The sequence below is a fragment of the Saccopteryx bilineata genome, chromosome 1, assembly GCF_036850765.1.
Source record: "Saccopteryx bilineata isolate mSacBil1 chromosome 1, mSacBil1_pri_phased_curated, whole genome shotgun sequence".
Lineage (NCBI taxonomy): Eukaryota > Metazoa > Chordata > Mammalia > Chiroptera > Emballonuridae > Saccopteryx > Saccopteryx bilineata.
The window spans coordinates 312,507,334-312,795,691 of record NC_089490.1 but is presented as its reverse complement, the minus strand read 5'-3'; the positions used below and the strand labels follow the sequence as shown (position 1 = coordinate 312,795,691).

At 38.9% G+C, this 288,358-nt stretch overlaps 1 protein-coding gene and 1 non-coding gene across 2 annotated transcripts; one reads left to right on the top strand and one right to left on the bottom strand.

The window, feature by feature from the left end:
• Nucleotides 1-124,781: 124,781 nt before the first annotated feature.
• On the bottom strand, nucleotides 124,782-245,773 carry CWF19L2 (CWF19 like cell cycle control factor 2). Its single transcript, XM_066247570.1, has 18 exons — nucleotides 245,656-245,773; nucleotides 243,284-243,394; nucleotides 241,933-242,055; nucleotides 236,795-236,908; nucleotides 235,471-235,590; nucleotides 229,157-229,250; nucleotides 213,636-213,751; nucleotides 212,586-213,238; nucleotides 198,079-198,175; nucleotides 196,431-196,523; nucleotides 168,287-168,403; nucleotides 166,385-166,522; nucleotides 147,021-147,233; nucleotides 145,678-145,794; nucleotides 138,703-138,858; nucleotides 136,530-136,610; nucleotides 128,979-129,080; nucleotides 124,782-125,449 (listed from the first exon to the last, which is right to left on the bottom strand). The coding sequence occupies exons 1-18, from the start codon at nucleotides 245,746-245,748 to the stop codon at nucleotides 125,306-125,308; spliced, it is 2,682 nt and encodes an 893-aa protein (XP_066103667.1). The 5' UTR covers nucleotides 245,749-245,773; the 3' UTR covers nucleotides 124,782-125,305.
• LOC136321332 (U6atac minor spliceosomal RNA) lies at nucleotides 153,349-153,474 on the top strand. The gene has a single exon (XR_010728595.1). It is a non-coding gene; the product is annotated as a U6atac minor spliceosomal RNA (small nuclear RNA).
• Nucleotides 245,774-288,358: the final 42,585 nt, after the last annotated feature.

The window sequence follows — 288,358 nt, the reverse complement described above, 5'->3', positions numbered from 1 at the left end:
AATCAAAACTACAATGAGATATCACCTCACACATTTTAGATTAGCTATTATCAACAAGACAGGTAATAAGTGTTGGAGAGACTGGAGAAAAAGGAACCCTCATTTACTGTTGGTGGGAATGTAAATTAGTACAACCACTATGGAAGAAAGTATGGTGGTTCCTTAAAAAATTAATACTAGAACTGCCATATGACCCAGTGATCCTTCTTCTGGGTATATACCCCCAAAGCTGGAAAACATTGGTGTGTAAAGATACATACACCCCTATGTTCATCACATTATTCACAGTGGCCAAGACATGGAAACAACCAAAGTACCCTTCAATAGAGAATTGGATAAAGAAGATGTGGTACATATATACAATGGAATACTACTCAGCCATAAGAAATGATGATATAGTATCATACATGGCTGGACCTGATAACATTATACTGAGTGAAATAAGTAAATCAGAAAAATATGGCAACTATTTGATTCCATGCATCAGTGGGACACAAAATTGAGATTCATGGACATAAATAGGAGTGCAGTGGTTACCAGGGGGAGGTGAAAGGAGGGAGTTAAAGGGGGAAGGACAAAAAGAGGGACAAATATAAGGTGATGGAGGATGATTTGACTTTGGGTGATGAGTATACAACATAATCAACTGTCCAAATGCTGTGGAGATGTTTGTCCAAAATCTATGTACTCTAGTTGACCGATGTCACTCTGTTCAATTAATAGTATTAATTAATTAATTTAGGCCCCAGCATATTTTGGTGAATAGTTCACATGCACTAGAAAAGATTATACAATCTATAATGGTATTCTGTAATTGTCAATTAGATCAAGCTTATTTGTAATATTCAAATTTATGTTCTTAAGAATTCTCTTGCCTGACCAGGGAGTTGCTTAGTGGATACAGTATCGAACTAGGATGCAGAGGACCCAGGTTCAAGACTCTGAGGTAGCTGGCTTGAGCGCGGGTTCATCCAGCTTGAGCACGGGATCATCCGCTTGAGCCTGGGCTCACCAGCTTCAGTGAGGGGTTGCTGGCTTGAATGTGGGATCACAGACATAACCCCAGGGTCGCTGGTTTGAGCAAGGGGTCACTCAGTCTGCTGTAGCCCCTGGTCAAGGCACATATGAGAAAGCAATCAATGAACAGCTAAGGTGCACAATGAAGAATCGAGCTTCTCATCTCTCTCCCTTCCTACCTGTCTGTCCTTATCTGTCCCTCTCTCTGACTCTGTCTCTGCCCCCCCCAAAAAAATTTTTTTTAACATTTAGATGTTTTTCTATATTTAAAATATTTTTTATCCTGACCTCTATATTGATACTGTTTCAAAACTCATGACTTTTCTACTTTTTGATTTTTGGTTTTGGATAATTCATATCTCAATCAAAAGAATCTGTATATCAAAGAATGCTCTTGAGGGATTATTTTTCATGCAGTTTTCCATAACTGGTATATTCTAAATCTTTGACTGCATTAAGATTTGTTGCCTTAATATAAATATATAATCATGAAGGGCAGCTATACTGGGTACTTACTCTTTATGTTGTCGCATTCTTTTAATGGTATGTTGTATTTTAAAAGTATGAAGTCAGCCTGATTTATGTTTTTTGAACAAAAATTGAACTTTATTTTTCATCTTGATGGTCATATATGGTTTTTATTATTCTTACAAATGTGTCTTCTATGATACCTAATTATAGATGCATTACCATTAATTCACCCACAAAACAGAGATCTCTTAATTTATAGACTTAATGGCAATTCTGGTTTTGTTTTAGTGTATATTAAAGTTTCTGATCTATATCTCTTCATCTCATTTAAGAACACAAAATTTGTAGACACTCCATTTATCAACTTTTGCTATTGTTTTTGGTTTATATTTTTATACTTCTTTTTCTACTTTAATCTTTAAAAATTTGTAAGTTTTTCTTTATTTCTATGATTAAATTTTTAGAGTATCAATTTTGCTTTCTACAAATAATTTGGTTCGCTCCGATGTACTCAAATTTGTTGCATAATAACTTTTCTTTGCAATAACTATCTTTTCTTCTGTGTCTTCCTTTATCCCAGACCATTTTATCTTTAGTGTTAGTTACTTGTGCTTCATAGAAGTCATACCTTCAAACCTTTCACTGAAAATACTAAATAGATTATTATAAATGATTTTTAGAGTTGTACTGTCCCTTTGAACTTTCAGATTTAGCATTACATTTTCCCGGTGCTGTAGAATATTTCATAGACTTAATTATTTTGCTTATTTTTTTAAATTCATGGTTGACTGAGTTGAGACCTCGTTAAGTCTAGTGTTGCTAACCGATATGGTAAATTGTGTGTTCTCAAGCATTTCCGTATTGGGCATTTGTGGCATTAGATGGCTTATTTAAAATCTAAATTTAGAAACATAATAATGAGTATATTTCTAATCCAACTAAGGATGTATAGCAGGCATTTATCCTATGTAGCTTTGTTGATATATTATCCTTTACTGCTAGACTCTCCATGTCAGGTCATAAAATACCAACCCCAGGAGGCAAGGAATTAATGCACATTTTCTTTGCCCCACATGTTGTGTTCTGGTAATTGATATAGAAAAAGATGATTGATTTCTGAGGTATAGTAAGAGATAGAATATTAGGACAATAGTATAAGACCTTTACTGCTTCAGAAAATATTTCTCATGTAGTATCGGGGTGACCTGCCAGTGACCTGCCTGATTCTTATACCCCTTTGGTTTCTGAGCTACAGGAAGACAGAAAAAATGAGTCAAAACTTCCTCATGTAAAAGGGCAGCACGCATAACTTAAGGAAGTATTCCTCAATTGAATCTGATTAATTTTTCAATTAGTAGAAACTCATCTAAAATGCTAACCTGCACTACACTCTTATCATTCATTTCCAATGCTGTTGAAAATTTGTATTTCTTCTGTGGTATGTATATAATGGAATACTAATTAGCCATAAGAAAAGATAAAATACTGTCATTTGCAACAACATGATGGATCTTGGGAACATCATGCTAAGTGAAATAAGTCAGAAAAAATTTAAGAACCATACAATCCACTCATATGTGGAATATAAAACTGGAAGCAACAATGAACAAACAAGAAAAATAAACAGACAAAATCTCATAGACACAGACAACAGTATGGTGATTACCAGAAAGAAGGGAGTGAAAAGGATCATAAAGGGTAACAGGAAAACATTTGACTTTGGGTGGTGGGCATACAATGAAATACTATACAAATTATGTATCATAGAATTGTACACTTAAAACTTACATAATCTTATTAATCAATGTCTCCCCAATAAATTAATTAATATTTTTTTAAATAAAAGAAAATTTGTATAACTTCAAGGATTTTTTTAAAGTCCCTTGAGTGTCACTGGCTTGTGACTTCCCATTCCAACATTGTAGGATTGAAATCATTTACTTATTGACAATATTCAATGAATCCCAGTTTATCAGGTTAAGTTTTATATTGCTTCCCTGATCTTTATTAGGGTTTTACAGACCAGAGCTTTATTTCACATTATATTTTCCTTTAAGATATTGTATATCCTCAAATCTCTTTCAAGCTAATTGGTGTGAAGTACAATCCTCAGAATTAGACCACCGAGAAACTGAGGGGCGTCACCTACCTTTCTTGTCACTCCTACTAGCTTAAGCCAAAATCCTGGAAATGCTTTATGTCTAAAAGAAAAAATTCAAATATTTATTTTATTCTTTTTCTTTTCATATAATCATTAAAATAAAAGGTTTTTAAAACTTAGTCCCCTTTGAAAATTTTTGCTTTGATAGTTCACTGCCTCCAAACAATTTGAGGGACTCAGCTTCTGACACGTGCCTGGTTGCATTTATATTCTTTTAATTGAGATGTGAGAGATGTAACTTTTCTCTTTCAGTGTGTCAATTGTCAGAAGTAGTCATACGAATACATACAAGGGGAAGTAGGAGAGGTGACCACATATCTCCTTGAGGCAGAATGGCAGAGTGGAAAGAATCAAATTCTTAAGTTTGTACTTTAGATAATAGACCAAATAACTCCACCTCTCATAGCCCCATCTACTTCATAGTAAAAAAACAAATGGTAGGATTGTGTCTTGCAGCCATTAAGGTTCTGAGGAGGTGCCTCAAAAGGGAAGAAGAGTTTGACCCAACCCAGAGAAAATGTGGTCCCTCTATTTAATTTCAATCAGAACTTCACCTTAGCCTATTTAACTGTTTTTAATTTTTTATTTTTATTAATTTTAATTTATTGTGTCTACATGGATTCAAGTGTCCCACTGAATATAATACCCTCATCCCCACCCGTGTCCCTTTTTATACCCCCATTGCCCCCCTTTCCCTAACTACCTCCCCCCTTCCCTCTAGGATTTGCTGTCCTGTTCTCTATAACTGTGTGTTATGTATATATCATTTCACTAATCCCTTCACCTTCTCTGACCACATCCCCCCATCCCCCTTCCCTCTGACAGCTGTCCCTCTGGTTCCTGTGACCCCGCCTCTGCCTCAACTCCGTTCCTCAGTTTACTTTGTTCATTAGATTCCATATATAAGTGAGATCATATGATATTTGTCTTTCTCTGCCTGGCTTATTTCTTTTTTTAATTTATTTATTAAATTTAATGCAGTGACATTGATAAATCAGGGTACATATGTTGAGAGAAAACATCTCTAGATTATTTTGACATTTGATTGTGCTGTATACCCATCCCCGAAAGTCAAATTGTCTTCTGTCACTTTCTATCTGGTTTTCTTTGTGCCCCTCCCCTCCCTCAACCCCTCTCTCCTTCTTCGCCACATCCCCCCTCCTCCCTCCCCCCACCCCTCACCCCTGTTGCCATCACATTCTTGTTCATGTCTCTGAGTCTCATTTTTATGTCCCTTCTATGTATGGATTCATATAGTTCTTAGTTTTTTTCTGATTTACTTATTTCACTCTGTATAATGTTATCAAGGTCCATCCATGTTATTGTAAATGATCCGATGTCATCATTTCTTATGGCTGAGTAGTATTGCATAGTATATATGTACCAAAGCTTTTTAATCAACTTATCCTCTGACGGACACTTGGGCTGTTTCCAGATCTTCGCTATTGTGAACAATGCTGCCACAAACATGGGGGTGCATTTCACCTTTTGGAGCCGTTCTATGGTGTTCTTGGGGTATATTCCTAAAAGTGGGAAAGCTGGGTCAAAAGACAGTTCGATTTTCATTTTTTTGAGGAATCTCCATACTGTTTTCCACAGTGCAGTCTGCATTCCCACCAGCAGTGCAGGAGGGTTCCCTTTTCTCCACATCCTCGCCAGCACTTACTCTGTGTTGTTTTGTTGATGAGCGCCATTCTGGCTGGTGTGAGGTGATATCTCATTGTGGTTTTAATTTGCATTTCTCTAATGATTAGTGATGTTGAGCATTTTTTCATATGCCTATTGGCCATCTGCATGTCCTCTTTGGAGAAGTGTCTATTCATCTCTTTTGCCCATTTTTGGACAGGATTGTTTGTCTTCCTGGTGTTGAGATTTACAAGTTCTTTATAAATTTTGGGTATTAACCCCTTATCAGACATATTGTCAAATATGTTCTCCCATTGTGTAGTTTGTCTTTTTATTCTGTTCTTGTTGTCTTTAGCTGTGCAAAAGCCTTTTAGTTTGATATAGTCCCATTTGTTTATCCTGTCTTTTATTTCCCTTGCCCGTGGAGATAAATCAGCAAATATATTGCTCTGAGAGATGTCGGACAGCTTACTGCCTCTGTTTTCTTCTAAGATGCTTATGGTTTCACGGCCTACATTTAAGTCTTTTATCCATTTTGAGTTTATTTTTGTGAGTGGTGTAAGCTGGTGATCTAGTTTCATTTTTTTGCAGGTAGCTGTCCAATTTTACCAACACCATTTGTTAAAGAGGCTGTCTTTACTCCATTGTATTTCCTTACCTCCTTTGTCAAATATCACTTGTCCATAGAACTGTGGGTTTATTTCTGGGTTCTCTGTTCTGTTCCATTGATCTATATGCCTGTTCTTATGCCAGTACCAAGCTGTTTTGAGTACAATGGCCTTGTAGTATAACTTGATATCAGGAAGTGTGATACCTCCCATTTTATTCTTTTTTAAGATTGCTGAGGCTATTCGTGTTCTTTTTTGGTTCCATATAAATTTTTGGAATATGTGGTCTATATCTTTGAAGTATGTCATTGGTATTTTAATTAGTATTGCATTGAATTTATAGATTGCTTTGGGTAATATAGACATTTTAATGATGTTTATTCTTCCTAACCATGAGCATGGTATATGCTCCCACTTGTTTGTATCTTCTTTGATTTCTTTTATCAATGCTTTAGAATTTTCCAAGTACAAGTCTTTAGTCTCCTTGGTTAAGTTTACTCCTAGGTACTTTATTTTTTTGGTTGTAATTGTGAAGGGGATTGTTTACTTAATTTCTCTTTCTGACTGTTCATTGTTGGCGTATAAAAATGCCTCTGATTTCTGAGTATTGATTTTATATCCTGCCACTTTGCTGAATTCATTTATCAGGTCCAGTAGTTTTTTGACTGAAACTTTAGGGTTTTCTATATACCATATGATATCATCTGCAAATAATGATAGTTTTACTTTTTTTCCAACTTGAATGCATTTTATTTCTTCTTCTTGTCTGATTGCTGTGGCTAGGACTTCCAGGACTATGTTAAATAAGAGTGGTGAAAGGGGGCACCCCTGCCTTGTTCCTGATCTTAAGGGGATTGCTTTTAATTTTTGCCCATTGAGTATGATGTTGGCTGTGGGTTTGTCATAGATGGCTTTTATCATGTTGAGGTATGTTCCCTGTATTCCCACTTTGCTAAGAGTTTTTATCATGAATGGGTGCTGGATTTTATCAAATGCTTTTTCTGCATCTATTGATATAATCATGTGATTTTTATTCTTCCTTTTGTTTATGTGATGAATCACATTGATTGATTTGTGAATATTGTACCCGCCTTGCATCCCCAAAATAAATTCCACTTGATCATGATATGTGATTTTTTTTATGTATTGGTGGATCTGGTTTGCTAATATTTTGTTGAATATTTTAGCATCTAAAATATTCATCAGGGATATTGGCCTATAGTTTTTTTTCTTTGTAGTTTTTTTACCTGGTTTTGGACTGAGAATTATGCTTGCCTCATAAAAGGAGCTTTGAAGTCTTTCCTCCTCTTGAATTTTTTGAAATAGCTTGAGACGGTTGGTGTTAGTTCTCTTTTGAATATTTGCTAAACTTCTCCTGTGAAGCCATCTGGTCCAGGACTTTAATTTGCTGGGAATTTTTTGATAACTGTTTCAATTTCACTTGTAGTAATTGGTCTGTTTAGGTTTTCTGATTCTTCCAGATGGAGTTTTGAAAGATTATATGTTTCTAGGAATTTATTCATTTCACCTAGGTTGTCCAATTTTTTGGCATACAGATCTTCATAGTATTTTCTTACATTCCTTTGTATTTCTGCAGTGTCAGTTGTTACATCTCTACTTTCATTTCTAATTTTATTTATTTGAGTCCTTTCTCTTTTTTCTTGATGAGTCTGGTTAAAGGTTCATCAATATTGTTTACCTTTTCAAAGAACCAGCTCTTGGTTTCACTGATCTTCTGTGTGTGTGTGTTTTTTTTTTTAATTTTTTTAGCCTCTATGTCATTTATTTTCACTCTGATCTTTATTATTTCCTTTCTTTTACTTCCTCTGGGCTTTATTTGTTGTTCTTTTTCTAGTTATTTTAGATGCAGGGTTAAATTGTTTATCTGAGCATTTTCTAGCTTCTTAAGGTATGCCTGTAATGCTATGAATTTCTGTCTGAGCACTGCTTTTGCTGTGTTCCATTAATTTTGAGTTGTTGCATGTTCATTTTCATTTGTTTCAAGGAATTTTTTATTTTTTCCTTGATCTCATTGTTAACCCATTTATTATTTAATAACATGTTATTTAGCCTCCAAGTGTTTGAATGTTTTTCACTTTTTCTATTGTAGTCGATTTCTAGTTTCATGCCGTTGTGATCAGAGAAGATGCTTGATATAATTTCAGTCTTCTTAAATTTATTGAAATTCATTTTGTGTCCTAAAATGTGGTCTATCCTAGAGAATGTACCATGAGTACTTAAAAAGAATGTATATTCTGATGTTTTGCGATGAAAGGTTCTGAAGGTATCTATTAAATCTAGTTGATCTATTGTGTTATTTCAGGCTGCTGTTTCTTTGTTAATTTTCTGTTTGGAAGATCTATCCATTGATGTTAGTGGTGTTTTAAAATCCCATACTTTTATAGTATTGCTGTCAATCTTTCCCTTTATGTCCAATAAAATCAGCTTTACATATTTAGGTGCTTCTATATTAGGCACATAAATATTTATGATGGTTATTTTCTCCTGTTGGATTGCTCCCTTTATCATTATGTACTGACCTGCTTTATCCCTCACTATAGCCTTTGTTTTAAAGTCTAATTTGTCAGATGTAAGTATTGCTACCCCAGCTTATTTTTCATTTCCATTTGCCTGAAATACTTTTTTCCATCCCTTCACTTTCAGTCTATGTGCATGTTTTGTTCTGAGGTGGGTCTCTTTTAGACAGCATGTATGCAGGTCCTGTTTTGTATCCATGGAGCTACCCTATGTCTTTTGTTTAGGGCATTTAAGCCATTTATATTTAAGGTTATTATTGAAATGTACTTATTTGTTGCCATTTTATTCTTTAAATCTACAATCCTTTCTTGCATTTTCTTTTTTCCTTTGCTCTTTTTATATCAGGTCCCTTAACATTTCTTGTAGTACTGGTTAGGTTGTAATGAATTCCTTGAGCTTTCTTTTGTCCTGGAAGTTTTTGATTTCTCCTTCAATTTTAAGTGATAGCTTTGCTGGATAAAGTAGTCTTGGTTGTAAGTTCTTGTTTTGCATCACTTTGAATATTTCTTTCCAGTCTCTTCTGGCCTCAAGTGTTTTTTGTTGAGAAGTCAAATGTCATTTTTATGGAGGCTCTTCTGTATGTAATTAACTGCTTTTCTCCTGCAGCTTTTAGTATCCTTTCTTTGTCTCTTAACTTTGATGCTTTAGTTATAATGTGTTTTGCTGTAGGCCTCCTTGGGTTCCTTTTTAATGGGACTCTCTGCGCTTCTTGAACTTGTGTCACTTTTTCCTTCATCAATTTAGGGAAATTTTCAGCTGAGATTTCTTCAAACAGGTTCTCTATCCTTTGTTTGTTCTCTTCTCCTTCAGGAACCCTTATGATGCAGATATTTTTTCTTTTCATGCTGTCACAGAGTTCGCTTAGAGCAGTGGTTCTCAACCTTTCTAATGCCGTGACCCTGCAATACAGTTCCTCATGTTGCAGTGACCCCAAACCAAAAAATAATTTTGGTGGCTACTTCATAACTGTAATTTTGCTACAGTTATGATTTGGAATGTAAATACCTGATATGCATTATGTATTCTTATTGCCTCTCTGCCTCCTAGGCTTCTGTCCTCTGGTACTTGCTGCACCTGCCCAGTGATGATGTCAGCAAGCACCAGACACACATAATGTGCTGCTATGGACAAGCAGCCGCACTGCTATGGACTGTGGAGTGTTCCCCCCGCTTCCCCTGCCCCTTAGGCCCCGGATGGATGATGCAATCATGTCTGCACATGACCACAGGCATTCAGTTTGGAATGCACGTTCATAATGGCATGCATTCAAGCTGAATAGCACTGCTGCAGACGGTAGCGCAGCTTCTCAGAGGCTAAAGCCATCGGAAATATGTATTTTCCGATGGCTTTAGGTGACCCCTGTGTTTTGGTCGTTCGACCCCTGCCGAGGTCATGACCCACAGGTTGAGAACCTCTGGCTTAGAGTTTCCTCAATATTTTTTATCCTCTTTTTGTTTTGCTGCTCTACTTCTGTGGTTATGTTTATCTTGTCTTCTAGATTGCTGACTCAATCTTCTGCTTCATCCAGGCCTATTTTATTATTGATTGGACTTACAGAAAATGTTAAATTTGATGAAGAATAAAAAGAAAATAAAGGATTCAATAACTAAATATTATTTGAAAACCAGTGTTCTATCATCCCTTTATAATACAGCATTCGTTGCTTCCAATCTCACTAAAAACTAAATTTTTTTCATTACATTATAAGTACAAAGAGTGTACCTGCCACTGCAAATTTATGATGTTTGTGTAGCCTTTTCCACCAATGGCATTTAGTTATAGCTGATAGAATAAGTTTTAAGCATTTTTTCAGATACTTCCACCTTCATGGCCTCATTTAACTGATATGTGTTTGCTTTCTGTATCTATTTGCCACCACCAAACTAGTTGTCATAGGAAGTGCAAAAATAATGCAAAGGATCAGTGGTTGGCAATCTCATTAGTCTATAGAGCCAAATATTAACAATACAACTACTGAAATTTCTTTGAGAGCCAAAATTTTTAAACTTAAACAATATAGGTAGATACATTCCTTATTGAGGTAGTGCCCACATGTGGAATTTTGTGGAAGAGTCATACTCAAGGGGCCAAAGAGCTGCATGTGGCTCACAAGCCACAATTTGCCGACCACTAGTATAGGTAATTCGTATAAATTTAAAACAAAGCAATGTAGCTTTAATGGGAATAAATGCACCATATTGCCAATGTACTGAGATTAGTCTGACTAGCCATAAAATAGAGCTAAATAAGAATGTACTAACAAAGTAAGCTTATAAAAGAATTTATGTAAAATGTTAAATCCAGTTTGGTGCTTGTAGAACCATGACTCAATATTACTGTTTAGTGATCACAGTTATGTATTCTGTAACAAACCAAAAGTATATAATCAATCCTGTACTTTCTCCTCTGGCCAAGCTCTTGTTACTGTTAAAGGCCTGTTCCTCTCTGGCTGATGCACATCAAGGGACAACATCTGAGCAAGAAGAATAAGCATAAGAGGGAGCTACACCTTGGACTCCCCCACACACACATCCTGCTTCTCCTCACTGCCACCACACTGAGGCTCACAGTTCTGGTTTTTGCTCAGGATCAGGAGGAGACCTGATTGTGGGAATATGTAAAAACCTGTCACATAAAACAAAAATCCTAGTTTAAAAGTTACTTGTTGGCTTCAATTCCTGTAACAACCAAAGAAGCAAACTCTCACCTTCATATGTGCCAGCTCTGGAGGAGTTGCTGACTTCAATCAGTTATCTGAACACACTAGGCTGACTGAACTAGCTTCACACCCTCCTCAGCAAAGAATGCTTAACCCCTTCCTTTTGATTCCTTTGTTCTAGTTTTTGTTTATTGTCCTTCCACTCCCTTTCTTATAAAAACCTCTGCCTGTACCAAAGGACTGAGATGGGTTTTTGAGGACAGGAGTACCCCCCAACTTCTCAGGTGGCTGGCACTTGAATAAACTCTTTCTGCGTGACCAGGCAGTGGCACACTGGATAGAGCATTCAAACTGGGACACAGAGGACCCATGTTCGAAACCATGAGGTCATCAGCTTAAGCGCAGGCTCACCAGCTTGAATGTTGGGTCACTGGCTTGAGCCCAAAGGTTGCTGGCTTGAAGCCTTAGGACACTGGATTGAGCAAGGGGTCACTCACTCTACTGGAGCCCCCCAGTCAGGGCACATTTGAGAAAGCAATCAATGCATAACTAAGGTGCGACAATGAAGAATTGCTGCTTCTCATCTCTCTCCCTTCTTATCTGTCCCTATCTGTCTCTCCCTCTGTCTCTCTCTCTGTCTCTCTCTCTCTGTGTGTGTGTCTCTGTCACTAAAATAAAATAAAGTAAAATAAAATAAAATAAACCTATTTCTTTCTCACCAGCACCTGTGTTGTGTAAATAGTTTTCATCATGACAGACAGCCAGACCTGCGGGTCATTTTTCCAGCTACACAGCTAGTAAGAAGAGTTCAAGATATGGTATAAAAAATGTGTATTTGTCAGTAATGACTCTACCACTGCTGAATGTAAATTTGGGCAATTTCTTAAACCTGTCAGCTTCATATTTTTTTCACTTACAAGATGGAGTAAATATCTACCTTGTAGGCTGGCTCTTTAGGTTAATAATAATATTCAACATATATTGAGGGCTTAAAATGTGCCAGGTACTTACATCTCTTCCATGTATAATCTAATTTAATATGCACAATAACCAAATGAGGTCATCATCAGCTTCAATTTAAGTGGCAAATACTAACTGAAGCACAAAAAGCTTGTTGAAGGTCACACAGCTGGTAAGCAAAGGAGCTAGTCTTTCAGCTAGAACTCATAAGCATAACCTCTGCACCATCACACCAAGTGCAGGTAAGCTTCTAACACACTGCATTTGGCTGATAGGTGCTTACCAATGATGAATTCCTTGCTCTCTGACACTAATTCTACTCTCTTTCCTGTGTGGGTGGAGGTGTTAAGTAATAAATAAAAACACAGTATACCAGAAGTATACAATAAGAGCTTTAAATACACACATGCTATTCATTCTATGTAGCAAAATCAAAAAGAAGAAACAAAGTATCTATCAGTGGGAGAAATTCATTAGAGAAGGGACTTTCTAGCTGGGCCCTGCCTAAGAATGGGTGACAAAAGACAGAGGAGGTAGATCAGCATTCAGAAAAGTAGAAAAGTCAAGAGCAAAGGCATGGAGTGTAGCAACACGGAGCTCAGGGAAAGGAAGGAAGGTAGGAGATATGCATGATTGCTTTGATGTGTCTTACAGACATACCCTACTTTAGGCAAATTTTACATAGAAAGACCTGCATTTTCACCAAAAAAAAAAAAAGCAATTATCATTAAGCTTATAAAAGTACCTGCTTCTTGGAAGAATAAACTGAAGAGGATATCTTGAATTAATGATCTCCCTTCCAGAATTTAAAATATATTGCATGCTATTTTTAAATATATATTTATTGCTAAAGCAGTAAAATATATGCTTGTTTTAAGAGTAGAAATATTTCCTTCAGACCAAATGATTTATAGGATCTCAATATATAAAACAAACAAAAGAGAAAAAGAGAGACAGACAGAGAGAACTGCTCTGGTTAAAGCCAAAAATGTTAAAATATGAAGTCCTGCCTGCTACGTAAGTCTTTATAGCCTTGATCAGCAAGCAAGAGTCCTTTGAGAATGAGTAATACCTGTCTAAGCTCAAGTGATTGTGCTAATTCTCTCTGTTCTCAAAGAGAGAGAGAGAGAGAGAGAGAGAGAGAGAAAAGAAATGTAATTATTTTTGGCATGGTGAACATACAATACAATATACAGATGATATATTATAGAATTGTATACCTGAAACACATAGACTTTTATTAATCAATGTCACCCTAATAAAGTAAATTTAGAACAAAAAATGCAATATTGGCCCTGTCCAGTTGACTCAGTGGTAGAGTATTGACTGGTGTATGGAAGTCCCAGGTTCAATTTCCGGTCAGGGCACAAGGAGAAGCAACCATATGCTTCTCCTCCAAGTCCCCCTCCCATTTCTCTATTCCCCTCCCACAGCCATGGCTCAGTTGGTTCGAGCACATTGTCCCAGGTGCTGAGGATGGCTCCATGGAGCCTCCGTCTCAAGTGCTAAAGGTAGCTTGGCTGTAAGCATGGCTCCAGATGAGGGTTGCCAGATGGATCCTGGCTGGGTGCTTGTGGGAGTCTGTCTCTGTATCTCCCCTAGTCTCACTTAAAAAAAATTAATATCTACCAGCCACTTTCACTAATGTTGGTTGCATAAGTTATCACTGGCCAGGGTTTGTCCTCAAACAGCAAGAACAGGTGGCAGAGAGTGGCTGATAGACTGTCATCCTGAAGCCAGGTAAAGTCAGCATAAGCCCATGTAGCAAGTTGTTTTATTAGGTAGCATTTTACCTGAATTTTCTATTTCTATTTGTTGTGTTATATGCTATGTTTCCATACCATTTCTCACAATTAGTAAAAGTAAATGACACCCAGAGAGAGTTGGAACAATGCCAGGTTTCTTCATGAATGTGGGACAAAGCCAATTGGAGTTTTTCCATGTTCTTTTATTGATAAACATGAATTTCTGTTCTCTTTTGATTAGTATGCCTCACTGAAGTTCCCTTTTTGACTCATTTTGTGCAGAACTCCCACCACATCAAAAGACCAGAAGATAAGCATTTCTGTAATATATAACAAAACTGGGCACTTGAGAAAGTCAGATCTGCCAATCGCTAGATTATTAAAAACCGATAACAGAAGAGAAGCAATTTCCTTTCCCTAAAAACAGGCTCCACGGGGCCCTATAGAATCACTTCACTAACTAATAATTAGAACTCTCTGGTTCTACTGACATGCCTGCACAGATGAAATTAAATGTCTTATCTACCTCCAAAAGGAGTGTAAGCCCATCCATGCAGGCATTCTTAAATTATCTGGACACTAGTTTTCAGTATGGTAGAAACTAATGATTCCCGAGTCTTGTCTTCTATTACAAAGGGGCACTTAGGTTTTGCAAACAAGAAATCACCTAACGTGCATAGACTATGATTCCAATCCCTATCCAGGATAAAAAATGGCATATGGGGGAGTGAAGGTAGAGGAAGAATGGAATAGATAATTGCTCTACCACTGAAAAAGGAGTTTTGTTAATGAAGCCCCCAAACGGTCTTAGAATGTGGGCTGTAACTGACTGGGAGGTGTGAGTAGAAAAATTCCCTTTTCTTCTTAGGCTAAGGAAACAAAGCAAGTTGGGATTTTTCAACAGGAACACTATGAGAAAACGAAAACCAAAGAAGATGCAAGAGGATGCAGAGAAATGGGTTTACAGAGCAGACTTCTCAGTTTACCTATTTCTTTTCAGTCCTCATCAACCTGAGCATAGAAATGCTGTCCCCGTCCTGTGCTTGGGGCAGCACATCTATAAAGAGGCTCTTAAATATGAATCTCAGCATCACCTCAGTAATCCGATAGGGAGAAACAGGCACTGTTACTCAGAGCATTGTTAGTGATTTTCCACAACGTGGGTAGGCCAGATCTGGAACTAGTATTCTTAATGGATTTTCACCTTTCTGCTCATCAGCTGTCCAAAGAGTCTCTGAATCTTGTTTCTTGCATACCAGAGAGACCAGACTCATCGGGTGAGCTAATAGCCTACAGGAGAGGAACCTTTCAGGAAAGTGTTTCAAGAGGGCAAAGATCCTATGCAAGTACAAGACATGCACTCTACATGGTACCGACTTTCCAAGGGAAACAGAAACTGTGAGACAAAATGTGAAAGGATACTTCTCACAAATTTGGGTGTGAAATATTTACATAAAAACTCCAATCCATGGCAGCCTGTGAGACACGCAGTGGCAGTGGTGCCCAGGAGTGATCATGGCTTCCACCTCTCCAACCCAAAGAGCATTTTCAGCTCAGTCGTGATTTCAGCCGAAATCTCTGAGGCACTTATTATCCCCTTTACTGTCACTACCATATGACCTAGGACACTGAGGAAGAAGCAGCCTGTGAAGAGAGCCTAGAACACTCAGACTATATGGGTTAGAGCTGCAAGGTTGACTGTCATAGAGAAGCCATTTCCAGAGCTATAAGTAACATGGAGAACCAGCACTCTGTAGACACCATTCAAAAAAAGAAAAGCAACAACTTGTGAGGATACCAGTAATAATTGCATTTTTACATTCTTTGTTTCCCTTGGTCATTCCCTACAATTTAACAGAATGAGTATGGACATTGAACCCCACTCACACACTTAGAAAAAGCTTTATCAACACCTGGCAGAGGGGGTCAAAAAGGATCAGTGCTTCCTTTTCAGGCAAGAGAACTGGCAACAATAATCCAAATGAGGAAACCCCTGGAGATGGTAAAATCAGGGCCTGGGGTTAGGTGGTCCACCCAGAGCAAAATGTGGAGATTTCTGAGTTGCATTTCTTGAGAAAGACAGTGTTTTTTATACCTTAACTCCAAACTTTTTGCAAGATTGAATTACTTGGGATGAAATAATTTGAAAATATTTAAGACAGTTTGTACAGAGCTCCACACATAAATCACTGAAGTGTGAGCATCTCTGGTCCTGACACGAGCACCCATGGCCAGAGAGGGTCGGATGGACGGGAGGATGATGTCACACAGGCACACACAGGGCGCTGCCGACATAGGCCTAGAGTGAGGTCAGTCTGCAGGGTGAGTAACACTGAGCGCAATGGTCCCAACATCACCCTGGGTCCTGCAGCTGACCATACAGAAGGGTTGGGAACACAGAGGACATCTTAGTCCAGCCAGTGCAAGTCCTGGAAAGCTCCAGAAGCTTCCAGACATGCCCATCTTGGAGGAGGCTGAGAGAAAAGGAAAGAAACTCGTCTGTGGTGTCAGTTCACTATGCTCTGTGCACTGTGCTGGGCAGTGTACACACTGGAGACATTTACAGCTGAGTCCTCCTCAACCCCTTTGTCAGTACTCTTTCTGCTAAAGTCCCCTTGTCCCGCAGCAGTCAGGATCCTCGAGTAATTTCCTGGTGAATCTACCTGCCCTTCGCAGCAACGTTATCTATGGAGCTTTCCTGATCTCTTTCCTCCTCTTCCTCTCTCCCAAAGCCCTAGCTCCAAGGCCTTGCTAGTGACAGCGAAATTGATCAAGGATTTGATGGGCTGTAATGAATTACTGTATTGAGTCTTTCCCAGACTACACCCAATACAACCTGGCCTGCCAGAGCTTTCAAGGCCTTAACTTTTTTTTTTTTCCCAAAGTGATAGGTAGGCAGATAGACTCCACATGTGCCCTACCGGGATTCACCTAGCATGCCCACCAGGGGGCAATGCTCGGCCCCTCTGGGGCGTTGCTCTGCAGCAATCAGAGCCATTCTAGTGCCTGAGGCAGAGGCTATAGAGCCATCCTCAGCACCCAGGCCAACTTTGCCCTAATGGAGCCTTGGCTGCAGGAAGGGAAGAGAGAGACAGAGAGAAAGGAGAGGGGGAAGGGGGAAGAAGCAGATGGGCGCTTCTCCTGTGTGCCCTGGCCGGGAATGGAATCGAAGACTTCCACACACTGGGGGCACCACTCTACTGCTGAGCCAACCAACCAGGGCCTCAAAGCCTTAACTTTTGATAGAATTTTTGATCCAATAATAAATCAGGAGTTAAAAGAGTGTGGATGTTCAATCAGTCTCAGTTGTCTTGGTTTAAAAATTTGAAGTATGGGGCAGCCTTGAGTTTGTTCTTTAATATGATATATAAGGTAATTAGGAACATAAGTGTCACTAAAACTAGATTCCCAACTTATTCACATTGGGGGACCCTCCAACCTCCTCTCCTCTGTGGCTTTTGGCTCCTTTTCTTCAGACTCTTATCTCCACAGTGTTGATTTTGTTTTTGTTTTTATTTTGTTTTTGCCTCTGTTTGCAAAAACAAAACAAACACCATCAGAAAAATTCACAGGAGCTTGTTTGTTTTTCAGAGTTTTCAAACATAAGAGGACAAAGAGTCAACCAAGCATCATAAAGAGATTAGTTAGCAGTCTGTCTTTATCCAGGTAGAAGTGTGGTTTGGGGTTTTAATTACTAGTGCAAGCAGGATATGCCCAGCCTTCTCATCAGGGCACTCAGAAATACACCAAGCTTACGGAAACTATTACATAACGAGCAGTAAATTGGAATGTAGCTAGTTATCAGCCCAGATTTTCCTCCCTGCAAAAGATACAACATGCCTTTTGGGAAATGCAAACAGACAGAGGTGCCGTAAATTGTTTAGTCTAACTTTTGCAGAATGAGAATGGTTTTTAAAATACTCTAATAGGATTATACTTAAGATCCTGAAATCACTAGCTATAGAATTTTATATTCACACAGCACCCACAGATTCAGACTTCAAAAACGAGTTAGTCTGAAAAGTAAAGAAAACAAGCTTTCATTTGCTGTCCTCCAGGACAAGCTGAGAAATTAAGGTGATAAACCAAGACTGGGAGCTGTCCAAATCAATGTTCAACTTTATCTATATAATCCCTGGTACAGAATTCACTCTTCAGAGATTTCAAGAAAGGAGAATTAAAGAGTCCTAAGAATCAGGAAGCATGACCAGAAGGAAAAAAGGAGGATTTGTAAGTATAAGGAAATATGGCAAATGTTATTTATTGTACTTGTTTCTAGGATGAGTGACCCAACTTGGGAGATGTGATTTTTCATACCTGAAATTATCCAGTGCCCTGCTGTCAGATTTATCTTCATCGAGAAAGAATGTGATCATGTCAGACATATAGCGGGAAGCTTCCAGGCTACACAATCTGTATTCTTCTAATTGCATTTCGAAAGACCCACCCTCCCCCAATGCGGTCACATTCCATGCTCACAGGGGAAAGTGGAGAGGGGGAGGGGAGACTTGACAGATGTTAGACTCTAAATTTTCCAAGCATTAATTCAAGGATTCTCTCCAGATTTTTACCAGACATCTCACCTACTAAATTTCACCTAGAATTCCGTTTCTTAGAAAAATGAAATCCCGTAATCATCCCGAACACTTTTATCCTGAATGTGCGTGGTCTGGTTTTTTGAGACCCAATGCTTCCCAAAACTGATATTCTCTAAAGCCTCTTAATTCTTCAAATATAAAATTAAGACAATCTAGCTAATGATATATATTCATATGTATACATATTTATCATTCAATAGTAAACAAAAGGACATTTAGTTATAATACAATAATATCTTTTTAATATTTAATAATCACATGGGATATGGGACAAATCTCTGTTGTGCCAACTCCCCACAAACTGAGGGCTGTCTAGCATCCCTGGCTCACATCTCTGCAATGCCAATAGCACCCCCAGTCATGTGACAATCAAGTCCTCCCACGAATTTTCTAAAGGCCCCTGTCAGCTCTATGGAGAACCACTAACCTAGCTGGTCTACAAAAAACTGCCTGTAACAACAGCTGATACTCAAGAGTTTAGCTCTGCCATCATTGGGTAGAAGAAGCCCCATTCTACAAGGAAAACCACTCACCATCACCCAGCAGCTGGGGCTTTGACCCAAACTTCTAAATTGATCTTGCCACCCTGTTAATAATGAATGAAAATCTCAAGATGAGAAGTAAAACTTATCAGTAAAAATTGGGTTGTTTTGACACCAAACATTTGAATATTTCCAAATGTAGGCCTTTCATTCAATATCTAGATAATGGACATCCACATAACATGAATGTTGTTTCATCTAGAGTTCTTTCCAGGAGTGAAAAAGGTCTGTCTGATGCTGGTCAGTACACATCCATCTCATCCAGGAACAGAGATGCCTCCTACACATGGAAACAGATTGCTTTTGTAGGAAGCAGTTTGCATTTTCATTATGTTTTCTGATACTTATACCCCAGCTCAGTCTTACTTTCTTTTGAGATATTACCTTTCAAAGATTGCTTTCATTCACACATTCACTTACTCATTTATTCTTTTTTCAGAATTTACTAAATACCTCTTACAAATCAGTCACATAAAAATCGATGGCATGGCCCTCAAGAAGCTTACATTCATATTATGAGTCAGACATGAAAAGTAATTACAACACATATAATGTTTCAATAATATAGTTTATACTCTCAGTTCAGTATTAACAAGAGGTAGTTTAGGGTAAGGGTTCTGGAGTTAGGCTGCCAAATCCCAGTACTTCTATATGCTGTGCCTCATTTTCCCCAGCTGGGAAATGAGAATAATAATACAACAATTATTTTACTTACTTCATAGGGTTTTTGTGAGGATTAAAACATATCCATAGAACACATTTAGCCTGCATGCATTAAGTGCCTATTGTTATTATTGTTCTAATGGATGCAGAGAGAAAGTATTTTATTTTAAAGTTCTGAAGGGTAGCAAAGGCTTTTCTGGAGATATTGTCCAATAATCTAAATATGGAAAGAGTTATCCAAAATAATGTTATCCCCCTCCTAATTCTTTTGCCAGTTGTCAAGTATTCTGGGCAAGAACAAAAATCCATTTGAAGATGGATTTTTGGTGAAACAATCTGATTTGTCATTGATAAGAAAATAGTTAAATAAGTTAGGTACTTTTGTTCTTGTTTACCACTGTGTCTCAGGACTAGCACAGAGACTTAATAATTACTTGATAAAAGAATGACTGGAACAATGGAATACTATTTAGTCCTCAAAATGTATATGTCCTTCTTTTTTGACATAAAAAGCCATTTATTAAATTAAAAAAGGGTACAAAATGGAAGAGTATGATTCCTGTTTTTTTCTTTAAAAAGTTTATCGATTTATGTGACTACATATGCATAAATTCTGAGAATATGGACAAGAAAGTGGTAAAAGTACCATAGTAACCAGTTTATGGTTGTCCTTTGCTTTCCTCTTTATAATCTACTGAATTTCACTATAACTTCTTGCAATAAGTATGTATCCCTTTCATAAACAGAAAACAAAAAACTTATTCAGTGGGACACTAATGAGCAACACAGTATCCAAAAGTAAAGGAAAAAAATAGTAATAAAAGGTAAAAATTATTCATAAACAGGTCATTGCCCATTACATAAAGAAACTTTTGAAAATTATACTAAAATTATATATAGCTAACATTCTGCTTTCTCTAGTTAATTTCCCTTATGTATCTACTTTGGTTATTATAAGAGCTGGTCTTGCCACTATAAGCACACCATTAAGAATTTATTATTATTAGCCAATAGTACTTGACCATTTCCATGGATTACACTGGGAAACAATTTCTTTTTCATTTTCTGTTGCATAAAATTTTAGAACTGTTTCTATATATTTCTGCATCATTGATTCCAAATCTAAAACCCATTTTTTGGTGAATGCTCTAGTTTTTATGCAATTTTAATTTCTTTTTGTTACAGTTAAAGACATGCATTGGTTTTTAAATTGGAGCTAAAGGGCATCGACTCTTGGATTGAACATAACCACAAGGCAATTAATGTTTTACAAACATCACTTTTACATAATTGTATCTCTTTTTAAATGTAAAAAATTATTATCTGATAAAAACAACCTCTTATTTTGTTTTAAGATTGAATCATGGCGCCTTCGAGTAGGCGTAAATGTAAGAATAGTCCTGACACCTTCTGTTATATATGTGGCTGTTACACACTTCAATATCAAAGACGCAATATTTCATCATTTGTGATACATGCATATATTGCCTATTTTCAAGTTCCCCATAGCAATCAAGACAAGAATTGGGCTCCTCATATTGTGTGTCATAATTGTGAGGAAATGCTTTATGACTGGACAAAAGGAAAACGCAAAGGAATGCCTTTTGGTATTTCTATGGTTTGGCATGAACCTAAGGACCACAGCAGTGACTGTTATTTCTGTCTGATCCATACAAGGGGCATCAGCAAGAAAAAATGGCATATGATCGCATATCCTAATATTCCTTCAGCAATACAACCTATCCCACACTCTGAGACACTCCCGATTCCAGTTTTCAATGGTTTTATTTCTTCTAAGGATGAAGAAAGTGAACATGGTAATCAAGCGTATTTTTATAAGATGCATGAGGAAATGGTTGTAGAATCTGAAGGATCTTCTTCTGATGCCAAGCAGTCATTATCCTCTCAGCAGTTTAGTCAACGTGAATTGAATGACTTAGTAAGAATGACATAAAAATTGTCCTCAACTTTCTGAAGTATGAGGAGCATAACTGGATTATTTGTGTGGATCTTAAAATGGTAAATTTCCTGCTAGGACAATAGAGAGGTTTCACGAAGTATCCTTGCTTTCTGTGTTTGTGGGACAGCAAAGCTTGGGAGAGAAACACTGGACACAGAGGGAGTGGCCAAAATGTGAAGCTCTGGAAGTAGGGATGCAAAATATTGTGAATGAACCTGTAGTTAATCGAGAGAAGATCATTTTCCCCCTACTTCACATCAAACTTGGCTTAATGAAGCAGTTTGTTTAGGCTTTGAATAGAGAAAGTGAATGCTTTCAACATATTATTTCTGCTTTTCCTGCCTTGTCTTTCAAGAAGATAAAAGCAGGCCTGACCTGTGGTGGCGCAGTGGGATAAAGCGTCGACCTGGAACACTAAGGTTGCCTGTTCGAAACCTTGGGCTTGCCTGGTCAAGGCACATATGGGAGTTGACGCTTCCTACCCCTCTCCCCTCTCTCTCTCTCCCCTCTCTCTAAAAATCAATAAATAAAATATTAAAAAAAGAAGAAGATAAAAGCAGGTATACTTGATGAACCTCAAATTCAAACCTTCATACATGATGAAGAATTTGCCAGGAAGATGAATAAGGAGGAGAAAGCAGCATGGCAGTCTTTTGTGGCAGTTACAAAGAACTTCCTTGGCAACAAAAAAGCAGAAAACTATGAACTTCGGGTTTAAAGGATGCTGTTGGCTTTCCACAACATTGGATGTAACATGAGCGTTAAGATTCACTTCCTGAGCCTGACCTGCAGTGGCGCAGTGGATAAAGCGTCTACCTGGAAATGCTGAGGTAACCCGGTTCAAAACCCTGGGCTTGCCCGGTCAAGGCACATATGGGAGTTGATGCTTCCAGCTCCTCCCCACTTCTCTCTCTCTCTCTCTCTGCCTCTCTTTCCTCTCTCTCCCTCTCTGTCTCTCTCTCCCTCTCTCTGTCCTCTCTAAAAATGAATAAATAAAATAAAATGTTTAAAAAAAAAGATTCACTTCCTGAACAGTCACCTTGATAAGTTTCCTGAAAATCTTGGAGCTGTTAGTGATGAGCAGACTACTGTTAGAACATCAGATGAGATTGTCTTCAACAAGCATACAAACGTAAGAGCTACAAATGCAAATTTTTGCTTGAATAGAATTTAAATAAGTTTTGTGCAAATTTTATGATTAAACTAAGTGTTTTAATATGTTCTATTTTGAAATTGTAGACAAATTCTGATGCAATCATATCTTTTAGTGTATTAGTGTATTTACTGCATTATATAAATTATCTTTTCACAAAGATGATGCCCAAGAAGACATTCTACTTCATTATGTTAAACTAAATGTTGAAAATTTTACAATAAGATGAAAACCTAAAATCTAGAATTGCAATAAAACCTGTAGCTTACAGGGAAAAACTAATGTCAGATTTGAGATCAGCACACTCGAATTAGGTAAGAACAAGTGTTTTTGTGGATGCAACAAAAATTTTGTTCCCCAGTGTTATCTGTTTCTTCTTTGTTTGAAAACAAAATACTGAAGTATTTCAGAGCACCCCTGCAGCATGGATCAATCAGTATATTTATTGTTATTTACAGTTAAAGAATTATAAATTAACTGAGTCCAAGGGCTTTCTGGCAGTGTGATGGTTAAAAGTCCCAGTGGTTTGTTGCTTCTTTTCAGCAAATGAAAAACGAACAGTATGTCCTAGCTTGTAGGTTGAGATCCAAGTGTAATTACTATGAAATGGCAAGTCTATGATGAAGAAGCTGTATCAGGTTAATTTGCATTTGGAAATATTTTCTATTACAGGCTTCATGCACCGTGTACAAAAAAGGTCTGGATTTAACTCCTTGGATCATTGGCCCATTGAATATTGCAATGAAAGAGTGATAGACACTTGAGGAAGATGCCCTTTCTTTATAAAAATCAGAGTCTTAACTAAAATGTTCAGTGCACCATGCTACACAAGAACAGCTTGATGAAATAATGCTGCTCTCCATATGTGAGCAGAAGCAATGTTTTAACAGTCCGTGGCATATTTTGTAGGTCTACTGAGACCTCTGGGATTGTATTAAAAGGATTTAGTCTTGTTTCTATGGAAACGATAACTATTCTGTAATCCTGTTAACGAAGAGAGTTTGCAACATGGTATCTTATTCAAGATAAATAGTCTTTGTCATACATCATTGGTAAGTTTTTCAACCTGAATTTCAACATCTGCCTGAGAAAATTCTGAACCTGTGATGATTTTGTAAGGGATCAGCTGGCCACAGTGAAAGCAAGCTCCCCTGCACTCAGGTTCACACGCTGAAACCCAGAAAGGCCTCTACTTTTAATGAAAAGGGAGTCTGTCCAGAACACAGAAATAAAATTTTTCTTTGAACAACTGATGAGACACTAGCATTATCTTAATTAGCTTTCATTTACATTTCTTTGAATTTCTTGGTGTTCTTTACTATAAAGACATTAATGCATTTAAAATTAAATTAGTTTAATATTAAGAAACAGAAAACATGTTGTCTCTTTTACCTACTAGTTGGGAATATTTATGCAAGGGTACTAGACAATGTATTTTACTGTTAGATCACCAGTACATATCCCAATGCCCAGCACATAGGTCAATAATAATAACAATGTGATTAATATTAATATCATTAATCAGCAATTAATTGTGCTTAATTAATATAATTATTCAGCAATATCAGCCACCATCTTTACTGAATAACAGCTATATTCCAAATAGTGCGCTTAATGTTTTACAGAAATTATCTAATTTAATTCTCATTACAGCACTATGAGTAGATACTTTGATTATCCCCAATACACAAAGAAAATTAAAGTGTAGTAGAGCTAGAAAACCTGGCCAGCATTGCACAGCTACTAAAACAGCAAGAAATAAAATTAAAAGTTTGGTCTGATTCCAAATCCTGTGGTTCTGACACTGTACTCTTCTAAGTGAATAAATAATTAATGGTATAACTCCTCTGGACCTTTGTTTGCTCATCTCTAAAAAAAAATGGGATGGTCCTATCTCATAGAAGGATTGTAATGATTCCATGGTTTACTTTATAAGCCAGAACAACTATAAAAATTTTAGCACTAATAGTAATTATTATTGGCTCTCTGCATTTGTAAACAAGATACCATCTGGATACAACAACAGCAACAAAAAAACAGTGCTTGAACTTTTTGTTGTTGCATGTAGGTAAATTGCTTTTAATAGTAATGCTTTGAAAGCATCAGGTAGACAATAAATTTCAAAGAAATATGAGTATAAGTAAGTTGGACACTAAACTTAATGACCAAGTAGCTCTTTTATATATTCTTTTACTTTATCTGTGTACCATGTGCCTACAGATGTAAGAAATAGAAAAAAAATCTCCATAAAACTGAGAGTATCCTTATCCAGTGCAGGTTACTGTTGCAAAGCAAAAGGAGACCAAACTGCTGCAATATTCATTGTGAAAGAACTGGGTTTCTGCTCATTATTAAAGTTCAGGACAGCCCTGGCCAGTTTGCTCAGGGGTAGAGCGTCTCCCTGGCATGTGGATGTCCTGGGTTCGATTGTGGTCAGGGCACATAGGAGAGGCAACTATCTGCTTCTCCACCCCTCCCCCACCCCTTCTAACTTCTAACTGCTTCCATCTACTTTTCTCTGCTTGAGAGACTTTTCTGAAACTGCAGAAAGCTACTCACCCTGTGTGTACATGGCATTCCAGAAAGAACAAGAAATTACCACCGTTAGAAGCATCTCTCCATGAATAACACTTAGTAACTGATGTAAAAATACTTCAGTTTCCGTCACCCTTGGGTAAGAAAATACTGACCTGAGCATAATGGAGTTTTTCCCCCCAAAGTTTTTTCCATGGGATTAATTAAGCTCCAGCTGCTCATAATGGTGATGGTTTAAAAGACCCCCTCATGGAGGAGCCAAATCTAAAATAATTGGTAGCGTAAGTGCTCCTAAGAAGAACTTCAAGAATTGGGTCCCTCCAGGCCGGATGACAAGCAGAAGTCCATTGCTGTTGACTAGTGGGATTTTGATGACCCCTACCATGCTATAGCATCGCAATTACTACGACTGTCACATGTGGGGAGTGAAGATGGGATCCAAATGGAAAGGGACACGCTAGCTTGTGCAATCTCTGCAGCATATCGGAAACATGATCATTTTAAGCGCAATGGAGTTGGTGGATTGCTCTTACGTGCCACTGATTGCTGAAGAAAGAAAATGACAGACTCAGTTCACACCAGCAAAGGTCATAGTAGAAAACCAGAAATCCATTCCAACTGTCATGAAAGGGACCTTCAACTTTTGCCCAGATTCTCAGCATTGTCCCCAAGCCAAGAATCAGCAAATGGTCTGAGGGTAGAAGTTGTATGCAGCTCACTTTATCTCTGGGTTTAAGTCTTAAACTTCCTCAACAATCCTCCAATGCCTTCAAACACATTTTTTTCTTTATTTTACCCAACTTTTTAAGTTGTTTTTTTTTTCAGAGTCAGAGAGAGGGATAGATAGGGACAGACAGGAACAGAGAGAGAAGCATCAATCAGTTTTTCATTGTAACACCTTAGTTGTTCATTGATTGCTTTCTCATATGTGCCTTGACCATGGAGCTACAGTGTATCAAGTAACCCCTTGCTCGAGCCAGCAACCCTGGATCCAAGCTGGTGAGATTTTGCTCAAACTGGATGAGCCCACACTCAAGCTGGCAACCTCAGGGTCTCGAACCTGGGTCCTCCGCATCCCAGTCCGACGCTCTATTCACTGCACCACCGCCTGGTCAGGCTTAAGTTGTTTTTTGTAAAAGTATTTGTCTGCCACAAGCTAGTCCATCATAGTTGTTTTTACTTAATTTAAACTTTTCTTTTCATTAAAAGATCATATATATCTAAGTAACTTCACTAAAAATTGTTCATCACAGATAGTACTAAAATTATACCAATAATTATATTTAGAACAGGTTTAGTGTTTCAGGACATTTGAAATTGCTTGGGATATGACACAATTTTTACTGTGAGAAATTATCATGGACTTATAGAATATTTATCATCTTTTGCTATTTTCCCATGAAATGCCAATAGGTCCCAATCATGGCAACCAAAAGATTTCATTGCAAATTTCCAAATTCCCCTGAAGTGAACAGTGTCCTCTCCCTGAGAATCATAGTATGGTCTATGACAACTATGGTAACCTCTTGTCAGTGGTAAATTCAGGAACCTAGAAATAGACAATCAATTCATGGCAATTCTCTAGCATAAGTTAATGGTGCAGAGGTAGGCACATGATCTAAATTGGTCTCAAAGAAGTTACTCATTCCAACACTGTGGCATCCTTTGTGCCTCCCCACCCTTCCTCTCTCTCTTCCTCTTTCTCTCTAAAAAAGGAAGCATGGCCTGACCTGTGGTGGCGCAGTGGATAAAGCGTCGACCTGGAAATGCTGAGGTCCCCGGTTCGAAACCCTGGGCTTGCCTGGTCAAGGCACATATGGGAGTGGATGCTTCCAGCTCCTCCCCCTTCTCTCTCTCTCTCTCTCTCTCTCTCTCTCTCTCTCTCTCTCCTCTCTAAAAATGAATAAATAAAATAATTTTTAAAGAAAAAAAAAAAAAAGGAAGCATGTAGCATTGTTGCACTATTAATAGTGGAGCCATATAATTCCTACAATGGGATTTATGCTACAATGGCACCAGGTCTATGAATGGTAGATGGAAAAAAAAAAACAGGCTGAGTTCTTGATGCTATAGTTGCACTGCTAAATCAATCAGCCCTAAAGCCCCTCCTCCCTCTGAACTTCTAGCTATGTAAGATAGTTACATTATTGCTTAAGATAGTTTAAAGAAGGCTCTCTCTAACTTTCAGTGTGAAGCATCTGAATTGACAGAAGTGGACAAAGAAGATCAGTCTCTTCTCTGTTACACCAAGCAGTCTAGGTCTAGTCCCCACTTATATGGTCTATTCAGCAAAACAAAACTCCTGCCTTCCATCCTTAGAGGACAGCTTATCAATCACTTGTGGCCAACTGAGCACTGTATTAGTCAAAGTTCTTAAGGGAGACATAAATATGTATATACAGAGAACTAAATAAATTTGGATTTATTATAAGAAATTGGCTCATGTGATTAGGCAAGCTCCAAGATGTACAGGTGAGTTGACAAGCTGGAGGCCTAGGAGAGTTTAGTTCCACTCCAAGCCCAACAGTCTGAGAACCAGCCAAAAGCATAGTTTCCACCCAAAAGGCAACAAGGTCAAGACCCAGGAAGAGTCAATGTTTCAGTTCCAGTCCAGAAGCAGCGGGGAAATTTGAAGGCAGTGTTCCAATTTGAAGGCAATTAGGCAGGAAAGACTTCTTCCTTCCTCAGAAAAGGGTTAGTCTTTTTGTTCTATTCAGACCTTCAATTGATTAGAAGGCAATTTGCTTTGGTTGGAGATGGTGGACGTGGCCTCTGGAGCTGCCAGTCAAGATGACGGCGTGGATCAATAAGCTACTTACATCCTCCCACAACCGCATCAAAATTACAGCTAAACTACAGAACAACCGTCATTCAGAGCCACCTGAAACCTACCTGAACAGATGTCCTATAACTGAGAATATGAAGAAGAAGTCCTGTGGAGATTGGTAGGAGGGGCAGAGACACAGAACGGGCTGGTCTCACACATGGTTAAAACTCCAGAGAGATACCTCAGATGTGAATGTCACCTCCAAAAGGCAAGGGGTCCCAACACTATACCAAGCCTTTAATTCCAGGATTCCAGCACCAGAAAGAGAAGGTCCCATAACTTCTTGCTGTGAAACCAGAGAGGATTGTGGCTGAGGGAGACTGAGAGCAGCTGGAGTCCCAGGTGTCCCTCTAAAGGGGCCCGCACACAGACTCACACACTCTGGGTGGAACAGAAAGAAACTCAGAGATAAAGAACAGCTTTCTGGTTGCCACATGGGAGGGGGTTGGAGAGGATGAGTGAAAAAGGAGAAGGGATATAGAAGAACAAATTGATAGTTACAGAATAGTCATGGGGATGTAAACTACAGCACAGGGAATATAGTCAATAATAATATTTTAATAACTGTATGTGGGTACTAGATTTATTGGGATGACCACTTCGTAAGTTATAGAATGTCTAATCACCTGAAGCTAATATCACTTTGTACGTCAACTGTAATTAAAAAATAAAAAATTATTAAAAAGAAAAAAAAAGGAGTGCATGACCTCCGGTCGACCTGAGAGCTGGATGTGGGCCACCAGAGGCTCCTCAGCCCTCCCCTGCCTTGGAATCTATGTGTGACCCACCATTCCCACATCAGGAGCTGCTGCAAGGAGAGAGTCTTGAAAGAGCAAGGTGTCACTGAGACCACCTGGACTAAATATATGACTGAACCCAGTTAGGGCTTTTATATATACTATTAAGATTCTGGCCAGTAGGTGCAGAGAACAATTTGTCTTGCAGTCACCCAAGACAGGTCTCAGACGTTAAGTCCCCTTTTTATTAACCCTAGTACCTACCAATCTGGAGTGGACGGCCTCTTTCTTCTGTCTTGTCTTGGCTTCTGTGTATAGGGACCAGTTTGCAAAACAACAGTCATTTACTTAAATGGCCATCTCATCTTAAAACAACCTTACAGAAACATCCAAAGTAATGTTTAATCAAATATCTAGGTACACTGCAGCCCATCAAGTGGACACATAAAATTAACCATCATCATCAAGCACTTTTAGAAACCTTATTCTACCTCACTCAAGTAGCTAAACAAAGAATTACAAACAAATACTATACACCATACTCATCTGAAAAAAGTTTTTTTCCTGTTGATTTGAGAGAGAGACAAGCATCAATCCATTTCACGTAGTTGTTTTCATTGACTGCTTCTTGTATGTGCTCTGATCGAGGATCAAACCTGTGACCTCTGTGTGCCAGAAAGATTCTCTATACACTGAGCAGCCCTGCTAGGGCTAGAAAAGTTTTTAATAAACCTTTATATTGTGCCTTATCTCCTTACACTTGTAGTGAGATTTTAGTATCCCTTATGAATTGCTAGCCAGTCAACTGCCACCTTGACCTGCTCCTTATTTGGCTCTGCTTCAAGTGCCTTAAGTGAAACTAGTTGTAAGTACAACTATTTTAACAAGTGAACAAACACACAAGGAATACACTATGAAAAAATTTAGTCCAAGCTCTTAAAAATCAATTTTGGGTCCTGGCCAGTTGGCTCAGCGGTAGAGCGTCAGCCTGACGTGTGGAAGTCCTAGGTTCGAATTCCTGTCAGGGCACAGAGGAGAAGCACCCTTCTGCTTCTCCATCCTTCCCCCTCTCCTTTCTCTTTATCTCTCTCTTCCCCTCCTGCAGCCAAGACTCATTAGCCAGAGCATCATTACATGCAAGCCCTGACTATAAGGGAGGCTAAGAAATGTGTTTTCTGTTTGGGGTAGCCATTTGCCTAGCTAAAATTCCAGAATGCTATGATCAAAGAAAAAGAAAACAGCTGGAGCGACAGCTAGCAAAGTCCGACAGAGGCTAACCTCCACTCACTTTTCTGCCACTTAGCCTGACTACCGCCTAGGCGCTTCAGGTCTCAGACTAGTTATCGCCTTTTACAGAAAGCCTTCTGAAACCCCTATCTCAAGGCTATGTTAGATTTCCTTTTTTTTTTTTTTTTTTTGCTCCTACAGTCCCCATCCCTCCCTCTCTATTCAGTCTACTAATCACCCCCTCCACATACATTGTTATAGTCTGAATGTTTGTGTCCTTCCCGAATTCATATATTAAAAACCTAATGGCCAAGGTGATGATATCAGGATGTGGAGGCTTTAGGAAGTGATCAGGTCATGAGGGTGAAGTCCTCACGAATGAGATCAGTATCCTTGTAAAAGAAGCCCCAGAGAACTCTCTTGCCCCTTCCACCATTTGAAGACACAACAAGAAGACGGTTGTTGCCTCTAAACTAGGCTGTCTATGAACCTCACCAAACACCAAATCTACTTGTGTCTTGACCTTAGACTTCCTGGCCCCCCGACTGTATGAAATAAATTTCTGCTATGGTATTCTGTTATAGAGGCCTGAATGGACTGAATCACAGGCTAAATGATTTGCTGTGTCATGAAAGAGCAGGGAGTGGACCTGGTCTGTGAATCCTGCAATCTGTCCCTAGAGGCCAGTTGCTGCTCTGAGCCACCTCACTGAGGTTCCTTTTACTCTCTGCCCCCTAATCTCCACGGGGAGGTAGATCGCCAGTCTTGGGTACCATTGTTTTACCATCGCCCAGCCCAAAGCCTAACATTTAATGAGGTCCAGAAACTATTTCTTAAATTAATGAAAAGACAAGTAACACTGTCTCTCATCTGCAATCTGCAGCCGGCCTGTATTATCTCCAGGACCCAGGCAAATTACACGAGATAAAGAGTGGCTATCGCTTGATTTTTAATGAGATCATCTGTTCCAGTCCCTTATTTAACAACAGAAGAAAGTAAAAATGAAAGAAAAAACTTCATAGCCAAAACAAAGGATTTTACCTTGTTTTTGAAAGGGCTTAAATCTCCTGAGTCCTTGTCCAAGGTACCATAAAGGCTCTTGTATAAGAGGCACAATTCTGAAATTCTAAGATGATAATAAATCCACAGGTAAAAAACACCTGCTTTAAACAGAGTCAGTCATTCACAGGAAAGTAAGGGGGCGAATCAGTCACCATGAATCCAGTCTCTTAACGGCCATTTACCTTTCTGTTCATTGGGGTAAAGAACTGCTAGTTTCACTACAATGTTAAACTATAAACATTTCTTAAATAAACCTTTCCAGAATGCAGTTACATGTTCTATAGCCTTGCATTCGATGTGTGCGCTCACTCACTTTCTGCTGGAAAACCACAGCGCTTTCATACTCATTGCGGCCTACCAGCTAAGAAACCAGACTGGTCCCTATCCCTTGGGAAGAAAGCTTCAAGTTGTCTCATTCTCCACCAGCTGAGAATTTATTGCTTTTGGTCAAGGATCACTGTGAGAGCCACATCATTTATACAATCTTTTTTTTTTTAAACTTGAGCACATTTCCCCACATGAATAAATGTGGATACATATTTGATGAGTTCCTACATTATTTAGAGCAAAGAAGAAAAGTCTGAGTGTGACTTGATAACAGCCTCTAAGACACAATCATGGTGCTGGAGAAATGACTTGCTGGCCGGGCACAATGGGAATGGGAGGGGGAGGTCAAGTGAATCAGGGGAAATGTAAATTAGTCAAAAATAAACACCTCTGCTTCATCACCTCCCTCAACTTCCCTTTCTTTCCCCACTCCATGATTCCTCCTCACACCTCCACCTATAAGCCTATGTCAATATGTGAGGTACAATCAACATCTTGGATTGTTTTTCCAACAGATTCTGTCTTTCAGCATTCCATTTTAATGTTCAAACTACCTGTTTAAAAGTCTCAAAATGTTAAAAACAGAATTTGTATACAAATGCAGGTACCAAAAGAATAACAAAGTGGAGTCTAAGAAAGTGTGAAAAACTAAGATTTTTATTGTGGATGGAAAGAAGAAATTCTAAAATTAGACTGCTACATTAAGTATATAACTGGTTAATATCATTCAGGGCAATAAAACCAAAACTTTCGGTGTTATCCTCACTACAGAAAAAGAAAAATGTCATCTAAAATAAGTTTACAGACTTGTTTACCCAATTGTACCATGTTTATTCTCCCAAAGAGTCAAAGTATCTTTTAAGACCCATTAGGATGTTCTTTCAATGATAATAAAACTTCACATAATCATCTTTTTACCTTAATTCTATCAATGCCGTTCAGCCAAAGCCCACCAAGAACACACCTAGAGTTTAACAAGTTGGGTTTATTACTCGAGGGAGAATGCCTACGTGAAGAACTATGGGCTGTCTCAGTAAGAGGATGTGAGAAAGAACCTATTGCAGAATTTGGCTGTGATTAAATATTTGGGGAAAGAGGTCTAAGAAAGCCAAGGTTTGCCTTAGCTTGGGTGCTGTCAGAAAGCAGGGGCAATTCTATGATTGTGTGTCTCATTACGTCATATCTTCAGGGAGAAAAACTAGATCAAGGATAGGGTTATAACTGACACTCATTTTGGCTGAAAAAAGGTTAGTTGGTACTTTGTGAATGGCACAGTGACCTTGTTTTCATCTGTACTAATAAATAAATAAATAAATAAATAAATAAATAAATAAAACAAAAACAAAAACAACCACTGGTCCTATTTTGTCTCATTTTATCTGTCACCTTGATTTCATTTTTCTCTGAATAGCCTTGTCTGAACTGAAATTCTGTGAGATGTTTATATCTAAGGAGAATAGCATGGCCTAGCTGTGAATGCCAGGAGTTGATTTTTTTTTTCTTTCTCATTTCCAACTTTTGGATAATTTTTCTCAACGCCATAAGTACATGAATAAATGAATGACTTACAGGAATAAATTTAACTGAAGAGAATAAAGTCACATCTGTCACACTCAGGAATGATGACGTAAAATTCAAATCTGCTCACATGAATGCAGCTTCCTCCCAAGAAGAGCTGTCCTTCCCGGGTCCCCCCCTCAGGGAACACAGAGGCAGCAAGTAGGACAGCACACCTGAGGATCGAGTGAGAGACGCTGCTGACAGCTCCAGCTCACTGATACCCAGCTCTCCTTTCTTAGGACATTCCTTTCTCAGTGATGCCAACAGCAGGCAAGACCAGGTCGTCAGGGAGTGAGACAACTAGTGTGTTTACATTGGCTCAGCGGAGCCAGCCCCGTGGGAGTGCTCACCAGGAAATTCTGAATCACTCAGCCTCAACACCTTTCTTTTACAGACCATCCAATGTGACACCCTGGTGAGACTGTTCATTCTTCAAACACTTCCCAAACTCTTCCCTGCTCTTGCCCCCACTCCCACCACTGTAGCTCCCTGTAGCAGCTTTTACCCCTCCTGGTGACCATATACGTCATTTACATATGATTTTCTTGTGATCATGTCATTAACATGACAAGTTGGCAACTGGGAAGAGAATTTTATGCATGGCATAATTTTGGGCATCTTCTCTGGGACTTCTGGGACATTTGGCTGGTTTCCAACTGTGTGCTGACCTATGGCAAAATTCTTCTGTTGCTGTTAGCCAACCATTGCGTGTTCTTCTTTATCTTGCTGAGCATTTTAAGAACTTACCCAAGATCACACAGATAATACGTAACAGAGTCAGGATTCAAACCCAGGCCTGTCTGGCTGGCAACCCCAACTTTTCTCTACTGTTTCAGAAAACCCCACCTGATGAAAAGAAAGTCATCACATTTCTCCTTTGCAAGCCAAACTTTAATAACAAAACTAAAGAAAATGCTTTCCTGCATGGGTGGTAGGAAAGTCTGGAACAGTCTCTGGGTATACACTGCTAACAAAGTAGAAGTGCAAATGCAAGTTTCAAAAAGCTTCAAATCTATCACCACACATTTTGCTTCCATGTGAGCTCTTGACTCAGGCCTATCCCCTCAAGAGTGCCAAATTTAGATCTTCTCTGGAACTGTGACTCAGCTGGATGTCTCTTGTGTCACTTAAACAGCAGATCAAGTTAAAGAAGTGTTCTGATCTGGAGAGGCATCTCCCAAATCTGCATTAGGTTTGAAAATAAATAGCTTTCTTATCCACTGAAGTGCTCTCTTCTTGACTGAGTGTTTTTCTTTGAGTTACACACTCTTTTTCATATAGTCCTTATTTTGCAAAAGCTCAGGGTTGGAGGGACCCAGCTCCTCCCATCACTTCAACTGCTACAGTCCCTAAACAAAGCCATCCAGCTCCAGTGTTTCAAGACAAACCCTGGAATCAGATGAAGCATGAGGGTACTTTTCTGGGATCAACCAACAATCTTACTTCAAACTTGGGGTGGGAGATTGTGTTTTCCAAAAGAGATTCTATGTATACACATATATTATATACATACTAACACACAAGCACTCTCTCTCTCTCTCTCTCTCTCACACACACACACACACACACACACACACACACTCACCATTCCAGATATCCTTCTTCTGCTATGACATTGACACCCCTTCATACCCACACCCTGCTCCCTTCACCTTGAATCTGGGCTGATCTTTGTAATTGCCTTGATCAATCAAACATGGTAGAAGTGATGGTGCTTGACTTGTAAGGTTAGATCATAAAAGGCAACATAACTTCCTCCTGTCTCTCTTTGTCCCTCTCTTTCTCTCTCTCATGCTTGCTTGCTTGCCCTCGGAACCCAGCTATCATGTTTTGAGGAAGCGCAAGCCACATAAAACAGCCACATGTGTATGTTCCAGCTGACATAGCTGACAGTTCTAGCTAGGACACCAGTCAACAGCCAGCATCTATGACCAGATATGCGAGTTCTTGAGACTCCATATGATTCTAGTATCTAGCCTTCAAGTATTTCAGAATAGTCATCAGACATGAGAGTGGGGGCAAGTCATCATTTTACCCTAAGTTCCAGAACCACAGACACCATGAGAGGTCATGAATAGTTGTTATTTTACATTATTAGGACATGGGGAGATTGGCTATACAGCTACAGATAATTCAGATAAATTTGGAAATCACCTCGGAAACACAGACATGGCACTTGTGAGATATGACCCTAGAATATATGCTTCTCCATCTTGTCTTTCTAGGGCTTGTTCATTCATGAGAGAATATTCAGGGATTCCTGGCACAGTTGTCTTCAGGTTAATTATGGAAGCATTAAGTGTAAAGTTAAAAAAAACTTTACATTTGTTACAATCAGACTCTCAGGAAATGCACTAACTCCTGTGTGATTAATGTACAAGTGTTCTTCTCTCATATAACTGTCATTCATGTTCTTGGTTCATCCACGACACGATGAGAAATACTGTAAATTGAAAAATTTCCAACTCTGAGGCACAAAAGAAAGTTTGATTTGATATTTGGTGAAGTAAATTGATCTCTTCAGTCCCTCAGAAATTTATGGATATCATCAACTTATTTTTTTTATCTTCACAGGAGACTAGTAAGTGGTGTGACAGCCAGCTAGGCCTTGAGAGTATCCAGGGAATCCTCTGCTCTGAGTTAAGTGAGCATCAGACACTCTCCTTAAAATATCTCACTTAACACTGCATGCCCTGTGCAGTTCATTTAATTCCCATATTACATGTGCAGAAACTGAAGCACAGAAAAGTAGGGTGAAGCCTTTCCTGAACACAGTCAACTTCAATGAATTCAAATATACAACGTCAGTCAAAATTTAAAACAAAACTCTTATTTTTAAGTGTCTATAACTCCAGATGTTATACTCAATGAGCAATGTGCTTCAGATGTCAAACAGTATCTTAAAGAGAAAAGAGTTGACCTTAAAGAGTACGTGTATATGACCATAGAGAGACACTTGAGTTTGTCTCAAAAGACTGTGAAGAAATGTCTAAGGTAACTCTGACTGTACGCACTGACTGAAAACCTCACCTCACCACCATCAGGCTCCACAGGGCGGTAACCTGTCTAAGGTCACAAAACTAGAAGGTGGTGACTCAAAATCCCATGCATAATTCATTCCATTACAGAAATGCCCTCTCCAGGAGTCCACCTGCCTGCTTGGAGACATGGCCTCTGTGATCATCATCAGGACCACGATATCAGAAAGCACTGAAGGGTCAGTGCAGAATACTGGTTGAGAGCAAAGGGTCTAGAACCAACTTGCCTGGGTTTCAACCCCAGCTCAGCCATTTACCTGCTATGTGAATGTTTTGGCTTATCTGACATTGTGTAACATGCCACCTTAAAACATTGTGATTTAAAACAATAATTAATGATTAGCGCCCTGGACGGTTGGCTCAGCGGTAGAGCATCGGCCTAGCATGCAGAGGACCCGGGTTCGATCCCCGGCCAGGGCACACAGGAGTAGCGCCCATTTGCTTCTCCACCCCTCCGCCGTGCCTTCCTCTCTGTCTCTCTCTTCCCCTCCTGCAGCCAAGGCTCTATTGGAGCAAAGATGGCCCGGGTGCTGGGGATGGCTCTGTGGCCTCTGCTTCAGGCGCTAGAGTGGCTCTGGTCGCAACATGGCGACGCCCAGGATGGGCAGAGCATCACCCCCTGGTGGCCAGAGCATCGCCCCCTGGTGGGCGTGCCAGGTGGATCCCGGTCGGGCACATGCGGGAGTCTGTCTGACTGTCTCTCCCTGTTTCCAGCTTCAGAAAAATGCAAAAAATTAAATAAAAATTTAAAAATTTTAAAAAATAATTAATGATTAGCTTTCACAGTTCAGTGGGCTGGCTGGGTTTAGCTGGGTGGTTCTTGCTAAGAGTCACTAAAGCAGTTGCAGTCAGATGTTGACTGAGGCTACAATCAGTCACCTGAAGGTTCAGCGGGGTTAAACATCCAAAGAAAATTCTGTTGCAGGTGAATCAGCTGGGGACATCAACCAGTGCACATTCACATGGGCCCCCCAGGGAATTCCTAGGCTTTTTACAGGTGGCTGGGTACAGAGAAGGAGAGCTCAAGAACAAGTATTCCAAGAGAACCAAGAAGAATCTGTAAGGTTACTTGTGAACTAGCCCTGGAAGTCATGTGACATCACTTGTGCCGTACTTTGTTGGTTAAACATGAGTCACAGTGGCCAGGAGACATTCAAGGTATCAGGAGGCATGGTTCATTAGAAGGCTCACCTTTGGAGATGAGCTACCACTGTAACCCTGGGCAATTAACTCAATTCTCTGTGCTTCATTTTTTCCATCCATAAGATGGAGGTGACAAGGGTAGAATTGTGAGGATTCAATGAACTAATACAGGTAACAAGGTTGGAGAAGCACTTGGCACATACCAGGTACTCATTGAAAGTTACATCGCTATTATCATTCTCTCTTAGGAACACCATGCTACATTCTGGGACACTGTCACTTTACACCCACCAAGAGCCTCAATCACACACCATACAGCTTCTATGTACTGTCACTCAGGCCATGGTCATTCTTGGACAGACAGCTTCATAAGGACTTCCTGGGAACTCTGTTATGCTCCATGAAGCTCATTCCCACCACAAACAGATGTAGAAATGCTGTCACTCATTGTCTTGATGTCAACATAGACTCTCGATGAGGATATTTCAAAGCCAGTCATACTCAACAGGCTGTCAGACAGGAAGATCAAGAAGCATATTCACCAACTGTCTTTATAACTTTAAACATATTCCGAGTGGAACTGTTTAGCAGTGAACTGTCTCCCATCCAGTCCTGGACCCAAGCTGGGAACTTCTGCTCCTCTAGAGATCAGCTTCAAAGATGTGAGGGCAAAAGGGGACTTTGTGGTTCCCAGGAACCTTGACCCCAAGCTTGAGAACTTTCTGTACAACCAGCCAGCTGAGATTCTTTTGGAAAAGGAAGGAAAGAAAATCACCCCAGGCTCTGCACAGCTGAAAAGCTGCACAGTTCAGAGGAAGTCCCTGGCATTGCTGGCCCATTCTCACATCCTCTCTGCCTGTGCAAAGGCTTTTCCCAGGCTTCTACCGTACAGACTTATGGCATCAAAGCCTAAGCAGAGCTGTTAGGAAGATCAGACCCACAGGGAAAAATAATAGATGCACTGCTCGATGCAGGTCTACGTCCTGTCCTTCCCAGTTCCTCCCAGACTCTCAGGAAGCAGCTGGACAGTGCTGTCCATTCTAATGAGAGTCGCCGGCTTATCTACCTATAAACACTAAAAAGATGTCTGGCAAAGCTAGCCTTTTGGAAGAGCGATGCAGACCAGCACTGCTGTGCTGGAAGTCGGAAGGCATCAGGGTGGATCCTCTGCTCCAAACTGCTTCCCTTCCAACTGCCACACTTCCTGGTATGCCACCAAATGTGCTTTATTTTACACTGTGTCCTCTTGGAAAATACAGATTTCATAGATGGAGTTAATTCATTATGGAGTTATAATATAATTCTGACTCATATCTAATGAGGAAAAATGAGAAAACAGAGAAGGAAAGTAGGTATTTCCTGACTAATATGAGCAAACTACAGGAAAAGCAAGACCCAAGGTCAAACTGGAAGCAGAGGCCCTGCATCTCTAGGACACTTTTAACTCCCAGATGTTTTTTTTATCTTAAACAAAGTCTCTACAATTGTAGCCTTCTATACAGGATTCTATTCTTTCACCCTCAAAAATCAGAGAGCAAAGAGACTATTATCTCCTTAATAGTTTTAAGAAACTTCCTAGGGAGGACGCTGACTGGCCAGTTTAGATTAGGTTTTTATCTCTGAGCCAATCACTGTGGCCAGGGAGGCAGACTTATTAGAAGATAAAATCTCGTATCTATCTCCTACAACCGTGGGTGAGGTAGAAAAGTGCTTCACTGAAAGAAAGAACGTGAGGGTCTCAAAAGAAGGCAGAGGTCCAGGACACACACACATCACAAATACCCTCAATAGGCATTACCAGCTAATAACACTTTAAAGTATATATATTATTTTATAAAATCAATTTTAGGTGATATTAGTAGACTGAAGGAAAGGGAATGTTACTGGTGGGGGGGAGGGAATAATAAGAAAGAGATCATTTTGAATCAGAATTTTTACATATTTACTATTAAAATTTATATGACTCTTACATAAAGACGTTTGCAAATCTTTTGTCAGACCACATGACATAATTTTTGTCTATAATATATAATTACTGTACTCATGGTCTCTAAGAAGGCAAAAATTACATGAGGGAGCATCAACCCTCAGTATGAGGATGAGGGTGGGAGTAAGAGTGGGATGAGTGAGGAGGCCCAGCAAGAAAAAAAGAACAAGAAGAGCAAAGTGAGAGGCGTCCCCCCCCCCCAAATAAATGTTGATGCCATCAGTTTTGCCTTTGACAAGCAGACTGTGGTTCAGGTCTTCAGATACATCTGCTTTCACATGCTTTTCCCATTCACTAGCTTCAGTTTTTCTCTGAGGAAGACTCTAGGCACAATCTGTCACACTTCTGATGAAATCACAACATCTGTATGTGGCTGGATTTCTAAATCTAGCGCTACCTGCTTCCAGCTGCAGCCTGAAATCAGTGGGCAGCTCCAGAAGTTCTCCATTGCAAATCGAAATGCCTATAAGCACTGCAAGCCTAATACACGACCTAATAAAACACTGTCTTATTTTTCAACTCTTTCAGAGAAGTTTCATTGAATGAGAAGCATCAGGACTGAAATGGTTACATTTCACTGGCTAACATTTTGCCAAATGAGATTTCAAATTAAAAAAAAATTTTTTTAAACCTTAACCTCCTAGCTGAGGTAAGAGTATGTAAGCCTCATTGTTTACCTCTAGAACAAAGAGCTAAAACAATTTTATTTGCTTGATGTTCACCTGTACAATGGCTATGTCGAAGCAGAGGCTCCGAGCTCCACTCTCCTGCTCTGCCAATAGCAGCAACAACCATCATGTAGGAATGGCAGCAGGTGCGGTGGTCGTGTGCTAGCACACGGGAGTAATAGTCAGCCTCCTGTCAAGGATGTTTCAATAATTGGAGATTTCTCAAAATGTTTTCCATCTCTGTAAAAATCACTGCCTAACTGACCAAGTCAAATGGCCAGGTCAACATCTACTGCCTTAACTGAGAAATTTTCCTTAATTGAGAAATTAGGAAATTTCTCAAAGGAAAGTTTGCCCTTTGTGTAGTTGAAGGTAATACGGGTGCTCTGGACACCACTCCTCCCAACCCCTCAGTATTTCTCTCCCCCCTCCCTCACCTTCTTTCAGTCTTGTCCCCACTAGTATCCTCTCTTGTTCCCCCTTCAGCTTCTCCCATCTCCAGATTCTCTCCTCTCACTCTCTAAGCATCTTCAGTCTCTAAATGAGCTCCCTTTGAAGAGCCAGTTGTATTCCTGTCCAGAGACAAGTGTCTTCTTGGTAGAGACAACATTTGAGGTGGGGAGGATAGTGGGGTGGAGAAGAGGGGAAATAAAGAGGGAGTGAGCACAGCAGCTGTTGTGTTTCACTTAGGGTAGAATTGAGCTCTTACTGGGTCCTCAGAACACTGAGTACAAGATGCATTTTGCTCAGAGAAATGCTGGTAGGAAAAAAAAATAATGTCAGACTTGGGATGAGAGCCATACAGGTGAAGATACAAGAGAAACTTAAGACATTGACAAGCTCCAGGCTGCAGAAATAGTACTGAAGTTCAATGAAAAATAATAACCTTGGTTATAAATAATATGACCCCTGTATAACTACATGCTTTCCAGGTTGATACCAACACAGTATAGGTACAAAGTGATAGTATGTGACAAGTTGTGGAGATGGGGCCATCATAGCAGAGAGATTTCCCTACATTTTTGGATAAAATCTCAAAATAAGATACATGTGCAATTACTAAAAGGTCACCTTCCTGCTACTCTCCAACAGATGAATTAAAATTAATAACTTTGTAAATTGGATTATATTTTCTCAATGAATGGCAATTACCAAGAGATACTTTTTCATTCATGATTGATCTTCAATTCACTGTTTGTCTTCGGTGCTTTAGTTTTTAGTTTGTCTTCTCCCAACTGCTCTTGTCTCAAGACTGATGAGCCATAAACAACAATTGAAAAAAAGAAAAAAACTGCTTTTGTACTATCAAGAATTATTTTCTAGTATAAATAAGAAAGCCTATCTCTTCTGTCATTCCTATTACAGTATGATTGTTGTTTTGGTTTTTGGGGTTTTTTTGGTTTTGGGTTTTTTTTAATGTAATAGGTTTCCTTAAAGACAGGTAAACAAAACATAGACATCTGAGAGAAAAAAATCCTGACATCATTTTTCTAAATCAATAAAAAAGTGTTTTTTCTCTTTCTCTCCAAGCCTCAGGAAGGGAAAAGCCAAATTCTGCTTTAACCTTGGCCTTCACTTTGAATAAGCACCCTGACCTAGTTCTCCCGTTTAGTGTAACACCGTCCTCTGAGCACCTACAGAAAGAAAAACAGACAAGACCAAAAGCCATGCACTGGACACTCAACATGTATAAACATGCACATTTCAAAGTAAACATCTTATAGAATATAAATTTTAACATGATCATAGACTCAGATTTGCATGAGTAGAACTAAATTTCTTCATAAGTGAAATTTGCTTAGTTTCCAAGATACCACTTTCACTTATGGCAGAAAACAAAATATTGCAGTTCAACATAAAGTTAATTATTTCTGCTTTAAAACTCAAAATGGGGCCCTGGCGGGTTGATTCAGCAGTAGAGCGTCGACCTGGTGTGTGGATGTCCCGGGTTTGATTTCACTTAGGGCATACAAAAAAAGCAACCATTTGCTTCTTCACCCTTCCCCCTCTCCCTTCTCTTTATCTCTCTTCCCCTCCCGCAGACAAGGCTCCACGAGAGCAAGTTGCTAAAATGGCTTTGGTTGCAAGAGAGCAACAACCCCCAGATAGGTAGAGCATCGCCCCCTAGTGGGCTTTTTGGGTGGACTACTGTCAGGCACATGCAAGTGTCTGTCTCTCTACCTCCCCACTTCTCACTTAAGAAAAATACAAAAAAATAATAATAATAAAACAAACAAACTTTAAAATGGTACTTTCTGAGTTAAAAATTCAGTTATGCAGATGACATGATTCTGTATATACAAAACTCTAAAGATTTCACCAGGAAATGGCTAGAACTGATCAATGATCTCAGTAAGAGAGCAAGATACAAATAAATATCCAGAAATTGGTTGCATTTTTATATGCCAGTAATGAACTATCAAAAAGGGAAACTAACAAAATAATCTCATTCACAATTGCTTCAAGAAAACAAAATACCTAGGAATAAATTTGATCAAGAATGTAAAAGACCTGTACTCAGAAAATAAGACACTGAGAAAGAAGCTAAAGAAGATACAAGTAAGTGGAAGCAGGTACCATGTCCATGAATAGAACAAATTAACATCATTACATGTCCATATTACCCAAAGCAAGCTATAGATTCAATGCAATTTTTATCAAGATACCAATGATGTATTTCACAGAACTAGAACAAATATACCAAAAATTTATATGGAACCACAAAAGACCTCAACTAGCCACAATAATCATGGTAAAAAAAGAACAGAGTTGGAAGAATCACACTACTTAATATCAAACTACAAGGCCAGAATAATATAATCAGCATGATACCAGCATAACAACAGACATATGGATCAAAGGAACAGAATAGAGTCCAGAAATAAACCCATGCCTTCATGGTCAATTAATGTTTGCCAAAGGTGACAAGAACATACAATGGGGAAAATATAGTCTATTCAATAAGTGGTGTTGGGGAAATTGGATAGATACATGCAAAAAGAAAAATGAAATTAGACCACTTCCTTATACCATGCATAAGAATAAACTCAAAATGGATTAAAGATTTAAATGTAAGACTCAAAACCATAAAAATCCTAGAAGAAAACATTAGCAGTCAAATCTCAGACATTTTTGTAGCAATTTTTTTTTCTGATATATGTCCTTGGACAAGGGAAACAAAAGAAAAATAAACAAATGGCATTACACCAAACTAAAAAGCTTTTGCAGAGCAAAGGAAATTATCAACAAAATGAAAAGACAACCCACTGGGTGGGAGAATATATTCACCAATAATATAGCTGATAAGGGGTTAATATCCAAAATTTATAAAGAAGTTATACAACTCAACACCAAAAAAAACAACAACCCCACAACAACAAAACAAACTGTTTTTGCCGGCCTCTGCTCAGATGGCCTTGGTTTTCAGCATCTCTTCCCATTGTACCTGCCACCCATTGTCCACCATCCTCCCTGTAAACACCCCACACGGTCCTCGGTCGTGCCCATTATCTCTAACCTTGTCTGATCCAAAGAATGCTTATTAGTTCTCATGTCCAAGTTGCATGAGAATACCTGGAGCATAAGAATTCTTATGCTTCAAATACTGGGCAGAAATAATTTGGTGATTATCAGTTATGTACCATATTAAATACAAATATTAGGATTGTTTTTCTTTTTTTGTAAAATTCAGATTGATTTTCCTCTTCAGCATTTGTTCACCAGATAAATCACCCACTTACAGTTTTAGACTAACAGGTGCTTAACTCAGTTCTGTTCCTAGCAGATCATTCAACATCTAAAATACATTAGAAAGAGAGCAACCAAAGCTCCTTTGAAGATCAAAGGAAATCACATATGAAATCAGTTAGTTATAGTTTCAAAAATATGCAAAGAGCAGGGATGTGACTAGGGGAGTTAGGGATCTCTTTTTTGGTAATTGGATTACTGTTCTCATATCCTCATCACTGTTCTAGTCATTAGAGAGCCCACAGGAAAACTGATAGTCAAATGGAAGTCAAACTATTTGACTGCATTAATTGGTCTAGCAAGTGCTTGAGAACTTCATAGGGTAGGCCTGAGCTGGCCTGGAAAATGCAGCTTGGATATGAAAACTAATTAGCGGTCTCCCTGGGAGACATTCTGGAGGGAGGTCGGCCTGGAAAGAAAATTTAATCCACCTCCACATTCAGCTGCACAAGCCCAGCTGCTAACAGAGAAAGAGAAAAAAGATCAAGAGATGGGCCCATCTTATTTTTTCAGTGCCTCTGTCCCTTTCCTCCAATAAAAATGAAAGTCAGTGGATGCACACACCCCAAGCTCGGCCGGGTGTCCGCTCTTCCTTCTTTCATGAGGTATAAGTAAGCGATTAAGTAGGGAAGTGTTCAGGTCAATATAATCTTCTCGTATGAAGGGCAGTGCTGGCCATTCCCTCACTCCTCTTCCCCAAGAGAACTAGGGTCTGTTATTGGCACCCTGCTCTTCTGCTTCCCACACGCTCTACAAAACATCTCGTGCTCTTGCATTCCCATTCTTAAGCTGATGGCTCACAAATCTGTGTCTCCAGCCCTGATCACGCCATGAACTCAGAGTCATTCATCCAACTGCCGGCTACACACAGTTATGGGGAGTCCCATAAACTTTCCAAAGTCAATATAACCCAAACAGAATCTTATAGAACTCACAAGTCATACTTACTTACTGAGTCATACCCAACCTGTTCCTCCTTATATGTTTCTAATTACTGTTAATGGCACTTATACTTTTTCTCTTTTTATTGAATTAACTGGGGTGACACTGGTTAACAAAATTATATAGGTTTCAGGTGCACAATTTCACAACACATCTGTACACTGTATTGTGTGTTCACCACCCCAAGTCAAGTCTCCGTTCATCACAATTTATCCTTCCCTCCCCCTGGCAATCACCACACTGTTGTCCATTTCCATGAGTTTTTATCTCCTTTTTTATTTTTATTTTTGGCTCAATCCTTCTCCATCCCCCACTGCCATTAATGGCACTTTTACCATCCACCCTGCACCAATACAGAACACTCGGAATGTCCCTGGGCCACCCTCACCTACACATTCCTTCAGTTGCCAGGTTCTGCCAATATAACACATTTTACATGTTCCTGAATCTGAACTCCAAACAATACTCTGGTTTAGATCCTTCTTAATTCTTACCTGAACTACAGAAATAGTCTTCTAGCAAGTCTCCGTACTTCTAATTTTGGTCCCTTCAAATAACTCTCAACAATGTCATCCAGCTAAAGGGCACATCTGACCTCCATGCTTTAAACCCTTTGGCAATTCCCGTATGTCACAGGATAAAATACAAGCTCCATAGCACGGCACATAAGCCTTCCAGTTCCCAGTGCCCACCTACCCCTTAAACCTTATCTTTCCAAACGCACTTTAAAAAAAAAAGGAATGATTTTATTTATTGATTTTAGAGAGGAAGAAAGGCAGTGAAGAGGAATGGGAAGCATCAACTCATAGTTGCTTCTCTCATGCATCCTGACCGGGCAAGCCAGGGTTTCAAACTGGCAACCTCAGCATTCCAGGTTGATGCTTTACCCACTGTGCCACCGCAGGCCAGGCTCTACCTCACTCTTCAGTTCTAGTCAGCAAACCACTTATTCCCTCCACACTCCATGATTATTCAAATCTCTGTGACTTTATAAATGATCCTCTGCCCAGAATATATTTTCCAACATTTTTCCACATATTTGTTCATCCATCATGATTCAGCCCAAGTGTCATTTCTCTCTAACAGCTTCTCTTAAACCTCCAGTTTCTGCCAAGTGTCCCCTCCCACCCTCTACTTCTCTGACACATGCATCGATCTCCTTTACTAGATGCACAACAGTGCACTAGAATGATCTGTGGATGTTTCTGGGCTTTTGGAGTCAATAAATAACAACTTTTGTTCTCCTACCCAAGTTAGACATCAACTGAAAAGTACAAGACCCAGGTAGATGGAAACACAAACATCACCTTTATTACTGATAAAACTAGCATTATAGAATGCGGCAGAGGTCTGTGAGCCAAGCGAGCTAGGAGGGGGACTCACTCTGAACAGTTTCTGGTGGCCTGTGCTACCACACTCCTGCCCCAACACTCACTGCGCGAGGCTCCACCTGCCCCTGAAAGTTCACGTGGAGGAGGCACAAAGAATGCATACCTTCTTCAGATAAGCAAAGCCCAAAGGCAAGAAGAAAGAGGGAGAGGTTGACCCATTCAGGTTCTGCTCTGTCTCAAAGAGAAGCCAGCCTTCCTCACGCAGAAGGAGTGAGAGAAGTGGAGGGGGAAGAGGCCTTCAGTGTCACTCTAGGGGGCTCCCTCCACTTGGAAACTCGAAGCTGAAGAACGGCAGTTTACTCCCTCACTAGACGGTAAGTTCCTGGGAGGCAGGACCGTGTCTTATTCCTCTTTGCATAGACAAAGCTGGCCTCAGCGAATGTTCATTGAATTTGTGTTTCCTCAACTGTAACCATTAAAATTAATTCTGTGTGACAGTTACTGAAGGCAGCACAGGAAGAATCAAGGTGAAGGCAAAAGATAGAATAGTATCTAGCCTAAACTGGTGACAATTTTTTAAATGTCTGCAATGTAATAATAAAGCAGACAGTAGTGGGAAAATATAATTGGAAATAAAAATCACTATATTGTTATTATAGAATTATGAGTGACTTTTTTATTATTATTAGCAAGAGAGACAGACAGGAAGGTAGAGAGAAGTATCAACTCACAGTTGTGGCATTTTAGTTGTTCATTGATTGCATGTCATATGTGCCTAGACGGGGGCTCCAACAGAGTGAGTGACCCCTTGCCCAAGCCAGTGACCTTGGGCTTAAGCCAGCAACATTGGGCTTCAAACCAGCAACCTTGGGCTTGAAGCCAGCAACCATGGGGTCATGTCCATGCTCAAGCTGGCAACCTTGGGGTTTTGAACCTGGGACCTCAGCATACCAGATTGATGTCCTACCCACTGTGCCACCACCGGTCAGGCATGGGTGATGTTTTTAACAAATATTTCTTCAACACATATTTTGGGGAGAATACACATAAGGCAGTTTAGTAGACATTTATTGTTTTACCTACTCAACACAGCACGTTCCCTCTTCATGGAACTGTCCCTTCTCCTCTCCAATCATGTGATTTCAGTAAGCATTGCTAGACACAGTGCTGTACTCCTGGTCAGAGGATGGGTACCTGACCACAGCTCGACCAGAGTCCTGGCTAATATAGCAGGTGGCAGGAAAAGAACTCCCCTAGAACCCCCTGTTGTATAAAGGTTCGGTATGCCTTGTAAACGGTAGGGAACCTACATATATTGATACTTTCTGATTAGAATTAAGTATAGTTGAAGACAAACCTTTCCTCAGAAAAGCAGCACCTATCTCATTTCCCTTTTCTTCCTCATTACCATTTCTAGTGCCTATGGGAACAGCTGCTCAGGCTCTGCGGGTCTGTGGCAATCTCTGTTAGAGAGCCAGAGGGAACTCTGCTAGCCCACTAGCACCAGACCCCAGCGCTCTCTCTCCAGCCAGTTCCGGACTCCCAGGGAGTATCTCTCAGTGTTGAAGAAAAACTCTAGCCACCTAGCGAATGGCCTCTCTCACTTTCTTCCTCTCCCTTATAAGTCACCCTCTTGCTCAGTCCCAGCCACGCAGAGAGGTCACTGTTTCTAGTGGCCCTTCCGAGTAGGGTGCTAGGAAATGGAAGCCCCAGCTTAGACGAATGACTCTATCAAAGCTCCCTGAGGAATTTGAACATGGTGACCATGACTATCCACTTTCTTGGGTTGAAGAGAGCCCAGTCTTGTTCTTGCCTCAGCTGGAGAGCCCAGCCCCTCCCATCATAGCCAAGTGATGCTGTTCGCGCCTAGATTGTGAAAGTTCCTTTGGATGAGTGAAGTACTTATACCTTACCAGCTAATGGTGCTGCAAGTGCATTAACATGAATTGCCTCTATTTATTCATTTGTTTTCTTTCATTTGTTTCTCCAAAAGTGGGGTAGAAATAAGATGAAAGTTAACCTTTCTAAGTTTTTCTATTTAGAAAAAAGCATCATTATCATTTTGGCCATGGTGCTCCTTTAATGAAGTGTGTTCTGTGGTAAAGTGAGAAAATGTGCTCAACCCTTTTTTGACACAACTCTTGGTAAAAATAACTTTCTTCTTTTCCTCACAGCCTGTTTCCCTGAGTCCTAACATTAATGTAAGTGGGGCTGTTCTAGATACAAAAGAAAAGTCATAAGCACCAGAATGAACCCATGATCACCATCCACAAAAAAGGACCCTCCATTGCTACACGTCAGACTCCTCATTGTGGATTTTGCCAGAGACCATTAGACATGTCCACTCCCTGCAGTGCATATACTTGTTTCCTTTGAAAACTTACAGCATATCTCCTTAGAGCAAAGCCCCTAAATGCACCAGACTTTCTACCAAGGTGTTTGTGTCCAAAGTGCTCAAATACCCTATATATAACCCTTCCATTGATATATCAGGTCTCTTCAATAGAACTTCCTTTAATGACAGAAATGCTCAATATTTGCACCATCCAACATGGTGACCACCAGCTACATGGGGCACCTGCACACTTCAAATGTGGTTGATGACACTGAAGAACTGAAGTTTCCATGTTATTTTATTTTAATTGAAATAGCCACATGTAGTGAATGACTACCATTGGGCAGAATGCATTTGTAGGGGGGAAATTCCTTTAAAGTGACAAAAATTCCAAAATAGTCAACAAAAAATGGGTTAATAGTATTAAATTAGGACTGCTTGAGCTTTTCCTTGAAACTTCTCTGACTAAATAAACAAAAATGAAACAAACTTGTGACCCTGGGACCTTGGAGATATAAAAGATCTTGGAAGTGCAGGTTTTTTTAATGTATGCATAATTTCTGATCAAATCAATGCTGTGTGTATTTTTAATTAAATACATTTAAAATTACTTTCCAAGCAAAACTAGTGCTTGAGAAAGACGCTTCTCATACCGCCAGCACACTATCACGTCCCCTTTAGGTACGGATATTCCATCTTGGGAACAGGGGAGGGAGTCTACAACCAAACCACCCTGAATGCGCCCGATCTCATCTGATCTTGGAAGCTAAGCAGGGTCGGGCCTGGTTAGTACTTGGATGGGAGACAGGCGATTAAATGATGGGCTGAAGGTAATAGCAAGGTGGAGCACAGGGAAGTGCTCTTTTTTTGGCCCATTCATCACTCCTGTCTTTTTTAGCCCAGGCTCCCAAAGCGTACCATCATCCCCTTGCAGAATAAAGAGAATAGAGGCAACATGGGTGCAAAATCCCATTCAAATTTGGGGAAATCCTCAAGATGTCTGCTATGGTGAGCTTTGTGTCCCTGTTATTAACAAAAGGTTAAAAGGTAAACACTTGGGTAAATGCCCACCGAGGGCCACCCCCAGCCAGGAGTATGTGGTAGCTCTTGTGTTCTGTGGGACAGAGGAGTCCTATCTGGACACTTGCCCTCCTGGTTTTTTCTAGTGGCTCTTTTCATCAAGGCACCAGGGCTAAACCCTAAATGAACTTAGCTCATAATCTTTATGCACAATAAGGTATATTTGCAAATTGGTTCTCTCATATAGTATGTACATTTTTAAGAAAAGTTTCCTGCTGAGCCAAGTAATTATATGTGTGTGTAATGATGTTACTAAACAGGAAATTGAGAGTGCTCTGGGAGTGTAAAACAGAGGACCCAACTTTGTCTAATGGGCTTGAGACAGTCCCCATGTGACTTTCACATTGAGGCCGAAGCTCGAAGCTTAGGCAGGTTTTGGCAAGACAAACAAACAAACAAATAACACAATCCAGGGCATAGTAATATAATAGCATGAGGAAAGAACAAAAGTTAACAGAAAATGTGTGTGGGTTGTTAAATTCTGTACTGTAATACTGCAATAAAAGGCCATATATACTGCTCACAAAAATTAGGGCATTTCAAAATGAATATGCAGCTATAAAATATCTAACTTTTGTGAGTAGTATATGCAGGCAAGGAAATACATGATTTGGAGAATGTTCTGGTATACAGCTACTCACACTATTCAAGCTGGTTCCATAATAAATTTAATATGTTTGGGAGGTTGGGTAGGTCTTTGCTCTGGAAAAGGTCCCCATTCACTCATTAGACTCATGATTCCCTTGGCAGGTAGCACATCTGTTCTCCAACTCCTTCATGTGAACAGTATTCATTTTTAGAAAGCCTCTTCCATATGTATCTGTACTTGTTGGTTTCTATGCTTTAAAATTCTGGAACAACCTCAAATTGAATTGCCCTTTGAAACCATCAGAGATTCCCACTCAGAAGCAGAAGACAATGCAGGGTCAGAATATGTGTCCTCCTGGATCAGCTTGTTCCAGAAGAATTAAATAGGAGACACTGCTCGCATTTTGTATGCATACCAATTTAAAAAACAAAAAAGATGACTGCATCTGACTGCCAGGAAATTAATGCAAAAAGCCCCTGTCTATAAGTGTTCCCCTCAGACACCAGTGAATGGATTCTAATTATATGAAAGGAAGTCTACTCTTCCTGGACTGGCATACATAAGACATTCTGGAAAAAAACTCTCTCTAGGCCTCTAGAGATGTAAGATTGCTAGAGGCCTGTCCTCTACTATTAGGTACGAAGCCTACACCTTCCTCCTGTGGAAGTCAGCACCCAGCCTGGCATGGAGAGGTGGAGTGCCTTCGCCAAGGTAGTAAAAGAAACCCAGACAAAGCTAGACAAACAACTCAGAATTTCTGCTTTGTAGACACTGCTTAACCCAGAAAGTCAATCACTGTGCTGGTCGCTTAGCATGGTGGGACTATAAATATTATTTTCAATGTTTTTCAGATAATTTAACAAGTAATTACTACTTCTACAGATATCCCCCCCAAAAAAAGTCACATTTAAAAATATTGACTCTGTAAGTGTATATAGATCTCTGCCTGCTGGTTATTTTTATACCTGGGGATAGAGCTTATCCTATCTCCATCCTCTTTTGATAATAATAATAATTAGCTTCATTATGACACTGTGAAATAGCTATTACAATTCTTACTTTACAGATGATGAAACTGAGGCTCATAGGGAATAAATAACTTGCCCAAGGTCATCTGGTAATAGCCCAGTACAGAGTCAAACCCATGCATTTATGATATCAAACTTGTTGCTTTTTCTATTAAGCTACAAGTTTATTAAGCTATTAAGTTTCTGGCATGGCATATGCTTTAGTTCAGACCAGGTCATGGGAAGCAAGGAGAAGTTGCAATCATCTTTCTGCGAAGGGCAATTGACCACTTCTGCAGGTCCAGAAATTTCAGAGAGACCTGGGGGTTAATAGTTCTCAGGTGCATCTACCCAGAAGACCCCAACCATAATCGCAGGGTCTCCTTCTTACCAGAGTTTTGACTTTGGTGCAGATGACATTACGATGCTACAAATTCAGCCTTCTAAGAAGTTCTGCCAGTTTTGCAGTTAGTTGTTGGGCCTGGTCTTTATCAGGACTGGCCTTGACGGCAGGAGATGAGGGAGATCATCCCCAGGAGGCCTCCGCTTGTGTCCTGTATCTTAAACTGGTAATTAATTGACCTCAACTTGCTGTTTCCTCTTTTCAATTTATAATGGTACTCAGATGAAAGTAGAGTTTCAAATAATGTGGAACATTCTGAATGATGCAATTAATAGTATCAGAACATCTGTGAAACAATGCAATAAAACCATGAACTCACACCATATCAGAATAAATCCAGATGTAAATAAAAAAGCAAACTTCAAAAAAACTAAGAAAGACTATATAGGTTAATATTTAAATAATCTTGATTAAAGAAGAATTTCTTAGCATTTCACAAAAGAAAAAAAAACAATATAAGACCTTGTCATTTTATTTATCAATTATATCTCAAAAAATATAGAAAAAGATGGATAGTTTTAACTAATTTTTAAATTTTTTAATAGTTTCTTTTAAAAATATGCCATAAATAAAATAAAAACCAAAGTGCAAACTACAATACTTGTAAGAGTTATGACATGCAAATATAACATGCATGGGTATGTGTGTCTGTGTGAAATCCCTATATCCTTATTAGAGCATAATTTTCTTTATATATCTATTGAAAAATATATTAATATAATATAGTAAATGAGAGAAACGACAATGAAAACTTTAAGTGGTTAAAAAAACACATGACAACCTATAGTTTTAAATAAATTAAAAAAATATGTTATTATTTACCTGTCAAATTGGGAACGCTTTCTAATAATTATTTTATTTTCCACTTACATGGAAATTTAAAGCAATCTAAATGCTTAATAAAAGAATGTTTCCAAGAGATATCGCTGTACATTATTACTAAGAATGAAATACTCTTGCATTCATTAAAATTTTTTATGATTCAATATATGAGGAAATCTGAAATAACAGGTTTCCAAACCATAGGGATAGTATCATCCTATATTTTAAAAAGAAATTACATGTTTGTCATATAATCTTCCAAAAATTAATCTGGAAGAATCAGAAAACCTAAACAGACCAATTACAACAAATGAGATAGAAACAGTTATCAAAAAACTCCCAACAAAGAAAAGTCCTGGGCCTGATGCCTTCACAAGTGAATTCTACCAAATATTCAAAGAAGAACTAACTCCTATCCTTCTCAAGATATTTCAAAAAATTCAAGAGGAAGGAAGACTTCCAAGCTCCTTTAATGAGGTGAGTATAATTCTGATTCCAAAATCAGGCAAAGACAACACAAAGAAAAAAAAATTATAGGCCAATATCCCTGATGAAATTAGATGCTAAAATCCTCAACAAAATATTAGCAAACCAGATCCAGCAATATATGAAAAAAATCATACACCATGATCAAGTGGGATTTATTCTGGGGAGGCAAGGATGGTACAATATTTGCAAATCAATCAATGTGATTCATCACATAAACACAAGAAAGGAGAAAAACCACATGATAATTTTAAAAGATGCAGAAAAAGCATTTGATAAAATCCAGCACCCATTCATGATCAAAATTCTCAGCAAAGTGGGAATACAGGGAACATACCTCAACATGATAAAGGCCATCTATGACAAACCCACAGCCAACATCATACTCAATGGGCAAAATTTAAAAGCAATCCCCTTAAGATCAGGAACAAGGCAGGGGTGCCCCCTTTCACCACTCTTATTCAACATAGTTCTGGAAGTCCTAGCCACAGCAATCAGACAAGAAAAAGAAATAAAAGGCATCCAAATTGGAAAAGAAGAAGTAAAGCTATCATTATTTGCAGATGATAATGATATTGTATATAGAAAACCCTAAAGTCTCAGTCAAAAAACTACTGGACCTGACAAATGAATTCAGCAAGATGGCAGGATATAAAATGAATACTCAGAAATCAGAGGCATTTTTATACACTAACAATGAACTGTCAGAAAGAGAAATTAAGGAAGCAATCCCCTTCACCATTGCAACCAAAAAAATAAAGTACCTAGGAATAAATTTAACCAGGGAAATTAAAGACTGTACTCAGAAAATTAGAAAACATTGATAAAAGAAATCAGGGAAGATACAAACAAGTGAAAGCATATACCGTGCTCATGGTTAGGAAGAATAAACATCATTAAAATGTCTATATTACCCAAAGCAATTTATAAATTCAATGAAATACCAATTAAAATACCAATGACTTACTTCAAAGATATAGAACACATATTCCAAAAATTTATATGGAACCAAAAGAGAACATGAATAGCCTCAGCAATCTTGAAAAGGAAGAATAAAGTGGGAGGTATCACACTTCCGGATATCAAGTTATACTATAAGGCCATTGTACTCAAAACAGCCTGGTACTAGCATAAGAACAGGCATATAGATCAGTAGAACAGAACAGAGAACCCAGAAGTAAACCCACACCTTTATGGACAACTGATATTTGACAAAGGAGGTAAGAGCATACAATGGAGTAAAGACAGCCTCTTCAACAAATGGTGTTGGGAAAATTGGACAGCTACCTGCAAAAAAATGAAACTAGACCATCAACTTACACCATTCACAAAAATGAACTCAAAATGGATAAAAGACTTAAATGTAAGCCGTAAAACCATAAGCATCTTAGAAGAAAACATAGGCAGTAAGCTCTCGGACATCTCTCGCAGCAATATATTTGCCAATTTATCTCCACAGGCAAGTGAAATAAAGGACAAGATAAACAAATGGGACCGTATCAAACTAAAAGCTTTTGTGCAGCTAAAGACAATAAGAACAGAATAAAAAGACAAACTACACAATGGGAGAACATATTTGACAGTATGTCTGATAAGGGGTTAATAACCAAAATTTATAAAGAACTTGTAAAACTTAATACCAGGAAGACAAACAATCCAATCCAAAAATTGGCGAAAGAAATGAATAGACACTTCTCCAAAGAGGACATACAGATGGCCAATAGGCATATGAAAAAATGCTCAACATCACTAATCATTAGAGAAATGCAAATTAAAACCACAATGAGATATCACCTCACACCAGTCAGAATGGCGCTCATCAACAAAACAACACAGAATAAGTGCTGGCGAGGATGTGGAGAAAAGGGAACCCTCCTGCACTGCTGGTGGGAATGCAGACTGGTGCAGCCACTGTGAAAAACAGTATGGAGATTCCTCAAAAAATTGAAAATCGAACTGCCTTTTGACACAGCTATCCCACTTTTAGGAATATACCCCAAGAACACCATAACACTGTTTCAAAAGAAGAAATGCACCCCCCATGTTTATGGCAGCATTGTTCACAATAGCGAAGATCTGGAAACAGCCCAAGTGTCTGTCAGTGGACAAGTGGATTAAAAAGCTTTGGTACATATATACTATGGAATACTACTCAGCCATAAGAAATGATGACATTGGATCATTTACAACAACATGGATGGACCTTGATAACATTATACTGAGTGAAATAAGTAAATCAGAAAAAACTAAGAACTATATGGTTTCATACATAGGTGGGACATAAAAATGATACTCAGAGACATGGACAAGAGTGTGGGGTTATGGGGTGGGAGGGAAGGAGAGGGAGGGGGTTGGGGGAGGGGAGGGGACAAAGAAAATCAGTTAGAAGGTGACAGAAGACAATTGGACTTTGGGTGATTGGAATGCAGCATAATCAAATATCAGAATAACCTAGAGATGTTTTCTCTGAACATATGTACTCTGATTTATCAACATCACCCCATTAAAATTAATTTAAAAAATTTTTAAAAATGAAAAGAAATTACATGTTTGTACATAGAGAAAAGAACTAAAGGATATGTTAACAATGTTTCTTATGAGTGGGTAGAAAATTTGACTTTAACATCTCTCTTTTTGTTTATCCACTTTGTGTAAATGTCCTAAAATAAACATGTATTACTGTTGAAATAAGATTTATAATTATTAGCTTCTTTCCAAAAAGGCTTCTGACTAGCCTTTTGGAAACAGTTCTTCAAACTCCCCTTAATTAAATGTTCATCGGGGTATTCAATCACACTGTGGTAAAGTCTTGGGAAGAAACTGGGGAAAATACAGATCAGGAATACTTCATTGGAGAGTCTGGGTGTGGAACAGGGAAGTCCAGGGAAGCAAACCCTGACTTTCTTCTCCTCTCTGCCCTAACACCCCCCTCACCACACCCCTGGCCACGCCTCGTCCTGTTTAACAGTGGCCTGTGTGCTTGCTGGAGCTGACATCAGATGACTCATTCATAGCCTCCTCATCAGAATATCAGCCCTAGATTACGATGTCACACTGTATCTACAGATGCGAACCACTTCCCTGGTGATGACAGGTTTATTGCACTTGAAGTTGAAGGTTCTATACACTTCAATTAGGACCAGACAGAATTGTATCAAAAAGCTTTATAATTGGCAGGAATATGAGTCATTCAAACTCAATATTATGGAAGTTTCACAAGGGATTTCTCTCCTCTAAATGACAAGTATAACAAAGCCTATAAAATAAGTGCCTGTAATCAGGAAAGCCTTTTTTCTCTTTTACTAACAGAATTGGTCAGATTGTCCCTTATGGGTCTGGAGGCATAGTTTCATGAAAACTACCTTTCAAGGGTTACTGATGCTTTATGTTTGCCTCCAGAGATAATGTGACTGAAGTAAAGAGATTTTTCAGCCAGGCATCACATATGGCCAGCTAAGGGAGACTGCTTTCGGGAAAGGCAAAAAGAAGCCTCTTTCCTGGACCCGCTCCCTTGCCGTCCCTGAAACACAGCGTTCCACAGAGAAAAGCAAGCAACAGAGAATACAGGCCATCATGGCGGAACCCCAAGCCTGCTTCCTAAGCATTATGTCACAGGGATTTAACGCAGTAGTCAGGCCATTCCTGATGATACTGGCATGGCGTGTGTGTATACTTGCTAAGAGACAAGCTCAAGAAATAGGTGCCCACCCTATCTTCTGGCTTCTTGGTTTATGGCCTCATGAACAAAAGTAGAATGACGGGATCATGACAGAGTTTGGTATAAGATTATGAGTGTTGGAAGAGAATACAGTTTCTCTTTCTTTCTCTTGTACTTTTTAATTTGACAAACCTTGAGCCACCCATTCACTTAAACACCGCAAGAGCTAGAACAACGAAAGCAACATGAGAAAGCCAATCAGAGCATGAAGTTGGTTCGTCAGTACATCTGACCAGCCCACACCTCCAAGACCCTCAAGAGGCAATTATCAAACTTCATAACAGCTTACATTTACATACTTGATTACACACATGTCTAATTTATATTTATATATAATATATTACATTTTCCAAGCTTTTTTTAAAAAAGGAGGGGGGGACCCTGAGAGACTAGATGACTTGGCTGGCCAGCTGCAGACACAAGCCTGGAAGTCAAGCAAGATGTTTTCCAGGCCACATTTATTGGCGTGTAAGGGGGAACGCTGTTGAGTATTCTGTCTTTCGAGTGAGAAATACACCAGTGGAGGAGAGTGTGAGGCTTCAGAATCAAGGTGTGTGATTTGTAATGAGCATGCAAGGCACTGTGCGCAGGGCTCAAAGGGTTACAGATCCAAATAGGATACGATAATCTCATCTCTCAAGGAAGAAATTAACTGACAGGAGAAAGAGATACATGAATAAATCGAACATAAGGTAGATAGTGGTGTCATAACAAAAGCACAAACAGTTTAAAAGATATATTTGAGATGGCCAGTGAACAGTGAGTAAGATTTGAACAGACATAGAAAGAGGGGAAAGTCTTTCCAAGTGGAACAAAAAAGGAGGGGCAGAGATGCAGGAGTGAAACAGTTCTGGATGTGTTTGGGAGAGCGTCAGTCTGGCTGGAGGTCAGGGTGTTCTTCTTAGCCTTTTGGATGCAAAGCACAGATCCACCTATAGATTTGTGTAGGAGGCCCCCATAGGTAGGAGTCAAGAGTCTTGGAGTTGCATTTGGGATCTGATCCTGTCTGGGTCACTTCCTAGAGGACAAATCCTGATGACATTGGGCAAGTAACTCCACCATTCTCAGTCTTGATTTTCTCATTGGTGTACAAAAACAGTAACACTGACCTTGTGGGATGTTTTGAATATTCATTTAGTCAATCTATAAATATGCCCTCTAGAGCTCTGTCTAGTAAGCGTATCAAGTATCAAACAAATAAGAGCTATTTATCCTTCGTTTTATCTGCTTAGAAGGATGTTCCCGAACCCTCTTTCTTGCCTCTTCCCTAATCTAGATGAAATCTCCTCCCCTTTATTTTCTCTCATAGCTCTATATAATCTATATACTTTCCTTCAAGACACTTGTCTTCATTTTAAATCGTAGATTTATTCACTGATAGCTCGACGAAAAGCAGGCGAAGAAAGTTCTGAGCGACGCATGTTCCAGCAGCACGCGTGATGCCCTTGAGGAGGGAAAGATTTCGGACCTTCCGAGGAATTAACTCAGTGGATGGAGGGCGTGAGGAGGCGGGAGAAGGACGTGGGGCACAGTCAGGGAAACAGGCGCGGGTCAGATCACACAGAATTTCCCAGCAAGATAAAAAATACTTTGTATTTTCTTCTCCTTGCTGTGAGAAGCCATCGATGGCTGTAAGCCCATCAAAGTCTGCGATGAACGAAGGCTTGAGTGAGCCCTGCAGCTTCCTCCTTAGCAGTTATTCCACTGCCCCTCAAGTCAAGGCGAGACCGGGCCATCCCTCAGCAGTGGCTGGTTCTGGACGAAAGCTGGCAGACCGAAGTGAACTGCGGGAATTCATTTTAGCAATTCAAGGAGAGGGAAACCCCTGCTCTTGCCCAAAGAAGCATGCCGCCCAGGAACTGCTGCCACTTCACCATCAGAAGGGAAGCTTTCTCACGGGGTGTCTGAGCCAACAAATTCCACTCGTGATTAGAAAGAAACCAATGCCCTGGCCAGTTGGCTCAGCGGTAGAGCGTCGGCCTAGCGTGCGGAGGACCCGGGTTCGATTCCCGGCCAGGGCACACAGGAGAAGCGCCCATTTGCTTCTCCACCCCTCCGCCGCGCTTTCCTCTCTGTCTCTCTCTTCCCCTCCCGCAGCCAAGGCTCCATTGGAGCAAAGATGGCCCGGGCGCTGGGGATGGCTCTGTGGCCTCTGCCTCAGGTGCTAGAGTGGTTCTGGTCGCAACATGGCGACGCCCCGGAGGGGCAGAGCATCGCCCCCTGGTGGGCAGAGCTTCGCCCCTGGTGGGCGTGCCCGTTGGATCCCGGTCGGGCGCATGCGGGAGTCTGTCTGACTGTCTCTCCCTGTTTCCAGCTTCAGAAAAATGAAAAAAAAAAAAAAAAAAAAGAAACCAAAACAACACGAGGGCCGAAGTGGTGACCTACACTGCAAAGCTCTTTAACACGGAACCGGGAAATGGGAACCTAGCCAGGAGGCCAAAGTGATGAGACCTCCGGCAAAGGAGGCGGGTTACATTTTGGAGCAAAGGGGACTCTTGAAGACAACACTGAAGGATAATCTGGGATCCAAGGCCACGCAGTTCCCTGCAACTCTCCACGAATTCACCTCTTCCTCACCTGTTTTTCCACCTCCAATGGGCTTGTTTGTCCTCCACCCCACATAGATATTATTTTCTCTAGAATGCCTTTTATTTGCAACTTTGGTGTACTTACGGCCCATCCCGGCTCTCAGGTCAGCCTCTTTCACATTTCTCATCCCCTATAGGTTCTCTTCCTGACTGCCTGTCGTCTCGTATTTCCCCATTGAGTTCCAGAGAGTGGCAATCCAGCCAGCCCACCCCTTCCTCTTGGAGCAAAGCTCGTCACACCAGACACCTCACAGGCCCGCGGGTTGCAGCACTTAGGCCATTTGTAACCAGTGCGGGGGGGGGGGGGGGGGGGGGGGGGGAGGGATCCCTTGGTCTTCCCCCCTCCGCCACCATTTTCCGGGAAGGTATACACCAGCGCTGGTTGGGGAAAAACAGCAAATACTTTGGAATCTCAGTTCAAAATGTTGTTTGTACTACTAAAAGGAAGTTTCTCATTTTTAAAGGATTAAAATGCTATCAGTCTGGTGTCCTTGAAAAGGACTTTCTTTGAACCAAGAAATAATCATTTACTTCATTAGGAAACAAAATGAACCGTGCAAATGGAAATTGTGAGTTACTCATTTGGAGACTAATTGGGGAAAAAACAAAGTCTGCAATCCAATGTGCATCTGCTGAAAAGCAGAGCGTCTGTGCCAGAGCCGAGGGAGTTTGCTTTCTTTTCACATTTCTCCCCAGGCTTTTTAAGTAGATGGCACGTAACTATAAATCCAAGAGTTTTTTCCTTATTGCTACTAAGGCCCAATGGAACTCAGGCATCCAAGCTTCTCAAGGAAAATTTAAGAGAAACCTGGGAACATGCTGCCACAAACACTTATTTGTGCGTCTGGCATCTGTGTTGAATTATTACCTCTAGTCTGATTTATCTGTAGACGATCTTCATGACTTTAAAGGAAGACAACATTAGAAACCTTAGCTCCAAGTGTCTTTCCTTATAAAATACTGTGTCATTTCGTGGAAAACCTTCTATTTCCTTCCTCCCCACTCAGCGCATCCTTTCCTCAGCAGCCAAGTAACTTGTCAAGGCTAGACCCTGTCTCTGAGCTGCTGTTTCCTCCTCCCCGGCCTCACTGCCCAGTCACTCCTCTGAGCAGCAAGCCTCAGTGGTGGATAAGGAGAGGAGGGACACCTCCCTCACAGAAGGACAAGCAAGGGATTAGGATCTAACCTCACATTTGCCAAGTTCTAATAATTTTATTTGTTTGCCTTAGGGCCATTCACATTCTATGAACTGATTCCCGCTATCCAAATTCACAAAACACCGCGATGAGGGCACATTTACGAAGACAGTGGACCTTCCTGGTGACTGGCATGCTCACAAATACTGTGCAGGGAACAGCTCTCCCTCCATCTGTCACCTCAGCCCTATGAAATTACCCGGGAAATGGAGTTGTCGCATAAGACCTGTGGTGACCATGTGTAAAGCCAGTATCCATGGCCACCATCACAGCCACCTGGCCCATGCAGGTTCACATTGGATTCGGACAGTCGGTAAAGAAACAACAGAGCCAAAAACCGGTGGGCCATCATCTTTAATCCTAGCTCGCACCCGGTGGTCAAGTAAAACACACACTGGGCTCCAAAACCCACTCATTCAGTGCTCACAAAGCTACTGACTTATCCGAGTTTCCTAGAATCAAAGGTTTCTAACCTCACCAGTCTCATTCACCTCTGTTCCCCATCTCCTTCTCTCTGCACAATCTCTGCACAAACTGAGCTTCTCCTTCAACACTCCGCCACCTTGGCTGCTTCTCCTCTCCTCCACGTGGCCTTTCTCTGCTCTCTGCTGTTAATCTCAGGAACCAAGAGAGCAAGCTCCTGGTCTGCCCCCATTTTATAGTGTAGAAATCAAAACCTTTAATCCAATATACAAAATAGGGAAGTCTCTAATACAAAGTCACTTATCTGAGGCATGATGGGATTGCACCGCCCCACATCAGAAAGGGTGGGAAAGGCTTAGTCCTAAAACCAAGCCCCAGGCTACAAGGATCCTGCCTGCCCACAGCCCACCCCAAACACACATTCTTATCACCTGAGCAACGGGCTTCCATGTGGGCAGTGCCATCTTTAACAAAGTGAGCATAATATATAATATATTTTATCTGCCTAACCCCATGCTATCACAAACACACAAACGTGAGTGCTGTTTGGGGTTTTATTCACACTGCACTAAATAGTGTGGTGATAATGTGACTAGAACACTATGTCTGCTAGACATAGTGTCACTGTGCCTCGGATACTGATGGATCAGCAATTTCAGATTCATCCCAAACTCTTGCTTTTTCAATGTTCCCTAACCACCGCCAAAGGCTTTTGTCATGACAACCCCTCCAGATAGACATGTTACAACCCCCAAGATGACAGCCTCTTTCTTTTGCTACATTCAAAACTGATGCTTATTTGGCAGGTGGGGGGGAGGCATCTTAGGTCCCTGACTGGGAACTAAGGCACTTTCAGATCTTATCATAAATGTTTATCAAAATCATCACCTCCTGAAAGGATTTCTACAGAGAGGCAATCTAGTTCATTTATGATGTTATGTTAATTTCAGTTTCAAAAGTTGTCATTTCCTTATTTTGTCCCCAAATAGTTGGAATAAACATGATTCTAAACTTGCACCTGAATTCAAGTGTGCTGAGTGCACATAACTGTGTGGAGGAGGAGGGGGGGGCGGGGAATGGACAGCAGACACCGAGTTCCTGCCTTCACCGCACTCCAGAGGCAGAAAACATCTCCAAACCAAGGCCAGCAATACAATCAGCACACAGCATGTTAAAGAAGTGATACAGAAATGAACTACCCTGTAAATTCAAGGTAGATAACCTCAGGGACTTCATGCTGCTGGGCCCTGTAGTGGGTTGAATGGTGGTCCTCAAAAAGATACGTCCATGCCCTAACCTCTGGAACCCGCTAATGTGAACTTATCTGGGAAAAGGGGCCTTTGCAGATGTAATTAAATTAAGGGTCTTGAGATGAGGTCTTTCTGGATTACCTGGGCAAGCCCTAAATCCAGTGACAACCTCCTTATGAGACAAAGGAGAAGAGAAGACAATACTGAGACAGAGACGAAGACTGGCGTGTGCAGCCGAAAGAAGCAGTGAGAGATAAATGTTGACTGTTTTAAGCCACCAACTTTGTGATCATTTGTTACAGCAGCCAAGGAAACAAATACAGCCCATTGGCCCAGACACTGTTCCTGGACCTGAGATCTCAGCTCTAACACAACTTCCTTGGAGAAGCATTCGCTGATGCTCAGCCCCACCCTAAAGCTAAACAAGGTCCCTCATTATGCTCAACACCAGCTCCATGTGCTTCCCCTTCTTAGTACTTTTTAAAACATATGCTTACCTACGTGAGGCAGAAAATCTTACGGAGATGCTAATTTATGTTTGTTCCTGTCTAAAAATTCCTCTACAGTACTTCTCAAAAACACTGGTCTCATTCTGCCCTGTTCCCTTACAGCCTGAGCTGCTGAGGGGATTGAGTGGCAATAACCGAGCAGGATGGTGTGGCTGCCAGAGGAAGCACTTTTCCTCTGGAATGAGGAGGAGCGTGGCACCCATCCCATCCTGACGGCACCCACAGAGGCAGTGAGACTCCCAGGAAACCGCTGGACTCAGGCACTGTGGCTCATGTCCTCATGAAGCCCTGAGCACAGTATTGGACCGCAAGGGCCCCTGTGAGATGGTGGTACCTCAGCCAGACCCCATGCAACCAGATGGCCAGTTACAGGGTGCACCTTCCTGATATCTGGCCACAGCAGGTAGATGTACCCTCCTGTGGGGGCAGAGGGAGTGTGAAGGGTTAGGCAAGAATTGCTATAGCTTCCTTCCAATGCATCTTACTGTTAAATGACATTAAAATGGAACTTTTCCTCTTTTCTCAGTTATGGCCAACACTGCAAAACTAAGAACAAAGGACATTAAGTGCCCACACATTCCAAAGCGGACAATCTCTAAAACTCAGTCTAGCAGTCATTGCCCAGACATAATCCTAGCAGAACTAATATCATGTTGAAATTTATTTAGGGCTTCAGAGACTCACTGATATCTGGAGTAGGTGGGGACAGAAATTGTGCTACGAGTGAGAACTGGCTGCATCAGGCTTTAGTGATAACGTGGAGAGCAGGGCTGCTTCAGAAATGGCCTGTGCTTCCAGAATCCAGCCATTCCTCCCAAGATGTGGACCCTCTGAAAGACAGGGGGATTTGGTCATTTTGAAAAAAATCTCAGTCAAGAAGACCATCTTGATTGGCTGAGTGACCCCCGACAAAGTGTCTGTGTGGGACAGATGGCCAGCATTCGGAGGAGCAGCGCCTGTGCTGGAGAACCACGGGAAAGGGAGCCCCAGAAAGGGGAGCCTCTGAAGAGGTCCCAGGCCCATCACTGGGCATTGCAGAAAAATACCAGCTTTGTGACGCCTGACACACCCAGAGGGACCTGATACCAAGTCATAAGAGGTTTTTTGTTCAGATTTGTTTTCCTGTGCTCCTAACCTCTCTTTTCTCTCCTGCTCCAGCTGTGGAGGAGCAGATGCAACTTAGCGGACGTCAGGGAAGGACATGGCTGCCCATTGCCGTGACCTCCTTCCCACGGCCGACCGCCCAGCCTGGGAAGGCTGAGCTGAAAAGGGGAGAAATTTTGAATCTGATGACAGACTGGAAGTTACATATTAGACGGGCCTGCACTTTCAATACCTAAAAAATGGATTTAGTCATTATTACATGAGAATGACTTGATAGAACTCTGAGATTTAGCCACGACGTCACCCAGATACCATAGAGAAGAAAGGTGCATTGAATCTTGCTTAAAGAAGTTGTGTGAAGGAATAGAGCTGCTCTCCCCCTGTACCTTCCTCAGTTCTGCTCAGTCGGAAGCCAGCAGAGCTCTGTGGGCTTCTCCCCACTTGCAAGGCTAGGCTCAGACCCTGCAAGCCCCTCGTAAGGCCCATGCTTGGGTTCAAAGGTGACCCTCACAGCCACAGCCCAGGCACAACCTGGGCCCAACAACAGTAGGCACTGTGGCCCTAATGCAGTCCCCAGTAACTGTCTGTCTTTCCTCCTCAGAACTAAGGCATCTTCTTTAGCCACTGAAAATTCAGTAAGGTCTTCTTATATTCCTCACAAGACCAGGTGACCAACTCCCTTCAAACATACAGAACTATAGGAGACTCATCGTGATCTAGTAGACTTAACTGTGCCTAAATAATTTGAGCAGCCACGTGACACTTCCTGGAACAAGATCTGTTTCAAGAGACCTGGTTGCCCTACCTTGGGCATCTGAAGAACTTTTCTCAGTGAGTACCCCATATATTTCTGCCTTAATAGGCTACCTGTTATACCTATGATTCCTTTAAGCAAGAAAAAAGAATATTGTTTTTAGTTGAGGGATAATAGATTGAGTGGATAAGAAGAGATAGCCTAATAAAGGAGAGAGGGGATCTAGACAGGGAGAAGAGAAGGCATCAAATCACATCTTTGACTGTGAGACCTACCCCAGCTTCCACCTGCCTAACTCCAGGTCCCAAAAATGGACCACTTTTGAAACTGCTAATTCTTTCCTATACTGAGGTTAAACGAAGCAGACTGGCTCTGCTGGCTGTGAGCCAACTGCAGCCATGTTGGTCCCATGTCTTTGCTGAGCGTGCCTAAGTGTCATGGCTCTGTACTGATTCTCTGCTATGGGAAACCGTGCAAACAACAGGGGCGTGTTGCTTCCTTACAGCTTTACGAGGTTCATTAGATAAAAATAGCTCTAAATGAAGCGACAGGAGAAAGCACTCACATTAAGTATCAGCTGCTAATGAGCACCTTTTTAAGACTGTCCCCTGAAAAACAGAGCTTGTCGCCCATTAGCGACTGTTTGCCAGATCAGCTGGGGAAAAGAGCAGCTTTTCCCTGAAATCAGGGTGGCTTCCCACGGAGATGACTGTCAAATGCTGCAACCTGTTTACTGAGGAGCCTCAACTGTTGGGATAAAAAGAGGAACTCTTTTCCCCACCCAAATTTCCACCCAATGATACGATGCCACACCCCTCTTTCCTCTTGACTACGTTCTATAACATGCCAGCCAGTTTGGGCTTTCAAAAATGTCTCAGTTGAGCTCTTAGAAAAATGTCTAGGAATCAGGTCTGTTCATTTTTAAACTTCAATTTCACATATGATTCGAGTCTCTTCTCCTAGCTCATTCCCTCCCAGTCCTAATTCAGGCTCACCACACGGTTCTAGCAGCTTGTGGTGGAAGATGGGTCATGCCCGCCTCTCATGCAAGAGGAAGAGAGAAGGACAGACATCACCACCTCGATGAGTGAGGTCTCCTTTCTCTGTACTCAGGGCCCCTTTTCTAGGGCACGGACTCTGGGCTCCCTGTGGGCTGATGGTCACTGCAACCTGCCTTCTAAGGAGGGGTCCACGCCCCTGCAGCAATTCTTGGCCTCAGCAGTCATTTGGGCAACGCCACCACATCTTGGGCACCATCAGCCTGTGACAGAACCATCCTGTCCACCTCCACATAGAGAACGCTGTGGCCCCAGCTCTGCCTGGCAGCTTCCTCCCCCAGGCGATGCCTTTCCTGCCTTGTTTGTCCCCCTGCTGTGGTAGCACAGAGGCAAATCTGCAGACCCACTATTTAGGCAAAGATCCAACTAGGGGATAACATGCCAGTCTCCCCTTTATTCCTGTGGTCTCTCCCCCATCATTACAAGGGACCCTTCTCCCTTCACTACAGGGATGAATGACCCTCCCCATCATCTCTCTACACCAGCAGGTCTTGAGGGGAGAAAACATCTCATCGGGTGCACCGTGTCACACTTACCAAAGGCAGCCTCCCCGCTGCTAATCTCTGCTGACACTAAGCATGACAAGTAGGACATGGGGAAAGTCAGCTGGAGGAACAGGGAAGCAATGTTAGGTCAATTCGCTGAACCAGAATTTTTTCCAGTAAGCTATATGGATACACGGCTGTGGCTCATTTGGGCGGTTCTCTAGGTTTTGACTATTGCTGTATGTAGACCTTTTTATTACTAACTTTGAGATCCTGGGACAACAGAAAAGTCTCACATGACATCCTGATGCAATATTTGCCATAGAATAAATTTTAATGAGTGGAAACTCTATAGTTTCTAACAACTTCAGAAAGACTACAAATGTTAAAGATACTATGTTCTAATACTCTTTTCTTTGGCCAAGTAATATGATGGAGGAAGAAGTGATGGTAACAGTGTGTAGAAAACAAAGCTGAATAAACTGAGAAGTTATTTATTTACAGACATACATACATACATTTATATGCACACATTTGAAGTTGAATGTCAGATACGTCACATACTTGCATTGGGAACAGTGGAGAATATATGAGACCCACTTATAAGAAGTCACAAACAGGCCCTGGCCGGTTGGCTCAGTGGTAGAGTGTCGGCCTGGTGTGCAGGAGTCCTGGGTTCGATTCCCGGCCAGGGCACACAGGAAAAGTGCCCATCTGCTTCTCCACCCCTCCCCCTCTCCTTCCTCTCTGTCTCTCTCTTCCCCTCCCGCAGCCAAGGCTCCATTGGAGCAAAGTTGGCCCAGGCGCTGGGGATGGCTCCATGGCCTCTGCCTCAGGCGGTAGAATGGCTCTGGTTGCAACAGAGCTATGCCCCAGATGGGCAGAGCATCGCCCCCTGGTGGGCATGCCGGTGGATCCTGGTCAGGGGTATGTGGGAGTCTGTCTGATTGCCTCCCTGTTTCCAACTTCGGAAAAATACAAATAAATAAATAAATAAATAAGAAGTCACAAACGTTTTTTCTAAGTTACAAAAATTCAAGTGATCAACAGGGTTCTCATTATACACACTATCCATTTCTGTCCATGGAAACCTCTCTATAACTGTAGGATTTTTGTTTATATTGATGTTATTTACACTTTCTGTTCCTTCCCTTTTTTTCTCCCATTTACTCAACATTTATCAAGTACCAAAATCTCTTTGGAAGCAAAGACAAGAAAAACCATCTCTTCCTTCAAGGAATTCCCATTCCGGTGGGGAAAGCAGGCACATAAAGAAGTATTAAAATGTAAACGCACACGACTGGACACTTGCGCAGGCCACAGAGTTGGCCCTCAGCATGCACTGGCTGAGAGAAGAATGAAAAGGGAAGCAGCACCCACACTCCATGCAGACACGGGGTAGGGGACCACAAAGAGTACTCTGAGAAGTCAAATTGGTGTCAAGTCATAAGTGATTATAAACTGCCTTTTCCTATAACAATATATTGTGAACATTAATTCATATCAACAGACATAGCTCTGAGTTACCATTTTTGAAAGCAGCATAGCACACCATAAGAGAAATATACCATAACTTAACCATAATTCACACATATGTGTACAAATGTCACTTTCATACTGCTTAAAACACTTAATGGTCACAGTTGAGCACTGGTACAATTATTTTCTTAGGACGTTTATAAGTGGAATTACCAAGTCAATGAATATGCGCCTTAAAAATTTTAGTGTTCTTCAAAAATGTACTAATTTGTACACTCACCAAGAGTGAATGAGAATGTCTGTTTCCCAAAACATTTTTGCTTTCTAAATAGATCAATCTGCCCTGGCCAGATAGCTCAGTTGATTAGAGCATCTTCCCAATACACAAAGGTTGCCGGTTCAATACCCAGTAAGGCAGCGGTTCTCAACCTGTGGGTCGCGACCCCAGCGGGGGTCGAACGACCAAAACACAGGGGTCGCCATATTTTCTGATGGCTTTAGGCGACCCCTGTGTTTTGGTCGTTCGACCCCCGCCAGGGTCACGACCCACAGGTTGAGAACCGCTGCAGTAAGGGCACATACAGAAATGGATTGATGTTTCTGTCTCTTCCTCTCTCTCTAAAATCAATAAAATAAAATAAAATTTTAAATAGATCAATCGATATACATCTAAAGAATGATAAGGAGATATTAGGAACTAAATTGCATCTCTCCAAATTCGTATGTTGAAACCCTACCCCCCAGTGTGACTATATTTGGAGACAGGGCCTTTAAAGAGGTTAACTGGTGTTAAATGAGGTCATAGAGGTGGAACTCGAATCCATATGACTAGTGTCTTTATAAAGAGAAAGAACACCCACGACACACTGCGCACAAAAGGAAGCCATGTGCAGACGCAGTGAGAGGCGGCCCTCTGCAAGCCATGGAGAGAGGCCTCAGGAGAAACCACACCTGCTAACACTTTGATATTAGACTTCCTGTCTTGAGGATTGTGAGAAAATAAATTTCTGTTGTTCACATCACACAGTCTATGGTATTTGGTTGTGGCAGTCCTACCAAACTAACAGAAAGGAGAATGTGACTGCAAGAAGGAAGCCCATTTAAGAAGATGTGGTAGTAATCTGAGTGAGGAATGGTGAGCTTCTGAAGCCCCCTTCACCACGGGGGGCAGGAGTGCCAGGAAGGAGGTAAGCTCAAGATATACTTAGGAGGTGCAGTTCAGTGTTTCTTATGCTTGCAATACTTTGGGAAATGTATCACTTAGAATGTGTACGTAGGGGCTATAGTAGGGATTAGAAATCACAAAGGCTTTTTTAAAAGGCATAAGTTTCTTTCTTTTTGTAAAAAAAAAAAAAAGTGCTGCACAGAGAGGGAGGCAGTTCAGGGCCAGTATGACAGCTCCATGGACTCATCAAGGACACTGGTTCCTTCCACGTTTCTCTGGCTTTCTTGAATAATTCACTCTTGTACCAACATGCCTGCCAGATCTCCTGCCATCATATCCACATTGCAAGCAGAAGGGGACAAAAAATATTATCTATTTTTAGGGGCTTTCCTAGAATTTTCTCCCAATGAGTTCCACTAAATCTCATTGTCAAGGACTTAATCCTACAGCCAAGGATTTGTTGCATGAGATCAAGTATGATCTAGAGCAGTGGTAGTCAGCCTGGTCCCTACTGCCCACTGGTGGGCGTTCCAGCTTTCATGGTGGGCAGTAGTGGAGCAACCAAAGTATATATTTATATAAATAAAAAGATAGATTTAACTATAATAAGTTGTTTTATAAAGATTTATTCTGCCAAACTTAGCAAAAATCTGACATAAAGTACTTGGTAAGTAATTATTATTATATGCTTTAACTTGCTGTAACTCTGCTTTATAAATTTTATAAAGTAAAGTTACTTCCCTACTTTATAAATCACCATTACTGTGGAACCGGTGGGCGGTTAGAAAATTTTACTACTGACATTGATACAAAATGGGCGGTAGGTATAAAAAGGTTGTCTACCCCTGATCTAGTGGGTTTTTGCTTCTCATGTGAAAAAAGAAGGAAAGTAGCCACAATGGTAACAACTGGTGGCCTCTGCCGTAAGAGGGGCACTGTTAAAGGAGAGCTGCCGGCATATTAACAAAGCTGCTAACGAAACGAATGGTTTTGCCTAATAAACAGGAAAATCTCATTCTCTAGCTGCTTATACTTATTCCACACAACTACATCCCACATCCATCCAGTATTTTCTATAAGGTCTCATCTTTCACTTTTTCTGTGTGACCAATATCTTGAGTAAAAGGAACTTTCAGAGATAGATGGAAAAGCCTGTCTCCAACCACTGCCATCAACCTGCTTAGGTAGATCTTGCCTCCCTGTCTCTCTACAATTAGAAAGCTCTCTTAGCTCTTTAATCTCTTTCATTTTTAGGTATGAAAATGGCCCATCCGGACGTCACGGAAATGGCGCCGTGAGAAGCGCATCCGACAGCTCTCCCCTAAATCACAACAAATTTATCAACTAGAAACAGAAAAATTTATCCTCGGAGCATTCCGGAGTTCCACACAAACTGAAAGCAAAAGGACTGTTATCACTTGAATCTGAGAGACGAGGGTGTGGAGGAAGCTACCGCAGCGACGCTCATTCAAGCCGCCAGGGATTGCGCCTGCGTGCTATCAATAAGACCACCCTCAGATGCCGATAAGAAAGAGAAAATCGAATATTATGGATACAAAAGAAAGAGAGGTAACACAAATAGATGTGGAAAAATCTATGGAGAAAAGACTTAACATATTGGAAGCCTTGGAGCTAAATGACAGAGAATTTAAAATAGAAATCTTAAAAATACTCAGAGATATACAAGAAAACACAGAAAGGCAATATAGGGAGATCAGAAAACAACTCAATGAACACAAAGAATATATTACCAAGGAAATTGAAACTATAAAAACAAATCAAACAGAAATGAAAAACTCAATTCACGAGCTGAAAAACGAGGTAACAAGCTTAGCTAACAGAACAGCCCAGATTGAAGATAGGATTAGTGAAATAGAAGACAAACAACTTGAGGCACAACAGAGAGAAGAAGAAAGAGACTCAAAAATAATAAAAAATGAGAAAGCCCTACAGGAATTGTCTGACTCCATCAGAAAGAATAACATAAGAATAATAGGTATATCAGAGGGAGAAGAGAAAGAAACTGGAATGGAGAATATACTCAAACAAATAATAGACGAGAACTTCCCAAGCCTGTGGAAGGAACTAAAGCCTCAAATTCAAGAAGCAAACAGAACACCAAGTTTTCTTAACCCCAACAAACCCACTCCAAGGCACATCATAATAAAGATGACACAAACCAATGACAAAGAAAAAATTCTCAAGGCAGCCAGGGAAAAGAAGAGTACAACATATAAAGGAAGGCCTATTAGATTATCATCAGATTTCTCAGCAGAAACTCTACAAGCTAGAAGAGAGTGGACCCCAATATTTAAAGCCCTGAAAGAGAGGAACTTTCAGCCAAGAATACTATACCCATCAAAGCTATCCTTCAAGTATGAAGGAGATATAAAAACATTCACAAATACAGAAAAGATGAGAGAATTTATCAACAGAAAGCCCCCACTCCAGGAAATACTAAGGGGGGTTTTCCAACCAGATTCAAAGAACAAAAGAAAACAACACCACAAGTAACAGCTCCACCAAGAACACAATAAAACCAAACTTAAACTGTGACAACAAAGGAAAAAAAGGGGGGAGAGGATGGAGATTAACAGTAGCAAAGGATGATGAAGTGCAGAAATACTTATAAGATAGGGTACTACAATGAATATGGTAGGTACCCTTTTCATTACTTAATGGTAACCACCCTTAAAAAAACCACCACAAAAACACTTGACTTAAAAAAGGTAGCAACAGAGGAAAGAAGTATGGAACACAAACAAACAAAAACAAATGATAGAAAAACAAAAGAGAAGAATCAAACTAGATACAAAACTAACAGAAAGCAATTTATAAAATGGCAGTAGGGAACCCACAAGTGTCAATAATTACACTAAATGTAAATGGATTAAACTTACCAATAAAAAGACACAGAGTAGCAGAATGGATTAAAAAAGAAAATCCAACTATATGCTGCCTACAAGAAACACATCTAAGCAACAAGGATAAAAACTAATTCAAAGTGAAAGGCTGGAAAACAATACTCCAAGCAAACAACACCCAAAAAAAAGCAGGCGTAGCAATACTCATATCAAATAATGCTGACTACAAGACAGAAAAAGTACTCAGAGACAAAAATGGTCATTTCATAATGATTAAGGGGAAGTTGAATCAAGAAGACATAACAATCCTTAATATATATGCACCAAACCAAGGAGCACCAAAATATATAAGACAGCTACTTATTGACCTTAAAACAAAAACTAACAAAAATACAATCATACTTGGAGACCTCAATACACCGCTGACGGTTCTAGATCGGTCATCCAAACAGAGAATCAATAAAGATATAGTGGCCTTAAACGAAATACTAGAACACCTGGATATGATAGACATCTACAGGACACTTCATCCCAAAGCGACAGAGTATACATTTTTCTTTAGTGTACATGGAATATTCTCAAGAATTGACCATATGTTGGGCCACAAAGACAATATCAGCAAATTTAGAAAAATTGAAATTGTACCAAGCATATTTTCTGATCATAAAGCCTTGAAACTAGAATTCAACTGCAAAAAAGAGGGGGAAAAACCCACAAAAATGTGGAAACTAAACAACATACTTCTAAAAAATGAATGGGTAAAAGAAGAAATAAGTGCAGAAATCAAAAGATATATACAGACAAATGAAAATGAAAATACGACATAGCAGAATCTCTGGGATGCAGCAAAAGCAGTAATAAGAGGAAAGTTCATATCGCTTCAGGCCTATATGAACAAACAAGAGAGAGCCGAAGTAAACCACTTAACTTCACACCTTAAGGAACTAGAAAAAGAAGAACAAAGACAACCCAAAACCAGCCGAAGAAAGGAGATAATAAAAATCAGAGCAGAAATAAATGAAATAGAGAACAGAAAAACTATAGAAAAAATCAATAAAACAAGGAGCTGGTTCTTTGAAAAGATCAACAAAATTGACAAACCCTTGGCAAGACTCACCAAGGAAAAAAGACACAGGACTCAAATAAATAAAATCCAAAATGAAAGAGGAGAGATCACCACAGACATCATAGAAATACAAAGAATTATTGTAGAATACTATGAAAAATTATATGCCACCAAATACAACAATCTAGAAGAAATGGATAAATTCCTAGAACAATACAACCTTCCTAGACTGAGTCATGAAGAAGCAGAAAGCCTAAACAGACCAATCAGCAGGGAGGAAATAGAAAAAACTATTAAAAATCTCCCCAAAAATAAAAGTCCAGGCCCAGATGGTTATACTAGTGAATTCTATCAAACATTCAAAGAAGACTTGGTTCCTATTCTACTCAAAGTCTTCCAAAAAATTGAAGAAGAAGCAATACTTCCAAACACATTTTATGAGGCCAACATAACCCTCATACCAAAACCTGGCAAGGATGGCACAAAGAAAGAAAACTACAGACCAATATCTCTAATGAATACAGATGCTAAAATACTAAACAAAATACTAGCAAACCGAATACAACAACATATTAAAAAAATAATACATCATGATCAAGTGGGATTCATCCCAGAATCTCAAGGATGGTTCAACATACGCAAAACGGTTAACGTAATACACCATATCAACAAAACAAAGAACAAAAACCACATGATCTTATCAATAGATGCAGAAAAGGCTTTTGATAAAATACAACACAATTTTATGTTTAAGACTCTCAACAAAATGGGTATAGAAGGAAAATATCTCAACATGATAAAGGCCATATATGATAAACCATCAGCCAACATCCTATTAAACGGCATAAAACTGAGGACTTTCTACCTTAAATCAGGAACAAGACAGGGTTGTCCACTCTCTCCACTCTTATTCAACGTGGTGCTAGAAGTTCTGGCCAGAGCAATCAGACAAGACAAAGAAATAAAAGGCATCCATATCGGAAAAGAAGAAGTAAAGCTATCACTTTTTGCTGATGATATGATCCTATACATCGAAAACCCGAAGGACTCCACAAAAAGATTATTAGAAACAATAAACCAATACAGTAAGGTCGCAGGATACAAAATTAACATACAAAAGTCCATAGCCTTTCTATATGCCAACAATGAAATATTAGAAAACGAACTCAAAAAAATAATCCCCTTCACGATTGCAACAAAAAAAATAAAATACCTAGGAATAAACATAACAAAGAACATAAAGGACCTATATAATGAAAATTACAAAGCATTGTTAAGGGAAATCGAAAAAGATACAATGAGATGGAAAAATATTCCTTGTTCTTGGATAGGAAGAATAAATATAATCAAAATGGCCATATTACCCAAAGCAATATACAAATTTAATGCAATTCCCATCAAAATCCCTATGAGATTTTTTAAAGAACTGGAACAAAAAATCATCAGATTTATATGGAACTATAAAAAACCCCGAATAGCCAAAACAATCCTAAGGAAAAAGAATGAAGCTGGGGGCATTACAATACCTGACTTCAAACTATATTATAGGGCCACGATAATCAAAACAGCATGGTATTGGCAAAAAAATAGACACTCAGACCAATGGAACAGAATAGAAAGCCCAGAAATAAAACCACATATATATGGTCAAATAATCTTTGATAAAGGGGCCAACAACACACAATGGAGAAAAGAAAGCCTCTTCAACAAATGGTGTTGGGAAAACTGGAAAGCCACATGCAAAAGAATGAAACTCGACTACAGCCTGTTTCCGTGTACTAAAATTAATTCAAAATGGATCAAAGACCTAAATATAAGACCTGAAACAATAAAGTACATAGAAGAAGACATAGGTACTAAAATCATGGACCTGGGTTTTAAAGAACATTTTATGAACTTGACTCCAATGGCAAGAGAAGTGAAGGCAAAGATAAATGAATGGGACTACATCAGAATTAAAAGTTTTTGCTCAGCAAGAGAAACTGATATCAAAATAAACAGACAGCCAACTATATGGGAACTGATATTTTCAAATGACAGCTCAGATAAGGGCCTAATATCCAAAATTTACAAAGAACTCATAAAACTCAACAACAAACAAACAAACAATCCAATAAAAAAATGGGAAGAGGACATGAACAGACACTTCTCCCAGGAAGAGATACAAATGGCCAACAGATATATGAAAAGATGCTCAGCTTCATTAGTTATTAGAGAAATGCAAATCAAAACTACAATGAGATACCACCTCACTCCTGTTAGATTAGCTCTTATCAACAAGACGGGTAATAGCAAATGTTGGAGAGGCTGTGGAGAAAAAGGAACCCTCATTCACTGTTGGTGGGACTGTAAAGTAGTACAACCATTATGGAGGAAAGTATGGTGGTTCCTCAAAAAACTGCAAATAGAACTACCTTATGACCCAGCAATCCCTCTACTGGGTATATACCCCAAAACCTCAGAAACATTGACACGTGAAGACACATGTAGCCCCATGTTCATTGCAGCACTGTTCACAGTGGCCAAGACATGGAAACAACCAAAAAGCCCTTCAATAGAAGACTGGATAAAGAAGATGTGGCACATATACACTATGGAATACTACTCAGCTATAAGAAATGATGACATCAGATCATTTACAGCAAAATGGTGGGATCTTGATAACATTATAAGGAGTGAAATAAGCAAATCAGAAAAAAACAAGAACTACATGATTCCATACATTGGTGGAACATAAAAATGAGACTAAGAGACATGGACAAGAGTGTGGTGGTTACCAAGGGTGGGGGGGGAGGGAGGACATGGGAGGGAGGGAGGGAGAGAGTTAGGGGGAGGGGGAGGGGCACAGAGAACTAGATAGAGGGTGACGGAGGACAATCTGACTTTGGGTGAGGGGTTTGCAACATAATTTGATGACAAAATAACCTAGACATGTTTTCTTTGAATATATGTACCCTGATTTATTAATGTCATCCCATTACCATTAATAAAAATTTATTAAAAAAAAAAAAAAAAAGAAAATGGCCCGTCCACCTAGATGAAACTTAACTCTCTCTTCCAGTTGCATACTGTTCCTTTCCTAACAAGCCCGGGTCTGACTGAGGGTTTGAGATGCACCACAGGGTCAGGGGGTGGTTCAGAGTCTGCTCTTTGATTATGCTGCTCACGTTTTTTTGTCCTCTTTCCCCCTGTCATTCCAAGTTCTGATGCTTCAGGCTCTTTCCAGGACAGTGGCAGGGACAGGGGGATTAGAGAAAATGGAGCCAAGTTTTAAGTGGCTAGGACTGTCATATTCTGGTTACTGGTGACCTGTTATGACAGACATTGAAAAGCTGGCCCTCTTTTGTGAAGCATGTTTGCAGGTTCTCCCCAAAACAGGGCACCCTGGGGAGACTCTGAACTGTCCCTTTCCCGTTATGAATTGCTTTTCTGACTCACCTCTGACTCTTGTCCCCCAGCTCCTGAACACCACCCAGCTACACACCCACTGCCACTTTCTGCCAGGGACCCCGCACTGTGGTTGGCAGCCCTCATGGGCGGGGTTGGATCTTCCGCGGCAGCCACCTGACCTGAGAGAGCGCGCACATTTTTCATCTTTCCGTGCAGGCTGCCATAGCTCAGGCCCCTTCAGCCAGCTTCCCATCTTCCAGATTCTCCAGACGCGGGACAATGACTAGTCTCTGGGTCAGGTGTGTCCTCAAACCTGCAGTGATCCCGTTCAGCACCTTCCAAAAACTCTCACCATGCTCCAAATCTGCAGCCATCCCAGGACTGACCTAGGTATTTCTACAGCTAAGGATAATGGTTTCCCTTCTTGTAACTTCCAATTTTTCCCTCTTGCCAGTTCTAATCTTGATGAGCCATTTCCTTGGAATCTTCTATCACTTGGCTGGAAGGGGAGAAAAAGGACAAAAGACAAAGCATTCTTCACTCTCACAAATTCCCTAAGAGAATCTTTTTGTCACTCCTAGTTTTCTCTGACACAGCCCGGAGGGGATGGATACCTTCCTTCCATGGTGTGGGGTCCTGTGCAGGCGAGTCTAACATTTCTTAGAAAGTGTGAGTATACTTCCCCTATCATCTTTAGCTTTGAGGCTTTAGCTGAACTGAGGAGGCAATGGCAAATGTCCCGTTTAGCAGCCTCTTATTCAGAAAAGAGACAGTCATTTCAAGGGTGAAAAACCATTTTCTCTGCTTCATCTGATCTTAGCTACCAGGGGTCCAGAAGTCTTTTATGACATTCAGAATTTTCCTTAGAGAATGGAGAAGAAAAAGGAGCCAGAAACAGAGCCTTGGTATTAAAAATTCCTTTCTTTGCTATTTATGAGTGACCAACTTGAACTTGTTTATAAAGACTGGGGAAAAAAGGTGGAAACATTGCTTTTTTCCTTTGATACTTCCTGGTCAGGTAGAGCTTCTAAAAACAAAATTTAGATAAAAGAGTAATAAAGGCCATGAATGATGCTCAAGTGCATTCATTTCTTTCCAAGTTAAAAATCTGGTTGAATGGTGTGGGAGATACAATGAGCAAGGTATCCACTCTTTCTTCAATTACAAGTATTTATTGAGTACTTATTATATGCTGGGAACAGGGTTAGGCTCTGTGCCCTACTGACTAGGAGTTTAATATTGTTCATTAAAACAGCAGTATCCTTCATGTTCACAGATGGCAAAACCTGCCACCATTCCCAAGATGTAGCTTTCCTCCATTTCCTAACAACAAATGGAAATCAGGACTCAAGCCACCTTACCCAGTAAGATCTGTTCATCTGTTTGGTCAGTTAGTGTTCCTTGCCTTGATGTACAGCTTACAAAGAGTTTGAGTGTAGTTTTGACTCAGCTGTGAAGTTAGGCAGAACTCTGGGTGTTTTGACTTCATGAGCAGCCAGGTGCTTCCTCTCTGACTTAGGATCTTGCTTTGCTAGTCTGATGAACTCAAGTTATACTTGCTCGGCCTTGGCCAGGCCAGACGCCGGTTGGCGATACTATATGTAGATGGAAATATTTTTTACAAAGCTGTGAATAAAAAAAGGGCTTCTGGCTCAAGAAAAGTTATGCTCTCGCCCTGGCCAGTTGGCTCAGTGGTAGAGTGTTGGCCTGGTGTGCAGGAGTCCCGGCTTCAATTTCCGGCCAGGGCGCACAGGAGAAGCTCCCATCTGCTTCTCCACCCTTCCCCCTCTCCTTCCTCTCTGTCTCTCTCTTCCCCTCTCACAGCCAAGGCTCCATTGGAGCTAAGTTGGCCCAGGCACTAATGATGGCTCTGTGGTCTCTGCCTCAGGCACTAGAATGGCTCTGGTTGCAACAGAGCGACACCCCAGATGGGCAGAGCATCGCCCCCTGGTGGGCATGCTGGGTGGATCCCGGTCGGGCGCATGCGGGAGTCTAACTGCCTCCCCATTTCCAACTTCAGAAAAATACAAAAAACAAAACAGAACAAAAAAAAAAGTTATGCTCTCATAAAAAATATCAAACTCTCGCAGACTCCACATCTTTAATATGTGATTCATTTTAATATCAGATTCATTTCTAATATTAGATTCACTTCCTCCTAATATGTGGGAACACAAAGGGATAGGGAAGAAGTGGTTAGAGAGGCAAGGGCTGAACTTCAAGATGCAGAGAAAAGAAAACCTCACTATTGCTCCGTTCTTATTTCATAAAGCCACTTCACAACTGGGTATATAATAAACAAAACTCATAAATGTCTATTTTATTTGTACCTGTGATCAGATGTAACTAGATAGTAGATACAACTAACAGGCCAAAAAGGAAATGTTGAAGGAAAACTCATCTTTTTATTGTTTTCCCCTAGATGCCTCACATTCAGCATTGTTAGTGCTGTTTCCTTGACTGGTGAGCATCAGTTCAACTTAAAAATTTAGTTAAGTTGCTAAAGAACCTAGAATGGGATAAAAATCAATCAGCAATTATTTACTGGACATGACTACATGTTAAATAAGTAATAAGTGTTAGCTCATAACACTTAGTAATCTATGGGATATAACAACTATAATATATAATTATTAAGAAACAAGTATAGGACAGCTTTCCTACTCTTAAGAAGCTTAGCATCTATTTCAAGAAATATCATTCTTTAACTTGCTACTTCTAACAGGAGGAGGCAAGCTGGTTGCTTGAGGAATATTTAGGTCTGAGTAATTATGACAAAAGTCCATTTTTAGGCCAGGCTCATTCACAAGATATGTGATTATACTCTATTGGTTTAATCCTTTCTGAGATGGATACCACCTTTCCAGGTGAACTTTTTCTCTAAGCATTGCATCTAATTCTAATTCTAGGATTCTAGGTCCTTGGTAAGGAAGGCCAGAGTTGTTGACCCAAGTTCACAGCGCCTGAGCTTGGAGCAGGACCTGCTATTGTCACATCTACATGTGAAGTTTACACAAAAGCAAGGAGCATTACATAATCCTCATTAGTGCAGACAGCTGTTCTGACTCCAACAGCCTGCATGTCTTTGCAAGAACAGTTGCTTTCATTTCCAAACACCAAATAAAATGCATTTCTTTAATCAAGGAGGTAAGGTTTCAACTGACGCATGTTTCCATGTGATAGTATATTAGGCACCTAAGTAATTGGCCTGTACTATGAATATACTTAGGAATTCAATTTACTGTTTCCATCCTTGGTCAGGTCATGAATTGAAATCACAGTAGGAGTGCAAGGCACAAGGAGGCAAACAGGATTTGTTTGCCAGAATGTTCACACCCAGCCAAGAAAACATGCCGAATAAGGCTTACAATGCAGTTTTTCTGTCCATATTTCACAGAAGTTCAGACCAACAGGGAAAATGATTCTCCCCTTCCCAATCATTCCTGCACTGTAATACTTTCAACTTTGGATTTAATACCATAATCACATTTATACTGATTATGATCATGTCCACTGCATTAGATGATCCTTCAATTACTCAGGTGGGCAAGCTGAAGGGAATCTGAATTCAGAATCCAAAGAAAAGGAATTTCACTTTGGCTCTGCTACTGACTAGTGGTCAACACTGGGCAAGCCACAGCCTCTCAGAGCTTCAGTTTCATCATCTGTTAAAGATAGTACACAACCTGCCCATCTCATCCAGCTATTATAAATCTTTTTCTCTTTCCCTTCAAAGTCAAGCAGCTAAAAAACAAAAACAAAAATGGGAGGGGTCACAATTTTTACTTCATTTCTCCTCAACCTAAAATTGACCCTCCACTTAAATGTTCTGCCTATGACCACTGTTATCAAATCTAACAGTGCAACCCTTCACTCAATCTTGGATACTTTTGGCAATATTGAACACCACTGCATGGCTTTGTTCTTGGCCTCTATAATTTTTATTAATTTTTTCCAGTTTTTTTGAGACAAGATGACATGTAACACTGTATAAATTTAAGGTATACAACATAATGGTTTAATATAGTATGTACATATTGCAAAATGATTACCAGAAGTTTAGTTAACATCCATCACCTCACATATTACAAGTTTATTTTTCCTTGTGATACAAACTTTCAAGACTTACTTTCTAAGCAACTTCCAAATGTACAACATAGTATGGATAGCTATAGTCATCATGCTGTGTATTACATCTCAGAACTTACATCACTCTGGTTAATCCCTTCCAGGCTATGGAGTCAACTACCATCCATGAGTTAATGACACACAGATTTATCTCCACGGTCATCATTCTCCTGAGGTCTATTCTGCTTTTGGAAATACCCTTCTGAATGTCCTAGAGCTCTCAAAATTCAAAAATATCTAAAACCAACTTCATTTGGTTTACCTCCCCCAACCACTCTCCAAACTGCTTCTTTCTCCCCGTGTTCCCTCTGCAATCTGGTACCCATCTATTACCAGTTTTCAAAATTCTAGTTCCAAAATATTTCTCAGATAGATCTTTACTTACTACAGCCACTTCCTTGACCCAGGTCCTTTCCATCTCCTGAGTAGACTGTATCGCAAATGCCTATAAACTAACATCTCTTCCCTGCGTCTCATCCTTCTGAGGAACCCTCCACATGGGCGGCACAGGGGTCTTTCTAAACAACAAATCTGATCATCTCTCTGTGATACCTAAAATCTTCAATACATCTCATAGCCCACAGATAAAGTCCTAACTTGTGAGTGGAGAATACACGTCCTTTCATGGCTGGGCTCCTTCCCTCCTCACCAGTTACCAGTCCTTGGACCTCCTCCATTCGCCTTGGGTTACGGCCGTTCTGAAATCTTTGTCATCTCTACTTGCTATAAGACAACTGGATGAGTTTGTACTAGGTTGCCCCTTTCTAGAATGTTCTCCCTTATCTTCTGCTTATTTAAATACCATTCCTGTTTCAAGACTCAGTTCCCGTATCTTCTCCCTTGTTACATGGTCTCTGGCCTTTCGCCTGTTCCCATCTACTTCAAGTAGTGTAATTTACTTCACAATATTTTGTGCGCACCACTAGTCTAACATATATGTTGTCTGGTTATCTAAGCTTTTCTGAGGATAGAAGTCATGCCTCGCTTACTGTTGTAGTGTATAACCCTATCACAGCAAGGCCTCAGTAATCTCCATATCTGGCCCCCACCATTTGCTTCAAATTCTCTAGCATTTACCTGGTTTCTCTAGTTTTTCAACCCATTATTTCCCACCTAGATTCTCCCTCTCGGCTTAGCCTTCTTGGGTCAACAACACAACTGGACGATGTTACCTGGTTAGATAGAGGTTGGCCCAAGGTGGATCCCTAGGAATCCCTCTATCCAGGCCATCCCTGAGAGGGTAGTCTTATCCAGTCCCAGGTCCTAGAAGGGCAGCCCAGACCCAGTGATCCGAGCACCCACCTGTTAGTTGTGGGAGACAAAGAACAAAGAGGTAAAGGCTGGGCAACTGAGACTGTTATGATCTCATCTCATCTTCTAATGACAACATTTTAAAAAATAACATTTAAAAACATTTTAAAATATGTTGTGTTAAGGTAGCAGGTACTCTGCTGACAAGTATCACTGTACAGCTGAAAGGGTGGAAAACCATCCAGTGAACTGGAATAGCTATCCAGAAAGAAGAGCAAGGTATGGTTTAGGAACAAATAAACATTGTTCTCATCCTGCCTTCCTGTGATGTCTTTTGTGGTGCGATCAGAAGGATACAAATGTGTGAAGTCAGGTCAAACTGTCATGTATTACTCAGCTTTGCTACCTTGTTGCTGAAATGCACATGAAGGCAAATATCCAATTAAAATGCCAGACTCTCTAGTCTATTCTTAGCTTTGAAAGACAATGAATGCTGTTTCAGCAATGTGTACACTTTTTTGTCCAATTTGAAAGTCAAATGACTAAAGATTTAGACAGCTAACCAGGAAATGTACTAAATAAATGAGAACACACTCAGTGCGTGCTTCCAGACAACTCCAGGTTCAGCAGTCTTGTACCAGAGATGTTGAGATGAAGTACAGAAATTTAAAATCCTAGAATTTGCCATTGTCAGAAAACCAAATGTGAGAGATTCTCTAGACCAGTGTTTTTCAACCACCAGTCTGCAGAGTTAACCACCCTGATGTTGTATGAAGATTACAGACCCAGTGATTATAGACTCTCTTATCTTCATACAGCATGAGGGTGGTTAACTCTTTCGTAGGCCAGAACGAAATTTCTCGAGGACTGACACTGGTCTGTGGACCAGCGATTGAAAAACACTGCTCTAGACTTTGTCTCTTAAAAATAATATCGAATTAAGCATCTGTCAGATTTTTCATGAACTCAGAGAGATTTTATAGAGAAACTCATTCTAGCATTCTCACCTAGACTGTAGTCCTTCTGTATTACAGCTCTGAGGACTGCTGAACAATGTTTGAGTCCTTACCAGCACCCTACTTCCTAGAAAAGTTGAGTGTGATTATTTTCACTTCCAAATCAGAAGATCCTGAAATAATACCAATTCCCTGAGATACTACAGATTCTAGGCTGAGACCTGATAACAGAACTTGCTTTCCTGTTCTCTAGGCTTAAGAAATGTGCCTGCCTCTTCCAGCTGGGCCCACCACACTGATTCTGTATAGCAGAGAGAACACGTGGTCTCTGCAAAAAAGATGAGAACCTGAGTGGTAACCCTGCATAAAGACCACTGTGAGAACTGCAAAGTGTGAACTAACTGCCCAGCCCTGGGCTATGCAGCTGTCTCCTAGGTTATGGAGCTGGGTAATGTACTAGCCCTGATATGCCTTCAACTGTCCGGTGCCTGAAAGGCAGGAAACATTTTTTTGACCAAGAGAGACAGCTCAAAGAATTGCAGGGGATTGGGCATAAGAATGTGGAGTCTCATTAAACCAATACAAGGGGGGTTGCCACTCCTGAGGAAATCAAGTTTTACTTCACAAGTCATAGTAAGGTATTCTAGTTGCAGCTGAACACATTCTAATCATTTCAGTATTTCTCTCTTAACAAAAGAAAATATAATTGTATGCCTTAACAAATCTGACATCATGCTAAGCAACAAAAGTCAGAAAAAATCAAGAATCATATGATTTCACCCATATGTGGGATATAGAACAGAAAGCAACAAATAAACAAAACAAACAACTCATAGACACAGACAACAGTGTGGTGGCTACCAGATGGGGAGAAGGGTGCGGGGACGCGGAAGAGGGAAAACAGGGTCAAATACATGGTGATGGAAGGAGACTTGACTCTGGGTGGTAAACACACAATGATGTATTAAAAACTGTACACTTAAAATTTATATAATCATATTAACCAATGTCACATCAATAAATTCAATAAAATTTTTTAAAAATTTACACATGATAAGCTCTGTTCTGTGAGTCATTTGATGGATGAGCTCTTTATCAGCAGTAACAGAATTCACTGTCTCTTCCTGCAGAAAGGTCATACAGGATTTCCGTTCCTGATAAATCTCCCCAGGTTATATCTAGGCATCTCCAGGGCATCTCACAGATACCCACAGTCCAGCTTACCACCTGTACTACTCCAGTCCGCTGGCTGGTGTTCTGCCCATGAAAACACAGAGAGTATCTCATCATTGCCACGGGTTGCCTGTCATAAGAATGGTGATATACATTTTAGGAAAATATCTTCTAATGTTCCCAAATCTGCCAACTCTGAATGCACCCAAGCAGCACTTTGTTATATATAGAAATGGAAAAGATAACAACAATTACAAGTTTCTAAGCACTTACTATGCCCCAGCCGAAATGATTTACACAGAGTATCTCCTTTACTTCCTACAACAGCCCTATTAATATATTACCTTTATTTTATAAACAGGCAAAGTAACTTGTCCAAGACCACAAATCTAGTGGTGAAACCCAAAGTCAAATTTAAATTTAACCTTACCACAGCTAGCCTCCTCGTCCCACCTGGGAACCTAAGGAGCATAAAATGTTAAATTGGGAGTTTCCACTGAAATGCCATCATAAAATAGACATAAAATTCAATAGTGATTTGTTACAAGGTGCAGACTTTGACAGGAAGTTGGGCCACTCTAAAGTCACATTAAAGATATAAAAGAATCAAGGTACTGACCAGGTGGTGGCGCAGTGGATAGAGCGTTGGACTCGGATGCAGAGGACCCAGGTTCAAGACCCCGAGGTTGCCAGCTTGAGCACAGGCTCATCTGGTTTGAGCAAGGCTCATCAGCTTGAGCCCAAGATCACTGGCTCGAGCAAGGAGTCACTTGGTCTGCTGTAGCCCCCTCTCCCCACCCCCATCAAGGCACATATGAGAAAACAATCAATGAACAACCAAGATGCCACAATGAAGAATTGGTACTGCTCATCTCTCTCCCTGTCTGTCTGTCCCTCTGTCTGATTCTGTCACACACACACACACACAAAAGAATCAGGGTAGTGGAGAGTCAGAGAAGGGTTGAGCAACTGTGTACTGTGAGAACCATCCAGTCTCCAAAGGGGTGGGGCAAGAATGCAACTCTCCTTCCTTCCCTCTAATCTGCAAGGGGTGCTTTCAGTGGGATCACTCAGAAATCTCTACAGCAAATCCTCTAAACTTGGGAGGAAACAGTGAACTAATATCTGACACCTGGCTAAGAACTCTAATGGCTTCTCTTCTGCTACTGTGTAACCAGCTGGTGCTCCAATGGTCAAAGCAAAGTAGAAGCAGCTGTATTGGGGCTGCCCTGCCATCCTCTGTATTATGAGTCAAAGCTTTGATTCATGAATGTTTTCCATGGACCAAATGTGAGCCACGGTGAGAGAGATAGCCAGACTGGAGCCTGGCAAAAAACTAGTGCTGAGAGGCAAGTGACAATGAAGAGGAGAGTTCATCACACATGGCAGTCAGTGCAGCCCAGCAGGGAAACCCCCAAAATGCCATGAATGCAGCCACAAGATAGTCAACTTTCTACATCTGCCAGACCCCATGAGCCTGAAGATACCTTAAGATCCATTCAATGGATCTCTCTGGTCTCCTTTCTCCATTCCCAAAGTTGCAGCCCCATCTGAAGCAGTCAGTAATAAGAATAGCTAGTAAAGAGAGAGAAAAAAAGATCTGAAGTCAACCATACCTTCTTCCAAAGAGGGTAGGGGTCCACCCACTACAGACTCTAACTAGAGAGGAAGAAGTCTGTACCTTGGAATGAAGAGTTTTCTAATACGTGGAGCTTGAACATTTTAAACCATGGAATCAGGGCAATTCAGAGTTACCTAATACTATCACTACTGACTACTAGTCAGGAAAGCTACAAGCCTGCCAGGTTTCATCAGGGGCACAGAGAAAACTTCCTCCACTGTATAAATTTTAAGAAACTAACAGAGACTAGGACAAGTGATGTCAGAGAAATGGTGCCGTGAGGAGCGCGGCCGACAAATCTCCCCAAAATTTCAACAAGTTCATCAACCAGAGACAGAAAAATCTATCCTTGGAGCGTATGGAAGTTTCACATACTGAAGGTGAAGGTAGGATCTAGTGAAAAATGGACTAAATATATAATCAACCCTGAAGGAAATAAGTCGGACAAAGAAACACTCTGCCTTCCTCACTAACCTGAGCAAAGGCTGCTTTCACTTGGAACTGAGAGTTGGGGGGAGCTAAGGGTGTGGAGGAAGCTAGGCTGCGGCACGGACATTCGTTCAAGCAGGGGAAAAAGTGTGCCTGTGGTGAATCAGCCCACGTGAGCAACCACTTGCACGCAGTGAGCAACCCGGCCACCTGCGCCATGAGCAACCGCCCACGAGCGAGCTACCGCCCACGCCACGAGCAGCAGCTGCCAGCAGCACGTGGGGAGTGCGCTAAAACGAACTTCCCCAAGCCCAAGCTTCTCTAGGTGGGTGGGGCGCCTCACCCAGCCATTCAAGCTAACAATCAAGTGTCAGGGGAGGGGCGCGCGGGCAGCTTGCAGTCCTTTCTGGAGCAATATAGCGGATCCAATCACTGAAATTAGCTTAACCCACAGGCTACTCACCTTCCAACTGACCTACGAGGCTCTAATTGACAAGATCTCTCTCAGTTCAGCGATCCAAGACAAGAGGCGTGATATTTTTTAGTGCCTCTTGCTAAAGGGGTGGGGGCAACTTCTGATTAACAGAGCTTTCATACTCAGGCATATACACTAAAAAGAGGGACTTGGCAAATGTTAAGACCTCCTGTACTGCAGGCAGCGACTAGGGCCTCCTCTTCCCAGCCAAAACAGGTTACAAAGTGTGGAAAGCCTGGGGAGAGTGGTCCCACAGAGTGCTAGGCATACTGAACAGGCCTGGAGGCTCATAGAAAGTCACCTTGAGAGCAATTGGCTCCCAGCCCTGCCTGATTACGCTGGCGGCTCTGACTGCCAGAGCCCTGCATTGAGTGGGGATAGAGTGGAGATTTGCCAGCTCTTTGAGCCTCTTACTCCCCAGGCAGAGTCAGCGGCAGCCTCATAGCTGGATCATCAGGCTGCTAATTTGGGACGGAGAGACTAGGAGAGAGGCTCCAGGAATCAGACTCTCTCATTGTTGGAGCCTGCAAACGATAACAAGCCTTGACTATCAACGAGACTGAAGCCCAATATATGACATTGCCGTAAAGTCTCATCAACTGCAAATCCCTACCTAAGCGTGCCACAGGGGCACAGCCTGGGGTACAGAGTCACCAACCAGGAAGAGGGAGAGGGAAAAAAAAGGAAGAAGTTAACCTCTCAAAATCAAGAAAAATCCACAGAATTATAATATATTCCAATATATTTTGTTTCTTTCATCTTCTTGCCTTTATTATTATTATTTCTATTTCTTCCACCTTGGTCCTTTTATTCTCTGCCTGTCTTACTCTTTCCTTTTCTTGAACTACACTATCCATAAGTGTTACATTTTATTTCTTTTCTTTTTCCTTACTCTCCATGAGGGTTACACTCCAAAAGCCTTAACTCTCTCTCTCTCTCTCTTTTGCTTTCTTCTTTTTTCTTCCTTTCCTTTTCCCCTTTTTCTTATTTCTCCCTTTCTATTAGTTTCTTCTTTTCTCCTTTTACTTTTCCTCTCATTCAATCCTCAATCACAAACAAATTATTTAATTTGGGACTCAAGTTTTTTTGTGTGGCATTTTGGGTGCTTTTTACTTCACTTTTTAACTCATTAGCACTCCCGCCAACCCAGGATCTCCATTCTATTCAGTCTTTGCTGCACTTAATACAATAGTATTTTTGTTTTGTTTAGCTTTTTTTCCTCCTTTTTCCTGTTTCCCTCTTATCCCTCTAATTATATCTTTTTTTAAATAAATTTTTATTAATGTTAATGGGATGACATTAATAAATCAGGGTACATATATTCAAAGAAAACATGTCTAGGTTATCTTGCCATTAAATTATGTTGCATAACCCTCGCCCAGAGTCAGATTGTCCTCCGTCACCCTCTATCTAGTTTCTCTGTGCCCCTCCCCCTCCTCCTAACTCTCTCCCTCCCTCCCTCCTGCGTCCTCCATCCCCTCACCCCTGGTAACCACCACACTCTTGTCCATGTCCCTTAGTCTCATTTTTAAGTCCCACCAATGTATGGAATCATGTAGTTCTTCTTTTTTTCTGATTTACTTATTTCACTCCTTAAAATGTTATCAAGATCCCACCATTTTGCTGTAAATGATCTGATGTCATCATTTCTTATGGCTGAGTAGTATTCCATAGTGTATATGTGCCACATCTTCTTTATCCAGTCTTCTATTGAAGGGCTTTTTGGTTGTTTCCATGTCTTGGCCACTGTGAACAGTGCTGCAATGAACATGGGGCTACATGTGTCTTCACGTATCAATGTTTCTGAGGTTTTGGGGTATATACCCAGTAGAGGGATTGCTGGGTCATAAGGTAATTCTATTTGAAGTTTTTTGAGGAACCACCATACTTTCCTCCATAATGGTTGTAATACTTTACAGTCCCACCAACAGTGGATGAGAGTTACCTTTTCTCCACAGCCTCTCCAATATTTGCTATTACCCGTCTTGTTGATAATAGCTAATCTAACAGGGGTGAGGTGGTATCTCATTGTAGTTTTGATTTGCATTTCTCTAATAACTAATGAAGCTCAACATCTTTTCATATCTGTTGGCCATTTGTATTTCTTCCTGGGAGAAGTGTCTGTTCATGTTCTCTTCCGATTTTTTTATTGGATTGTTTGTTTGTTTGTTGTTGAGTTTTATGAGTTCTTTGTAAATTTTGGATATTAGGCCCTTATCTGAGCTGTTGTTTGAAAATATCATTTCCCATTTAGTTGGCTGTCGGTTATTTTGATATCAGTTTCTCTTGCTGAGCAAAAACGTTTTATTCTGATGTAGTTCCATTCATTTATCTTTGCCTTCACTTCTCTTGCCATTGGAGTCAGGTTCATAAAATGTTCTTTAAAACCCAGGTCCATGAGTTTAGTACCTATGTCTTCTTCTATGTACTTTATTGTTTCAGGTCTTATATTTAGGTCTTTGATCCATTTTGAATTAATTTTAGTACACGGAAACAGGCTGTAGTCGAGTTTTATTCTTTTGCATGTGGCTTTCCAGTTTTCCCAACACCATTTGTTGAAGAGGCTTTCTTTTCTCCATTGTGTGTTGTTGGCCCCTTTATCAAAGATTATTTGACCATATATATGTGGTTTTATTTCTGGGCTTTCTATTCTGTTCCATTGGTCTGAGTGTCTATTTTTCTGCCAATACCATGCTGTTTTGATTATCGTGGCCCTATAATATAGTTTAAAGTCAGGTATTGTAATGCCCCCAGCTTCATTCTTTTTCCTTAGGATTGCTTTGGCTATTCGGAGTTTTTTATAGTTCCATATAAGTCTGATGATTTTTTGTTCCATTTCTTTAAAAAATGTCATAGGAATTTTGATGGGAATTGCATTAAATTTATATATTGCTTTGGGTAATATGGCCATTTTAATTATATTTATTCTTCCTATCCAAGAACAAGGAATATTTTTCCATCTCATTGTGTCTTTTTCTATTTCTCTTAGCAATGCCTTGTAGTTTTTGTTATATAGGTCCTTTACATTCTTTGTTATGTTTATTCCTAGGTATTTTATTTTTTTTGTTGCATCGTGAAGGGGATTATTTTTTTGAGTTCGTTTTCTAATATTTCATTGATGGCATATAGAAAGGCTATGGACTTTTGTGTGTTAATTTTGTATCCTGCAACCTTACTGTATTGGTTTATTGTTTCTAGTAATCTTTATGTGGAGTTCTTCAGGTTTTCAATGTATAGGATCATATTATCAGCAAAAAGTGATACTTTTACTTCTTCTTTTCTGATATGGATGCCTTTTATTTCTTTGTCTTCTCTGTTTTCTCTGGCCAGAACTTCTAGCACCACGTTAAATAAGAGAGGAAAGAGTGGACAACACTGTCTTGTTCCTGATTTAAGGTAGAAAGTCCTCAGTTTTATGCCATTTAATATGATGTTGGCTGATGGTTTATCATATATGGCCTTTATCATGTTGAGGTATTTTCCTTCTATACCCATTTTATTGAGAGTCTTAAACATAAAATTGTGTTGTATTTTATCAAAAGCCTTTTCTGCATCTATTGATAAGATCATGTGGTTTTTGTTCTTTGTTTTGTTGATATGGTGTATTACGTTAACCGTTTTGCGTATGTTGAACCATCCTTGAGATTCTGGGATGAATCCCACTTGATCATGATGTATTATTTTTTTAATATGTTGTATTCGATTTGCCAGTATTTTGCTTAGTATTTTAGCATCTGTATTCATTAGAGATATTGGTCTGTAGTTTTCTTTCTTTGTGCCATCCTTGCCAGGTTTTGGTATGAGGGTTATGTTGGCCTCATAAAATGTGTTTGGAAGTATTGCTTCTTCTTCAATTTTTTGGAAGACTTTCAGTAGAATAGGAACCAAGTCTTCTTTGAATGTCTGGTAGAATTCACTAGTGTAACTGTCTGGGCCTGGACTTTTATTTTTGGGGAGGTTTTTAATAGTTTTTTCTATTTCCTCCCTGCTAATTGGTCTGTTTAGGCTTTCTGCTTCTTCATGACTCAGTCTAGGAAGGTTGTATTGTTCTAGAAATTTATCCATTTCTTCTAGATTGTTGTATTTGGTGGCATATAGTTTTTCATAGTACTCTACAATAATTCTTTGTATATCTATGATGTCTGTGGTGATCTCTCCTCTTTCATTTTAGATTTTATTTATTTGAGTCCTGTGCCTTTTTTCCTTGGTGAGTCTTGCCAAGGGTTTGTCAATTTTGTTGATCTTTTCAAAGAACCAGCTCCTTGTTTTATTGATTTTTTCTATAGTTTTTCTGTTCTCTATTTCATTTATTTCTGCTCTGATTTTTATTATCTCCTTTCTTTGGCTGGTTTTGGATTGTCTTTGTTCTTCTCTTTCTAGTTCCTTAAGGTGTGAAGTTAAGTGGTTTACTTCGGCTCTCTCTTGTTTGTTCATATAGGCCTGAAGTGATATGAACTTTCCTCTTGTTACTGCTTTTGCTGCATCCCAGAGATTCTGATATGTCGTATTGTCATTTTCATTTGTCTGTATATATCTTTTGATCTCTGTGCTTATTTCTTCTTTGACCCATTCATTTTTTAGAAGTATGTTGTTTAGTTTCCACAATTTTGTGGGGTTTTCCCCCTCTTTTTAACAGTTGAATTCTAGTTTCAAGGCTTTATGATCAGAAAATATGCTTGGTACAATTTCAATTTTTCTAAATTTGCTGATATTGTCTTTGTGGCCTAACATATGGTCAATTCTTGAGAATGTTTCATGTACACTAGAGAAAAATGTATACTCTGTCGCTTTGGGATGAAGTGTCCTATAGATGTCTATCATATCCAGGTGTTCTAGTATTTCGTTTAAGGCCACTATATCTTTTTTTTTTTTTAATAAATTTTTATTAATGGTAATGGGATGACATTAATAAATCAGGGTACATATATTCAAAGAAAACATGTCTAGGTTATTTTGTCATCAAATTATGTTGCAAACCCCTCGCCCAAAGTCAGATTGTCCTCCGTCACCCTCCATCTAGTTCTCTGTGCCCCTCCCCCTCCCCCTAACTCTATCCCTCCCTCCCTCCCATGTCCTCCCTCCCCCCCCACCCTTGGTAACCACCACACTCTTGTCCATGTCTCTTAGTCTCATTTTTATGTTCCACCAATGTATGGAATCATGTAGTTCTTGTTTTTTTCTGATTTACTTATTTCACTCCTTATAATGTTATCAAGATCCCACCATTTTGCTGTAAATGATCTGATGTCATCATTTCTTATAGCTGAGTAGTATTCCATAGTGTATATGTGCCACATCTTCTTTATCCAGTCTTCTATTGAAGGGTTTTTTGGTTGTTTCCATGTCTTGGCCACTGTGAACAGTGCTGCAATGAACATGGGGCTACATGTGTCTTCACGTATCAATGTTTCTGAGGTTTTGGGGTATATACCCAGTAGAGGGATTGCTGGGTCATAAGGTAGTTCTATTTGCAGTTTTTTGAGGAACCACCATACTTTCCTCCATAATGGTTGTACTACTTTACAGTCCCACCAACAGTGAATGAGGGTTCCTTTTTCTCCACAGCCTCTCCAACATTTGCTATTACACGTCTTGTTGATAAGAGCTAATCTAACAGGAGTGAGGTGGTATCTCATTGTAGTTTTGATTTGCATTTCTCTAATAACTAATGAAGCTGAGCATCTTTTCATATATCTGTTGGCCATTTGTATCTCTTCCTGGGAGAAGTGTCTGTTCATGTCCTCTTCCCATTTTTTTATTGGATTGCTTGTTTGTTTGTTGTTGAGTTTTATGAGTTCTTTGTAAATTTTGGATATTAGGCCCTTATCTGAGCTGTCGTTTGAAAATATCAGTTCCCATATACTTGGCTGTCTGTTTATTTTGATATCAGTTTCTCTTGCTGAGCAAAAACTTTTAATTCTGATGTAGTCCCATTCATTTATCTTTGCCTTCACTTCTCTTGCCATTGGAGTCAAGTTCATAAAATGTTCTTTAAAACCCAGGTCCATGATTTTAGTACCTATGTCTTCTTCTATGTACTTTATTGTTTCAGGTCTTATATTTAGGTCTTTGATCCATTTTGAATTAATTTTAGTACACGGGGACAGGCTGTAGTCGAGTTTCATTCTTTTGCATGTGGCTTTCCAGTTTTCCCAACACCATTTGTTGAAGAGGCTTTCTTTTCTCCATTGTGTGTTGTTGGCCCCTTTATCAAAGATTATTTGACCATATATATGTGGTTTTATTTCTGGGCTTTCTATTCTGTTCCATTGGTCTGAGTGTCTATTTTTTTGCCAATACCATGCTGTTTTGATTATCGTGGCCCTATAATATAGTTTAAAGTCAGGTATTGTAATGCCCCCAGCTTCATTCTTTTTCCTTAGGATTGTTTTGGCTATTCGGGGTTTTTTATAGTTCCATATAAATCTGATGATTTTTTGTTCCATTTCTTTAAAAAATGTCATAGGGATTTTGATGGGAATTGCATTAAATTTGTATATTGCTTTGGGTAATATGGCCATTTTGATTATATTTATTCTTCCTATCCAAGAACAAGGAATATTTTTCCATCTCATTGTATCTTTTTCGATTTCCCTTAACAATGCTTTGTAATTTTCATTATATAGGTCCTTTACGTTCTTTGTTATGTTTATTCCTAGGTATTTTATTTTTTTTGTTGCAATCATGAAGGGGATTATTTTTTTGAGTTCGTTTTCTAATATTTCATTGTTGGCATGTAGAAAGGCTATGGACTTTTGTATGTTAATTTTGTATCCTGCGACCTTACTGTATTGGTTTATTGTTTCTAATAATCTTTTTGTGGAGTCCTTCGGGTTTTCGATGTATAGGATCATATCATCAGCAAAAAGTGATAGCTTTACTTCTTCTTTTCTGATATGGATGCCTTTTATTTCTTTGTCTTGTCTGATTGCTATGGCCAGAACTTCTAGCACCACGTTGAATAAGAGTGGAAAGAGTGGACAACCCTGTCTTGTTCCTGATTTAAGGTAGAAAGTCCTCAGTTTTATGCCGTTTAATAGGATGTTGGCTGATGGTTTATCATATATGGCCTTTATCATGTTGAGATATTTTCCTTCTATACACATTTTGTTGAGAGTCTTAAACATAAAATTGTGTTGTATTTTATCAAAAGCCTTTTCTGCATCTATTGATAAGATCATGTGGTTTTTGTTCTTTGTTTTGTTGATATGGTGTATTACGTGAACCGTTTTGCGTATGTTGAACCATCCTTGAGATTCTGGGATGAATCCCACTTGATCATGATGTATTATTTTTTTAATATGTTGTTGTATTCGGTTTGCCAGTATTTTGTTTAGTATTTTAGCATCTGTATTCATTAGAGATATTGGTCTGTAGTTTTCTTTCTTTGTGCCATCCTTGCCAGGTTTTGGTATGAGGGTTATGTTTGCCTCATAAAATGTGTTTGGAAGTATTGCTTCTTCTTCAATTTTTTGGAAGACTTTGAGTAGAATAGGAACCAAGTCTTCTTTGAATGTTTGATAGAATTCACTAGTATAACCGTCTGGGCCTGGACTTTTATTTTTGGGGAGATTTTTAATAGTTTTTTCTATTTCCTCCCTGCTAATTGGTCTGTTTAGGCTTTCTGCTTCTTCATGACTCAGTCTAGGAAGGTTGTATTGTTCTAGGAATTTATCCATTTCTTCTAGATTGTTGTATTTGGTGGCATATAATTTTTCATAGTATTCTACAATAATTCTTTGTATATCTATGATGTCTGTGGTGATCTCTCCTCTTTCATTTTGGATTTTATTTATTTGAGTCCTGTGCCTTTTTTCCTTGGTGAGTCTTGCCAAGGGTTTGTCAATTTTGTTGATCTTTTCAAAGAACCAGCTCCTTGTTTTATTGATTTTTTCTATAGTTTTTCTGTTCTCTATTTCATTTATTTCTGCTCTGATTTTTATTATCTCCTTTCTTCGGCTGGTTTTGGGTTGTCTTTGTTCTTTTTTTTCTAGTTTCTTAAGGTGTAAAGTTAAGTGGTTTACTTCGGCTCTCTCTTGTTTGTTCATATAGGCCTGAAGTGATATGAACTTTCCTCTTGTTACTGCTTTTGCTGCATCCCAGAGATTCTGATATGTCGAATTTTCATTTTTATTTGTCTGTATATATCTTTTGATTTCTGCGCTTATTTCTTCTTTGACCCATTCATTTTTTAGAAGTATGTTGTTTAGTTTCCACATTTTTGTGGGTTTTTCCCCCTCTTTTTTGCAGTTGAATTCTAGTTTCAAAGCTTTATGATCAGAAAATATGCTTGGTACAATTTCAATTTTTCTAAATTTGCTGATATTGTCTTTGTGGCCCAACATATGGTCAATTCTTGAGAATGTTCCATGTACACTAGAGAAAAATGTATACTCTGTCGCTTTGGGATGAAGTGTCCTGTAGATGTCTATCATATCCAGGTGTTCTAGTATTTCGTTTAAGGCCACTATATCTTTATTGATTCTCTGTTTGGATGACCGATCTAGAGCCGTCAGCGGTGTATTGAGGTCTCCAAGTATGATTGTATTTTTGTCAGTTTTTGTTTTAAGGTCAATAAGTAGCTGTCTTATATATTTTGGTGCTCCTTGGTTTGGTGCATATATATTAAGGATTGTTATGTCTTCTTGATTCAACTTCCCCTTAATCATTATGAAATGACCATTTTTGTCTCTGAGTACTTTTTCTGTCTTGTAGTCAGCATTATTAGATATTAGTATTGCTACGCCTGCTTCTTTTTAGGTGTTGTTTGCTTGGAGTATTGTTTTCCAGCCTTTCACTTTGAATTTGTTTTTATCCTTGTAGCTTAGATGTGTTTCTTGTAGGCAGCATATAGTTGGATTTTCTTTTTCAATCCATTCTGCTACTCTGTGTCTTTTTATTGGTAAGTTTAATCCATTTACATTTAGTGTAATTATTAACACTTGTGGGTTCCCTATTGCTGTTTTATAAATTGCTTTCTGTTAGTTTTGTATCTTGTTTGATTCTTCTCTTTTGTTTTTCTATCATTTGTTTTTGTTTGTTTGTATTCCATACTTCTTTCCTTTGTTGCTACCTTTTTTAAGTCAAGTGTTTTTGTGGTGGTTTTTTCAAGGGTGGTTACCATTAAGTAATGAAAAGGGTACCTACCATATTCATTGTAGTACCCTATCTTATGAGTATTTCTGCACTTCATCGTCCTTTGCTACTGTTAATCTTCATCCTTTCCCCCCTTTTTTTCCTTTTATTGTCACAGTTTAAGTTTGGTTTTATTGTGTTCTTGGTGGAGCTGTTACTTGTGGTTTTGTTTCCATTTGTTCTTTGAATCTGGTTGGAAAACCCCCTTTAGTGTTTCCTGGAGTGGGGGTTTTCTGATGATAAATTCTCTCATCTTTTCTGTATTTGTGAATGTTTTTATATCTCCTTCATACTTGAAGGATAGCTTTAATGAGTATAGTATTCTTGGCTGAAAGTTCCCCTCTTTCAGGGCTTTAAATATTGAGGTCCACTCTCTTCTAGCTTGTAGAGTTTCTGCTGAGAAATCTGATGATAATCTAATAGGCCTTCCTTTATATGTTGTATTCTTCTTTTCCCTGGCTGCCTTGAGAATTTTTTTTTGTCATTGGTTTGTGTCATCTTCATTATGATGTGCCTTGGAGTGGGTTTGTTGGGGTTAAGAAAACTCGGTATTCTGTTTGCTTATTGAATTTGAGGCTTTAGTTCTTTCCACAGGCTTGGGAAGTTCTTGTCTATTATTTGTTTGAGTATATTCTCCATTCCATTTTCTTTCTCTTCTCCCTCTGATATACCTATTATTCTTATGTTATCCTTTCTGATGGAGATAGACAATTCCTGTAGGGCTTTCTCGTTTTTTATTATTTTTGAGTCTCTTTCTTCTTCTCTCTGTTGTGCCTCAAGTTGCTTGTCTTCTATTTCACTAATCCTATCTTCTATCTGGGCTGTTCTATTAGCTAAGCTTGTTACCTTGTTTTTCAGCTCATGAATTGAGTTTTTCATTTCTGTTTGATTTGTTTTTATAGTTTCAATGTCCTTGGTAATATATTCTTTGTGATCGTTGAGTTGTTTTCTGATCTCCCTAAATTGCCTTTCTGTGTTTTTTTGTATATCTCTGAGTATTTTTAATATTTCTATTTTAAATTCTCTGTCATTTGGCTCCAAGGCTTCCAATATGTTAAATCTTTTCTCCATAGATTTTTCCACATCTATTTGTGTTACCTCTCTATCTTTTGTATCCATAATATTCGATTTCCTTTTTCTTATTGGCATCTGAGCGTGGTCTTGTTGATAGTATTAATTAGAATTAATAAATAATAAAAAGGAAAAAAAAGGAGAACACTTCACAAAAAAAAAAAGCAGTAATAATTTATTATTTCCCCCTTTCTTCTTTCTTCTCTATCCCTCCTTTCCCCTCCTTAGGGAAATATCGTGATGACCTGTAAATTATAATATGCTAAATGGAACAAAAACTGCCTATAACAGAGGGCCTGATTTGGGGTGAAGAGTTCAAGGGGCAAAAAAGGGAGTAGGGACCTTCTAAATGCAAAAAAAAAAAAAAAGGAGAAAATCTTACACAAGCATAAAATGATTTGCTTTTAAGTGATGGTTGACTAAGAGATATAATGAGAGGGATAAGAGGGAAACAGAAAAAAGGAGGGAAAAAATAATAATTAAAGAAGAAAAAAATAAAAATAAAAATAATAAGTAAAAATCTGTTGTATTAAGTTGAGCGAAGACTAAATACAATGGAGACATTGGGTTGGGAGGAATGCTAGTGAGTTAAAAAGCAATGTAAAAAGTACCCAAAATGCCACTAAAACAAACAAAGGAAAACCAAAAACAAAAGCAAAAACAAAAAACAAAAAAAAACTTGAGTCCCAAATTAAATAATTTATTCGTGATTGAGGATTGAATGGGAGGAAAAGTAAAAGGAGAAAAGAAGAAACGAATAGAAAGGAAAAATTAAGAAAAAGAGAGAAATGAAGGAAGAAAAAAAGGAAAGGAAAAAAGAAAAAAAAACAAAAGGGGAGAGAGTGAGAGTTAAGGGTTTTGGAGTGTAACCCTAAAGGAGAGTAAGGATGAAGAAAAGAAATAAAATGTAACACTCATGGGTAGTGTAGTTCAAGAAAAGGGAAGCATAATATGGGCAGAGAACAAAAGGACCAAGGTGGAGGAAATAGAAATAATAATAAAGGCAATAAGATAGAAGAAAGAAACAACAATGAAGAATTAGTGGAACAAGTTATAAAGTCTGTGGATTTTTCTTGATTTTGAGAGGTTAACTTCTTCCTTTTTCTTTTCTCTCCCTCTTCCTAGTCGGTGACTCTGTACCCCAGGCTCTGCCCCTGTGTCACACTTAGGTAGGGATTTGCAGTTGATGGGATTCTATGGCAATGTCATATAATTGGCTTTAATCTCGCTGGTAGTCAAGGCTTGTTGGCGTTTGCAGGATCCAACAATGAGAGAGTTTGCTTTCCTGGAGTCTCTCTCCTATTCTCCCCTTCCTGAATTAGCAGCCTGGTGATCCAGTTATGAGGCTGCCACTGCTTCTGTCTGGGGAGTAAGAGGCTCAAAGAGCTGGGAAATCCCCACTCTATCCCCACTCAGCGCAAGGCTCTGGGTAAGGCTCTGGCAGTCAGAGCCTCCAGCATAATCAGGTGGGGCTGGGAGTCAATTGTTGTCAAGGTGACTATTCAGCGCCTAGCATTCAGTTGGTCCACTCAACCCAGGCTTTCCACACTTTGTAGCCTGTTTTGGCTGGGAAAAAGAGGCACTAGTCCCTGCTTGCTTTATAGATCTTAATATCTGCCAAGTCCCTCTTGTTAGCGTATATCCCTGAATATGGAAGCTCTATCAGAAGTTGCCCCTGCCCCTTTAGCCAGAGGCACTGAAAAATATCACACCTCTTGTCTTGGATCGCTGAACTGAGAGAGATCTTATCAATTAGAGCCCCGGTGGGTATGCAGATTTCATGGGTTAAGCTAATTTCAGTGATTGGATCCGCAGCTGTGCTCCAGAAAGTATTTCAGGTTGTCTGCGTGCCTCTCCCCCAACGCTTGATTGTTAGCTTGAATGGCTGGGTGAGGTGCCCTGCCCACGGAGAGAATCTCCCAAATAGGGAAGACAACCTTGGCACCCCTCCCGGACCGCGGCACGGGGCACGCGCGCGGTCTCTCAGGGCACACCAATGGCTGGGGACTCTCACTCGCAGTGCGCGGGCCGCTGGGGATGCTGGCGGTACAAGGGAGCTCACTCTGCGACCAGACTGCAGCACGGGGCATGCGCACAGTTTTTCAAGGCACGCCAGTTGCCTCTCGCAGCACCAAGGCTGCCGCTCCCTAGTGTGGGCGGGCAGTTGCACGCGTGGGTTGACTCACCACAGGCGTACTCCCTCCTCAGCTTGAATGAACGTCCGTGCGGTAGTTAGCTTCCTCCACACCCTCAGCTCTGACCTGTCTCTCAGATTCAAGTGATAACAAGCCTTTTGCTTTCAGTGTGTGTGGAACTCCAGAATGCTCCGAGGATAAAATTTTCTGTTTCTAGTTGATAAATTTGTTGAGATTTTGGGGAGATCTGTCGGACACGCTGCTCACGGCGCCATTTCCGTGACATCACTTCTCATTATATCTTTTATTCGACCATCACTTACAAGAAAATCATTTTATACTTGACCCACATTTTTTTCCTTTTTTGCATTTTGTGGGTCCCTACTTCCTTTTTTGCCCCTTAACACTTCCCTTCAACTCAGGCCCTCCGTTATAGGCAGTTTTTGTTCCATTTAGCATAATATAATTCACAGTTCATTACGATGTTTTCCTAAGGAGGAGGGGAGAGGAGGGGAAGACAAGAAAGAAAAGGGGAGGGAAATAATAAATTATTATTGGTTTTTTTTTTTGTGTGTGTGTGTGTTTCCAATTTTTTTCCCAATTTTTTCCATTTTTTTTTACTTTTTATTCTTTATTAATTCTCATTAGTGCTATCAACAAGACCACCCTCAAATGCCATTAAGAAAAAGGAAATTGAATATCATGGATACAAAAGATAGAGAAGTAACACAGATAGATGTGGAAAAATCTATGGAGAAAAAATTTAATATATTGGAAACCTTGGAGCTAAATGACAGAGAATTCTAAAAATACTCAGAGATATACAAGAAAACACAGAAAGGCAATTTAGGGAACTCAGAAAACAACTCAACGAACACAAAGAATATATTACCAAGGAAATTGAAACTATAAAAACAAATCTAATAGAGATGAAAAACTCAATTCATGAACTGAAAAATGAGGTTACAAGCTTAGCTAATAGAGCAGGCTAGACAGAAGGTAAGATTAGTGACATAGAAGACAAGCAACTTCAGGCACAACAGAGAGAAGAGAGAGACTCAAAATTTTTAAAAAATGAGAAAGCCCTACAGGAATTGTCTGCCTCCATCAAAAAGAATAACATAAGAATAATAGGTATATCAGAGGGAGAAGAGAGAGAAAAATGGAATGGAGAATATATTCAAACAAATAATAGACGAGAACTTCCCAAGCCTGTGGAAAGAACTAAAGCCTCAAATTCAAAAAGCAAACAGAACACCGAGTTTTCTTTTTTTATTATTCATTGTTAGAGAGGAGAGAGAGAGACAGAGAGGGAGAAAGAGGAGAGAGAGACAGAGAGAGAAGGGGGAGGCACTGGAAGCATCAACTCCCATATGTGCCTTGACCAGGTAAGCCCAGGGTCTTGAACCGGCGACCTCAGCATTTCCAGGTCGACGCTTTATCCACTGCGTCACTACAGGTCAGGCACCAAGTTTTCTTATCACAATAAACCTACTCCAAAGCACATCATAATGAAAATGGCACAAACCAATGACAAAGAAAAAATTCTCAAGGCAGCCAGGGAAAAGAAGAATACAACATATAAAGGAAGGCCTATTAGATTATCATCGGATGTTGCAGCACAAACTCTTCAAGCTAGAAGAGAGTGGACCCCAGTATTTAAAGTCCTGAAAGAGAGGAACTTTCAGCCACAAATACTATACCCATCAAAGCTATCCTTCAAATATGAAGGAGAAATAAAAACATTCACAGATACAGAAACGATGAGGGAATTTATCATCAGAAAACCCCCACTCCAGGAAACACTAAAGGGGGTTTTCTAACCAGACAAAAAGAACAAAACAAAACAAAAACACAAGTAAAATCTCCACCAAAAACACAATAAAACCAAATTTAAACTGTGACAACAAAAAGCAAAAAAAAAGGAGGGGGGAGAGGACGGAAATTAACAGTAGCAAAGGACGATGAAGTGCAAAAACACTCATAAGATAGGGTACTACAGTGAATATGGTAGGTACCCTTTTCATTACTTAATGATAACCATCCTTGAAAAAACCACCACAGAAGCACATGACTTAAAAAAGGTAGCAACCGAGGAAAGAAGTATGGAATACAAACAAACAAAAACAAATGATAGAAAAACAAAAGAGAAGAATCAAATAAGATACAAAACTAACAGAAAGCAATTTATAAAACAGCAATAGGGAACCCACAAGTGTCAATAATTACACTAAATGTAAATGGATTAAACTCACCAATAAAAAGACACAGAGTAGCAGAATAGATTAAAAAAGAAAATCCAACTGTATGCTGCCTACAAGAAACACAGCTAAGCAACAAGGATAAAAACAAATTTAAAGTGAAAGGCTGGAAAACAATACTCCAAGCAAATAACATCCAACAAAAAGCAGGTGTAGCAATACTCATATCTAATAATGCTGACTACAAGACAGAAAAAGTACTCAGAGACAAAAATGGTCATTTCATAATGATTAAGGGGACACTGAATCAAGAAGACATAGCAATCCTTAATACATATGCACCAAACCAAGGAGCACCAAAATATATAAGACAGCTACTTATTGACCTAAAAACAAAAACTGACAAAAATACAATCATACTTGGAGACCTCAATATACCGCTGATGGCTCTAGATCGGTAATCCAAACAGAGAATCAATAAAGATATCAATATATTGGCCTTAAACAAAACACTAGAGCACCTGGATATGATAGACATCTACAGGATACTTCATCCCAAAGCAACAAAGTATACATTTTTCTCTAGTGTACATGGAACATTCTCAAGAATTGACCATATGTTGGGCCACAAAAATAACATCAGCAAATTCAGAAAAATTGAAATTGTACAAAGCATATTTTCTGATCATAAAGCCTTTAAACTAGAATTCAACTGTAAAAAAGAGGGAAAGAAAACCCACTAAAATGTGGAAACTAAACAACATACTTTTAAAAAAATGAATGGGTCAAAGAAGAAATAAGCGCAGAGATCAAAAGATATATACAGACAAATGAAATTGACAATACGACATATAAGAATCTCAGGGGTGCAACAAAAGCAGTAATAAGAGGGAAGTTCATATCACTTCAGGCCTATATGAACAAACAAGGGAAAGCCCAAGTGAACCACTTAACTTCACACCTTAAGGAACTAGAAAAAGAAGAACAAAGACAACCCAAAACCAGCCAACGAAAGGAGATAATAAAAATCAGAGCAGAAATAAATGAAATAGAGAACAGAAAAACTATAGAAAAAATCAATAAAACAAGGAGCTGTTTCTTTGAAAAGATCAACAGAATTGACAAACCCTTGGCAAGACTCACCAAGGAAAAAAAAGAAAGGATTCATATAAACAAAATCCAAAATGAAAGAGGAGAAATTACCATAGACATCATAGATATACAAAGATTATTGTAGAATACTACAAAAAACTATATGCCACCAAATACAACAATCTAGAAGAAATGGATAAATTTCTAGAACAATACAACCTTCCTAGACTGAGTCATGAAGAAGCAGAAAGCTAAACAGACCAATTAGCAGGGAGGAAATAGAAAAAACTATTAAAAACCTCCCCAAAAATAAAAGTCCAGGCCCAGACATTTACACTAGTGAATTCTATCAAACATTCAAAGAAGACTTGGTTCCTATTCTACTAAAAGTCTTCCAAAAAATTGAAGAAGAAGCAATACTTCCAAACACATTTTATGAGGCCAACATAACCCTCATACCAAAACCTGGCAAGGATGGCACAAAGAAAGAAAACTACAGACCAATATCTCTAATGAATACAGATGCTAAAATACTAAACAAAATACTGGCAAATCGAATACAACATATTAAAAAAATAATACACCATGATCAAGTGGGATTCATCCCAGAATCTCAAGGATGGTTCAACATACGTAAAACGGTTAACGTAATACACCATATCAACAAAACAAAGAACAAAAACCACATGATCTTATCAATAGATGCAGAAAAGGCTTTTGATAAAATACAACACAATTTTATGTTTAAGACTCTCAACAAAATGTGTATAGAAGGAAAATATCTCAACATGATAAAGGCCATATATGATAAACCATCAGCCAACATCATATTAAATGGCTTAAAACTGAGGACTTTCTACCTTAAATCAGGAACAAGACAGGGTTGTCCACTCTTTCCACTCTTATTTAATGTGGTGCTAGAAGTTCTGGCCAGAGCAATCAGACAAGAGAAATAAATAAAAGGCATTCATATCAGAAAAGAAGAAGTAAAGGTATCACTTTTTGCAGATGATATGATCCTATACATCGAAAACCCCAAAGACTCCACAAAAAGATAACTTGAAACAATAAACCAATACAGTAAGGTCGCAGGATACAAAATTAACATACAAAAGTCCATAGCCTTTCTATATGCCATCAATGAAATATTAGATAACGAACTCAAAAAAATAATCCCCTTCACGATTGCAACAAAAAAAAATAAAATACCTAGGAATAAACATAACAAAGAATGTAAAGGATCTATATAACAAAAACTACAAGCATTGTTAAGGGAAATCGAAAAAGATACAATGAGATGGAAAAATACTCCTTGTTTGTGGATAGGAAGAATAAATATAATCAAAATGGCCATATTACCCAAAGCAATTTATAAATTTAATGAAATTCCCATCAAAATTCCTATGACATTCTTTAAAGAAACGGAACAAAAAATCATCAGACTTATATGGAACTATAAAAAACCCCAAATAACCAAAGCAATCCTAAAGAAAAAGAATGAAGCTGGGGGCATTACAATACCTGACTTCAAACTATATTATAGGGACACGACAATCAAAACAGCATGGTATTGGCAGAAAAATAGACACTCAGACCAGTGGAACAGAATAGAAAGTCCAGAAATAAAACCACATATATATGGTCAAATAATTTTTGATAAAGGGGCCAACAACACACAATGGAGAAAAGAAAGCCTCTTCAACAAATGGTGTTGGGAAAACTGGAAAGCCACATACAAAAGAATGAAACTGAACTACAGTTTGTCCCCCTGTACTAAAATTAATTCAAAATGGATCAAAGACCTAAATATAAGACCTGAAACAATAAAGTACATAGAAGAAGACATAGGTACTAAACTCATGGACCTGGGTTTTAAAGAGTATTTTATGAATTTGACTCCAAAGGCAAGAGAAGTGAAGACAAAAGTAAATGAATGGAATTACATCAGACTAAAAAGTTTTTGCTCAGCAAGAGAAACTGACAACAAAATAAACCAACAGCCAACTAAATGGAAAATGATATTTTCAAACAACAGCTCAGATAAGGGCCTAATATCCAAAATTTTCAAAGAACTCATAAAACTCAACAACAAACAAACAAACAATCCAATAAAAAAATCGGAAGAGAACATGAACAGACACTTCTCCCAGGAAGAAATACAAATGGCCAACAGATATGAAAAGATGCTCAGCTTCATTAGTTATTAGAGAAATGCAAATCAAAACTACAATGAGATACCACCTCACACCTGTTAGATGAGCTATTATCAACAAGACAGGTAATAACAAATGCTGGAGAGGTTGTGGAGAAAAGGGAACTCTCATCCACTGTTGGTGGGACTGTAAAGTAGTACAACCATTATGGAAGAAAGTATGGTGGTTCCTCAAAAAACCGAAAATAGAACTACCTTATGACCCAGCAATACCTCTACTGGGTATATACCCCAAAACCTCAGAAACATTGATACGTAAAGACACATGTAGCCCTATGGTCATTGCAGCATTGTTCACAGTGGCCAAGACATGGAAACAACCAAAAAGCCCTTCAATAGAAGACTGGTTAAAGAAGATGTGGCACATATACACTATGGACTATTACTCAGCCATAAGAAATGATGACATCGGATCATTTACAACAAAATGGTGGGATCTTGACAACATTATATGGAGTGAAATAAGCAAATCAGAAAAAAACAAGAACTACATGATTCCATACATTGGTGGGACTTAAAAATGAGACTAAGAGACATGGACAAGAGTGTAGTGGTTACGGGGGGGTGGGGCGCGGGAGGGAAGGAGGGAGAGGCGTAGGGATACAAAGAAAACTAGTTAGAAGGTGATGGAGGACAATCTGACTTTGGGTGACGGGTATGCAACAGAATTGAATGACAAGATAACCTGGACATGTTTTCTTTGAATATATGTACCCTGATTTATTGATGTCACCTCATTAACATTAATAAAAATTTATTAAAAAAATAAGAGAGACTAAATAATCGCATTCAGCAGCGTTGTAAACATATCAATACATAAATCACACATTGGTGTCTGCATCTCCCTCAGAAACCCTACAAAAAAGTTTCCTCAAATTTTGCATAGGACCTTATTCCTCCAGCGAGCTTCAACACAATCTATGGGAACCACGTGGGAAAACAGACACCTGTAACTCAGGCACCCCCCTAGTCTCTTTCTCAGTATACCAAAAACTCAGAACCTTCAGGCAAAGTAACAAATACAGATTGATATCTCATGGGCCTTCTCACCCACTCAGGAAACACATGGTCATGTTTTAAGCACAGTGATGTCTCAGGGTAATACCCCTGTTTCACTAGCAGGTAGTTAACCCAATTGTTCCCAACAGGGGCAGTACCACCCTCCAAGGAAATTCTGAAAATCTGTCAGAACAGTATTCTAACAGTGTGGCTGTGCCCAAGAATTAAGCCATTGAACAACATGACATTTTGTTCTCTTTTATGTTAAGTATGCCATTCTATTAATTATTTAAATTTTATGTGTAACTAGGTTTTATTAGTATGGATTTCATCCAGATAGTAAAGATGGCATTAAAAAATATTTATTGTGAACATGAGAATTGGGTGTATTATTGATAACTGGCTGCACACTACTTTATAGTGTTTACCCAGTCTAATTTTCTATAATCTTTATATGCATTTCCAAAGATTTTATTTTGAAAAATTTCACACACTCAATATGTGAAAAAATAATACTACACTGAACACCTGTTTGCTATTCCCCTAGACTTGTCAGTTCTAACATTTTTGCCTCATTTGCTCTGTGTGTGCATGTGTGTGTGTTTGTGAGCATGCACGTGTGCACACGTGTATTCCCCCTCAGTCATTTGAGATCCACTTGCAGACTTGGACAATTTATCCCTAAATAATTCAGCACGCATCTCCAAAGAAAAAAAGCATTCTGCTACACAACTTGATGCACTGATTACATGCAGGAAATTTGACACTGATAAATTACTAATACCTAAGATACAATCCCTTTTCAAACTTTGCCAACCGTTCCTTTTTAGTTGTTTTCTTTTTCTTATCCAGGAGTCAATCAGGAAACACACACTGCATTTCATTGTCGTTGTTTCTTAGTCTCCTCCAATCTAACCAGTCATTTATGTCATTGCATTACTATGTGCCCAGCTCCTTCTGGACCCATGCACGCTTAAAGTTAAAGGCCAGACTAGTAGGTAGAGAGCAGAATCTCATCACCGCTTTGTAAAATATCTCCAAAGAATATACCTTACTAGGGGAAGGTCTTTGAAATCAAAGAACAGTTCGTAAGATTTAATTATAGTAAACCCCTTGAGAAAAATTAGTTTTTGTCTCCTAATAGAATATGTTACCGTGGGCATTCAAATTCCTTGATCACTGACTTGCTAATACGGTCCATTTGGTTCTCATTTAGAATGTTTAAAGATAAATCTTTTTTTTTTTTTTTTTTGTGGCAGAGATAGAGAGAGTCAGAGATAGGGTCAGGCAGACAGGAAGGGAGAGAGATGAGAAGCATCAATCATTAGTTTTTTGTTGTGACACCTTAGTTGTTCATTGATTGCTTTCTCATATGTGCCTTGACTGCAGGCCTTCAGCAGACCAAGTAACCCCTTGCTCGAGCCAACGACCTTGGGCTCAAGCTGGTGAGCCCTGCTCAAACCATATGAGCTCGCACTCAAGTTGGCGACCTCAGGGTCTCGAACCTGGGTCCTACGCATCCCAGTCTGACACTAGCCACTGCGCCACTGCCTGGTCAGGCTAAAGATGACATTTAACAAGCTATAACAGCTTGAAATATTCAAGTAAGGTTGAAAAAAGTGAGCAGTTTATTTCTACTTATTAGCAAAGTAAGTTCCTTTTAGTATTATGAACATCTTATATAGTTGCACAGAAATTACCAAAAATTATTCCACTTAACAATTTTATACATCTCAATGATGCCTTGTTCCTCACTCCCTTGAGTTACATTAAAAAAAAAAAAAAAGTCTAAAGAAACACATTCTAAAGAAAAAAAAAATCCATGCCTTTACAATGATTTCAAGTAAGACTTCATATATGAAGGAAAAAATCTAAATAAATTAAGTGGATTGCCTTTACCTTGTTGTTACAATACTTTCATTTAAAATCCAAAAATACATAACACTATATTTGATTATTGACTTGTATAGTGCATCTGTGGGAGGGTGACACTGAGCTGCACTAAATAACACTAACTGTAATGAAACGATTGTTGTGTAAATGACGAGCAACACCTTAATATTCAACACGTAAAAGATAACTACAAGGAAGGTTGGCATGTCTTACTGTTTATCATAAATGTTTCTGAATCAAGACTAATTTGAAAGGTAAGATGGATGAAAAGCATTAACTATGCAATAAATCCTGTTACCACATATTTCTTAGAGATAAAGCTAGGATGATAATTCTGGAGTCCAGAGATACCAATAAATCATCAAGAAAGAAATGCCCTTTTTACTAATAGAGTTCATGATATTTGAAAGTTACTGCTGAATGATTTCAAAGTTTTATCAACTTTTACCAAGATATTTAAGAGATCAACAGGAGAGTCTGGGTATGCTGAACTCGGGAAAGAGATCACATTTTTTGTCTAAAAGCTGACTCTCTACAGTTGTGTTGAGATCCATAGCTCATGGATTCTCTCTCAAGTACTATGAGGTGACCCATTTTAATGATATAAAAATACAAATAAAAAAAAAAGAGGGAAAAGTGTAAGTGATACAACTTCATCTAACTGCTACTCTTTATGAGTACCATGGGACCACACAAGTCTGCTCCAATTCCTTCCTGCCTGAACAGAGAGAATGTTGCACATTTCAAAAAAGATATATACATTACCATGTCTAAAAAAGTACCATATACCTCCTCCTTTTCAGTACACTAGTAGCACTGCCCCTTCATAATTACAGTACATTGATGCATCTGTGGAATGTTTGACCAAAATTACAACACTATTCCAGTCTCTGTTTCCTTAAACAAGATGACAGCAAGACCTTCTAAATGACCTTCATGAATTTTACATACTCTTCCAGAATAATTTCTTAGTGAGCTACTTCAAGTAAGTTACCATCTTTCTGAAAGTCTGTACTAATGCCACAATACTGATAGGAAAAAGCCATATTTACTTAAACTCTGAAACTTTTCAAAATTTGTCCCTAATCCTTCAGGGTATTTTCAACTCCTAAGAACTCCCCAAGTGACTTTTGTAGAAATACTTAGTTTACTTGTCATCCTCTGAATATGTCTTGTATATTTCCCAGCTGTTCTTTACTCACACTGTTCCACCCAAGCAGAACATCATATCCTAACAACTCTGTCTGATCAAACCTTATCTGTTGAAATATTATAATATATATTTAATTATATACATACTTTTAAACAAAACAAACAAAAAATATATATATACACACACACATAGAGAGAGAGAGACAGGAAGGGAGAGAAAGAGGGAGGAGAGGTGAGAAGCATCAACTGGAAGTTGCATTTCTTTAGTTGTTCATTGACCCCTTGCTCAAGCTAGCAACTGTGGGATCATGTCAATGACCCCATGCTCAAGCTGGTGACCTTGGAGTTTCAAACCAGGGACCTCAGCATTCTGGGTCAATGCTCTATCCACTGAGCCAGCACCAGTCAGGCTTAATTAAATATTCTAACATGATTAAATTTTTCACAATTTAGTGTCTTTAAACTTTAATATCCTGAAGATAAAAAGCTCATCTTACTCTTTTTCACATATTCATTATACTCAACACAGTTTTTTGCTTATAGTAGGTACTCAGTAAATATTTGCTAATTTCACTCTACCCTTATTTAATTAATAATCTGTGGGAAATGGAAGTAGACCAGATTGCAAAACACTACCATTACCTTCCTTCTTAGCTCCACATTTCAGAGAAAATTGGTCAGATTTGGTGGTTGTCTTTTTAAATAGATTGATTTTTTTTCTGTTGGTATATTTAGATTTAAAATTTCCATTTTACTATAGGTTTTTTAATTTAGCCCTATATTTTATGTTCTCTTCTCTCTCCTTTTTTTATCTTTTGTTATTCCATATTCCCCATCTATTAGTTTAGAAATGATACTCTCTTTTTTTAAACTGCTCTTACAGTGGTTAAAGAAGCCATTACATCGTGCATCCTTTACTTCTCAAAGTCTATGTTAGTGGGTATTTTTGCCTTCTTCAATGCAAAGACTTGGAATGCATTAGCTCCATTTATCTCCCATAACAGACTTCATTTTCCAAAAATGTTTGTAACAATATTTGTCATTCTGCATGCTCTTCCAGTATCTTGCCAATCCCCAGCAAGAGGGAAAGTCTGTTTCTCCTCCCCTTGCAACTAGGAAGGTCTCTGTGACTTCCTGAATACAGAATGCAGGCGACGTAATGCGGCGTGGCTTCTGGAATCGGTGCGTAAGACTAGAGGTCAAGTGATTCCAAATGCTGGGCTTCTCTGAATGTTCATCTCTCCTAGACCTTCCCTGCATTGTGAGTGCTTCTATAGCTTCAAGCAGTTGGGTTTGGTTTCTTTAGTCTAATCTTCATTGACTGAAAGGGAGATGGGCATAAAAATAAAGAAGTGACAACTGAAAGGCAAGATAAAGTCACATTATAAAGAATGTTTCTCTCAAGTTGAGCAACTTAGACTTCATTCTACGGGTAAAGATGAACCCTAGAAGTGGTGTGACATGATCTCTTAGAGAAATAATTCTGACATTACTGGAAGAAAAGAGCAAAACTGAAGGGAAACAACTATTACAGTAATCCAGAAGAGGGATGAAGAGGTCATATGTAATGGAAATAAGGAAGCTATTTGAGAGATGTTAAGAAGGTATCATTTTCAGGACGTGATTGCTGATTGTGGAAGATACAAAAGATACCTCTCAAATCTATAGCTTGGTGTATTTAGTCACCAAATCTGAAACTATAGAAGGAAGAAAAAGTTTGGAGATGAGTAAAATGTGTTTGTTTTTTTGTTTTTGTTATTGTTTTCGATCTGTTGATTCTGAAGTGCCTTATGGGGTATTTAGGTAAAGAACTCACTTAAGGAAAGGAACCAGAAATGATATTAATAAGAAACAATTAGTAAAAAAATAGAGACAAGACTACCAATGAGATAAGAAGACTAGTTTTAAGTAATGTTAAAAAATATTCAGTCCACCTGACCAGGCAGTGGCACAGTGAATAGAGCATCGGACTGGGATGCGGAAGACTCAGGTTTGAGACCCCGAGGTCGCTAGCTTGAGCGTGGACTCATCTGGTTTGAGCAAAAGTTCACCAGGTTAGACCCAAAGTCGCTGGCTCGAGCAAGGGGTTACTCAGTCTGCTGAAGGCCCACGGTCAAGGCACATATGAGAAAACAATCAATGAACAACTACGGTGTTGCAATGAAAAACTAATGATTGATGCTTCTCATCTCTCTCCGTTCCTGTCTGTCCCTATCTATCCCTCTCTCTGACTTTCTGTCTCTGTAAAAAATAATAATAATAATAATAAAATAAAATGTCTTTAAAAAAATATTCAGTCCCACAGAGAAAGTAACCAAGATGAGTACTAAAAAAAGTCTTTTTGGTTAATTTGCTTTGAACTGGGCAACTAAATCAACATTGCTATTGCAGCTTCCAAAAATAAGTAGTTACTGGAGAAAATAGTGCACATGGCTGGAGATAAATAGGCTAACCTATGGAAAAGTGAACAGTGGAACTGACTTTTTGAAGTGAATGTTCTAGTGCTAGACACTGAATTGGGAGATAATTAAAATCCTTCAGAACTTCCCCAAGGGAAAAGATTCCTAACTAGATAATATAAACTCTGGCACAAAATATTATATTTACTATTGCAGGGAAAGACCTTAGAGATCAGTAATTCTAACAAAACAAGAAACCAGTTCAACCACACCTCCACTCTACACAGTGTCCCACAAGTCCCTTGGGCTAGAATAAAAGTATAGAATATAAAATATCCAGGTCTCAAACTATAGGACTGGAAAACAAACTGCTCCAAGGTAAAGTGTGAAGGAAGTCAAGTAACTGCCATGCACACTGTGACAAAAAAAATTAATGAAAAAATAAATATATAAATAAATTGGAACAAAGCATGCAAATTACAAAGAACATGACCCGAAGAAAACTCACACAACAAAAGAAATAAATTTCTATAAATTGCTTCTTAAGGAACTTGATGAAAATTTGAATGTAATAAGCAAAAGCTCAAAAACAAGATGATTTAACAAAAAAGAATTCAGGAGATCACAGAACTATAAAAAATGAGCATGCAAAAAAAATGAGCAAACATCACTACCTAATAAATTAAAAAGTTAGAAGCAGCAGAAAACAGAATATGCAAGGCTGAAAAAAAATCAGAGTGACTTTAAGTTCATTTACTAGGTGGCAATAAATATGAATTTGGATCAACTCAAAGGAATGTGGAGTACTAGAAACAGTAAATATTTGAATAAATCTAGAATATTTGTTTTCTCATTAAAAATTGCTTTGAAATAGAATTAGGTGTTTAAAGCTAAAATAAGAGTGTGTTCTGTGGATTATAATAGATACAGAAGCAAAATGTAGGACAACAAAGGACAAGATCAGAAAAATGAAAGAAAATTTTAAGGTTCTTTTTTATTTAATTAATTTATATTTACTTAACTATGTACTTACTTATTTGCAAGGAGCAGGGAGAAAGAGACAGGAACATCGAGCTGCTCCTGTGTGTGCCCTGACTGGGGAATTGAACCAGCAACCTCTGTGCTCTGGAACAACGTTCCAACCAACCAAGCTATCTGGCCAGGGCTTATTTTTTCTTTAGAGACAGAGAGGAAGAGAGAGGGGAGGGGGAAGGTAAGCATTCATTTGTTGTTCAACTCAGTTGTGCATTTATTGGTTGCTTCCTGTTTGTGCCCTGATCAGGGACTGAACCCACAACCTTATCATTTCGGGATGACGCTCTTAATCGACTGAGCAACCTCCCAGGGTCTTAAGGTTAAGAAATGAAATGGTGGACGTTTGGTGTACAAATCCTTAGGATGGCCTCCATTATGATCTGATCCTGGTGTTCACATCCTGTGTGATCCGATCCCTTTTGAGCATGGGCAGGGCCTGTGACGAGCTTCTGACCAATAGCATACGGTAACAAATGTGTGTCATTGTGTGATTACGTGATTGCATGAAAAGTGGCCATCTTACTGGAATCTCCTTCTCCCCTGCTGGCTGAGGAAAGAAGTGGCCATGTTGGGAAAACCCACGAGGTAAGGAACTGCTGATTTTACAGCACCAGAGGGCAGCCTCTGAAGCTTTTAGTCCTAGTTGTGAGGAACTAAATGCAAAGAACTACGGATGTGGGCAAGCGCACCTTTCCCCAGTCCAGCTTCCAGGCGAGAACCTGCCCTGGCCGACACCTTGGTTATAGCCTGGTGAGATCCTAAGCAAAGGACCCAGTCAAGCAGTGTGCAACTCCAGACCCACAGGAGTGTGAGATGATAAATGTGCGTTGCTTTAGGCTGTTAACTTTGGTTGTCATGTAGCAACTAAAAGAAAAATGCGTATTATTGATAGACTAGGTTTAAATCTATCATTTTGCTTTGTGTTTTCTATTTGCCCCATTGGTACTTTATTTCCCTTTTCTTTCTTCTTCCTTCATATGGACTATATTCTTTTATGCTTCATTTTATCTTCTGTCTTGGCTTATTGTTATAAATCTTTATTTGCTTGTTTTTATCTTCGGGTCTGCTTTAGCGTTCATAATACATCTTTATTACGGTCTAAATTCAAGTTATATCATACTGCTTCAAATGTAGTGCGGCGGCCTTACAGTAGTATACTTCATCTCCCCTTCCCACCATTGTCTTATTAGTCATTTATTTTGCTTTTACATGTAATAAACGTCACACTAACTATTTTTGTTTAAATAGTAAAAATATTTTAAGGAAATTTAAAGAATAAGAAAAAAATTATCTACTTACCCAGGCAGTTATCATTTCAGTGCTTCTTTGGATGCCTGATAATTTTCGATTGGATGCCAGACACTTGGAATTTTATGTTGTGAGTACTGAATATATTTATTGCTATAAATATTTTTGAGTTTTATTCTGGGAAACATTTAAGTTATTTAGAAACCATCTGATTCTTTTGCCTCTTGCTTTTAAACTTGTTTGTCAGGACTAGATAAGTGCTGTCTCGAGACGAGTATTCTACACTACACACTACCGTTCTATGTATTCCACCCAATTCCTGGCCAACCGGAAAATTTCCATTCCAGCTAGTGGGAAATGTTAACCTCTACTTCTTCCAGGAGGGTCAGTCTTTGTCTCTCAGGTAGTTCCCTCAAATGTACGCACTGATCAGTGCACAGATATGTGAAGGGGACCTGAAAATTTCTAGACTTTTCTTTCTGCAGAAATCCTCTCTGGTTGCCTGTCCTATGTCTTGACCTACCAGACACATATAACTTTTTGAGGAAACAATAAAATTGCCTCAACTCAGTTTAACGGGCCGCTTGGGTTCCCCCACTGTGCCCCACAAGATAGGTGCCCTCTGAAAGCAGTAGGCTAGGCACTCTCAGGGCTCGTCTCATTTGTCTCCTACCTCTTAGGGATCACTGCACTTTCTTTTTTTTTTTTTTCTAATAAATTTTTATTAATGGTAATGGGATGACATTAATAAATCAGGGTACATATATTCAAAGAAAACATGTCTAGGTTATTTTGTCATCAAATTATGTTGCATAACCCTCGCCCAAAGTCAGATTGTCCTCCGCCACCCTCTATCTAGTTCTCTGTGCCCCTCCCCCTCCCCCTAACTCTCTCCCTCCCTCCCTCCCATGTCCTCCCTCCCCCCACCCCTGGTAACCACCACACTCTTGTCCATGTCTCTTAGTCTCATTTTTATGTTCCACCAATGTATGGAATCATGTAGTTCTTGTTTTTTTCTGATTTACTTATTTCACTCCTTATAATGTTATCAAGATCCCACCATTTTGCTGTAAATGATCTGATGTCATCATTTCTTATGGCTGAGTAGTATTCCATAGTGTATATGTGCCACATCTTCTTTATCCAGTCTTCTATTGAAGGGCTTTTTGGTTGTTTCCATGTCTTGGCCACTGTGAACAGTGCTGCAATGAACATGGGGCTACATGTGTCTTCACGTATCAATGTTTCTGAGGTTTTGGGGTATACACCCAGTAGAGGGATTGCTGGGTCATAAGGTAGTTCTATTTGCAGTTTTTTGAGGAACCACCATACTTTCCTCCATAATGGTTGTACTACTTTACAGTCCCACCAACAGTGAATGAGGGTTCCTTTTTCTCCACAGCCTCTCCAACATTTGCTATTACCCGTCTTGTTGATAATAGCTAATCTAACAGGGGTGAGGTGGTATCTCATTGTAGTTTTGATTTGCATTTCTCTAATAACTAATGAAGCTGAGCATCTTTTCATATATCTGTTGGCCATTTGTATTTCTTCCTGGGAGAAGTGTCTGCTCATGTCCTCTTCCCATTTTTTTATGGGATTGTTTGTTTGTTGTTGAGTTTTATGAGTTCTTTGAAAATTTTGGATATTAGGCCCTTATCTGAGCTGTTGTTTGAAAATATCATTTCCCATTTAGTTGGCTATCTGTTTATTTTTATATCAGTTTCTCTTGCTGAGCAAAAACTTTTAATTCTGATGTAGTCCCATTCATTTATCTTTGCCTTCACTTCTCTTGCCATTGGAGTCAAGTTCATAAAATGTTCTTTAAAACCCAGGTCCATGATTTTAGTACCTATGTCTTCTTCTATGTACTTTATTGTTTCAGGTCTTATATTTAGGTCTTTGATCCATTTTGAATTAATTTTAGTACACGGGGACAGACTATAGTCGAGTTTCATTCTTTTGCATGTGGCTTTCCAGTTTTCCCAACACCATTTGTTGAAGAGGCTTTCTTTTCTCCATTGTGTGTTGTTGGCCCCTTTATCAAAGATTATTTGACCATATATATGTGGTTTTATTTCTGGGCTTTCTATTCTGTTCCATTGGTCTGAGTGTCTATTTTTCTGCCAATACCATGCTGTTTTGATTATCGTGGCCCTATAATATAATTTAAAGTCAGGTGTTGTAATGCCCCCAGCTTCATTCCTTTTCCTTAGGATTGTTTTGGCTATTCGGGGTTTTTTATGGTTCCATATAAATCTGATGATTTTTTGTTCCATTTCTTTAAAAAATCTCATAGGGATTTTGATGGGAATTGCATTAAATTTGTATATTGCTTTGGGTAATATGGCCATTTTGATTATATTTATTCTTCCTATCCAAGAACAAGGAATATTTTTCCATCACATTGTATCTTTTTCGATTTCCCTTAACAATGCTTTGTAATTTTCATTATATATGTCCTTTACATTCTTTGTTATGTTTATTCCTAGGTATTTTTTTGTTGTTGTTGCAATCGTGAAGGGGATATTTTTTTGAGTTCGTTTTCTAATATTTCATTGTTGGCATATAGAAAGGCTATGGACTTTTGTATGTTAATTTTGTATCCTGCGACCTTACTGTATTGGTTTATTGTTTCTAATAATCTTTTTGTGGAGTCCTTCGGGTTTTCGATGTATAGGATCATATCATCAGCAAAAAGTGATACCTTTACTTCTTCTTTTCCGATATGGATGCCTTTTATTTCTTTGTCTTGTCTGATTGCTCTGGCCAGAACTTCTAGCACCACGTTAAATAAGAGTGGAAAGAGTGGACAACCCTGTCTTGTTCCTGATTTAAGGTAGAAAGTCCTCAGTTTTATGCCGTTTAATAGGATGTTGGCTGATGGTTTATCATATATGGCCTTTATCATGTTGAGATATTTTCCTTCTATACACATTTTGTTGAGAGTCTTAAACATAAAATTGTGTTGTATTTTATCAAAAGCCTTTTCTGCATCTATTGATAAGATCATGTGGTTTTTGTTCTTTGTTTTGTTGATATGGTGTATTACGTTAACCGTTTTGCGTATGTTGAACCATCCTTGAGATTCTGGGATGAATCCCACTTGATCATGATGTATTATTTTTTTAATATGTTGTTGTATTCGGTTTGCCAGTATTTTGTTTAGTATTTTAGCATCTGTATTCATTAGAGATATTGGTCTGTAGTTTTCTTTCTTTGTGCCATCCTTGCCAGGTTTTGGTATGAGGGTTATGTTGGCCTCATAAAATGTGTTTGGAAGTATTGCTTCTTCTGCAATTTTTTGGAAGACTTTCAGTAGAATAGGAACCAAGTCTTCTTTGAATGTTTGATAGAATTCACTAGTATAACCGTCTGGGCCTGGACTTTTATTTTTGGGGAGGTTTTTAATAGTTTTTTTCTATTTCCTCCCTGCTGATTGGTCTATTTAGGCTTTCTGCTTCTTCATGACTCAGTCTAGGAAAGTTGTATTGTTCTAGGAATTTATCCATTTCTTCTAGATTGTTGTATTTGGTGGCATATAATTTTTCATATTATTCTACAATAATTCTTTGTATATCTATGATGTCTGTGGTGATCTCTCCTCTTTCATTTTGGATTTTATTTATTTGAGTCCTGTGCCTTTTTTCCTTGGTGAGTCTTGCCAAGGGTTTGTCAATTTTGTTGATCTTTTCAAAGAACCAGCTCCTTGTTTTATTGATTTTTTCTATAGTTTTTCTGTTCTCTATTTCATTTATTTCTGCTCTGATTTTTATTATCTCCTTTCTTCGGCTGGTTTTGGGTTGTCTTTGTTCTTCTTTTTCTAGTTCCTTAAGGTGTGAAGTTAAGTGGTTTACTTCGGCTCTCTCTTGTTTGTTCATATAGGCCTGAAGCGATATGAACTTTCCTCTTATTACTGCTTTTGCTGCATCCCAGAGATTCTGCTATGTCGTATTTTCATTTTCATTTGTCTGTATATATCTTTTGATTTCTGCACTTATTTCTTCTTTTACCCATTCATTTTTTAGAAGTATGTTGTTTAGTTTCCACATTTTTGTGGGTTTTTCCCCCTCTTTTTTGCAGTTGAATTCTAGTTTCAAGGCTTTATGATCAGAAAATATGCTTGGTACAATTTCAATTTTTCTAAATTTGCTGATATTGTCTTTGTGGCCCAACATATGGTCAATTTTTGAGAATGTTCCATGTACACTAGAGAAAAATGTATACTCTGTTGCTTTGGGATGAAGTGTCCTATAGATGTCTATCATATCCAGGTGTTCTAGTATTTCATTTAAGGCCACTATATCTTTATTGATTCTCTGTTTGGATGACCGATCTAGAGCCGTCAGCGGTGTATTGAGGTCTCCAAGTATGATTGTATTTTTGTCAGTTTTTGTTTTAAGGTCAATAAGTAGCTGTCTTATATATTTTGGTGCTCCTTGGTTTGGTGCATATATATTAAGGATTGTTATGTCTTCTTGATTCAACTTCCCCTTAATCATTATGAAATGACCATTTTTGTCTCTGAGTACTTTTTCTGTCTTGTAGTCAGCATTATTAGATATGAGTATTGCTACGCCTGCTTTTTTTTGGGTGTTGTTTCCTTGGAGTATTGTTTTCCAGCCTTTCACTTTGAATTTGTTTTTATCCTTGTTGCTTAGATGTGTTTCTTGTAGGCAGCATATAGTTGGATTTTCTTTTTTAATCCATTCTGCTACTCTGTGTCTTTTTATTGGTAAGTTTAATCCATTTACATTTAGTGTAATTATTGACACTTGTGGGTTCCCTATTGCTGTTTTATAAATTGCTTTCTGTTAGTTTTGTATCTTGTTTGATTCTTCTCTTTTGTTTTTCTATCATTTGTTTTTGTTTGTTTGTGTTCCATACTTCTTTCCTCTGTTGCTACCTTTTTTAAGTCAAGTGTTTTTGTGGTGGTTTTTTCAAGGGTGGTTACCATTAAGTAATGAAAAGGGTACCTACCATATTCATTGTAGTACCCTATCTTATAAGTATTTCTGCACTTCATTGTCCTTTGCTACTGTTAATCTCCATCCGATCCCTCCTTTTTTTCCTTTGTTGTCACAGTTTAAGTTTGGTTTTATTGTGTTCTTGGTGGAGCTGTTACTTGTGGTTTTGTTTCCTTTTGTTCTTTGAATCTGGTTGGAAAACCCCCTTTAGTATTTCCTGGAGTGGGGGTTTTTCTGTTGATAAATTCTCTCATCTTTTCTGTATTTGTGAATGTTTTTATATCTCCTTCATACTTGAAGGATAGCTTTGATGGGTATAGTATTCTTGGCTGAAAATTCCTCTCTTTCAGGGCTTTAAATATTGGGGTCCACTCTCTTCTAGCTTGTAGTTTCTGCTGAGAAATCTGATGATAATCTAATAGGCCTTCCTTTATATGTTGTACTCTTCTTTTCCCTGGCTGCCTTGAGAATTTTTTCTTTGTCATTGGTTTGTGTCATCTTTATTATGATGTGCCTTGGAGTGGGCTTGTTGGGGTTAAGAAAACTCGGTGTTCTGTTTGCTTCTTGAATTTGAGGCTTTAGTTCTTTCCACAGGCTTGGGAAGTTCTTGTCTATTATTTGTTTGAGTATATTCTCCATTCCATTTTCTTTTTCTTCTCCCTCTGATATACCTATTATTCTTATGTTATTCTTTCTGATGGAGTCAGACAATTCCTGTAGGGCTTCCTCGTTTTTTATTATTTTTGAGTCTCTTTCTTCTTCTCTCTGTGTGCCTCAAGTTGTTTGTCTTCTATTTCACTAATCCTATCCTCAATCTGGGCTGTTCTGTTAGCTAAGCTTGTTACCTCGTTTTTCAGCTCCTGAATTGAGTTTTTCATTTCTGTTTGATTTGTTTTAATAGTTTCAATTTCCTTGGTAATATATTCTTTGTGTTCATTGAGTTGTTTTCTGATCTCCCTATATTGCCTTTCTGTGTTTTCTTGTATATCTCTGAGTATTTTTAAGATTTCTATTTTAAATTCTCTGTCATTTAGCTCCAAGGCTTCCAATATATTAAATCTTTTCTCCATAGATTTTTCCACATCTATTTGTGTTACCTCTTTCTTTTGTATCCATAATATTCGATTTCCTCTTTCTTATTGGCATCTGAGGGTGGTCTTGTTGATAGCACTAATTAGAATTAAAAAAGAGTAAAAAGTAAAAAAAAAAAAAAAAAAGGTAAAACACCCCACACAAAAAAACAGGAATAATTTATTATTTCCCCCTTTTTTTCTTTCTTCTCTTTCCCTCCTCTCCCCTCCTCAGGGAAATATCGTGCCTATAATGGAGGGCCTGATTTGGGGTGAAGAGTTCAAGGGGTAAAAAAAGGGAGTAGGGACCTACTAAATGCAAAAAAAAAAAAGGAAGAAAATTTTAGACAAGCATAAGATGATTTGCTTGTAAGTGATGGTCAACTAAGAGATATAATGAGAGGGATAAGAGGGAACCAGATAAAAGGACCAAAAAAAGAATAAAGAAGAAAAAAATTAAAATAATAAGTAAAAATCTGTTGTATTAAGTGGAGCGAAGACTGAATACAATGGAGGCCTTGGGTTGGGAGGACCCAAAATGCCACAAAAATAAACAAACAAGAAAAAAAAACAAAAACAAAAGCAAAAAAGAAAAATAAAGCCAAAAAAAGCTTTGAATCCCAAATTAACTAATTTGTTCGTGATTGAGGATTAAATGGGAGGAAAGTAAAACGAGAAAAGAAAAAACGAATAGAAAGGAAAAAATAAGAAAAAGAGAAAAACGAAGGAAGAAATAAAAAAGGAAGAGAAAAAAACAAAATAAAGCAAATCAAAAAAAAAACAAAAGAGAAGAGAGTGAGAGTTAAGTGTTTTGGAGTATAACCTTAAAGGAGGGTGAGGATGAAGAAGAGAAATAAAATGTAACAGTTATGGGTAGTGTAGTTCAAGAAAAGGGAAGCATAAGATGGGCAGAGAATAGAAGGACCGAGGTGGAGGAAATAAAGGCAATAAGATAGAAGAAACAAACAACAAAAAAAAAATTAGTGGAACAAGTTGTAAAGTCTGTGGATTTTTCTTGATTTTGAGAGGTTAACTTCTTCCTTTTTCTTTTCTCTCCCTCTTCCTGGTCAGTGACTCTGTACCCCAGGCTCTGCCCCTGTGTCACACTTAGGTAGGGATTTGCAGTTAATGGGATTCTATGGCAATGTCATATAATTGGCTTTAGTCTTGCTGGTAGTCAAGGCTTGTTGGTGTTTGCAGGGTCCAACGATGAGAGAGTTTGCTTTCCTGGATTCTCTCTCCTAGTCCCCCCTTCCTGAATTAGCAGCCTGGTGATCCAACTATAAGGCTGCAACTGCTTCTGCCTGGGGAGTAAGAGGCTCAAAGAGCTGGGAAATCCCCACTCTATCCCCACTCAGTGCAAGGCTTTGGGAAAGGCTCTGAGAGTCAGGGCCTCCAGTGTAATCAGGCGGGGGTGGGAGTCAATTGTTGTCAAGGTGACTGTTCAGCACCTAGCATTCAGTTGGACCTCTCAACCCAGGCTTTCCATACTTTGTAGCCTGTTTTGGCTGGGAAGAAGAGGCACTAGTCTCTGCTTGCGACTAGTGTAGTATAGATCTTATTATCTGCCAAGTCCCTCTTGTTAGTGTATATCCCTGAATATGGAGGCTCTATCAATCAGAAGTTGCCCCTTCCCCTTTAGCGAGAGGCACTAAAAAATATCACGCCTCTTGTCTTGGGTCGCTGAACTGAGAGAGATCTTATCAATTAGAACCGAGGGTGCGCAGATTTCATGGGTTAAGCTAATTTCAGTGATTGGGTCGCAGCTGTGCTCCCGAAGGTATTTTAGGCTGCCTGCGCGTGCCTCTCCCCCAACGCTTGATTGTTAGCTTGAATGGCTGGGTGAGGTGCCCCGCCCACGGAGAGAATCTCCCAAGTAGAAGACCACCCTGGTGCCTCTCCCACTCGCCCTGCCGCTGGCGGCTGAATCGCACCAGGCACAGGATAATGGGGCACCCTGGGTGTGCGGGCCAGTAAGGCGCTCTGGGCGTGTGGAATGCCCAGGGCACGCGCGCGAATGGGGTGCTCCGGGCACCGGTGGCTGGCGACTCTCACTCGCAGTGCGTGGGCTGCTGGGAACGTTAGCGGTGCTCGCTCTGCAACTGGACCAGGCGCGCACTGGTGGCTGCTCGCTGCTCCCGAGTGTGGGCGGTGCTCGCTCTGCAACCGTACCGGGTGCTCTCCAGCGGCTGCTCGCCGCTCCAGAGTGTGGGCGGTGCTCGCTCTGCAACCGGACCGGGCACGCCGGTGGCTGCTCGCTCTTCAACCGTACCGGGGGCGCGCCCGCGGCTGCTCGCGGCTCCCGAGTGTGGGCTGACTCACCACAGGCGCACTCCCTCGCGGCTTGAATGAACGTCGCTGCGGTAGCTTCCTCCACACCCTCGTCTCTCAGATTCAAGTGATAACAGTCCTTTCGCTTTCAGTTTGTGTGGAACTCCGGAATGCTCCGAGGATAAATTTTTCTGTTTCTAGTTGATAAATTTGTTGTGATTTAGGGGAGATCTGTAGGACGCGCTGCTCACGGCGCCATTTCCGTGACGTCACTACTGTACTTTCTTACCTGATAGCCCATGTCTTAAAAACCATCATTTCATAGATGCTGTATATTTTTTAGGATGTCTTGGTCAGGAAGATATATTTACTTTGCCTTCGGTAGAAGCATAAATCTTGTTATTTCTTATGTAAAAGAAACTTTAACTCGGCATGGAAACAAGGGTATACTGGGCACAGCAAGGAGCCCCACAGAATCATTCTCAAGAAGCAGGACTACAGGCTCTGCTTGGGTAGCTCAGTTGGTTAAAGTGTTATGCCAACATGCTGTGGTTGTGGGTTTGATCCCCGGTCAGGGCACATATAAGAATCAACCAATGACAGCATGAATAACTGGAACAACAAATCAATATTTCCCCCCCCTCTCTCTCCCTTCCTGTCTAAAAGCAATTAAAAGGAGGAGGAGGAGGACGAGGACCCTAATCAAGCACCTAGCAGCACAAGCTTGATTTCATTTTAGAATTACTAGAGAACAGTGATTGTAATATGCCTCAAGTTTCTGGTCTTTTTCAATGACTGTGCCCACTGCTATTGTATGCTTCTCTTACTATTTCATGTTTGGTGTGTGTCTGCAGTGCAGGTGATGTCTCTTAGGCTCACAGGTCTTCTGATTGAAGCACCTGAGCAGCCCCATCTCCATCTGGGCTGATTTACATGAGATCCTGAATATTGAGCCTCAGCTTAATGCCCTACGGGGATAAGAATTTTCTGGAAGAATTTGAATATATCTGTCATGTGGGGCAAAGTGTAAATGTGTGGCTAGTGGGTAGACTGTGGTGGATTATAGATGGCCACAAATTACCTGACACTATTTCTTTAGACAAGTAGGGTTATGACCCCTCTTCTTGAATGTAGGTGGGCTCTGACAACTACAAAATAGGTGACAACTTTGACAAATAGAATATAGCAAAAACAAAGTTGTGCTTATGTCTAGGCCTTGTTACTAAAAAAGTCCAGGTCCTAAAAAAAAGTGGCACCTTCTACCTCTTATGTCTTGGAACTGTCTCTTGGGATGGTTGCTCTGGAGAAGCCAGAAGCCATATAGCAGGTCCAACTACTGTAGCCTGAAATTTCCATACAGAACAGACTGATAACAACCAGCTCCAAGCTGTTGCAGTCATCCCAGAGAAGTTATGTAACTGAAGGAGCATTTCAACTATGACAGTTCCATACAAAGAACAGAGACCCTATACCTATGGCCCCAGTCATTTCCAGATGTTTGAGCCACTCCAGCTGAGGCCCAAGACATCATGAAGGAAAGACAAATCATCTAGCCAAGCCCTGACCACATTCCTCATGTATAAAACCATGAGCTACAATGGTTGTTGTAAATAACAAACAGGAGGAACAATGGAGTTTCGTTTGGATATCCCTATTACAAATACAGATACAGTCAAGCTGGTGTCTGGATGTATGATTCTGGAGTTCAGCGAAGAGTCCAGAATGAAGATATAAATTTGGGAGACATCTCCTTATTCTGTTCTACTTTTCCTTTTCCCACAGTACTTACTACCGCTGACATTTTCTAGATCATTTCTTTATTATGTCTAATGTTTACTGTCTGTCTTCCCCGATACAGTGTGAACTCCACAAAGACAAGGATTTCTGTTTTATTCACTAACATATCCCCTGCATGTAGAACAGTGACTGGCATAGAGTAACAGACACTCAAATATTTGTTAAATAAATGAACCAACTTAAAAATGTATTCAAGACCATTTCAGTGATGAGATTAGTTTGGGAGAGAGTGAGAGTATTAGAGAAAGGATAGGTTTGCCAATGGGCATTCCAACACTTATAGGACCCAGCAAAAGAGACTGAGAGGATACAGCCAGTAAGGAAGGAAGATAAATAAACAGTGCTTGAAGGCAAAGTAAGGAAAGTGTTTCAAGAAGGGGAAGTGATCAAGCACGTCAGTGATGCTGATGGCAGAGGTGCATGAGCGCTGAGCACTAATTACTCACTTTGCCTCTGTAGAAAGTTCACTGAGGACCTCAGCATGATTAGTTTTAGTAGAAGAAACTGATTTTTTTTAAAAAATGAGTTTTGCTGTCAACTGGAGAAGAGAAATAGCTAGAGGGGATATGATGTTAAGTTCTGTTGTTAATATATTATACAATGATGTGTATGCTAAATAGGAATAATCTTATTAACACCCAGAGAGTAGAAGCCACTGAGCAGGTGACAAAGAATGAAACCTAGCACATAAATAAGTGGATTAGCCTCAGATAAGAGTAACAAAATAGCCTGACCAGGTGGTGGCACAGTGGATAAAGCATCAGACTGGGATGCAGAAGGACCCAGGTTCGAGACCCCAAGGTCACCAGCTTGAGTGTGTGTTCATCTGGTTTGAGCAAAAGCTCACCAGCTTGAGCCCAAGGTTGCTGGCTCGAGCAAGGGATTACTCGGTCTGCTGAAGGCCCGCGGTCAAGGCACATATGAGAAAGCAATCAATGAACAACTAAGGTGTTGCAATGAAAAACTGATGATTGATGCTTCTCATCTCTCTCCGTTCCTGTCTGTCTGTCCCTATCTATCCCTCTCTGTGACTCTCTGTCCCTGTAAAAATAAATAAATAAATAAATGAGTAACAAAATAATCCAAATAACAAAATAGTTTATCTAGTTAACAAGGGGAAGAGTCAAGTCCACGGGTACAATGCACGTGTATTGGTAGAAATTCCCTTCTGCTTCGTTTTATTTTCTCAGTAAAACAGGACAAGGTCATCAACTAAGAACGAAGACAGAGGGAACAGGAAGCAGTTCTTTAGCACTGCTCTTGAATACACTTGGCACATAGCTCGTTTTAGAACTTATATTGTGCTGTAATTATTTATAAATATGTTTCTTTCTCCACTAAACTGTAAAATTATTTAAAATAGGGAAAGTAGATTTTATTTTTGCACTACCAGCACATAAAATGCCCTGCAAATAATTGCTGACTCACCAGTACAGAATAAATGAATGTTTTTCTACCTCTTTAAGACACTGCAGCAAAGCTAAAGGTTTGAAAAGAGCAATAAATAAAATACCTATTTGATACATACTTATACTGAAAATATTGAAAAACTGAACCCATTACACTTCAACTTATGAGATTTAAAAACTAAAAAAAGAACACAAACATCTTTTTTTAACACACTAATGAAATAATAAGATGTCAATATTAAAAATACTATGTAAGGATTATGACTTAATCTAAAGTGCGGGTCATGCTGATGATCTTAGGTACTCAACATTTCATGAGCTTAATGTCAAGGTCACTACAAAACTATCTTCCATATTGAAAAGAGAATTCTTCCACTATGGCCATATTTTATAACTATATAGTTTTTTTCTCAACACCAAGTGTAAGAACAAAGAAAAATGAAGCCTTTGGGGAGGACGACAGAATGTACCCCTGACATTTAGCACACTCTCATTACCTACGATTTTGTAGTAATCAATACAGAGCAAAAATAATGATTTGGCAAAAATTTGTAACTTTCACATAAATCCCAAACAACTGTAAATTGTGTTACTTAGAACAATTACTTTTTTTTTCTTATTTTTCTGAAGTGAGAAGTGGTGAGGCAGAGAGACACACTCCTGCATGTGCCTGACCAGGATCCACCCAGCATGCCCACTAGAGGGTGAGGCTCTGCCCATCTGCGGCATTGCTCTGTTGCAACCAGAGCCATTCTAGCACCTGAGGAGGAGGCCATGAAGCCATCCTCAGCACCCGGGCCAACTTTGCTCCAATGGAGCCTTGGCTGCAGGAGTGGAAGAGAGAGATAGAGAGAAAGGAGGGGGGGGTGGAGCAGATGGGAGCTTCTCCTCTGTGCCCTGGCAGGGAATTGAACCCGGGACTTCCACATGCCGGGCCGATGCTCTACCACTGAGCCAGCTAGCCATGGCTAGAACACTTACTTTTAAACTCACCAAAAGTCAAAGAAACTATTTAAAAATTTAGAAATAAAACAACTCACAAACATGTTAATACTTCATTCAATTCTTTATTATCTTTGATTCTTTTTCCATTAATAAAAAGAATAACAATGATATATATGCTATGGTATAAAATTAAGAGGACTTCTATAAAATGATATGAAAAGAAATTTTCAATTATTGCTGAATGTGCCAACTCTTAATTTTAAAAATGCAAAATAAGTCAATCGATAGATGAACTTTGAAGCTGACCCATGTCCTTCTGGTTAATGATTTGCTATACCTCCTACTTAATCCTTCAGAAAAGACATTCTATATATTCACTGAAGAGTTCAGAACACCAGGACATAGGTACAGAACAGGAACATGATGAGCAGGTCACCCAATAGTCTAGTCTCACTCCTGGGTTACTACAATGAAGTCCATAGCAGCAGGCAGGGAAGGAAATGACACAATCCAATGATGTCCAGTTGTCAGAAATGCAGAACACAACTTTCCCTATGGCCTAAGGGTCAGTTGTTTAGTTAGGTACAAGGAAATACAACTGAAAAAAATCTGAAGAGGAAATAAAATATGAAAGGTATTCAGCATTTTTTACTTTTGGTGAAGTCAAATGGTTTCCACCACTGAGCAAAGTCCAGTGCTTTCTTCCTCTGATCCTCAAAGCTCTCTCGGACCCCTTTCCTCCAAAGTCTTGGTTCTATATCCAGCATCCCACCAATGATTTCCTTTTAAAGAATGAGAAAATATGAACACATGTATGTACAAATACTAAAAATAGGAATGAAACTATTTGCTTTTCTGTTACTAAACATAACACTAAGTAATTCGACAAAAAATGTTCAAATTTTACATAAATATTAGTTTCAAGTTAAAATAAAAAAATCTTGTTTTCAATTGGTCTTAACTATGCAAACCCTATAATCTTAGGAGTCCTAGCTGTGTCTCCTTGTAAGCAATTTGTCCACTTTGTTGCTTGTCAGCACATCTGCCAGACAGCAGCAAAGGGGAGGAAGAGAAAGTGAAGCTTAATTAATTGGGTCTTGCCCTGGCCGGATAGCTGAGTTCATTGGAGCATCGTCCAGAAGTGCAGAGGTTGTCGGTTCAATCCCTGGTCAGAGCATATACAGAAATTTGATGTTCCTGTCTCTTTCTCTCTCCCTTCCTCTCTTGCTGAAATCAATAAATAAATTTTTAAAATTAATTTGGTCCTTATTAGCTGCTGTGGTTTAAAGAAAAAAAATCAACAAATAATTATTAACTTTTTGTTCAACTGCAGCTAAATCTCAGGCTACCCTATACATTTATAAATCAATTTCTTGTGCTATTATCTTTTTCCAGGAATCAAAAGTATATTTTAACACTAATATAAGTAAACCAAGAATTAAAAATTATAAATCACCTTCATTTTAAAAATCACATTCCCAATCCCTAATAGAATGGACTTGATCTCCTTACTACTTTACATTATATTCTTCATGATCCTCTTCCTATGCTATTACCTAAAGAAATTAACCAAATTTATGCTGGTGAGTATCCATGCAGAAAGACAGTGGGGAGACTTGTAATGCTTAAAGAGAGGGCAGGATGGTAATATATAAAAACTCTGGACTAAGGTTCGAATTCTGCATATTCAGTCCAGCTTCGGGTGGTAAGATCTTGGACATTATCTAAGACACAGATTCTTCATCTTAACAAATATACCAAGGAGACCTACTGTGTAAAGCAGTGGTAGTCCACCTGGTCCGCCCTACCGCCCACTAGTGGGTGCTCCAGCTTTCATGGTGGGCAGTAGCGGAGCAACCAAAGTATAAATAGAAAGATAGATTTAACTATAGTAAGTTGTTTTATAAAGATTTATCTGCCAAACTTAACGAAAACCCGACATAAAGTACTTGGTAAGTAATTATTATTATATGCTTTAACTTGCTGTAACTCTGCTTTATAAATTTTATAAAGTAAAGTTACTTCCCTACTTTATAAATCACCATTACTGTGGAACTGGTGGGCCGTTAGAAAATTTTACTACTAACAGAGATACAAAAGTGGGCGGTAGGTATAAAAAGGTTGACTACCCCTGGTGTAAAGGAATTGCCAAACACTGTAAGGAATACAAAGATAACTAATATCCATTATCTGTCCTCAGAGAGCTCATAAAACAATGTTAATTAATTAATTAATTAATTAATGGATGTAGAGCTGTGGTGTGAGTCAGAATAATAACCCATTTTTCTTTTCCAAGTGAGAGGAGGGGACATGTACCTGGACCAGGATACACCTGGCAACCCCATCTGGGACCAATGCTCTGCCCATCTAGGGCCATGCTTGCAACCAAGCTATTTTTAGCACCTGAGGCAGAGGCTCTACTGAGCCATCCTCAGCACCCAGGGCCAATGTGCTTGAACCAATCAAGACATGGGTGTGGGAGAGGTAGAGAGAGAGAGAGAAAGAGAGAGAGAGACCGAGAGAGAGAGAAGGGGAAGGGGGAGGGAAGCAGATGGTCACTTCTCCTGTGTGTCCTGACCAGGAATCGAAACCAGGACATCTACACACTAAGCCTACCTACCAGGGCCTAAAAAGAAGATTCTATTCATTAAATAAATCAGGAAAAGTTTCACTGAAAAGGGAATCTCTTTCATTAAGACAGAAAAATAGAGAAGCCAATAGTCTGTAGAAGACATCAAGAGAAATGGGATAAATTTAGATTTAATGCAAGTTTCTTGGCACCAGTCCAAGTAAGCAATGTAGTTTAAGAAAGCCTAGTATGTAAACTGACCTAATACTGTCTCTATAAAACATCGTGTTTTGTGTTATGTTCACCATTTAGGACTGACTCATGTTACTAATGCAGCTGTTAATGGAAAGAGAACATTCCTTCTTACTTTCTGAACAATTGCTTAGGTAGCAGATGCAAGGGAATTCTTGGGCTCATAGGGTGTTTCTTAAAAAGCAATTTTTGGGAAAAGTAGATCAGTGATGCAATCTTAAGGAAACTTTCCTTTTAACAGTAAAACAGTATCATACAAACCATAATATATACATAATATTTGAGGGAGGGCAATCTCTCAATTAAATGTACACAAGTAAAAATAAATGATAATTTACTTCACATTTTCAGTAGAATCAAGTTTAAAAAAAAAAACCCAGAGTCATGTTCCATGACAAAATTCTGTCATCACTGAATAGCAACAGAATTTTCAGCGTAATGAAAACAAATCTCTTTCTAGTTAACTCTGGAAAAAAGTATTCTAAAAATGTCTCAAGTTTCTGTAATATGTTTCAATCATTCAAAGGTACATTTGATTTGAGGCCTCTGGTCAATCTTTTAAGGACAAGGGAATACAAGTTTTTAATCCAAACTCTGGAGTTGAGATTCCTCTTGGCATGTCCCCACTCACTGTAGAAGATGGTCGTCTAAAGGAGACGAAAGTGGGTAGGAAGAACAGGAAACCCTGGGAATTCATCAAATGTCCTCTAATTCAAAGGATGGTCTGAGCAGAAAGGCTACACTAGATTGAAGTCACTCCCAGAGCCAGCCTCTTTTGACTGCTTCAGTGGCTTATGTCATTCCAGTCCCTGATACTAATTTGCACACTACCCTGCGACTCAGTAGACACATGTAAGAACTCTACACCTAGAGGTAATCTATAGCGATGATTGGCCATTAAAAGATCTACACTCTAATATCCGCCCAGAAATGAAGTACGAAATGAGTCACACATGATTCTTGAACTCTGTGATGCTTAATTACAAATGGAGAGGTGAGATCATTTGGTCTCTAGTTTAATCAAGAGTGTATGTACTCCCGGTTCTGTCATTTATTAGCAAATGACATTGGCTAAGTTATATAATCTCTCTGCAGCTCAGTTTCTTCCTCTGTAAAATGAAAGTAACAAATCTACATGATAGAGTTGTTGTGAGAATTAGGTGAGTACTTAGAACAACACCTGTGTCAGTGTAAGCTCTCCATAAATGTTAGCAATTATTCTCAGCACAAGGCTGGTTGACACCAAAGGAAAAACACTACAGTCATTTTTGACACTGTTAACAAAACTTTGGTTCCAAGGTGACATTACTGACTGTAACCAATATTCTAGGGTAATTTATTAATAGTTTCTAGGTTGTCCCTCTAAAAATTGTATGGAACAGAACTCACCAACCTCACTATATATTGTGACCAAAGTTTTGACTTCCCTTCAAAATAAAAGTGCTACCAAATGGCTAAACACTGGGATTTTATTAAATTCGTGAACATACCTTTCCAAAGTAATGAGGGAATTTGTGTTGATCTTCAATGACATGGGCAAACCCTCCTTGGAGACCAAAGTCCACAGAGAAGTAAGGTAAGCCTTTGGGTACCTAAACAAACAGGTGAATCACATAAATACAGTATAGAATCAGAAAGTCTGCTTAATCCCTGTTCTTGCTCTGTGGCATGCACGTAATTAACTATCCCTTAAGAAGATGTATAAAATGAATTTCCAAATTTAGACTTCCTGAAGCAATGACCTAGCTTTCTAAGTAAAACATTTCATTTGGTCGCCTCTCAGCCAGCTAGCTCTTCTGAACATTCAACACTTATAATCACAACTAATTATTTTTCTATCTTTGGGAGAAACAGAAAAGGAAAGGAACAGTTAAAAAATATTTTCCTTAGACTACAAATAGAGAATAAAAATAAGCTTTCTTATATATTTCTCACAATGCAGAACAGGAAGAGGGCCTAGCTGTAATAACCAGGAATAAATATGCTGTATTACTGATTTCCTGAGATTCATCTGACTAGCCATAAGATAGAACTGAATAAGAAAGTACTAAAAAGGGAAACTTATAAAAGGATTTCTATAAAATGTTAAACTCGGTTTGTTGCTCTTATAACCACAATCCAGTATGACTAGTTTGGTAATCACAGCTATATATTTTGTAACAAATCAAATGTATTCAAATGAATATAATCAATCCTGTGCTTTCACATGTGGCCAAGCTCTCATTACAGTTAAAAGGCCTCTCCCTTCGGCTGATGCACATCAAGGGTTAACATCCGAAAAAGAGGCCAGCCTGACTGTGGGAATCTACAAACAAGAGTTACATGAAACAAAAACCCTAACTTTTAAGCTATTTGCTAGCTTCAGTTTGTACAACAATGGAACAGATTCCGACCTTCAGCTGTGCCAGCTCTGAGAGAGGTGGGACCTTCATCCACTTGTCTGAACAAACTGTGCTGAGTTCCCTCAGCGAAAAACTCTCAATTCCTCCTTTGGATTCCTTTGTTCTAGTGTTGCTTATTCCCCCCTCTCTCTCCTTATAAAACCCTGCCTGCACTAAGAGAGGGAGATGGGTTTATGAGGACAGGAGTCCTCCACCGATCCAGGCGGCCAGACCTGAATAAACCTTTTTCCTTCTAACCAGCACCTGTGTCACATAATTGGTTTACATGACAATGGGCAGCCAGACCTGCTGGTCATTGTTCTGGTTTCATACTCATACTTGGAGCGTTGTTTATAAAATCCTTGAAACTTGGCCCTGGTCGGTTGGCTCAGTGGTAGAGTGTCGGCCTGGCGTGCAGAAGTACCAGGTTCGATTCCCAGCCAGGGCACACAGGAGAGGCGCCCATCTGTTTCTCCACCCCCCCCCCTTCCTCTCTGTCTCTCTCTTCCCCTCCCGCAGCCGAGGCTCCATTGGAGCAAAGATGGCCCGGGCACTGGGGATGGCTCCTTGGCCTCTGCCCCAGGCGCTAGAGTGGCTCTGGTCACGACAGAGCGACAGCCCGGAGGGGCAGAGCATGGCCCCCTGGTGGGCGTGCCGGGTGGATCCCGGTCGGGCGCATGCGGGAGTCTGTCTGACTGTCTCTCCCCGTTTCCAGCTTCAGAAAAATACAAACAAACAAACAAACAAACAAACAATAAATAAATAAATAAATAAAATCCTTGAAACTTTATTACTATTTATCAAAGACAAACCCAAACATAATTTTTTATTAACTGGTGAGATGGATATAGCAATACTTAGTTTACCAACTTTATTTTAAATATCTCCAGGAGTAACTACAGTTGACCCTTGGACAATGCAAGAATCAGAGGCACTGACCCCACACACTTAAAAATCTGCCTGTAACTTTTGACTCCAGGAAAACTTAACTACCCTCAGTATCCGTGGGAGGTTGGCTCCAGGACCCCCCACCCCTGCCCTAGATACTATTATAAATTCCGAAAATGCTCAAATCCCCTATCATAAAATAGCGGAGATCAAGCATCCTAGAGTCAGTCACCCCTCTGCATCCACAGACTCCCAACTGCAGATCAAGAACAATACAGTAATTTAACTTAAAAATTCCACAGACAACTGGACCCACCTGGTTCAAACCTACACTCTTTATCTCACCTCCTTCCCCCGCTTCTACACACACACATACTTACATACATACACATACACACACATACATACATACACACACACACATACAAAGTATTTTAAACTCTATCTTGATTGGAAAATTTATTACTTTAGCAATTAAATAAATCTTTGCTCATGCAAGTTTTTCCTCCAAGCTCCAATCCTGTCACTAGAAATTATTCAAGTGAGTCAACTAGTAGTACTCTCTCTCTTCTCTAATCTCCTCATGCAGTCAGCATTTACTCATTTGGGCCCTGAATCACATACATGAATATGTATTTTGTATTGTGTTTTCAATAAGGCAAGAATGACATGAAGGTAGATAGCATAGAGTGGTGAAAACAAAGTGGTAATTTTGAAATGAAATATACAGCAATTAAAATTAGGGGTAATAGAGAATTGTTTACGTTATAGGAAAAGTATAGGGAAAAACAAATTAGTTTACCAAACATGTAGAGAAATGGGTTGCTATTTTGTGGCTTTGTATTTTTTTATATTTTCACATTTTTAAAATATAAACATGTGTGACCTGGATAAATAAGACAAAATAAAGACATATGGCTCTAATCGCAGCTCTGATTCTTAGAATTGTGCAACCACAGGCAAGTTATTCAACAAATCTAAGTCCTGAGAACCAGAAAGAGCTCAGAGATTTGCTGTGAGGATCAAACAGGGAAACACACATGAAGTATCGGTCCAGCGCTGGGCATACACAAGACTGCTCAACAAGACTTCCAGTTCTGTTTCCCAAACAACAGTGCTCTGTGCAAAACTGCTGGGCAAATAAAAAAGGATGAAAGGCTCCAATAGATTATTTTTGCTCCTGAAGTAGATCACCACATGTGAAATGTGAATCTGACTGGCTAAAACGTTACAGAAATAACAACTGAAGGACAGTATGAAGGGAGAGATAACTTGAGGAAGAAATTTGTGGTGACAGCACCTTGCTTTCGTTTGTATTACACTCTATGTGATAGAATAGTGCCCCCCTAAATACGTCAATAATTTAATACATTATTTGCCATGAATGTGTTACCTTATATGGCAAAAGGGACTCTGCATATGCAATTAAGTTATGAGTCTTGAAATGAGGAGATTATCTTCCACTATCCAGTGAGAGCAATGTAATCACAAAGGTTCTTGTAAGAGAGAAACAGGAGGAGAGACTTAGAGAAAGATTGGAAGATCCTATATTGTTGGCTTTAAATATGAAAGAAGGGGCCACAAACCATGGGATGCAGGTGGCCTTGAGAAGCTGGAAAAGGTAAGGAAATGGATTCTCCCCCGGAACCTCCAGAAAGAACACAGGCCTGCTGAACACCTTGATTTCAGCCCAGGGAAACGTATTTTATATCTGTGACCTCCAGAACTAAAAGACAATACATCTGTGTCGTTTTAAACCACGACGTTTGCGGTAACTTGTTACAGCAGTGGTAGGAAACTAATATACACACCAAATCTAAACACTTTACGGCATAATTGCCAAGACGGCACAACAGACTCCGCTACATTCACACAAAGAACAACGGCTGCCACGGTCCTGGTTCCCTCACTGCAAACTCACCAGAAGAGCAGAAGAGCAGTTAGCCAGTAGGCACTGAGAAGGTGCTAGTATCAAAACATACTTTTTTTTGCCTTAAACAGCCAGAAGGAAAGAAATAAAAACTTTGGTACCACTCGTGAAAGGTACCAACAGAGTTATTGTCATTGCAAAAAATAAATAAATAATTTATGGTAGAAAATAGTAGTATTTGAATTTTTCCCTTTTAAAATTCCAGATACTACTCCTGACTTCTTATAGCTGTCCTTGTGTTTGAAGGTCTCTGGGTAAATCCAAATTTTGAGGCTGATTTTCCTTAGTTAAAAAAAAAAAAAAAATCAGTCCCTAATTGTGTCAGTTTTTCACAGAATTAAATTTAAAAATCACAACATTTAAAAGTTTGGAATTCATATAAATCTCAATAAAATAGCCTTTTATAAATGACTTTCGTGTGTGTGTGTGTGACAGAGACAGAGAGGGACAGCTAGTGACAGACAGGAAGGGAGAGAGATGAGAAGCATCAATTCTTTGTTGTGGCACCTTAGTTGTTCATTGATTGTTCTCTCATATGTGCCTTGACCAGGGGCTACAGCAGAACGAGTGACCCTTTGCTTAATTTAAGCCAGTGACCTTGGACTCAAGCTGGTGAGCCTTGCTCAAATCAGGTGAGCCCACGCTTAAGCTGGCAACCTCGGGGTTTCGAACCTGGGTCCTCCGCGTCCTGGTCCGATGCTCTATGCACTGCACCACTGCCTGGTCAAGCTATGACTAATTTTCTTGATAACTTATTCAATACATCATGTCAACTCCTCTGCAATGAACATTCAGATCTGTTTCCCTAGTATATTTCCACAAACTTCACACTATACTGCAAAGATACCCAGAGAGAGTAAACAAAATGGACATAAAAAGAGAAGCTTATACTCATATAACAAGGAAAAATATAAACCAGCAAAGAATTAGAATCAACTACAAATATGGGAATCTCTACTAAAAGTCAAGAATCTACTGAGAAAAAAATAGTCACCCCATCTCAATAAGGGAAGTCAAATACTTAATGAAAACACTAAGGACATACAGCTCTGAAAAGAAGTCTAGTGAGGTTCATTTCAGAATAAAAAATTATGTTAAAATAACTCAAGACAATGTGCTTCATGCTCAAAATACTTTAATTTTTAAAAAGATATTGGAAAGCTTGTTAACCTAAAAAGTGACCTACTTTGGAATTATTCTTATAATCAAGTTCTCCTCACAATTCCATCCACATAATCACTAAATCCTAAAGCTAATAGGGACCTCAAAAAGTCACCTGACTCATTCTCCATCTGCTGTGACCCTCAGGTGCAGCACTATGTGGTGACTGAGAAAAGGCGACTGGCACTACATTTGGCTCTAGGTTGAACAAACAACTACCAGGGATCTCTATCTGTCCTTTATTTTCTATATTGGTTAAAATAGTAGAACCTGCTGGGTATTTAAGTACTTATCTACATTTTAAAAAACGAACTTACAACCTGGAATGCTGAGGCTGCCAGTTCAAAACCCTGGGCTTGTCTGGTCAAGGCACATATGGGAGTTGATGTTTCCTGCTCCTCCTCCTGTTCTCTCTATCCCTTTCCTCTCTTTCTCTTTCTAATAAAAATGGATAAATAAAATCTTTAAAAAAATAAAAAAGAAGAACTTACAATAGGTGATAGTTTTCCAATAAGAAAACTACATTTGCAGAGCAGCAAAGAAAAATGAGTTCCTTTTAACATTCGTACTTCAAAATATCTTCAACTGCCATTAAAATTGTGTTCTAAAAGAACATTTAATGGCATAGAAATTATAATATGAGAAGTGAAAAACAGGCACAAAAGTTGTTTGTACATTAGATATCTTTTTCTACAGGCTTGTAAGACAAAAGTACGTAAGAAATTTAGAAGGGTTTTTGTTTTGTATTAAAATATATTGTCTAGCTCAATTCACCAGTAAGGGAAAAGAAAAAGATCATAGAGAATATTTTACCTTTGAATTAAAAAACTATTTTCAATAATGCAATGAAATTTGAATCTTTTGACTGGGATACAATAAATATAATAAGGAATCCTATCAGTCACAAGTAGCAGGAGTCTAGCTCCCCAAAAGAAGAAACGAGAGAGCCTGGCCGGTGGTGGTGCAGTAGGTAGAGCACTGACGTGGGACACTGAGGTCCCAGGCTCGAAACCCCAAGGTTACCAGATTGAGCACAGGCTCATTCGGCTTGAGCACAGGGTCCCTGACTTGAATCCCAAGGTTGCTGCTGAGCCCAAGGTCTCTAGGTTGAGCAAGAGGTCACGACTTGGCTGGAGTCCCCTGGTCAAAGGCACATATTAAAAGCAATCAATGAGGCCCTGGCCGGTTGGCTCAGCGGTAGAGCATCAGCCTAGCGTGCGGAGGACCCGGGTTTGATTCCCGGCCAGGGCACACAGGAGAAATGCCCATTTGCTTCTCCACCCCTCCGCCGTGCTTTCCCTCTCTGTCTCTCTCTTCCCCTCCTGCAGCCAAGGCTCCATTGGAGCAAAGATGGCCCGGGTGCTGGGGATGGCTCTGTGGCCTCTACCCCAGGCACTAGAGTGGCTCTGGTCGCAACATGGCGACGCCCAGGATGGGCAGAGCATCGCCCCCTGGTGGGCAGAGCGTCGCCCCTGGTGGGCGTGCTGGGTGGATCCCGGTCGGGCGCATGCGGGAGTCTGTCTGACTGTCTCTCCCTGTTTCCAGCTTCAGAAAAATGAAACAAAAACAAAAACAAAAACAAACAAACAAACAAAAAAGCAATCAATGAACAATTAAAGTGCTGCGATTATGAGTCGATGCTTCTCATTTATCCCCCCCCCCAAAAAAAAAAAATTCTAGTGACACCTACTACTAGAACAGGAATCAGCACTTAAAAAAAACCTTATAGAAGTTTAAATTTAAATAAAATATTTTGGGGAGCTCTGCAGATCATTCAGTCTGTTGTAACTCTCACCTCTGCCCTTGTAGCATAAAACCTGCCAAAGACATATATACGCAAATGGGCTAGCTGTGTTCTACTACAACTTCATTTACACCAACAGCAACAGGCAGGATTTAGCACACAGGCTGGAGGTTCCCAAATCCTGCACTAAAATATAAGCTCCATCAAGTCAGGGAATGTCTCTGTCCTGTCCCACTATGTATGAAAACACCTAAATAGTGCCTAGTGAGTAGGAGGCACTCATTTGCAGACTAATTGCAGATTACATTTTTAACAGAAAAACAAAACAGAATTCACAATTCTATCTCTACTCCATTTAATTTATATTTCTACAAAAGAGAGAGGTCATTACAAAAGCATTCAACTTACGTGAACCTTGTATCTAAAAGCTGAACTGTAAATCAATATTAAACTATGAAAACTGGTTAAAAGACTCCCCAAAAGAATAATGAACCCGCAATCTAACTGAACTATAGTATTTTCAAGGGATATAATAAAAGACAATCTTTGCATAAAAAAGAAATAACAACAAAAAAAACAAGTTTCATATTCAAAATAAAACCTCTAGGAAAATGTGTCATTATAAGTCTAATGACAAGAAAGCCACTCTCACACTTGTCCCGCTGAGGCTGCGAAGCCCATGGAAGGGACTCTGTGGCAGTCTGACGCTGTCACGGCCAATTACAGGGACGGACATACAATGGCAAAGGGCCAGAAGGTCAGGAATAAACATTCAAATAAGCATTGGAACAAATATGCATTTGCTAGATCAAGCAGAATGAAAAAAATTTCTTCTTTATTTGTAGCCAAATGGTCTTTCTCAAATAAAAATGTGGAAATTAATGAAGATTCATAACACTAGGGAAATTTCTTATAATAGAGAAAAAAATATACTTACAGATTTTCTAATATCTTTTGAAGAGAGATCAATCAATTTCTTGTTCATAGACCATTCCTCATCAGATTCCATTATGGCTTTCTAAAAAAAATAGCCAATGTTAATGAAAAGCAATATATATGCAAATCAGTGAAATAGTTTAAAAATCAAATAATACAATAATACAATAAATTAATAACAGGCTATATTATACATGGTAAGGCATTTTGAATGGAAAGGCTTTAACTTTTGTTATTTAAAATGGGAACTTCTTGATTTTTAAAAATTCTATCTTTAGCCAAGATAGATTTTTCTCATTCTTACCTCTTGTTCGGAATTTAACTTCAGCTCAATTTTATATGCAAAAACAATCCTTAAATTAGACCAAGCAATTTAACGTATATAATTTTGGAACATAAAAGATGACAAATTCCTTAATCCACTCATAGACAACTACTCAAATAAATACACTAACATTGCTCTTCTTCCAAATATGAAAAGAGTAATTTATATGCTTTCTAGCAACCAGATAGTTGAACTCTTTCTGGCCATACAATAAAGTAAAAGTGCAGGGGAAACAACACAGAAATGGCATTATAAGGCTTTCTAGGCTAAGCAAAATGACTAGTATTTAGGGTAAAGAAAGGTTTAAAAGAAAGTCCAGAGAGAAGAGTATAAAAAAATCTCAGTTTTGTACAGCAGGGGTCAGGAACCGTTTTGGCTGAGAGAGCCATAAAATGCCACATATTTTAAAATGTAATTCTGTGAGAACCATACAATGACCCATGTATTTTACACCTTATCCAATAAAACTTTGGTGCTGTCCCAGAGGACAGCTGTGATTGGCTCCAGCCACCCGCAACCATGAACATAAGCGGTAGGAAATGGATTGTAATACATGAGAATGTTTTATATTTTTAACATTATTATTATTTTTATTAAAGATTTGTCTGCGAGCCAGATGCAGCCATCAAAAGAGCCACATCTGACTCGCGAGCCATAGGTTCCCGACTTCTGTTGTACAGTATTATTATTAATAAAGAAAATTTTAATGATAAAGTTAACATTCAAATAAACACAATTTAAATACATCAGATATACTGTTGTTCCCTATTTAAAAGGCATGGGTTGCTTGGGTTGACACTATAGTGTAGCACATTCTATATAAAATTGAAGCCAGATCTAATAAATGCATCTGTAATTATCATACGGTATGCTCTATACCTCAATGCCCATAGTCAAAATCACCTAATACTATATTTAGGAAGAACCAAAAAAACCCCAAAAAAACCACACAGCCACTGAAGAACATCAGTATAATAATCTCATTCTTAACTGATTTTCTTTAACATATGACTGACACAGATTTTGAGATTACCTGGCTTATCCTCTTATACTTTAATAGCATAATTATTCTAATCAAATTTTCAGATTTTTAAAAAACTGTCTAGAGAGAAAGTGGATTTTTACCTTCTCACTAACCTTAAAAACTTTTATAACCCTTTTTACTAGAATTTACAGTTTACATTAATGAACTTTACCATCCTATACTGTCTAAACACTGCATCTGTAAGTCTTCCAACACCACCTCACAAAATGTTACCTCCTTTTTTCATTGTGCATGCTACTACTCCACATATAATTCTACATTTATATATTTACATTAGCCTATAAACTCCATTGTGTTCAGGTCAGCATCAAACACATGCTATTTAGTAAAAGTTGCTTGAATATTATAATGACACTTAGTTAAGAACTCTAATCATTTACTATATATCCAAAACTGTGTGTCAAGGTTAGATATTAGTTTCTTTGTACAGATAGCATAATGAGGTATTAAAACTAAAACAGCAATAACTTGTCTCAGCAACTACTACTTGTTTTCTAGAGTTCTGACTATAATTTTGACCTGGAAGTACCCAAGATTAAATTCTGATTTTTTATTTGAGAAATGAGAAACTGAAATAGTAATTATATATTTGACAGTATATTCACACTTATAATAAAGCATGCTTTTAAAGGCTAAAATCCCAAATTTCTTTCTACACAATTTTATACAGAACTTTTTATGCTCTATTTATATAATATAAAATTTCATTTACGTATACTGGACAAAAAATACAAAAATATAGATAACTGTATTCATAAAACAGCACTGTAGCAAAATATAAGTATGCATGTAAACTATAAATACCTTAAAATAGATGGGAGCCATGTCACCCACTTCCTTCGGGAGAGGAATGCATTCATAGACCATGTGATGCTGCTTCTTCATGCTCACATTCGTTTCTAAAAATACGCAATCCAATCCTTTAACTTCAAACATCTTTACCAATGATCTTCTGAACACCTGAAGAAAGGAAACAGCTTAGATAAATAAAGCACTTAGACAAGATTCAAGTACAATGAATTCTCCTTAAAAATAAAAAACATATAGTAAATTGTATCTGGACTTGGTCATGTTACTTTCTAAATCCACTACATAATTTCACAGATTTAAGCAACATTTTTTAAAAACTGAAACCATGCTGCATAGTCTCATATATATATATATACATATATATATATGTATATATATATATATTAAATGGACCCAATAAACTAAGAAAAGGAAGAGATAAAAGAAAATTCAGGTAGTAAAATATGCAGAACTGACAGTGAAATCATAGAAAAATATCCATAGTGAAAACAGGTGCTCTGAGCAGGTAGGCATCCTTAACTTCAGTAACAGACAAACAGGACTCACTGCCAACTGCTTCCTTATGCTCATAGCATCTCTATTCGCTGGTTCCCTTCTAAGTCTGCTGACCCTTCTCTTGTAACCTTGTATATCCAAGCAACCCCCATTTTTACATATAATCCAGTCATACCACATATATGATAATCAAATATAATAAGAGAAAAGAGTGTCTTCTTTTCCAAATAACTCATCATTATTATAAAATGCTTTTTTAAAAATGTTTGTTTATCCACTTATTTCACACTCCTGGACCTGAGGGAAAGCTGTTGGTAGAGAAGTTAAGATACAGAGTCTGCAATGTTAACATGTTTTCACAGGACACCCCTCACTGTAGAGGATAGCACTAGGGATTAGAAGAAAGGGGAGCAGCATGGAGACCAGGAGCCAAAACCAACTCTCCCCACAGCACCGTTTGTAAATCCCCAGAGTCTGAGAATTACAAATTCAAACTGAGCCTTATAGAGTGTTATGCAAGTATATTTGTCTAAGGAGGAGAATGAAACACTTTTTATTTAGCTTTTGTCCACTTGATTTATACCTTTTTAATATTTTAGTTAAAATTATCTTATTATGATAATGGATCACATGTAGAAATAATACCAAGCAATCCCATGTACCCTTAACCCACTTTCCCCCAATGGTAACATTTTACAAAACCACACACAACCGAGATATTAATATAGATGCGGTCAAGACACTGGGCGATTCCAGCACTACGAGGATGCCTCCTGCTGCCCTCTTTTCTACTCACACTCCCCTGCCACCTTTCTTAAACCTTGGCAACCAATTTGTTCTCGATTTCTTTAATTTTGTCATTTCAGAAGTGTTATATAAGCCCTGGCTGGTTGGCTCAGTGGTAGAGCGTCGGCCTGGCGTGCAGGAGTCCCGGGTTTGATTCCCGGCCAGGGCACACAGGAGAGGCGCCCATTTGCTTCTCCACCCCTCCCCCTCTCCTTCCTCTCTGTCTCTCTTCCCCTCCCACAGCGAGGCTCCATTGGAGCAAAGATGGCCCGGGCGCTGGGGATGGCTCTGTGGCCTCTGCCTCAGGCGCTAGAATGGCTCTGGATGCAACAGAGCGGTGCCCCAGAGGGGCAAAGCATCGCCCCCTGGTGGGCATGCCGGGTGGATCCTGGTCGGGCACATGCGGGAGTCTATCTGACTGCCTCCCCGTTTCCAGCTTCAGAAAAATGGAAAAAAAAAAAAAAGAAGAAGTGTTATATAAATGGGATCACGTAATCCTTTAAAGTCAACACTTTTCACTCCGCATAATTCTTTGGAGATTCAACCAGGCTGCTCTTGAGACACTGCTACAAGTTCAGGTTCCCCACTCGGCCTGTGCTGATGGCCAAAAAGGAAAGAGGCTACTTGTCACTGCTGGGTAGGGGGTGACACTCTGGGTTCCCACCAGGTTTCTAATGACCACTTACTATTGAGCACTCACCAATTTTCTGTTTTCCACTCATTATTATAAAATAAAAGTAGGTTAAAAAAATCAAATAATTGTAATTTGAGGAGAACTAGAAAGATACTTAGGTAAGCAACAGATACGGGATTTACTTTTTATTTCTGACTGCAGCAATAGAATTAAGTTGAATGCAGTCTCTTTAGACACTCTATTGTTAAATTCAAAGTCTTTCCCTAATAATGTAAGGGACTGCTGATGTCTCAGCTATAATCTCATTATAGGTGATTGATAGATAAATCATTATAGATGATTATTTCCTCTTAAAAATTTTGCTTTAGATATTCTACTTTATAAAAATCACATTAATATATAAAGCACATACAATGGAAGACAATTATGACAAATAATAAAATATAAAGTGTTGGTATAGATATCTATACACTAAAACTAATCATTCAAATTTTATAGTCGCTGTGCCTCCAATTTGATTTGTGCAGATAAAAATGCTTCCCCAGAAGGCTGTGTTATCGAAACTCTTTCATTTTCCTCTCCTGGGGAAACAAGAAGACTAATTTCCCAGCCTCTCTGGGACTTGGGTGAGATCATATTTAGCTCTGAGCAATCAATGTGTGCAGAAATGGTATGTACCACTTGTGCGCTGAAGCAGTTCAGAGGCACTATGCCTTCTCATGTTCATTTCCTTCCTATCCAGGAGCTGAAAGAAAAGGACTCCACTGCAGGAGCGAGCCTTCTCAGGGAAGGAGCTTGGATGCCCAAATCACGGCTGACAGGCAATCTGCCTTAGAGAACTGGCTGTCCAATCCATAGTAAACTATGGGATAAGAAATTAACCTTTGCTGTCTCAAGGTACTCCAAGTTAGGTTTTACTTGCAACAGAATTGAAGAGAAATAAGATGAGCAACTCACTGACATCAGTGATGTGACTAAAGTTGCTGATGAACAAGAAAGTGACAAGAGTTGACTTTCTAATCAACTGTGTATCACAAATAGTCATGTGAACGTAACTAGTACTACATGCACAAAACTAGAAACAAACAATACTAGAGTGACACTATATATTTGAAAACCAAACATTTTTGAAGGGAAGAAGTGAATAAAAAGCAGCAACAATAAAAATTTAGATGACACAAGAATTATCTCACAAACTTCCTTCACCTTTATTCATAAATAATCCTTTCCTGGTTTGACTATTGGAAGTAGTGAAGACAGACTCAAGATGTCATGGATTAGAAATGAAATTCAGAAGTACTTAATCAGTGATGATACAAGAATAGTTTGATATTATAAAGTACATAAACATCATGCTAATAGCTTCAAGGAGGATATTCATACAATTTAAGGACTTCTCTATGCATATAAGACTTTAATTTTAAAATTAGCTTAGTTTAACAGTATAATTTAAGGTTATCAACTCCATTAAAGCAGGATTCCCCTCAAATTCAATATAATACACTATACATATTTAAATATTATTTATTTCCATAGTTATATGAAAACTAAATGGTGAAGAAAGACTTTTAATTCATTATCATAAGACACCAAACTATTTTATACTTCAGAGCTACAGAGATCCCAGGGTATAGGGATAACATAAAATTTCTATATCCCTAGTATAAAATACTTCATCATTTGGATAATCACTATTTTCCACATTTCTAAACTAAGATTACTCACCTAATTACCATTCCTCATTCAGTTAACAAGCCTGGACTAAAATACCTTACAATATATTTAAGTAAACTATACGACTGGATGTTATCATTCTTATCACATATCAAGTCATATTACCAAAAAATCAAGTAGATATAAGCAAACAATTTTAAAATGAAAATTATTTTCTTTAAACATATCAAAGCTATCATGTATATTAATACTATTGTTTATTCAAGTTTTCTAAACAGAACATGTCTAAACTTATCCAAAAATAATTGTTATGAGATAGAACATACACAGTTAACTATTTCCTTCACAGAGTAACCCCTCACAAAAGACACTAATTTTTAAAACTACTAGAACAAAGAATGAGAGAAAACACACTGAAAATCAGCTCACCCAGGATTATCTGCCTTAAACAGTAAAAGCTGTTTAACCTGGCTGGTGTATGGGGAGGGGACTTAGCAGGGATAGTAAAGAAGAAAGCCAAGCTGCAGAATCCTCAAAAGGCTCAGGAACTGGCAGCACCAGGTAACGGGAGTAGAGAACATGTGGTGAAGAACAGATGGCTTATGTGTCTTTCGAATAAGCAATGAACATGCCAGAGACCCTCCTCCACACCATCAGAACACTAGGTTTATCCTTTGGAGAAGGCAGCTGGGCTGGGAAAGCCAGATAACTAAGAATATACAATCTGAAAACAGGGACTATAGGAAATGTTCCATAATGTTCTTAAATGTTCAACATTCTGCCACCCAGCCTTCTTCCCCGAGACTCAGCTCCCAGAACACTGGCAAACTGGCTTAAATGCTCTAGGCAAGAGATTAAAAGGTTCTTCTAGAGGTTTGAACCGACTCCAAGAAAAAGACCTAAATAAAGGTACCAATACTGGAGGTTTCCCGTGAAACAGCCTCATCATATCACACCATAATGGATCGACCCCACCACCACAGTGCTAATTTGGATATTTTTAAAGTGGACCTATGGTGTCTGACTAGAACATATGTTCAAGCACACTTGTCAAATTGGTAAAAATAAATTTAAAGTAGATAGAGTTTCACTACATATTCAACAAAACTATGAAATATTCATTCAAAATTTGTGATTATTCCCATATGCTCTGCTGAAACTTATCTTCACATTTTATTAAATATAAAATCTAATTAAATCTATTAAATCTAAAATTAAATTTAAATATTACTAGAGGATGGTAAAAAAAATAAATCACTTGAAAGAAATGGCTTCTGTACATATTTGCAAACAATATATTCTGCTAAATCTAATCACTTTTAAAATGAATGATCAGAAGGATGGTCACCAGGGCATAATTTGAGTTTTTAGGCATTCTTGAAAGTAAAAACAAAAGTCGAAAAAGTAATATTCCTTTCAGCTAGAATTCCCCTGTTTTATTCATTTACTAACTTACAGTAATTTATAAATTTATTTTATCACATACAAAAAAAGAACTACAAAGCAATTATTTACATAGAACAATTGGCTTTTCCTCCCTCGCTCAATTTTCTGAAATGCTTACAAAATCTCCTAAATTATAACGTAATCTGTACTAGAATATACCATACCATTGGCAGAATAAATGAATGCTTTTGTCTGCATTTCTCACAACACTTGGATTATCTTATACTCATGTACTCAGTGTATGTTGTACTGAATAAATTTCTTCTTTATCCAACTTGATGTTTCTTTATCAAATAGCTTAATTTCTTACGGAAATATAAAACACACACGTTTGATTCTCATATTACTTAAAGTCTTCTTGGCACTGTGTTTTGCTCTAAGTTAAATCAGTCTTGCATATATAAATTTTAAGAAAATTTTAATTTAATCATTTTATAGAGGAGAAAGAGAGAGAGAGTGTGTGTGTGTGTGTGTGAGAGAGAGAGAGAGAGGGAGAAAGAGAGAGAAAGGGGAGAAGAGCAGGAAGCATCAACTCCCATATGTGCCTTGACAAGTGCAGGGTTTTGAACCAGCGACCTCAGCGTTCTGGCTGCATATATAAATTTTTAAAAAGCATTTGATAAAAGTCCCAAAATCATTCTGAAAACTAAATCTGCATATTTTCCACTTTAAATTATTTACTGCATTGGCATCCACTACTGAGGGAAAAAAACAACAAATTTTCACATCAAATAGTTTATTTGTCCACAATCTAACCTGTATCTAAGATAATCTGAAATCATCTTACCTTTTGGCTGTAATTTACTATTTTATTGTGATAATAATTATCTCATATTACACAAACGCACAGATTAGAAATTTTACATTGGTTCTTTGTTCTGTTTTTTTTTTTAACAGAGACAGAGAGTCAGAGAGAGTGACAGACAGGGACAGACAGACAGGAATGGAGAGAGATGAGAAGCATCAATCATTAGTTTTTTGTTGTAACACCTTAGTTGTTCATTGATTGCTTTCTCATATGTGCCTTGACGGGGGGGGGGGGGGGGGGGGCTATAGCAGACCGAGTAACCCCTTGCTCGAGCCAGCGACCTTGGATCCAAGCTGGTGAGCTTTGCTCAAACCAGATGACCTCGGGGTCTTAAACCTGGGTCCTCCGCACCCAGTCTGATGCTTTATGCACTGTGCCACTGTCTGGTCAGGCTTACATTGGTTTTTTAAAAGTAAAAATAATTACTTTGTCACAGATCAGATAGTAAACAAAAGCTTTCAGCTGCATATGTGAAACTAGTATGTTACATGGCAGTATATCTCAATTAAAAAAACTTTTTTTTTTTTTTGTATTTTTCTGAAGCTGGAAACGGGGAGAGACAGTCAGACAGACTCCCGCATGCGCCCGACCGGGATCCACCCAGCACGCCCACCAGGGGCAATGCTCTGCCCACCAGGGGGCGATGCTCTGCCCCTCCAGGGTGTCGTTCTGCTGCGACCAGAGCCACTCTAGCGCCTGGAGCAGAGGCCGAGGAGCCATCCCCAGTGCCCAGGCCATCTTTGCTCCAATAGAGCCTTGGCTGCGGGAGGGGAAGAGAGAAACAGAGAGGAAGGAGGGCGGGGGCGGAGAAGCAAATGGGCGCTTCTCCCATGTGCCCTGGCCGGAAATCGAACCCAGGTCCCCTGCTCGCCAGGCCGACGCTCTACCGCTGAGCCAACCGGCCAGGGCCTAAAATAACTTTTTAAAAGACTTCACAGCATGTAACGGATCATGGTGAAAACATCCTGATCCACAGATATGCACAACTATGGAAATGTATACAAATGTTTAAGTTCGGAAAGTTAAAATCATTAGATGGAGGTATAAAAGCAATTGGGAGTTATCACAATAGTTTGTAAAAATTGCTCACAAGCATTACAATTAAAATGAACACTATCATGCTGACCTGAATTTCCTCCCAGATGTCTTCATCCAATAAGGTAGCTGCTCTATGGTGCTGCAAAGGGACAATCAGGCAGTGACCCTCGGTAAGAGATCGAAAGTTGGGTAAACATAAAAAAACCTGTGGGGGGAAAATTACAAATGTGAAATGTTATTGCTATCTATTCTCAGTTGTGATAGATGAGCCCTTGATAGGGGATTATGGCTAACATTTAATAAAGTATACTTGCTTATAAGCAATATATTTTATTTTAATACTTTTTAAGATATTTAATATCTTAAAAATATTTTAAAATCCATGAAGATAGCTTTTAATTAACTGGAAGTTTATAGCACAAGTTTCTGTTTTAACTGTTATATATAAAAGATTACTTACCCAAGGGCAGAATGAATGACACTTTATCCTTAATCTGAGAAAGCTGTATGTTTTCAAAGCCCTTGACATAATTTTACAAGAATTGAAAAACATATAGCATGATAATAGCAGAGATGTCTAATGCTTGTAAATTCAGGCCTTCTTTCTCTCATAGGCTGGGAGAAGAGAATTAACCCAACTAAGAGAAAGAAAAGAACCTCTGTATAGCTTTACTTCCCTGGCCAAATTCTATTTATTGACATTCATGTTTTACCTACAAGCCAGTGCTACTTTTTCATTATCAACTATCTTTTTAAAAAATGGGTCAATTAGTATGTATACAGTGAGCAAAAGGTATTCATGAGGAGCATAAATAATATTCTGCAAAGGGCTTGAGCTTATTTTGTTAGTTTGTTGACAGACAATATTTATTTAAATAATGCAAAAATTTTAAACTGCTGAGAAAGGACAAAGTAGAAGTAGACATAAATATTTACCTGAATTTATAGTAAAATCACAACCTTATTCAAAATTAAAAACAATACTAGTGATTCACTAACTGTAACAAATTTACTATGCTAATATAACAACACAGGAAACTGGGTGTGAGTTATATGGACATCTGTGTTCTCTTCTCTATTTTTCTATAAAATCGACAACTGTTCTAAAAAACAAAGTAAAAAAAATTAAGTCGATTTTTTTAAAGTAAAGCATAGTCCAAAGTCCAGGGCCTTTTACCCACTATCCAATGCTGCCCTAAAGAGCAGAGTCATGCCAAATATGAGCTTCATACCATTTAGATATTTACACTCACTCTAAAAAGGTTTTGAGAACCATGGGTCATGGGGACCTTGAGAAAAAAAATACTTGAAACGCAGTATAAGAGAACACAGACTCCTTAGGAATCTTATAAATAAGAGTATGAAGAAAGAGGCAAATCTACAAATATTACTAAATTGTTTCCTTAGAACAATAAATGCCATATTTCTTACCTTAATACCTATTGCAACAATAAGATGCTTGGGAAACTGAGAGCTGTCAAAACAATACAGGCATTTTTCCATTTGGGCAGCAAGACTCCGGTGATCAGCAATAGCTCTTTTCCTCTGGTTCTCTTCCTCTTCACCAAAACGTCCTCTCTCAGCTGCTTTGGAGACAAACATGTCATCCAGAGTATAATAGTCTCCATCTGTTCTCCCCATAAACTGAAAAATCAAAGAAACAGTGGTGGGAAATAGAAGGTAGAAGTTCAGATCTTACTGTACTGGAGCATACTCAACTCATATCTGTGAGTTCTATGATAAAATTCTTACATTAAAAAAAAAGAGAGAGCCCTGGCCGGTTGGCTCAGCGGTAGAGCGTCGGCCTAGCGTGCGGAGGATCCGGGTTCGATTCCCGGCCAGGGCACACAGGAGAAGCGCCCATTTGCTTCTCCACCCCTCCGCCGCGCTTTCCTCTCTGTCTCTCTCTTCCCCTCCCGCAGCCAAGGCTCCATTGGAGCAAAGATGGCCCGGGCGCTGGGGATGGCTCTGTGGCCTCTGCCCCAGGTGCTAGAGTGGCTCTGGTCGCAACATGGCGACGCCCAGGATGGGCAGAGCATCGCCCCTGGTGGGCAGAGCGTTGCCCCTGGTGGGCATGCCGGGTGGATCCACCCGGGCGCATGTGGGAGTCTGTCTGACTGTCTCTCCCCGTTTCCAGCTTCAGAAAAATGAAAAAAAAAAAAAAAAAAGAGAGAGAAAGAAAACATGGTTAAAATTTAAGCCCTTTAAGGGTCAATCCATCATCATCATCGCCATCGCCATCAGCTAAAGTGTACTCAGTAATTACTATGTGCAATTCTACTATTTGATTGTTTTACACTCCTATGAAAAGGAGACCATTCTCTTTTTTATTTAATAGATGAAGAAACTGAACCACATAGAACCATTTTCATCTTAAATGAGCGTATACTCTATATAAAACATTTTTCAACTATATCTCTAGGTGACTTTCCACACCTCCCCCAACATAAACTGCAGTCAGGGTGATGTTTTTATAACACAAAACACAATGTCCCTGATTAAAATCCTCGAAGAGCTCTACACATTGTGGACAGAATGAAGTTCAAACTCTGTTTTTGGCCTGCTAAATCACAGACATAGAAGGGCAGAATGGTTAAAAGCCTTCACTCTATAGTCAAAATGACCATGGTAAAATTCTACTGCCTGTCTGTGTAACCTTGCACAAGTTATTTGATCTCTCTGTGCTCTTTCTATGCTTTATTTCCTCATTTTACAATGATCATAACAATATTATCTGTCTAAAGGGTTATCTCACTTAATCCTCACAATACATACCTGGCACACAGTAAGAACTCATAATGTGAGCCAGCCACTATTATTATTACAGATCGCTTTGTGATCTGGAATTGATAAGCTCTCTAGTCATATCTGATCACAAACCTACACAAACTCGATGCTCCAGCCACCCTATTCATATGCCCAAAAGCACTGTTAAGTTCAATCTTCCCACTTACCACTCTCTGACCAATTTTGCCATTCTGTTCTACTCATATTTCAATCTGAGACTTAGATTTAGTTGTCACCTCTATGAAATAACTTTTTTCGATCTTCTAAGCTCCTTCAGTACTATACTCCCATCTGTCTTGTGATGACCACCATGTACCATAATTGTTCGTTAATTTGTGGTTTTGTTTCCATTAGACTAAGTTTAAGTTCTACTTAGTCTACACTAAGTACCAAAAAGAAAACTACCTTTTATCAACTACAAAGCAATAGCAAAATGCTTCAATCTTAGCAAATATTTTAAAAGATTTGAAGAATGCTGGAGTGGCTCTATTCATGTCAGAGAAAGTAGATTTCAAAGCAAAGAATAATGTGAAGGATAAAGGTCATTACATAATGATAACAGAGTCATACCATCAAGAGGACATAACAGTCCTAAAGCCTATGTACCCAATAAAAGATTTTCAAAATATACGAAGCAAAACTTGACAGAATTGCAGGAGAAATAGAACAATTCACAATTATAGTCAGATATTTAAACAACGTTTGTTTCAAAAATTTATAGAACAAGTAGAAAATCACTAAGGATACAGAAGACTTGAATAAACTATCAACCAAGTTGACCTAACACTGACAGAAATTCTATCCAAAATCGGCAGACGACACACTCTTCTCAAGTGCACACAGAACATTTACCAAGATAGATGACATTATTGACCATAACACAAGTCTCAATAAATGTAAAAAGATTCAAGTAACAAAGTATATACACTGAACACAATGGAATTAAATTAGAACTCAAGATATTTGGAAAACTGCCACTATTTAAACACTACCTAGCACATTTTCAAATAACCCATGGATCAACAATAACACACACACAAAAAAATAGTATGTTGAATTAACAAAAAAAAGCAACATATGAGAATATGTGGAATGTTGCTAAAGCAGTATTTCCAGGGACAATTAAAGCACTAAACATCTATTTTAGAAAACAAGAAAGGCCTCAAATCAATTAAGGTCAAATTCCACCATAAAAAACTAGAAATCCTGGTCAGATAGCTCAGATGGTTAAAGTACAAGTTCGATCCCCACTTAGGGCACATACAAGAATCAACCAATGAATGCATAAATAAATGGAACAAATTGATTCAACCAATGAATGCATAAATAAATGGAACAAATCGATGTTTCTCTCTCTCTCTTTACCTCTTTCTAAAAATCAATAAAGAATTTTTTAAAGAATAAAAAATAATTTTAAAATGAGAAAAAAGGAGAAAATGAAACAAAATGTAAACAGAAGAAAATTTCTAAAATATCATTGAGAGAATCAGGTAAAAAGATAAATTAGTTAGTTATTTCCCAGAACACATTAGCTTCCTTGTCCATACAAGGAATTTATTTTTATTTTCTTTTTCTCCATATTAATCCTTGTATATCTCTTTATTCTTTCAGGTTTGCCTATTTATATAAACTGTACTAACTTTCAAATTATTATTTTAACTTCAGATCTGTATCTCAACTATAATATATTACACTTTGAAAAATATCAGAACTGATCTTTCTCTTTTTAAAAATTTTGTATTTATTGATACTAGAGAGAAAGAGACAGAAATATTGATCTGTTACTGAATGTGCCCTGACCAAGGATTGAACGTGCAACCTTTGCATATCTGGATAATGTTCTAACCCAGGGGTAGTCAACCTTTTTATACCTACTGCCCACTTTTGTATCTCTGTTAGTAGTAAAATTTTCTAACCGCCCACTGGTTCCACAGTAATGGTGATTTATAAAGTAAGGAAGTAACTTTACTTTATAAAATTTATAAAGCAGAGTTACAGCAAGTTAAAGCATATAATAATAATTACTTACCAAGTACTTTATGTCAGATTTTCGCTAAGTTTGGCAGAATAAATCTTTATAAAACAACTTACTATAGTTGAATCTATCTTTTAATTTATACTTTGGTTGCTCCTCTACCGTCCACCATGAAAGTTGGAATGCCCACTAGTGGGCGGTAGGGACCAGGTTCTAACCAAACAGCGACTACCACTGTTCTAACCAAACGAGCACTATTATGAATTGGTTATAATAGTGACATCTTGTCTTATTTATAAATAGGCATTAATAGGCATTATTAATAGGCATTAATAAAAACTTTAAGTACGCTAGTATTCAAATATCCCTGCAATATAGGAATATGTCATTCATTCTCCCTTGACAGATTACCAAGGTGAGGCTAAGAGAGACTAAATAACATTCAAAATCATATAGCTATTAAGAAACAGCAAGGAAACTGACCAGGCAGTGGCACAGTAGATAGAGCAAAGATAGGCCTGGGATGCTTGGGACCCAGGTTGGAAATCCTGAGGTCACCAATTTTTACAGGCTTATCCACCCAGCTTGAGCATGGGGTTGTCGGCTGAGCATGAGATCCTAGACATGACCCCACGGTCACTGGGTTGAGCCCAAAGGTTGCTGGGCTCGGTCCCAAGGTCGCTGGTTTGAGCAAGGGGTTACTGGCTCAGCTGGAGCCCCCAGACAACGCACATATGAGAAAGCAATCAAAGAATAACTAAGGTGCTGCAACTAAGAGTTGATGCTTCTCATCTCTCTCCTTTCCTGTCTGTCTCTGTCTGTCTCTCTCTCTCTTCACCCCCTTGGGGAAAAAAAGAAAAAGAAACAGCAAGGAATCAAACACAGGTGAATCTAACTATAAAACTAAAGAGTGCCTTTTATATAGCGTGTCTCTCACTTAAGAAACCATCTTTAAAGCACAGAATGGGTATACTTTAAATATTGTCCTTGAAGCATTATAGAGAATTTGAAGAAAACCTAAATTTCAACCAGAATAAACACACCCAATTGGGTTAGGATACTTATCTAAGAGAACATAGGTATCTAATAGGTATTTATCTTATCTAAAAATTTATTAGTATGAGAAGAATATGCATTTATATGTATAACTAAGTCTTCATATGAAATTATTATAAAAACATTATTAAAAATTAGTTCATAACTAAGCAGAGAATATATTCAATTCAAATCACACCTTATGCACACAAAAGATAGTATTTCTATTCTTTGAATCTATGTTTGTGGATACTGCCAAACTTCTGTCTTATTTATAGTGTTTGAATTTAATAGGGTACACAGTGCTGCCAATCAAGTCTGAATGATTCTTCAACACAACTGAAATAAAATACAATATCCACCTATCCAAAAACAGTAACTATAATTCCTTCAAACTATACCCTCTAATTATTTGCATTTTCCCCATTATCGTCTCTTTGGAATTAGATCTAAAATATTTTAGATTTATCAGTCATGTACACATCTTCTATGACCTTTAACCCACCATCTTCCTGTATTTGGCAATAATCATTATTTTTAAACAAACATTTTTTAATGGACAGACTGTTAACAGATAGTGAAGAATATCTTAAGTTTGAGAAGGGGGAAAAGTGAAAAAAATGCTGGCAGAAAGCAAGTTAAGACGACTACCAGACAATGGCCTATCCCATTTAAACCATCACGTTCCCCATCACCCTGACGCAGCTGGCTCGAAACAACACTGAACTGGCCTTTTTAAGATTTAATTCCAAGTGCTAGCTAGTGACATCTTGCAAGCCTAAGGCGATGTTCTCCAAGAGGAAGTATATGCTCTAAATCAGTGGTCCCCAAGCTTTTTTGGGCCATGGACCGGTTTAATGTCAGAAAATATTTTCAGGGACCGGCCTTTAGGGTGGGACGGATAAATGTATCACGTGACCGAGACAAGCCTCAAGAGTGAGTCTTAGATGGATGTAACAGAGAGAATCTGGTCATTTTTTTACAATAAAACATCGTTCAGACTTAAATATAAATAAAACGGAACTAATGTAAGTTATTTATTCTTTCTCTGCGGACTGGTACCAAATGGCCCACGGACCAGTACTGGTCCGCGGCCCGGGGGTTGGGGACTACTGCTCTAAATTAGCATCCAACCTATGACGTTCTCTCTCCCACAGCCAGGATGAATTCATAGGTCTAGAAATCTAAGGGGGAAATAGGAGTGAAGCATGTCACTATTGACCCTTCTGACATACTAACAAAACTTTTGCTTCCCATCTCTGTGGCTTTAGGCCCTACTGGTCTACAGTTCTTAGCTCCAAATGGAGGAATACTTCTACATAGTGGCACAACAGTGAATCACTGAACTTGAGGTTGAGACTGCCACTTGACTGTTTTGGCTCCTCATTCCACCTTAATCACAAGGTAAAGAAGGGAGTTACTGTATTGGCTGGACTAACTGACTCTGACTGTCAAGGATAATTTGGGTTGCACAATAGAGATAAGAGGAAGTACATCTTGAATGCAGATCTTTATTAGTACTCTCATAACCTATGATTAAAGTCAATGATCAACTACTACTCAATTATGACAGAACTACTAATAAATGGCCCAGACTTTCAGCAGCTAAGATGCTCCTGAGGGCAAAGGGGACATGGAATGGGTAACAGAAGAAAGTAATCATAAATACTAGCTAAAACCACATAACCGGTTTCAAAACTTAATACTATAATAGTTATAACATCCCTTCAATATTTCATATGAATATGTATATATGAATATACATTTAATTATTAACCATTCTTTTTTTCTTCCCCTCTTGTCCCCTTACTGTCTAACACAAAATATACTAATAGGAGCTTTATATTCTACTCTGGGGAAAGGATTAGAATGCTTCTGGTTGTATACAAGACAGTTATATCATATTAGAAGCATGACTTCGTTATTTTCTGTAATTGGAAATTAAATATAGTTTAAGAATATGTGTGGTATGAAAGGAGAGAAGGTTAACATTCTCCTTGACAAGAATGGAAGAGGCTCTCAGGCCTAACAACACGCACACAGTTAAGGTATTGCCACCTACTTCATGGCATCTAACCACTGTTTTACCTAACCAGGCAGTGGCACAGTGGATAGAGCGTTGGCCCGGGATGCTGCAGACCCAGGTCTGAAATCCCTTGAATGCGGGCTCTCCAGCTTGAGCATGAGGTCACAGATATGACCCCATGGTCGCTGGCTTGAGCCCAAGGTCACTGGCTTGAGCAAGGGGTTACTTACTCTATTGCATTCCCCAGTCAAGGCACACATGAGAAAGTAATCAATGAACAACTAAAGTACCAAAACAAAGAACAGATGCTTTACGGAGACCAGCTTGGCAATGGGTGTGCACGAAAGGAAGGCACTGCGGGACTTAAAAAAAAAACACACAAGACAACAGAGAAAAGATGGGTACAGGGGACTCCGAGCCTCTAGGACTGAGAGCCCAGATCTTTGCAGCTTCATAGTATTTATTCATTTCTTTACTCATCCAAGCAAATGAGCAGAGCCTGGGTCAAATTAGCAGAGCCTGGATTCAGGTGCAGAGAAGAATGATTAATTAGAATCTTTCAGGTATGCAGGAAAAGGCCAGAGGGATCAGCTGCTTCCTTAAACAATCTTATCAGTGCATGCCGGGCACCGTTCTGCCCCCGCAGGACATGGCATTCCAAAGTCCGCACTGAAGACTTGTTTCAGGGCAGCATCTAATCTCCGGCCATTTTCCTACAATGCTTCTCATCTCTCTTCCTTCCTGTGTGTGTGTGTGTGTGTGTGTGTGTGTGTGTGTGTCTCTCACTAAAAACAAACAACAAAGCACAGATGTGTGTGTGTGTCTCTCTCACTAAAAACAAACAACAAAGCACAGATGTACCAAGGTAACAAGGCATGAGTCACTCTATCGACTTGATTAGTCTGACATACATTTTACTAGAATTCCTTTCTCTGTGTGCTATGGTTAACCCTTTGAGTAGTACAAACGTTCATGCACGTCCTCATGCCTCCTGACCATCCAGAGTACGATTCATTTATTTTAAAAATGTGTAAGGCAACATTAAAAAAAGGTAAATGTATGTTCTTCTTGTTTCCATAAATTGGTTATCAAACAAACATGATTTTAAGTCAATAAAACTGTATCTGGAACTAATTTCATTAAAAAAAAACAATGCACTCCCAGGGGTCAGCGAGCATGAAAAAAACTCAAAGGGTTAAAGTGGACAATAAAAGAGATTCTCGTAGGAGAGTTGGAGAATAAAAACAAAGCAGCAACCATTTTATAGCTTGCATACATTGGCAATTATCTGCAGTTCACCTCATGATATAAGGCAGTAGCTGTATCTGCAACTTCTCTTCCTTTCCTTCCATTCTCTTTCAGCTCTCTGACTCCTGGGCCAGATGTGTGCATTTAGCTCCTGGCCTGGTCTAAAGGATATCCATCCACACCACCAAGGTCAGAGGCAACAAGAATTGCTGTGTTTCTGCCCATCCTCAGCAGCTCCAGTTCATGCTTGTGGATTCCAATTTTTTCTTACCCTCTCTTCCTCCTTTTACATTCATTTTTCCTTCCAAAGTGCCTGCCCTCTGGACTTCAAGCTCCAACACCAGATACAAACACTACAGCTTTAAAACGACTGTTTGCCCAGCTCCCGGTTTCCCAAGGCCACACCCTGCAAGAAACCTGTGTCTGTGCATCGCTCAGTGCACTGTTTCTCTGATTGAAAGGTGCCTGATACAGATTTAACCTTCTAAAAATAGTAGTAACAAGCTGCTTTTGTTCAGGGACTCTGCTTATACATCTTTTTCAGAAGTATTCCAGGAATAATAATATCTTTAATATCATTAACCACTGTTCAAAATAGTATATAACAAACAGTATTTAAAATTCAGACATTTCAAATGTCAGTTGTATAATACAATGGCTGAAAATTATTGTAAGAATTTAAGTGAAACCATTCCTTCTCTGCTTCAGTCCACTATATCTAATGACCAAATCCAATAATACCATTTTAGTATAGTCTAGTCTGAATGCAGTCAGTCATCCTCATTGTGTTATTATAGAAAAACCCACTAAATGTGGCTAATGGTTCCACTATAAACTCATAAGCTAAACTGGCTCTTCAACACAATTAGAAAAACCTCCCATTTGCCACAGTGTCTAATTCGGAAGATCACAACTAAATCTTGGGCACTCCATCAACTCCCCTCTCACTCTCAGGAGATAGTCTCAAAAAGAAAATTAAAATCAGACAAGAATTTCCTCATCTTCCTACCACCAGACCTGCAGGCCATCCAGAAAACACAGGGCTTGTACTTCTTCCCTCCCTCCTGCTCTAACGGAAGGACACACGTGCTCCTATTTAAATAAATCCTGTCATCTATGCACTGAACTCTAAGGCTTCTAGGCCCTCTCATTATACCCTGGATAGGACTGACTCTACAATCTGCTCAGATATGCCACTCATAACTTCTCCCTCTTTCCTTTGTTATTGCCCCATCTTTCCCTTGCCAACAGCTCTTCCAAATCAGAATTTAAGTATTTAAGCATGCTAAAAAATATTCGGTCTTAAACATTCTTTTGGACTACATATCACAACCAAAGCTAAACCTCTTAAATATATTTTCAAGGAAAGAAAAGTCAGGATTTTACTAAATAGTGACTCATAATTGATATTATGTGGGGTTTCAAATTATGACTGATGCTTAGAACACAACTGTTATTGTGAACTGGTAGATCATTTTTGACAGCCAAATTTCCAAATAGCTAAGGGTTTACCATTTAAGTATAAAAACACTTCTTATTGTAGTCATTTTGAAAAGAAATGTTCCCAAACAGTGTTATAAACCTTTCTGCCTCTTAAAACATAATACTGTATATGGAACTTAATCTAATCTTTCATCGAGAATACAGGATAGTGATTAGGACAATTACTATAATGAAACATAATTCTAGAAAGGCCCTCTTGGAAGGCTAGCTATATGTCAACTGAGATGTCCATGATCTTCTAGTAATTTCTCTCCATTTTCCCCATCTTATTCTTTGCTCTCTGTATTAACTCAGCTGTCAGTTCCCATTGCTGTAAGCATTTCTTGTGGTGGTCTATTTCCTCATGTCTAATTTGCTGCTTTTATCATACTTCTGAGCTAAGACTGGATAACCAAGAGCATTAACATTACATATACTAAAAAAGTAGGGCTCCTAAGGCAGCTTCTCCAGATAATCAATAAATAGTTGTCATATTTAGAGTAAAAAATGAAAAGCTAGCCTACATTTGATTAGCATCAGGAGACACAAAATTCTATATTTTAAAACCATGACATGTAATGGGGGGGAGTCCATATACTTATCTTATTCTCTGGTCTACAATGACATCCTAGCTAAAAGCAAGTTTTTAGTTTTTTTTGTCTTTTTTTTTTTACAAGGACAGAGAGAGAGTCAGAGAGAGGGATAGACAGGGACAGACAGACAGGAACGGAGAGAGATGAGAAGCATCAATCATCAGTTTTTCGTTGTGAGACCTCAGTTGTTCATTGATTGCTTTCTCATACGTGCCTTGACCGCGGGCCTTCAGCAGACCGAGTAACCCCTTGCTCGAGCCAGCGACCTTGGGTCCAAGCTGGTGAGCCTTTGCTCAAACCAGATGAACCTGCGCTCAAGCTGACAACCTCGGGGTCTCGAACCTGGGTCCTCCGCATCCCAGTCCAACGCTCTATCCACTGCGCCACTGCCTGGTCAGGCTTGTCTTCTTTTTAATAATTTTTTATTTTTCAATTACAACTGACATACAATATATTAATTTCTGGTGTACAATTCAGTGATGTAATCATCCTGATATAGAAGCAATTATTTTGAAAACTGTTTCTGCTTCTACCAATCACCAGTTGTATATTATAATATTATGACACTAAAATATTCACTATAATTTGTTAGAGGAATAAAATAAGGAAACTGATTCTATACATATTTTAGATTACTTAATACTCAAGACTAACAAATTATTTTTCAAAGTGGAACTAAAGCCAACTGGCAAAGACAAAGCAGAGCAAACGAAGTGATTTTGGTCTTTATCTTACACATTTTTACTATGTGCAATGCCATATTACCTAGCTCTTTTACAAATAATTAAAACCCTCATAGTTCATAAATAACCAGCATCATTATCACCTAGTTATTAATAAACACTATTTTTCCAGTAGCAGCTTTATAAAATGACTAAAAATCTACCCCTGTTCCAGTTATGAATAATTCCCAAATAAGCGTACAACAAAGTCAATCTTTTGATGCACTGCCTCCTGGTGATTAAATAACCATTAAGTTTCAGTTGAGAGAAAAATCTCAAATGAAATACATTCTACCATAGCAACTCTCAGCTAAAACTCTATTTCTAAAAATTGCTCTCCTGTTAAATCATGTACCACTGCAATGATAGAAAATCAGCAACTAAATAAAATATGCCAAGTGGATTATAATTTTAGCTACTAACAAAATCTGTCAAAAAAAGAAAAAGAACAAGACAAGAAAAGCCAATGAAATTCCATTATAATAGTATTGAGCTAATGATTTTAATCATTTAAGTCCTAAAGTTGATTTCTTACTTACCATAAGAAGCATAAAAGATTTGACCTATCAATAAGCAAAACCAGAGGAGTTTTAATTTCACATTCTCTTAGTATCTATGTAAATAAAAGAAACTTTAATGTTAGCTTTCATAAAAAACTGGCAATGTTTTTCATTAGACTATTTCCACATCTAAAAAACCAGAGAACATTATAAATAATTCCTGTCATCCTTGCTTTGCTGTATAGATAATTTAACATTTCTGTAGAACCCCTTTAAGGTTTATTCACCATTTTTTTCATCAGTATTAACTAATTTTCAGTTTACTTTTCCAGTGTTTCCATCTATAGCTTTATTGTGTCCTGCAGATTATGCCAGAAGGTATAATAGGTATTACGGGCAGAACTCAAGAATCTTCTCCAGTATGGTATTGCCTTATGTGTAATTCTATATATGCATTTAATATGCAAATTAAGGTATGGATTACAGACAAATGTTTATTTTTTAGAAGGGTGCTATTAAAATTTTACTAGTTTTATTCTGGCAACTCCAAAGTTAACATATTCTCATCATGTTATCTGTTAAGCATTTGAATTTCCCAAAATATCATGATTATTTTTGAAATTTAAACACATGTATATTCAATTCTTGATTCTATGTACTCTTGATTCTGTGTACCATGTATCAAACCAAGCATTCCCGATAGTTGTCCCATCATCTGACTATCCTATCCCTATGACCATATCTCTTTTATCTGATAAAACCTGAATAATTCTTTCTCTGCAGTTCAGTGGTATGACTACTTCAAATTTTTTAGAAATGTGGAAAAGGTTGATAAGAAAAAGGTCAACAATGATAAGAGATGAAAGATTGTGTTTGTTTTCAAACTATTGTTGCAAAATCAAAATAATAGGTGTTACAGGGAAAAATAAAATAGCTGGGTTTTCTATGCAATTTAGTAGAGTAGTGAAAAAAGTATTTTTGCACGCAATTTCAAGCCTGAAGAATGTAATTCTGGACAAAAAATACTTACTAAATGCTCTTATATTAGGACTCTAATGGATAGCTAAGATACAATGGTGAGCAAAAGCAAAAATAATCTCCAAAATACAGAACTGGTATAGTAGTGGGAAAGACAGACATGAACTAATAACTAAAGGGTTGCTCAGTTAAAGAGTCAAGTTAGAAGCTGTGATGGCAATCTGAGTTCCTACTGGGAATGGTTAGTCGGAGAGGTGAAAAAGCCTTCCCTAAAAGAGGAATGACAAAGGGAGATACGTGTGAACAGGGAGAGTCAACTGGACAGGAGGTGGTGGAAAGCAGAAGCAGTGTGTACAGTTTGTGGCAGCGGAATGTACAGCATATCTGAGGAACTGCATGAATGTCAGCATAGCTGGAACAGAGGAAGCAAAGTAAAAACAGCCACATTCAAGCTGAGACTGGAGAGGTGGAGAGCAGACCATTTATGGTCTCATTAGACCACGTTAAAGAATCTAATCTTTAACCTAAGAGCAACCAAATGCCATTTGAAATGTCTTCACATAGAGGCTGAAGGATCAGATAGACATTTTGGAAAAAGTAGTTAGTCTGCCTTCAGTGACACAGACTTAAGAAAGAATTAGGAAAAGAAGAAGAAATGCCTGCAGCCCTGGCTGGCTGGCTCAGTGGTAGAGTATTGGCCCAGCATGTGGATGTTCTGGGTTCGATTCCGAGTCAGGGCACACAGGAGAAGTAACCATCTGCTTCTCTTCCCTTCCTCTCTCTCTCTCTCTCTCTCTCTCTCTCTCTCTCTCTCTCTCTTCCCTTCCTGCAGCCATGGCTCAATTGGAGCAAGTTGGCCTCTGGCACTGAGGATGGCTCCGTGGCCTTTGCTTCAGGTGCTAAATAATGACTCAGTTGCTGAGAGACAGAGCATCGGCCCCAGATGGGAAGATCATTGCCCCCTAGGGGCTTGATGGGTGGATTCTGGTTGGGCTGCATGTGGGGGGGAGGATTTGAAGGAGGAGGAAGAGGAAGAGAGAAGAAGAGGAGGAGGAGGAGGGAGGAGGAAGAAGAGGAAGAAGGAGAAGGAAAGAGGAGGAGAAGAAGGAAGAAGGAAGAAGAAGAAAAAGAGGAGGAGGAGGGGGAGGAGGAGGAGGAGGGGGAGGAGGAGGAAGAGGAAGAGGTAGAAGAAGAAATACCAGCAAACCAGTTAGAGGCTAATTTCATAGATGTAATTAGGAATGGAGGGAGGGAACAAGATTGGTGACAGATTTGATGTGGAAAATGAGAGAGAGGTGTTGCTGATAAATCCTAACTTTCTGACCTAAGCTAGATAGTAGTATCATCTACTGATAAAGGAAAAACTTTGAAAATTAACCAGGTTCAGGAAAGGGCTATGTGACCACAGAGGTACTGAGTATCTCTGATTATCAGTTTTTATTTATTAAATGGGGTTAGCAATACCAAAGCCACCAGATAATAATAAACATCAATGTATGTAAAGAGCCTGATATAAAGCAAGCCCTCAAAAACAGTAGTTATTATTGTCCCCTAGAGCAGTGTTCTCAACTGGGGGTGACTTTCTTACCAGCGGACCCGTGGAACTATCTGGAAATATTTCTGGCTGTCATAATGTGGAGTGGGTATGGATGCCACTGGCACCTGCTGGGTAGAGGCTGAGGATGCTGCTAACCATTCTGCAATAGAAAAATGGTCCTCCTACAGCAGGGCCAGCCAGCCCGAACATCAGTGATGCCACAGCTGAGAAACTGCTCCAGGGGGATTTGTCTTTTTTTTTTATAATTTTTTTAAAGACTTTATTTATTCCATTTTTTTTCCAGAGAGGGGAGAGAGAGAGAGGAGAGAGAGAGAGAGAGAAAGGGGGAGGAGCAAGAAGCATCAACTCCCATATGTGCCTTGACCAGGCAAGCCCAGGATTTCATACTGGTGACCGCAGTGTTCCAGGTCGATGCTTTATCCCACTGCACCACCACAGGTCAGACTCCAAGTGGATTCTGATCACATTATCGCAGCAAGGAAAGTTCCTTTGTATGTATTACCTATAACAACCATCCAGGTAAATTAGAAAGTCCAATCATTACTTATATTCTGTTTATTCTAGTAAAGAGCTTCTAAATACAGGCTTGGAAACTGAAGATTTTCATGAAGTAATGGTTAAATACCAAAATATTATACAAAAATATTAAATGTCTTCTAACCATGAAAACTAATTTGTATTCTATTTTGATGTTTGAGTAAAAACATCTGAATTATAACAAACTATAACCTTACAAAAAATAAGATACTAAGAAAAACTACCTGAAAACTAAAGGCTTTTTTTAGCATCATTATGTAGAAACAATGATTAGCAACAAATCTATTTAAGTAATATTGCAATTTTAGACAAAGACTACCAGCAACAGAATATAGATTGTAGTCTAATTTTTATAATTGTTTAATCAAAATTTTTATCAAAACAAACCGACCTTCCAACTCCAACCCGTCAAATTCATTGGAAAAAAAATAATTAGTCTGATGAAATAGAAATTTCACATAATTTTGAACTCTTTCTTTAAAAAGAGAAAAGAATAGTTAATCTATTAACTAGTATAAACAATTATCAACAACTTAAACTAAACAGATCAAAATCTGTAAGAGCTGCCTACAGCAGTGCTCCCCAACCTTTTTTGGGCCACCGACCGGTTTAATGTCACAAACTGGCCTTTAGGGTGGGATGGATAAATGCATCACGTGACTGAGACAAGCGTCAAGAGTGAGTCTTAGACGGATGTAACAGAGGGAATCATTTTTAAAAAATAAAACATCGTTCAGACTTAAATATAAATAAAATGGAAATAATGTAAGTTATTTATTCTTTCTCTGCGGACCAGTACCAAATGGCCCATGGACCAGTACCAGTCTGCGGCCCGGAGGTTGGGGACCACTGGTTTACAGTCCTTGTAAAATCTTGCCATGGTCAAGACCTAGGACAGGACCACAATAAGATATTCCACACCCATTAAAATGGCTGCTATAAAAAATAAAAATAACAAAACAGAAAATAAGTATTGTTGAGAATAGGGAAATTACAACCCTTGCGCATTGCTGGTGGAAATGTACAATGGTGCAGTCACTGTGGAAAATAGTTTGGCAATTCCTCAGAAAGTCAAACATTACTTCTTGGCCTTTTAGGCTAAGATCAAGTGTAGAAAGTCAAACAGAATTACAATACAATCCAGCAATTTCACATATAGATATAAACCCAGAAGAATTGAAAGCAGAGACTTAATAAAATACTTGTACACCAATGTTCACAATAGCCAAGAGATGGAAACAACCCAACTGTCCATCAACAAATGAATGGATTAAAAAAGTGTGATAAACACATACAATAGAATGTTATTCAGCCTTAACAAGGAATGAAATTCTGATACATGCTACATGAATGAATCTTGAAAACATGGTAAGTAAAATAAGCCAGACACAGAAGGACAAATGTTGTATGTTTCCATGTATATTAGGTACCTAGAATAGGCAAATTCACAGACAAAAATAGAACCAAGTTTACCAGTGGCTAAGAGAGATTAAGGGGTTAATTTGCAAGGGGAGTTATTAATGGGAACAGACCTTCTGTTTGAGATGATTTAAAGGTCTGAAAATGGATAGTGGTAATGGCTGCCCAATACTGTGAATGTACTTAATGTCACTGAATTGTACAGTTAAAAATGGTTACTACGTTAAGTGGTTGCTATTTCATAAAAAAGTAAATGAAATCTGAACTAAAGCATACTTAATACAATACTTTCCTGGTGTTCCCACCCCTAAATGATAGTCAGAAAAACAAAACTATTTCATTAAGCAACTTGGACTGGATCAAAGCCTACATCTTTTAGAAAATGAACAAACTAAATCAAAATTTATTTTATTCAGTTCCACATAAAAGTGAAATATCACTTCTCTCATTTTATTAAACCAAATTTGAAATTTTCTTTCAAGGATGTCACAGGAAAATACAGTACATGACTTGACACTCTCGAATTAACCTTTTCCGATACTAATTTCACCTCCATTAACGAAAGTCTCTAAGAATAAAGGGTGACATGAGGACTGAGCAACAGGATGCTGCAATGAGTTGGCAATTCTGACCTTCCTTACCTTTGTCTAATCATACTTTTAAGAAAGGTATGTCGCTTAATCTCTCAAGATTTGTTATTAATGTTACAGTGTACTGAAAATAAAGAATTCAGGTTCTAGTATGTATCATAGAAATATGTACTTTGTATTTTAAAGAGCACTTCCATCAGAAAATATATTGTCTTGAATGTCACAAATTCAGAAACATAAAACTATCAATAGACACATCAGAAAATAAAATCTAGTTTTCTTACAATTTAAGGTAAAACCCTAATTACTTTAACTCTTCTCTTCCTATTCTTTTCTTGTACTTTCCCTTTTCCCTCATCTCCAGTCCATTTCTACCACAATATTAGTACCAAAAGTATAAAATTACTGCCCATGGTGCTAACAAAATTAATGAGGAAAGATGTACATAGATCTCATGAAGATGTGCCTAAGTTTATGTTGCCAAGGAAACACTGACATCTTAGATTTTAAATGGAAGAGTTTATATTTAAAGGATGTTGGAGTCAATAGAATGTATTTTAAGAAAGAGCAAAGAACGCACCACTTATTCCCAAATACCAACAAATGATATATGGAAATAGTACAAAGACAATTAAATTTAGGCAACAATCAACTATCCATTAACCAGAGTCATTTGAAAGGCAGCACTGTTTAATGAAAGAAGCTGGACTGGGAATTAAAAGTTGAGGCTTCTGGTGTTGGCTTCTGCATCTCATTAGCTATGGGAACTTAGAAAAGTCACTTGGCCTGGCATAAGCCATTTAATTCTCTTTATAGTCTTAGTTTCATCACTAGTAAAATATAGAAGGTTAAGCAAGATTTTTAGAATTGAATATTCTTTAGTTTTATGATTTTGAAGGAAGGAAGAAACTTCCAAAAAGTTACTATATGCTTATTTTCTCTAAGAAATCATAATACATAGTCATCTATACTCTAAGATACATACCATATAATATAGATGCACATACCCTTTTTGTCAGAATATATTTTTATTTTTCCCTTTAATTATATTGTAAATATTTAATTATATTGTAAATATTTAGCATAAAAACAGATACAGAAAGGATAAAAAACCCACCAACCATAATTTCACTATCCAAATACAAAAGTATAATCAAGTTTACATTTGGCACGACAGCTTTCTTAACCTTATTATAAGAAAGAGATGCTTTAAAGAACTAATGGTAAATTACAACTGAAAAGAAAGTGAACATAATCTGAATTTCAGAATTACAAAAAATTGAACAGTAAAAAATAAATGTAATGCAACAGGGCAGAAGTGAACATGAACCGTAAGCAGTACTGAATTCACTGTACAACCCAAAATATTCCCTTCTTCTCAGTTCAGGTTAAGACACCCTGGTCTTGCTCTCAAGAGACATCCCACTTGTCTTTCACAGTAATTTTCACACCATAATTACTGGATTCATTTCTCATAATTACTAAAAGAATGCTTCTTTTTCCTCGCTAGCATACAAGCTCCCTGAAGGCGAGGACCATGCTTTCCCAATGTGCCAGTGCATCCCCAGTGGACCATCTCCTACACTGAGCACAATTAACATCTGCTGACTGAATAAACAAATAAATAGGAACTCGATATACATATCAACTATTCCTGAGGGCTACTTCTCCCAAGGCTTTTTAAGATCCCTTTTCAGAGTAACTACTAAATAAGAAAATTACTCAAATTCAAAGACATTTGCCATGAAAACATGAACCATATTTCCCCATTATAAGACGCACCCTTTTCCAAAATATTTGGGGTCTAAAAACTGGGTGCGTCTTTATACAGAGGTAGTGGCATTTCAAATGCCATAGATGGAACTGAGGATGAGGCAATATATGAAGACAGGATTCGTCATCAGACACAGATGAGGACAAGTGAAAGTTTTGACAGTAATGAGTTGTTGTATGAATTTTATAATGAATAAAACGAATTCAATAACTGTATGTAATACATTTTTTTCCCCAAATTTCAGGTCCCCAAATTAAAGTGTGTCTTATACATGGGGGAGTCTTATACATAGGGAAATACAGTATCTTTTAGATATCCTATACCCAAGATTGAGCAACCATGGCCCATTAGAATGATCTGTCCCATTTCTGAAAAAGGCACCTTTATAAAAATATGTCTTTTTTTCTGTATTGAATTTCAAGATCCTAGGTGATGTCCAGTATTTCCCCCAAAATAAAGAGAAGTAAATTATCCCCATGGGCTAAATTTAAGATTCTATACAATTCTTGCTGATGGGAAGAATGACTGTAACTATTTAAACCCATTTGTTTTACTCCCCCAGACACACACACTCAGATACCTTGTTACTTTTATTCTAGTTTTCAGAAAGTGAATTTTTTTCACCAGGTAATGTGTTCACATAGTTTTTTAAAAAGTCTGAAAAGGTACATTACAAAGTATGCTTCCTATGCTTCAGACACCCAGTTCAAACGTCTACCATCACAAAGTGAACACTGGCACCACAAAGCAGGGATGGGCAACTTTTCAGTAATGGACCAGAGAGTAAACATACCAGTTTTGTAGGCTATTAAAGTCTCTGTCACAACTATTCAACCTGGCCATTACAGAACATGAGCAACCACAGACAATATGGAAACAAATGTACACAGTTGTGTTCCAATAAAACTTTATTTACAAATACAGGCAGTGAGTTGAATTTTTCCAGTGGGGTCAAACCCTATTATACAGCTAAGTTTAAATACTTCTATTTTATTAAAAAATTTAAGTTACTGTTTGGAAGAATTGCAGTGGAAGGGAATGCAACAAAAAAAAATGCTATCTGAAAAAAAATCATCTTACTACCCAAAATTATGTATTAATATATATTTTCATATAAATGTAAAATTTTCATATAAACAGATATGATTATTCCAAGATATCTTCTCTATATTACACCAAACATATATATTACACCAATCATATTCCGGTGGCATAATTATGAAAAACTGAAGGAATATTAAGACAAAACAGGTTGATAACCTAACTAGCAGCACGCTGTCAACATTCAATTCTGGCCCAAAACGTTCCCTTAAATGGTAGATAAAACAATTAACATTTTCATGGAATACACTAAAAAACTAACTCAGAGTTCAGATTTTAAAACCAACTAAATCCTAAATGTGTATTTCCCAGTCAAATCAATTCTAAAATGGATGTTCCTAATATGTTACATAGTTTTTAATAAAATAAATCACGATTAGAAAGAACTAGGCCCGCCTGAAAAGTAGATCATTACTAAATGGAGCAACCAGTGTCTCAAAATGCAACGGTACACTAAGAATGTATCTTACCTTAGATGCCATTCTCATAAAAAGTTTGTTTTGATTTTCTGCTGTTCCCATCTTTTCGTTCTTGACTAAATCATTCAGGCTTAGATTATCATCATCGTGAAAGTATCTAACCCTTTCTTTTTCCTCATGGGTTGAAACCTATGACAAAATGAACGTTATTAATTTAGTGAAAATGTTAAGTTTCTAGAGCATTTTAATGAATTACCTATAAATCTGACATTAAATGTACAAATCCCACTATGCGTCACAATCTTTCCTTCCTTTAATATCAACTCTACTTGCTTCCATGTAAAAGAATTCCCATTAGAATCACACTCCCTACTTTTCTGCACCTTTCCTTTCCACTTCCTTGGGGAGGGAGGCATGACATTATCTGATTTCTCAGTTTTGGGGAAAAGGCAGAATTGTCTTATCCCTTCTTCCCTCTCTGCTCTTCTCCTCCTTGTAGTAGTAATTCCCGACCCCTGTGGAAGGAAAATCTGCAATTCTCTGGAGAGCAAGTAAGCATATTGAAAACAGGTGAAATATACTATTAGCAAACCCACTTCAAACAGCTCTATCAGGAACAAAGCTGATATTCTGATTCTTATCTAAATCAATCCTGAGTTTTCCTATCAGTTGGTTCCATGCCCACATTTGAAAAATAAAAGTACTATTTATTTCCCCCCAAATCAAATCCCTCCAATACTGTTCTCCCATTTCCTTACACAAATAAAACCTGTTCCGTAACTTCTTTGAAATCTTTGCAACCACATTCCCAACATTTTTTCCCAAGCAGTCTTGTCCTCAACTAGCTTAAATCTCAGATTCTATGACTTCAATCACTCCTTGGCTTCAGATCCTTAACTTCTGGCCCTGTTATCCTTTCAAAAGCAAACCTCAATCCTGAATGAGGGTGTCTAACCTCTCTATTCCTGTACCTAACATGCTTCCTAGTAGGCAACTCAGAAAGAGACCTGGATGCTCTATGGGCCCCTAGCCAGTTCTGTGATCCCACAGAATTCAAACCTTTGCTATTCGCCCCCTCCAAACCACTATTCCCTCACATTTCAATAGCCAAGCTGTCTTTTCCAGACCTATTTGCTCAATGCGATCATTACTATCTCTAGCAGCATAGGCACTCAACAGGCAAATAATTAACATCTGACAGAAAAATTCTGAAAGAACTGGTCATTTGTGGACCCAAACACTAGTTTTATGATCTTACAAATTTAAAACAAAAAACACCTAATTTGGAAAAACTGGATACATTGTTCATCCATCTCAAGAGCCTCAAGGTAGTGGTAAAAACTAACTGCTAGAGCTGAAAGATGGAAATCAGGTTTATAAAGGATCATGGCAATCACTTAACTGAGATATTACTGTACCTGGATATCCTACCACCAGGTCTCAAAGGAGCTAACACAAAACAGGTCTGGGAGACCAAGGTTTTCCTTAAAAGCTGTTGACAAGTATGTACATGAAAAAGTAGCCAGAAACAATGCCAAAGGAATGTACACTAAAATTAAAACAGCATTAATCAATGTTCACAGTTATTTGAAAACTGTAGTTGAATTTGGTTCCATTTTCTAAAAGACAAAGGGATATAACTAAGAATAAAAGTAGTAACAATGTATTGCCTTCTGATCTTTGTATTGTACAGAGACAATTCAGAAAATATCTTGAAGTAGTCTGACCCAAAGAAAGCCCCTAAGGCAGCGGTTCTCAACCTGTGGGTCAAGACCCCGGCGGGGGTCGAACACCCAAAACACAGGGGTTGCCTAAAGCCATCGGAAAATACATATTTATTATACAATATATTTTTAAATAAAATATGTATTTCCGATGGCTTTAGGCAACCCCTGTGTTGAGATCCGCTGCCCTAAGGAATTCTGAGTAAACAAAGACACATGTTAAACATACCATCTGTCTTTTCCTTCTTCCTTGTTTAGATTCCAGAGGTTTCTCTGGCGTGTTCACAGGCCAAACTCTTCCAGATCGATCTGTTCTGACAAGAATCACTTCTTGCTGGTCTTTACTCTATGGGAATATTTAGAGGTAACTTTCAAAATTATTATGAAAAGTGTTGAATGCTTGTATGTACTAATGACAAGGATATAAAAGCACAAAAATAAGTCTAGCTTTCATATAATATTATCTTAAGTCTCCTGGACTTTCATTACCCACTACAATGTAAAATGACTATAATCTTTTCAGTGAAAAGGTGAAAAAAATATCCAAAGTTATTTTATTTTTTTAAGGTATAAAAGAAGCAAATTTCAAATAAAGTTTTTATCTGGACAATATTAAAAGATGACAAAAAACCAATATTCAAACAGACATTGCGTGAGAGTATATATCACTTATGCAGTACATGTGTTTAATCAATGTTTCTTCAATTTAAAAAGGTTCTACTAAAACTTGACTATAAGAAATCAACTAAATGACAAAACAAACTTGTTAAATTAGCCACACTTTATACAACTGTTAAATTAGTTATTCCAGCACAATGGAACTCCACATGACTTCTATTTCTTCCATGAACAGTCCTGAAATGCCTTTCATTTCTCTGAATGTACAGAAGTTATATCTCACACACTTCCAATCGATAACCTTTTTCTACAAATTTTCAGCCAAATATATACAAGCCTAGTACAGTGTAGAATAAGAGTAAACTTCATTCTATGATAAAAACAGAATGCTAATAGAGCCTGATCGGGCAGTGGCGTAGTAAATAGAGCGTTGGACTGGGATGCAGAGGACCCAGGTTCAAGACCCCGAGGTCACCGGCTTGAGCGTGGGTTCATCTGGTTTGATCAAAGCTCACCAGCTTGAGCCCAAGGTCACTGGCTTGCAAAAGGAGGTTACTCAGTCTGATGTAGCCCCACAGTCAAGACACATATGAGAAAGCAATCAATGAACAACTAAGGTGTCACACCGAAAAACTGATGCTTCTCATCTCTCTCCCTTCCTGTCTGTCTCTATCCTCCTCTGTCTCTGTCACACACACACACACACACACACACACACACACACACAAAAGAATGGTACTAGAAAGGTTCTAAAAAAGAATTATATAAAGAATATTATTTGCCTGACCAAGTGGCGGCGCAGTGGATAGTGCATCGGAATGGGAAGCGGAGGACCCAGGTTCAAAACCCTGAGGTCACCAGCTTGAGTACAGGTTCATCTGGTTTGAACAAAGCTCATCAGCTTGAGCCCAAGGTCGCTGGCTTGAGCAAGGGGTCACTCAGTCTGCTGTAGCCCCATGGTCAAGGTACATATGAGAAAGCAATTAATGAACAATTAAAGTACCACAACGAAGAATTGATGCTTCTAATCTTTCTCCCTTCTTGTCTGTCTGTCCCTATCTATCCCTCTCTCTGACTCTGTCAAAATAAATAAATAAATAATAAATAACCACTTTATTGAAAATCAATTTGAAACAACACCAAGAAAATTATTCACATTCCAATTTTCTTCTCAAATCAGAATTAACTACTAAAAATCATTTCTATTTAATAGAGATTTAGTTCTATGGAAATACAATAAAAAAATACCTATCAATAGTGATCTTATAGTATATACAATATTAAGTGCATAGTAATCAGTACTTTCTTTAATTATTTAACACTAATGAAGCGTCAGATTTTAAAAAGAATATTCACCCTCTTACTGAATAAGAGAGAGGCAAAACACTATAATTTGGTTTCTAAGTGTATCTTGCTGCGAAAGCTGATCCTCTAAGGACTTTCAAATTATTAAATCTAATACTTACCTGTAAGCATTTGATTTTGTGTAATGCATTCTCAGCCTAAAGTCTTTTTCCAATTTTAAACACTCTATATTCCTGATTCTGCCTTACCTTTCATTCATTCCTCCCTCCATCCATTCAGTATTTTTTAAAGTACCTACCTACTGTAGTAACTAAAAGAAATATAGTCTCTGCCAGTAAGAAGCTTATAGCCCATTGAAAGAATTAATCTCTACATAAATTAGCAGTATGAAGTCAATTTCACTTTCTCTTCTATTTCAAGCTACCCTTTAATGACGATGGCTGTAGGGTTTCTTGGTTTCCAACCTTCCACCCTGAAACCTAATCATCACTCATATTGCCAAAAAATTAATTGTGTTAAACACAAACATAATATGCCATTCTTTGTTGAAAAACCTGCAAAGACCCCATGTCATCTAGGAAATCAAGACCACTCAAAGTGTGGTCCACAGACCAGTGCCAATCTGAGAATTACCAGTTAGGATATATTTATTACCAATCCATGATGAATTAAACACAAAAATGAATATTTAAAAACTTTTTAGCCATCTCAAAGAGTAATCATATGTTGGTTTAATATAAATAACATTTGGAGCTATATTTTATATATATTTCATTTTCCCATAATTTTACTGTTTGACAAAACTATGTATTAGTCCATGATGGACTGGAAAATAAAAAATAAAAAACCCAACTCTGACCCTACATCACAGTCTAGCAAACACTGTCCTAAATAATGAAATAAAGGCCAAGCATCCTAATATAGTATACAGGACTTCAAATTCACCTTTTATCCTAGCTCTTCATACTTCTTGTTAATTTATCTACATTTTACTTCCTAAATAATTTTAGGCATATTTACATTGCTGGAAATAATCTTTTAAGTAACTATTTGTCTAGATACAATATTATGTCTTTGCCACTGTTCTACACCAGGGATCAAGCAATACACGACGTGGTTATCTGCTGTACCTGGCACAGTGGTAAAAACCAGTGGGTGCTCCACAAATGGTTGATGCCTGAAATGAACATGCTTGGTGCCTCAGACAATTTACGCTCCCAAGACTAAATAAAGCACTGTCTCTTCTACTTTCCTTTTCTCTCAGCGTTTCTACTTTCTGTTCCTCAGGGATGTCGATACAAAGGACACCAATATTCCCACTTTGGGTACTCAAGACAAATATTAAGAAGACTAGAAATAATGAGTAAGTTCTATATTTGGTACTACATTAATACAGAATATGGGGCTTATTTTGGAATCTGTATCAGGATCAAAATAAACTATGGTCCACAGGACAAAGAAAATATTGGTAATGAGTAAGAATAAAAATTTTTATATAAAAGACAGGTAACCGTAATATAATTTGGTTTAATAGTGTCTATTTACAGACTCAAGGAACAACTTTGCTTAGCAATAGAGAAATAAAGCCAGAAGAAACAGCTAAAAAACTAAAAGTGGCTGTCTCTAGGATTGGATCAAGTTAGGGAAAGGTTCAAGGAATTGTTACTCTTGTTGAAATAGGCCTATTAGCATTATTCGTATGTAACACATTGATTAAAAGGAAAAGGAAAAACTATATGATGCTTTGATACAAAGTTGGTATCAAAAATTCTGTTTATTTGAAAGCCTTTCTATCTAGCATTTGGAAAGAAAGGAAAAGTCTTCCACTAGATAGTTTCCCATCAGTTGGTATTCTTCAAGTTTGTCACCAATGAAAGCCAATAGCAACTGTTTTCATTTTTAATCTGCTAAAATTTCAAGAAAAAAGCAGTTATTGTCTGACCAGGCAGTGGCGCAATGGATAGTGTTGGATTGGGATGCAGAGGACCCAGGTTTGAAACCCTGGGGTCGCCAGCTTCAGCACAGGCTCATTCAGCTTGAGCATGGAGTCACTGGCTTGAGTGTGGGATCATAGACATGACACCATGGTCCCTGGCTTGAGACCAAAGGTTGCTGGCTTAAAAGCCCAAGGTCGTTGGCTTGAGCAAGGGGTCACTCACTCTGCTGTAGCCCCCCCCCACCCGCCACCCCAGTCAAGGCACATATGAGAAAGCAATCAATGAACAACTAAGGTGCTACAACCAAGATCTGATGCTTCGCATCTCTCTCCCTTTCTGTCTGTCCGTCCCTGTCTTTCTGTCACTGTCGCAAAAAAATAAATAAAAAAGAAAAAGCAGTTATTATTGTTCTTATTATTTTCATGATTTTTTACATTTATTTAGTCCATAACCATTGATTGAAGGCCTGTTCTGGGCCAGGTACCAGTTAGCAAGGCAGACACAGACCCTGCCCTGGGAGCCCACAGGCAGAGGAACAGGACACAGAAAACAGTCGGCCACATGGGTAAGTCCTGCGTTCTAAATTTCAGGAGGACTTTTTGAGCCACAGAACAGTGCCTTTCCAGAGGTTCCCCAAGGAAGTGAAGCTTAAGTAACACATTCTGGGTACAAATGGAAAAAATGAATTTGGTGTATATCTCTAGATAAGCCTCGCTTCTGAACATTTCCAGCTGTGGACAGGGATCTCCAGATGCTACGGAAGCATCTTCCAGTTTTCACTTCCTGGTTGAGTTTGTTTCTGAGCTGCCCATGCCAGTTCCCAACTGTAAATACAGACAGTGGCGGGTCCCCTCTCCCTGCTGCCTATAGCTGTGCAGAGACAGGATGTAGCTATAAGCCAGCCCTCCCAACAGAATGAGCTGTGGAACCTGCTGTGTCTTCTGTCTCTCTTTCCTTTGTCCTCCTGTGGCACTATGCCCCAGCCTGTGTTTTAAAACTGTGGACCCCAACTCACATTTGATAGAGAATTGTGCTCATGAGGGCTTCCTCCACCACCCCACTACTAGAGAAGCTGAGTTGAATCTTCTTTATTCAGACCCCCACTAGGCAAGATCTGCCACCTTCCTCACAGACACTAGCTGGCTGTTCTTTCAGGACTGTTTGTCAGTATTTTCATGATTTTTGAACAATCTCTAATGCATGTCTAATTATGTCTACAGAGAGCAGTGAGTAGACTGAATAACAAGCCACATTCACTTAGATGTATATTACATTCACTGAGACAGATATCCTGATTTCAAGGCTACATTTGATTTTCACAAAGATATTCACAGGACTGCACCTGCTCAAAGGGGGACCTTATCTAATCCCTCAAAGGCATCAGATGAACTCACACCAGCTTTAGTTATATCTCCTCTTTTCAATTCTTACTACTGTTCATAAAACATGTACAAGCTTGAGAAAATTAAATATTAATGTAAAAGATCATTACTAAAACAATTATGAAGACTATTTAAGCCTAAACTACAGTTTATTTCACAATTTCAAAAGTGGATTATTTGAGGATTTTAATTTTGTTAGGCAGATATTTTCTAGAGCCAATATAATAACTGGGTCTAGCATAATATAAAAACCAATTCAATTCTTCAGTCTTCTTTCTTTTTTCATCAGTGCTTCTTTGTAATCCTTACATTTGAAGCTAGCTATGAGAATATAAACTTACATTATATTTCTAACCAGGTTCCTTTCAGCTTTTGCCAGGATTGGGAAGGTGGAGAGGAGATTCAAAAAAAATTTTATTAATTGATTTGAAGAGATAGATAGATAGATAGATAGATAGATAGATGTAGGAAAGAAGGAAGGAAAGGAGGGAGGAGGGAAGGAGAAAGGAGAGGGGAGAGAGAGGGGGAGAGAGAAAGAGAGACATTGATTTGTTGCTGCATCCATTTATGCATTCATTGGTTGTTTATGTGCCCTGATGGGGGACCAAACCCACAACTTGGGCATATCAGCTGACGCTATTCTACCAGTGAGATTTAGAATTTTTTTCTAACTGTTGACTAACCTTTAAGAATTACATGTTTTCACACTCAAATAACAGAATTCATTTAGATGACAAAAAATTTAGTTGATAGTTATAAATTTAAGAACGTTATATCTCATACATCAACAAAGCAGTGAAATCTAAAAACTGCCTTATAATTTTCCTATTTTAAAACAAATCAAGCCTGACCAAGTGGTGGCACAGTGGATGGAGCATCCGACTGGGATGTGGAGGACCCAGGTTCGAAACCCTGAGGTCACTGGCTTGAGCGCTGAGCGTGTGGTCGCTGGCTTGAGCATGGGATCACAGACATGACCCCATGGTCGCTGGCCTGAGCAAGGGGTCACTCACTCTGCTGGAGCCCCCCCCCTATCAAGCCACATATGAGAAAACAATAATTGAACTAAGATGCCACACCGAGGGTTGATGCTTCTCATCTCTCTCCCTTCCTGTCTGTCCCTGTCTGTCCATCTGTCACACACACACACACACACACACACACACACAGAAACAATTTTTCCAAAGAGAAGTTAATAGGCCTAATTATATGATATAAAGTTCTGTAATATACCTCATTTAACAACTGTGTAACTAAGTTATTACTAAGCCTCATTTTACTAACGAGGATACTAAGGATTACATACAAGTAATGATGAAGCTCCAGACACAGTTCCAGATCTTTGGCTTCAAGTCCCATGCTAGTTCTATTCCTGTCATCACATGCTATTCCTGTTACTCCGTGTCTCTAGTAAAATGTATTAGTAAACATGACATTTTGCCAAATGTTTCTTTTACTGGTGATCTGTTTTTTAATTATGAAAAATTTCTTTCATATAAATGAAAATTTGCCCACCTTCTGACTGAGAATGCTTGAGTACCTTATTAAGGACTCAACAACAAAGTCACATTTAACTGCTGGTTTGACACAATTTATCAGATTATCTGGCTTTGCAATGGAACGGTAGGCAACCTGGAAGATATTTGTATAACTGGTATAAATATAGTAAATGAAGACTCAGAACTTTTCATACTATTTAATCAATAAACTCACAACACTGAGAATTACTTTTATATTATATAATCCAATGGCATAAATGTGTCTAAAAAGATGAACAAGATATGGTTCTAGTTGTTACAAAATTCACAAATAAAACAGCAAAGGAGAGGAGGAGGAAATAGGGTTATATCAATCTTCATTAGATTATTAGGAGAAAGTTCAATAGAGTAGTACTGGCTCACAAGGGATGGAGAAATGGATCCATCCTTTAGTACAGATGAACTGGGTCTTTAGAAACAAAGATGGAGTGACGTCACGGAAATGGCGCCGTGAGCAGCGCGTCCGACAGCTCTCCCCTAAATCACAACAAATTTATCAACTAGAAACAGAAAAATTTATCCTCGGAGCATTCCGGAGTTCCACACAAACTGATAGCGAAAGGACTGTTATCACTTGAATCTGAGAGACGAGGGTGTGGAGGAATCTACCACAGGGACGTTCTTTCAAACCGCAAGGAAGTGCGCCTGTGGTGAGTCAGCCCATATACTTGGGAACCGCGAGCCGCCGACGCGAGCCACCACCGCGAGCCGCCGCCGCGAGCGGCCGCTGCGAGCAGCCGCACGCGCGCCCGGTCCGGTTGAGCACCGCTGACGTTCCCAGCGGCCCGCACACTGCGAGTGGGGGTCGCCAGCCACCGGTGCCCGGAGCGCCCCATTCGCACGCGTGCCTTGGGCATTCCACGCGCCCAGGGCGCCCTGCTGGCCCGCACACCCAGGGGGCTCCATTATCCTGCGCCTGGTGCGGTCCAGCCGCCAGCGGCAGGCCAGCGAGAGAGGCTTGGGAGATTCTCTCCGTGGGCGGGGCACCTCACCCAGCCATTCAAGCTAACAATCAAGCGTTGGGGGAGGGGCGCGCGCAGGCAGCCTAAAATACCTTCGGAAGCACAGTTGCGACCCAATCACTGAAATTAGCTTAACCCATGAAATCTGCGCACCCTCAGTTCTATTTGATAAGATCTCTCTCAGTTCAGTGATCCAAGACAAGAGGCGTGATATTTTTTAGTGCCTCTCGCTAAAGTGGCGGGGGCAACTTCTAATTGATAGACCCTCCATATTCAGGGATAAATGCTAACAAGAAGGACTTGGCAGATAATAAGGTCTATACTACACTAGTCGTAAGCAGAGACTAGTGCCTCTTCTTCCCTGCAAAAACAGGTTACAAAGTGTGGAAAGCCTGGGTTGAGAGGTCCAACTAAATGATAGGTGCTGAACAGTCACCTTGACAACAATTGACTCCCACCCCCCGCCTGATTACACTGGAGGCCCTGACTGTCAGAGCCTTTCCCAAAGCCTTGCACTGAGTGGGGATAGAGTGGGGATTTCCCAGCTCTTTGAGCCTCTTACTCCCCAGGCAGAAGCAGTTGCAGCCTTATAGCTGGATCACCAGGCTGCTAATTCAGAAAGGGGGGACTAGGAGAGAGAATCCAGGAAAGCAAACTCTCTCATCGTTGGACCCTGCAAACGCCAACAAGCCTTTACTTCCAGCAAGACTAAAGCCAATTATATGACATTGCCATAGAATCCCATCAACTGCAAATCCCTACCTAAGAGTGACACAGGGGCAGAGCCTGGGGTACAGAATCACCGACCAGGAAGAGGGAGAGAAAAGAAAAAGGAAGAAGTTAACCTCTCAAAATCAAGAAAAACCCACAGACTTTACAACTTGATCCACTAATTTTTTTGTTGTTGTTGTTGTTGTTTGTTTCTTCTATCTTTTTGCCTTTATATCCTCCACCTCGGTCCTTCTATTCTCTGCCCATCTCATGCTTCCCCTTTCTTGAACTACACTACCCATGAGTGTTGCATTTTATTTTTCTTCTTCATCCTCACCCTCCTTTAAGGTTATACTCCAAAACACTTAACTCTCACTCTCTCCTCTTTTGTTTTTTTTTTTGTCTTGCTTTATTTTGTTTTTTTCTCTTCCTATTTTATTTCTTCCTTCGTTGTTCTCTTTTTCTTATTTTTTCCTTTCTATTCGTTTTTTCTTTTCTCATTTTACTTTCATCCCATATAATCCTCAATCACGAACAAATAAGTTAATTTGGGACTCAAGGCTTTTTTTTGGCTTTATTTCTCTTTTTTGCTTTTGTTTTTATTTTTTTTTTCTTTTTTCTTGTTTGTTTATTTTTGTGGCATTTTGGGTCCTCCCAACCCAAGGTCTCCATTGTATTTAGTCTTCGCTCCACTTAATACAACAGATTTTTACTTATTATTTTTACTTTTTCTTCTTTATTTTTCTTTTTTGGTCCTTTTTTCTGGTTCCCTCTTATCGCTCTCATTATATCTCTTAGTTGACTATCACTTACAAGCAAATCATTTTATGCTTGTCTAAGATTTTCTTCCTTTTTTTTTTTTTTTTGCATTTAGTAGGCCCCTACTTCCTTTTTTTTTGCCCCTTGAACTCTTCACCCCAAATCAGGCCCTCCATTATAGGCACGATATTTCCCTGAGGAGGGGAGAGGAGGGAAAGAGAAGAGAGAAAAAAAGAGGGAAATAATAAATTATTACTGGTTTTTTTTTGTGGGGTGTTTTACCTTTTTTTTTTTTTTTTTTTTACTTTTTACTCTTTATTAATTCTAATTAGTGCTATCAATAAGACCACCCTCAGATGCCGATAAGAAAGAGGAAATCGAATATTATGGATACAAAAGAAAGAGAGGTAACACAAATAGATGTGGAAAAATCTATGGAGAAAAGACTTAACATATTGGAAGCCTTGGAGCTAAATGACAGAGAATTTAAAATAGAAATCTTAAAAATACTCAGAGAGATACAAGAAAACACAGAAAGGCAATATAGGGAGATCAGAAAACAACTCAATGAACACAAAGAATATATTACCAAGGAAATTGAAACTATAAAAACAAATCAAACAGAAATGAAAAACTCAATTCACGAGCTGAAAAACGAGGTAACAAGCTTAGCTAACAGAACAGCCCAGATTGAAGATAGGATTAGTGAAATAGAAGACAAACAACTTGAGGCACAACAGAGAGAAGAAAGAGACTCAAAAATAATAAAAAACGAGAAAGCCCTACAGGAATTGTCTGACTCCATCAGAAAGAATAACATAAGAATAATACGTATATCAGAGGGAGAAGAGAAAGAAAATGGAATGGAGAATATACTCAAACAAATAATAGACGAGAACTTCCCAAGCCTGTGGAAGGAACTAAAGCCTCAAATTCAAGAAGCAAACAGAACACCAACTTTTCTTAACCCCAACAAACCCACTCCAAGGCATATCATAATAAAGATGACACAAACCAATGACAAAGAAAAAATTCTCAAGGCAGCCAGGGAAAAGAAGAGTACAACATATAAAGAAAGGCCTATTAGATTATCATCAGATTTCTCAGCAGAAACTCTACAAGCTAGAAGAGAGTGGACCCCAATATTTAAAGCCCTGAAAGAGAGGAACTTTCAGCCAAGAATACTATACCCATCAAAGCTATCCTTCAAGTATGAAGGAGATATAAAAACATTCACAAATACAGAAAAGATGAGAGAATTTATCAACAGAAAGCCCCCACTCCAGGAAATAGTAAGGGGGGTTTTCCAACCACATTCAAAGAACAAAAGAAAACAACACCACAAGTAACAGCTCCACCAAGAACACAATAAAACCAAACTTAAACTGTGACAACAAAGGAAAAAAAGGGGGGAGAGGATGGAGATTAACAGTAGCAAAGGATGATGAAGTGCAGAAATACTTATAAGATAGGGTACTACAATGAATATGGTAGGTACCCTTTTCATTACTTAATGGTAACCACCCTTAAAAAAACCACCACAAAAACACTTGACTTAAAAAAGGTAGCAACAGAGGAAAGAAGTATGGAACACAAACAAACAAAAACAAATGATAGAAAAACAAAGGAGAAGAATCAAACTAGATACAAAACTAACAGAAAGCAATTTATAAAATGGCAGTAGGGAACCCACAAGTGTCAATAATTACACTAAATGTAAATGGATTAAACTTACCAATAAAAAGACACAGAGTAGCAGAATGGATTAAAAAAGAAAATCCAACTATATGCTGCCTACAAGAAACACATCTAAGCAACAAGGATAAAAACAAATTCAAAGTGAAAGGCTGGAAAACAATACTCCAATCAAACAACACCCAAAAAAAAGCAGGCGTAGCAATACTCATATCTAATAATGCTGACTACAAGACAGAAAAAGTACTCAGAGACAAAAATGGTCATTTCATAATGATTAAGGGGAAGTTGAATCAAGAAGACATAACAATCCTTAATATATATGCACCAAACCAAGGAGCACCAAAATATATAAGACAGCTACTTATTGACCTTAAAACAAAAACTAACAAAAATACAATCATACTTGGAGACCTCAATACACCGCTGACGGCTCTAGATCGGTCATCCAAACAGAGAATCAATAAAGATATAGTGGCCTTAAACGAAATACTAGAACACCTGGATATGATAGACATCTACAGGACACTTCATCCCAAAGCGACAGAGTATACATTTTTCTCTAGTGTACATAGAACATTCTCAAGAATTGACCATATGTTGGGCCACAAAGACAATATCAGAAAATTTAGAAAAATTGAAATTGTACCAAGCATATTTTCTGATCATAAAGCCTTGAAACTAGAATTCAACTGCAAAAAAGAGGGGGAAAAACCCACAAAAATGTGGAAACTAAACAACATACTTCTAAAAAATGAATGGGTCAAAGAAGAAATAAACGCAGAAATCAAAATATATATACAGACAAATGAAAATGAAAATACGACATATCAGAATCTCTGGGATGCAGCAAAAGCAGTAATAAGAGGAAAGTTCATATCACTTCAGGCCTATATGAACAAACAAGAGAGAGCCGAAGTAAACCACTTAACTTCACACCTTAAGGAACTAGAAAAAGAAGAACAAAGACAACCCAAAACCAGCCGAAGAAAGGAGATAATAAAAATCAGAGCAGAAATAAATGAAATAGAGAACAGAAAAACTGTAGAAAAAATCAATAAAACAAGGAGCTGGTTCTTTGAAAAGATCAACAAAATTGACAAACCCTTGGCAAGACTCACCAAGGAAAAAAGACACAGGACTCAAATAAATAAAATCCAAAATGAAAGAGGAGAGATCACCACAGACATCATAGATATACAAAGAATTATTGTAGAATACTATGAAAAATTATATGCCACCAAATACAACAATCTAGAAGAAATGGATAAATTCCTAGAACAATACAACCTTCCTAGACTGAGTCATGAAGAAGCAGAAAGCCTAAACAGACCAATCAGCAGGGAGGAAATAGAAAAAACTATTAAAAATCTCCCCAAAAATAAAAGTCCAGGCCCAGACGGTTATACTAGTGAATTCTATCAAACATTCAAAGAAGACTTGGTTCCTATTCTACTCAAAGTCTTCCAAAAAATTGAAGAAGAAGCAATACTTCCAAACACATTTTATGAGGCAAACATAACCCTCGTACCAAAACCTGGCAAGGATGGCACAAAGAAAGAAAACTACAGACCAATATCTCTAATGAATACAGACGCTAAAATACTAAACAAAATACTGGCAAACCGAATACAACAACATATTAAAAAAATAATACATCATGATCAAGTGGGATTCATCCCAGAATCTCAAGGATGGTTCAACATACGCAAAACGGTTAACGTAATACACCATATCAACAAAACAAAGAACAAAAACCACATGATCTTATCAATAGATGCAGAAAAGGCTTTTGATAAAATACAACACAATTTTATGTTTAAGACTCTCAACAAAATGGGTATAGAAGGAAAATATCTCAACATGATAAAGGCCATATATGATAAACCATCAGCCAACATCCTATTAAACGGCATAAAACTGAGGACTTTCTACCTTAAATCAGGAACAAGACAGGGTTGTCCACTCTCTCCACTCTTATTCAACGTGGTGCTAGAAGTTCTGGCCAGAGCAATCAGACAAGACAAAGAAATAAAAGGCATCCATATCGGAAAAGAAGAAGTAAAGCTATCACTTTTTGCTGATGATATGATCCTATACATCGAAAACCCGAAGGACTCCACAAAAAGATTATTAGAAACAATAAACCAATACAGTAAGGTCGCAGGATACAAAATTAACATACAAAAGTCCATAGCCTTTCTATATGCCAACAATGAAATATTAGAAAACGAACTCAAAAAAATAATCCCCTTCACGATTGCAACAAAAAAAATAAAATACCTAGGAATAAACATAACAAAGAACGTAAAGGACCTATATAATGAAAATTACAAAGCATTGTTAAGGGAAATCGAAAAAGATACAATGAGATGGAAAAATATTCCTTGTTCTTGGATAGGAAGAATAAATATAATCAAAATGGCCATATTACCCAAAGCAATATACATATTTAATGCAATTCCCATCAAAATCCCTATGAGATTTTTTAAAGAAATGGAACAAAAAATCATCAGATTTATATGGAACTATAAAAAACCCCGAATAGCCAAAACAATCCTAAGGAAAAAGAATGAAGCTGGGGGCATTACAATACCTGACTTTAAACTATATTATAGGGCCACGATAATCAAAACAGCATGGTATTGGCAGAAAAATAGACACTCAAACCAATGGAACAGAATAGAAAGTCCAGAAATAAAACCACATATATATGGTCAAATAATCTTTGATAAAGGGGCCAACAACACACAATGGAGAAAAGAAAGCCTCTTCAACAAATGGTGTTGGGAAAACTGGAAAGCCACATGCAAAAGAATGAAACTCGACTATAGCCTGTCCCCGTGTACTAAAATTAATTCAAAATGGATCAAAGACCTAAATATAAGACCTGAAACAATAAAGTACATAGAAGAAGACATAGGTACTAAAATCATGGACCTGGGTTTTAAAGAACATTTTATGAACTTGACTCCAATGGCAAGAGAAGTGAAGGCAAAGATAAATGAATGGGACTACATCAGAATTAAAAGTTTTTGCTCAGCAAGAGAAACTGATATCAAAATAAACAGACAGCCAACTATATGGGAACTGATATTTTCAAACGACAGCTCAGATAAAGGCCTAATATCCAAAATTTACAAAGAACTCATAAAACTCAACAACAAACAAACAAACAATCCAATAAAAAAATGGGAAGAGGACATGAACAGACACTTCTCCCAGGAAGAGATACAAATGGCCAACAGATATATGAAAAGATGCTCAGCTTCATTAGTTATTAGAGAAATGCAACTCAAAACTACAATGAGATACCACCTCACCCCTGTTAGATTAGCTATTATCAACAAGACGGGTAATAGCAAATGTTGGAGAGGCTGTGGAGAAAAAGGAACCCTCATTCACTGTTGGTGGGACTGTAAAGTATTACAACCATTATGGAGGAAAGTATGGTGGTTCCTCAAAAAACTGCAAATAGAACTACCTTATGACCCAGCAATCCCTCTACTGGGTGTATACCCCAAAACCTCAGAAACATTGATACGTGAAGACACATGTAGCCCCATGTTCATTGCAGCACTGTTCACAGTGGCCAAGACATGGAAACAACCAAAAAGCCCTTCAATAGAAGACTGGATAAAGAAGATGTGGCACATATACACTATGGAATACTACTCAGCCATAAGAAATGATGACATCAGATCATTTACAGCAAAATGGTGGGATCTTGATAACATTATAAGGAGTGAAATAAGTAAATCAGAAAAAAACAAGAACTACATGATTCCATACATTGGTGGAACATAAAAATGAGACTAAGAGACATGGACAAGAGTGTGGTGGTTACCAAGGGTGGGGGGGGAGGGAGGACATGGGAGGGAGGGAGGGAGAGAGTTAGGGGGAGGGGGAGGGGCACAGAGAACTAGATAGAGGGTGGCGGAGGACAATCTGACTTTGGGCGAGGGGTTTGCAACATAATTTGATGACAAAATAACCTAGACATGTTTTCTTTGAATATATGTACCCTGATTTATTAATGTCATCCCATTACCATTAATAAAAATTTATTAAAAAAAAAAAAAAAAAGAAACAAAGATGGACAGGTAAAGGCCTTTAAGGTAAAAAAGTGAGATATAAACTGAGGTTCTAACTCCCCAAATCCAAAGTTCTTTCAACTCTATCACAAATGCATTTAAATTAATTCTGGCGGCAATTTGAAGGATACTCTGATAACAAAGAAATAGCAAGAAGAACATTTAGGCTGTTACTGTAACACTCTAAGCAACAGAGGCATTAAGCTAGGGCAGTGACTGAAGAAATTAAAAGGATGAGATATGTACAGGATGGAAGGCAAGATAAAACCACATTATTTGATGACAACTTGAATGTGCTAAAGAGGCAATTAAAGACTTCTCCATGGCCTGACCAGGCGGTGGCGCAGTGGATAGAGCGTCGGACTGCAATGCAGAGGACCCAGGTTCAAGACCCCAAGGTCGCCAGCTTGAGCGCAGGCTCACCTGGTTTGAGCAAAGCTCACCATCTTGGAGCCAAGGTCGCTCGCTCCAGCAAGGGGTTACTCAGTCTGCTGAACGCCCGCAGTCAAGGCATATATGAGAAAGCAATCAATGAACAACTAAGGTGTTGCAATACGCAATGAAAAACTAATGATTGATGCTTCTCATCTCTCTCCGTTCCTGTCTGTTCCTGTCTATCCCTCTCTCTGACTCACTCTCTGTCTCTGTAAAAAAAAAAAAAAAAAAAAAAAGACTTCTCCATGGTTTTTAATTGAGAAAAACAAATGATCATGCAATTAAGAAAAGGAAAATTACATATATAGAGTGAAGTTATGGAACACCCATAAAAATCTAGCAGACAACTGAAAACACTAGTTTAAAACTCACCAGAGTTCAGAGCTAGAGTCAGAGATTTGAGATTCACAATTCTTATAAAAATATTAACTGAAATCCTGAGACTGAGAGATACAGCCAGGATGAGAATAGAGATTTGATTCTGTATACCTATCCATTTCTTCTTCTTATACCCTCCTCACTCCTACCTTACTCTGCAACCATTCAGAACAACATACCATCTTTAAACCACACTATCTCGCTCTCACCTGCACACCCTTACCCATGCTGCCCTGCTTGGTCACCCTCTTCTATTGGTTTGCCAGAGGAAGATGGTAAAATTACTCAGGGAAAAGAAAGTTGTCTTTTGTTTAGTTATTTTTTGTTTGTTTGTTTGTTTAGTTATTTTTAAGGATATAGAGACAATATTTGCAAGTAACAGGAAAGGGCCTAACAGAGAGAAAGAAACAGAAGATTCCCTACAAGAGAAGAGATAACTTGTGGGAACCGTGGTAAAGGACAGAAAAGGTATGAAATTAAGAGCACTGCAAACAACTTGGACTTAAAGAAAATGAGAACGCTGTCCCATTACCAGATGAGAGATGAAGAAAGATTAATTTTCAGGGAGAATAGACAGTCAAACAATACTAGTCATTCATTCCTGGATAATAGACATTCTCTGAAAACATTCACATTTACAATCTCTATTTTCCAAATGAGGTAGGAACCAAATTGCTAAGAATAAAGCAGGAAATAACTGCTGAAGAAATGTAAGATCTAGGGTTCCAAATTTCTTCAGTATCCTTTCCTTAAAACAAATGGAAATTATATTATTGGGACACTGAATACACTGACAGGATTACAATTCCATTAAGTGATAAATACTGTGCAACATGGCAGAAGGTTGATACAGTGAGTAGAAAAAAAAAGATTACAATTATGAAAAATTATGCATGTGTACATATTTACAATGGACAGGGACTTGAGGGAAACATAAACAAAAAAGAATGTATTTTTTATTTTTGGCTTTGTTAAGTGTGCAAAAAACTTAACATCATTGGGGGGACGAAATCTGGAGAGAAATAAATAAAATGTTTATCAGTACATTATCCCTGAATGGTAGGATTTGGGCTGATTTTTATTTTCTCCTTTAGGTTTTTTGTTTTTGTTTTTTTTTATTTGTTTTGGTTATTTTTTGCACTTTCTACATTTGACAAAGAATATATATTATACTTATAAATCACCTAAGAGTGAAAAATAAAAATATAATTCAATTTATTTTTTAAGCCCATACACAAAATCAATTTAATGGAAATTTTTCTAGTATATTTAATCATGAGAGCACTCTAGACAACTTGAATTTTTGTGTTTAGAGCAGGGGTAGTCAACCTTTTTATACCTACTGCCCACTTTTTTTTTTTAATAGATTTTTTTTTTTAAGATTTTATTTATTCATTTTAGAGAAGGGGGGAGAAAGAGAGAAAGAGAGAGAAGGGGCAGAGAAGGGGGGAGGAGCAGGAAGCATCAACTCCCATATGTGCCTTGACTGGGCAAGCCCAGGGTTTCGAACCGGCGACCTCAGCATTCCAGGTCGACGCTTTATCCACTGTGCCACCACAGGTCAGGCCCTACTGCCCACTTTTGTATCTCTGTTAGTAGTAAAAATTTCTAACCGCCCACCAGTTCCACAGTAATGGTGATTTATAAAGTAGGGAAGTAACTTTACTTTATAAAATTTATAAAGCAGAGTTACAGCAAGTTAAAGCATATAAAAATAATTACTTACCAAGTACTTTATGTCAAATTTTCACTAAGTTTGGCAGAATAAATCTTTATAAAACAACTTACTATAGTTGAATCTATCTTTTAATTTATACTTTGGTTGCTCTGCTACTGCCCACCATGAAAGCTGGAATGCCCACTAGTGGGCGGTAGGGACCAGGTTGACTACCACTGGTTTAGAGCATGCGTAACTGTCGCATATAAAATTAATTTCAACATCTAGACACAGCTGTCAGTTTACATTTCAAGCATCAAAGTAATTATTCTAAATAATTTTTATTTACTTTAATTTAAAATTGTAGACATACCTAACCTTAATTCTTGCCAGCAAATTAAAACTTGAGACTCAGCTCATCCTCTGTACGTAATCATTCAAAAAATGAGGATAAAGGACCTCATGGAATTCTAATGAGAACTAAGTAAATTTCTATATATAAAGTGCTTAAAACAAGTCTTGTCACAGTATGCCCTCACAGAGTATCATTTATTCATGTAATGATAGCTAGAGTAGTATATTAATTAGTACAATGCATATCAATTAATATCACTGTCTTGAAATATAAAATTGTATCTTGAAATTCAATGCAATAAATTTAGAAAAAGAACCTAAGTAAAAATAAATTATTAAAAGCAAATTGGTTTTCTGAAGGCAATAACTCTTCAACAAATACTGTAATGCTCGGATGACACAGATTTCTAAACAAATACATATTTTATACCTTCATTTTTAGACTTAATTCAAAGAACCACACATAGATGGTTTACTTGATATTTCTGGGTAGACAACTTAACAAATACCATAATTTTTTTCTGACTCACTGTGATGTTAGTGTTTGTTTTGTTTTGAGGGGTTTTTTGGTGTTATTTCGTTGCACTCAACATTATTTTCTCTTCCTTGTAAATCTTTATTAGCAACTGTCTCCTACAGTTATTCTAGTCAGAACCTGTTTGGTACCTACACACTTATTATGTACTATAAAAATGAAAAGTATATCTTTAGCTTTCCGAAAAACACATTAAATTTGACTTCTTATAAATATGTTCAACAACTTGTTATGCATTCTACAATATGGCTAAAGTAAATTTTGAATTGAAGGGTAAAATTTACTTAAGGTTGATGTGTTTCATTTAAAATGTTTTCACCTTAAATTTCAAAAATACAATATAAATAGGTGACTTATCCCTCTCCTACTCCCCAAAACAATCTTGAAGGAGAACATATAAAACCAAATCCTTCAAGAGAATATAAAAGTCTCAAATGCTACTTGAATACTATAAGGACTCACTATTTCCCATATGGAATAACATTTCATTTTTCCCTTAAATTCAAATACACAACAGACAAAAATAGTGAAAGGCGGATGAAAGTAGACTTAGTAAGAAAAAAACTAATGCGCACTTAGGGGAATGCAGGTGAACTGGTGAAGACAGGCTGCCACTAAGCATTCATTCTTCCTTCTCTAAGGAAACGAGCTATTTATGGCTCCAATATCTGTTGGAGAGTCCTGTTTCAAAATTTGAGACAGTCCATAAAATAATTCCTCACCTCAAAATTCAATCTAATAAATATAAAATCACAACTATCCAAAATAATTACAAGTTTCTCTACCTCATTATAGTTGAGAGAATATTCTTCACAAAACAAAACAAAACAAACAAAAAAAACCGTTCCAGAATGCATTAACTATTAAATATGGACTACAGTCATATGAGTGTGTTTTCTAGTCAATGACTGATGCCTATGGGTCATCACTCACATCAAGGGTAATACTTAGCAGCCAGGTTAAAGGTTATTTCTGTGGCAGAGAAATAAAGCCTACCGATAGTAGACATAAAGAGAATAGCTTTTCCAATAAAGCCTACCAAGAGTGGTCATAAAGAGAATAGCTTTTCCTTTGGCAATGTTACAAAACTGGTGATAAGATTCAATAATAATGACTATAGCCTCAAACATTCTTTGGATGCCCAAATTGCACTGGGTCCTCTTCACTACCCCCATATTTCTATACTTTCCCTTTGAAGTATCATCAAAGCTGTAATTATGTATTTGTATAATTAATCTTCTTTATACGTTCTATTTCCAGAAAGAATGTTTTTCCAAAGATAAACATGATGTCTGAGTTAAGATCTAAAGAATGAATATGCAGTAGTTAAGAAAAGAGTGGGAAAGAAGAAAATAATCTCAACAAAAAAAAGACTTTCTGCGAACACACTGAGGCAGGAAGGAAAGCAGCTCCTTCAAAGGTCCAGATGATGATGATGATGATGATGATGATGATAATGATAAGAAGAAGAAAGAAGAAGGAGGAGGAGGGAGGAGGGAGGAAGAGGAGGGAGGAGAAGGAAGGAAGAGAAAGGAGGAGGAAGGAAGAAGAAGAAGGAGGAAGAAGAAGAGGAGGAGGAGGACGACGAGGTTCCTCTCAGTGGAGGAGATAAGAAAAGCAAACCACACATTTAAGATTTCACAGGTGAAACTGACATTATCTCATGATGAGTTTGAAGTGACATACGACAAAAGTGAACAGGTATAAGATTATATATGTTCCTGTAACATGTGTTTGTATTTCTATATCATCTATGAAATTGTTTTGCTTTCATTTAGCTTAAAATGTCTGCTCTTCAGTTATAGTCTACTTAAAGAAATAAGCCCTCTACTAATATATGACATAATATTATTTCTAACTGCAGGTGACAGATATGAGGCATACTTTCAGGATGGTATAAAACAAGTTGAACTGTATACAAAGGAGGTACATCCACTGACCAATTTTGCGTGGCTAGGGAAGAAACTAGCTAAATGACTAAAGAGATAACATTTTTGTGCACTAACTCTGTCAGGAAATGCTATACAATCAAGTAAACTGTGCCTAGGGTAATATAATGAGTAAATAGTGGCATAAATGTCAAGCTAGTATGTTTATTTTAAATTTAAAATATTTGATTTGGAAAACTGAGAATGCAAGTAACTTCTACAAAGAAGGAACTAAAAAGTACTTGGTGAATAAAGATCAAATCTCACTGCTTAAAATAAAAGGTATATTGTCAACAACCTAGTTTTCTTAATTTTGTAATTAACTTTTTTTCTGTTTTACTATCTTTATGGGTATCGGTTTCAGAGACTAGGATGCTGAAACATAGAAAAACAGTCTAGCCATGGCTGGGTCACTCAGTGGATAGAGCATTGTCTCTGCACGCTGAGGTAGCAGCGGTTAGGGCACATGGGAGAAGCATCAATGAGTACACAACTAAATGGAAGAATAAAGTGGAACAAGTTGATGCTTCTCTCTCGCTCACTCTTTCTCTCTCTCAAATCAATGGAAAAAAAAGTTTTTAATGCGTCTTTTAAAAAAAGAAGAAAAACAGTCTAGGCATACACATAATCTAGGAATCACAGAAATGGTAATATAGTGAACTTAATATGTATCAAAGACAATGTTAAGGTAACAATAAATTATGATCAAACTATTGAAAATAATTTCAAGTACCTGATTCTATGTACAAAATGCTACAGAGAGTTTATCTATTTCTTTAATTATTACTTGCTGCTTCTCTATGACCCTCTACGGCCTTCAGTTAATTCCTCAATTTCTTTCAAGAGAATGTCTCTGAAACCCTCTCCACACCAACTGCCTGGGGTTTATAACAATGCATTTCGCTTCTTACCAGCAATGTGAATTAAACATTTAAAGTCACTGCACCATTATGTGGGAACTATTTCATTATTTACTGCAAATAGTACACTGAATCTCCTGATTACTAGAAAAAATAAAAAGTATAAAGCTGAATTCCCGTAGATTAAATGTGTCCATGATGTGATTCCACAAACAGACTATTAACCCTTTGAGTAGTACGAACGTTCATGTACGTCCTCGTGCCTCCTGACCATCCAGAGTATGATTGATTTATTTTAAAAATAAGTAAGACAATATTAAAAAAAGGCAAATGTATGTTCTTCTTGTTTCTATAAATTGATTAACAAACAAACATGGTTTTAAGTTAATAAAACTCTAACTAGAACTAATATCATTTTTTGGAAAAAAAACAACAACTCACTCCCAGGGATCAGTGAGCATGAAAAAAACTCACTACTCAAACGGTTAACCAGCAGATCTTATAGAAGGGCAGATTACCACCTGATACATTAAAGAATTATGATTAGATTTGTCCTGATATATAACTGGTAATCTTCCCGTATAACTGGTAATCAATGGATCTAATCACTCAGCATCCAAGCACAAGTTAGATAGGCACACTGTGTAATTGGGTATTCTTTCAATAAGGAAGCTACACTTGTAGGGAGGCCAGACTAGAGGATTTAGAAGTTCCTGGATCATTTTTTAAGATTTACAATAGAGAAGGAAATAAATTGAAGACATTCAACAACAAATATTACAAGTATTTCTTGGTTATTTACAATGTGCCCAGCATTACCCTAGGCATCACACATAAACTGAAATAAACTGCCCTTTCCTTAAATACTAAATAGTTTACCCCCTAAAGGGGAAAAGAAATAAGCTAACCAATATTTGCAAGTGCACTAAAGCCGAACAATAGTCTTAGATCATTACACCTTGTTCATATAACCTAACATTTCTAACAAATAAGTTAAAAAATAAAAGGATTCCTTCCAGTTCAACTATTTTATGAATGGGATTTTCTTTTCACTGAAAAGACAAAATTTCGATCAGAAATATTTCAGGATTTTCCTATAAATGCAGCACATTTCTGTGATGTAGTATAAACTCTGAACTATATTCTCATGTCTTAACAAAACAACTTTGAAAGGTAGATAAGTCATCAGGCCCTCACCTTGATGGAATAAATGACTGTAATGGCAGAGAAAACAGTTCAGAATTGTTGCCGAGGTTTAGGTGTACACATGGTAAAGCCTGAACTAAATGTGCAAGTATCCTAGCTTGCAATGAAGATAAATTTTCTTTCTAATCAAGGAACCCTGCAGATAAAAACCTTTAAGAGCTTTGAAAAACTATACAGCTTCCAAAAGAAGCTGACAAATAAAAATTCTACTTTGTACACGACTCTGAATACAACTTTGAATTCTACTCCACTGAGTTATGAGGTATAATGTTCAAAAGCTGGAGGAGCTAAAATACATAGTTACATGCTCAAGGGATGAGATACAATCTGTCAATTCCTCTTTGATAGTACTTAAACAAATATATTTTTTTTTTTAATTTTTTTTTTGTATTTTTCTGAAGCTGGAAACGGGGAGAGACTGTCAGACTCCCACATGTGCCCGACTGGGATCCACCCGGCACGCCTACCAGGGGCAACGCTCTGCCCACCAGGGGGCGATGCTCTGCCCCTCCGGGGCATCGCTCTGCCGCGACCAGAGCCACTCTAGCGCCTGGGGCAGAGGCCAAGGAGCCATCCCCAGTGCCCGGGCCATCTTTGCTCCAATGGAGCCTCGGCTGCGGCAGGGGAAGAGAGAGACAGAGAGGAAGGAGGGGGGGTGGAGAAGCAAATGGGCGCTTCTCTTGTGTGCCCTGGCCGGGAATCGAACCCGGGTCCCCCGCACGCCAGGCCGACGCTCTTCCGCTGAGCCAACCGGCCAGGGCAAGAAATATTATTTAACACAAGATCTGCTTCAGTTTTTTCAGCTGAACTGCTTTCATTATCAAGAAAACCCTGAAGTCCAGCCACAGCTTTAGAACCCTTTCATGTGAAGTGACAAGTGTCAGGAAAGAGACAGGTATAGATTAAAGGGTGATGACAAGATATTTGAAAAGATAAATTCTATTAAGAATACACAGGCTTCATAAAAGAGGCAGACAAAAACTGAAAAATGGACAAGCCTCAAGAGGGTGATATCTGACATAGATCATTAATAGCACATGTAAACGTTAAAGAGACATGTAGGTTAAGAGAGCCCTGGAAATATGGTTGAAAAGTGGGGCTATACTGTGGGAGGCTACTCTGCAGGAAGATCTAGTATTTAATATATTTATAGTTAGCACTAAAAAAACCACATTAAAGTTTCAGAGTCCAAAAGTATTATGACCACAAGGATACCTGAAAAAGTAAAATTGGCAAAAGTAAATGAGACTATATAGTACACCTAGTTTTAGCTTTGTTCCTTCAGTCTCTACCTTAAATTTTTTTTTTAATTTTTATTGATTTAAGAGAAAGGGGAAGGGAGAGAGAGAGAGAGAGAGAGAGAGAGAGAGAGAGAAAGAGAGAGACAGACAGAAACAACAATCTGTTCCTATATGTGCCCTGGCCAGGCATCAAACCCGCAACCTTGGCGTAACAGGATGATGTTCTAACCAACCGAGCTATCTGGCCAGGTCTAGTACCTACTTTTTAATCCTAATTATAGTTTCTCATTCTCAATTCCTTAATCTACACAAAAACTCCTAAATACTTACTTTTTAAAAATAGTACAACTTAGTAAAAACAGCTAATTTCATAAATATATTCTCTATACCAGTAGTCCCCAACCTTTTTTGGGCCACGGACCGGTTTAATGTCAGAAAATATTTTTACAGACTGGCCTTTAGGGTGGGACGGATAAATGTATCATGTGATTGAGACAGCGTCAAGAGTGAGTCTTAGACGGATGGAACAGAGGCAATCTGGTCATTTAAAAAAAATAAAACATCGTTTAGACTTAAATATAAATAAAACAAAAATAATGTAAGTTATTTATTCTTTCTCTGCAGACCGGTACCGGTCCGCGGCCCAGGGGTTTGGGACCACTGTTCTATACTATTCTCTAAGTCTTTAATATTGTTAGCTTGAAGAAAATTCTATGGAACTTAACTTCATATAATCTCATCTCTTCTCATACTGACATTATGTAAATTAATCTTTGAGACAATCCTTTAAAATTATAGACCTCATTATAAACTTCTCAACATTATAAAGCACTCAACTCAGCCCTTTAACTTTTTTTATCTACATTTACTTCATGGGGACTTCACTTAACACAGTATTGTAGTTTAAATACCATCGACAGCAGTGGTCCCCAATCTTTTTTGGGCCACGGACCAGTTTAATGTCAGAAAATATAAATATTTTCACAGACTGGCCTTTAGGGTGGGATGGATAAATGTATCACGTGACCAAGACAAGCGTCAAGAGTGAGTCTTAGACAGATGTAACAGAGGGAATCTGGTCATTTTTTAAAAATAAAACATCATTCAGACTTAAATATAAATAAAACGGAAATAATGTAAGTTATTTATTCTTTCTCTGCGCACTGGTACCAAATGGCCCACGGACCAGTACCAGTCCGCGGCCCAGGGGTTGGGGACCACTGGTCTACAGTATACGCAAAAAACTACATAATTTTTATTTCCAGCCCAGGCTTCTCCGAACTCCTGATTATATGTACCCCCACTTGCCTATTTGACATTTCCTGCCTACTTAACTCATTTGATATGTAAGTGTTGATGTCTGCATTTAAAAGACATCTAAAATCATATTATCAAAAACAATTTCTAATTGTTGCCCATAAAATCTAATCCTCCTTTCTTCCACATCTCAAATAATGGTCACTCTACTCTTCCAGCTGCTCAGGATAAAAACTGTAGAGTCCACTGTGCCTCCTCTTTTGATCTCATACTCCCATCTAAACCATCATAAAAATCCCATCAGCTCTCCTTTCAAAATATCAATATATACAGAAAACATTTATGCACATGCAAAAACCTAATCACCTCTAACAATCTTCTCAGGTACCAACTTGATTGAAGGCACCATCACTTCTTGTGTATTACTGCAAAAGCTTAACTAGACTACAACTTCTGCCCTTATTCTCCTTCAACCTATTATCAACAAAGAAGTCAGATTGGTCCTGTCAAAATATATTATCTACTCAAAAGCCTTAAGAACTTTCATTCACCCAGAATATAGGACCATTTCCTATGACCTTCAAGTCAACATGAATGGGTCTCCCATAGTCTCTCGGACTTAGATCTCCTATTTCTCTTTCTCACTCATTCCACTCAATACTGATCTCATTGCTGTTCTTCCTACACATTGGACATGTCCCCATGTTTGGACCTTTAAAAATGCCCAAAATGCTCTTCACTCAGCTACATAGAGTCATTGCCTCATATTATTTAAGTCTTTGTATAAATATCACTTTTTCAATAAATTAGTCTGTATACCCCAATGACCAACACACCTGGCACGCAATTTCCCACTACCTTTCCAAAGGATGTATAACTTTCTAATATGTTAATTTATTATTTTCATTGTTCACTATGTCTCTCTCTCTTCCCATACTGAAATTCCATGCAGGAGTTTTGTTCACTAACAGACATATGAATGAATCATCAAACAAAATTAATTGTTTTACATAAAATGAACACCAAACTCAAGTCCCTCATACTTTAGAGGAAGAACTTAAAAACCAGTCTGACTTGCACAAAGTTAAACAGTGTCAGTAATTGACAAAGAGTCCACAAAAAACCAGGTTCCCTTGGCCTAGGCTCTTTTCCTTCAGGACGTATTAGGGCAATGGTCTCACACTGGTGCGCCCTAGAAGATTTCCAGGTGTGCCCTATGGTATTCCAGAGAAATATGTGCCTGTTGGGGACCAAAAAACCAACAGGAAGTTGGATTTTGGAGTTTAGATTTTTGGGAGACAGAGGTGTGGGGAATTAGCTGTAAGCTGACAGTCTGCCCAACCCCCCACCTCACTTGCCTGATTAGGTTGCAAAAGGCTGTTAAGCTATGGTGCTGGATCCAGTGGTCTCCAACCCCAGGGCCACGGACCGGTACCAGTCTGTGGGCCTTTGGTACCGGTCCACAGAGAAAGAATAAATAACTTACATTATTTCTGTTTTATTTATATTTAAGTCTGAACAATGTTTCATTTTTAAAAAATGACCAGGCCCTGGCCGGGGCTCAGTGGTCGAGCGTCAACCTGGCGTGCAGGAGTCCCAGGTTCGATTCCCGGCCAGGGCACACAGGAGAAGCACCCATCTGCTTCTCCACCCCTCCCCCTCTCCTTCCTCTCTGTCTCTCTCTTCCCCTCCCGCAGCCGAGGCTCCATTGGAGCAAAGTTGGCCCAGGCACTGAGGATGGCTCCTTGGCCTCTGCCTCAGGTGCTAGAATGGCTCTGGTCGCAACATAGCAACGCCCCAGATGGGCAGAGCATCGCCCCCTGGTGGGCATGCCGGGTGGATCCCGGTCGGGCACATGCGGGAGTCTGTCTGACTGCCTCCCTGTTTCCAGCTTCAGAAAAATACACACACACAAAAAATAAGACCAGATTCCCTCTGTTCCATCTGTCTAAGACTCACTCTTGACACTTGTCTCAGTCACGTGATACATTTATCCATCCCACCCTAAAGGCTGGTCCGTGAAAATATTTTCTGACATTAAACCGGTCCGTGGCCCAAATAGGGGTGGTGATCACTGATTTACACTACCCCCTATGTTTTCCGCAAGTTTCTTCTATCCTTTGTTTGGTATAAAGTTAAGATTTGCTAATGGCCTCATTTTGCCCTAAAAATAAAGCAAGATGTGGTTTTTGGACGTGCTTTGTTCTTGTCAGCAGCAATTACAGGCCCTCTCAACCCCATATTTTCTTAATTCCACGTATTTTCTTAATTCCGCACTGTTCCCACTTGGGACCTGGAATTATAGCTGTGCTGGTTTGCGGCATGTGCTCAGATATAAAAATAAATACAGTTACTCTATTACACCATTTCATTACAGAAATATTACTCTTTTTGTTAACACATCATTATTATATTTATTATTAACACATCACTATATTATTTTTAGATAAATACACCCAAATAAAATGAATAGATTTATCAAAAAGAAGCGTGATATTGAAGAATCCAATTCTAGAAGTGAGCAAAAGTTAAGTGTAAATAAAATAGGACTTGAAGGCTGACAGGCAAAATTTAATTTATAGCATTTTCCATCACTTAACACTGAACAATACAATTGCATCAGAAACCTATTCATGAACGCTTCAAGTGATTTTGGTTTTAACATTAGCAGAAGAACTGGCAGCTATATCCACTGATAATGGATTGATGATTAAACATAAGGAATTGTCTTTTGAAGCCTTTTGGATTTCTATAAAAGAAGAATATGTGGCAATATCTACAAAAGCTTTGAACATTTTACTACAATTTTCAACATCCTATTTATGTGAATTAGGATTTTCTACCCTCAACACAATTAAGAGTAAAAAGAGAGGAAATCTTCAATGTATTGAAGAGGAAATGAGAGTTTGCCTTTCAAATATATGCCCAAAGATTGAAGAAATCGCTAGGACACATCAGGCTCATGTTTCTTATAAACATAAGAATGAAAAAACTTAAAACATTCACGCTGGAAGCTGCCAAATTTACTAAATCTTATTAAGAATGTATCTATATATAAAAAGATAACTTTCTTGTCATTTTTTTATTTTTTAACCTCTCTTTTTTATGAATTCTAAAAAGCATAACTCAAAAAATGTAACTTAAAAATGTTTTTTAATGTCAGAATAAACTTAATTTTGTATTTACTTTAATTACCATAAAAGTACGCTTGAACTTTATATTTTTTCTTTAATATTTGACTTAATTATTATAACATATTTCTCAGAAATCTGTATATAGTGTGCCTATAATTATTTGTAGGATTTTAAATGCACCTCAACTTCAAAAAGTTTGAGAACCACTGCACTAGAAAAACATAAGACAATTCATATGAAAATCAATTTTAAAAACAAGCAAACAAGCATACACACATATACAAACACACTGCTACTGATAGAGACACATTTTACATTAGAATATTACCAATGTCAAGTAGTATTATACAAGGTAATTATACCTACAAATAAACTTTTATTACTCACCTCTACCATACATTTTTGGGATGATATCTGTGTTACAGTTTCTTTGAACTTATTTGCCTTTTCAAGTTGGGCTTTAAGTTGTTCAGCTAATTCCTTCAAATAGAAAAACAAGAAAAATTGGAGTGAATATATAGTTAAATTCTTCATTGTGTACTATTTTAAGTTTATACAATAAAAAGAAAAATAGCATAGTAAACACCATGTAGCTATCACCTAAATTCAGTTACCAAATCACAGCCTAGTATATTACTTCTAAACTTGTATCAGTTTCAATCTCCTCAAATGCCTGTGGCATTTGTTTATATTTTGAAAGTAAACAATTATAAAGATATATATTTTAGGGAAGACAGGGGGATGGAGAAAACATACAACCTTAAGAATGACATTTTTAGTTTCTTAGATATTATAAACTTCTAATCCTCAAAAATCTCAGTTATTTGTAATAAGGGAGACATCATAACACTTCAAATATTACTTCTTTATTGTTCATAAACAATTTAGATAAAAATTCTGAATATATTTTGTTTTTACTCTAGGGAGTGTATAGGTATTTATATAAAACAACTGACATACAAAGCAATAAATCACGAGGAAATAAATAGCATTCTCCACTGCAGTGGTTCCATAAACACAGAATATTGCTTTTAATATGTTAACCTCCAAACCTGGTTAAGAAAGAAACCTCTGTTTCATTATTTTAAATGCTCTTTTGTGTTTTCAAAACCAAAACTTTATTTTCTTGCTATTTTTATTGCTGTTGGTTTATCTTAGAAATTTCTGGATTAAAGTTTTGAGTTGAAGTTCAGTGTTACCAAGGGCCAGATTCAAAGAGGGAGAAAAGCATATACAAGATATGCCTTTCTTCAGACATACAAATGAATAAAAATAGGAGGATCTTTTTTGGCCACCTTTAATTCTACTAAAGAGTATTGAACTGATAGTATACCAAGACAGAAGACTAATTATATTTGAATCTGAGATGAGTAAATACATATGACAATGAGGGAATACAGTCTGTCAAGACATAAAAAACTACCTGACTTTGCTAATCTGCCATGTACTATGTAACATGTATCAATATAACACAAATGTGATAATAATAGATAGAAGCAGCTCTTACCAAATCATCCCTATTTCTACTCAATTTTGAATCTTAAGTCAAAACATAATTGAAGAAATTGAATGAGCTAACCTGTACAAAGTAGCTAATGCATTATCAGGCACAAACACACTGCCTTAAAGTTCGAATAAATTAATTTATTATGCCTATCCTTTTTAGGAGGGCATATTTTAGGTTCCTCTATAAGGGAATTTAAGAAAGGAAAACATGTCCTTAACAATACATGCCTAAAAGCCAGTGATATCATTAACTCCCTTAAATATGCTCAATAAGTTAGAAATGCAAGAACAATGCAAATAGCAAAGTAAAAGAGAAATTAAAAAGCATTGTTTCCTAGAATCTTAAATTTCAGAACATAACAGAGAGAGAAATTTATTTAGAAGTAGATGGACAATACTGTTTATAGAAGTGTTCAATAATTTATTTAAAGTAGTTATCCACATAGTGTGCTATATCCACATTTCAAAATTACTTATCAGAAATTAAATACTTAATTACTATTCTCCAGAAGAACAATAAGAGCCTTACCATATTTCCCATCATCTCAGCCTTGATGATCTTGGCTCCCAATTTGTTCTTCTCATCAACACTCAGGATGTGCATGGACTCATCCTCTGGACCATTTCTGTTTGAAGAGGGAAGATTAAGAGCATATAAAATATAGGTACAATGCAAGTAACATCAAGACTCACATGTTACTTTAATTGACCTTAACAAAGCAGCAGTACCACAGATCATGATTCATAAATCTATGAATATGAATCAATGTTCCACCATAAATTAATAACTTAAGGTTCTCTGTTACAAGGCCATGATGGCCTATCGCACCTATAATAATAACTGAACAGAGTCCCACTTACAATGAAGTAAATAATATAAGACAGCTATTCATCATTATTTAGTATTACCATACTACCTCTCAAACAAGAAAACAAACAAAAATAAATACCATATTTCCCTATGTACAAGATGCTCCCATGTATAAGACGCACCTTAATTTGGGGGACCAAAATTTGGAAAAAAAAATGTATTACATAAAGTTATTGAACTCATATTTTATTCATCATAAAATTCATAGAATTCCTCATTACTGTCAAAACTCCCATCTATAGCTTGTTCTCATCTGTGTCTGATGACGAATCACTGTCTTCAACAATGAGTGTAAAAACAAGCATGAAAAAGTGGGAAACACAAGTTAAAAATTCTACAGCCACTGTATAAGACGCACCCAGTTTTTAGATCTCAAATTTTTCGGAAAAGCATGCGTCTTATACATGGGGAAATAGGGTAAAAGCATTAGGATCAGGCCAAAATTCTACACAGCAGGGCAAATTTTTCATTCAATGTGATGTTATTAATAATCAAAGGAAATGACATATTTAATTGCATTAAAAGAAAAAAACAATGATCCTGTGCTCTTTTGGAAAGTCAACCCAGAATAAAACAATATAAACTAATTCATGGCTAATATCATATACCAAATTTATACTACAAAAGCTTCACAGAAGAAGAGAAATTTGAAGCCAGTGTCAGATTCCTGGCACATACAACTGCCTTAAGAAAGATTCAAGACTACATTGCAGGGAGGGTAAACCCAGCCAAAGCTGAGTACAAGAACTCCCAAGCAGCTAAAGAAGAGAGACCTGTGGCGCATTCCCCTGAAGTATTTATTCAGCAAGAAAATACCCACAGTCAGGAAAAGAACTATCTCAAAGTGTTAGCTGAACAGTATTCAACATTCCTGGGAATAGTGCTTAGTCTTAGCGGCCAGACAAGGAAACCTCACAACTCAGAAAGCATTGGTTAGGATATTAAGAAAAGGGTCTTGCTTCATTAGTGGGAAATACAGGTAATAAGCCCTAGACTAAATGCTGCTCTGTAACCACCTAACAAATGCTAAAGCAAGAGTCAAAAGGATCAAACTGGGTCCAGTTAACCTAACCATGTTACAGAACAAAGCTCAACAATATTTATAAAAATGCAAAAATAATCAGCACTCAACAAAGTAAAATTCTTAATATATATATAATATCCAATCAAAGATTACCAGATATACAAAGACCACCATTAGAAGAAAAAGCTATCAACCAAATCAACCCATAACTGACAAAGATGCAAGAAACAGCAGACAAGGGTACTAAGTTGTTATAACTGTATTCCATACGTTCAAAATGTTAGGAACTAAGATATAAAATAGAACTGAATTTTTTTTTCTTTTTTTTTTTTCAATAAATTTTTATTAATGGTAATGGGATGACATTAATAAATCAGGGTACATATATTCAAAGAAAACATGTCTAGATTATTTTGTCATTAAATTATGTTGCATACCCCTTGCCCAAAGTCAGATTGTCCTCCGCCACCCTCTATCTAGTTCTCTGTGCCCCTCCCCCTCCCCCTAACTCTCTCCCTCCCTCCCTCCCATGTCCTCCCTCCCCCCACCCCTGGTAACCACCACACTCTTGTCCATGTCTCTTAGTCTCATTTTTATGTTCCACCAATGTATGGAATCATGTAGTTCTTGTTTTTTTCTGATTTACTTATTTCACTCCTTATAATGTTATCAAGATCCCACCATTTTGCTGTAAATGATCTGATGTCATCATTTCTTATGGCTGAGTAGTATTCCATAGTGTATATGTGCCACATCTTCTTTATCCAGTCTTCTATTGAAGGGCTTTTTGGTTGTTTCCATGTCTTGGCCACTGTGAACAGTGCTGCAATGAACATGGGGCTACATGTGTCTTCACGTATCAATGTTTCTGAGGTTTTGGGGTATACACCCAGTAGAGGGATTGCTGGGTCATAAGGTAGTTCTATTTGCAGTTTTTTGAGGAACCACCATACTTTCCTCCATAATGGTTGTAATACTTTACAGTCCCACCAACAGTGAATGAGGGTTCCTTTTTCTCCACAGCCTCTCCAACATTTGCTATTACCCGTCTTGTTGATAATAGCTAATCTAACAGGGGTGAGGTGGTATCTCATTGTAGTTTTGAGTTGCATTTCTCTAATAACTAATGAAGCTGAGCATCTTTTCATATATCTGTTGGCCATTTGTATCTCTTCCTGGGAGAAGTGTCTAGAACTGAATTTCTAAAAGTAAAAATTACAATGCCTGAGATGAAATATACACTGAAGAGGGTTCATAGAATATTAAACTACAAAAAACCTGGTAAACTTAAACATTAGAAATGAAACACATAGACAAAAAAGGAATATTAAAATATTTTTAAAAAGCATTAAAGAGCTGTGGGCAGTCTTTTTTTTTTTTTTAATTAACTCAGTACATTTTTACTTATTTATTTATTTTTACAGAGACAGAGAGAGATTCAGAGAGAGGGATAGATAGGGACAGACAGACAGGAACAAAGAGACATGAGAAGCATCAATCAGTTTTTTGTTGTGACACCTTAGTTGTTCACTGATTGCTTTCTCATATGTGCCTTGACCGTGGGGCTACAGCAGACTGAGTAACCCCTTGCTCGAGCCAGTGGCCTTGGATCCAAGCTGGTGAGCTTTACTCAAACCAGATGAGTCGCGTTCAAGCTGGCAACCTCGGGGTCTAGAACCTGGGTCCTCCACATCCCAGTCCGATGCTCTATCCACTGCGCTACCGCCTAGTCAAGCAGGCAGTCTTAAATACCCTAATATTCATGTTATTCATGTCCCTGAAAGGAACAAATGGGAGACAGAAGAAACAAAGGCCAAAACATTCCAAATTTGTTAAAAACTAAAAATATTACAGAATTAAGAAGCTCTAGTGATCCCAGTACAAAATATATATATATATAAAAACTACATCAAGGCACATCAAATTGCTCAAAACTAGTGATAAACAGAACATTGTAAAAGCACGCATAGGAAGAAAAAAGGACAAATTTATGTAAACAGAAACATAGTATGACAGCAGATTTCTGATCAGAAACAATGCAAGCAAGGAGACAGCAGAAACATATTTAAAGTTCTTTAAACTATCAACCTAGAATTCTATACCAAGTGAAAATATCTTTTAAAAACAAAGGTGAAATGAAGACATTTTCAGACATAAGCTGAAAGAATGTTAAAGAGAAGCCTCAGGCAAAAAAAAATACACACACACAGACACACACACACACACACACACACACATTATATCAAACTGAAATATGGATCAACCCAAAGGAAGAAAGAGCAACAGAAATTATGACACAAAGAGTAAAATATAAAACTTTTTTCTTATTACTTAAACCTACTTAAGATTACTATTTAAACAAAAATAATATGAGGGGTTAATGAAAAGTATGAGTAGAATGTATGAGCACAATAACAGAAAGGACGATAGGGGAGAAATATAAACCAACTACTATAAAGTTCCTATATCATATAGGAGTGGCCTAATATCACTGGAAGGTAGGTAAGTTCAAGACATATACTATTCAAAGCTACAGTAATCAATAAAATAACAAATAAATATATATAACAATAAGAGAAATAAAATTAAATCATAAAAATAATCCAAAATGAGTCAGATAAAAAGGAAAACAAAGTTCAGAACAAACAGAAAACAAATAATAAAATTACAGATTTGAACCTAATTATACCACACAAGATATAAATGGTTTAAATACCTGATTAAAAATCAAAAATTTTCAGATGGATAAAAAAGCAAAACTCAACTACAAGAATGCACTATAAAGACATAAATATGTTAAACATAAAAGAATGGGGGAAAATATATCATGTTTTAACACTATTCAAAAGAAAGCTGAAGTGGCTTCATTACTATCAAATTAGATTACAGAATAAAAATATCTCCAGGGACAAATAAAAAAAAGAAATTTCATATGAAAAAGAGGTCAGGACATCAGGAGTACAAAAGAATCTCAAAAAATACTTATGCACCTAATAACAGAGCTTCAAAATATTGACAAAACTGCAAAGAGAAATAGACAAATCTACAATTATATATATATATATATATTTGCAGATTTCAAGACCACAGTCTCAATACTTGATAGAATAAGTAAACATAAAATCAGCTAGACTATGGAGGAGATGAATAACATTATCAACTAACATAACCTAACAAGACATTCACAGAATACTTCACCCCAAAACAGTAGAATACACATTTTCCCCAAGTGAATACCAAACATTTACCAAGATAAACCATATTATGAGCCATAAAACAAGTTTCAATAAATTTAAAGGAATTCAAGTCATACAAGCTACATTTTCTGACCACAGTGAAATTAAATTAGAAATCATCAACAAAGATTGCTGGAAAATCTTCAACTATTTGGAAACTAAGTAGCATACCTGCAAATAACTATGGGTCAAGAACAAAATCAGAGAAATTTAAAAACATTTTGAACTAAATAGAAATATAAACATAACATATCAGAATTTGTAAGATGCAGCTAAAGCATTACTTAGGGGGAAATTCATAGTACTAAAATACTTCTGTTAGGAAAAAAATCTCAAATCAATGATCTCAGCTTATAAGAAAACAGAGAAGCCTGACCTGTGGTGGCGCAGTGTATAAAGCGTCGACCTGGAAATGCTGAGGTTGCCGGTTCGAAACCCTGGGCTTGCCTGGTCAAGGCACATATGAGGGCTGATGCTTCCAGCTCCTCCCCCCTGTCTCTCTCTCCTCTCTCTGTCTCTCTCTCTCTCTCCCTCTCTCTCTCCTCTCTAAAATGAATAAATAAAATAAAATAAAAAATTAAAAGGAAAAAAAAATTTAAAAAAAAAAACAGAAAAAAAGAGCAAATTAAATGCAAAATAAGCAGGATACAAAAAAAAACTAAAGATCTGCGTATAAATAAATAAAAAACAGAATAATCAACACATTCAAGGAAACCAAAGGTTGGTTGAGACAGTGAAATTGATACAGTTCTAGTCTTATGGAACAGGGAGGGAAAAAAAGATACAAATACCAATAAAAAAATGAGAAAAGCAAAATTACAACACATTCTAAGCACCTTACAAAAAGATATCCAGATGGCAAATAAGCACATGGGATGCTCAACATTAGCAGTCATTAGAGAATGCAAATTAAATCTAGATATAAATAGATACAATGAGATATAGCTACACATTCACAAGAATAATTAAAATTTAAAGACCATCCCAAGTTCCTGAAAGAATATGAAGGAACAGGAGTCTCATACACTGTTGGTGGTAATGTGAAATGATACAACTACTTGGTGAAAGAGCTTGACAGTTTCTTAAAATTTAAACATATGGTTACCATATGACCTAGCAATTCCTCTCCTAGGTATTTACCTAAAAGGAAAGAAAGCATCCATATAAAAACTTGTAGCTGAATGTTCAAAGAGATTTATTTATAATAGCTTTATTTATAGCTGTTCTCCAACAGATGAATAAAAAAGTAAATTGTGGTGTATCTACCAATAGCATACTATTTATCTGAAAAAAAAGAGGAATAAACTATTGTTATACAACATGGGTGAGACTCAAAATTACACTGAGTGAAAGAAGACAGAAAAATAAAAAGAGTGCACAACATATGATGCCATTCATATATGACTTTAGAGAAAGCAAACGAGTCTATAATAAAAGAAAGAAGATAAACGGTTGCCTAAGGAGGTTGGGGGAGTATAAGACGACATGAGAGAGAGGACTTATGAAAGGGTACCTGAAACTTTTGCAAATGATGGCTTCATTTGAACGTATTTCAAAACTTAAGAAATTTATAATATATGTGCAACTTATTATACCTCAATAAAGTTTTTAAAAACCCTCAAAGGGTTTAAAAGCAGAAAAAATCTGTCGTAAATCTCTAATATAAAGTGTATATCAATATTGCCAGTTTTCCTAAATTTCTAGATTTCATCATACTCTACTGAAATTAACCTGAGTTTTCGACGTACATTCTGAGCAAGTAGTAGCAAAACATATAAACAGGTTTCCAAATCAAAACTTGCCCTAACAACCACATATGGAAATTATTTTTAAATAATGAATTCCTTTTGGATGAAAAAATGTACTTTAATAGACATCACTTAATTTGTTTTTTAAAAAGACATTATCTCTGCAGAAATTCTGTATGAATCATTTCTCCTCATACTGGTGAAAGGAAAAGGTAATAATCTGGGGCTATGACTAAGAAACCTAAAATATTTCATGTAAAGCACCATTAGAAAATAACATATTTTTGTTCCCCTCAAGTTCTTTCAGTCTACATTTTAAAAACCAATTAAGACAAACAGTAGGGGTATGCATTTGTGTAAGCAGGATAACTTGATTGCTTTTTATATGCTTCTGTGGATTGAGGTACTGCTTGTACCATTTGTTGTACTTTTTTTATATGGAAAATAAATTTCAATCACTTTTTTAAATTAAATTCTGAGGTACAAGTCATTTTTATTGTATTGTAAATATAATTTATTTGAATTGCAAGCAACCCAATCATATTTCAATACAAATTTTGACTTACTAATCAACACAACATTCTTCAAGTTGCTTTCTTTCCCATGCAATTAATTTTCCAAAAGTCTCTGCCTTGAAAATGTACTATTTCTGCCCTTTATGTGGAAATTATATTAAATTGTTACATGTATATATAATGTAAAACAAATTAAATAACAACAGTCATGACCTTTCTAAAGAGTATCAGTGAAATTATTCGCCCCTGAAGTCAGCTTGCATTAGGATCTGCCATAACTGCCCAACTTCCTAACTTCCTGCATGAGAAATTTCCTGGCTGCTTGTCTTTTTTATGCTTTTATTTACTGCCAAGTATTCAAATACCTGAACAGGGTTTCTTTTGTTTTCTTTCTACAAAGTTATGTCCTAGTTCATCCACTTTCAACACTAGCCAATTAAGATAATAAAAAATGGAGGAAAAATAAAATGAGCAAGGGGGTGGTGTAAGGTCAGTAGATAATGGGGGATGGTCACTTGGGGAACTCAGACCCGCACACTTTGGCTAGGACCGCTCACAACCAAGTGCGCCAAAAGAAGCTTCGCAGGAACCCTTTGGAAAAAAGCAACCGTCTGCCAGCCAGTGAGATTTCACCACGTCATATTAGCTCCACTTCCCTAGAGGGACCCCTTTAAATATCTCCCACGCGGTTTAATCCGTGCAACTTCCTTGGCCTCCATCTGGCCTCCATCTTTCTTTCCTCGGGGCCAGGGAAACTTGCTGGGCGGGATGCGCTCTGCACTCAATAAAGCCATTTATTATTCCACACTTTGTGGTTCCGAGCCCTCTTCCTTCCTTCTCGGCGGGGAAAAATACCTTACAGGTGGTTTCCCCAATATTTCTCTCCACCTTTCTCTGTTAATCCAGTAGATGCTTACTGTAATCCAGACACTAGTCCATATAGGATTTCTCATTCAATTCAGTTATTTAGAAAATAAGCCATCCTGCAAACAAGCTTATGTTTGACAGGATCACTGGAATGAAGGCTAAAAGGCATCCATCAATCCACCTCCTTTTGTGGGTCTGACTTTAGGAATGTTAGTAAACTACTATATCAAATATCAACAGACTTATGCTTGCTACAGATATGGGTCAAAATAAAAGTATAAATACCTAAAAACAAACTACTAAATTCTAAGAGTTCCTAATACAAACTTTTCATGAAGCCCTAAAAGCTTTTTCTTTATAATACCAATTATTACCTTGCATCACCCCTTTAAGAAATGGAAAATCTGTCTTAGTTTTATGAGAAAAGAAGTTCTGCAGCCAGATTCAAAGAGATTCAAATCTAGACTCTGTCACTTACTAGCTTTATGATCAGTCAAGTATGTTAACCTCTCAGAGGCTATGGAATCGAGAAAATGATTAATACCCTCACATTATTGGAATTAAATGCAATAATGTATAAAATTGCAGTAATTGTAGTAATATAGTTACAGAAATATAATAGTAGAAAAAAGGTGTAAAGTTATCTAAGTTCCAAGGGACATCTCGAATACAAAAATAACTTCCCCTCCAGACCTGATACTTTTCATCAAATTTGAATGAATAAAAGAAAAAAACAGTCCAAACAGAGCACCTAACCTGGTGCTCAAGAATGGTTAGTTCTCTTTGCCAACGAAAGCCAATCTCTGCAAAAACAGTTTAAGAAAGATTGTTTAGAGCAGGTAGGTATACAGATAAGAAGTAACCAAATTCTTTCAAGGGCTCAAAGAATTGAAAGCTTCATCACTGAGGCCCGGATGCCCACTCAAGCTCCTCCTGTCCTCTAGGTTCCCTCCTCAGTCTTGACACTTGTCTCGCAGATACTGTATAGCCTCCCAACCAGAGTTATCGGCCTTAAATTTGCTCCATTTCCCAAACTAACCTATCACTATAGGATACTGTTCAACACATAAACATGATTCTGGGGCCATTTACAGGATAAACAAGACAGTATCTGTCATATGTACTTACCCATTTGCCTCCCACTCAATAAAGAGGCTAATATATACTAAGCATTTGAACAGAATTTAAAGAATACAAAGAAATAAACCCTTCTCTCAGGGAGCTACTGCATCAACACTCCAAACTACCATCTGCAGATGTTTAACTAGACCATGCTATCTCCACGTTTCTCCCTCCATGAGTGTTGCCCTTCCCCACTTACTGCTTAAGGGACCATTCTTCAGGAGCTCACTACTTTTCCCTACACAACTTTCCTGGACTCTGTTCCACTAATGTTATCCCAAGAATTAATCACCCTTCTTGTATATAAGTACTGTAACTGTTAAATTCCTATACTTACAAGTATCTTGGCATTTATTTGCCATATTTGTTCACATGTCTATATAACTGCCTCCTCAATGGTTTGAGTTCCTTGAAAGCGGGTACTATGTCGATTATTTTTATACCACCAGATGTAGGAATAGAAGCATCGAAAAAATATAAGATGAATAGCAGAAAGAATTTGTCAGTCATCTAATTTAAGCTTCAAGAGACATCTCTAATACAAAAATAACCTCCTTTACACCAGACACTTTTTCTCAAATCTGAATCAGTAAAAGAAAGTCGGTCTCTGAAACTTTCAGTTTCCAAGGATTAAAGTAAACATGATATGTACACTGGACTAAAAATTTTAAGATAATTCTGTTCCAAAGGTTAATATTTTTTGGTAAAAGCAAAATAAACTAATACCAGTAAGTCACAACAATGCGAGGACATTTCAAATTTGTGAGCTGTATGTAAACCAAACTGTTACATCACTTTTATTTTCTGAAGCTACCAAACTCATTGTGGCCCATATTTAAACCAAAAGGAACACCAATATTCTAGGGATCGTGTGTTGAAAAACACTAAGCCCTCAAAATAGAATTCCCATAATTTTCCTGTCACCCACAATCTGTGGCCACAATTTCCATTTCTTTAACATTACCACCCAAGGCTACTGTTCCCACTTTGTATGAGTGCACTGAATCCTACGCTCATCCACTCTGTTCTTGGGGTCTTGCTCGATTATTCCATCTATCATCTGTCCATGTTAGCTTCTTCTAAACATGATACTCTTTCCCATTAAAATATAAACATATACAAGTATCTGCACCATAAAAGAAAGTGAGGAAGCACTTCATTTAACTCATGTCTCCCACATACATGTTCTATCTCTACCATCTCATAAGCCCATAATCATAACTTATTTGATGAAATCTGGCTTATAAATCCTCTTTTACAATGGTAATATTCTTGATTAAATTGCCAAAGACCTCTATTATTGTCTAACCAAAGACACATCTTTGTAATTTTACTTAATTCTCCCCCCCCCTTTTTTTTTTTTGCAGAAATGTTACTTTTTCTTCACTTCTCAGTATGCAAGCTTAAAAATTCAGTCAAGAGAGGAAAATGAAGATATGGTAAAGACCAACCAAAGCTCAATTTTCAAGAATATAACTGGAAGCACAAGAAACCTTTAAAAGAGCAACACTCACTGTCATGAAACTCATATTCCACAACATTGGAGGGGGATATTTTCTAACAGGAATTAAGTTTTTTATTAGCAGATGAATAGTAGATGGGGATAAATGAGATAATATACAAGCACTCTGAGGCCTGGCCACGTAGCTCACTTGCTTTAGAGTGCTGTCCCAACATGCCAAGGTTGCAGGTCAGATCCCTGGTCAGGGAACATATAAGAATCAACCAATGGCAGCATGAATAAGAGGAACAAAAAGTAGATGTTTCTCTCTCCGTCTCTGTCTCTCTCCTTTCTGTCTCCCTTACGGTTCTAAAAATCAATAAATAAAATTTTTAAAAGTAAAAAAACAGTCTAATGCTTTGTATTTTAAATGTTAATAGATACTTAACATGCTTGATAGGACAGTAATAGGTGTCAAATAAAGACATGAAATGAAAGTTGTTGGGCACACAATGACTAAAGAATACATTGTTGCATCTTGCTGATACCAGAGCAACACAATGCTCTGCAAACAGCAAAGAGCAGACCCTGGCTTTCCCTGAGCCTTACAAGGACAAGTAGATGCTCTTGCTCTGGGAGAGACATCACCATGACATCTGCAATTACATATCTACAAAAAAAAAAACAACAAACAAACAAACAAAAAACGAATGAACAAGATTTTTCTCATTTTCTAGGATTACTGCTGTACTTCAGAAGTCCTCTTTATAATTTCTAAAAAGGAAATTCTATTTTCACATTAAAATGTATTCTCTTTAACACACACAAAGATACACATACACACACCCTGTCTAAAAACATTTGAGGAATAAATAATTAAAAAGCTCTAGCCCAATGATATTTCTTAAACCTTGAGTATGTTATATTGCAATTACCGCATTTTCACTCCATAAGACACAATTTTTTTTCTCCAAAAGTGAAGGGGAAAATGCCCATGTGTCTTATAGAACGAAAAATACGGTATTTTATTAAATATTTAACACACCATTTGGTTCAGAATATTTTTTTTCTTATTTTCCTCCTTAAAACCCTAGGTGTGTCTTATGGAGTGAAAAATACGGTATTCTTTGCTGACACAGCTCTCCTTCCTTTAATTATTCTTTTCCAACCATTTGTTCTCAAATTTTCTCTCCTAACGATTTCACGACTATACTCAAAAATCTTTCAGAACCTGCCAATCTTCTCTTGTCCTTCTGGGCTACCAAAGCAAACTGCCTGAATGACATGCAGCCTGATCAGGTGGTGGTGCAGTGGATAGAGCGTCAACCTGAGACACTGAGGACCCAAGTTCAAAACTCAAAGTTGCTGGCTTAAGCATGAGCTCATCTGGCTTGAGAGCAGGCTCACCAGCTTGAGCTTGAGGTTGCTGGCTTGAGCAAGGGGTCACTGCCTTGGCTGCAGCCCCCTGGTCAAGGCACATATGAAAAAGCAATCAATGAACAACTAAAGTGCAGTTCTGAAACAAAAACTGATGCTCTCTCCCTTCCTGTCTATCCCTCTCTGTCCCTCTCTCTTGCTTAAAAAAAAAAATTAATGCAGCTAATAAAGCATACTATCTTTTTTTTTTTTTTTTTACAGAGACAGAGAGAGAGTCAGAGAGAGGGATAGATAGGGACAGACAGGCAGGAAGGGAGAGAGATGAGAAGCATCAATCATCAGTTTTTCATTGCAACACCTTAGTTGTTCATTGATTGCTTTCTCATATGTGCCTTGACCATGAGCCTTCAGCAAACCGAGTAACCCCTGCTTGAGCCAGCGACCTTGGGTCCAAGCTGGAGAGCTTTGCTCAAACCAGATGACCTGGGGGCTCAAACGCTCTATCCACTGTGCCACCGCCTGGTCAGGCAGCATACTGTCTTTAAAACAAAAATATACAGGTTTTAGTGCATGCCTATATTGCAATATATCTATCAGAAGCTTACAATTTAAATGGCATCCAAATATGAAGCAATTAGAGAACCAGACAGAATACTAAGAGTATATAACTGCTGAAGATACTCTGCTTAGCTGCTGTCACAGAAGTCAAGACCTACAGCTCACTCACCCAAATGCTAACCCAACCCTAATGATACCAGGAAATATAGCCTCATCTTTCTAGCTACTGGGGATTGGAAACAGTCCACCCTCCTCAGTATCTGGAGCAAAGCCTAGACAGTTATATAGGTATACAAACAGTCTTAGACATTCTCTAATCCCTGCCATGTTATAAAGTCAATACAACTAGATTTCTTCTTTGGTTTCCTGGGATCAAAGCCCTGACTTGAACCAGAGCCCATCTGACCAGGCCTCCTGGCAGGCCAGATTTTGCCAGCTTCCTCCCACTGAAAGTGACACACTGTTCTTTATAATTCACAGCTTCAGATGGAGTCATTAACAAAAGCAATTACCAGACTCATGACTGAACCACAATGCTAAATTACACCTACTACTACCACTGAATTCTATTATTTCCTAAAACCTCTAGCAAGTGTCCCGTTCATTTGGTCATATTTTTAAACATATTTTAATGCTTATTCAAGTATAATTTAGTCATTTTCCCTTGGATTTTTTTTGTGTTCTATGTATGGTTACCTCTTACAGACCTATCCCTATGGCTAAACCAAGTTTTCCTAGGTCTGATTTCATTCTACCTGTGTTTCCTATTCTACTAACCCAGCTCTACATAGAAGTGTTGTAAGTACAAGAATAATAAATCCACTAAGTACTACCTATTTCCCTAATCATTACAGATACCACCACCTCCCTACCTATATTTTGCTTTGAAAACTCTAACATTAGCTTTACAATCTGTCAACTATCGAAAGTGGAATCCATACTTCCCTGTATGGACCTCACATTCCTTTTTCACATCTTATGTGGGCTATGGCAACAAACTTTCCTTCAGTCTCCAAGACCTCTAGGAGGCATGCCATACATCTTTATTATATGTGGCTTAAGTGTCTGTTTGTCGCCGATAGCTTATTGGTTGCTTGCGTAACTGTACTAGCCAATGGGGTGAAGTTGCCACGGCTGAACGCAAATTGAACGGGTCAGGGGGAAGGTGAACATTTGTTTGCATTGGCAATCATCTGCTTTTGAAACAATTTAAGGCTGAATGCAAATTGAGCGTGTCAGGGAGAAGGTGAACATTTGTTTGCATTGGCAATCATCTGTTTTACATAAAAACTACGTCTTAACATAATTTCTTTTAAGAATGCCTCCTAGAAAATACAGCACTGAAGAGGAGAGAAGAGGAGCTAAAGCTGCACAAAAACGGCTTTCTTGACAAAAAGAAACCACTGAGCAGAGAAAGACAAGGCTTGCTTCAGTCGCAGAGCAAATGCGTCTTTCTCGGCAAAATGAGACTGATGAGCATAGAGAAACAAGGCTTGCCTCAGATGCAAGACAAAAAAGCCTGTCTCGACAAAATGAGTCCCTTGAACAAAGGCAGGAGAGAAATGCAAAAAAACGACAGAGTAATGCTGACCAAAACGCAAAAAGGATTAAAACATATTTAAATCACCTTTATTTATTGAGCTAGCGGTGGCTCTTAAGAAATGTACCGCCAGTGGTTTCCTTCATTGCACTCTACTTTAAACAATTAAGCAAGAAGAAGGGGGAAACCCCGTGGGGCACTAAGCAAAGGGGCATCCTCACCGCCTGCCCTGGGTAATTCAGTTTGAATTAGCAGACACCTTTGCACAAATCATTTTAATTACAATTTATAATATCTAGAACAGCGGTCATTTCGTATGACCGCCGGGCTTTCTAGTACAACTATAATCATTCTTAACAACGAGTCATTTCCTTTAAAAGTAATATAATTTGGAAACTAACAAAATATACCAACATATTTCCTGTACTACATCTATTTAAAAGAATGATTAACTCAGTTTTTTTAGGTTGTAAAAAAGCAACAAATTTTGAGCAAATATAACTATTGAATTCTTCCAGCATTTTTTGTTAAATAAAATTGTGAAATAAAATACAATCCATAAAGTGAAACTACTGAACTGTTAAATGTGCATATCTTACCTCTTGTACCAAATATAAGAAACAGGAGATCACAACTCACATCTAATAAATAACTGATATTCTAAACACAATTCAGTTCTTTGAATCCTCTGGACCTTAATATTCATTTATCAGTTTAAAAAACAAACGACAAAATACCCAGCAAGTGAAGCCTGTGTGTTCTGTGGACGTTCTCTTTGCAGGAGGTCATCCCTCAAGCTTTCAAGCTGTGATTTTCCTCTCAGGTCTTCTGAAACGTGTCGACAGTCAGCACTGCGACTGGCTTCTGACAGCTCCCGGGCTGAATGTTTCCTCTCTCTTCCTCTCTCATCAGATCCACTCCCTGAGGATAAACTTTCTTTGCTGTTCTCTGTGGGTTTTTGAAAACCACGATGCACAGGACCCTGAGCAACGAGGGCTAAAGATGAACTAGATGGTTCAAAATTTCTACCCTTGTGATGGAATGGCAGTTCATCATCATCAGAGGGTCTTAAAAATTTAGGTCTCAAATTTCCAAAAGAAAACTCTGGATTTTGCTTTGGATTGGAGTCTCTTCCACAGGTTTCTAAAGATCCAGATATATTATCTTTTTTATCACCACTAAACTTATCTTTATTATTTGTAACATCTGTTGAACTATTTCTATCCCTTAAACTTTCATTATATTTTATCAAGTCTGGTTTCCTACTTTCTTGAGTTCTTTGTGCTTTTTCTGGATATGTTGGCTTCCTCCAACGTTCACGTCTACAGTCTTCTTTTGTGGAGGCAGCTTTTTCAGCTTCTTCTAATTTCGACTGAAATATTTCCATTGACTAAAAAGGAGAAAAATTAAACAAGATACGTAAAATGTTAAAAGGTTCAATGATTTGTATCCCATATGCAATGTGCCATGGTTATCTCCAGAGATGCACTATAAAGACTTTCCTGTGTTATTTATATTTTCCTCACAATGAGAAGATGTTATTTTTACATTAAATACACACTTAAATTTTAGGTACTTAAATTTTACATTCATTATATCACTAAAAATGTTACATAAGTTTACATAGTAATGAAAGCAGAAAATGGCTTCTACAGTACATAGACTGAAAATTTAATACCAAATTAATTCAAAAGAGTTTCATGGTACAAAACACTGACTAACTTAAACAACTTAATTTCCCACATAACTCTAAAAATAACATATATTTTCTTCATATGAATACTCACCCCATATCTTTCAGCTACAATGTCTTCAAAATTTCTGTTTTGTTTTTCAGCTTGTTCCTTCATTCTTTGATAAGACTTCCTTAGCCAGCTTAAGCCACCATCTTCTATTACTGAAACTAAATTTCAATATTAAATGTCAGTTATGTGTTTCATGTGGTATGAAATTTATTGCGGTACAATATTTATTGCTTATAAAGTGACTTCTAAAGTATAAAATTAAATATTTTTCTCGAACATAAGTGCATTTATAATTTAATATGTATTTGAGTGCCAATATATGCAAAGTACAGAGTTTTGTGACTATGAGGAAGGAAAAGTAAAAGTATCCTCAAAAAACTGTAATCTAAAAGAATGAGGATAAAATGGGATAAGTATAACAATAAAGATAATATTAGCTAAATATTATAAAGAGATATAAAGAATTATAGACAACTTAGAAAAAGGAAGGATTATTTCTAAATGGAACACAAGGGAAATTTTCACAAACCAGCTTTAAAACAACAACAAAGGGTTGGATTTCTGCAAACAAAGGTAAGAGCAGGCAGGACATTCCCAGAAATCAACAAGGAATGCAGGTACACACACAGAAGGGAAAAACTACCTCCAAAACAGCAGGGGAAAAAAAAAAGGAAATTATAGATGATAATATTTAAATGTATATTAAATCAAAATATCCTGCATTAGTCATGACTACCATGAAAATCTGAATGACTTCAAAAAACTTTAGCTGTTTATATTTCCTTCTATACACACATCACATTTTTTATATGCATCCAGAAGAAATCTAATCAAGTATTTAAGTCAAAACTCTGTCCCTGATTTTCCTTGTCTAAATACAGGACTACTTTATATCGCTCTAATTCTATAACCAATAAAAATGCACACACACAGACCCCACAAGACATGTACAAGAATCTTTATTAAAAATATGCAGTAATCCCAGCCTAGAAAAGAACTCAAATGTTTATCATTAGTCAAATGGATATATATTATAAATTACAATATATTTCTAAGGTAGACTATTACACAGCAATGAGAATGAGTGACTACAACTATACAAACATGGATGAATCTGAAAACGTAGACAAAAGGCACAAGAAACAAGAGGGCACTGTGTACAATTCCAGGAAAAACTGATTTTTGGTGCAGCACACCACAATAGTGGTGACTCTTCTGGTTAGAGCACAGGGACTAGGACCACAGAAACGGCCTTTGGGATGCTAATAATGTTCTGTTTCTCAAACTGCGCACTAGTAACACAGATGTTTTCACACTGTGTGATCTGTCTGTATACTTAGGAGTTGTGCACTCTTCTGTAAGTGTTAAACATCAATAGAAAAGTTACTTAAAGAAAAAACCCATCATTCAACCCTCAAATTCTAGTCCCTCATGCTATTCTGAGTTTATCTTTACCATGTAATCTGTTCTAAGATTTCTAAGATAATGGGTCTCTCTTACAGGTCTAAAATACCTAGATCTCTGGTTAACTCAATGATTCACTTTATTTTGCTCTTGCTCTTTTTTTCCCTTATGTATATAGTCTATGAGCTCAAAATTAACAATGCAACTACTCAAGGAAGTTAAGCCTAAATCAGCAATTTACACAGGGATAAGAGAAATCTCTTGTAATTAATACCAATGTTGATGTTCTAGCTATGTAATTAAATTGTTTATTCCAAAGATTTCTGAAACTGATAAAATACCGATGGGCACTGTAAAAATTTCCTGAATAATTACCAATATATTAACAGTTCAGAGAAAAAGAAATATCAGAGAAAAAGTAAGATTGCGTTTATTACTTTGTGTTGACAATTGTTATGAAAATCTAACAGGAATAAAAATTTTCAGTCAATTCAGTCATGAGTCAAATCCACTATGAGCCAAATATGCATTATATCATCCCCAGTCGACGAGATAATTTTAATAGTGATTAATCTGATGATTAGAGAAGGCAAAAATATATTTTTAACAGAAATCACCAAATTTAATATTTAAAAAGCAAATAAAAAATAACTAATATACAGCACCATATATCATGAAATTCAATCCAACAAATATTCAGTGAAATTTACTATGGATATGAAAACCTATTGCACACAGTGGGTAGCAAAAACATGAATAAGAGATTGACCGTGGTGCAGTGGATAGAGCATTGTCTGGGACACGGAGGACCCAGGTTCAAAACACCAAGGTCACCAGCTTGAGCATGGGGCCGCTAGCTTGAGCGTGGGATCATAGACATGACCCCATGGTCACTGGCTCAAGCCCAAAGGTTCCTGGCTTAAAGCCCAAGGTCGCTGGCTTGAGCAAGGGGTCACTTGCTCTCCTGTAGCCCCCTGGTCAAGGCACAGGTGAGAAAGCAATCAATGAACAACTAAGATGCTGCAACAAAGAATTGATGCTTCTCATCTCTCTCCCTTTCTGTCTGTTCCTACCTGTCCTTCTCACTGACACTTAGTCAAAAAAAAAAAAATGAGTAAGATGTGGCCCCTGTCCTCTATGCTGAGATTAATCATCAAATAATTGTCAGAATTCACTGGTATGCAGCACTTATCATATACCTGTACCTAAAATTATTTTTTATAAGTCAAAAACTAAGAGACTAAAAACATGTATGCTTCCATCATAATTAAAAGTTATATTGTTAGAGACCAAATAAACTAAGTTAATCTGGGCTGCATTCGCCATTTTTCTGAGAAGACAGGATAATATAAACATAGCAATAAACTAAAAATCAGGAAACCTAGATTTTTAGTCTTGCTGCTGCTACTAACAAGTTTAAAGGTCTTATTGACATCTTCAATATAAGCCAGCTGACTTAAACCACCCTTGAAATTTCTTCCAGCTCAATGATTCTAAAAAAGAATACAAAAAATAGAGGAAATATCCATAGAAAGAACAAAAATATATCAGAAGAGTTTTGTAAGCAAGTTTCTGTAAGTTAGTTTTCTAACTACATAGTAAAAAACATAGTTTTTAAATGAAGACTCCAGAGTAACTACCCCGGACTAGAAATCAGAAAACCTGAGTCCTAGCAATACTCACCAAACTACCAGTAAGTCACCTGGCCACTCTGAGCCTTAGTTCCCTGAGCTACAAAATTAAGACAGTAGCATCTACTCTGCTTTCTTCATGTGGTAGCTATGAAAATAAGTTGATAGGCAAATGTGCCATGTAAACTTTAAAGCGTAGAAGTATTCCCATTACTAAAGTATGATTAAAAATAATTTTGTATTGATGCTGAAAAGTTTACTTTCCACTTAATTTTGTCTTAAAGAAAAATCTAGATTAACAAGTTATTAAAAATATGGTGCTTCAGTCATTACTAAAAACCTACTGTTAAAATATTCCCAAGAGTAACATCAGAGAAATGGTGGTGTGAGAGATCTCCCCTGGAAATTTCAACAAATTGAACTATAATGCAGAGAAGGAACCCAGCTAGGCTGCAGGTGCACCTGAATAATCCACACACCCAATGGACTAAAGGTTTGACCGGGTAAAAAGAGGGGTGAAAGATAGGACTCGCTCCCAGAGTGAGGGGGGAAGGGCTCGAAGGGCTAAGTTAGTTTGAAAAGTAACAAATCACAGCTCTGCAGTCCCTTTATCAGCTCTTTGAAGTAACTTGCAACATAAGCAAGGAAAACGGGATAGGTGAATAGTCAAGGACAAATGGTCTAAACCTCCTCTCACACCTTCCCTTCCCAGAGACACAAAAGTCACATAGGTCTGCAGACAAAGAAGTCAAAGAAATCAGGCCCCTTTCACGAGACAGCTAAAGCTGTAAAGGTATATAAGACTCAGAAAAGCTAACTTTAGGAAGCTCATGTTGTGATGCCTAGTAGTCCATGCTGCTCCACCAGCTAATAAATCCTCTTCCTCCAGAACTTTGAGCATCTTTGCTCTCTAGGAGTCATTTCTTTTGTTCCTGCAACAAAGTTTCTAGTGCACTGGATGGGAAGCTAGGGTGAATGATGCCCGCAATTAGCAAACTTCAAGCACCTCTGTTGGGGAGCCCCTGGGTCACTCTGCAAATGCCCGTTTAGCAAGAGCCATGACTTCCCCATGTGGATGTCTCCACAGGACAGAGGGGGAGTCGTCTCTATTGGTCCTAGCAAGGATCAGGAAACAGAGGAACGGGAAAATGGGTGGCTGAAGTACAGTAAGGCATACTAGGCAAGGGTAGCTAGCTGAGGTCCTACCCCATTGGACAGAACAGAGAACTGATCACCTTCTGGAGTAGTGACTCATCACTCTCCACAGGACAGGTCAGGAGCAGTGACTGTCACCCTCCACAGATGGTAGGAGGAGAAGACTGTGAAGTGTGGAGTGAATGAGATGGACAACAGGAGAGGGTTCCGACTTTCTCCCATAGGGCCAAAGTGAGTGTTGAGTCCCAAACCGCAGTTCCATAGGGCGCCTTGTATAGCTAAGAGGTAGAATTGCGTGCTGATACTTGGTATCAGCCAGTCATAAACCAAGAGGGTCCGATATCTCCACAAGGGGAGTGGCTGGTGACAAACAAAGCCAGTGGCATCCCCTCCAAATTCCCCTTACCATTTCCCCAATCCTTCCATATGGCGTGATCATTATCTGTCATGAGAGGTATGGGGGGGGGGGGGTCACAGGGAAAAAGCACTCTCCTGGCCATGATGATGAACAACTTTAAAAAAGGGTTCTGGCCCTGGCCGGTTGGCTCAGCATCAGCCTGGCGTGCAGGAGTCCCAGGTTCGATTCCCGGCCAGGGCACACAGGAGAAGCGCCCATCTGCTTCTCCACCCCTCCACCCCTCCTTCCTCTCTGTCTCTCTCTTCCCCTCCCGCAGCTGAGGCTCCATTGGAGCAAAGATGGCCCGGGCGCTGGGGATGGCTCCTTGGCCTCTGCCCCAGGCGCTAGAGTGGCTCTGGTCGTGACAGAGCGACGCCCTGGATGGGCAGAGCATCGCCCCCTGGTGGGCAGAACATCGCCCCCTGGTGGGCGTGCCGGGTGGAACCCGGTCAGGCGCATGCAGGAGTCTGACTGCCTCCCCATTTCCAGCTTCAGAAAATTTAAAAAAAACGGGTTCTCAGGGGATTAGTCACCATGTCCCCAAGAAAATTGAGAACCTTGTGTGAACTGGAACAACCCACATTTGGGATTGGATGGCCAGCAGAGGGAAGCTTGGATAGGTCCACTGTGCAGAAAGTGTGGTAGGTGGTCACTGGAGATCCAGGCCACTTTGACCAGTTTCCCTACACAAGCGCTTGGCTCATGCTAGTTTTGAACCCTCACCCCTGGCTTGGAGACCAGGCATCCTCTGTTCTAGTAGCAAAAGAGGGGAAGTGTTCCACCCTACCCAAGAAGCAGCTGTTGCTGCCAGTACCAGAAATCTCGGTCTCTAGTAAACCTGAAGCAACAGAAACCTTGCCCCCCCCCGCCCTAAAACTGGCAAGCCTTTACCCTTCTACACTCAGCCCCTCGTTCAATTCAGAGATTGCCACAGACCCAGGCCCATCAAGCCCTGGCATAAGCTTGCCTGAGCAAGAGACTCCTCCCATCGCTCTGCCAGAGCCAGTCCCCAGCTCTCCTCCCCTGGCTGGGAGGTTACACTCAAAGGCAGTGTCTGGTATGCAAATGCCTCTGAGAAGTGAGAAACACAGTAATGGACAAAGATGGGCACTTGGTGGAACAGCGGTACTAGTGTACAAACCTTTTACTACCACCGATCTCAAATGGAAGCACTATACTCCCTCTTATACAGAAAAGCCTCAGGCACCTCAGGCGTAGCTGGATTTCATGCAATCCATATTCCAAACTCCCAATCCAACACATGTGAACTGCCATCAAGTACTCCTCACTCTGTTCAATACAGAGGAAAGGTAAGGAGTAATGCAGGCAGAGACTAAGCGGCTAGAGGAGAAAGCCCCCGAGGAACATCAGAACCCCACCGCGTATGCGCAGGCCCAGGTGCCAGGAGAAGATCCAAGTGCGACCCAAAGAACGAGGAGGGCCTGAGGCGGCTCAGGAGATACAGGGAGGCCCTCCTTCAAGGCTTACAGAAGGAAAGCCAAGCCATTAACAATAACAAAGTAGCTGAACCTTTGCAAAGGAAAGATGAGAGTTCAGGCGATTTTTATGAGAGGTTATGTGAGGCCTACAGGATTTTTACTTCTTTTGATCCAGAGTCCAGAGAACCAGAGGATAGTTATTTGCATTTTGTCAGCCAGAGTGCAGGAGACATAAGAAAAGAAGCTCCAAAAGCTAGAAGGCTTTGCAGGAATGAATACTGCCCAGTTTCTAGAAGTAGCCAGTAAGGTTTATGTTAACAGAGAGGCTAAAATCAGAAAAGAAGAGGATCGTCGAATGAAAAAGGCGGTCAATCTCATAGCTGCTGCCCTCAGCCAGAGGGGCAAAGGGAATCCGCCCCCCATTCCAAAAGGGGAAAAAGGCAGGCGAAGAAAAGGCAGTCAGGCAGGCCCCCCGCTGCAACGTGACCAGTGTGCTATCTGTCAGAAAACTGGTCATTAGAACAAGCATCCCAACTTGGACAAGGGGGAGGCAATCTCGCCGGCCGCCCCCAAGGAGGAAAGCACACTGTTCAACGTAGTGGGAGAGTCCCTGTTCGACGTAGTGGGAGAGTCCCTGTTCGACTGAGGTTGACTAAACTCAGGAGCCCCCAAAGAGTCCATGGTCCGCATGACAGTAAGGGGCCAACAGATAGACTTCCTAATTGATACGGGGGCTGAGTATTTGGTGGTGACTCAGCCAGTGGCGCCACTATCTCCCAATAGAGTGGACATCGTAGGGCACAGGAGCACAGGCTGAGCAGGCGTTCTGCCAGCCCCACAAGTGCTCCCTAGAAGGTCGTAAAGAAATTCATCAGTTCCGGTATATGCCTGACTGCCCGCTTCCCTTACTGGGACTCGACCTGCTAGGCAAATTAGGGCTACTATATCTTTTGCTGACAATAGCCAGCCAGACTTGCAAGTGGCAGAGCCCAGGCTTGTCTTAACCCTAACTGTTCCCAGAGAGGAGTGGAGGATTTTTGCTACTGAATCTGGGAAAATGCCCAGTCAAAAGGTGATGCAGAAATGGACTAGAGTCTGGGCTGAGGACAATCCTCCTGGGCTGGCAATAAACCAAGTGCTGGTACAGAGTTAAAACCTGGGGCCCTGCCTGTTAGCCAGAGACAGTACCCGATTCCCTAAGAGGCCTTAGAAGGAATCCAGGTACATTTGCAGAGGCTTAAGGAGCACGGCATTATCATCCCATGCCAGTCGCCTTGGAACACTCCCTTGCTTCCTGTCAGGAAATCAGAAATCAACAACTACCGAATGGTACAAGACCTGAGAGCAGAAAACCAGCAGCAGTAACTGCATCTGACAATGCCAAACCCCTACACCCTCCTAAGTTTCCTCCCTGCCCAAGCCTCCTGGTTCACTTGCTTGAATTTAAAAGATGTCTTCTTCAGTATAAGACTAGCTCCAGAGATCTGTGAACTGTTTGCCTTCCTGTGGCAAGACTCATCTATAGGAGCAAAGGTGCAGCACACCTGGACCCGGCTTCTACAAGGGCTCAAGAACTCCCCCACCATCTTTGCTCACAACCTCCAGTGGTTTCCAGCACAGGACACTGGATGCGTCCTCCTTCCGTATGTAGATGACTTGCTGCTAGGCCATGAGACTCTCCAAGGATGCACCTGAGGAACAGATGAGCTCCAATGTTATCTAGAAAAAATGGATATAGGTCTCCAAGAAAAAGGCCCAGATCTGTCAGAGGCAAGTAAAGTACCTGGGATTCATTCTCCAGCAGGGAGAGAAGAGGCTGGGGCACAGCAGAAGTAAGTTATTCAAAACATCCTGGTCCCAATCACTAGGAGACAGGTCAGAGAGTTCCTGGCTGCAGTAGGATTCTGCCGTTTGTGGATCCCCAACTTTGCAGTGCTGGCAAAACCCCTCTACGAGGTCACAAAGGGGGTTGAAAAGGAACCCATGGAGCAGGGGGTTCCTTTTTTCACACTGTGCTTTTTCACACTTTCAAAAAGGAATTATAGGCTGCCCCAGCACTAGGCCTTCCCTATCTAGCAAAACCCTTTGTACTGTAGGTCTCTGAAAGAAGCAATAAGTGGTAGGTGTGTTGACCCAGGATCTAGGGTCATGGCCTTGCCCAGTTGCCTACCTTTCCAAAAGATTAGATGGGGTTGCTAAAGACTGGCCCTATGTTTAAGAGCAATGGCAGCCACAGCTGTTAGTACAAGAAGCAGACAAATTAACTTTGGGACAAGAACTAAAGGTGCAGGTGCCACATGCCGTAGTAACTCTGATAAATGCCAATGCCCGCCTCACTAAATACTAGATCTTACTAGGTGAAAACCCAAGACTGGTAATAGAGGTGTGTACCACTTTAAATTCAGCCACGCTACTCCCGGTGCAAGGAGGAGAGCCACAGCACAATTGCAAGGAGGTGCCTGATCTATGTAGTGTATTCAAGCCAGCCGGACTTGTTAACAAGATTAGCCCATAAGAGACCCAGACTAGAGCAATATGTAGACGGAAGCAGCTCCATCAACTCAAGGGGAGAGGGGCAGGCAGGGTTTCAGTAGTAACTCTGACAGACAGTGTAGAGGCACAGCCTCTAGCCCAAGGCACCTCCACCCAACAAGGAGAACTAATTGCCCTGACTCAAGCCTCAGAGCTCAGTGAAGGGAAAAGAACAAACATCTTTACTGACTCCCGTTTTGCCTTCTTACTCTCCAAGTACATGAGGCAATATACAAGGAAAGAGGGCTCCTGGCTGCAGAAGCAAAAGATTCTTAAATATCCAGGAGAAATCCTCCAGCTGATGGAAGCAGTTTGGAAGCCAAAACAAGTAGCAGTAATTCACTGCTGAGGGCATCAGAAGGAGAAAACAATAGAAGCCCATGGAAATGCTAGAGCAGAAGCTGAAACAGAGGGCCTCTACTCTGCCCTATCACAAGGCCACAATAACCCCTTCTCATCCCATGGGCCTCGAACCTTGCATCCAAATATTCAGAAAGGGAGAGAAGGTGGATAAAAAAAGAAGGGGCAAAAGAACTAAAGGACATCTGGATGCAATTGCCAGATGGTAAAATAGTAGTCATCCACCTTTTAGGACCAGCAGTAGTCCTGGCTCTGCACACAGCCACTCATTTAGGACAAGAAAAGAGAGAAAAGCTGCTAGGGAAACATTTCTACATCCCTCTCCTAGCAACTCTGGCCAAGAAAGTCAGCCTGCATTGCCCAGCCTGCCATCAGAACAACACAAAACAAGGGCCTTCAGTGCTCCTGGGTATCCAGTCTTATGGGGCAGCCCCCTTGGAAGATGTGACCAATGAAACAGGGAGGGCCCTGACCTCCTTGTGCACCAACAAACCCAAATGCGAAATGCCATCTACCAAAACAGGTTGGCATTAGACTTTCTGTTGGCTGCAAAAGTGGGAGTGTGCGGGAAGTTTAATTTTACTAATTGTTGCCTACAAATAGATAAGCAGGGGCAGGTAGTTGAGGATATCAGAAAAAAGATAACAAAATTAGCACATGTACCAGTGCAAGAATGGTATAGATAGAACCCTGACAGCCCTTTTAGGGGATGGTTCTCAGCTTTATAGGGGGTTCAAAACCCGGATAGTAGTCGTCTTACTACTCCTAGGGATTTGCTTAATAAGCCCATGTTTGTTGCCGCTATTAGTAAGCAGGCTAAAGAACATGATAGAAACCACAAAGTACAACTACGAGCTGCGGCACACATGTATTTTACTCACCACTACCAAGCTCTCCTTCAGAGTCTGGATGAAGAAAGTGAGACTCCAGTATGAAAGGCTTCTGGAGTCTCGAGGGGGGGAATGAAGGAGAAAGGGCTTGAAGTGCTGACTGACTGAGTCTGAAAAAAGTAACAAACCACAGCTGTGAAGCCCCTCTATCAGCTTCCTGAAATAACTTGCAACACAAGCAAGGAAAATGGAATTTGTGAATAGTCAAGGACAAAAGTTTCTAACACCCTCTCTTACCCCCTCCCCTCCCGGAGAGGGTCATGTCAGGACAAAGAAGTCAAAGTCACATAGGTCTGCAGTCAAAGAAGTCAAATCAGGCCCATTTCATGTGAAAGCTAAAGCTATAAAGGTATATAAGACTCAGAAAAGCTAACTTCAGAGAGCTCATGTTGTGATGCCTAGAAGGCCACACTGCTCTGCAGGCTAATAAATCCTCTTCCTCCAGAACATTGTCTGAGGGTCTTTTGTTTCTGCAACAGGAGGACTCTGGAGCCAGAGGATTGAGTTTTTCTCTTTCCTCACAGATCTGAGGGAGGGAGGCAAGTTTAGCATGGGTTTTGTTTCAGAGCCGGGAGAAGTGGAGAGACTGAGCAGCAAAGGGTAAGGAGCTGAATTAAGACAGGCATGCAATCCAGAGCTGGAACACAGCCAGTTCCCAAGGTCTGCCCCCATAACTGGGCTCCACTTGTGATCACGGCACACTGGGTGCATGCACAGCCTGCAGGACTCCTTGGATCTGTGCACAATAAGGCCGTGGACATAAGACCACGCAGCGCTGAGGCACGAGTGACCTGCGATTTGTGCCCGCAGTGCCATCGGCTCACATCGCACAGCCCCTGCCCTGCCCACAGGCTGCATTTTCAATGGTATAGGAGGGAGCACCAGGGTGTGGCCCCACAGCTTCCCAGGTCCTGCATTGCTCCCCTTGCTGTGTGAAGAGTGGCAGTGGCAGATGCCCCACAGCTGACTCTCCTGGCTGCTTTCTCCTGTGAGAGGTGGAGGTACCCCACTTTCAATAGCCTGGACTGTTGGGAGGTGGAGAAAAGCCCCCAGAGGCCTGAGCCTGCCATTGCTAGAGCCATAAAACTGGAAAGCCCTAACAACAAGCCCCACCCACCAACACAACTGTGGCCCTGCCTACATCATTACAACAATGTCTCAGCAGAGTTCCACCAAAGAATCTCACAGACGCAAAACTTGTGGTACAGTGCCACCTTCTGGAAAAAAGAAAAAGTAGCCTCTCAAAACTGAAAAAAATAAATTTTTGCTTTTTCTCATTTTTTCCTCTTTCCTTTTCCTTCTTTCTCTTTTTCCCATTTGAACTTCATTATCCTTAGCTATTACAGTCTTTTTTTATTTTTCGTGAGGGTTTTATTTCTGATACGTTCTCTTTTACTACCTTTATTCTCTCTTCCCTTTTCTTCTTCCTTTTTTTCTTTTTCCCTTCATATGAACTTTATTTTTCTTCAAATTATTATATTTTTTACTCATACTTTTTTATGGTGTTTTGTTTTTTATTTCAGTTTTTCCTCTTTCTCTTTTTTCATTTTTACTCAATTCCTGCTCCTTGTTATCAGTAGTTCTTGTTCTATTCATCGTTATTTATAAATTTTCATTTTTTCACTGTATTTTTTCAATTATCATTTTTATTATTTTTTTACTCATCTCTTGTTAGTGTGATTAACAATACCACTCTCAAATGCCATCAAGGAAAAAAGAAATCAATTATCATGGATACACAAGACAGAGATGTAGCTCAGATAGCTGATGAAAAATCTCCATTACATGGAAACTTTGGAGCTAACTAACAGAGAATTCAAAATTGAAGTACTAAAAATATTCAATAAGATACAAGAAAACACTGAAAGGCAATTTAGTAAGCTCAAAAAACAAATTAATGAACAAAAAGAGTACTTCATCAAAGAAATTGAAACTATAAAAATGAACCAAACAGAAATAAAGAATTTAATACACAAACTGAAAAATGAGATAGCAAGCTAGCTAACAGAACAGGCCATACAGAGGAGAGAATCAGTGACACTGAAGACAAGCAACTAGAGATACCACAGAAAGAAAGAGACAGTCACGAATTTTAAAAAATAAGAAAGCCATACAAGAATTGTCTGACTCCATCAGAAAGAGCAATATAAGAATAAGAATAATGGAAATAGCAGAAGAAGAAGAGAGGGGGAAAAGGAATGGAGAACATATTCAAATAAATAATCAAGAACTTCCAAAGCCTGTAGAAAGAGTTAGAGTAGAGCATCTGCCTGGCGTGTGGATGTCCTGGGTTCAATTCCTGGGGTCAGGGCACACAGGAGAAGCGACCATCTGCTTCTCCACCATTCCCCCTCTCCTTTCTTTCTCTCTCTTCTCCTCCAGCAGTCAAGTCTCCACTGGGGCAAGTTGGCCCAGGCACTGAAGATGTCACCATGGCCTAACCTCAGGCACTAAAATGGCTCCAGTTACAACACAGCAACAGCCCCAGATGGGCAGAGCATCGCCCCCTAGTGGGCTTGCTGGGTTGATCCCAGTCAGGTGCATGTGGGAGTCTGTCTCTCTGTCTCCCCGCTCCTCACTTAAGAAAAATACAAAAACAAAAACAAAATTTTTTTTTAAAAAGAGCCTCAAATCCAAGAGCAAACAACACCAAGTTACCTCAACCCAAACAGACTTACTCCAAGGCACATTGTAATGAAATTATCACAAATCAATGACAAAGAATCCTCAAGGCAGTCAAGAAAAAGAAGAATATAACATATAAAAGAGGGCCCATTAGCTTATCATTAGATTTCTCAGCAGAAACTCTACAAGCTAGAAGAGAATGGACTCCAACATTTAAAGTACTGAAAGAGAGGAATTACCAGGCAAAATACTATATCCATCAAAGCTATCCTTCAAATACAAAGGAGAAATAAAAACATTTATAGACATAGAGAAGCTGAGAGAATTTATCACCAGAAAACCCCCATTTCAGCAAATACTAAAGAAGGTTATCCAACCAGATACAAAGAATAAAACAAAACTACAAGTAAAAGCTCCAACAAGACCACAATAAAAACAAGGATAATCTGTGACAATAACATAAAAGGGGAGAAGACAAAGATGAGCAGTAGCAAAAGAGGGTGGAGTGCAGAAGCAATCACAATGTAATGGACTTTTGTAAATATGAAAATTTTTCTTTTAATAACCTAATGGTAATGACCCCTGAATAAGTCACTACTGAAACATATAGTTTAAAAAAAGAAAATACAACCTGACTGAGCAGTGGCACAGTGGATAGAGCGTCAGACTGAGATACGGAGGACCCAGGTTCGAGAACCCGAGGTCGCCCCCTTGAGCGCGGGCTCATCTGGTTTGAGCAAAGTTCACCAGCTTGAGCCCTAGGTCACTGGCTCAAGCAAGGGGTTACTCGGTCTGCTGAAGGCCCGTGGTCGAGGCACATATGAGAAAGCAATCAATGAACAACTAAGGTGTCACAATGGAAAACTGATGATTGATGCTTCTCATCTCTCTCCGTTCCTGTCTGTCCCTTTCTATTCCTCTCTCCGACTCTCTCTGTCACTGTAAAAAAAAAAAAAAAAAAAAAGAGAGAAAATACAGAGGAAGTATGGAATATCATGCAACAAAAACAACTGACAGAAAAACAAAGGAGGGAACCAAACAAGACACAGAGCTATCAGAAAGAAACATAAAATTGCTATAAGAAATCCTCAAGTGTCAATAATCACACTAAATGTAAATGAATTGAACTCACCAATAAAGAGACACAGAGTAGCAGATTGGATCAAAAAGTAAAACCCAACTGTATGCTGCTTTCAAGAAACACATGTAAGCTACAAGGACAAAAATACAGTCATCTCTCGCCATACTGCGGTTACTTTTCATGGTCTCACTGTATCGGGGATTTTTAAATTGTATATATCTAATTTTGTATTGCGAGTTTTTCGCTATATCACAGAATTTTGCGGTATATACGTATCTTTATATATTTATTATTTTAATTATTTTGCGGTAAAACAAGCATTTTCTAGTCTAAAAATATAAAAAATTTTAAATATATTAATTAAAACATATTAAAAGTATTAAATTGAAATAAAGCCTTAAAATATATATAAATAATAAAAATAAATATAAGGTCACTACTTGGCAAATTTTCACCTATCGCGGGGGGGGGGGGGGGGGGGTGGTCCTGAAACCTAAACCCCTTGATAGACGAGGCACCACTGTAGATTCAAAGTGAAAGGTTGAAAAACGATTCTCCAAGAAAATAATATCCAAAGAAAAGCAGGTGTAGCCATACCCATATCTGACAGTGCTGAATACAAGACAAAAAAGGTAACCAGAGACAAAGATGGTCATTTCATAATGATAAAGGGGACATTGTATCCATTGTATCCAGAAGACATAACACTTCTTAATATAAATGCACCAAACCAGGGAGCACCAAAGTATATAAGACATGTATCTACTAACTGATCTAAAACTAGAAACAGACAAAAACACAATCATACCTGGAGATCTCAATACACTGCTGACGGTTCAAGACCATTCATCCAAACAGATAATCAATAAAGAAATATCGGCTTTAAATGAAACACTAGAATAAATGGACATAATAGAAATCTATAGGACATTTCATCCTAGAACATCAGAGTATACATTTTTCTCCAGTGTACATGGAACATTCTACCCATGTTGAAAGGCAAAGAAAATGTTAGAATTACTAACAAATTTGGTAAACTACTAAAGAAAAATTACTTTTTTACAAAATAAACCTGTAAGGTAGCTCCAGAGACATTTCTACATAAAATACAAAAAAATTTTTCACTGGCCAAAATAAAAATAAACTATGTATACAAAGCAAGAAAATATTCTGATATATTAGTAATGAAAAAAATAACATCATGATTTACAACAGTATTATCTTATACTGGGTTAACTGTAGGTAAATGCACTTGCAGTAGAGTTGTCAAAGCAACACGTAATTGGCAAATAAGTATTCTTTTCAATGATGGTATCAAGTACAATTATGTGACACTTAAATATTTGTTTCTATCTGATGGAAAATAACAGCACTATCTTACGATCAATACAAATTTTATAAATGCTGGAAAAGTAGGAATTTCTGAATATATGAAATGATGTCTTTAATGTCTGTATTAATATATTATCATCATGAAATTCCACAGACTTAATACTCTTATGTTTTGTTATAGAATGTAACAAACCAAAGCATTATTTCCTCACAGAATTATACTTTGTATTAATCCATTCAAAACAAAAACTCAAATATAAAATCAATAGTAAGTAAAAAAATAAAATCAGTCTGCTCCAAAATATATCATCTTCCCAATTACTAATAATGTAAATAAGGCATCAAAAAGACTGCAAACAACATTTTATCATTGCTTAGCATATGTAAACTGAATGTTTAGTGATAATACCCAGATTCTCATAATATGAAACCATAAAAATTTCACATCACAGAATCAATACACTTAAGAGTTATTTTGCAAATATAGACACAAACAGATAATTACGGACTTGATCAAAATCACAGCATCAAGCAGAAATATTAAAATAACCAGTGATAAAATTTAGATTTACTGCATCTCAAAATCTGATTTGGATTATTAAGCATTTTTGAAATTCATAAAACATTTTCCAATCTACCAACAAATTCAGATCACTGCCTCAGGAATACCAAGTTATAAGAAATGTTTGTGTGGCTACAACACAAATATAGAGATACCTTTAGTAACTGATGACATATTATACTCTTCTGGTGGGAGACCTGTCCCGCCATCCTTCCAGTACGGATTCAATTCTCTTTCCAGCAGTCTGGACTAGAACAAAACATTCTCAGAGGTCAATATTCTAAAATAATTTCACCAGAAAATGTATTAATAAATAACGTATCTGAGAATCAGTTAACAGTTGTAACCTGGGACAAAGATTTAAAACATTCATAAGACACACTCTTCTGCAACTTTCAGGAAATAATGTCTAAAGTAATATTCATCCAACACTTCCATCAAATGCCTACTATGAATCAGAACTGTGCTAGATACAGAAGGTCTAACAGTCAATATGCCTGACTCCACCCCTGCTGGCTTCTAAGATAGGATTAGAGACAACAAACAAGTAATGGGCAAATGCTTTGCAATAAAAGTACAGAGTGCTAACACCACACAGAATTCAAACTCCTCTCACAATGAAGGATCAAAGACATCCTAGTAAGTAAGACGTGCAGTCTTAGATCTAAGAATAAGCAGAAATTAGCCAAATTTTCTTTTGTCGAGAGGAGGCACAGAGATGCTCCTGGTAAAAAGAACAACAGCATACTCATAAAACACTAGGGAAAAATGAAAATATAACACTTTCAGGGAACTTAATCTAATCCAGGATGACTAAAATATAGAAGCATAAGCAAACAGTGGTTAAGAGATTAGGGTGTACAATAATCGAGAACTAGGCCACATTAACCATTTTAAACTGCTGTTAAGGTTTTAGCTAGGGCACCAGTGAGCCATGAAAGAGACTGCCTAATATATATTACACAAAGAGCAAATGCGTTTCAGAGGACAGGAGAGTATGAAGAACAAGATTAGAGGCTGGAATCCAGTCCAAAGATGGCAGCCAAAACCAGGAAAGAGATGACGGTAGCCTAGTCACAATTTAAGTGCCTCCTGTGTTCCACACACTATTCTGGGCACTGGGGCTGAAATGAATAAGTCAGGCACAGTCCTTGCCATTAAAGAAACTATGATCTAGAGAAAGAGGAGAGGCAATTAGCAACATCAATATAGGTAAGGGCTACAAAGGTAAAGGGTTGCTGTGCAACCACATAGTAGAGGTTCCTAACTTGACTTTAAGAGGTCAGAAAATGCTAGAATTATTAACATTAATTAAAGCAATTAGATGGAGAATGGAAAGAGTTAAATGTTAGTTTCCAGTAACATGATCAACTATCAAAAAGAAAAATGGTGGATAAAATTATTTTTAATGGCTTTTAAAATGTATCCATGAACTGACAAAAAATAGTACAGAATCTTCAAAGGACAAAATTAAAGTTAAAGGTTAACTTAGAAGGATATGCAAAACCATAAGGATTTGATTTCTTTTGCAGCAAAGAGAGACTGTCACCTCTACTACAAAATCTCACAGTATCTACAATCAAAGAATCTCTTCCAGTGGTCTTGTCTAGAGTCTAGACACTCAGAGACACATCAGACACTTGACAGAATGAAAAGGTGGAATTACATTCCAAAGAGGACAACTGTTCTGTCTGAAAACACACAAATGAAAAAGGAAGACTATATAAAGAACTGCTACAAATCAGTAAGAAAAAGAAACTCAATAAAAATAAGCAAAAAACATACACAAGCAGTATAAGAAATCTGAATGACCAAAAAACATAAAAAGCTCTTTTGTAGTCATCAGACTGATGCATATTAAAAACAATAAAATATTACCACCCACCTATTAGTTTCCATGACAAAAATTTTAAAGTTTCACAATACAGATAGTATGATAAAAGAACATACATTCTTTGGCAGTATAAACTGTTATACTCTCTTTGCAAGTTATTTGTAAAAGATAACTGCATATATTATAACATAGCAATTTCATTTCTAGATATACACCATGGAGAAATTTGCACACATGTGCATGAGAAAAAAATACAGTGTGGGTAAAAGTAGGTTTACAGTTGTTCAAATTGAAAATACAATAATTAATGAATAAATAATAATATAAGAAAAAACTGTGTTTCACGTCCTCACAACTGTAAAACCCCACCCTGTATATAAGGACCTTCGTTCAGCAGTTTGTGAAAAACAACAAAACAATGTAAATGTCCACAGCAACCCAAAAGGAATGGGTATTTGCAGTAGGTCATAGACAATGAAAGACTATACAGTGATTAAAAGGAATAAAACAAATAAAATATATCAACATGAATCAATCTCTAAAACGCCCTCAGACCTGCCAGTCAAAATGGCTCGTTAAGGTGCCAATCATCACCACCTCCCTATTCAGGACAAACAGAAAAGATATACAAAATGTAAAACATACTTCAGTTCAAAGCAAGACAAACAATTCTGTGGCCCAGAAAAGAACAGAAATGGAAAGCAGTAAACAGAACTGAAGCCACAGGCTTTACTGGGCTCTAAGTGCAAGCTTTAGAAAGTGATAGTCCTTAGTTAAATCTATACAAGATAAACACAAAAAGCACTTCTGCTGAAACAGGAGAATGAAGTCAGTCTCCCCACACAAAGCCAAGGACTGGGCTGGGGTGATCTCCTGCTTATAAAAGAAGACTGAAAAGTTGGCATCCATCTCCTTAACACTACAGACTGGGTTTATACGTATATGCTATAGGTCTACAACTTATAGCACAATGTGGGTATTAGAAGCGCCAGAGGACACAGATACAACCTTGAGCATCGATTTTCTTTTTTTTGTTGTTTTTTTTTTGCATTTTTCCAAAGCTGGAAATGGGGAGGCAGTCAGACAGACTCCCACATGCGCCGGACCGGGATCCACCCGGCACACCCACCAGGGGGTGATGCTCTGCCCCTGTGGGGCGTCGCTCTGTTGCCTCCAGAGCCATCCTAGCGCCTGAGGCAGAGGCCACAGAGCCATCCCCAACGCCCTGGCCATCTTTGCTCCAATGGAGCCTCGACTGTGGGAGGGGAAGAGAGAGACAGAGAGGAAGGAGAGGGGGAGGGGTGGAGAAGCAGATGGGCGCTTCTCCTGTGTGCCCTGGCCAGGAATCGAACCTGAGACTCCTGCACACCAGGCCGACGCTCTACCACTGAGCCAACCGGCCAGGGCGAGCATCGATTTTCAAACATTTTTGTGACCTTGACCCAAAGTATGCCTGTCTCCTAAACTAAGGAAACAAAATTATCCTATTACATGCAATACATGCTGACATGTTATATTATGAAATGTTGATTGCAACATATTAATTTCACGATCCACATTTTGAAAAACAATAGAGAACACCAAATAAATGATATCCTCAAAATCAAGAAGAGACATAAAAAACCAACATGGTTCACACCAAAACTTTAGTTAAGAGCCATCATTTTAGACTTCTTTCCATTATCTTCACTTTATTCCTACTCTCATTACAAGAATTAACATCTAGTTCTACAACAGGGCCATTTTTTTATGAAACTAAATAATTATCAATGTTAAGAATATGATGACATGCAAAGACCAACGCACTCAAACTGCTGTGCAGATATCAGGACGTTCGCTAGTCTCAGTCACCAGTCTCAATGATTTACTTCTACACACAACAATCTGCATTCTTACCGAAGCAACAATAAAAAACTACGATAGATTCTGAACTTCAGAACTAAACCCAGGGATTTAGGAAGCAACAAGGTAAAATCGTGGGGGAAGGATTAACAATTGTTCTACTTCAAATGTACAAAAAAGAAACAAGTTCTTACTATTGCAGAGTTCTACACCAGCTGCTAAGGGAGGATAGAAATATAAACAAAACAGTTTCTCAGAAAGCTATAGTCTCCTAAGGGAAACAGAGAAAACTATTAAATTACAGTACTTTACAGAAAAGTGCAAGTACTACACAGGAAAGGAGCAAATAAAGTGCTATGGAAACGTAAAGAAGAAATTTCTATCAGTCCAAGAAAATAGGAAGAATTTCACAGCAGTTACCAAGTCAGGCTTGGAAGGATAAACAGAATGCAGACATAGGGAGAGAGAGGGAATTCACTCAGAAAGAACCAGATGAACAAAAACCGAGACAGAAATTTACAGAGAAATAAGAAGAAAAGTAATTAACCTAGTTTGGTTGAGGTACAGTGACCTAAGAGAGTCCAATCTAAGTTGTTTGGACTCTTAATTACAGACAGCTTTTTTTTTTGGGGGGGGGGGCCTTTATAGGAGAACAATAAATGCAGCACTTTTTTTTTTTTAATCCCAGCCCTGAACAAGTTAAATACAATAAAAAGTACAGGAGAGAAGACAAATTACCTTTATTTCTGATGAAGGATAAACTGGAAGAGAATTTTCTTTCAGTGAAAGTCAAATAAGCCTAGAACCTCAGCCCCAACAGGAAGGCCAACTGTCCCAGGCGTGGACAGCACGGAACCAAACCCCTCTCACCCCATTCCCTCACCCCGTGATCTCTGCAGGCCTCCTGCTCCAGAAGCAGGAAAGGCAGGGCTCAGCAACATGCCCAGATTATTCTTTCCAAATTCAAAACAGACCACTGACTCCATATCCTCAAGGACAGCATGAGAAAAGAAGGCAGCATGAAATACCACCAGCAGGGCTTCTTCCCCTAGAGGGGAACAGTGGAAATGGCAATGACACAGAGAACAAAAGACTTCTTAACAGGATACCCAGATCAAAACGGTACTTGGAAAAAAATTAACAGAGGTTATTGTAATTGCCCAATCAAGAGCAAACAAGGGCTTGAACTATAATATTTAACCCTAAACAGTTCTTAGTTCCAGAGACTGTCTTCAGTTCACTACACATATTAACTCAACTCCAGTATAGATGAGATAAATGAGGCTCAGGGAGGGAAGACATAGGCACATCTAATACGTGGATTCCACCTAGAGCAGTAGCAACAGGAATGAAAGAGAGGATGCAGCTGCAGAAGACAAAACCACATAGCAAATGAGTACATAAATAGATGCTGATGTAATTAAATCAAAGAAATTTATATAACAATTTGTAAGAAAAGATACATTAATTTAGAAAGCCTGAATATCAAAGCTGGAAAGCTGATACAATAAACACAATGAAAGTATGATTCTTAGGAAAGTGAAAGCAGTTTTATAAAAACTATTTCTAAGAAAAACTAATCACTATTTCAATCTATTAAAGATATTCAAGAGTTTACTATGTTCTATTTCACATGGAGAACAGGCCTAAATATTGGCAAAACATAAGACCACAAGCCAACAAAGACCAACAACGTGGACTGTCAGTGCCCACAACAGCAGAGCACTATTTTAGAAGCAGGTTTGGACTGGCACTGGGGAAAAACAACTTCAGACTTCCGTGACTCCCCTTTCTTGCTCCACTATCCACTGATATCCTCCTATTGTACTTTCCCCTCTTCTTTTAGTACAGTGAGTCCCAACCCCTTCAGGTCTAACTCAGAAACAAAGACATTTTATAGAACTTGGTCAAGATATTTAAAAAACCCCTAGCTTCCAATGTTCCATATGGATAGCCAATACAGTTAGTTAACCACACAGTTAGTTAGATCTTCAGAATTAAAAATTAAATTAAAGGGGGAAAAAAACAGAAACAACATTGATCATAGGGCTCATGATCACTCTTTCTTATTTTTTCTTTATTAGTCTCTCTATGCTGCACCAAATGTAAATTCTTTTTTACTTATTTTTTCGGCTGTATTCAATCTGTCCTTTACCCATATACTGACTTTCTAATTTCAACTGTAATAATTTTCATTTCTATAAATTCTTACAGGCTCCTTCTCAAATCTGTCTTCTAAGTAATCTTTTATTAATATTTTCTAAACCTATTACTGTATAAAACTATTCAGTATCTCAACAGATTAAGGTTTTATGGGTGTGATTCTGCAACTTACTGTTTTCAGATGACTCCTTTTCACGGACTACCCTTGTATTTTCACGTACTTTGATTTTAGGTTATGGGAAACGTATTTGTAAATTGTCAGTGATACTCCAGAAAGGACTGGTATTTTACGTCTGTCAAGCGCTTACAGGCACTACCAACTCAAGAACTTTAAAATAAATTCTCCCCTTAAAGATTTCAGAACTCACAAGTAGCACAATCCAAGCTCTAAACCCTTATGGCTCCAAGCTATAAACCAAACTCAGTTATCACTCAACTGTATAAATTTATAAATCTAGTTTACCTTTAAACTGACTTTCTACAGGACACTTATTTTAAAAGAACTTAAATTTTATAGTTGTTCCCACTTATTTTTTTTTTATCTTACAAGTAAAACTGCATTTGTATAAATGTCTTTCAGCTCATTAAGGCAAATTAGGAAGTTAAAGTACAGTACTTAAAACATCTTACCTGTTCAAGTGCTTGGGCTTTCTCTTGCTCTATCTTCTTTATAGCTCCCTTTTCAGCTTTGAGTGATGAGGATGACACAGTTTTTACCGACATAAAATCAACAGTCATCCACTCATCCCTCTGTTAAGAAAAATAATTTTGATCTAAATTAAAACTTAACCATAAACACTTAATAGTTAAGGGTAGGTACTCTGGAGGCAGTCAAACCTGGGTTACATCCTACATGACCGTCTAACTTGAAGCCAAGTTTCTTATTCTCGCTACGCCTTATTCTCTCACCTGTAAAATGGAATAAAATCCCTACCTCTCAGGACTGTTTTAAGACATAAACAAGAAAACAGGTTTAAGGCATCCAGACCAGACACTAACACAAAACAGACACCCAATCATCAGTTCCTTTTCACCTTTCTTTCTTCCCTGTGGCTAATAGTGTATCAATGGCGTTCTTCCTTAGGCAAATGAACTACAGCCCAATACCTGTGAACTATCCAACTATAAGTATTGTTACGAAAATTTTGACATCAAGAGAAGGAAAGGAAAACTGATTAGACTCTAGTCACTGTAGAAAGGTCCGATAAAGGTACCATCAAGGTTTCAAGTTCTTTTTTGTTTTTTTGCTTTTTTTTTTTTTTTGTATTTTTCTGAAGCTGGAAACGGGGAGAGACAGTCAGACAGACTCCCGCATGCTCCCGACCCGGATCCACCCGGAATGGCGACGCTCTGCCCCTCTGGGGCGTCGCTCTGTTGCGACCAGAGCCACTCTAGCGCCTGGGGCAGAGGCCAAGGAGCCATCCCCAGCGCCCGGGCCATCTTTGCTCCAATGGAGCCTTGCTGTGGGAGGGGAAGAGAGAGACAGAGAGGAAGGAGGGAGGGAGGGGTGGAGAAGCAGATGGGCACTTCTCCTGTGTGCCCTGGCCGGGAATCGAACCCGGGACTTCTGCACGCCAGGCCGACGCTCTACCACTGAGCCAACCGGCCAGGGCCAGGTTTCAAGTTCTTAAAGTACTACTTCCCTCTACTCTCTGCAGACAGGTCAGATAAAGGTTTCAAGGTTTCAAGTACCTAAGGGGGAAAAGCCACTTCTATATCAATAGCCAGAGGTAGGAAACCTTCTAGGTAAGGACTACAACAGGAAAAAGCACTTTCTTTCTCACAGAAGGGAAGACTAAAGGCTCAGCAAACAGCATCACTGCCAAAATTATTCATAAAAATACATTATTTTCAAGAACTAATTTTTCTACTTAAGAAATTATAATCACCTTCCATTTAACATTCAAATAGTCTTATAAGTTCACACTTCCTTGTTTAAAAGCAGGTGGCTTACCCGAATAGCTTGGTTGTCCTCTTCTTTTTCTGACCTTTCACCTTTCAGTTTCCAGGCCTTTTCCTTGCCAGGAGGCGGGGATGGAACCGCCTCAACCCACTCATCTTCAGAGCTCTAAAATATGTAGCATATAAGTAAATTCTCAAATTTGCCTACTTTCATATAAAATCATGTGCTGTTTTTAAATAGCAAAAATTCAGCTTCCTAGAGAAAATTCATACATTTTACTTCCCCTTTTTAAAAAAAAATCACTGAAAATTTGAAGAACATGTAAACTCTTTATTTAGGAATATGCTCACAAAGCACTGATCAAATTATTTCTATGTTCTTAGTAGTTCACTATCAAGCCAAGGAAATGCAAACACAAAGGTTAGAACTGCTGGACAGAGAACTCACCACAGAGTGCAGTTCCTACCTACATGAAGTAGCACATCTCACTAAACTAGAACAAAGGAAACAAACAGCAGCCATCTAAATGAGTTTGTCTCAAAGTTGCAAATGTTGAAATTTCTCTCAGTCTAAAAATGCAGAGATCTCAGTTAACAGCTAGGCTGGAAAAACACTTGGCTTACTGTGTTTAAATAACAAATTAGTAGATCAATGAAGGGGTATTTAATCAATATTCCCTATGTGTGCAACATATGCCAGGTATGGGTTTTGTTTTCAACAAATATATCAATCAGCTCTTCTATGTTAAGTACCATAGTAAGAATTTTCACATATGCTATCATGCTAACTCCTTAAAACAATCCAACAGGATATATTATTTTGGTTTTACAGATAAGAAAAGCTCCTGAAAATTAAGTAACATACCCAGGTTACACGGTATCCACATTGGAAATCAGAATAGAAATACAGATCTGCCTGGCTCTAAACGCCATTCTTTAGAGCTGTACAACTTAAGTGCAGGGAAGATCCTGACCACCACCCACTGTAAGCCACTTGTTAATGCATTAGCAGAGAACCTCTGAAGCCACAGGAGGGACATGAGGGTTTCCTGGGAAACCAGTATTCTTTCATTCCACAAAGTTTCTGAAAATTCCCTAACTAGAGAACAGAGACATGTCTAGTAAAAGGTAAAATCCCCATGGTGTTAATCTATTTGTGCTCTGCATTTCAACAGCCAACTGCTTCCCAATGCAGAGAAGATTTCATTCATTTATTCATTCACTTATTTATATCTTGATTTCAATCTAGATAGAAATTTTAGAACTACTTATTTATATGTATAGTTACAATATTTTAGGATAATCACCATAAATGTATTTCTGATCTACTAGTATTTGCATCATGAAATCAATTTAGACAGACCTGGTTCTTACCTCTTAGAGCCAGCCATTAAAAAAGGAGTTTAAAAAAAAATAGGACTTAAATAGTACTTTCTTCGGAGGAGCACCCAGTTGCTAAGATCAAACTCAAAAAAAGAAACTAAAATGGGTTTTCCAAAGGATTCTGTCAAAGGCCTTCTAAAACTACAGATTTTTCTCTGTTCTATCAGACATTAACCAATTATTTGAAATTCACTAACCAGAGCCATCAGTTGCTTCACCACTATAGCTGCAACCAATCTCCCATCCCAGATAAATCCAATCATCATGCTCTACAATTTCCATTAAGGTCGAGTCTCAAACACAACTATTTCCTTTTAGTGGTCTTTGGTTACTTCTCTCTTCCACTCCCTTCACTTAGTCCCCTTTTGAAACACTTATAAGTTTTACATTTATTTGTTTGGCTACTTGAGTGAACGTCTCACTCCCTCACTAGGCAGTACATGCTATGAGGACAGCAACTGTATCTGCTTTGGCTTATTTTGCATCCCCAGGACCTCACTTAATACCTTGGCAGATAGTAGACACTCTCTTCTTCAACATGCTCCTCAGGCTTCCTAACAACTCCCATTCCCATACTTTCAGTAAATGATTTCTCCTCTTCCTTAATCAAGAAAAATGAGGCCACCTTAGCTTCCTACCCACACCCCAATAAAATTATTCATACCTGTGCCTACTCTTACCCACTATTAACCCTTCGTGTTTAAGGAGGGTCCTCCTCCAAAGATCTTGATCCCAACCATTCTTATTCCTCCAGCACCTTGCTCTATCAGTTATCTCCTCCTTAGTTAGGTTCCACCAAACTCTCAACTGACCTAGAAATATGTTCAAGTACTTCCCCTCCCTTTTGTCTGTGTGTGGAGGAGAGAAGAGGGGGTACCTTCCCTGACTCTGTCACCTTCTAGCAGCAATTTATTTTCAACTTCCATCCTAAGCCAAACTTCCTGAAAGAGTAGTCTACATCCACTGCCTTCACATCCTGTCATCCATTTCTCAAAACTAAAATATAGCTATTGTCCCAATATCTACTAAAACTTCCTCAAAAGTCATCAATGGCTTCCACTTTGCCCAATTCATTAAAACGTTTCAGTCTTTATCTCTCTAGACCTCTCTGCTAAATACAACTGCTGATGACTCACTTTCTTAATTTCCACGGCATTTCCCAGGTCTCCTCCCATTCTTTGTTTCTTCTCCATTTTCTTCATGCACTTTCTCTTTTTCTCAACCTTAAATGTCAATGTTCTTTGGGGTTCCATTCTTTGCCACGTTTTAAATTTCTAAACATTCCCCCTTGGGCCTTTATATCCACTCCCATGGCTTAAACTACCATCAACTATACTATCTTTCTAATTAATCTCCCCAAAGTTTCAGTGATTTAAACTGCCTATACTATTGAAATGTCATGCTGAACTCAGTAAGAACTAAAATATATAATTTAACCCTTCATCATCTTCCACAAAACCTGTTCTTCCTTCTGTATAACCTGGCATCACCAACCACCCACTTCCCCAAAGTCAGGATCATCTTACCCTTCCCATCCAAACCTCCTATTTTCTCTACCACAATGTTTTTCAACTATACCCAGTGAACGCCACATGATTACCACAGGAGCTAATCCTTTTCCCCAGCTGGTGATTATTTCAGAGTAAGTACTTGACAAAACTCTTATCAATCTTAGTCACCCTGCAGGAACTTGACAACATGACTAAATTAGTTGCTCTGTAGCTAAGGGGGACTGGAAACGCACTGGCAGAGGCCATTTCTGTCAGGAGGAATAGAATTCAGCAAGTATTGACCTGTATCAAGAAAACAATAGAACTCAGAGGGGGGGAAATGGGAGAGGGTAAGAAGACCCAAAAAAGCACTCATGACTTGCCTAACCAGGTGGTGACGCAGTGAATAGAGCGTCGGACTGGGATACGGAGGACCCAGGTTCGAGACCCTGAGGTCTCCAGCTTGAGCGCGGGCTCATCTGGTTTGAGCAAAGCTCACCAGCTTGGAACCAAGGTCACTGGCTAGAGCAAGGGGTTACTCGGTCTGCTGAAGGCCCACAGTATGAGAAAGCAATCAACGAACAACTAAGGTGCCACAATGAAAAACTGATAATTGAGGCTTCTCATCTCTCTCCATTCCTTTCTGTCCCTATCTATCCCTCTCCCCCACCCCCACCCTCTGTTAAAAAAAAAAAAAAAATCATGACTCTAATTTTAGCTATTTTGGAAGTGCAGCTACATTCCTAGATATCTTATAAGCCTTTTGTATTCTAATAATAAATCTCCCCTTTTTTTGTATAAGCCAATTTAAGTTTGGTTTCTGTTACCTGCAACCAAGAGTCCCAACAAATACATATCCTCTCCTCTCCATCCTTACAAAGCAGCAACCCTAAATCAAATTTTTTTGTCTCATCTTGACTGAAATAACCAGATTAGTCTCCTGGATTCCAGGCTTTCAAGCCCCCTTTCCTTCTCCAATCCCAGCCCTAAATATATTTACAATAATATAAAGGCACATCCGACCACAGTACTCCTTATCTACCGCTCCCTGTCACAAAGACTATGAGTTGCTCCTCCTCTTTCCTAACAATAGAACCCAATTTTATTTGGAGAAGTCATGTGCCTCCCTTGCTGGAAAGTGAAGCCAATAATCAAGCATCCAATAAGATGAAAACAAAAGTATTGTGTGGGACTTTCTGGAAGTTAAGAAAGAGATAGTATCCTCTTTTCTGTTATCTAGCCCAGTGGTTTCAACCTTGTTACACTAGGGGACTGGTGAAAATAGGGGAATTATTTCAGCGACCACTAAGGCAGAAATCACCGAGCATAAGCAAATTCAGTGTCCCAGGTCAACACTCTATCTACTGCACCACCACCGGTCAAGCCACTTTAAGATTTTCTAACTCCATTTGTCCTGAGTTATATTCCAAAAAATTTTTTTTCTATATAATTGAAATGTTCTTACCATTACAAAATATGCTGGCTACTCAACAATTAACTATCCAGTTGTATTTCTCACTATGAATTAATACACTGAATTCTCATCTAAGACAGGCTTTCATGAGTCAATTACCATCTCAGGTACACTGCCAAAAATTTACTTTCTGAAACTAGAAGAGTCCAGATTTTGGAATATGATGACTCACCTGAAAGCATAACCTCTGAAGATTATACCTATTAGACCAATTATCCCTAACATCTCTAGCTTTCTGCTCTGTATGCATCATATCTCCTTCTTCCTAAAACCAAGCATGAATGGTTTGGTCTGCTTTCTTTTCCTTTCTGAGTCCTCTCATCCCAGAACTGGCTAGAGACAGAGCAGAGCTAGAATCTTCTTTCTTTTGGTCCCAAAGATAAATATATAAACATATTCTATTTTAAAGACTTAAATGTTAATTTCTATGAAAAAAAATAGGGGTAATGAATTCTCAAATGTCTTGGAACTCCTTTATTTGTATAATACTGCTCTCTTCCCTTCTCCAAATTTTCCAGACACTTCACTCAATGTCCTTTATTGGCTCCTCAGTGTTGCTGTTCTTTCCTCTGTTTCCTTAGGCAATTCATTTCTTCTAGTGGGCTTCATTAAGCAGTGACTCCCAAATCTCATCTCCACCTTCTTACCTCTCTCTCTTTAACTCACGATTCATACTTCTAATATCCCGAGACATTTGCAATAGATTTCATGTCTACTTGCATTTTCATACCCTAACTACTATTTTTTAAGCTCTGTTATTTTTTAAGTTCCCATACATTATTTCTTTAAATAAAACATTCTCAAGTAGATGCTTTGGTTAGTTTTCCTATATATTATACTTACTGATGAACTATCAGTTGACTCATTGTTTTTTTCATACTTCTGTTTCTTACTCTTTTTTTTCTTCTCTTTCTTTACTTTTTTGGAATGCTTGTCTTTTTTCTTCTTTTTCTTCACAGAGTGTTCCTATAAATAATCATTTTTAAGAAGAAAATAATTAAATTTTAAACTTTATTTTTTTAATTTTATTTATTAATTTCAAGAGAGAGGGGAAGGGCGGGAAGAGAGGAAGGTAAGGAAAGAGAGGGAAAGATAAAGAGAGAGAGAGAGAGAGAGAGAATGAGAAAGAGAAACATTGATTTGTTGTTCCACTTACTAATGCATTCATTGGTTGATTCTCGTATGTGCCCCAACCAGGGATCGAACCTGCAACCTTGGTGTATTGGGACAATGCTCTAACTAAGCAACCCAGCCAGGACAATTTTATCTTACTTTAAAAGGAAATATTTTAAGGAAAATATAATATCTATGTTTCAAAATTAATTTTTCAGGAAATAAGACAAGAAACATGACTAAATAAATAAAATCTAAAATCTTCTAAGAAACCTTAACACACTTCTATAGTATATGCACTACTAATAAATCATAGAGCCATCAGAAAATTTGAGGGAAGTTTTAATTTATTTGTAGATTCATTTGACATATATAATAAAAAACACATGTATATACAAACATTTTTATATGTGCATATATATGTATATATCCTTTTATGGCCCCAAAAGAATTTACAGAAGATTATTAGGCCATTTAAAATACAAGATAGAATAAATTAAAATTATAGAAAAAGAAAACAAGGATTGAGACCAAAAAAACCCATTAAGCTTAAAATGCATAAACTTGCTACAAGTGAGCCAGAAATTTGAAACTAAGCTTTCTATCAGCCAACTCAAGTAACAATATCTGTCCAATGTCATAATGTCCAAAATATTAAAATATATTCTTTCCGCCAGAGAGATAAAACTATTCTGTAATGCCCACTATTCATTCTGTAACTCTTAAAAATAGTCTATACATTGATAAGAGTGTGGTGGTTACGGGGGGGAGGGGGGAATGGGAGAGGGATAGGGGGTGGGGAGGGGCACAAAGAAAACAAGATAGAAGGTGACAGAGGACAATCTGACTTTGGGTGGTGGGTATGCAACATAATTGAACGACAAGATAACCTGGACTTGTTATCTTTGAATATATGTATCCTGATTTATTGATGTCACCCCATTAAAAAAATAAAATTATTAAAAAAAAAAAAAGAAAAGAAAAGAAAAATAAAAAAAAAATAGTCTATAAAGTCAACCCTCCAATATTAAGTGCAAAAAAGACAGACATGCTTACATCAAGTAAACCTGTTAGTTCTAACCTGTGAAAATTGCTCAATCCGCTCATTCACATCAGGTAGCATCCATGTATCCTCACCTCGAAGTCGTTTAAGTTCTTTATGCCTTTCTTCTTTTTCAAAATTGGCTTTAGCCTAAAATGACGGAAAAAATAATTAACACTGATCCAACTGCTTTTCACAAAAAAGTAAAACAATGTCTCCTCCCGCTTTTTACATATGTTCTCATAAATCAAATGTTCCTTGACAGGAATTTGCTTCTGACAAAATATAGGGAAGATTTCAGGAAAGAATAAAATATTAAAAAATAAAAAAAAAAACCTCTTTCCACATTACCAACCAATCTCTAGTGAACTGAGCCACCAATCAAGTACAGAATTCTGAGGCCTATTCTAGACCCTCCCCTTTCCTTAAGTTCCCAACCTAAATTCTGACTTTAACTTCTTTTCTCTTCACCATCCCAGGGGTACTACCTGAGATTTCTGTAATTGATGTGACTGACCTCCACACCTTCAATATTCAATGCCCATAATCCTCTACCTACACCCCAAAAATGCTTCACAAAGAATCATCTTTCTGAAAACAAATGACCATATTGCTAATTTCCATTCTTCCACAATAGTCAAATAAAATACATTCTTCCTAGGATGTTCTTCCTGCCCTTTTCTTTCTCTCCCCAAACTCCAAAGTTGGGTTTGTCCTTCTTAAATTCAATGCATATCTCCATTATAAAATAATCACAGCTTACAAACCCTCCTCTCTCCAAAAACTACCTGAAATACTAAAGAGACTGTTGGTCAAATAAGTTTGTAAATATGGTATATATATTTGCTCGCTTATAGTTTGCATTGTGTGTGGGAGACGGGCTGTAAGCTGGCAAAGTTATTATAGCCTAAGGCTTAGTTTTAAAACTAAGCTTTTCCCCACACCCTGGCTGTTATATGATGTGGGATGGTGTACTCTTATGAGGAATCCCATTATGCCTCAGATGAGTGACTTTGTATCAGAGACTTCCCTATTTGTTTATTGGATTAAAGGTTTTGATTTCTACACTATAAAGTGGAGCAGACTGGGAGCTTGTTCTCTCTCGGTTCCTGAGATTAGCATTAGAGAGGAGAGCAGAGAAAGGAGAGCAGAGAAAGGCCACATGGAGGAGAGGAGAAGCAGCCAAGATGGTGGAGTGCTGAGGGAGAAGCCAGTTTGTGCAGTTTGTGCAGAGAGAAGGAAGGAGATGGGGAACAGAGGTGAATAAGGCTGGTGAGGTAGAAACTTTTGATTCTAGGAAACTCGGATAAGTCAGTGGCTTTGGGAGCCCTGAATGGAAAGGGAAGTGTTTTCCCACTGTGTGTATTTCTTGCCTGCCAGGTGCAAGCTATGATTAAAAGATGGACCACCAGTTTTTGGCTCCATTGTTTTATTACCATCTGTCCAAATCTAATGCGAACCTACATGGGCCAGGCGGCTGTGATGGTGGCCGTGGCTACTGGCCATACAGAGACAAGAATGGAAAATATTTTATTATACATATATTTTACATATGCAAAAATCAAAGAACACTGACCTTTCACCTGTCCAAGATTAATCACCCACTATTCCCCTTTAAAACCCAGCTGTAATCATCATACCGATCTCCGTCCTGTCTCCTCTACCTGTTCCTTCTCATCTGCATTTAAACCCATTTAAAATCTTCCATCTTCAAGCAAATAAAAACAAAAACTCTCCTTTATACTCTATGATGTTCTCTCCTTCATTTTTCCCTTCAACGTCACATTTCTTACATCTTTCAGTTAATCCAATTTACTTCCTCCTTTCTTTACAAGGTACTTCTCTTTGCATCTCAGTCGTAACGTGAAATACAATGATTCCGAACTTTTTTCGAGGAGCTAAGTCTTCTGGGTCTCTTGTGGCAACGCTTGTTCGGATTAGTAAGGGTGTACAATAAGCCTGGAATCAATACCGATAATACGACAGGAGAATGACACCGTCACACGTAATTTGCTCCTACACGTCTTATATGTGTTCCCGAAAATGAAAATATTCATTTCACACACAGCAGGAGCGAAGGCTAGGGCTCTGAAATACGCTGGGGAGACTCCTTTTCAGTGGACAATAGGTGATAAAAGTATCAAGGACAGATTATGTAAAAAATGAGGAAACTCAAGAGGAAAAAAACAGGGCTTCCTGACAAGAAAACGAGCAACTGGAGCCTGCCAGAGGTGGGAGATAACCGAAAGTTGGCACGTATCCCAAAGGGAGCCCGGCCCTCTCCCGACCGAGTGAGGTGGTACTGAAGTGATGAGAGGACTTAGGGAGGGAGCAGCGCCAGAGGCCCAGCTCCCAAGAAACCTCCGTTCTCACAATTCTAAATGGTTTCAAAATCCCCCAAATCCAAATACCTGGCGCAACACCTCGGCCCTGGCGATCCGGGCCCGCTCTTTACGCTCTTCGATACTTCTCGCACTTTCAAATCGCCCACTGGCGGCCGCCATAGTTGTTGTCGTCGTAAAGCTAAGAAGCCGGCACAAAAAATCCTAGTTTACGACTGTCGCAATTTAATAAACAAACAGGACTTCCGGGTTGGAAGGGAACGGGTGCCTCTCCCCTAAGAGAGCATGCGCGGATATAAGTGGTGCTTCCGGTTCCGAGGATTACTCCAACATCAGGTTTCAAGGAGGAGTTGATAAGTGCGCTAGAGGGTCCTCTGCTCCCTAAATTGGAGCTGGATTAATGTCTCTGTACGTTAATGAAGTTCTTTGCACGTGTCATCTATTTCCTCTAAAGATTACGGAGTAAGTTAGAAACAAAGAAGCGAAGGCCGTACAGCTCAATAGTTTTCCACCAAAGTGCCCTCGCCAGAGAATGTCCCTGGCTGGAGCAGGGAGCCAAAGTGATGCTGGCTCGAAACGAATCCGGCAAGGCAAAGTGTTTTAAAGATTAGGTGTTTTGCTTTGACGAGTTTTTTTTCTCCAATACTGTATATGAAAAAGACCTGTGAATTTTGTATTGTACTCCATAGTTAAAAATTTTACATTTTTTTTCCCCCGGACCTCATATTATTTGCTCATGCTTATCCTTCAGAGCATGATAAAGAGGGGATATGGGATGAGGGAAGGAGACTTGACGTGGGATAGTAAACACAATGCAACTTTACAGATGATGTATTACAGAACTGTACACCTGAAATCTATATTATTTTATTAACCAATGTCACCCCAAAAAATTGGATAAATTTTTAATTTTAGTTCCTAATGACAATAACATAACTATTTGCTTTATCCTTAAAGGTATATTTTCAAATTATTAATATTGCTAATAACACAACTGAATGCAATTAGTTTGCAAACTAGTAAATAAAATGATAAAAATAGTCTGGATTGTTAATGAGTGAAAGTGGTTTAACAATAATTTCAACAAAGTAAGACATGCATTTGCTTTTTCTCCAAACATCTGAGTGTGCACTATATATGAGTCATTCCCCAGATATTTTGTACTAATTTTTAATAGTTACAAAACGTTAATCCATCTTAATCATGCCAAATGAATTTTACATTATAAAATCCACTTGGTAGATTTACATAATAAAAAAAATAAAATTATAAGTCAAAGAAAAAGCCTTATAAAACTTGATTGCTGCCTGATTGGTGGTGGCGCAGTGGTAGAGCATTGATCTGATATGCCGAGATCCCAGGTTTGAAACCCTGAGTTCACCGGTTTAAGTGTGGGGTCACCGGCTTGAGTATGGGCTTGCTCATCAACATGATCCCAAAGTCACTGGCTTGAGAAAGGAGTCACTGGCACAGCAGGAGCCCCCTGGTCAAGGCACATAGGAGAAAGTAATCAGTGAACAACTAAAGTGACAGAACTACAAGTTGAGGCTTCTCATTGCTCTCCCTCCTGTCTCTCTTTCCCTTTGTCTCTCTCCCCACTCTCTCTCTCACACACACAAAAGAATACTTGATTGCTTAGGTTCAAAATTTAAATGATTAGACATTCATTTGTATTTGTTCTGTTTTAATATAACCACCCTCAACAGATAACACTGGGGAACAAAATTTTTGTTGCATCCACTAAAATACTTGTTCTTACCTAATTCGAGTGTGCTGATCTCAAATCTGACATTAGTTTTTCTCTGTAAGCTACAGATTTTTTGCAATTCAAGATTTTAGGTTTTCATCTTATTGTAAAAGTTTCAACATTTAGTTTAACATAATGAAAAAGAATGTCTTCTTGGGCATCATCTTTGTGAAAATATAATAATTTATATAATGCAGTAAATTCACTAATACACTAAAAGATATGATTGCATCAGAATTTGTCTACAATTTCAAAATAGAACATATTAAAAAACTTATTTAATCATAAAATTTGCACAAAACTTATTTAAATTCTATTCAGACAAAAATTTGCATTTGTAGCTCTTGCGTTTGTGTGCTTGTTCAGGACAATCTTGTTTGATGTTCCAGCAGTAGTCTGCTCATCACTAACAGCTCCAAGGTTTCTGGGAAACTTATCAAGGTGACTGTTCAGGAAGTGAATCTTAATGCTCATGTTACAGCCAATTTCGCAGAAAGCCAACAGCATCCTTTGAACCAGAAGCTCATAGTTTTCTGCTTTTTTGTTGCCAAGGAAGTTCTTTGTAACTGCCACAAAGACTGCTATGCTGCTTTCTCCTCCTTATTCATCTTCCTGGCAAATTCTTCATCACGTATAAGGGTTTGAATTTGAGGTCCATCAAATACACCTGCTTTTATCTTCTCAAAAGACAAAGCAGGAAAAGCAGAAATAATATGTTGAAAGCATTCACTTTCTCTATTCAAAGCCTGAACAAACTGCTTCATTAAGCCAAATTTTATGTGAAGTGGGGGGAAATGATCCTGTCTCGATTAAGTACAGGTTCATTCACAATATTTTGCATCCCTACTTCCAGAGCTTCACATTTCGGCCACTCCTTCTGTGTCCAGTGTTTCTCCCGAGCGCGGCTGTGCCACAAACACAGAAAGCAAGGATACTTCATGAAACCTCTCTGTTGTCCTAACAGGAAATTTACCATTTTAAGATCCACACAAATGATCCAGTTATGCTCCTCATACTGCAGAAAGTTGAGGACAGTTTTTATGTCATTATAATCTTCTCGCAGATAAGTTGAATAACCAATTGGAACCACTACATAAACATTACCATTGAATTAGAGGAAGATTAGAAAGTCTCTCAAACAGGATAACTGAGAAAAAATTAAAATATTAGCATGCTATTAAAGATCTTCAATGTGCATGGGAAACCAAAAGACACACTGCTCCCTGAAAATAACACTTCAGTCATCTTTGTTTTTATTAGTTACACATGCATTTTACTATTACAACTATTTAAAGGCAACATTTAATGAAAACAAAACATAAAAGCTTATAAACAAGATAAAAACTATTGAATAAAAAATTTTAAATAAGTAAAATTAAAATCTTGAACAAATATATAATAATAAGCAAATCATTAAAACCATAAATTAATAGTAGTTTAAATGCATACATTCATTTAATTCCTAGGTGAGAATAAAATAAAGATCTCAGTCCTTCGCTCTTTCTTCTTCACTCTCTACATGTACATCATCCCCACACGTCTGCCTGTTGTACAGGGACCAAAGGAGAACTGAATGAGGTGGGACCCAAGAGTCACTGCAGTTCTTTAGTTTATCTCTACCTATGCTGAGTCACCCAACTTAATGCATAAAATATGTGCAGAATAAAGAAAAGGAAACAGTTTATTGGCCTCTGAGTGATTGGAGATGCATCTTTAGAGTCTATGGATATAGGAGACTGATTAAAGAAGAGTCAAGAAAGATTATTTCCTTCTGCTAGAATCCAAGCTCAGTGAAGGCCGGGGCCCTCATAGCCACGGGACTTCACAGAGCATTTGGTATATAGGTACTCATGTAACAGTGAAGATATGAATGAATTTGGTGTATCTGCTGGTAGCACTCTTCTGTATTATGCTGCTCCATTACATTTTATTCTGATGTGAAGAAGGGAAGAGGAAAAAAAAATCAGGAATCTTTAGGAGTTATCTGGGGTAAGAGAACTCATTCTTCAGAACTCAGTTTCCTCTTCTTTGAAATCATTGAACAAGATTATTTAAAATGTTTTTTTCCATCTCTAATAGAGAAGTTATCAAGGCACCCACGTAGTACCACTGTAATCATCCTTTCTATTTTTCCCTTTCAGTTGACGGCTGAGAAACCAACACATTGTAGCAATCCATGAAAATGAACAATCATTAAAGGGTTAATAAAAATCTTAGATCATTGTTTTTCAATAGGATTCTCTGTGATGATGGAAATGTCCTTTATCTGCACTAGCAGCAGAATGGAGGAAATAAACACTCTGGTAGCCACTCATCAGATATGCCTATTTTAATTTAAATGAATTAAAATTGGATAAAATGTAAATTCAGTTTCTCAAGCACACTGGCGGCATTTTAATTCTCATTAGCCACATGTTGCTAGTGGCTATTCTTCTGTGGGCTGCAATATAGATGTAGTGGTGCTGGGCCAGCTCTGAACTTGGAGATGAGGATAGTGCCTTTGAGGTTGGCCCAGCAACAAGAAACCTGCGTCTCTTGATCATGAAGGAGTGCTACCACCTGTCTCTACCTTCATATAGTTAGATTGTTATACAACAGCAGGTTAATTCTGTCTCAGTCGAGCTGCTTTATTTTTGGGTTTCCTCTAATTCATCAGAAAAGAGTGATAAAGAAAAATGTAAATTCCTTGCCTTATGGCAGGGGTCGGGAAACTATGGCTCACGAGCCAGATGTGGCTCTTTTGATGTCGGCATCTGGCTCGCAGACAAATCTTTAATAAAAAAAAATAACGTTAAAAATATAAAACATTCTCGGCCCTGGCCGGTTGGCTCAGTGGTAGAGCGTCGGCCTGGCGTGCAGAAGTCCCGGGTTCGATTCCCGGCCAGGGCACACAGGAGAAGCGCCCATCTGCTTCTCCACCCTTCCCCCTCTCCTTCCTCTCTGTCTCTCTATTCCCCTCCCGCAGCGAGGCTCCATTGGAGCAAAGATGGCCCGGGTGCTGGGGATGGCTCCTTGGCCTCTGCCCCAGGCGCTAGAGTGGTTCTGGTCGCAACAGAGCAACGCCCTTGTGGGGCAGAGCATCGCTCCCTGGTGGGCAGAGTGTCGCCCTCTGGTGGGCGTGCCAGGTGGATCCTGGTCGGGCGCATGCGGGAGTCTATCTGACTGTCTCTCCCCGTTTCCAGCTTCAGAAAAATACAAAAAAAAAAAAAATTATATATATATATATATAAAACATTCTCATGTATTATAATCCATTCATTACTTACTGCTCATGTTCATGGTTGCGGGTGGCTGGAGTCAATCACAGCTGTCCTCCGGGACAACACCAAATTTTTATTGGATAATGCATAGCGTACACGGGTCATTGTGAGGTCAGGAAGTAAACTTCCCTCCTTTTAATCAAGTAGTCAGCTAGCTAATTGCAGAAACCCTTTTGACGAAGAAGATGGCTAAAAGAAAAAACGATGAGGAGTATCGTACTTTTCAGCAGGAATGGACAGAGGAATTCTTCTTTGTGGAGAGAGCAGGTTCTGCAGTGTGCCTAATATGCAATGGTAAAATTGCATTGATGAAATGGTCAAATATAAAGTGGCACTTCCACACATGCCATACTACATTTGCATCAAAATATCCACCAGGGGATAGTAGGAAGAAAGCATGTCAAGAGCTACTGTGCAGAGTGCAAGCTAGTCAGCAGCAATTCCGTGTTTGGACCCAACAAGGTGATAAGAATTTGGCTAGCTTTGCTGGTGCTTTAGCAATTGTGAGAAACGGAAAGCCATCACAGATGGGGAGTATGCCAAAGCATTCATGCTTGATGTTGCCAATGAACTTTTTGACAACTTTTCAGATAAAGACAAGATAATCAAACTAATAAAAGACATGCCTCCGTCGGCAAGAACTGTTCACAATCGTACCATCATGATGGCAAATCAAATTGAGGCAACACAAGTGAAGGACATAAATGCAACACCATTCTTTTCTCTCACTTTGGATGAGTCAACAGACGTAAGCCATTCATCCCAGTTCAGCGTGATTGCAAAGTATGCTGTAGGTGACACATTACATGAGGAAAGCCTTGCTGTTTTGCCTATGAAAGAGACAAGAGGGGAGGATTTATTCAAGTCTTTCACTGAGTTTGCTAAAGAAAAAAATCTACTGAGTTTTCTAAAGAAAAAATGGTGCTCCGTGCATGGTGGGGAAAAACAGAGGATTTGTAGCACTTCTTCATGAACATGAAAAGAGAGCCATCCTAAGTTTTCACTGCATTCTACATCAGGAGGCGCTTTGTGCTCAGATGTGTGGTGAGCAGCTTGGTGAGGTGATGTCGCTGGTCATTTGGGTGGTCAACTTTATTGTTGCCTGAGCTTTAAATGATCACCAGTTTAAAACACTGCTGGATGAAGTTGGGAATAATTATCCTGGTCTACTTCTGCACAGCAATGTGCATTTGGTTGTAAAAAGGGAAGGTGCTCAGCTGTTTTGCAGCTTGTCTGAGCAAAATTCGGACTTTTCTTGAAATGAAAAACGTCGAGCATCCTGAGTTAGCCAGCACTGAATGGTTCCTGAAGTTCTGCTATCTCGTGGACATGACTGAACATCTGAACCAGCTCAATGTGAAAATGCAGACATTGGAAATACAGTCTTATCTCTTCAACAAGCAGTGTTTGCATTTGAAAACAAGCTGGAACTCTTCATTGCTGACATTGAAACAAGTCCTTTACTACACTTTGAAAAACTGGGAGAGTTTAAAGATGCATGCATAGCAAGTGACCCTGCTCAATATCTTGATCTCCAGCAGCTAGTGGGCTTCACATCTAATCTCCTGCAGTCATTCAAAGCGCGCTTTGGAGAATTTCGTGAGCGCACTCGTCTTATTAAATTCATCACCCATCCACACGAGTGTACAGTGGACAGCGCCAACCTGAGTTACATCCCTGGTTGTTCAGAGATTTTGAGCTACAAGCTGCTGACCTGAAGGCCTCAGACATGTGGGTGAATAAGTTCAAGTCACTGAATGAAGATTTGGAAAGACTTGCATGACAGCAAGCAGAGTTGGCGAGCAAACACAAGTGGGGAGAAATGAAAAAACTTCAACCCACAGACCAGCTAATTGTCAAAACTTGGAACAAGCTTCCCATCACATACTACACACTGCAGCGTGTGAGTATTGCTGTACTGACAATGTTTGGCTCTACGTATGCATGGGCACAGTCTTTCTCATATCTAAAGAACGTTAAGACCAACCTACAATCACATTTAACGGATGGAAGTCTTAATGCCTGCATGATGCTTAACCTCACCACATATCAACCAGACCACAAAGCCATCAGCAAAACCATGCAGCATCAGAAGTCGCATTAATGGTAAGAAGTACTTTATTCATCATTGGTTAGCAACAGCATAACAAGGTTATTAAAAAGAATTCAGAGACTTATTGTACTTTAAAAGTGTTGGTCTTACATAAAATGCACACATTTACTTGTATTTAGTTTTAAACATGTTATATGGCTCTCATGGAATTACATTTTAAAATATGTGGCGTTCATGGCTCTCTCAGCCAAAAAGGTTCCCGACCCCTGCCTTATGGCAATGAGATTCCAAAAGTGCCTTACTCTTTTTTTCCTCCCTCGTTCAAGACACTGAATTCAAACAACCTTTCAATCATTTACTCAACAAACATGTATTAAACATAGACTATATGTAAGACAATACAGTGTATATAAAATCCTAATCTACAAAGATGAAGGCCATTGACCCATGCTTAAAAGCTTACAGTCTAGCAGGGCAGGCAAACAAGTAAACCAAAAATTATTCACTGATATCCTTGCTCTTCCTGAATGGACCAGACATGTGCAGGTCATTTGTACATGCTGTTCCCTCGGCCTAGAATGCCCTATCTAAGTTATGTAAATATTTATACAGCTTTAACAAGACACACTTAGAGAAGTCTTATTTTATCCCTGTTTACTCACTTTCCTCTAGGTAATTGTTTTTATTAGCCTTTGGTTATTCTTTTTTAGTTTCTTTTTTAAAACTATAAGCTCGGTCTGACCAGTTGTGGCACAGTGGAAAGACTGTTGACCTGGGATGCTGAGGTCCCAGGATCGAAACCCTGAGGTCGCCAGCCTTAGTACAGGTTCATCCAGCTTGAACACAGGTTCACCAGCTTGAGCACAGGGTCACCGGCTTGAGTGTGGGATCATAGACATGATTCCAAGGTCACTGGCTTGAGCCTAAGGTAACTGGCTTGAGCAAGTGGTCACTGGCTTGGCTGGGCCCTCCGATCAAGTCACATGTGAGAAGCAATCAATGAACAACTAAAGTGATGCAACTACAAGTTGATGCTTCTCATATCTCTCCCTTCCTGCTTGTCTCTCTGTCTCTGTCTCTCTTGTAAAAAAAATAATCCCTGGCTGGTTTGCTCAGTGGTAGAGCCTCAGGCCGGCGCGTGGATGTCCTGGGTTCGATTCCTGGTCAGGGCACACAGGAAAAGCGCCCGTCTGCTTCTCCACCCCTCCCCCTTCACTTCTCTCTCTCCTTCTATCTCTCTCTCTCTTCACCTCCCCTCCTGCAGCCATAGCTCGATGGAGTGAGTTGGCCCTGGGCACTGAGGATGGCTCCATGGCCTCCACCTCAGGTGCTAAAAAAAAAAAAAAAAAAAAAAAATGGCTCCACCTGAAACAGAGCAAGGGCCCCAGATGGGCAGATCATCACCCCACAATGGGCTTTGCCAGGTGGATCCTGATCAAGGCGCATGACAGAGCCTGTCTCTGCCTCCCCTCCTCTCAATAAATAAAAAAACAAACAAACAACTAAAAATAAAACTATAAGCACAAAAGTAAGCATATGAGACATAATGTTCTCTATGATATGATATGATATAATAGAAAGTACATAGCATTGCTGACAAGGCATTTTTGCCAAAAACAAAAGAAAAATACATGAATTCAATCCAACGTCTCGATCTAACTAGTTTATTGGAAACATGAGAGACAGAAAAACAAGGTAAGTGACATCCCACAGAAGCAGTAGGCTGAATCCAGAATTATACTTGACAAATAATACATCCTGGAGATCACTCCATAACAAGATATATCTCTCTCCCTGATTCCTTCTTACACTTAAATAGTATCCTATTACAAAAATGTATTCATTCATTTATGTATGTCCTGTTTTCCCCACCAAAAGTAAGTCCTCCTAGAGCAGGCATTTTGGTCTAATTTTGCTTCAGTGCCCAATACAGGGTCTACCATAAACACATTTTTGTTAAAGGAGTTTCAAAGCATGTGGTGGCTCTGACAGAGGAATTCCTGGGGTGATTAGGGCAGCAGATGGTGGGGCAGGGTGAGGGATGTTCCTAGCTCAGTGTTGAGATTTCTGAAAAGGCTTCCCATCAGCAGTAATTCTAAACTGAATCTCGAACCACCTGTAAGAGTTAGCAGAGTAAGGGATAGGATGGGGAGGGGGACTTCTGGGAAGAGAGCCAAGTGTGACTGACTGTGCAGAGGCATGAGGAAACAAAGCAGGTTCCGGGGGAAACCAGGGGAACTGACTGCCCCTACATCTAACAAAGTAGCTAGGCGTGAATTAGAATAATCCCTTTTTCTGACGTAGCAACCTTCGAAGAATCCTGCTTGTTTGGATGGCTCTCTGACATGTGACTTTACTCCTGCACTTCACTCTTGAAATATCTACAGAGATTGGAGGTCCAGTACTGCTTAAGCTTGGGCACAAGAGGAGTTTCCATCACCCTGAGGAAAGATGCCTCCGTTATGAGATTATTTCTCACCAAGCAACCTCCTCTTTTGTCCTCCTTATATCCCAATGAATAGTTCTCTGCATTAGTAGCCTGGGTGTGAGTGCTTAATTCAGCTGGCCCATGTAGGTGAATGAAGAAAGATTGGGATATAGGCCATTCCTCTCTCCTTTTTGCCACGGGCAATTCAGGGATCTCTAGAACATGTATCTAAGGGAAGAAATCTGATAGGTAGCTGGGGTAAAAATTTGTAAGGAGTCATATGCTTTTCACTCTTCTAGGATATAAATTTCATCTTTTAAGCTCTAGAGTAGATTTTAAGGAAAAAAATGACAGCTTCTTGGAGATGATCTATCTGATTTGACTCATTTTATTAGGAAGGCTGCACACTGCACAGCTGGTGCATCTCAAGTCAGGGTAATATGTCAAGACATAGTTAATTGGCAAGGCTGCTGCACCTGCTCACCTGGTACCTAAGGCATCGAGGAGAGCACGTCAAAATATTGTCTAATCACTCTGGCATGGTTTCTATAGCAACCTTCTATCACTATCAGTTAGAAATACCCATAAGCCCTTCAACTGAAAGAGTCACAGGAAGTGGGCACATCAGAAATCTGAAGACTAGATTTTGAAACTTCTTTCCTCGACATTCCTATGCTCCCACCCCATCATGCTGTGTACGGGAATGACCACCTGATACTGTTACAGCTCAAATCAGAGCTGCCCATGCATGCCCTGGTTCACCCTCACAAACTGCCATTAATCTCACATGGTTGGCTCTGTCCTGTCCTCAGCACCATGTAGAGATATGCAAGCCAGTGATCCTTACTCAAGCCAATGCAGACATTATTCAGCCCCGTCCCTCACTGAAGACAGTCAAGGCTCAAAGGATAACGAGATGCTGAAAGAAGGGCGGGTGTAGGCAGAGGTGGATTTAATGGCATGTGCACCAGGCGCGTGCCCTGGGCCCCAAAAATTCTGAAGGGCCCGACAAAACCCCAACTTTGCCCTTTTTTCTAATGACACCAAGCTCAGTTTCACATGTGCAATTTTAACATTAATAGTACATAATGTTTTTTATTTATTTAAAAATATAGTTAACATGTATTTTTATTTTCCCTCTCTCTTTTTTAAAAAAGGGGCCAATATTTTCTTCTGCGCCCGGGGCCTCAACCGACCTTAATCTGCCTCTGAGTGTAGGAGCTACACTTCTGCTGTCCCTTCAAGGTCTCTCTCACCTGGTCTCCTCCCACCTCACAAACACGCTGCCTTCGTCACAAAAAACTCCTCTTTCCCAACTAGGGCTTTGCACTTGGTGTTCCCTATTCCAGGAACTTTCACATGATAGCACTATTGGTCATTTGTGTCTGAGGTTAAATGCCCATCCCTTGCTTGAGCCTAATCTGATTTCCATAACTTGACTCACTACTCCCCGATAACTGTCACTAATCACTATTTTATCTTCGCTGGGGCACTTGCCTATATTGGCAAATATCTTGAATATTTACTTTTTTACTTATTTGTGTCTTACTGTATCTCTAAGCATCTAGCAAAGGGCCTGGCACACAGGAGCTCAACAAATCTCTTGAATAAGTGAATTATCTAAAGAAATGTATTCATCTACCGTGGGCAGCTGTGTTAGGCTTGCTCACGGGGTTACCAGCTGCAAGCACTTTGCCTGATTGTTGTGTGGGTGCATGGCAGCGTCATGTATGTATAGCCTATGTAAGGCTATGGGTGCTTGCACTTCAGAGAGATTGGGCAATTGTGGATGGCAAATTGCCTGCCTGCCAGCCACTGTGAGGGGCCATTCTTGCTGTTTGTGTGCTAGAGAACAGGTTTTTCCCCTGCCTGTCTGCTTGTCCATCGTTGTGAGACTATTAAACGGAATGGCCCTAACACTTTCTGGCTCCGCAGTTTCTCTATTCAAATCCAGTGTGGACCTGCCTGGCCTCAACCACTGGCACTGCATCTGGTGTAGTGGGCAGGATTCGGAGCAGATGGGTATGGAGCCGCAGCCAACCTTGAGGGGTGGGGTAGAGGACTGGTCATTTTTAGGGCTCCCTGTGGATGTCCTTTTGGGGACTGTGGGGCAGCTATGTTAGGCTCGCTTGCAGGGTTACCAGGTGTAAGCCCTTTGCCTGATTAGTGTGTGAACACATGGGAGTGCCGTGTGTGTGTGGCCTATGTAAGCCTATGGGCGCTTGCACTCATGGGAATTGCGGATACACAGATTGCCTGCCCTCCACTGTGAGGGGGCATTTTGCAGTTTGTTTGCCTGAGAGGCAATTTCCCTGCCTATGTGCTTGTCCACCATTGTGAGACTTTATTAAATGGAATGGCCCAACGCTTTCCAGCTCCACAGTTTTTCTACCATCTGTCCGAATCCAATGTGGACCTGCCTGGCCTCAGCCACCAGCATTACATCTACTCAGTCGAAAAACACTACTTTCAAAACCTCATTTATTTAGAACTCATGCTAATTTTTACAGGAAGTCAAAAGTTATTAATTCATACAGAATATCTCAAAAAAACATTTTTCGACAGGTTGGCTAGCCTGCCAGATAAGAACACTTATTTAACCTATCTATATAGTGAGGTCATATTCTATTGGGATTAAATTCCATCATCCATGAGTAAGGTGAATATCAAGCACAGTCAAGATTATTCTTGAAAATCTTTCAAATTTCTCTTGAAATACAAATACATGGTCTGGAGAAAACAGTCACATGTAGTAATATATATGTATTAATATATAATATGTATAATAATATGCAATTTCACCAGTACTTTGCATGTCTTGAATTTGAAACATATCTTGTAAGTATGATGCATTCTAGTTTTCTTAGTGAAGTTACTACTAGTGCCGTTGTTTATTTTTGAAAGTGTCCCAATTTGAATATCATTATGACCATTCTAACATTAAACCAATCTTAGTTCTTTTCCAACATAAAGCTACCTCTTTTTTTTAATTTTTATTTATTTATTTTTTTACAGAGACAGAGAGAGAATCAGAGGGACAGTCAGGGACAGACAGACAGGAATGGAGACAGATGAGAAGCATCAATCATTAGTTTTTTGTTGTGTGTTGCAACCTCTTAGTTGTTCATTGATTGCTTTCTCATATGTGCCTTGACTGCGGGCCTTCATCAGACTGAGTAACCCCTTGCTGGAGCCAGCGACCCTGGGTCCAAGCTGGTGAGCTTTTGCTCAAGCCAGATGAGCCCATGCTCAAGCTGGCAACCTTGAACCTGGTCCTTCCACATCCCAGTTCAACGCTCTATCCACTGCGCCACCGCCTGGTCAGGTCTCTTTTTTTTTTAATTTAGTGAGAGCATGGCAGAGACAGACTTCTGTATGTGCCCCAATGGGGATCCACCCAGCAAGCCCACTAAGGAGTGATGCTCTGCCAATCTGGGGCCCTTGCTCTGTTTGTAACCGGAGTTACTTTTTAGTGCCTGAGGCAGAACCCATAGAGCCATCCTCAGCTCCCAGGACCAACTCACTCTAATTGAGCCTTGGCTGCTGGAGAGCAAAAGAAGAGAGAAAGAGTGAAACAAGAGAGGGAGGGGTGGAGAAGCAGATGGGCACTTCTCCTGTGTGCCCTGACTGGGAATTAAACCCAGGACATCCGCATGCCAGGCTGACCACTGAGCAAACTGGCCAGGGCCAAGCTGCCTCTCTTTAGATGAAACTAAAGAAACTCAAAGACAAACCAAAAGCCTTTTCTAACAGTGTGCTCAAGTCAGTAACACGGATTTGAAAGGCCCTGTCTTCTAGCCACTACTGTGATAATTTAATCACAATTAAAATAATTTAGCAAGGTATTAAATGCACAGGTTCTAAAGCCAGACTCTCTCAGTTAAGTACTAATTGCCACTTCCTAGCTGTGCTGCTTTACGTAGTTTGCTGTGTGTCTTGGTTCCTCATCTGTGAAGTGGAAATAATCATAATATATATTTTATAGAACTTTTGTGAGAATTAAATGAGTTGAAACATGTAAAGTTTAGAACAGTGCCTTCAAAACTGGAAGTGCCCCATGTCTATATCAGCAACAATTATTTGTCAACTTCACTGAGGCCTTGTCATACCTTGTCAATGAACTGATGCCACACTAAAGCATTATTTTTCCTAATCTTTATGGCATGTGTGCTGGCTAGTTTTTAATGTAGTATTTATATTTACAAGTCAAGTAAAAAACAAACAAACAAAAAACCCATGAAAACCATTCCTTAGTAAGTCCACCGTGCCAGTACTTCTCCAGAATTGCCACAGATCACCGTTTCTCTGGTTTAGCACCAGACAGAGCAGCTAGCCTATAGAAAGAGGCCACATAGTTCAAAATTCATCCTCACCTCCTCTGGTCCACATTAGTTAAGTGTTAATGTGTTTAATTTAACTTTAATTGGTTGACTTATCAATAATTGAATTTAAAGTTAGAAATGCTGTTGCCATGAACTCTATTACTGAATATATATATATTGTTGTAGTAGAATTGCGTTGAAAATATTCTCTCTCCCTCTGTCTGATGTATTCTGGCTACTGTGAACACTAGAGGTCTGCTACCCAATAAGTTTGGCTCTACCCAATATTTAACCAAAGTCTAAATCAGCAGGACATTGGAAGCACTTTACGTACTAGGGACCTAGGTGACCACTGTTTCACCGAGCACCTGGTGTTCCTGGGTTAAATCTGGCACGGTGGGTGCTTTCTTTCACATCCCCACTGCACGTGATCTAGCCACAATGACTAACCCTCTCCAGTCGCAAGTTTTCTTTCCATCGGGGTACAACTGAGGCACTGGTGGGATTAAAATAATTTAACAACCAATACTCTAACTTAATGACTGTTTTAAGTATAAAAAACAATATACCGAAAGGTAGTTTATTATTTCATGCATTTAATACTTAAATAAGAACAATAAAAGAAGTACATAAAAATAGAGGTTTAAACTATCAATTAAAAATGTTAAATAACACATGCAAAAATAAAATAAAACTGTTATTTAAGATATATCCATATTGTTTCTTGGTTGGTGTCCTCACTTGCAATTTTTTTCACCTATGAATGGAATAAACATTTTATATGCACTTAGAATACACTGTTGAACAAATGAATGTTAAAAAAGAGTAAGGAGTGTAAATTTGTGATTTCCAAATTGGGCCACTGCCCAGGCACCCAACTTAGAGAGAACCCTGATTACAGGTGCCATTGTTACAGCTGGTTCACTGAATGCAACAAAAATTAGGTATCGGTTCTACCAAACCGGTGTGAACTGACTAAATCCTGCCACTGAACTGGAGCTGGATTCTAAGATTGGAAGCCAGTCCTGAGCCACAGCTCAGTTGGAGGGGAGCTTTGCGATCTTCCCTACCTGAAGCCTCTTTCTTGGGGCTGGACCCTGCTTTTGTTATCGCTCAGACTATTTTGAAACGATGTCCCAACCTATATGATTCTGATCCCTACCAGGTTACTAAGAATCCCAGTGGTCTTCCCCTTGGCCTGAACCCCTTGGATATTGACACCAGCCCTAATCAGAGTACAACTGGTTAAACATCCTTGAACTTGATAACTTAACCATGTTATTTCTCCACGGAGGTGGCGATATTTTCTGCCCCTGTTAGTTTCTCCCAGCTCTTGCTAGTTATTGACTTGCACTCCCCACTCATTAGAAATGCTGAGATGTTGTGTAGCAAGGAGTCAAGATAATTGATCCTTCCTATCTCATTAGGTTTGAAACCTCCACTGTTTTGCCAGTTGAGGCTTTCACTGGTTCAGAAGCTGGAATGGCTGAGCCTACCAGTCATCAGATTTTTAGTCCTCTAAGCAAAGAATGTACAGAATAACTAGCTATCAATTTCTATTTTTGTATGCAAAAAGTTCATTGTGTTTTAAGTAGCAGTCAACTCTTTATTATCCACAGTAATGGAAGGAAGTAATGACATACTTCCATGCAGCATTGCCCTAAATCACATATGCTCGAGCACAATTATTTTTCCCAGCAGCAGATTTACTTCGCTAGTTGTGCTGTGCTTGTATTTTATTTAAATGAGTCTGCTTTCCCTGAGTATTGTGCCTTATAATCATATATAATCATACAAAATACTGGTGGCAAGAGCCAGTCTTGGCTTAGATATTTTGATTAGCTTCTTATTACAGAAAAATCCCACCATCTGTTGAACAGTCAGTCACTGTGAACTTAGACATCAGGTAACAGGTGAGATTAGAGTAAAAGTGGGATCAAATTTGGGGTGAGGCATTAACACAAGGATGGTTATGATAACCAAACACTAATGGGAGAGAACAACCTAGACAGAAAAAAAATTAAAGAATACATTTACTCAACGACAACATGGTGCAATGTTCGCATGCTTAGGAACCATGGTTGTGTACTTCACAGTAAAAATTATTTTATACTAAAATAGTTGATCAAATTTTAAGAAGGTGGAAAAAGAGGATAAATCGAAGAAGAAAAAAGGGAGAGGGAGGACAAAAGCTCACATGTACTAAGTGTGCTGTCCATGCCAAGAACTGTGCTAAGTAATTTATATGCATCAGCTCTTTCAGTCCTTGCAACAGTCCTATAAAAAGGGACTATTTTTATTATCACTTTACAGACGGGGAAGGCAGAGTGGTTAAGTATATAAGAACCCAAGGCAATCTGATTTCAACAATATTATTGCCCATGATTTATTTTCTACTGCCTTTCACAATAGAAAAGGCAGTGATGTTAAGTATAACTTTAATAGAACATCAAAGAAAATGACATTTCTTGCAATGATTGAGCCCTTTTAATCTTGGATGAAAGATGATTTGTGTGCTAAATGGAAAGCAAAGGTAGACAATGAAAAACACATTTATGTTTCTACCTCCATGTAATGCACTCTAGATTACTTACAATCACAGGCCAAAGCATATTATGTTTTTAAAATGTGGCCCCTGCTTGAGGCTGAGGTGAACTACATCTGAGGAAAAATCATGTGATAGAAAGGGAACAATCTTTAAAAACCTGGAGAAAGAAAAAGCTAAGAACAAGCATTAACCACATTGTCCAAGAAGAAAACGCTGAGAAGACTTGGACATGCCACTCACCAGAGAGATGTGATCTCTTGTGTCATCAGTTCTTATAACTGCATAAGAAAAATGTCCCTCAAAACTCTTCAATTAACTGTTCTAGGATTCCCAGGCTGTCACATGGCACATACCTAGGGACACCATTTCCATTTTATTTTATGGATGCCACAGAATCTTTTTAGGACTAATGCTACTGCCCAAGAACCTTAATTCTGAGAAGAGAGTGCCTGGAACTACAAGGAGGAACATATTAACAACTGTTACCTATTGAGGTCTGGTCTTTAGAAAGAAATATCTTCTATTATAAAGGAGCAAAAGGGACTTATTCGCCTCTTATGACCTTATGGTACGGAGCTCTTGATCAACTCTGGCCTCCCTACCAACACTGCGTTTCTGAACCTGCAAACCTGAGGCCAAAACTTAGACTATGATACATCACCAGCACACTTTTCACCTCAGGTCAGAGGCCCTGTCTGAGTGGCAGCAAGGCTCCTCATTGCTCTGTGACTGCAACAGCTTCTATAATTCTCTAGTTTATATTAGGTTGTATTAATCAAGTGCCATTAGTGAGCCAATGCTAACTATCTCACAAAGTAAACACCGTCATTCCCCAGTCAGTCTGTGTTCTAAAGGGGCAACTGTCCAAAGATTCCAATGGTGCCACATAGAGTCACATGCTGGGAGGGTTATAATGCAGAAGTTTGAGTGCTGCCACTGCTCTGTGGTTTCTGCTATTTCCTCAGACTCCATCTTATTTCTCATCAGGACTTATCATCTTAAAGGAAAAAAAAGTCTGTATTATTTCCCTTTTACCTAATTTCTTATTGGACTATTTCCCACAGATCACAAAACCCTGTATAATTCAGTGTTGATGAATTTCTAGAAAATAAGTAGAATAAATGAAAGGAGAAGAAGCATATCAGTAGGAAATCCCATCATATCTGCTAGATTATAGCATGTTTTCCCTTCACAGTGCCTCAGCTCACATGAAGTGGTTATAGTGCAAATTGAGAGCTCATGTTGCACCTGACATCCAATTGCTTTCATGAACAAGTGTCACTGAAAAAGACAGCATTTACCAAAGGGGTGGGAAGGGTACTTGAAAAGTACATTATGGCATAATGATGCCTTTTAAATATTTCATCCCTCAAATCAGATTTCTAGAGAAGTACTCCTGGGATTGGGGCAGCCTGCTTTATTTTACATTTTCACTGAAGGTTGAAATTTCCTACACCAGCATTGTCCTCTGGAGCTTTTTGAGATGATATAAATATTCTATACCTGCACTCTCTGATGCTATCAAAAGCTATATGTGGCTGCTGAGTACTTCCAATATGACTGGCCCAACTTAAAAACTGAATTTTTACATTTTATTTTATGTTAATTAGTTTAAATTTTAATAGCCACATGTGGTTAGTGGCCACCATGTTGGACAATGCATGTCTAGAAGAAATAGGACTTTGAGAAATTGTCTCTGTCAGAGAACCATTGAAAAGTTCTCTCCCTGCTTCCATAGCAGGGAAGAATAATGACAGTGCCACTTGTGGTGAACAGGACCAACAATGACAATAGTTTGCAATTTCATTCTGTCATTCAGTGAACTGCGAGACCAACAGCTGCTAAAGACCCAGGTATGTTTATGATCCATGGATGCTGCTTCATAAACAAAAGCTTGGTTTACATAAAACAGGTCTTCTAAATGTGATTAAATTTATAGATTGGGTTTACATACAGTTAGATATTATAGTACAAAATACTCAGACAAAAATACTTTTTAGCACATACCAAAGTTTTATTCAAGCCATTAGTGAAAGAACCATCAGCCAAAATATATAAGACAGCTACTTATTGACCTTAAAACAAAAACTAACAAAAATACAATCATACTTGGAGACCTCAATACACCGCTGACGGCTCTAGATCGGTCATCCAAACAGAGAATCAATAAAGATATAGTGGCCTTAAACGAAATACTACAACACCTGGATATGATAGACATCTACAGGACACTTCATCCCAAAGCGACAGAGTATACATTTTTCTCTAGTGTACATGGAACATTCTCAAGAATTGACCATATGTTGGGCCACAAAGACAATATCAGCAAATTTAGAAAAATTGAAACTGTACCAAGCATATTTTCTGATCATAAAGCCTTGAAACTAGAATTCAACTGCAAAAAAGAGGGGGAAAAACCCACAAAAATGTGGAAACTAAACAACATACTTCTAAAAAATGAATGGGTCAAAGAAGAAATAAGCGCAGAAATCAAAAGATATATACAGACAAATGAAAATGAAAATACGACATATCAGAATCTCTGGGATGCAGCAAAAGCAGTAATAAGAGGAAAGTTCATATCACTTCAGGCCTATATGAACAAACAAGAGAGAGCCGAAGTAAACCACTTAACTTCACACCTTAAGGAACTAGAAAAAGAAGAACAAAGACAACCCAAAACCAGCCGAAGAAAGGAGATAATAAAAATCAGAGCAGAAATAAATGAAATAGAGAACAGAAAAACTGTAGAAAAAATCAATAAAACAAGGAGCTGGTTCTTTGAAAAGATCAACAAAATTGACAAACCCTTGGCAAGACTCACCAAGGAAAAAAGACACAGGACTCAAATAAATAAAATCCAAAATGAAAGAGGAGAGATCACCACAGACATCATAGATAAACAAAGAATTATTGTAGAATACTATGAAAAATTATATGCCACCAAATACAACAATCTAGAAGAAATGGATAAATTTCTAGAACAATACAACCTTCCTAGACTGAGTCATGAAGAAGCAGAAAGCCTAAACAGACCAATCAGCAGGGAGGAAATAGAAAAAACTATTAAAAATCTCCCCAAAAATAAAAGTCCAGACCCAGACGGTTATACTAGTGAATTCTATCAAACATTCAAAGAAGACTTGGTTCCTATTCTACTCAAAGTCTTCCAAAAAATTGAAGAAGAAGCAATACTTCCAAACACATTTTATGAGGCAAACATAACCCTCATACCAAAACCTGGCAAGGATGGCACAAAGAAAGAAAACTACAGACCAATATCTCTAATGAATACAGATGCTAAAATACTAAACAAAATACTGGCAAACCGAATACAACAACATATTAAAAAAATAATACATCATGATCAAGTGGGATTCATCCCAGAATCTCAAGGATGGTTCAACATACGCAAAACGGTTAACGTAATACACCATATCAACAAAACAAAGAACAAAAACCACATGATCTTATCAATAGATGCAGAAAAGGCTTTTGATAAAATACAACACAATTTTATGTTTAAGACTCTCAACAAAATGGGTATAGAAGGAAAATATCTCAACATGATAAAGGCCATATATGATAAACCATCAGCCAACATCCTATTAAACGGCATAAAACTGAGGACTTTCTACCTTAAATCAGGAACAAGACAGTGTTGTCCACTCTCTCCACTCTTATTCAACGTGGTGCTAGAAGTTCTGGCCAGAGCAATCAGACAAGACAAAGAAATAAAAGGCATCCATATCGGAAAAGAAGAAGTAAAGCTATCACTTTTTGCTGATGATATGATCCTATACATCGAAAACCCAAAGGACTCCACAAAAAGATTATTAGAAACAATAAACCAATACAGTAAGGTCGCAGGATACAAAATTAACATACAAAAGTCCATAGCCTTTCTATATGCCAACAATGAAATATTAGAAAACGAACTCAAAAAAATAATCCCCTTCACGATTGCAACAACAAAAATAAAATACCTAGGAATAAACATAACAAAGAACGTAAAGGACCTATATAATGAAAATTACAAAGCATTGTTAAGGGAAATCGAAAAAGATACAATGAGATGGAAAAATATTCCTTGTTCTTGGATAGGAAGAATAAATATAATCAAAATGGCCATATTACCCAAAGCAATATACAAATTTAATGCAATTCCCATCAAAATCCCTATGAGATTTTTTAAAGAACTGGAACAAAAAATCATCAGATTTATATGGAACTATAAAAAACCCCGAATAGCCAAAACAATCCTAAGGAAAAAGAATGAAGCTGGGGGCATTACAATACCTGACTTTAAACTATATTATAGGGCCACGATAATCAAAACAGCATGGTATTGGCAGAAAAATAGACACTCAGACCAATGGAACAGAATAGAAAGCCCAGAAATAAAACCACATATATATGGTCAAATAATCTTTGATAAAGGGGCCAACAACACACAATGGAGAAAAGAAAGCCTCTTCAACAAATGGTGTTGGGAAAACTGGAAAGCCACATGCAAAAGAATGAAACTCGACTACAGCCTGTCCCCGTGTACTAAAATTAATTCAAAATGGATCAAAGACCTAAATATAAGACCTGAAACAATAAAGTACGTAGAAGAAGATATAGGTACTAAAATCATGGACCTGGGTTTTAAAGAACATTTTATGAACTTGACTCCAATGGCAAGAGAAGTGAAGGCAAAGATAAATGAATGGGACTACATCAGAATTAAAAGTTTTTGCTCAGCAAGAGAAACTGATATCAAAATAAACAGACAGCCAACTATATGGGAACTGATATTTTCAAACGACAGCTCAGATAAGGGCCTAATATCCAAAATTTACAAAGAACTCATAAAACTCAACAACAAACAAACAAACAATCCAATAAAAAAATGGGAAGAGGACATGAACAGACACTTCTCCCAGGAAGAGATACAAATGGCCAACAGATATATGAAAAGATGCTCAGCTTCATTAGTTATTAGAGAAATGCAAATCAAAACTACAATGAGATACCACCTCACTCCTGTTAGATTAGCTATTATCAACAAGACGGGAAATAGCAAATGTTGGAGAGGCTGTAGAGAAAAAGGAACCCTCATTCACTGTTGGTGGGACTGTAAAGTAGTACAACCATTATGGAGGAAAGTATGGTGGTTCCTCAAAAAACTGCAAATAGAACTACCTTATGACCCAGCAATCCCTCTACTGGGTATATACCCCAAAACCTCAGAAACATTGATACGTGAAGACACATGTAGCCCCATGTTCATTGCAGCACTATTCACAGTGGCCAAGACATGGAAACAACCAAAAAGCCCTTCAATAGAAGACTGGATAAAGAAGATGTGGCACATATACACTATGGAATACTACTCAGCCATAAGAAATGATGACATCAGATCATTTACAGCAAAATGGTGGGATCTTGATAACATTATAAGGAGTGAAATAAGCAAATCAGAAAAAAACAAGAACTACATGATTCCATACATTGGTGGAACATAAAAATGAGACTAAGAGACATGGACAAGAGTGTGGTGGTTACCAAGGGTGGGGGGGGAGGGAGGACATGGGAGGGAGGGAGGGAGGGAGGGAGAGAGTTAGGGGGAGGGGGAGAGGCACAGAGAACTAGATAGAGGGTGGCGGAGGACAATCTGACTTTGGGCGAGGGGTTTGCAACATAATTTGATGACAAAATAACCTAGACATGTTTTCTTTGAATATATGTACCCTGATTTATTAATGTCATCCCATTACCATTCATAAAAATTTATTAAAAAAAAAAAAAAAGAAAGAACCATCAGGAAGACAAGATCACTGTTTTCAGAAGCATGTGAAAATGGAAATTATAGTGTTTAGGAAAGAAATGCTGAGGCCCTGGCTAGTTGGCTCAGTGGTAGAGTGTGAACCCAGCATGTGGATGTCTGGGTTCAATTCCCAGTCAGGGCACACAGGAGAAGTGCCCATCTGCTTCTCCACTCCTCCTCCTCTCACTTTTTTCTCTCTCTCTCTTTCTCTTTCTTTCTCCCCCTCCTGTAGCCATGGCTCGAATTAGAGCAAGATGGCCCCAGGTGCTGAGGATGGCTCAATGGCCTCGCCTCAGTCCCTAAGAAGAGCTCTGTTGCTGAGCAAAGGAGCCATGCCCCAGAAGGGCAGAGCATGTCCCCACAGGGGGCTTGCCATATGGGTCCCCATCGGGGAGCATGCAGGAGTCTGTCTCTGCCTCCCCTCCTCTCTCTGAATTTAAAAAAGAAAAAGAAAAAGAAAAGAAATGCTGAAATAAGGTTGCTAAATTAGATACAAAATAGGTTAATTTCCTACAGAGCAATAAAATTATAATCTTTAGGGCTGACTTCTCTATCTAGCCCTAAAAGGACAAAGAGACACAGGTGGAAAGGAGGGAGGAAAGGTGTCCCCTCAAACTGCAGAGTAACTGACACTGGATTGATCTTTCTCAACACCATGACTCTTTCAAATATCTGGACCTCTTTCCTAGACACCAACTGTACTATTGGCTCTTGCTCTCACCCATCAATTAGTTGCTAAATCTTCTTTCATAGGATTTTCACAACCATTACTTTCTTTTCCTTCCCTCTGCTACCCAACCACTTTAGTTTCTTATGATTTCATAGTCAAAGTCAGTTAAGCAAACAGAAGTTTTCTGTGCTATTTAAGATTCATGAAAACTTCTCAAATTACTTTCTATTTCTACTGTGATAAATTGTTCACTTAGCACCATGAAGACAAGTGGAATTCATATGCCACAAATACCCTGCTCCTTTAAGAAAAGCTTAGTAAGTTTTTAAAATTTTAAATCAACAAATACACTTAAAAATCACCTTTAATTTTCACATTTAGAATTTTCTGAAGTATAATTATCTAAATGATGTTTAAGAAACATTTGAAATAATTAAAAAGGGGCCAAAGGTCTTTATTCTCTTCAAGTTAGGTGGTTACAGATTAGTATTGTAGTAGAAAGCAACCAATTGCACATTGCTCTTGATACCTTGTCTTCAACCTTCAATCTAGCTGTCAAGCCCTACAGTGCTTTGAAGCTGTACATCTCTTAAAGATGTCTTAAAGAATCTCTTAAAGAATTCAGTTTTTGATCTACTTTTAAGAGAGCCTTACAAACATATATATATATTTTAATTTTCCAGGTAAGAGGAGGGGAGATAGAGAGACAGACTCTCGCATGCACCCCAACTGGGATCCACCAGGCAACTCCCATCTGAAGCCAATGTTCACAAACGAGCTATTTTTAGCACTTGAGGCAGAGGCTCCACAGAGCCATCCTCAGCACTCAGGGCCAATATGCTCTTACCAGTCAAGCCATGGCTGCAAGAGGGGGATAGAGAGAGAGAGAGAGAGAAAGGGGGAGAGTGAGGGTGGAGGGTGGCGAAGTAGATGGTCACTTCTCCTGTGTGTCCTAACTGGGAATCAAACCTGGGACATCCACACACCGGGCCAACACTCTACCACTGAGGCAACTGGCTAGGACCACACATTTTTCTTTTGCATCATCTATGCTAGCCTCTTCATTAGTCTCCTTGTGCCCTGTCTGCCCTCTCTCCTCCCATCCCAGCCCACTCTATACAACTCTACCACCTTTATCTCCCTGAATCGTTGCTCTAATGTAATCATTTTGCAGTTCAGAAAATTATTAGGACTCTGCTCCAATTATATAAGCTCCACTTTCCTGAACTAGCCTGGGAAGCCCTTTGTATTCTAATTCCAAGCTCTCTCTCCAGCCTTATCTCCCATCCCCCTCTCCCCCAAAGACACACTGCCTATAACAGTTCTCAGCCCAGGACCCACTAGAATCACCCAGAGATTTTAGAAATTCTTGTTTAACAGAATCTCTAAAATATGCAGAGGCACAACCCAGGCCTCTGTATTTTTAAAAGGCTCCTGCTGTGCAATGAGGTAGAGAACCACCTGAGTCAAACTGTAGGCGTGCTCCCCTGTTTCACCTTTGGTAACTCCCCCACTATTCCCACCTGTTGAAATCCTTACCAATTCTTTCAAGTGTAGCTAAAACACCACCCCAGTCATGAATTTCTTCCTTGGTTACTTAACCCAGCAAAGTGCTTCTCAGCCTTTCTCTCAATACCAATGTTTACTTATGCAACCTCTTATTGTTATAACTAATCAATCATCATTTATTGATATCTTTGCAGTTCACAAAGTTCTTCCACAAATCTCTCCTCTAACCTTTTTTATTGACTGTTTAATGAAGACTTTATCTCTGCCAAGTTATAAACAAAGAAACTCTGGCTTAGAGGGCTTTTTTTCTTTTGCTCACTCTTTTATTCATTACATCAACAAAAATGTTCAAGGACCATGGGGTGCCAAGAACTGTTTAGGGGACACAGAGTTCTTTGCCTTCCTGGTCTTGACATTTCTTTTTTAAGTGAGAGGAGGGGAGGCAAAGAGAGACTTCTACATGTGCCCCAACTGGGATCCACACGGCAAGCCCCCTATGAGGGCTATTTTTAGCACCCGAGGCTGAGCCATCCTCAGTGCCCCAGCTGATGGCTGATGCGCTCTAACCAATCTCAATCAAGCCATGGCTGCAGAAGGGGAAGGGAGAAAGAGAGAGAGAGAAAGAGAGAGAGAGAGAGAGAGAGAGAGAGAGAGAGAGAGAGGTGGGGGAAGGTTGGAAAAGCAGATGGGTGCTTCTCCTGTGTGCACTGACTAGGAATCAGATCTGGATATCCATATGCCTGCCAGTGCTCTATCACTGAGCCAACCGGCCAGAGCCCTGGCATTTTAATTTGGGGAAAAATAGTGAATGTATAAGCAAATATCTAAACAAAGTAACATCAGAATGGTAAGTGCCATGAAGAGGATTGCGAGAAAAAGGGTCTAGCCAGGGAGCTTCTTGAGACCATGGAAGGCTCAGAGGAGGCCTGAGGAGGTGCATTTGGACTGAGACTCAAATTCAAAGGAGGAATCAGGTCCGGGAAAAATCCACAGGAGAGAGTTCTGGCAGAGGAAACAGCAAGTGCAAAGGCCCTGAGGTGAAGTATAGGGATTATTGGAACCAGGCCAGGCTGTAGAAAGTGGGAGAGTGGGAGAAAGAGCCACAGTTGGAGATTTGTTAGGGAAAAGGAAATGGAGGGCTTTGAAGAGTCCAATTTGATTTTGTCTGCTTTTGATAGGCATTTTTGTAGATGAGCAGGGAACTGGAATGCTCCGGGTGACACTTGAGAAAGCTGCTTGTAATTGCCATGTGGCCCCATTAATGACACTTCACACTGAGTTGAAACTGTTTGTTTGCTTCGCTGCCTCCCCCACCCCAGGAGGTTGGTGATGTCTCTGCCTCCCCCCACCCCTGGAGACAGCACTTGGTCCATTTGGTTCACTGCACTAGGCCCAGATCTAGCATAGTGCCATCTTCATCCTCCCCAAGGCGCCACCTGCTCTAAGCACCTTTCTGCTGGCTGACTTCCACTCCAGCCTTCTGGGAAGTCAGTCCTTGGCCCCCCAACACCCACAACCAAGCTCACACAGTTGGTAAATTACAAAGTGGCAACCTGAATCTGGGTCTTCTGAGCTCATTGGACATATTTAAAACAGAAACAGACTCAAATCTCCTTTTACCATGAAAGCACAAACATCAGCTAGGGACCCTGTCAGAGGCACCCAGACGGGAGCCCAGCCTCAGAGTCCAGTTCATCTAGTGGCACAGGCGCAGGGGCCTGCATTTCCATCAGGCGCCACCGGGTCATACTTGGGTAGTTGATTTACTTTGTGCTCAAGGGCGTTTTTCGTCACTGTGAAAGCCGCCTCTTAGTACCCCATCTGTTGATTTTCCAGACCCATAGGCAATGGGCTGACCTGAGCCTGCCTGCTTGTGGGCAGTGCAGACCTCCTCCCGCTGGACCGTGACAGGTGTGCTTGCTTTCTGTTTCTCCTCTGGGAAGCACAGAGTCACCTGTGGCTGTTCTCATTTCAGAAGGGCTTTGGAGGAACTCATCTGGCCTGGAGTTTTGAAACTCAATTTCCCTCAAGAGAGACTCTTCAGTTCACATTCTGTTCAGCTCAATAGGAAAATGTTCCAAGGATGCCTGGGGAAAAAAATCTTCTGCCTAGATAGAAGGACAGCCACCTGCTTCTGTGGGAAAAGTTTCCAGTACTTTAAATAATACCATTTGACAACAGTTTTGACATTCTGAAGATGTCCTTTCAGTCTAACCCAAGATAAAAACTGTCATTTGGCCATTTGGCATGAAGTTTATCCTGCTGTTCAAATATGTTGACTGAATGAATCCTGGCTTGCACGTATGAAATTTGTGTAGTTCAAGATACTCGGGTCTATTCATTTCTCAAGCAGGATTTTTATAAGGGTTATTTTCTAACTGGAGGCACGTAGATTTTTCATGGCTTGAGGGAATCTTTGCTCACCTATGTAACATTATGTGGAGAGAGGACAGAACACTATCAATGAACCTACGTGTCTAGTTTAAACTGAATTGTAAAGTAGAGGCTCTCTATTCTCTTGATTACCCCTTGACTTAAGAGCTCAAAGAGGGTGGAGGAGGATAGTAAAGAGAGACAGGTATATGGTAATGAAAAATGATTTGACTTTGGGTGATGGGCACACTACACAATCAACAGTTCAAATGCTATAGAAATGCTTACCTGAAACCTGTGTACACCTATTGATCAATGTCACCCTAATAAATTAAACCTCTAAAAAATTTTAAATAAAGAGCTCAAAGAATTTTTATCCCATTCCCAATAATGGGATATCTGACCAGTAATAACAACAATACCTAGTATTGGTTTTGGTAAATTATTAGCTCTTTCTCTGTGAAAATAATTTTTCTTATTCCTAAAATGATATCCAGGCTTTTTAGTTCCTTAGGAAAGGAAGGAGGAAACTAACTGACTTCTGAGTTTCAGGACAAAAAAAGAGTAAGTTGTCAGTCAGGAGTGGGGAAATCCACTCCATCTTCTGCCCTACCCTGTGCCCCAGGTACCTGGCCTTCGTGGACCATGTTACTGGCTCCTTTAGTTTCTGGTTTCCACTTGGGCTCAGCCAGTGAGAGACAAAAGCAGAAATCTGGGGACAGGAGAAAAGTGGGGATATTTATTCCCCAACTCCTGACCCATTTGGTTGTAAATTAAATAGCCTGTGCATTCTTTTATCAAAGACCCCAGCTGCTGGCAAACAGAACTCTCCACTCCTGCTCTCTTGGGGTTCCCCTGGCTTCCCTGTTTCATGCCTAGAGAGAGTAATGGCTCCAGCCATTGCCACCCACCGGGAGCTCGCCCTTCACTGAAGGCTTCCCGTAACCTTGCCCCATCATTAAAATTTCCTCTGTTTTTTAACTAGTCCCATCATTAAACTTTTTTTAACTAGTCCTTTCGTTAAACTTTCCCATTACCTAATTTGATTGCATCATCTGCACTATTTGCTGGGCCCTGACTTATACAGAGAGCATCCCTTAAATAGGCCATGTTTAATGATATTGAACTTCCTAGTAATCTTGGTGTAAACAAATTAAGGCTGATTTTAACCAAACTTGGTAAATGAAGAAAGAGAGTTTTCAAATAAGATGGTAAATAAAGTAGATCTGCTTAATATATACAGTATATAGCTAACTTTATATCCTCCTCCCCCAAATAAACACATTCTTTTCAGGTGCTTGGATATTCACAAGACTTAACCATATGTTAGTCCACAAACCAAGTCTCAATAAATTATAAAAAGTAGAAACAGCACAGATGATATTCTTTGATCACAAATGCAATGAGTAAAAAAAAAATTAGGGAATGTATTAAAAATTTATTAGAAAATCAGAAAATAAAAGTTTCCATTGTGCCTAGAAATTTAAAGTTCCTTTATGTAAGTAACTCTTTGATGAAAAAGAAAACATCAATGGAAGCTGCCAGATTTTTAAAAAATCAATTGGGGTGGAAACATATCATCAGAACCTGAAGAATAGCTTAGAGAAAAATGGAGAATTTACATCAATGTTAAAGAAAAAATAAAATAAATACATCAACTGTGTACTTCAAAAAGGAAAGCAGAAGGAAGGATATTGGGCTAGAAAATAGAAAAAAAACAGTATTAAGAAATAAAGTGAACATCTAATTTTGGGGGGGAAAAGTTAGACAATCTACTGACTAAATGAAGTGATAATAAGAGGAAGTACAGAAACACACCTACACACACAAAAGATAAGTAACCAACCAGACCTGTGGTGGCACAGTGGACAAAGCGTCAACACGGAGTGCTGAGGTTGACAGTTTGAAACCCTGGGCTTACCCTGTCAAGGCTCATAAGAGAAGCAACTGTAAGTTGATGCTTCCTGCTCCTCCTCTCCTTTCTCTCTCTCCTCTCTGGAAGGAAGGGAAGGGGAAGGGGAAGGGAAAAAAAGAAAGGAAAGAAGGAAGGAGGGAGGGAGGGAGGGAGGGAGGGAAAGAGAGAGAGAAAGAGAAAGAAAGAAAGAAAGAAAGAAAGAAAGAAAGAAAGAAAGAAAGAAAGAAAGAAAGAAAGAAAGAAAGAGAGAAAAGGGAGGGAGGGAGGGAGAGAGGGAGGGAAAAAGTAACCACAGGAAAATAAAGTATAAAAACTAATAAAAGACCCCTCTTTAACCTTTGGCATTTTACTGTGTCTTGGTGTGGGCCTCTTTAGGTTTATCTTGTTTGGGACTTTTTAAGCTTTCTAGACCTGTGTGTCTTTTTCCTTCACCAGGTTAGGAAAGGTTTCTGTCATTATTTTTTCACATAGGTTTTCAATTTCTTGCTCTCTCTTCTCCTTCCAGCACCCCCATGATGCAAATGTTGCTATGTTGAAGTAGTCCCAGAGGCACTTCATTTTTTTGGATTCTTTTTTTCTTTTTTCTGTTCTGGTTGGGTGTTTTCTGCTTCCTTATCTCCTAAATCTTTGATTTGATCCTCTACTTCATGTACTCTGCTGTTGATTCCCTGTAATGTGTTCTTCATTTTAGTTAGTGTATCCTTCATTTCTAACTGGTCCTTTGTTGTTTTCTAGATCCATTTTTATATTTCTTAGTTGAAGTTCTCACTAAGTTCCTCTACTCTTCCTCTAAGTTCATTGAACATCCTTATAACCAGTGTTTTGAACTCTGCATATGGTAGATCACTTGTTTCCATTTTGTTTAGTTCTTTTTTTTCTTTTTTAAGTGTGAGGCGGGGAGATAGACAGATTCCAGCATGTGCCTCGACTATATTCACCTTGTAACCCCTGTCTGGGGATGATGATTGGACTAACCAAGCTATTGGCTGCGAGGGGGAAAGAGAAAGAGAAGGGGGTAAGGGAGGGGAAGAGAAGCAGATGGTTGCTTCTCATGTGCGCCCTGACTGGGGATCAAACCCGGGACAGCTGCACACCAGGCTGACATTCTATCCACTGAGCCAACCAGGCAGGGCCTTGTTTAGTTCTTTTTCTATAGTTTTGTTTTGTTATTTCTTTTGGGATGTATTTCTTTGTCTCCTCATTTTGGCTACCTGTCTGTGTTGGTTTCTATGTATTAGGTAGAGCTGCTATGTTGTCCACGCTTGGTAGAGTGACCTTATGTGTTCTCTTGGGTCCAGTGGCACAGCCTTCTTGTTCCCTAAATCTGGGCAATCCAGGTGTGCTCCCTCCCGTATAGGCTGTGCACACCTTTCTGTTGTAGTTGAGCCCTGATCACTGTTGGCAGTCAATGGGAGGATTTACCCTCAGGTCACTCAGCTGCAAGGACTGTCTGTGACCACTGTGGAAGTTCAGTTGTGCTGGGTCCCACCCCATAGAGGGGGATTTAATTCAGTGTGGTTCTCATGCCCACTGAGTCAGCCCCTGGAGTTTGTCATTTGTGGAGATGGCTATGGGACCTTCTGGGAGGTGCAGGCCAAGGTCAGCTGCTACCTGTGTCCTGCCTGGGACCACCTGGCATGAGCTAAAAAGCAATCTGAATATAACCGCTCCTTATGCTGGGCTTGGAGGTACCAAAGAGAGGCCAAGCTACAAACCAAGGCCATTTTCCACCCTTATTGGTTCTAGGGCCACTTAGCAAAAGGAATGAGGCACACTGAGGCTAGATACTGCTTGTTCAAAAGATTTTAGAAAAGTCCAAATCATGAGCTAAGACAGGCATTTGAACAGAAAAGTCACTGGAAAGAACTTGTATGGGTCTGCAAATTGTGTGGGGCAGGATCTCAGGGAATCCCCAGGTTAGGGCCAACAGGGATGGCCACTGATAGAGACTCAGATATGGTGCCCAGTTGCTGGCTCTGTTGTAGGAGGACTCAGAAAAAGAATAATGGCCTCTGCCAGCACTTCTGTCTGGGAAGAAGCTGCTTCTTCGGCTCTCATGCTAATGTCAGACACTTCATTTCCTCCCCTACGTCCCTGGTGTCACGCGAGCTGCTCCCCAAGGCTGGAGCTCAGAGCCAGTGAGTCTGAGTAAGTCTATGCGGGCCCTTTAAGAGGAACACTTGGGACTCCAGCAGCCACTGTCTCACTCAGCCACAATTCCCACTGGTTTTTATTGACAGAAGTTATAGAGCCTTCTCTTCCTGGTGCTGGAACCCTGGGCTGGGTTAGGGGGGCCTTGGTATGGGGCTGGGACCCCTCATTCCTCAGGGGGCACTGTGCAACCTAGATATCCAACTCAATTTTTATGCAACACTCTTGGGTGTGTGACCAGCCCCTTCCACATCTCTGCCCCTTTTACCAGTCTAAATATAACTTCTTCTTTATATGCTTAGTTACAGGACTTTTGTTCAGCTAGATTTCAGGGGTTTCTGAATGATGGTTGTTTTTAGTTTAGTTGTATTTTTGATGTGGTTGTGGGAGGATGCCAGTACCACATTTACCTATGTCATCATCTTTATCAGAGCCCCCCAATTTTCAATTATAAATCTCAATGCAATAATTGTGATTACAATATTAACCTATTAAAAGAAAAAGTACAATATGACCAAGTAAGGTTCACCCGAAAAATTATTTTAAATGATCGCACATTTAAAAATCTATTAATATAATTAGTCAGATTATAGATACAAGAAAAAAAGTTACATTTATATCCTTGGATGCTAAAATAGCATTTTTAAAAATTCTAAAATTTCAGCCATCTTGGTCTCAAAACCAGAAGTATGTTCAATGGAAACCACAACAATCGTTTCCACATCTCACAAAGGGCTGACCCCTAAAAATAAATAGAGAAAAACTTAAGTTAATAAAAAAAATGGGTCAAAAGACGTGAAGAGACAATGGACAGAAAAGGAATTATAAATGACTTAATACATGAAAATCTGTTTAACCTCATTCAATAGATAACAGAAATGTGAATTAAATGCCCTGATAATTTTCCACTTATCAAACTGGCAAAAATCCAACATTTTTATAATAAATTCAGATGGGAAGATAGTTTCATATATTGCTGGTGGGATTGTAAATCGGTATGAATTTTTTGATGAGTAGGTAATATGAAAATGTCAAAGAATTTTACAAATACACATTCCCTTTGAGCCAGAAATCTCTCACTTTGGAGTTGTTCCTAAATATATTACTAATGTACAGGCAAATTTATAGATGTAGATACACATTTCTGTAATAGCTAAGAATTGGTGTATTAGTTACCTAACTAAAAGTTACCTGCAAAGTTCAGTGGCTTCAAACAATGTACATGGATTATCTCAGTTTCTGCATGTCAGGAATTTCGAAACAGCTTGGCTGGGTCTTCCGATTCACTGTCTCTTGCCAGCCTGCCCTCAAGATGTCAGTCTGCAATCTGAAGTCTCATCTGAAGCCTCAGGCAGGAAGAATCTGCTTCTAAGTTGATTCAGTGACTGTTGGCAGCCTCAGTTGATGGAGGGTTGCTGAACTAAGGGCCTTGGACCTTCATTGACTGTAAGCCAAAGGCTGGCCTTGCCACATGGCCTCTCCCACACAGCAGCTGGCACCAAAACACAGTGATCAGTTCTGCGGTACAGGCTGTATGTGGCACAGAGCTCAGAGCAGAGGGTGATTAACAAGAGCTGGAGAGGCCTGGGAAGATTTTTGAATACCTAGTTATAAGGTCGTACCTTCTAGGAGTCCTTGAGAAGCTTGCTGCTAAGTAAATCACAATTTCAGTGTTAAAGAACTAAGTTGTTGTTGTTGTTGTTTGTTTGTTTTTTGTTTTTTGAGAAAGGCAAGGACAGAGAGACAGGAACATCGAGCTGCTCTTGCATGTGCCCTGACTGGGGAATCAAACCAGTAACTTCCCTGCTTCAACTAATCAAGCTATCTGGCCAGGGCTTAGAATTAAGCTTTTTAGTCAAGTCCAGATCAAGAATCCAAAATGTGGCTTGCTCCTTGTTATTAAAAGAGCTAAGTAATTAAATATTTTAAACTATTCAAACAATCCAGTATTGTTGTATTGGAACAGTGAGAAACAGATGTCTTGCCACACAATCAATTAGCCAAATTAGGGAGTCTTTAATTAGCCAGCTGGCTGCGCGGACTGCATGGAAACCTAAGTTGTTCAAATCAATGCGGTGCCGACTGGAGTTTGGAGTTAGGTTTTATAGGTAGAATTACATACTGATTGAGGAATGGGGAGGGGAGAAAGCATAGCAGTAAAACAAAGCAGTGAAACAAGCTTTCTTACAGTGTTTATCTATAGGGTTAATTCAGGGAGAAACATTCTGAGAACTCCTGCAACTTTGCAAAGCTAGCCCAAGGCCACAGTCTGGGAAACCAGCCTCAAGGCCAGGAAGAGAAAATCCTTTCAGAAAAAGTAAGTTCTGCTAAAAGTCTCTTTGTTTTAGAGAAAATACCGTTTTCCCAAAAATTATTCATGTTAAGAGCCTTTTTTTTTCCCCACACTTCAATATTTAGCTAGAGTAATCTTGGGAAAAGTAAAATGAGCTTGACCAGGGGTGGCACAGTGGATAGAGAGTTGATCTGGGATGCTGAGGACCCAGGTTTGAAACCCCAAGGACATCAGCTTGAGCACAGGCTCATCCAGCTTGAGTGCAGGGTTACTGGCTTGAGCGTGGGATCATAGACATGATCCCATGGTCGCTGACTTGAGCCCAAAAGCTGCTGGTTTGAAGCCCAAGGTTGCTGGCTTGAGTCCAAGGTTGCTGGCTTGGCTGGAGCCCCCCATCAAGGCATGTATGAAAAACAATCAATGAACAACTAAAGTGACTCATTTTCAAGTTGATGCTGCTTATCTCTCTCCCTTCTTGTCTGTCTCTCTGTGTCTTTGTTTCTCTCTTTCGCTTAAAAAAAAGAAAAAGTAAAATTGTTGTAATGAAACAGCAAAAGTACACAGACGTTCTCCACACCAAAGTTCAAAGCCGGCAACTACTCAGAGACCTAAGTCATTCAAATCATGCGGCCCCGAACACAGTTTGAAGTCAGCTTTTAAAGACAGAATTACACACTGATTGGAGAATGGGGAGAAGGGGAGCCTAACAGTAAAACAAAGCAGTGAATCAAGCTTATTTACAATGCTTATCTATAGGATTAATTCAGGGAGAAACATTCTGGAACACCTGCAACCTCGCAGAAGTAGCCCAAGGCCACAGCCTGGGGAACCAGCCTCAAGGCCAGGGGTAGGGAGTCTTTTAGAAAAAAATGTAAGTTCTGCTGAAAGTTTCTTTTAGAGAAAGTAAGTTCTGCTAAAAGTTCCGTATGCTAAGAGCTTTTATTTTCTACATTTTAAAGTGAGTTGGAAATGTATTTTGGTAGTTAGTCCAGTTGCAAACTAGGTACTGGAGGTGTGTTTATTTGCTCAAGGAATGAAACCACATCTAAAACAGCAGCTAAGATCTGGGTCTGGCCCTTCTTCTTCCTCCCTGGCCAGGAGCAGTGGCAGCGAATCTGAACGTGGTCAGGGAGACCCTGGAGGTTCTGCTCAGGATGTCAAGGATTTTGAATTAGGGCTTAGATATGGAGTCCTATCTACTTGCATAAGGCTTTGTGAACAAGGAGTTAATCCAGAAGCTCTATTGTTGGTATTAATTTCCCAAGGCCATCAAAGAACTAAAGGCTGCCAAAATAATGACTTTCTGGAGAAATCCTAATGAGCTGTCAAGCTATGCAAGAGGATTTGGAGATCACATTGTGGTCAAGAATGTACAATGAAATACTGCATACAGCAGTAGCAGCAGTTTCTTTTCAAACAATTCTAAAACCACAGCTTTATACATCAATGAAAAATGGCTTACAGAGAGAACTATCAGATGTGTTTACATCACATCTTACTGTTTTAAACAGCTCTAACGCTTTAGCATTGCAATGTTCACATTTATGTATTGTTTTTATTTTTATTTATTTTTTATTTTTTTGGCGAGAGAGAGAGAGAGAGAGAGAGAGAGAGAGAGAGAGCGCGCCAGACAGAGACAGACAGGCAGGAAGGGAGAAGGATGAGAAGCATCAATTCTTTGTTGTGGCACCTTAGTTGTTCATTAATTGCTTTCTCATGTGCCTTGACCTGAGGGCTCCAGCAGAGCAAGTGACCCTTGCTCAAGCCAGCAACCTTGGGCTCAAGCCAGCGACCATGAGGTCATGTCTATGATCCCCCGCTCAAGCCAGCGAACCTGCGCTCAAGTTGGTGAATCTGCGCTCAAAGCCAGATGAGCCCCGCACAAGCCAGTGACCTAGAAGCTTGAACCTGGGTCCTCTGCATCCCAGTCCAACACTCAATCCACTATGCCACTGCCTGGTCAGGCTGTATTCCATTTTTATAGCTCTGATAACTTTAATTTTCTAAGCAGTTTGTCAATATGCACATGTGCTTTTTGGTTGCAGTATAGTGAAACCTATCAGTAGTAATGTAGTAGGTATGACTTGTTGACATATTCATCATAAACTTTAATTTTGAATCATTTATGCAAAATAACTGGATTTATTTTGCCTTGGGCTGAGAGTTGACAGAATCTCAACCACCATTTGTGGATTTTGATTTAGATTCATTATCAGAATCTCATTTTTTCTAAGAGCACAGAAAACCTTTGTTGCAAATTGCTCTTTAACAGAGAATATTTACTTTTCTAAAGATCAAGTTTGGCTGTTAATAGCATGAACCAGACCAATTTTGAACTGATTAAGAAATTAAACTTTTACAAACTCAGATTTTAAAAGTAATGATAAAATATGAGTCTGTTTCTGTTTTGTTTGTTCGTTTATACTGTCCTTTAGATTCCACATATAAGTGAAATGGGTTTTTTAATTGGTTTAATGTTTCCACTAGTCAGCCTGAAAGTGTGAGGCTTTCATTTCTACAGGTTCAATTGCTCTACTTGACAAGGAGAAGATTAAGTCTGGCTTCTTTGGTTTATTGTCCAAGAGAAAAAAGAAATGTTTTCTGTAGAAAAACCAATGGTATCCTATTTAACGCCTATCTTACCTTTCCTATCTCTACCCCAAGGTTAATCACAAATTAAAGAATATACCACAAACCCTTTCAGTTTTCACTGAGTCTTTCCTCCACATAGCATCCAAATGTGTATCCAAAAGGCTGGATCAAGGACTAATTCAAGGAATAGGCATTCAGATATACTACCCATACACACACACACACACACACACACACACACACACACACACACACTCACATCTACCACAGATGACTGGAAGCGTTGAATGCTGCACAAATCCTGGAGTTCACCTTTATCTCCTAGAATAACAGTGCTTCCGGTGCTTATATTTTGGGGCTGCCTTTAAATCTCATAAGCATAAGCCACGGGTCACTGACTGGAGTCTATAGCTTATGAGTTTGAACTTTTATGGAAAGCTCACAAAAATATGAACCCTTTCCTTTCCAAGGAAGATGTACACAGGCACCTGCCTGCGGTTTCGTATACAACTGGTCGTTCGCAACCCTCTGAGGCTGACTCACAGCCACAGTTTAGGAACTTTTTCCTTAACTCTCCATAGCTCAGGTTGGTCCTGTAAAACAGCTTTTACAAGCTTTTATTTCCAAAAATGCCCTATTTTCTTGGCTGGAAATGACAAAAGTCAGAGTGGATATTCTTTAGACTTGGACTAGATGCTTATTTGCCATTTCTTATTAATCAATAACAACCTCCAATTGCTTCTGCAAGAGTGAAGACAATGAGACTCTGCACTCTAATACTATGTGTTTTTTTCTCTTTCTTTCACATTTTTTAGCCACCACAGAAGGTAAGGTTGCAATAAAGCTCTTACCTCCCTCTTTTCATCAACATTCACTCCCCCAGCCCTTGTTTCTGCAAAGGGCATTTGAAGGTTTACTCATGTATGCGTGGCTCTTCTTGGGGAATTTTTTTCTCTCTGGTGACCTACTACACTACTAATCTAACCCACAAGAAATCCTGATGGTTCTACCCTCAAATTACACATCCAATGGCATACTATTCCTCACCAACCCAACTGTCTCCAGAATGTTGCAAGCCAATCACCATCTCTTGTCTGAATCGAGTAGATCACCTCTTGTCTGATTTCCACATGGCAAGCAGACCATCCTTTTCAAATGGAACTGGGACTCTGTCACTTGTCCATTCAGAACCACTCAATGAGCTCACCATCTGAGAGTGAAACCAAACCCTTTTGGCCTATCCTGGTGGCCTATCTCACCTCCCAAATGACTCTCTGAACTTACCTCCAACCGCTCTCACTCAATGTGCTCCTATCACACTGGAACCCTCGTGGTTGGTCCTTCAGCTTGGGTGTTTCACCTCAGGTTTTTGCATTGGCCTTTTCTTCTGTCTGGAAGGTTCTTTCCCAGATCGGTATGTAGTTAACTCCTCCACCTTTGTCAAATCTGCACTCACATGTCATTCGCACAGAGACCATCCTCTATCCACACTTCTAAAAACTGAATCCCTCTGCCATCCACCCTTAACTTCTTTCCCTGTTCTGTCTTTTCTCTGCAGATAAAAAAAAAGTATCATTTTATAACATAATATCTACCATATTTCATCACACCACACCCTCCACTGTAAGTTTAAGCTCCATGGGGGTAGGCTCCTTTTGTGTTCACTTATGTATCCATTATTCAAAATAGTGCCTGAGACTGAGTAGGCAATCAATAATATACATCGAGTGAATTAATTCATTAATGCCTGTCAAATTGACACCACACACACAAAAAGGTAAAGACCACATTGCTCTCAGGGATGCTGTGAAGGCAGTGGATGGAGAAGGAACAAGCTGGCAGTTATTGGCCATCCATTCTGTAATAAGTGCTATGCCTGATATTTTACATGCAAGCTCACATAACCCACCCAACAACTCACATGGTAGGTGTTATTATCCTCTCTTTACAGATATATATATATTCCCCCCGAGTCCCACAGCCATTGAAGCTTAGTTTTATACCTATGTTTGACTTGAAAACACTTTATTCTTTTTAGAACCACTAGACTGATTTGCCTTCGGTCAGAAGTACACCAGGTAAGAATGTTTAGCCAGGCAGATGCTAAAAAATAAATCAGACACATAGTTGACACCATACTCTGCCAAACACAATTAATTTTCAAAGATCTGGCTATAATTCTTATAACATATAAAATGGTCCAGCTCATCACAGCTCCATTAATTATGATACTTCTTATACTTTTGTCTTACCCAGTACTGATTTGAGCAGGTTACCTTCTACTATAAATAAGGTTTTGAAGTCACCTATAGGGAGCTAATATTTCTAAGCTAATAACCCCTACCCTCAGCCCAGACACTTTCATTCAAAAGCTGATTAAACAGACAGAAGGAGAAGTGAAGAACGATGAGGCATACTATAGTATAGCCCTTTAACACCCCCATTAAAACTTAAGATTCTTCCCCTCATTAACTAGAGGGTAATTCTTCAAAACTATAGAGTCGTAACTGACAAAAGTTCATTGGAAGTCATACCTTATATTCTCTCTTCCTTTATGGGAATTCTTTTATAGCAAATCAAGATTTCTATTAAGATTCTAAGAGAAGGCCACAAAGATTTTACCTTGACATTTCCTCTTCAGCTTCAAGGGAAGACAAATTTCACAGGCGTACCCAGGCACTGTGAAGTGGCTGAAATGGTTACAGAGAGAAGCACTACCTTCTCTGCCCACTTCTGTGAGTAGAAAACTTAGTGCCCTGGCAAGAACAATGGACTCACTGCTTAGTGAATTTTTTTTTTTTTAAACAGGGACAGAGAGAGAGTCAGAGAGAGGGATAGACAGGGACAGACAGACAGGAACGGAGAGAGATGAGAAGCATCAATCATCAGTTTTTCGTTGCGACACTTTAGTTGTTCATTGATTGCTTTCTCATATGTGCCTTGATCATGGGGCCTTCAGCAGACCGAGTAACCCCTTGCTCAAGCCAGTGACCTTAGGTCCAAGCTGGTGAACTTTTGCTCAAATCAGGTGAACCTGCACTCAAGCTGGCGGCCTTGGGGTCTTGAACCTGGGTCCTCTGCATCCCAGTTCAACGCTCTATCCACTGCGCCACTGCCTGGTCAGGCACTTAGTGAATTCTTGACTGACAGCAGAGGCTGCTATTTCAAAGCAGAAAAGTAATGGAGTGATGCAAAGAAAAAAATTCGCTTAATTTTCCTTTTGAAACGTCAAGAAGTAGAAACTATTCAATTGGTAAAAAGAAAAAGTAATATGTTTTAAGAATTTTTAGGAGATGACGTCAGAGTAATGGCGGAGTAGGAAGCGATACCGATAAATCTCCCCCAAAACTCAACAAGATCTTCAACCAGAAACAGAAAAACCTATACTTGGAGCTTCCAGATTCTTCGCAATACACCCAAAGGTATGATTGAGTGAAAAATTGGCTAAATATATAACCAAACCCCGAAGGAAATAGGGAGTAAGAAATGCTCCGCCTTCCTCACTAACCTAAACAGGGCGGATTTTTCTGGTAACTGTGAATATAGAAACTGAGGCGGGCAAAGGGGGTGAATAGATCCAGGCCGCCGCAGCAAAAACGGCCGAACCAGGCTGTGGCTCAGAGATCCAAGCCGAGGAAAATCTGATCCTGTGGCAACCCGGGCAATACAAGCTAACACTCGCGCCAAACCCAAACAAAGAAAGACAAGCGGAGCGGCCATTTTACCCGGTCTCCTGGTCGGTGCGCAGTTAGTGGAAGAGAGATTTCTTCCTAAGCCGCGGAAGTGGGTGCCCGTGTTGCCCCACGGAGAGGCAGGGTGAGAGGCCTTTCTGTGGGCTGAGGGCAGAGTCTCTGGGCAGCCCCAGCGCCCTGGGAAAGCCACGCACGGGAGGGAGTGAGAACTAATCCCAATGGTGGAGATTTTCCGTGCTGGAGGCTGTTTCACTCAGAGGGAACCGCAGCCGGCCTCATATCCTGGTTTGCGCGCGCAGATAAGGAGTGGGCGATTCCTCCGAGTGCCTCGGCAGTGCGCGCCCGTGTTGTCGCGCAGAGGGGCAGAGTCAGGGGCCTTTGTGTGGGCCAGGGCGGAGTCTCGGGCCGCCCCAGCGCCTTGCAAAAGCCGCACACGGGGACAGAGCGAGACTCAATTCCAACGCTGCAACTTTTCCCTGCGGTTGGGGGTTTCACTCAGAGCGTGAGACTGCTGGCCGGATATCCTGGTTGCAGACAGTGAGTGAGAGTTTCCTCCAAGCGCCCCAGAAGTGGGCGCCCGCTTGTGTTACCGGATAGAGTGGCAGAGCCAGAGGTCTTCGAGTGGGCGGAAAGCCCGCCTGATTATGCTAGCAGCTCTGACTGACTGAGCCTTACCCAGAGCCCTGTGCTGAGTGGAAATAGAGTGGGGAGTTGCCAGCAATTTGAGCCTCTTACTATCCAGGCAGAGGCAGCAGCAACCCCATACCTGGACTATCAGGCTACTAATTGAGGAAGGAAAGACTAGGAGAAAGGCTCCAGGAACACGGACTCTCTCACTGTCGGAGCCTATAAATGCTAATGAGCCTCGACTCCCAACGAGAATAAAGCACAATACATGACATTGCCATAGAGACTTATCAACTGCACACCTCTACCTGAGCGTGCCAAAGGGGCAGAACCCGGGGTACAGAGTCACCGACCAGGAAGAGGGAGAGAAAAGAAAAAGCAAGAAGATAACCTCTCAAAATCAAGAATAATCTGCAGACTTTATAACCTATCCCATTTTATTATATTTGTTCGTTTGTTTCTCTTATCTTCATTCTTGAGACTTTTTTTTCCTCCTCCAATTTGGCCGATTAACTCTCTACCGGTCTTACTCTCTCCTCTCCCTGAACTACACTACCCATAAGTGTTACATCTCCCATTATCATTTCTCTTCTCTTCCTTTCTCTCTATGAGGGTTGCACTCCAAAACCCTTAACTCTCTCTCTCTCTCTCCTTTCTTTTTTCTTCTTTTAGTGGTTCCCTCTTTTTTTCTCTCTCTCTCTTTCTTTTCTCCCTCTATATTAGTTTCTTCCTTTCTCCTTTACATCTCCTCTCATTCAAACCTCAATAACAAACAAATTATCTTATCTGGGACTCAAACCTATGTTTGTGGCATTTTGGGGGGTTTTTACTTCATCTTTTTAACGCACTAGCAGTGCTCCCATCCCTGGCTCTCCATATTATCTAGTTCTTGTTCCACTAAATACAATAGTAAGTTTTTAATTTGTCCCCCCATTTTTCCATTTTCCTCTTATTCCTCTCATCATAACTCTTAGAAAACCAACACCTAAAAGCAAATCATTTTATTCTTGACCCAAATTTTTTCCTTATTTGCTTTTTGTGGGTCCATACGCTCTTTTTTTTTCTTTTTTCTTTTTTTTTTTTTTTTTTTCCTTTTTTTTTTTTTTTTTTTTTCTTTCTCTCTTTTTTGCCCCTTTATTACTTTTCCCCAATTCAGGCCCTCCATCACAGGCATTGTTTGTTATAACTCACAGTCCACCACAAGATTTTCTCAAGAAAGAGGGGAGAGGAGAGGAGAGGAAAAAAAGAGGGGGGGGGAATAATTTCCTTTTTTAAAAAAAATTTTATTTTATTTTATTTTCTTTATTTCATTATTAATTTTTTTTAAAAAAAACAACTCTTTTTGATTTGTTATTTTTTTATTTTTTTTAACTTTTTATTCTTTATTAAATCTCATTAATACTATCAACAAAACCACCCTCAGATGCCATTAAGGAAGAGAAAATCGAATATCATGGATACAAAAGAAAGAGAGGTAACACAGCTAGATGAGGAAAAATCTATGGAGAAAAAATTTAATATATTGGAAACCTTGGAGCTAAATGACAGAGAATTCAAGATAGAAATCCTAAAAATCCTCCGAGATATACAAGAAAACACAGAAAGGCAATATAGGGAGCTCAGAAAACAACTCCATGAACACAAAGAATATATGTCCAAGGAAATTGAAACTATAAAAACAAATCAAACAGAGATGAAAAACTCCATTCACGAGCTGAAAAACGAAGTAACAAGCTTAGCTAATAGAACAGGTCAGATAGAAGAGAGGATTAGTGAAATAGAAGACAAGCAACTTGAGGCACAACAGAGAGAAGAAGAAAGAGACTCAAAAATTAAAAAAAATGAGATAGCCCTACAAGAATTATCTGACTCCATCAAAAAGAATAACATAAGAATAATAGGTATATCAGAGGGAGAAGAGAGAGAAAATGGAATGGAGAACATACTTAAACAAATAATTGATGAGAACTTCCCAAGCCTGTGGAAAGAACTAAAGCCTCAAGTTCAAGAAGCAAACAGAACTCCAAGTTCTCTTAACCCCAACAAACCTACTCCAAGGCATATCATAATGAAATTGACACAAACCAACAGCAAAGAAAAAATTCTCAAGGCAGCCAGGGAAAAGAAGAATACAACATATAAAGGAAGGCCCATTAGATTATCATCAGATTTCTCAGCAGAAACTCTACAAGCTAGAAGAGAGTGGACCCCAATATTTAAAGTCCTGAAAGAGAGGAACTTTCAGCCACGAATACTATACCCATCAAAGCTATCCTTCAAATACGAAGGAGAAATAAAAACATTCACAGATACAGAAAAGATGAGGGAATTTATCATCAGAAAACCCCCACTCCAGGAATCACTAAAGGGGGTTCTCCAATCAGATACAAAGAACAAAAAAAAACAGAGCCACAAGTAAAGGCTCCAAGAAGAACACAATAAAAACAAATTTAAACTGTGACAACAACAAAAAGAAAGAGGGGGAGAAGACGGAGATTAACAGTAGCAAAGGACGATGGAGTGCAAAAGTACTCACAAAATAGTTCGCTACAATGAACAGGGTAGGGACCCTTTTCATTACTCAAAGGTAACCACCATTGAAAAAACCACCACAGAAGCACATGAGATAAAAAAGATAGCAACAGAGGAAAGATGTATGGAATACAACCAAATAAAAACAAAAGATAGAAAAACGAAAGAGAAGGATCAAACAAGACACGAAACTAACAGAAAGCAAGATATAAAATGGCAATAGGGAACTCACAAGTATCAATAATTAC

Excerpts from the sequence above, each read along its gene's own strand:
- CWF19L2 (XM_066247570.1), bottom strand. The coding sequence starts at position 245,748 with ATGGCGGCCGCCAGTGGGCGATTTGAAAGTGCGAGAAGTATCGAAGAG. Across the intron at positions 235,591-236,794 it reads AGGACAACCAAGCTATTCGG|AGGGATGAGTGGATGACTGT; the intron begins GTAAGCCACCTG and ends TTTTCTTAACAG. Across the intron at positions 145,795-147,020 it reads TTGTTGCAATAGGTATTAAG|GTTTTTTTATGTTTACCCAA; the intron begins GTAAGAAATATG and ends TTCCCCCCACAG.